This window comes from Falco punctatus, assembly GCF_963210335.1.
Source record: "Falco punctatus genome assembly, chromosome: 4".
Lineage (NCBI taxonomy): Eukaryota > Metazoa > Chordata > Aves > Falconiformes > Falconidae > Falco > Falco punctatus.
Genome location: NC_137583.1, coordinates 46041372 through 46294685, shown reverse-complemented (window position 1 = coordinate 46294685; position 253314 = coordinate 46041372). Strand labels below are relative to the sequence as shown.

At 59.7% G+C, this 253314-nt stretch overlaps 18 protein-coding genes across 34 annotated transcripts; 10 read left to right on the top strand and 8 right to left on the bottom strand.

The window, feature by feature from the left end:
• Nucleotides 1-6902: 6902 nt before the first annotated feature.
• On the bottom strand, nt 6903-11739 carry PLPP2 (phospholipid phosphatase 2). The gene is made up of 6 exons (XM_080383828.1): nt 11571-11739; nt 9295-9446; nt 8699-8976; nt 8460-8517; nt 8112-8288; nt 6903-8007 (listed from the first exon to the last, which is right to left on the bottom strand). The coding sequence occupies exons 1-6, from the start codon at nt 11620-11622 to the stop codon at nt 7870-7872; spliced, it is 855 nt and encodes a 284-aa protein (XP_080239954.1). The 5' UTR covers nt 11623-11739; the 3' UTR covers nt 6903-7869.
• Nucleotides 11740-15353: 3614 nt separating this feature from the next.
• Nucleotides 15354-27110, bottom strand: MIER2 (MIER family member 2). Its single transcript, XM_080383815.1, has 11 exons — nt 26974-27110; nt 26127-26247; nt 25325-25448; nt 24549-24658; nt 23800-23869; nt 22096-22262; nt 21448-21529; nt 21244-21338; nt 20315-20442; nt 19156-19292; nt 15354-18303 (listed from the first exon to the last, which is right to left on the bottom strand). The coding sequence occupies exons 2-11, from the start codon at nt 26241-26243 to the stop codon at nt 17828-17830; spliced, it is 1506 nt and encodes a 501-aa protein (XP_080239941.1). The 5' UTR covers nt 26244-26247; nt 26974-27110; the 3' UTR covers nt 15354-17827.
• Nucleotides 27111-27657: 547 nt separating this feature from the next.
• On the bottom strand, nt 27658-60203 carry C2CD4C (C2 calcium dependent domain containing 4C). Of its 2 annotated transcripts, XM_080383808.1 has the most exons (4): nt 56066-60203; nt 32142-55606; nt 28347-28475; nt 27658-27745 (listed from the first exon to the last, which is right to left on the bottom strand). In XM_080383808.1, exon 2 carries the CDS (start codon nt 55585-55587, stop codon nt 54334-54336), a length of 1254 nt encoding a protein of 417 aa, XP_080239934.1. In that variant the 5' UTR covers nt 55588-55606; nt 56066-60203; the 3' UTR covers nt 27658-27745; nt 28347-28475; nt 32142-54333. The 2 variants fall into 2 exon arrangements, with proteins under 2 accessions (XP_080239934.1, XP_080239933.1); XM_080383807.1 differs by having other exon boundaries at nt 32142-60203.
• SHC2 (SHC adaptor protein 2) lies at nt 60196-66258 on the bottom strand. Its single transcript, XM_080383801.1, is given in 13 exon segments — nt 60196-61874; nt 62036-62337; nt 62795-62959; nt 63055-63121; nt 63207-63387; nt 63543-63669; nt 63809-63860; nt 64079-64132; nt 64237-64356; nt 64552-64612; nt 65005-65075; nt 65657-66171; nt 66174-66258. Coding segments are annotated over 13 exon segments (1914 nt in total). The 5' UTR covers nt 66244-66258; the 3' UTR covers nt 60196-61745.
• A 5637-nt stretch (nt 66259-71895) lies between these two features.
• LOC308062518 (hippocampus abundant transcript 1 protein-like) lies at nt 71896-82969 on the top strand. Of its 2 annotated transcripts, none has more exons than XM_080384157.1 (12): nt 71896-72155; nt 74615-74710; nt 75960-76022; nt 77112-77239; nt 77693-77807; nt 78476-78694; nt 79415-79528; nt 80007-80078; nt 80487-80599; nt 80752-80849; nt 81401-81567; nt 81656-82969. In XM_080384157.1, exons 1-12 carry the CDS (start codon nt 72072-72074, stop codon nt 81863-81865), a joined length of 1479 nt encoding a protein of 492 aa, XP_080240283.1. In that variant the 5' UTR covers nt 71896-72071; the 3' UTR covers nt 81866-82969. The 2 variants fall into 2 exon arrangements, with proteins under 2 accessions (XP_080240283.1, XP_080240284.1); XM_080384158.1 differs by lacking the exon at nt 71896-72155 and adding an exon at nt 72263-74161.
• Nucleotides 82970-83111: 142 nt separating this feature from the next.
• Nucleotides 83112-93541, top strand: MADCAM1 (mucosal vascular addressin cell adhesion molecule 1). 2 transcript variants are annotated; one of them, XM_080384150.1, is made up of 5 exons: nt 83112-90317; nt 90991-91257; nt 91370-91684; nt 91848-92525; nt 92699-93541. In XM_080384150.1, exons 1-5 carry the CDS (start codon nt 90149-90151, stop codon nt 92821-92823), a joined length of 1554 nt encoding a protein of 517 aa, XP_080240276.1. In that variant the 5' UTR covers nt 83112-90148; the 3' UTR covers nt 92824-93541. The 2 variants fall into 2 exon arrangements, with proteins under 2 accessions (XP_080240276.1, XP_080240277.1); XM_080384151.1 differs by having other exon boundaries at nt 83112-90680.
• Nucleotides 93542-93673: 132 nt separating this feature from the next.
• Nucleotides 93674-96158, top strand: TPGS1 (tubulin polyglutamylase complex subunit 1). Its single transcript, XM_080384171.1, has 2 exons — nt 93674-94499; nt 94590-96158. Exons 1-2 carry the CDS (start codon nt 94150-94152, stop codon nt 95119-95121), a joined length of 882 nt encoding a protein of 293 aa, XP_080240297.1. The 5' UTR covers nt 93674-94149; the 3' UTR covers nt 95122-96158.
• Nucleotides 96159-97181: 1023 nt separating this feature from the next.
• Nucleotides 97182-104203, top strand: CDC34 (cell division cycle 34, ubiquitin conjugating enzyme). Its single transcript, XM_080384168.1, has 5 exons — nt 97182-97536; nt 100661-100747; nt 101403-101500; nt 101894-102028; nt 103257-104203. Exons 1-5 carry the CDS (start codon nt 97186-97188, stop codon nt 103465-103467), a joined length of 882 nt encoding a protein of 293 aa, XP_080240294.1. The 5' UTR covers nt 97182-97185; the 3' UTR covers nt 103468-104203.
• Nucleotides 104204-107307: 3104 nt separating this feature from the next.
• Nucleotides 107308-121968, top strand: BSG (basigin (Ok blood group)). The gene is made up of 9 exons (XM_080384165.1): nt 107308-107445; nt 112274-112621; nt 114207-114363; nt 116173-116261; nt 116776-116903; nt 117126-117399; nt 119774-119798; nt 120160-120229; nt 120857-121968. The coding sequence occupies exons 1-8, from the start codon at nt 107364-107366 to the stop codon at nt 120215-120217; spliced, it is 1161 nt and encodes a 386-aa protein (XP_080240291.1). The 5' UTR covers nt 107308-107363; the 3' UTR covers nt 120218-120229; nt 120857-121968.
• A 2098-nt stretch (nt 121969-124066) lies between these two features.
• Nucleotides 124067-139375, top strand: HCN2 (hyperpolarization activated cyclic nucleotide gated potassium and sodium channel 2). The gene is made up of 8 exons (XM_080384098.1): nt 124067-124942; nt 131225-131648; nt 134399-134560; nt 135523-135741; nt 136367-136513; nt 136800-137040; nt 137191-137355; nt 137460-139375. Exons 1-8 carry the CDS (start codon nt 124107-124109, stop codon nt 138404-138406), a joined length of 3141 nt encoding a protein of 1046 aa, XP_080240224.1. The 5' UTR covers nt 124067-124106; the 3' UTR covers nt 138407-139375.
• Nucleotides 139376-140051: 676 nt separating this feature from the next.
• On the bottom strand, nt 140052-159862 carry POLRMT (RNA polymerase mitochondrial). Of its 4 annotated transcripts, XM_080384096.1 has the most exons (21): nt 159740-159862; nt 157971-158066; nt 156557-157311; nt 156072-156202; nt 153005-153191; nt 152372-152521; nt 152038-152205; nt 151554-151724; nt 150599-150838; nt 149570-150349; nt 148920-149042; nt 146779-146901; nt 145641-145820; nt 144790-144876; nt 144382-144495; nt 143667-143716; nt 143285-143383; nt 142884-142956; nt 142278-142360; nt 141618-141688; nt 140052-140775 (listed from the first exon to the last, which is right to left on the bottom strand). In XM_080384096.1, the coding sequence occupies exons 1-21, from the start codon at nt 159795-159797 to the stop codon at nt 140726-140728; spliced, it is 3789 nt and encodes a 1262-aa protein (XP_080240222.1). In that variant the 5' UTR covers nt 159798-159862; the 3' UTR covers nt 140052-140725. The 4 variants fall into 4 exon arrangements, with proteins under 4 accessions (XP_080240222.1, XP_080240221.1, XP_080240220.1 ...); XM_080384095.1 differs by lacking the exons at nt 140052-140775; nt 141618-141688 and having other exon boundaries at nt 141695-142360; nt 156557-156907; nt 156956-157311; XM_080384094.1 differs by lacking the exons at nt 140052-140775; nt 141618-141688 and having other exon boundaries at nt 141695-142360.
• FGF22 (fibroblast growth factor 22) lies at nt 159796-167297 on the top strand (the record flags this gene model as incomplete). 5 transcript variants are annotated; one of them, XM_080384153.1, is made up of 3 exons in its annotated part: nt 159796-160642; nt 163932-164031; nt 164331-167297. In XM_080384153.1, 3 exons carry the CDS (start codon nt 159796-159798, stop codon nt 164914-164916), a joined length of 1533 nt encoding a protein of 510 aa, XP_080240279.1. In that variant the 3' UTR covers nt 164917-167297. The 5 variants fall into 5 exon arrangements, with proteins under 5 accessions (XP_080240279.1, XP_080240278.1, XP_080240280.1 ...); XM_080384152.1 differs by having other exon boundaries at nt 164328-167297; XM_080384154.1 differs by having other exon boundaries at nt 163932-164035; nt 164653-167297.
• A 153-nt stretch (nt 167298-167450) lies between these two features.
• On the bottom strand, nt 167451-177465 carry RNF126 (ring finger protein 126). Its single transcript, XM_080384167.1, has 9 exons — nt 177343-177465; nt 173690-173748; nt 172109-172172; nt 171324-171565; nt 170026-170094; nt 169871-169940; nt 169547-169640; nt 168974-169089; nt 167451-168740 (listed from the first exon to the last, which is right to left on the bottom strand). The coding sequence occupies exons 1-9, from the start codon at nt 177415-177417 to the stop codon at nt 168591-168593; spliced, it is 939 nt and encodes a 312-aa protein (XP_080240293.1). The 5' UTR covers nt 177418-177465; the 3' UTR covers nt 167451-168590.
• A 12004-nt stretch (nt 177466-189469) lies between these two features.
• FSTL3 (follistatin like 3) lies at nt 189470-199100 on the top strand. The gene is made up of 5 exons (XM_080384177.1): nt 189470-189658; nt 192341-192526; nt 195491-195706; nt 197305-197532; nt 197657-199100. The coding sequence occupies exons 1-5, from the start codon at nt 189601-189603 to the stop codon at nt 197707-197709; spliced, it is 741 nt and encodes a 246-aa protein (XP_080240303.1). The 5' UTR covers nt 189470-189600; the 3' UTR covers nt 197710-199100.
• Nucleotides 199101-201859: 2759 nt separating this feature from the next.
• PRSS57 (serine protease 57) lies at nt 201860-204973 on the bottom strand. Its single transcript, XM_080384166.1, has 5 exons — nt 204296-204973; nt 203866-204019; nt 203513-203657; nt 202398-202658; nt 201860-202307 (listed from the first exon to the last, which is right to left on the bottom strand). Exons 1-5 carry the CDS (start codon nt 204543-204545, stop codon nt 202128-202130), a joined length of 990 nt encoding a protein of 329 aa, XP_080240292.1. The 5' UTR covers nt 204546-204973; the 3' UTR covers nt 201860-202127.
• A 114-nt stretch (nt 204974-205087) lies between these two features.
• PALM (paralemmin) lies at nt 205088-225371 on the top strand. Of its 4 annotated transcripts, none has more exons than XM_080384163.1 (9): nt 205088-206075; nt 215478-215526; nt 216649-216729; nt 216822-216952; nt 218445-218568; nt 218961-218982; nt 219265-219324; nt 220387-220518; nt 222070-225371. In XM_080384163.1, exons 1-9 carry the CDS (start codon nt 206071-206073, stop codon nt 222654-222656), a joined length of 1191 nt encoding a protein of 396 aa, XP_080240289.1. In that variant the 5' UTR covers nt 205088-206070; the 3' UTR covers nt 222657-225371. The 4 variants fall into 4 exon arrangements, with proteins under 4 accessions (XP_080240289.1, XP_080240288.1, XP_080240287.1 ...); XM_080384162.1 differs by lacking the exon at nt 205088-206075 and adding an exon at nt 206128-211050; XM_080384161.1 differs by lacking the exon at nt 205088-206075 and adding an exon at nt 211069-211340.
• Nucleotides 225372-228154: 2783 nt separating this feature from the next.
• On the top strand, nt 228155-235390 carry MISP (mitotic spindle positioning). Of its 2 annotated transcripts, XM_080384105.1 has the most exons (5): nt 228259-228463; nt 230706-232850; nt 233712-233812; nt 234221-234259; nt 234702-235390. In XM_080384105.1, exons 2-5 carry the CDS (start codon nt 230831-230833, stop codon nt 234786-234788), a joined length of 2247 nt encoding a protein of 748 aa, XP_080240231.1. In that variant the 5' UTR covers nt 228259-228463; nt 230706-230830; the 3' UTR covers nt 234789-235390. The 2 variants fall into 2 exon arrangements, with proteins under 2 accessions (XP_080240232.1, XP_080240231.1); XM_080384106.1 differs by lacking the exon at nt 234221-234259 and having other exon boundaries at nt 228155-228463.
• A 2543-nt stretch (nt 235391-237933) lies between these two features.
• Nucleotides 237934-252456, bottom strand: LOC308062509 (uncharacterized protein KIAA1958 homolog). 3 transcript variants are annotated; one of them, XM_080384116.1, is made up of 4 exons: nt 252357-252409; nt 244734-244818; nt 242742-243933; nt 237934-239584 (listed from the first exon to the last, which is right to left on the bottom strand). In XM_080384116.1, the coding sequence occupies exons 2-4, from the start codon at nt 244734-244736 to the stop codon at nt 238740-238742; spliced, it is 2040 nt and encodes a 679-aa protein (XP_080240242.1). In that variant the 5' UTR covers nt 244737-244818; nt 252357-252409; the 3' UTR covers nt 237934-238739. The 3 variants fall into 3 exon arrangements, with proteins under 3 accessions (XP_080240242.1, XP_080240243.1, XP_080240244.1); XM_080384117.1 differs by lacking the exon at nt 252357-252409 and adding an exon at nt 245408-246336; XM_080384118.1 differs by lacking the exon at nt 244734-244818 and having other exon boundaries at nt 252357-252456.
• Between the last annotated feature and the right edge of the window lie 858 nt (nt 252457-253314).

Below are 253314 nucleotides of genomic sequence, written 5' to 3'. Positions count from 1 at the left end.
ATAACCCGAGCGTGGCACCTGCGCAGCCTCCCTGCACCCAAGGGTGCCCGCGGAGGGGCTGACACCGGCACATCCACAGCCTCCCTGAACCCAAGGGTGCCCCACAGAGGGGCTGACACTGGCACATCGCCCACAGTGGGAACAGTGGGAAGTTCTTTGTTTGCAACAGGAGGGGGAAAACTGGACAAAAAGCAAATTAGCCCAAGATATCTATGCAGAGAGAGCCACACGCATGCCAGGGAACAAGTAGGACAGTGGGGAGGAAAAGCAACCAGAGAGATTTCCGAGTTTGGGCTAATTTTCAGGTTTGGCTTTATTTTGCAGCTATTTTGCATCCCCAGGACACCCCCATGACCCCAGACTCCCACCAACTGAGACGGGACTGGGGAGGTGGGTTTGTACCAGCCTCTGCCCCTATTGCCATCGCAGCAGAGCATGGCCGGTGATGCACGGGGGGAGTGGGGGGGCATGCTGGTGGGGTATGCAATGGGCGAGCAAGGGCCCGTCCTCAGGAGCCCAACTTGCCTCCAGGCCCTGGTGAAAAGGAACAATAATAATAATAACCTCAATAAAACCACTGAAATAGAGCATGACTGCACAAAGGCCACCCTGCATGTGCCTGGAGGGCTCAGGGCTCCTGGGAGCGATGGGCTACAGTGTCCCCGTGGGCTGTGAGCCAGGTTTGCCAGCCCTGAGCCAGGTTTGCCAGCCCTGAGCCAGGTCCTGCTGGCTTTACGGAGCCAGGGACCACCGCCCGCCCCACCATGCGAGGACCAGCCTGCTTCACCCTGGCAGTCCCAGCCTTTCCTGAGAGCAACTGGGACATCTCCTGTTACCCCAGTTCTGCTGAGGGTTGCCAGGGAGGGAGACCCCTCCTCTCTGGACCTGGAAAGGGCTGGGGATGATGAACCCCCCCCTCTCTGGACCTGGAAGGCGCTGGGGATGACGACACCCCCCCCCCCCTCTGAACTTGGAAAGGCCTGGGGATGATGAACCCCTCTCCTCTGGACCTGGAAAGGGCTGGGGATGATGAACCCTCCCTCTCTGGACCTGGAAGGCGCTGGGGATGATGACACCCCCCTCTCTGGACCTGGAAGGCGCTGGGGATGATGACACCCCCCTCTCTGGACCTGGAAAGGGCTGGGGATGTTGAACCCCCCCTTCTCTGGACCTGGAAGGCACTGGGAATGATAACACCCCCCTCTCTGGACCTGGAAAGGGCTGGGGATGATGAACCCTCCCTCTCTGGACCTGGAAAGGGCTGGGGGTGATGACCCCCTGCCCTGCACCCACTCTTGGCTCTGCACCAGCAGCTTGTGGGGTTTATGCTCTGTGGAGGGCGGGGGGGGCTGGGGCTGGGGAGGGAGAGCAGCAGAAAAGCGGTCTCCCAGCCCTTATTATATTTTAAAATGTAATAACAGCACGATGTCTATTTTCGTAGACAGAACAGATCATTTCTGGAAGAGGGCCATAAATCTCAAAGGGAGGGGAAATAATTTGGCCAAGGTCATGTTAAGGCAGCAAGAGTGTAAAAGGGAAAAATATTAAAATAACAAAAAAAAAAAGGCAGTTGAGAGCTGAACTGACGTGCCACCTTTGCCCTTAAGCCCCCTCCCCAGCCTGGGAAGCTCATCCCCTCTGCCCTGCCACTTCCCAGCATCACCCCACAGGGCAGAGGGGGCTGAGATGGGTGCGGGGGGCTGAGTGCGAGGGGCTGGCTGGGAGAGAGAGGCTGAAGAAGCAGAAGAAACCCCAACAAGGTGTCCTCACTCTCAGGGGCCCCCTTCTTGCAGCCCCCCTTGAGTCCCTCTCCCTGGCTGCAGCGGCCCCTGACGCTGTGCCGTGCCCAGGGAGCCCTTAGGTGCACTGAGGCATGGGACCAGGCACAGGCTCGTGTCCCTGTGTGCTGAGAGGATGATGTGTTCAAGGTGGTGCTGAGCTGTCACAGGGGGAGCTGGGCTCCCCCCTGGCTGCACCATTCCCCAACGCATGTGCACGAAGGCAGCCGGGCTGGGCAAATGCCGCTGCAGCACTATGTGCAAAGCAAAGAAGCCACTGGCAGATCCCCCTGCCCTGCTGCTGCGGTCCCTCTTCTCCAGCCCCTGTCCCATCCCATCTTGGGTGCCAGGGCTGTGCCAGCACCATCCGTCACCGCCATCCCAGGTGGAAGCAGAGCAGGCAGGGGAGAGGAGCGGGCTTGGCAGGGCCAGACGTGCTCATCCATGTGGGTCAGTTCTTGTCCAGCAGCCGGTTCTCACGCAGCAGCTCGGAGGGACAGGGGCTTGCTGGCAGCAGGGCAATCCCTGCAACACGGAGAGGCACCTGCAGCCCCCTGTCACCTCGCAGTGCAGCTCCAGTTTGGTGGGAATGTCATGGCAAGAGCCGGAAAAGGACCCCAGGAGGATCCATCTCATCTGCCATCACATGGGTTGGGCCTTCTGCTGAGCAAGAGCCAAGAGCGGTGGGAAGATGCTGGCCATCCCACAGCGGGGCCGGTGCTCAGCAGCCAAACGCTTCCCGAGAGCGTGTCCCTGGCAGCGCCGCATCTCCGTGCGGCTCCTGGCAAGCGTTGGAAAACAAACTGCTGCTCGTACCCTCTGGCTGCTTCTCCAGGCTTGGCTGCCAGCTCCTCCATGCCAGAGCTGCTCTAGGGGGGGCAGGGCTATGCGGGAGAGAGGGGGGCCTGCCACCCCAGCCACTTGCTCTGCAAGGGGTGTCCCCAGCCAGCCCCCAGCCCTGTGTTGGAGCCAGAAGCAGGATAGTCCAGCACGCTCCAGCGGGATGGGGCAGCAGCGTGGGACAGGTTTTTGCCCGGCTGCTCTAATGAGAAAGAGGCATCATTTTAACAACCTCCCATGGGAAGGCTTTCCCCCACTCAGTTCCTCCTTTTGCTATTTCATTTCTTCTTCAGCCCCCTCCTTCCCTTACTCTTTGAGTTCAAAGGAGTCTGTGGCAGCGGGCACATTTCACAGGAGTTGTTGGTTAAGGGGTTGGGGGGGGAGGTGGCACTGATGGGACCAGAGGAGAAGAAGAAGGGGGAGAGGGAGGATAAGGCAAAGGAGAAGGGGGGAAAGGAGGAAAGAGAGGGAGAGGGAGAAGGAGGAGGACAGGGAGGAGAGGGAGAAAGAGAATGAAGAGAGGGAGGAGAAGCCAAAGAGGGAGAAGAGAGAGAGGGAGAGGGAGGAAGAGGAGAAGGAGGAGGAGGGGAGGGAGACAGAGAAGGAAGAGAGGGGGAAGGAGAAGGAGGAGGCGAAGAGGGAGGAGAGAGAGGGAAAGGGAGAAGGAGGAGGAGAAGGAGGAGAGAGATATGGAAAAGGAAGAGAGGACAAGGCAGAAGGAGGAGAGGGAGAGTGAGGGGGAGAGGGAGGAAAAGGAGAGGGGGAGGGAGAGGGAGGAGGAAGAGGAGGAGAAGGAGGAGCAGAGGGAGATGCAGAAGGAGGAGAGGGAGGAGAAGTCAAAGGATAAGGAGAGGGAGAAGGGGGGGAATAAGGAGGCGGAGGAGAGGGAGGAGGAGAGGGAGACGGAGAAGGAGGAGAGGGAGGAGCTGGAGGGGGCACCCGGGCTGCGCGCAGGGTCCCGCCGGGCCGGGCCGGGCCGGGGGGCGGGCGGACTGGCCGGGCTGCCGGGGGCGGCGGCCGGGCCCCGCCGCTGCGCTGGGCTCTTGCTGCCCTCTGCCGCCGGGCCCCGCCGCTTCCCAGCCGCCGCCGGCCCGCAGGGCCCCGCCCGGCCCCCCCGGCAGCGCGGGGCGGGGGCGAGAGGCGGGGGGTGGTGCTCGGCGCCCGGCGGGGGGGGCCGGGAGCGCTCGGGGCCCCCCGGGCCGGGCACCAGCCCCGACCGCCCCGCGCAGCACGGCCGCCTCCCGGGGCCGCGGACTGGGGGCTCTGGCCCGGACACCCCCGCCGCGACCGGCACCGCCGCCATCGCCCCCTCCCCGCGGGGCCGCCGCGCCCCCCCGGCCGCTGGCTCTTCCGCGGGCGCCGGGGCCGGGGCCGTCCGGGGGATGTTTGCGGGATGAGTAACATCCGCCGGCGGGGCGCAGCCGGCGCTGGGAGCGGGCGGCGGGCACCGGGAGGCTCGGCCCCTGCGCCCGCCTCCCCCAGCGGGGGGGCGCCGGGAGGGGGGCGCGGCGGGGCCCGGGGCGCACCGGGGCAGGCGGGGCCCGGCGGGCGAGCGGGGTCCGCCGGTGCCAGGGCGAGGGGCGGCGGATGCTGCGTGGCAGGGCGGGAGCAGCCGGGAGGCACGGGGCGGGGGGGGGGCGGCCCGGGGCCCCCTCCGGAGCGGGGCTGGCAGCCAGCGCCGGGCCGAGCGGTGCCAGAAGCAGCTTGTTTTGGCCAGGAGGCGGCTTGGCTGAGCGCTGGGTGCGTGGGGCTGCTGAGGCCGGGGAACGGGACGGCTCTTGGAGAGCAGGTCCCAGCCCCACGGGCCAACGCTGCTTGGCTGCGGCTGAATCTCAGCACGGCCGGGAGCGGATCCCTAACCCCTGAGTCACCCACCGCGAAGGGGCTCGGGCACCGCCGGCACAAGCTGGCACAAAAAGGCCCAAGGGCACAACTCACCCCGAGCACCTGGGATCCACCGAGCGGGATGCACGTAGCTCGCCCCCTGAAATCCACCAAACAGGATGCACATGAGCACCTGGGATCCACCAAGCGGGATGCACGTAGCTCTCCCCCTGAGATCCACCAAGAGGGATGCACGTAGCTCTCCCCCTGGGATCCACCAAGCGGGATGCATGTGAGCACCTGGGATCCACCAAGCGGGATGCACGTAGCTCTCCCCAGCTCAGACTCGCAGGCTTGGTACAGCCTCAAGCCTCCAATGGGGAAAGCAAGGCACACAAGCTGTGGGGGGCACCTTACCCCCCACTAGACCCTGCCCCACCCCCCCCCCCCTCAGCTCCTGAGAGCAGCACCAGCCTGGCCCAGATCCTCCCAGTGCTCAGACCGGGGGACCTGAGGCAGCCCCTCGGAGGCAGCGGGGTCCGGCCTGGAGCTGGAGCAGCACTGGCAGCATGCCATGGTGTTCAGCCATGACTGAGGCTGGCGAAGGCAGGAGGGATTGCAGACATTGCAGCAGCAACTGGGCCTGCTTCTCCTTCCCTAGTGCCTTGCTGGTGGCCTCAGGGCCAGCATCCCCCATCCTTCCAGCGAGGGGCTGGGGCACAACACATGGGGCAGGGGCTGACAGCGGCTCGCAGCCCCTCGCTGCATCCAGGTTGCCCACAGCTTGGCATGTCAGGAGTTTGGTCAGGTCTCAGCCCCCGTTGGGCACAGGGACACAGCTGGGAAGAGGCAGGCAGCTCAGCCACCCGGGGAAGGAGCAGCCCAGCTCCCGTCGCAAGCCAGGCTGCCCTGCCCTTTGGAGCCGCACACTGCAGCATTGTCGCCCAGCTGGTTTTTCCAGAGATGCATCCAAGGGGTGAAATCAGATCTCAAGGGAAAGGAGCAGGCACGTTCCTGGCTGTACAGAGGAGCTGTCGAGGCAATGCCAGGAACTGGGGCAGCTGCTGGGCACCGCAGCCCAGCCGGAGGAAAACCAAGCAGATGAGCTCTGGAACCTGGGCTGTGCCTCGCTGCCCCCCACCCCAGGAGCTGCTGCTCCTTTACAGACCTTTGTTTGCAGACCCCGCGGCAGAGATGCCCTGGTGCTTCCCACCAGCTTTGGTTTACACTATCAACCCTCCCTGGAGGGCTGGGACTGGGGGAAGGACCCTGCTGGGGACCAGGGAAGGGCTTGAGGGAGGAAAACTCAAAGGAAAACAGAAAACCAGCGTGTGGCGAGGGAGTTCCCTCTGCATAGGGAAGGTATTTTTGCTCAGGGCTTGTCTAGACTGGAGTCAGCCACGCTGCATAAGCACATCGACACCACGCAGCAAGCCCAGGGCACGCAGGGTGCCTGCTGCTGCCAGCCCAGACAGACCAGGCTGCGCTGACCGAGGGCAGGCAGGGGGGTCTGGGGGCAGAGCCCACCCCAGGACTGGCCATCCCAGCCCCGAGGGACCAAGGTGACCATGGGAGCTCCTGTCCCCGAGAACCAGGACGTGCCCAGGTGGAGGGAGCTTACAAGCAGCCAAGACTCCAAGTGCAGCCAGCACTTTCGGTGCCACACTGGCAGCTCTGCCCACCCCAGCAAACTTAAGGCAGGAGCCAGTGGTGGTGGCCCTCAGCGCCACTGGCAGAACTGGGATGTCCCCATCTTGACCCAGACCCTAGAACCAGGCAGGGCTGTTGCTGACACCACAGGCAACACAGTGGAGCCAACTCAGCCCCAGCTGACCCTTGAGCCCGGCCCTTCCAGGGCACCCCCAGGGTGCCCCCCCCATGGCCACTGCCCCCCCGCCACCTGTCCCCACACAGCCCTGCCCGCAGCGGGAGGGATGCCGGGCAGCTGTGCCAAGGCACTCGCACTGCCCTGCCTTCCCTCGGCTCGGGCTGCCAGAGCAGCCAAGGGAGCTGCAGGCACAAAACGTCATTTTTTCCGAGAGCTTCTCTCCACCTTCCCTTCCCCCTCGCAGAGGCCAGCCACGGTGCTGGGGAACGCAAGAGGCTGCTGGGGTCAGGGCGAAGGCAGTGCCAGGATGGGACCCAGCTGGGAACGGGTCTGGGAGCCCTGCGCCAGTCACGGCTCTTCTCGCCTCTCACAGGGCTGGCCAGTCAAAGAATAACCCTCCCAAAGGTGGCTTCACAGGCAGTGGGAGCAGCCCTGGTCGAGCACAGCTTTCCCAGTGCAAACTGGAGAGGGGCTCGGCCGCCCTAACAGCTCCCCCACCCCCCCAGCAAACCTCCCAGCTAGCGAGGCACTTCAGACCCCTTTACTTGGAAAAGGAAACCCTAAACACTTAAGCCCATCCACTCTGAGGCCAGGAGCATCCACGGAGTAAGAGAACAGGCCTGACACAGACATTCTTTAAGGATGATCTAATTTAAAAAACACATTTTTATAAAAACACATCATAACGAAAATGCATGTAGTTTAAGAAGAGGCCCACAGTGCTCCAGCGCTGGAGTTAGCTGCGCGTCGGCAATGGGACTGCTCCGTGGCCCATTCCCTAGTTTCCCAGGGCATCTGGAGTCCCATGTCCAGCTCCACATCCCCATTTATTTTCCTTTACCACAGAAAGCTTCTCCCCTTCCCCCTACACCCCACACCCCCTTAAAGCATCAGCTGAAGCTGCAGGAGAGACAAAGGCATGAGCATCCCCCAAGCCGGGTGCAAAGCAGGCAGGGTGCAAGAAGCCCTTGCTTCCAGCACTGCGGCGTCGGGCACCACCAGAGCAAAGCCTGGCGGCCAGGATTGCTTTTAAAGGTAATCAGGGAACAGAGAAGAACTCTGGATCGTTTTAATCCTTTCCAGAAGAGTATTGCTAGCCCAGCAGCTGTCCTCCTCCCCCTGTGCTAGTGAGGATTTGTATTCATAAGGCTGGATAATTTGACAGGGATAACACACACCCAGCACAGGCAACCTCAGGCTTCCCAACGAGTTTACTCTTCGCTCGACACAGTTTGCCAGCCTGATAAATCCACCCCCACGTGCCACCCTCCCTTCACGCAGAGGGCTGGGACAGCAGCCTTGGAGCATGACTCAGACCCACAGGGGACCAAGAACCTCCCCTTCCCACAGGCAGGGTGCTGGGATTGCTGGGTACCAGCAAGCACAGAGGTACTGCAGGCACAGGGAGCCAGGAGCTGCGGTGCTGAGGGAGCAGAGATGGGCAGGATCATCCCGCAGGTACCTGCGGCAGCGAGAGGCACCGGAGCCACGGAGCCAACGGTTAATACAGAGCCAGGGTCCTTGTCCCCTGCGCCAGGAGCAGTGCGGAGCGCAGCAAGGGGCAGGTCTGCAGTCCGGTATGCATGGCCCACGTGTGGCTCACGGGGCACCCCGGTAGCTGTAGTGATTGCGGTCAGGGTCGCTCATGGTGAGCGGCAGGCTGGGCTTGCGCTCTGGGTCCTTTTCATCGCACTGCCGTGGGGGACGGTGCTTGAAGAAGTCAGAGACGTAGCGGACCTGGAAAAGACCGACAGGAAAGACAGTTTGGGGACCCCTGTGGCAGGCTGAGCTGCTGCCAGCAGCGACCTGGCAGAGCATCAGGTCACGCATGGGGCACTCACGATGAGGACGGCAATGAGAGCCCCTTGGAGCAGCCCCGCCAGCACATCGCTCCAGTGGTGCTTGTAGTCGGACACCCTGGTGTAGCCCACGTAGATGGCAAAGGCAATGAGGAAGAACTGGATGGTGGGGCGCAGCAGCCGGGCCCACTTCCCCACCAGCCGGGCTTGCACATAGAGCTGGGCAAGGAAGGGGGGAGCAATCACCCAGTGCAGGGGGCACCAACCAGTCTGAAGACAAGGGTGCTCGGAGCACTGGTCCACCTGAGGGGACGGGACCTGGGGGGGGGGGGGGGGGGGGGGGGCTCGCTGCCTTCCCGCAGCATGGTGTGCCCATCGCATGGCACTTACCGCCAGGAACATCATGCAGTACATCCCAAAGGAGGAGTGCCCAGAATAGAAGGACAGTCTGCAGGGCAAAAGGGAAAGTCAGGCCATGACAGCGAGCCCCCAGTGCCCAGCTGCCCCCCCCCAAGCCCCCCCGCACCCGGTGGGCTCTACCCTGCAGCAGGAGAGCATCAATATCCCTCTGGGGCTGCCACAGACCGTAGGAGCCCAGAAGGGATGTGTCCTGGGGCCCCACGGCTCACCTGGACTCGGTGACGTTCCTGCTCTCCCCCTGGCAAACGTTCTCCAGCTGCACGTAGATGGAGCAGTTCACCTTGGACCAGTCAGGATTGCAGACGGCCAGGAAGTTTGGCCTGAGACGGCCGATCATGTACTTGGCCAGGTCAGTCAGGGACTGGCTGATGGCCCCCCCAAAGAGGAAGGTCCCCACCACCTTGTAGAGGGCAGCCAGGTAGTTGTTGAACTCTGACTTGGAGTAGAGGCGCTCTGTGTAGACCAGGTACGCCTCCCCCGATGAGATCTGCAAACACCAAAGGGTGAGGGGCTACTGAGCAGCTCCCCAGCACCGGGATGCTCGGGGGTCTGTGGCACAGGAGACCCCGGCACCTGCCAGCCACAGGAGCTCATAGGGCTTCTCTCAACCCCCCTGCAAGGAACCAGCCCCATAGGATGTGGGTCTCACCACCCCAGAGGGAGCTCCTGACTCCCAGCAGAGCAGGGTTCGACCCCAGGGTCCTGTTGCCCTGCCAGCACCCTGGGGGTGGGCTGTGGCAGGACCCCTGCGTACAACGTGCCAGGATGTCCCTGCCCCGGAGGGAAGGGGATGGTGCTTCCTTACAATGACAACAGTGCAGGTGATGGTGACACCAGCCATGAGGCCATGGGTGATGGTGTCTGCCTTGTAGGGGTAGCGGATGGAATCATCGTTGCAGTAGAAGCCGCGCTTGTACGGGGAGTTCACCAGCGTCAGGATGACGAAGGGCAGAGACGCTGCAAGGCAGAGAGAAGGTGAGGACTGGGGACACCCACCCGCAGGCTCCACACAGGCACCCAGCACCGCGCAGTCTCCCCATCCCTCCTCCTTGGGTCTCTGCTTCCCGATGCTGGGGAGGGACCCCCTCCGGGGACGCAGCCCCGAGCCACCTGCACCCCCAGGGCAGGAGGACTTGCACCCGCCAGCGCACTGGCCCCACCGCTGATAGGGCCCTATCGGGGCTCACAGCTGCCTGCGGCGCCCCGATACCACACGAGAGGGCTGCGACCGACCGGGCACCCGCCGAGCCCCCACGGCTGCCCCACTCCTCCCCAGGCACAGCAGCCCTGGGGCCTGATCTTGCACCCTCTCCTCACACTCCCCAGGGTCTTTCGGGCTAGAAGGATGGAGCTCATTAAAATTAACGAGCACGGGCATCTCGCAAACCTGTTTTACAGCAGGGAAGGGCCCTAAGTCCCAGCAGGACCCTCACATTGGCTCCAGGAGAGGCAGTGCCTGGTGATGCTGGTGGGCGATCCAGCCCAGGTGGACCCCAGCCTCACCCTCCAGCAGCCGGTGCCCCTGCCAGCCCCTCGTCCCCCCTGCCTCCTGGCCAGGGCTCTGGAGAGATGCTGCAGCTGCCTGGTCCAGGCCAGCCCCGGAGGCTTTTCCACCCCAGCTCTGGCCACAAGCATCTCGGAGCTCACCCCTGGATGGGATCACCCCCAAGACCAAAAGGGCTTTTTGGTGGGGGGTCTCTGCCCCGTGCAGCAGCCATGGAGCCCCCCTGCTGAAAGAGGACCCCCAGCCCCTGCAGCCGCCCAGCCCCTGCCCAAGGAAGAAGCCAGGGCAGGGTCTGGTCCGAAGGACGGGGGGCACCGGCCCCGGGGTGCTCCCCGCGGGGCGGGAGGGGGAGTCCGAAAGCGCGGTGCTCCCAAGGCCCACGGTCCACCTTAAGCCCGGGCTCCTCTCCCGGTTCCGCCTTTCCCGACGGTTTCCGCCCCCCCCCCCCCTTCCCAGTTCCACCGTCTCCCGGGAACACGCACCTTTGTCCCCGCCCGCCCCCTCCCCGGGCCGCAGCCGGGGGTCCCGCCGCTCCTGCGCCCACCGAGCGAGCGGGGAAGACGATAATAAAACGGGGGGGTGCTGCCCCCCTGCCCCCCCTCCCCCCCGGGCGGAGGCAGCAGCAGCCAGAAGCGCTGCCGGGGGGCTGGGAACAAGCCCCCCGCCCTTCCCCAGCCGCCCCCCCCCCGGTCGCCCGGCGCAGGGCGTCTGCAGCCGCCTCCCTGTGCGCCTCAAACGTTAATTTGCAGCTCAAATTAGACACCCTTTTTTTTTTTTTCCGGGATAATTTCATCTTTCAAAAAAGCTCCCCCTAAAAATAAAAGGCACCGGACCACGAGGGACCCAAACCTACCGGGAGCCCGCCCCGGCCCACCGGTGCCCGGAGCCCATGCCAGCAGCTCCCGGCCGGGAGGTGCAGCCCCAAATTACGACCTAGGCCTTTATTTTTAGTCCGTCTTAATTAGGTGCTTGTCCGCGTCAGTTTTGGAAACTGGCGTCTCCCTGCCCCGGGGGCGGGGGGGGGCACGGGAAGGGCCCCCCCCCCGCCCGAGGCCGCGCAGCCCCCCCCGGACCCGCTCGGGCGGGCGGGGGGGCAGCCAGGGCGGCGGCAGAAGGAAAGTCCCGACCGGCGGGGGGGGCCCGGCCCGGGACCGACGGCACCCCCCGCCCCCCCCCCCCGGGGAGGCCAACGCACCCGCCCCGAGGCCCCCCGGCTCCCGCTCGGCAACGCGCCGGGCGCGACCCCAGCGCAGCCCCCCCCTCGCCCGCACGTCCCCACGCCTCCCATCCCCCCTCCGGGGGAACCGGGACCCCCGACAGGACCTGGTAGCTCCGGAGCGGGAGCCCGGCCCCGAGGGCGAAGCAGCCCCGGTGGGGTCCCCGCGGGGGCCCGGGGCAGGGGCGGGCAGGTGTCTCTCGGGCCGGCCCCGCAGCACCGGCAACGGGCGGACCCCGGAGCCCCGGTACCTGCCGCGGAGCCGGCCCCGGCACACGGCACAGCCCCACCGGGGGTCGGGGGCCGCTCCGGAGCCGCCCGGGCCGGAGGCTCCGCGGGCGCGTCGGTACCGAGCCCTCACCGACCGCCAAGCAGAGCACGTCGAGCACCACGAAGACCTTCCTGCGCTCCATCCCGCTGCCGGTGGCGGCCCCGCGGCCCGGCCCCGCGGCTCACATGGCCCGGAACGGCGCGGGCCCGGCCGGGAGGTAAAGTCCGGGCGGACGGGACGGGGCGGGGCGGGACGGGGCGGCTCCGGCAGCCGGTGCCCCCGCCCGCGGGCGGGGCGGGAGCGGGCCGGGGGCGGGCCGGGGGCCGGGGCAGGTGTGGGGCGCGGCGGGGGGCAGCGGGTCCCCGGAGCCCCCCGGCCCCGGCCGTTGCCCTGGGCCCTGCTCCAGATCCCCGCTCCGCCTGGCCGGGCTCCCCGCGCCGGCTCGGGCCCCCCCGTCGATGCCGCAAGGGGGAGAGGGAGAGAGGAGCATGGCTGCTGTGCCCTGCCACCGGGGGCTGCTTCCCCCCCAAAAAAAGGGCAAAAAGCAGAACCCCAGAGTGGGAGAGTACGGCCACAGCCGTGCACTGGCTGCAGCGGCTGCTCGGTGCTGCGCAGATACGGGGCTGACTCGGTGCCGGTGCCCGGTGTTGGGGTCACTGGGGGTTCCCCGGGAGCCCTGACACACGGCGGGGAGCAGCGGTGTGTTCCCTGGTCTCAGGCGCTGCCGGAGGAGGACAGGCCCCGGTGGTGCCCGCTGAGGCTGAGGACCTGCTGAGCCGGTGGACGGGAGCAGGGACGGGAGCGAAGGGTCGAGCACGGGGCCCTGCAGCGGGTCGGTGGGAACGGGGCCGACCGCAGCCCGGCTCCTCGCTACAGGCCCGACTCTTGGTCAGGAGCGGAAGGAAATAAATATAAATAATACAGAAACCACCCAAATGATGGTTACTGGGCTGGTTTATTGAAGTGCAGCATGAGCGGCTGGTGGAAAACGTCAAGGCTGTTGTGGGAAGCCAGTGGAGCTGGAATCACTCTCAGGATGCCCTGGGATTTAAGGAGAGGGACAGAGCCACATGCCGGCTTTCCTCTGCTCCGATCTGCCCCAATCTGCCCTGGTGCCTCCTGCCCTCGCTGCCACAGGGCCTGGGCACGGCTGCTGGGGCAGGATTTGCCCCCACGTGCTGCCTGCAGGCCCCGAATCTTGGTGGTGGGTGGGTGAAAGCCCCCCTGAGGGCTGGGGTGCTGGGGGGATGCTGGAGGTTGGCCAGCACCTGCAGGATGCCCAGACCAGCACTCATGGGATGCCCAAACTGGTACCTGTGGTATGCCCAGACCGTCGAGGATGGGATGCAGGGTTTACCACCATCTCTCCCACCGCTGATCAATCTCCCCTTCCCATCACTGCAGCCCTTGGCTGTGCTGAGCCACCCTCGCAGCTGGCACAGAAGCACTCCAGGCTGGGCCATCGTGGGGGCACAGATGTGGCATGTGGGGCTCAGCAGGGACAGGATAGAGCCCGGTGGGGACACACTGACCCACGCTGCGGGTATGCGGCTCTGTGCTGGAGCAGGGCAGAGGGGTGTGAGCTGAGGCAGTGCCACCTCGCAGAGCAGGTGCCAGGCAGGACTTTGCCCCACATGGTGCTGGGGCTGTCTGACGGTGCCAGGAAGGGCCCAGCCCAGGCGGACCCTCAGGCTGGTGCTCGGGGGTGTCGTGGGGATGGGGAAGCTGCCCCTGCGCTCGGCTCAGCCCACGGTTCACCCAGCCTGCACGGTGCTGGGCAGGGGGCTCAGCCTGCACGGTGCTGGGTGGGGGGCTTGGCCCATGGTTCGTCCAGCCTGCGTGGTGCTGGGGGGGGGGCTTAGCCTGTGTGGTGCTGGGAGGGGGGCTCAGCCTCCCTGGCTCGATGTAAGGCCCCGGGTGACAAAGGGCCTTGCAGGGCTGTGTGGGGCCAGGGATGGGGGGTCATGGGGGGTCCTGGGCGCATTCGGGCCCTGTTAGGTTTCCTCTCTTCACTTGGGCTTTCCGTGGAGTCCTGCGGGACGCTGGTCCCGGCCCCTCCCAGCCCCAGGGTGAGCGCTGGGCCCCCCCCCGGGGCTCTGCTGATGCTCCACTCCCCGGGGGGGGGACAACGGGACCCCCTCCCCGCGGCCGCTGTTCTGGCCCGTCTCTGCTGCACTAAGGCTCGGGGGAGGGAGGCAGCGGGGGGGGGGGGGGGGGGGGCGATCCCCCTCCCCGGGTGGCCGCAGCTGCAGGGGGCTGAGATCCGGCACCCCCGAGCGCTGGGATCCCGTGGCGGGGGGGTGGGGGGGTGGGGGTGGGGAGCGGGTCCCTGGCGCGGGGCTGCGGCCCCCTCTGCCGTCGATGCGCCGCGGCTGCAGCGGCCCCGGGGCCGGGGGGGGGGGGGCGGGGGGCGAGCCGGAGGGCCGTCGGCGGGGCGAGGGGTTGGCCTTGCTGATCTTACACCCCTCGACGGCAGCCCCACGGGCGGCCAAGCCACAGGGCCAGCGGGCAGGGAGCATCGCGCTGGGCGAAGAGCCCCGTTGTGGGGACAGCGCGGTCACACGGGGCCCAAAATGGCATTTTAAAGGATGCGAAGAGCCGAGGGACAGCGATCCCACCCGGGGGCTTCGAGTGCACCCACCCTTCCCTCACTCCTCAGGGCCTCGCAGGACGCAGGAATCCGCTGCCGTCCCTTGTCCCTCGCCCGCTGTCGGACCTGGCTGCCACATGGCTGGAGCCCCACGTGGCGGCAGCTGATGGCCACCCTCTCCTGAGGACGCCGGAGCCAAGCCCGGCCCCGCTCCAGGCCCAGCAGCTGGAGGACTCATCCTGCTCCCACCCGCACCACAGCACCGCAGCCGGACCCTCTGCCCGCTCCCGGCTGAGCGGGGCCTCCGCAGTGCGGCCAAGCTGCTAGGAGAAGCGCGGAGCTCCCGGAGGGGTGGGTTGTCCCTTCCCTGCTGCTTTTCCTGGTGGCGTTTTCCAGCTGGGAGCAAGGGAGATGGGAGCCCCCGTCGTCCCCCCCAAGGCCGTGGGACAGAAGGCAAGAGCCGGAGAACAGAATTTACGGAGCATCTGACAAAACAGAGGGGCTTTGTGGTGAGGAACGAGCCTTCTCATGGAAACACGCAGCGCAGTTGCAGCAGGAACCTTGCTCTCGCCTCCAGGATGTTATTTCTGGCTGCAGCCAGTGAGACATGGAGTGCCCCCCCCCCCCCAGTCACCACCGGCTCTCTGGAGGCTGCCAGGGTTTCGGAGGACTCGGGGCACCTGTGGGAGCGATGAAGGTGGTGTGGGAGGGAAAATGCAGCCAAAGAAGCTGGGCCTCCTCCCAGGTGGTGATGGCAGCCCCGGTGCAGGGCACGGGAAGGTGGGCAGGGGCCAGGAACAGGGACAGGAGGGACCAAACCGGCCCCAGACCCCCGGGTCAGGAGGTGCAGCCCCAGGCACGGCTCACGCAGTTTCGGGCCATGGGGAACACCAGCACGGCTCTGGCTGGAGGCAGGAGCTTGTCGTGATCCCGGGATGAAGCTCCTCATCGAGCAGAAGCAGCAGCAGGTCAGGTTCAGCTCCTGCACCAGGCTCTCAGCACCATTCCGACAGGCACGCGTAGCACCTGAGGTGGGAGGACACAATCCTGCAGGGGTGCAGGGTCAGCATCCGGCTCAGCACCTCCTTAAGGATGAACCCCAGGCTGGCGTCAGCCACACACCCTGCCCTGGACATCCTCCCTCTCGGGACCACGAACGCTCCTGGGCATCGCGCCCCTGCCCCCCCCCAGTGATGCAGAACGCTCACTGGGGGTGACAGAGTCAGACAGGAGGGGTGAGGACCCCTTTCCTTGCTTCTCCAAAACCAAGACAGGCTTCTGGCTCACTTTCAAATCAGGTTTTTAATTAAATAAATAACGGTGAGGGGTCTTCAAGGCAGTATCACTTCACAGTGTAGGGCTTGGGGGAGGGGAAGGGGGAGGGGGGAAAAAAAAAATAAAAAAAATCCAGCATTGGGAGCGGCTCAAAGTGAATGTGCTTTGTAAGAAGGAAAAAGAAAACCCCAGCAAAAAACCAAAACCAAGCCTCCTCCCCAAGTGACTCCCCCTCCCTGTCCCAGCCCTTTCCATCCCTCTCCCGTAAAGTTACATGGAAAAAGCGCCGCGCTCATGTTGAAAGACCCCATGCAAATCTGTAAACAACACTGAAGAACATAAATAAGAAGAGATTTCTGCCTCCCCCGGCCTCCCCTCTCCTTTCATTAGGGCTTGAAACAAACCAAAGGGGGGGGGAAAAAAAAAAAAAAAAAAAAAAAAAGATGGTTTCAGGAAAACTAAGAACGTTCTTGGCTGATGGAAAGGAGATGCCAAGGCCTGGCCCTCCCTGGGAGGGCTGCCTGTGCTCTCACCCTGCCTCCTCTTCCCCTTTCAGCCAAGGAGCTTCCTCTCCCCCAGAAAAGGGGAATCACAGCCTGGGCAGTTCCACTATGGACCGGGCACTCGTATTTGCTTTCCGTTTCCAGCACCTGGGAGCAACTGGAGGGGAGATCTCCGGCTACCGCGCCTGGATGCCAAAACAATGCCTGGTCAAGGCAGCCGCGCGTGGCTGGAGCTCAGCACCTCTCAGCAGAGCTGGCCAGGGACCGAAACAACCCCCTGCTAATGCATGCAAAAGCCAGGTCTGGGGCTTTGAAGATGAGAGACAAGGTCTGATCCTGTCATCCCGTGAAGCTGCCCGACGCTGTCTCCGTGCTCCTGCTGCAGGGCTGAGCACAACTTCATAGGGCTGGGGAAAGAGGAGGACGCGGGCTAATGGTTTTATAGTCATCTTCCAAATCCACTGGCAGCAGAACCAACTGCAGGATCACAGCCCGGAGGCCTCTACCAAAACAAGCAAAATACCTCAACCCAAACCCCTTCCCAAATGCAGAAAATGGCTGGAGGAAGGGAACATCTGCATCAGAGCCTTGCCCAGCAAGTCAGCAGACAGCATGCCCTGCACGGAAAAAAGGGGAATGAGAACATGCGGATTTAAGCCAGTGGCAAACCCCAGACCTGGAACACACCCGGGAAGCGAAGCAGCTCCGGACTCCAGCACACCCACACACATGCCACTGTGGCGCTCTGCAGAGCAGCTGGCCACCTCGCTGCCATGGAAGCCACCCTTGTCACCTCCTTGAACGTTGCTAATGGCAGTAAAGACACATTTTCCTCTCAGAAAACAGAGAGCTTTTTCTGTGATGCAGAAAGGGGCAGGGATGCCCAGGGACTGGCGTGCTCCCCTGCCTGGGGCTCCATGCTAGCCCTGGTGTCCTGGCCTTGGTGCCCTGGCAGCCGAGCAACCTCCTCCCACAGCTGACAAATTGTCTGAACAAGCTGTGGAGCTGCAGACATTTTCATCTGCATTTTACCCTCCTGTACTGCTGCAGTCAGCAAGGCTCAAGTCGTTCACTGCCAGCAACGGAAGCGGCAGCACTGCACCACTGGGGCCAACATCACCATGGGTCTAGAAACTCCCTTTCCTCCCCATGCTCCACAGCCCAGCACTACAAGGGACGGCGAGAAGGACCTGAGTGCACCCAGTGCCGCTGTACCACGCAGAATCCCTTCCCCAAGACCTGCCTCTTCTGCCAAAGGGCTGGACCAGGCCACATCCCACCTGCAGCTGGTGGGAGAGCAGGCAGGAAGACATGTAGAGCAGCAAGAGGTTTGAAAACCGCAGTGTGCGTGCCTGTCACGGCCCACACCTCAGGAGTGCCCGGTAGCTGTTGGGAGGGGAACGGGGAGAACCACCTCTGTTGCAACACACTATCTGTGGGTGAAGTGCCAAGACTCCTCATCTTCCTTTGGCATCACCATGCCCATCTCTGCAGTTCAACTGCCCCACAGCCTCCGTGGACGGTGCTCCCTGTGGGTTTCCTAAGCTCTCGGACCTCCAGACTGCATCCTCAGTTCCAGCCCCCAAAGCACCAGTGATACATCCCTGTTGTTCTCCAAGCATCTCTGCACTCAGACTGTCCCACTGGGGCCAAGGGATGTCTCTCCCGTCCTGAGGCAGGGACTATTTGAACAGCCTGGCATTACCTGGGGTGACATGTGGTCAACAAAACAGGGGGTGATGAACCGCTCCCCCCCCCCCCCCCACTAAAGCCAGCCACCAGCTTTGCGTGATTGTGTCAGAACACACTGGAGCAGAAAGGTGTTTGGTTTCACTGTAGCCTTGGATCAAGGAGGATGGAAAGACAGATTCTGACCAACAGCTCCAAACTGTCCCTACGAAACAGCGGAAGTTCCAGGATTTGACTCAGTCAGGTCAAAGTCCTTGCTGGGTCTGTGACAAGTTTGTGACTGGAAATTCTCACTGTGACAAAGGCTCTGACCGAGCCACAGGTGCTGGGCAAGCCTGATGAGCAGTCAGAAAACTATTTACATCTCCGATGCCAATGAGGCCAAAATCTGTGACCGATAAGGACACTTGCGCAGGGGCCACCACTGCCTCTGGGTCTCTGTCCAAATCCACGGGGCCAGCAATTAAAGGCAAACCCTCATTAATGTCTGCAGGGAGAGTGAAGTCCATGGTTATCGTCTCACCAGAGCTCTGCAACGTCTCCTGCTTCTCTGCTAGTGCTGGTCCTGCCAGCGGCAAAGCGTAGAGCCCCGACTCCGAGGGGTTGACAGCATGTCGCGTGCAGGAAGCCGAGATGGCGCCTGAGGACGTCTCCTCCGTGGGGTCGAAGGAGCAATTTGTCTCGGAAGGAGTACTGCACTCATAGCCCTGCCCCGATTCACTCATGCTGCCCAGGCTGCAGACTGTGCTCTCCACGCTCAGGGGCTCTGCACACCGCGAAGGAGGGAAAGGTGGGAGATGGACAGACAGGGAAGAAGAAAGGGTAGAGGACAGCAAAGGAAAGAAAGCTCGAGTGAGTCCGTTGTGTATAAAACCAACCCAGCAGCCAGTTCAGTCTCACCCGATTACAACAGCATTTGTTTGACGGCACAAATGTTTCTTTATTATAGCAACCAAGATCCCTGCCAGCATGTACCAAAGAAAGGCAAGATGCAGACAGCAGATGGAAGGCCATCAGTGTTTCTATGGAAATCCAAGGAAATCTCACAGAGACACTCCAGGATAAGCCAAATCCCAAGTCCTACCCCCTCATGCCAACAGCCCCTGGGAGATGCCTACACAAAGCCCTCATCTGCCGTAGGATGGTGAGGGAATGGAACCATTTCAGGCTCCCTGGGAGCCTTCTCACAGCCAGCTCTCTGCAGGCAGTTGGCAGGTACGGCCTGACTTCTGGTGCCTTAAACCAGCCTCCAGAGGAGCTGCCTGTGTCTGCTGTGTCTGTGTGCGTTAGCGCATCGGAAGCACCTAACTCAGGTGCCCGAAGTTAGCGCAAATCCTTTTGCTTTGGGAATGACTTAGGCCACCCCTCCAAACCCGAAGCAGGAACAACTGGTTTTAAGTCACTACTGGTCAATGTAAAGACAGACAAATCTCCTTTACTCACACCAAAATCTGCCCAGGGCTGGTTATTTGTCACAAGGCAGAGTGAGCACACTGGCAAGGTGCGGGGAGAAGAGCAACAGCAGGATAATGCCAACAGGAGAGAGGCAAAGGAGGGTCTGTGCCGCTGAGTAAGGGAGACCAGTTACCCCTGGGGCAAACAGAAGAAAGGCAGTTACCTGTGCTCTCTATTGCTATCTGATCTTGACCAAAGTGAGGATCCAGGCAGCCAGTTGCCGAGGGAATTGGCGGGGAGCTCCGAGAACGACTGGTGTTTTCTACTTCACCCCCATCCAAGTCATTGTCGGTGTAATCCCTGTGGGAAAAGACAGATAACACTGCCACCACCTGTTAAGCAGAGAGATGCAGGCAGAGAAAACTGGGATTAAAACCCAGCAACAAATAAAGCAACAGGACTGTAGAGACCTCACTAGCGCGAGCATCCATCCCTTCTCGCTCTGCAGAGCGCAATCTGGAGTCTGCTTGGAGGCGATCGCGGTTAACTCAGCGTGGCTAAAACCAGCCCATGATAAACCAGAATGGGCTCTGCAGCTTTCCAAAACAAAGAGCTCTAGCCCCCAGCTCTCGATGAGCCTCAGCCCCTTCCAAAGTGAAATAAATGGTCAAATGTTCTCCCCAGGGAACAGCCAGCTTCACAGAACGACTGCAGTGGGCTGTGGCAATGGTAGTATGCCAGCACAGAGCAAGCGATGAGAAAAATATCTTCCTGCCCTGGGGGGATTGGAGATTTCAGGTATTTCCCTGTCTTGCAACAGAATAATAATAATAAAAAAAACCTAAAAAAAAAATATCTAAGATTCCATCTAATGTTTTTAATTGATTCAACTTAAATAATTCATTTTGACCTTTTAAAACATTCCAGTTTCAGCCTTTTCGAAAAGTATTTTCTGTAATTAGCACACATTTTAAGATGAAGAATTTGCCTCAAAGGGTGGCAGCAGGGCAATCAATTAATTCAGGTTCCAAACCCCCAGAAATAAGTGTATTTTTGAACTTAAAAAAGCTCCCTTCCCAAAACCTCCTTGAACTGAGTTACTTCCCAAGGTCAGCCCCGAATCCCTGAGAATACATTTGTCTGAAACAAAACAGTATTTTCTGACACAAGGTAGTCCACATACGAGCAAATAATTGCTTTATCTTCCCTCCCCACACCGACAGCGTTTATGTTCTCAGAATATCCAGTGCACCCCTCCACGCTCCCACCCAAGAAACCTTCTAGAGCAGCAAGTGCAGTCTTTTAAGCGGAGGTGCTTTGCAGCAGGAATCTTCACTGGGAGGTTAATATTACTAATTTTAGTGTGAGAATATTCCACGCACGTGGCTCCAGGGTGGAGGACGTACTTCTTCCTTCCTAAACGAGTCTGCTGAGTGAAGTAGTCATAGCGCTCTGATTTTTTCCACATGTAGTAATACTCCACACACTCGCCCACTGACCGGGTGCGGACCTGAGGAGAAACATCAGTCAGAATGCCACGCGCCCAGGATGGAGCTCACGGAGCAAGGACTATTCTCCCATTTAATCAGCACAGAAAATTAAGTGCATTACAGAAATTTACATTGCTATGGACACATCTACACTGCGGAACAGAAGCACATACTGAGATTTCCAAGGTGGTAATCGGCCAGAGAAAGAACTCCCCACAGTGCACAGCTGTTCTTGCAGACCCCAGTGCAGGTTCACACACGGTGCGTTCGTGCAGGACCTTCCTGCGCTTCCAGTAGCACACTTAACATCAAGAGAGCAAACCTGCATCGGTTTTCACTGGCCAGCGTCAACATGCCCACAATTAATCAGCGGTAGAACTGGACTCTCTGGTTCGGACAACTCCCAGCACAGCAGCATATGTCCTGGGGCTCAGCTCTCCCTACAACAGCACCTTTCACTCTAGAGGACCCCAGGGGACTTTACAAAACATCCACATGCTCAACTCACTCATTCACAGAAGTACTGCAAGGGCTGAGAGTTTGGAAAGAACTTTTGAGACTCCAGAAAGGGCTAATCAGTAATTAACTGACATCACTCATGCAGGTCAGTGTTGTTTGTGACTTCTCTCACCTGGAAAATAAGGCAGAGCAGGGCAGTGAACAGCCCATCACCTGCGAGCATGAGTCAACACAAAGCCTGGGATTGGAACTCAACAGTCCTGAACTTCCTGCGTTAGCCGAGGCTCAAAACATACCTCCAGTGCAAATGCACGTGCCTCCTTCCCCTTCTCTTAGTGGGATGCAGGGGTGAGCGTTCTTACCTTGTTTGCTTGGATAAGATGAAAGTTTTTCCCATGGACCCTGAAGCCATGTTCAAAATTTCTACATTCTTCCTCACTCCAGGCACAAAGCTCATCTATAGCAGAAAGAAACAAGAGTTGTAGGAGACGTACAGCATTGAAAAAGAGTTATGTGTGCCTTAACGTTTGGGGGAGAACCCAAATAAGGGGGGAGGGGTGTCTCACCTCTGATGACCTTCACATTGAACCGTAACCTCCGCAGTGCCTCTTCTGCATTGAAGTTGCATTTAACCAGTTCATACAAAGCCTAGGAAGCAGAAGAAAATTACTCACAGCATGTATCTGAGCGACACACCGCCAACCAACCCGCTCGTGACTCATGTTTGTCTCTTAAAACTTATTTTTCCCAGGAGCCACTCCGCCACTAACCCCAGCTTGACTATGGGCATAGATTATTCCACTTTTCAAGGCACTGAGGATTACAAACCCTGGCCGTGAGAAGACGCAGCTCTACCAGCAGCTCTGCAGATTACAGGTGCGCCTCTGCGTTCCTGCAGATTTACTGCGAGAATCTCGCCTGGCTAGCTCAAAGGAAACACGACTGCTCTGAAGTTTCTTAGCCAAATGTCTGATCTCTGCTGGCTTCGGAGAGGAATTAAGACAACGTTACAGAGGACAGATCCAAAAGGATGGTCCTACTGCAAGCTCTGGCTCAGAGTCTGGGATATAGTACCTGTCCTCCACTTGCCCACTCTGTTACACGCTTTCTGCAAACATCTGTTACTGTGTTGGAAGAAGCTAGACAGGCCTACGGTCCGATCCACCACAGCCTTTCCCAGTCTTCCCAACAGGAAAGAAGCCTCCCCTGCCTACCTGCTCGTTGTCCTTCACCACCTCGCCTTCTGGCAGGCTGCTGCTAGACAGCTCATCCCATCGCCGCTTCACTGCGCGGTAGAGGAACTCTTCAACCTCTCTTTCGGGGAGTATGTTTGGGTCCCAAAGCAGCTGATCTTCATTCTCATAGGCTAACAGAAAAAGCACTGAAATAAGATAATCAAACAGAGAATTCTGCTGCTTTTGAGAAATGGTCTGCGTATACGGTGCATGGGAGAGACAGGAGGAGGGAGGGAATCTTTGCTTGGTACTCCAGCCTGGCACTAGAGATGACGCTGTGAAGGTACTGCGTTTTCCCTCTTCGTTTTGCAAGCAGATAAGCTTAATACTCTTTATATCTCTTAGAGCCCTAAGCACAGGCTCAGCTTGCTTCCACTTCTTCAGAAGGGTTGGTTGACAACGTTTTTGTTACCACGTTCTCTAAGATTGTTGCTTCGATTCATTAATCCTGGCAACTAAAAAGCCCTTGGTTCTGCGGTGTCTTTTCTAGCACACAGTAAACAAAAAGAAGGGGGAGGCAAAGACAGCTTTGAGCTACAACCCCCACCGAGGCTCAAGACCCTCTCCTCCCTATTCTAGACACAAAAATAAGCAGCAGCAAGGCTGTCCCTCCCCTGTAATGCTCCTCCACGAGCTGCTCCACCCACCAGAATAGTAGGAGCACACTACATCACTAAGTGATTTTTGTCCCTTTCAGCTTTCAGGGCTCTTACTCCGGCACACAACAATGCGGGGAGATGTTTAATAACAACACAGAAGAAAGCAAGACGACTCCACAGTAAAGAATAATCAGAAACGTTGATATGTCTCTATTTGGATAAAAATGTTGGCACCCTCTGTAGTTAACTTGTTTCTACAGGCAAGGGAACCAACTCTTCTGCCCTGTAGAATCACTAAAATCAGGTCAGAGGCACTACAGACATGGCATGAAAGACCCCCACCGGGATCTGCTGTCACTTTCCTCTCATTTCACATTGATGCAAACATAAAGGTTATCGAAATCGTGCGCTAAATCTGTGGCCTTCAGTACAGAAAGCTGACAGCACTGACGAAAGGTTGACAGTGAAAAGTTCTGAGAACTATATTGGGTAAACCTGAAACAGCACCTGCAAAACTAGTCACTTTTATCTCCTTTAACTAATTTGTTCAGTCTGTTAGGATAGAAGAACTAGGGAGGAAGCAAGTAATTTCTAAAGAAGGGGCTTTCTGTTAGCCACCTTCTTCAGAAACTCAACAAGCCGGTGTAGTCTTGCACTAGTTATTAGATGCAATCTGCAATCTCCATCTACTCTGCAGACATCCCATCAAATTGGAAACTGATCCGCTCCAGGGAGTACCGAATGAAAATAACTCCGGCTACTTCAGGGAGATGTCAGAGAAAAATAAATCAGAGTATCTCCAGAAGGTTATTCCTTCTCTCTGGCTCCAGTTGAGACCCTCTCCTCCAAACCTGTCACGCCAACCCAGTTTCCACGAAGTTTCTTAGCTTCGGTGGCTGCATTACTAGCCCTTTTCAAACAGGCTACTTTAAAGCTAGCTCAGGTGTAGCGGTAAATCTTGGTGTCGGCACTGAGAGGTGCCGATCCTTAAGATACAGAGCAGAACTGATGAACCAGGGCTCCATCAAATGCCCAGGCTAGCAGCCTTACATCCAAACAAGATGGGTAAACCAGGTTGCCTTACCTTTTTCACCGTGCCTGTTTAAGTGGAGGATGGGAACAGTGGCTTGGTACTGAGGTCCAACCATGATCTCCTGAAATATCACCACAGAGAAGTAGGTAAATTGAAATGGAAAATGCTCCACGCAGGCACTGCGGTGTACTTCGTGATTTACTGACTACAACACCACGAGGCTGATTTATGTAGCGATAGTCCCCACCGTCACTATTGCTTCTAGGGAGCCCTGACTATTTTATAGGGTAACTAAGAAGATTTACTACCAACCAGATGATACTTCGGGGACCTTAGGCATTTACATAGTTTTAATGTTAAAGATATACGGCAAGCAGCTAAGGCTGGAGATAAAGAAATGCAGAAGCTCTCCAGCAACCTTCACAACCAGGATGAATTCGGAAGTCTGCTCCTCTCTTTTCTAAGATGGTTCTCCCTCAGTAAATCCTGCTGGGAATATTGCACAGCATTTCACCTTTACAGGGCTACAGGCTGCAGTTTTAATTTACCAAGGTACAACAGCATTTTCCATATCTGAAGCAGAAAATAGTTTCAGACACGGATTTCAAGATCGTATTAAAAAAAACCCCTTTTTTAACCCACATCTGCCACCACCTTCCACAAAACACAAGGCGCTGAGCAAAAGAAAAGAAAATAAAGAAAATTTCTTAGGGAAATATCACAGTGCTTTGGTGTTATGCTTTCCTCAGACTCGGGCGCATTGCATTAGCTGCCCTTCCCAACACACTCAGATCATTTACCTTCTTACACTCGTTAGATGGGATGGAATCCTCCTCTGAATCCTCAGCCATGGAGGAAGCACATGGAGATGAACAGGGCTCTTTGTCTTCATCAGCGAGGAAGTTGTTTGCTTTGTGGGAAAGGAAGAGATATGGAGTTATGATATGGGGTTTTTTCTATTGCTCCATGTTCCCTCTCCTTCCCTTCGTTTTCTCTCCTAAAGTTACTTTCAGCATGGTCCGTAGTGACAACTTACCCACATTTTAATTCTCTCCTTTTGCACAAAAGGATTTGCACACTTGCCACACAGGTGGTGTGGTCCAGCCCGGGGAGCTCAGGCTCCTTCATTTTGCAGGACAACAGAAGGAATAAGATCACTTCGTGCTGAGTCTCCCTCACGCACTTTGGCTTCCCGCGTACCCCAGTATTTAGAAACTGCCACAATATTTCACACCACTAGTACTACTCAATTTATTCACTTCTAGAGATATCAGATCAGGTACTGATCTTTCTGGCTGCAATTATAGCAGGTAACAAAACAATTCTTGGTTTCTCAACGTTACGAGTTACAGCTACAGACAACTCTCCCCCCATCCCACTGCTCATCTATGCTCTATCATGTCCAACCAACGCTTGTTAACACCACTGGTACCCAGGCTTCTTTGCAGCCCCCAGAAGGAAAGTGGCAAACCTGATGTCAGGAAACTAAGTGACAAAATGAAGAAAAACAATCTTGCCCTATCCTGCACACCACATCTAAGTAAAAAACAGTTACTTAGAAATTAGTGACACATACAGCCAGGCTGGTTTGCGAAGAGGTCCGATGCATCGTGGGATGTGACGGATGGAGTCAGATCATCAGCTGAGGACTGTGTCTCCTCCTCTTCTTCCCCTGAAAGCAAATCCTTCGCTATTTGTTCCTTTTAACAACAACAAGAAAGTGAAAAATATTTTTAAATAAAAAAAAAAAATATGAGGGGGGTGAGGCCTAGAGTAAAACATTTCTGGCCAAGGATGGTCACATCCACAGATCTCCTCACCCTCCCATAGTTTGTCCAAAGACAGATTCTCTCTTACATTCCCCACCACCCCTACATTATTTTCCCTAGAAGCCCTTCTACAAGTGTCAAAAGCAGCTTCTTATGGAAGCCAGAGAGAGGACAGGCAAGTGGCTGTTTCTGCAAAGCTCCACTTACAGCAAGTATCTCAGAGATCCTGGAAGAAAAAAAAAAAAGCTTTCTAGACTTCAGCTAGAACAGGAGGAGCCATAGCTTCACCTGGGAAGATACAAACCTTCCCTGACTCTCCAAAGATCCACACCTACGTGCAAAGACTTGTAACCCAAGTTCCAGAAAGAGTTTTTACAGTGCTCTTTTTAAAGCAGTTACCCTTTCTCCAGTCTCCTCTAAACTCTTTCCATTCACATTTCTGCACCTGGTGTTCCTCCCCTGGACACCAGAACTAGGCAAGCCCCTTCCCTAGTCAGAACTAGTCAAACCCCACCTGAAAAGAGCTACTAGATGCCTTGAGCTCTAAGACAGCACAGTAACCTACAGCGCAGGCTAAGAGCGTACACCCAAGCAGACAGCTGCTCTTACCTTGTCCAGAGTCATATCTGGGAGATTTGGAGCAATATCATTGCTCTCGCTGTCCTGTTCCGAGATGGGATCAGATGCCTCATAGCCATAAAGTGCAAGCAGCTCCTCAAATGGCATTTCACTGCTCTGAGCAAGAGGAGGACAAAGCTTCATCAGGAACAGAACAGTCACCAAGTACAGCGAACACAGAGGTATGCAGGGGCAGTCAAGGCATCTCTGCTCTTCTGGGGGCTCTGAACTGCCTCGGGTAATGCTGCATCATGAAGGAGGCATGGTCTGTCAGGACCTACCATAACCTGTTCTTCTCAAAGGTATGGAGAAGCCAGGAACTTTCACTCCAAAGCAATACAGTCAAGGGAATTTAAAAAATACATTTATTTTTTTACACTAGATTTCATGCTGGTGAAGAGACGTCAGACACAGACAAAGAAGCAAATCCCTACATTAGTCTTGTGCCTGACCTGAAGAGACAGTCTCTGTCACCAAGAACACGCTTTGTGTTCCACCAAGGTCTCCATGGGACCACGCATGAGAGGACCCATCACCTCATCTTTGCGGTTCCTCCAACTGTGAAACAGAGGCTGAACACACACCCAACAGCTGCTGGCTCTGCAGCAAGGTGAGTGAAGACCACCTCGTTAGAGTGGCTACTTGGCAGAGGAAGACTCCAAAATCTACTGCTGTCACCTGCTGTCAAAACCATTCCTTCCTACCCAAATGCAAACCTAAGGCTCGTCGCCAGCTCAGCAAGTCGGAGCTGCTCACAAAGATCTTTGGTACCAGTACTGTAAAAGCAAACAAGAAAATCCAGCAGGTCATTTCCCTTCCCCTCCCTCGCTGCCTTTACCTGAGAGGCACTGAGACTCTTCTCCAGCTCTTCTAAAGACTTCTGCTTCTCCTGAGTATCATCATCTTCTTCCCTTTCTTCCCGCACACCATAGTTCTGTGAAAGGATCTCTGCTAGGTTCAGTCGGTGATCAGCTGAGCCCATTGACACAACTGCAGGGATTAGAAGAAGTTGCATACTAGCACCACGCCAGACCAAATCTTCAGCTGCAACAAAGCTTGGGACGATCCCTTCTTGTGTGTGTGCAGTCACGATAAGCCAGAGGAAGAGATTAGGTGGGAAAGGAGTGAGAGGGGCTGGGGAACACAACTGAAAGAAGTCACTCCGTGAGCGCTAAATTGCAAAGCCTGGTTCTCTGCACATTCGAGTCCCACAGCTGACTGAAAGCTGAATCTGGAGGTTTTCTGAGCATTTGTGTGTCATAACACGTGAATGCACACTGCAGCCTTTCCTTCACCCGAGGCGTTTTTAGGATAATTACCCCTTGGTCCAAGAATGGGCAAACGGACACTTGTAGGAGCTTTGGCATCCTTAAGACTTTCCTCCTCTATCAAATGGCATGGGAATCCACCAACAGGTTTGGCAGATGTCGGAAGGAGAAGGGAACAGACAGGCTGATCCCAGGAGCCTTGTTTCCTCTGGAAACCAGACCAAGAAACGGAGGCATACTTAAACTGTGGCTACCTGCTGCACTCTGAAGGCCAGGCTCTCCGGGACATAGACTGCGGGCTGGGTATGGCACCACCCTCGGACTCTGCCTGCCAACCGAGGCCTTCAAGAAAAGAGAAAAATATGGCTGAGACAACTCTTCTTAAAAATGTAACATGCCTCCAGCCGCTTAACCCCACCAGCAAATGCAGTTAACTTCATTTCAAAGCAAAAGTTAACAAAAACCACAGAAGGCAGCATGAGAAAGTGTGCTGTGCAAAACCAGCTCTAGTCAAGTGTCTTTAACAACTCCTTCCTCCGGATTCATCGCCTTCCTCTCAGTCTCTAACTGCACACGGCGGCGTGTCCATTGTATCTATTTTATCTTCAAACACTCCACTAATTATTTATCCTCTCACCAGTTTAAGACCTCAGATTTTTACAGCCTACATCTTCACTTAAAAGAAGGACCTTGACCCTAAGCCATTACTCTAAATACACACATCACGCTCGCTGGAGGACAGCATTTTTATGAACTGACCCACCCTCTGGAGAGGCAATCAGAAGAAGCTGGCTTCTCCCTAACCCCTCACCGCATCCAGAAGGCTCAGAGGGTGAAGCAAAGAAATTCAGAGCCGAGCAGGCAGTGAAGGAGGCTGGTAGGACTGCGAGCGGCACAGGCGAGGAGGGGAAGGGTGAGACAGGTAGACACTGAGAACAGGCACCTGCTTTCTGGCATTCAGTGCTTGGTCAGAAGTTCAGGCAGCAGTATGGGCTGAGGCTTGGAAAATAACCCAGAACATCTGCTGCTCCTTGGGCTGCTGTACATGGAAATGCTGTTCATCAAGTTCAGTCTAGGTAGGGAGCAAGCAGGTAATTAATGATTGCCTTTGGGTGACTGAAAGCATCCAACTGCAGAAGAAAATCATACTGTCAGTCCCCCTGTCACCAACAACGTCTTTTTACGATCCTCAGCCATGCACCATCACTCCTCACCCGCTCAGCGGGAGCCAGGACATCTACAGTGCCTCAGTATGAGGCTCTTACAACTTCTTTAAGAAAACAGCTTCACATCACGATTTATCCTCTTAACAATAAAGCCAGCCCAGATTTTGGGTTCTAAGTTAGCACCTTCAGGTATTAACACATATATTGCAAAATCTGTAACGACTAGGGAGGCGGCTATTTTCTAGGTATAATTACCACAAAGATAATGGCTGGCCTGGAAGGCAGCAGAAGGTATTGCCATACAACAGAAGGACTGACAGGGAAGAAGGGGAAGGATCTGTGAAACAGCTGTGGAATTCTTGCTGCTTCCTCTACCAGGACCAGTGAAAAGAGGATGCCTCTAGTCCAACCAGCACACACGCTGCAATTCACCATCCCCGAGCATCTGTTTATTAGCAGCAAGATAACCCCACTAGAGACCACTTTGTCTGGCTGCAGACAGAGCCCAGTGACCATGCACATTAAAAGAAAAGGGAAGAGTTTACGGGACAACAAAAGAAGGGGACGAAAAGGATTTGGACAGCCTCCATTTTGAGGATGGTCATACTGGGAAACGGCTTCACAGCCTGGGGAAGTGTCAGTGCCCTTTTGCTGGGCTTTGCTGGAATGTGACCAAGTATAAAACTCTCTTGGGTAAATCCTTCCAAGCAAACAATCCCGGTTTTGTGAAAAAAATACAGGTGTGGTCTACACTCACTCCCTCCAGTCTTGAGTGACCTGCAGAACTCTCTTTCCCAAGACAATGATCTATAAACTGATTGTGCCTCCTTCACACAGGGATCAATAAGGAGCTGCACGTAAAAGATTTTGAAAACGAAGACTGAAACTGTTAGCAGTGGATGGGCTGGCTTGAAAAGATGTCAAGAATACTTCAGGAATGATGAGATCTTATATTAATGACCAGGTGCTAAAATGAAGAGTAATAGTCAGCACAACAGGGTGACAATTCAGTAACTAAAGCACGAGTTTTATCTCCCTGAAGCAGTAACATAGCACTAGAGCAAGTGGGAACTGTTGTGAGCTGGAGTCACCACAAAACAACTAGCGCCCAGAAAGTTGGGCTGAGAAAAGAAGAAACAAGTGACTGACAAAGCAAATGGCTCATTTCACACCCAGATTTAAACATGTGTGAAACTAAACAATCCATCAAATTATTTACAAAGCCAGACAACCACAGGAACAAGAGTCAAAGTCAAAGGAGCAGGGGAGTAAGGCAGGTCTAGCTTAAAAATGTAAATGATGACAGAGAGAATATTCCTGATTACACTGCCTGCTGATGCCACATGATGTGGAGTTATTTGTTTGAAGGTGAGGTAGCTGCGGTCTGCCACTTCAAATCCAAATATCACACAGGACGCGGAAAATGCAACAGCATCACATGCCTCAAGACGCTTAAGGCACTACCAGACACCTCCAGATCAAGAATGGTTCCTGGCCAAGGTGTAGATGCTCTTATTGCTGGTGACAGTTTTGATCACCATGAAAGGTCACAGTGGTGAACTCCATTTATTTTGACAGTGCATCACAATGCTGGAAAATGGCTCCTATATCCATGGGCCATCTGAGCTTAATCTTGGGGTGCTGGGCATGGGGAAGAGATTAAATTCCCAACAGTTTCCCAACAGCTGCTTTCCTTCCATTAGTCTCTGCTTCTCAGAGAAATGAGAATGAGCTATCTCTGAAAGATGAGAACAACCTTCCTCTCAAAAGTCACACAGAGGTTGACCAATTACTTTCACATTTGGATTTCTGGATGACTCCAGCGCTCCCTCAAGTCTGAACTCAAGTTTTTGAGCACGTGGAACAAAGCAACGGCCACGTTTTAGAAAACACAGGCAGAGGAGGAGCCTGAGCCTTCTGTACCGACAAAGCTGTTTGCCAGCGCAAGGCAGACTGTGCTTGTCCAGAGAAAACCCTGCAGGCTGAAACCACTCTGGCAAGAAAGCAAGGAAAAAGAGAGGTTTCCCTTTCCACTGTTACTGCTTTGATAACTAACGTGGTTTCCTGAGCTAGTTTAACATGTATTTCAGACTCGGCAAGAGAAGCACTCCTTTGCCTTGTCCATATTACTTGACCTGGGTCTGTTTTCTACGAACTCCAGCTGTAGCCAGAGGGAAGTGGTATGGGTGGGAGCAGGATGACAAGACACACAGGTCATCTCCCGCACTGCTCAGGAAAATCAGGGCCCTAATCACACGCTGTTGCAATGTCACAGCGGAGATACTCCCCATCTGCAAGGCAGTGACGGCTCCCAGATCCCCCCAGGATGAAGAGACCTGTGTAAGCAATGGCAACATGGTGCAGCGTGCCACGGCAGCACCTCAGCACCTCACGTCAACCCAACAACGTGCTGAGATAACGCTTCTTTACCGCGGCACAGACAAATGCAGCATCCTCAGTGCTCCAGCAAAGGTAGAAGCAAAGACCAAAGCTTTCTGCATGGGAGGACAGGCAGCTGGATGGCATTCTTCTCATGTAAAATGCTTAAGTACCCGGTGAAATACCCTGAAAACAAAGCTGTGACCTCAAACAAGTTGTCTCAGCTAGCAGCATTCCAAGGTCCTGCCTCTGTCAATGTCTTCCCAGTGTCCTTTTTCCACATCGTGGTCATCACAAGGATATCGTGATGGAAACAAACCTCCGATGTGCCACAACAACCATTATGGCAGGACGGGGATATTTTGAGGATGCGGCAAGACATGCTAGGGAATGGCATCACCAACCGTAAGTGTGGTGGAGCAACGGCAGCAACATTTGGGCACAATACGCCACGACAAACACAGCGTTGCAATGGGAGAGGCGGCACCAGAGCGCGACCCCCCCTTGCCCGCCTTCCCCCTCAGCGAGGGGGTTCTCCCCATCCCAGCCATCCAGATAAACTGTTCCCGCTCCCTTCCCAGCCTGCTGCCATTCCCATGTTCCCAGTTTCTGTGCTCCCCGGCTGCCCAGGCCCTGTCACTTACCTCCAGCGCTCGCGGGCCCCTCTCCAGAGGCCCCTCTCCCCTCCGACCCCGGCCCCAGCGACTCCTCCGGAGTCTGTCGGACTCTGCTGTGCTGCAGCCTCAGGGGGTCCCGCTTGGCCCCCGGCTGCCGGCAGCCCCCCCAGTCCCGCTGTGCCCCCCGCCCAGCCCCCTGCCCAAAGCCCCTTCAAGAGCTTCCCCCGGCCGCGGCCCCTCCGCTGCCTGCTCCGGCGCCGGCGGGAGGGCAGAGCCGGTGCCGCTCCCCGGGCTCGGCCGCTGCCCCGCCAGCCCGCTCCAGCTCTCCCGTCGGGTCCCGCCCAGGCTCCCCTTCCCCGGGCCGCCCGGCGCCCCTCGGCCCAAGCGCCCCCGCCCCGGTGGGCCCCGCTCAGGCGGCCCGCGCCGCCCCATTCACCCCGCGGCCGTAGGACCCCGGCCTTGGGCGGCCCCGGGCTGCCGGAGCCCGGCGGGCCCCCGGTGCGCCCGCCCGGCCGGGGGAAGGCGGAAGGGGAGGCCCGGCCCGGCCCGGCGCGACCCCGGCGGCGGCTCACTCACCTCCGCCATGGCCGAGCGCGAGCGGCCGGGGGGAGGGGGCGCGGGCCCCGGATGTGGCGGCGGCCCCTCATTGGCTGCGGCGCCGCGGGGGCGGGGCAGCGCTGGGGCGGGGCCGGGTCAGGGGGCGGGGGGCGGGGGTCAGGGGGCGCCGGCGGGGCCCGGGGCGGGGGCCGGAGGCCGGGCCGGGGCTCTTCCACCCCCCTGCCGGAGCCGCCGCCAAGGGCCGCTCCCGGGAGCCCGGGCGTAGCTGCCGTCGCCTCCCGGAGCCGCCCCGTGGAGCAGCGTGGAGGCGGAGGGGAGGCCGCCGCCGGCTCGCTCGGGCCCGGCGTGGCTGCGAAGGGCCGCAGAGCCCGAGCAAGTCAATACCCGGGCCCCGGGCCCGCCTTGCTGCGGAAAGGCTGTCACGGCTGAGATGGTGGGTGCCAGGCACCGGTGCCCTGGGAGCCCCCGGGGGGGACCCCTGTCCCCAGCCGCGGCACAGCCTACAGGAAAGCTGCCGTGCCAGGTCACGCCACAGAAACACGGCCACATGTGTCAGAGGCCAAAATAACGCTCACGACCACAACCGGCACTTTCTTAACGCCCAAAGTTAATTGATCACAAAGCAAGAAACAAACCTCCATCGGCCCTTGGTGAGCAACTTGTTGATAAGTCACCACATCTCACTTAGTGGTCACAGATGAGGGAGCCTGGAGGTGGTCCCTGCCTTGCAAGAACCACAATGTAAACGCTCTCTCATGGTTCCTTGCTGTGGCTGCGCTTGGCGAACACCAGAGATGCACTCCTGGAAAGTTGCTTGATGTGTCTTTTCAGCCCCATTGAAATGATGACAAGCCACATGCTTCCAGCCCGTGGTTCTCCAGCACGCTTCGTGCTTTGATGCCGCACATCTCCAGGGACTCCTGTCCCTCAGGCACCTGCAGCCAGCGGGCCAGCGCTTTCTTCAAGGTGTGTGTTCCTCAAGGTGTCCATTAACGAGCTGCCCATGTGAGAGCAGCAGGACATTTGCCACCAAATCTCACCATTTGATCAAATCCGATAGATCATCGTTTAGCTCAAGCTGTTGCCTCTCTGGTGGCAACCAGATCTGCCTCTTGACAGCAGCGATCCGGCTGTGGAGCTGTGCCTGTGGAGGTTTTCTGAGTGCTCAGTTGCTGGGAGCAGCCTCCGCACCCCATGCCCTGGCAATTTGCTCTGTGTTGGGTTTCGCTCGCGCTTTTGAGCTCAGGAAGCAAAGTGTTATCAAGTGCTTCTGAAGTGGTGGTGGCCCTTGAGCTGAGAATCATAGCACTTCAACAGGCCTTTATTCCCTTGCACAGATCTGCCTCGTGCTTCTCAAAGGACTAACAAATTGCCCATGCTGTTTATTCAATTTAAAAAGTAACCTTGTCTCCAGCTTTCAGAGAAAGTTCGGCAAAACCTGCTACTTTCTGCCTTGCTCCCAACAGTGCATCCAGGTGTTTTGTCACCACAGAAAGCAGAAAGGCCTGGATTTGGGGTCAAGACCTGCAGGGAGTGAACCACTCCGTGGCATGAATTTTCGGGCCCTCTGCCTGTTTGCAGTTTGCTCCAGGAGCCGTCTTGCTGGTCTGCTGCATACCCAGCGTGATCGGGGAAGTGGTTCAGGTATAACTAGGGGGCTGGTTATCCACGGATCGCTGTGCCCGTCCCACGCACGCTCGGTACCCGAACCTGCGGGGACCACAGGCTGGCTGCGCAGGGTGGGCTCTTGCATGAATTCACGTTCCCACTTTGGTATTAGCTTTCCCTTGGTCTTGCAAAGCGAGCTTTGCTCTCCCCAACACTTGGAGGGAAGGATTCATTGCAGCAAATTTAATTCTTCATGACAATTGCCCGGCTCTACTCATTATGTGAGTGCTGTGCCAGGAGCTCGGCTCTACTGACCCGGAGCAGTGTCCATGCCAAGTTCTGCTACTCTGTTTAGTGATTGCAGTGACAACTGCCAGGCTGAGTCTCTTCAAGCGGCTGTGCTTCCCTAAAAGAGTGGTGAAATGCTTTTCAGTCAACACTTCCATTGCCCGGTATGTTAATTTCTGTCCTCGGAGTTATCAGGCGCAGTGATTCTCCATCCTGCAGCCACCACCAGACTCTGAAGACAGCACACAGCTTGTTCCTGGTGCCGGGCTGCAGAGCAGCTGGTGTGTAAGCAAAGGCAGCGCCACATCAGCACAGTAAATCAGACTTCTAACACCTGACATTCAGTATTTTGAAATTTTTGAAGCCCTTAAAAGGCCTGAAGGGCATTGGAATACAGGGTAGCTTACACTCTCCGGATTTGCAAGTGATTAGTCATGATGCTCCCACAGCATGACAAAACGTAGAAGGGTGGAGTGGCTTTGGCTGAATCCAGGGTCGATTTGCCTGCAAAATGAGGTGGACCTAGGTCTTGCCCTCCTTTCTCTCCTCCACCAGTGCTCTACCTGGTAAGCAATGCTGCTTCTAGGCAAAGCTTTACAGCCCTGAGACAAACAGCAAATACTTTTTCACCTGATATAGTTCAGCAAGGGGGTGTTTAGCCACAGGGGGTTGTAGATATAAAAAACTTTTACCTGGGTTCGAAAAGAAGTTTTGATAGGAAAAAAAAAAAGTTTATCAGTATTGGGGGGAAAGAACTGACCCTTGCCTAGTTTATGTCTGAATGTGTCCTGCCACAAGGCAGGCATCTGCAGAGTGAAGGGTGGTCTAAATGCAGAGGAGGTGACAGAGGTACGTATGAGCTTTGGCTCTGAAGAAATACTTGGTTTCCCGTTGGCTGTGGCTGTTAACAAACAGAAGAGCAGCCTTTAACACTTAACAAAATACTTATGAATTAAGCTTCAGAGAAGCATCAGTTTTCATGAATGCTAGATGGAGCTGTGCTACTCGCAAATAACATACTAGTTTACGTTTTCAGACAAGTGTTTATACTTGTAAACCGTGCTAGCTCCTCAGGATCCACCAGTGAACTATTTATTGCACACATACACTTTACATGGTCCTTTTCCCAGTTAGTTAAGGCAGCCCATCCACCTGAGTAAAGCCAGTTGATAGGATGGGTGGGTTAGGGTGCCACGGCACGACTACAGAGTTCCCTTCTTGTACCTATTAGCCTTCCTCCCTCCCTTCCACTTCCAGTCACCACAACCCACAAATACAATTTATTTACAGTCAAAATACTTGTTATATAATAACCTCTGCGGCGCTCACACAAATACATGCAATAGCTACAGACCTAGGCAGGTACTTTTGTGCCTGATGGTTCTATTGACAACCAGTGCCTGAGAACCCTTTACAGACGTTAGGCTGGGCTCACGGACCCCATCTCGGTGGTCCCACCGGAGCAGCTCAGGAAGCACAGACCATTTCCCTTGCGAGCTTTCTCGGCCCGTGGATTGCACAGTTGATATCTTTTGATCCTGGCATCCTGCACGTCAGGGCAGTACCCAGTAACAAGCGAGCAAGTCTCACTCTCGGCTTAACACCGACAGGTCTTAACTTGGGATTCCTGCTGACCCTGCGCTAACGATTCTCCTGCGGGGTAGGCATTTGCTCTTAATTGCAATGCAGTGATGAGCTTCCTGTGGGGAATGCCCCTGTGATGTTCAATACAATTATTACTGATCTTATCCCTCTCAGGGTTGACGATACCAGAGCCCAGATACAGCAACCTGGTCCAGTTCAAAAATTCATCTTTCTGACAGTGACAAGGTCTTGGAAAGACCTTGGAGCTGAGACCTCCTGTGTGAGGCTGAGGCCTCACTGTCCACAGCATCCAGAATTACCTGCATTTACATCCCAAATGGATCGTATTTTCTCTTCCCTCCTTCTTGCATCTATAACTTTCTAAATTCACCTTCAATACCCTCTTGACCAAGTATTGATTCTGTGACGTTGCCGTGGGAGCGGGAAATTTGGTGCAGCTGCCAGGCTTGCACACTAGGGATTAGTCCTGCAAGTCAGATAACACCCAGGCTCCCATCCCATGTGCTGGAACGTAGGATGGCATCACAGGTACAGGCGGGAAGATGTAACCTGACAGCAGTTCCAATAGCCAAGTCAAGGGTTTGCAGTTACGCAGTCTTCCCGTCAGCACGGTATGCCAAATAAACCGCCGGGGGATGGTAACTCCTTTAGACGTGTCAACTTTCTGAAAAGGCCAGCGACAGGAGAACAGACAAGACATGTTTTCTTTTTCCTAGCACACTCTGCTGGTGCGATAACGGCCAGAGCTAGAGCCAAGGGGAACGGCAGAGCCATACAAAGCACCAGAGGGACCCACAGTCAGCTCGCCAGCATGTCATGCAATGTCCTCTTGCCCTTCCCAGACCACAACCTCCCTGACAGACCCTTTGCTTTGGTGATGGTGGGACCGATCCTGCACCCACTGAAGTTCCTGTAATTGAAATATATGTTGAGGGCAAGTTCCTGTCCCATGATTTCCCTACCTGACTGCTTGCATCGAAATGCTGCGTAAGTAACTATAACCGCTGATGGCAAAGAAATACAGAGGAGAAACATGCTAGTGCATACACAGATGGATGCAGAGGCATCCAGAGCTGTCTAAATCCCTGCTCTGATTTCACTCGTACCAGCATCACTTCCCTACAGCCCAAGGCATGGCCCTGGGTGGGCTCTGGTGAGCAGAATCTGACCCCAAACTTTTCCGAGGAATGGAAATATGGGACAAGCCGGGTAAGAAATGCAAGCCATGTCAACAAGGGCAAGACAGTACAAAACCCTCCAGGTTTACCCCTCCTGCCTTGCAGCGTTTCATCCTACCTTTGCACAGTTGCGCAGATGAAGCCACAGGGACAGGGTTGCCTGTGCCCCTCTGATCCCATCGCCCAGCTCCAGCCAGTACGTGGCCACGGCAGAGAGGTCAGACCCTTGTGTAAAACAGCTCTGCAGGTGCCCCCGTCCTGGACTGCCCAACCCCAAGCGCTCTCTGGAGCAGCCCCTTGGCGCTGGGGGCTAATCAAGGAATTAAAAAGCTGGAATCAGCAGAGGATGCTCTCCCTTCCCTGTTCCCTCGTTAGCACTGCCCACAAATGTTTCTTTCTGGTGGCGAGTAATTAAAAGCAGGTGCTTGACGAGTGTTGTGTGGAGGCCTGTCTTGCCTGGGCTTGGGTCCCTGTGCCCCCTGTGCCCCCTGTGCCATGGGGCAGTGTGTCCCCAGGAACCTCCTGCCCACCCCACTGCGGGGCTCAACCCCTGCCAAGCCTTGGGCCCATCTCTGTCAGCGCTTGGCCCACGCACACACGTGTATACCTGTGCGTGCACATGCACGTGTTCTCAGGTACCCCCCTGCACGCTCACCCCTGCGAGCACCCCCCCTTGCCCCACTGCCAAGGGCGCAGCCTCAGATGCTGCTGGGGGGACTGTGCCTGCCACCCCAAGCTGGCGACTCCAGGAGGGAGCTAAATGAAGCAGCACTGATGAGGAGCTCATTAATTCTGGTGCCTGTCAGCCACACAGGATGATAAATGCTGCATCCTTCTGGAGCAGCGGGATGCAGCCGCAGGGTTGGAAGGGAGCAGTCTGGCTGTCCTGCACCTCCACCCCTGACCATACACCTTGCATCCAGCCCCCATCTGCCCCTGGCACATCAGGGGAGCATGAGGGCCCCGGGGATGTGTGTGGGTGGGGGCTGTGGGGTGGACGAGGGCCCCTGCACGTGTTGGGTATCTGCTGGTTTTTTGCAGGTGCTGCATTCACGGTGGCTGCGTTGCCCATAAGGGCTCTGCTGCGGTTTGGTGGGGCCAGCTGGCGTGTGACTGCCCACCTCTCAGGCCCCGTGTGCCCACCTGTGCCTTGGTGTGACCGCCATGCCTACGGGTGCCCCCAGCACACGGGGTGCCATGCCTGGGGGGTGCCAGCATTGTGTTGCTCCAACCACCCGGGCACCAGCTGAGGCGCCGATGGCAGAGCGCGCCTGGCAGCACTCCTAATGAATTCAGCGCTGCCCTTCACATCAAACAGCCACATGAGAAGGTGTTTTTCAGCCCCATCTTTATTCAACGTGCCAAACACTCCGCTCCTGCACCTCACCCTTGCAAACATCTTGTTCACAGCTGCAGCTTCAAAAGGACCAAGGGAGAAGGAGAGGGAGGGGGGGCTGCGAGGTGCAGCACAAAGCCAGGGAGTGCGCTGGGGCTGCCTGACATCATGACGGAGGAGCTGAGACCCCCCTGGACACAAGCCCAGCTCTGCTCCCCTGGGATGCCCACGGCTCACTGTGCTGCTGGGACCCACCTCTCCCAACTGCCTGGCCAGGCGATGTGAAATGCTTCTGACAAGGTCTGGGGTTGGTGGCATCCCACAGCTGAGCAGAGGGGTGGGAGGTAGATGGAAGACAAGGGGGATCTGTCCTACTCAGAGCTGCCTATGCTCCCTCCTCTTCCTCCCTGCTCTGCTCTCAGCCCAGCCCCATCCGTCTTGCAGGGCTGAAACCCAATTACCCTCCGAGGGGGGATGGTGCAGCCGGCAGAGATGCCCATTAGCTCCAGGGAATGGAGATGAAGCGACAGCAACTCTAATGGCTTCTCCACGGAGCCCTGATATCAGGCTGGCCACCCCGGCTGCACGGTGGCTGCAGGCCTGGCAGGCTGCTACGAGCATGGGGGGGCACATCCAGCCCCCCAGCTGCTCCCAGCCCCCTGCCCTGCTCAGCGGCAGCTCTCCACCGCGCTGCCATCTGCCTGCCTTGGTGTGCTGGGTGATGGACGGGCAGCACGCTGCGTGGTGGAGAGCCCCACAGGACGAGCTAGAAAAGGGTCCTGTGGAGGGTGGGATGGGGAGTGGGACCCTCCTGCACTGGGGTGACACCTGTAGCAGTTAAGCTCTGGCTTGCACCCCTCCTCGGCAGGGATCTTGATGCAGATTTTGAGCCATGCATGTGCAAATATGTGCATGCGTGCTTGTGTGTGCTTGCACGACTTAAAGCCACTCCAGCACACGGGAGGCTCAGCCACCCCGACTGTAAAGCAGCCCAGAGCTGTTCCCTCCCACCCTCCGCTGGTCCCACTGGCAAGAAGGACATTTGGCAGTGGAGCCTGCTGATCTCTGAAGTTTAATTAACCTCCTCTCCCTCCTGCACAGCCTTCCCTTTCTCTGCTCAAATGCCACAAATGATCCTATGCAGATGCTAATCTGCAGAAGGAAAAAAAAAAAAAAAAAGATTCCACATTTAATTGCAGAACATAAAGATATTACAGGGTCATTAAAACACCATGAATATGGAAATGAAATCCACAGGCATCCATGCAGATAATGGCAGGGAAAAGGGAGCCCCAGGTGAAGCTGAAAGGTGGAAAGGTGGAAAGGTTGGCTCTGTCTGGATGCATCATTAAGCCCCTGCTCCAGGCAATCTCCAAGGGCTGGGGAGGGGGGATTTTGGGGGTCTCAGGTGTCCTGGCCTCATCCTGTGGGGCCTGCAGCAGGTGGAGGACGGTGCTGCCCAGGCAGGAGCAAGAGGCAAGGGCTGGTCCTTGCTGCAGGTCTGGGGTCCCGACTGCCTGCAGCTGCCGGAGTCCCCAAGGGCAGCTTGAGCCCCCACCGAGCCCAGCCTGTGGCTGGGCACCCTGTCCCCAGGGCTGTGCTGGTGGCACTGGCAGCTCCCCGGGCTCGGTCGTGCCCACTCTGCCCGTGCCCTCGCCCCACGGTGCACACCAGGACCCAGCCCAGGTGTGGGGCTGAGACAGGCTCCCCAGTCCGCCCCAAATGCCCAGGGACGAATGCTGCCGGAGGGGAGAGAACTGGGGAGCTGGGACCCACCTGTGACGTGGAGGGACCCGCTGGCCAAGGTCGAGATGGCAGGGTGGTGGAGCCAGATGGGAGCTTTCGCCCTCCAGGGGCTCGTTCCCAGCCTGGGGGGCTGTGGGGCCAGGGCTTGGCCCCCTGTGCACCGGGGGGGCTCATTAGCAGGGGGCTCATTAGCAAGCTGATCCCAGCACCTCCCCTCCACCACTCCTGGCAGCTCGGGCTCCCTCCTGCACCACACGCTGCCGGTTTGACACTGATGGGAGCTGCTGAGCGGAAAAAATTAATAGGGGCCTCGCTAATTGGAGCTGAGCCACCAGGAAAGGCAGATGGGGCTGGATGAAGCCCCCCCATCCGGAGGGCAGGGTGACTCCGACACCCCGTGGCTGCAGCCAGGAAAGGGGCTGCGGTGCCGTGGGGCTAGTGGGCAGGGTGGCAGGTAGCCATGGCTATCTGGACTCGGGCACTATGGGCTGTACCTGCTGTGCCTCTGTCCTCGCAGCCTTCCGGACATCCCTGAGGAGCTGCAGCCCCCCAGGGAAGGACAGGGCACCAGGGCTTGGCTGCCCCCGTGGTGCCCATGCTGTTGGTGGCACAGCTCGGAGGTGTCCTCGTGCCAGCAGAAGTCCCTTTGCTGGTGCCTTCACTGCCACCAGCCTGCACATCCTGGGCGCAGCCAGAGCTGGGAAAGCAGAGGGAGGAGGAGGAAGGAGAGCTCTGGACATGCTGAAACCACTCTGAATTTCTGCCGCTGCTGGCATCCAGACCCTGCCAGCCAGCTGATGCTTGATGGGAGGGCACGGTATGGAGGGCACAGTGCTGCCCAAACACTCTGGACCCTGTGGACCCCCAGCACGGTGCTGCTAGTGCTCTCCTTGCCGGGCTGCTGGAGCCCCCCTGCTCGCCCAGCAGCAGCCTTCGCCTCTGGGGAGAGCACGAGGAGGAGAAAAGCAGATTAGAGCTATCACTGCATCTCCATGAGCCGAGCTGCAGAGCTAAATGTCAGATGGCATCTGACACAGCACCGGCAAGGAAGACGAGGAGCCCTGGCGCACCCCTCGCCGGGGTGGGCACCTCTCGGGCTGCAGGTGGTGGGGCTGGTGGCCGGGCACCAGCCTCCCCCCAGGAGCAGAGAGGGGGGGACGGCTGGCTCCGGGGTCCCGCTGCCTCATCCAGCTGGCACAATCCCAGCCGCAGCCCCAGAAACTTTCCTCCTCCGGTTCCCATGGAAACGAGGAATTTTCTTCTCCCCAAAGTTGAGCCGGTTGCGGGGTAGCAGTGGGCAGGGACAGGCAGGGACAGGCAGCAGGTGATGCCTGCGCTCGCCAGCCCAAGTCGAGCCCCTGATGCCGGAGCCCCATGGGACGACGACCTGTTTGGTGGGAGTTGCTGGTTGGACTGGCACCGGTACGTTTGTGCCACTGGTGCTGCCAGTGCCAGGGATCTGCGAACGAGAGCCCAGCTGCAGAGCTGGGAGCGTGGCACATTGCAGTGGCTCTCTCCCCTTGGCAAACTGGGATGGCCTGATGGGTGGAGAGGGGCCGAAGAGGAGAAACATCTGCTGAGCGTGCCCTGCCACCCTCCACAGCTCGGCTGGAGCAATCAAGCAGCCTACTGGGAAAATTACCTGGCAGAGGGACCAGAGAGCCCTCACTCCTGCCCCAGTCATCGCTGTTGTGTGACCCTCTGTGGGAGGCAGCCGCGCAGGGGGAGCCAGCTCTGTTTCTGACTCAGGCTGGGAAGGATGCTCAGGGAACGATGTGAGACCCATCCATCAGCAGTCGGCGGGTTTCAGCGCTCTGCTCATCTCCCGCAGGAAGATGACAGCCCGATGCCTGAGCTTTCACCATCCACCAGCCCAAGGAAGCGCCACAGCAGTGGCCGTGGGGGCTGTGTCCCCCGTGCAGGTGTGGGGCCACTCTCCCTACAGCTGGGGGTCTCTGCCACCAACAGCCCCCACCTTCCTGCAGGCTGGCAGGAGCGGGCACAGGGCACCAGGTACCAGTTATCAGCCCTGGGGCCACTGAAATCCTGGGGGCTGAGCTCCAGGAGCTTTTCCATGGAATAAACGCGGAGGAGACAGGTTTAGACAACAATGACTAAAACCAAGCTTTAGCAAAAATTAACTCCAAGCAGGGGAATGTTCCAGGCGCTGCTGTTCACAGTCAGTAAAAATAAACCTGCAGGTTAAACACAGCCTTTTTCTCCTGGGTGCTCACGTGCCAGATCAGAGAGCTTCCTTATGGTAAAATTGTTAAAAATCAAAAATCAAGCACAAACCCCGAGGTGTGTGGCACAGGGCAGAGAGCAGCCCCGCTCTTGGGCATCCCGCACGGCCCAGGAGCACCATCCCCGTGGCCCCAGCCCAGGAGCTGTGTGTGGGGATGCCTGTGCTGCCCCCGCCACGCTCCAGCCACGCTTGGGGTGGAGGAGTGGGGATGCAGGAGCTGCCTGGCCGGTGCCAGGGTCGGCAGAGACCAGGCAGCTGCCAGGGCCATGCAGGCAGTGCTGCTGGTGGCGCTGGCACCGGTGCTGGTGAAGGGAGGCAGCTGGTGGCACAGGCTGGCAGCCTCCCTGCAGCCTTCGTCCTCCCCGTGGGAGGTGCGAGATCTCACACTTCGCTTCGCCCCCACGCTGCCACCCGCTGCTCTCCCACCCCCGGCCATGGCGGGACCGGGCACGAAACAGCCTGCCACTGCTGCTGGGAGGGGTGTGACAGGGCTCCTGGTGCCTGCCCAGGGTTGTCCCATGGGATGGGGACGGGAGCAGGTGCCACTGAAGATGCTCCCGCTCTGCCAGTCCTGTGCCCCAGCAGGACGCAGCATCGCGGTGCAGGAGTGTGATGCCTCCTGGCACAGGGCAAAGATCCCGACCCACCAGCTCCATGACCTGGCTCTTCCCTGCCCTGTTGAGAACGTCCCCAGGGCTGGGCTGGGGTCCCCAGGGTCCCTTGGCACCAAGGGCTGCAGCGGGGCTGGGGCCACCTTGTTGGTGCTGCAACGGGCAGCCGGTGAGCACCCACTCCTCACCCAGGAGCTGGATCCTCACCCAGGAGCTGGAGGTGGCGTTTGGGGCTCGCTGGAGACCTGGTGGGGCCTGTCCCGGCACCCCCCGGCGCTGATGTGCCCCCAAACCACACACCCCTTCTCCTGGGGCCAGCTCCTTCCCCCTGCCTGCTGCTTGCGCTGGGTTTTTAATTAGCGCTCCTCTGTATATTCAGATAGCGGGAGCCCAGAATGGAAATGTACAGGTGTCCCCTTGATCCAGTTTCCATGGTTGCCGCATCGAGGTGGGGGCTACAGCTTTTTTTATTTATTTATTTAATAATTTTATTATAGTGGCTTCAATCCATTGGCAAAGGAGGGAAGGGGGAGAACGTGGGGGAATAAAAAATGCTGGATGAGAAGGCCACGTTCCTACGGCTGGGCTTATTTGCTGTCATTCTTTTTGTTTTATTAGCCAGCGCTGGTTTCCAAGATGCTCAAAGTCAAAGAGCTCGGTAATGAGATCCCAGCCCTCGCCGGTGTGGGGAGAACAGCCTGGGCAGCTGCGCCGGAGCCGCACAAATGCCCATGGGACCACTTTGATGGCCCCTGCAACAGAGGGAGAGGAGCAGGATGGTGCTGAGCAGGACGGGGGACAGAGATGGTGCTGAGCTGGGTGGCACTTCCCCATCCCTGTCCCCATCCTCACTCCCCTGCCCCCGGACTTGTCCCCAGCATCCCTTGTTGGGACAGCCAAGCTTCCCCAGCCCACACAGGGACCCCTGAGCGGTGGCTGCTGGGGACACTGGACCCCCCACCGCCAGGCCCTGTGGCACAGGTGAGGACCGGAGAGCCGAGGACGTCCGGAGGAGAGGTCCCGCAGCTTCTCCAGGGGATCCAGCTCATGTTCGGGGATCCCCAGCACCATGCTGGCTCCGACCTGCCCCATCCCTACCCAGCATGTCGCACTGGCTCAGGGCTGCCCCAAGGCTCTGGGTACCAGTGCCAGAAACTCTCCTCCTTTCCCCTGCACTGAATTAGTCTCAATTTCCTCTGGTGACACCAGCGCGGTGTGTAGATGGGCCCATCTGTTACCATTAGCTGATTTCGCCCCGACCTTGCCTGTGCAAGACGACAAAATCCATTCTGTTTACTGGGAGGCGGGGGGTGGGGGGGAGCTTTTGTGCAACAGGGGTTAAAAATAACGTGGAAACAGCATGGGCCCAGGAAAAATCTGCTCTCCTCACTCCGTACCGCGCAGTTTGGCTTGCCAAGTGCGTGGAAGAAATCCCCTCTCCTCCTTGCGCTGGCAACGTCCCGCGCCGTGGCAGGCAAACACACACGCACCGAGCCACGGACCTATTAGTCACCCGTAAATGTTCTTTTCTCTCCTGGTTTGTTTCCCTTAAGCTTGATGTTTTCCTCTCCTGCTGCCCCAGCCTCGTTAGGCTGCAATTAAACCCAGGAATCAAAGCTACACAGTGCAATGAAAACTACGTGCAGGATGTGGGATGCCACCGGGAGGCAGGTGGCCACCACCAGGCTCTGCTCTGCACCCAGGTGTCCCCGTCCCTGGTGCACGGGGTGCGACGAGGGTGCGAGGCAGCAGGATGGGTGCGCGCTGAGCCCAGCTGAGCTCTACCATAAAGGTCTTTCTGTCGCTCGTGGCGTCACCAGAGCCGGCGCCTGGAGGATGCGCTGAGACACATCCATTCCTGAAGCAAGATGAATTTTCCCCGCTGAGAGGATCATTAAACATACAGAGCAGCTCCACAGGGAGGGAAGAGACCGGCTTTGCTCAGCACCTTTACACTGAGATTCAATCTCCCTCCTCTGGGGCAGGGCAGTGACTATCCCTGCACGGGACCCTCCAGCCCCCACGGCCAGGGGGACATGCTGACAGCCACTCACTGTACCCTGACCCATGGTTTTCCTTTGGGACAGTCCTGGGGACGTGGCTCCCACCAGCAGAGCCTGCAGCAGTCATGCTGGCTCACGTCCCCATCCCAGCGAAGGACTTGGGGGACAGCCCTACTCCCAGCCACTCCAGGTGCCGCATCCTGCTCTGGCGCAGGATGACGCTGGCCAGGGCCACGGGACAACAGCTCAGTGGCACTTCCCCAGGCAGGCACATTGTTGGTGCCCCACGAGGCACAACGGCAGGCGCTGAGCCAGCCACGCAGCGCCTGGGGCAGAGCACGAAGGGGCCGCATCCTGCTGTCAGGGAGGGGCGGCATCACCAGTGTGCTGAGCTCCTTTGCAGGGCAGGACCAGCTGGGCCCACCAGCACCCAAACCACCGGCACGGCAGCTGAGCCAGCTGCGCCCCGGACAAGCACCGGTGCCATGTGGGAAGCACTGGGGAGTGGGGGTTCCCCATGGGGCAGGGCCGACCCTGTCGAGGGGCAGAGACCCACTGTGCTCATCTGCCCCAGGGATGCCAAAAATTCTGGTGTCCCCGCGATGCCACCCTGCAGCCCACCTCCCAGGCACGGCCCGCCAGCCGCCCCGCGTGGAGACTTTGGAAATATATAGTAACAAGTGAGCGCAGGCAGCAGAAGTAGCAAAGCATATGGTAGGTGTTGGAGTTTATTCCTGTCGGTGAGTGTCAGCAGCGACAGACGGCTGGGGGTGGCGAAGCGAGAGATTTTGGTAGGTGCCCGTGCAACACCACCCTACGGACGCTACAGCTGTGGCGAGGGTGGGGACCCCGATGCCCCCCCGCTGCGTGCCATCGGGGGGGCACTCGCATGCGCAGGGCAATGCTCTCCTGGCACCAGTAAGGCACAGCTGGGGGCTGCACCCCAGGGACATTTGGCATCAGCGGCACCCCCAGCCTCGCTACGCTGGGCAAAAGCCGCAAACAATTTGGCCGTTCCCAAAAGAGCAGAGCCCTGTGAGCCCCATCCATCCCAGCTGAGGATCACCCACCGGATCCGGAGGAGGATCCAAGGTGGGCTGGGGGCTGCTCCCTGGGTCTGCCAGCACAGCCAGTGACCCCGCTGCCACCGGGGGCTGGCAGGGAGCTGCCTGCTCAGCCCTGCCTGGCTCCTGGACCTTTTGGCAAACTGGCCCAGTAGCCAGACCCGCTCCCACCACCTCTGCCAGGAGCTGCGGCGGGCAGGCGGCCAGCACCAGTGGGAGGGGAACAGATTGTCCGCAAAAAAGCGCGTCAGTCCCCGAGCAGCAGCTCGGAGCAGGATCTCCTGTGGGTTTATACCCCAGTTTGCTTCAGCCCGTTGGGAGGGCTTGGGGGACATGGTGTCCCCTGCACAGGTCCCCTGGGGTCTGGTAACGCGGGTGCTCACATGGGGTGGGATGCATGGCTGGCATCGCACCAGCGGGTCCCTCCTCCGCTGCCCATCCCAGGGCAGGGAGCAGGACCTGCCTCCCCTATGACCATGTGGAGCAAGAGCTGCCAAGAGGAGGGTGATGCTTTACTGGTGGTCGGGCTACCGGTGGCTTCCCCCAGCGCCTCCGTCTCAAGTCCCCACTGCTCAAGTGAGGGACACCCAAGCGGGGCTGGGATGGAGCCGGGCTGCGGCATCGGGAGCGATGGCAAGATGAGCCAGGAAACCCAGAATTAAGCTGATGCTTCACCTCCAGCTCCTGCTGCCGTGACAAGCGGAGGTGCCAGCAGCGCTGTTTAAGGACCCTTCACCAACACCCTCTCCAGGTTTCTCAGCTCCCCTGGCCCCACCCTGGGGATGAGGGGGGCAGAAGAGGTGAGCCCCCACCCCAGCAGAAGAAGCTGGTGGGCTGCCAGAGCAACCATGCTGCCTTTGGAGCTTCCAACAGCTGCCGGTGCTTGGCAGCTCTGGCATCGCTCCAGCATCGCGATGGTCTCACCTGGCCCCCTCCCCAAGCATCCCACCCTGCCAAGGGACAGCCCCGAGAAGCACTCAACTGAGCACACATCCTCCCCCTGGCACATGTGAAATGAATACTCGGCGAGCAGCAGCTCACCTGCTGCTCCTGTTCCTGCTAATTGCAGTGTTCTCACTTCACACTGATGTGCTTGATAAGATTAGTGATTACGGAAATCTCATATGGCAATTGGATCGAATCGGGAGCTGTGTGAGGGAAATTGGACTGAGCTGCAAATAGGGATTAATTATAACCTGGCAGCGCTGTGGTCTGACGGTTTGGATATGTATTTTTATGTATTGCCCAGTGTGACCTCTGGCTTCGTCACAGGTGTGAGGGCTGCTGAGGGCTTCACCTGCAGCAAGGCTGCGCTTGCTGCCCGCCGGGCTGTCGCAGGCTCGGGCAGGGGATATGGGCATGACAGACCCCAGGCTGGCACTCCTGGTGCTGTGCCGGCACAGATGAGCACGGCCAGCGGCATCTCCCCAGCAAGCTCAGCCTGTCGGAGCTCCCTGCCCTCCCTGCTCTCTGCCGTTATCTCCATTACCATGGCAATGCCAGCCGAGCTCCCTGCAGCATGTCCAGCCGATCTCTGGGCACTGCCTCTGCCATGCAGGCTGAGTGGTGATGGCAGACACGGTCCCACGCCTGGCGTGCACCCCGCTCCCATTGTGCCCCGCCAAGCCCAATGGCTCCGGAGCAGGCAGGGGCATCAGCACAGCCTGGACAGGCCATGGAGCTGCCACTGCCCTGGGAGAGCGGAGGGAGGGAGGTGGAGATGTGTCCCTTTGCCAGCACCCAGAGCATCTCCCAGCCCTCCCCCACCCCGGCACTCCAGGTTGGGCCGGGTGCCCCTGGCCGCAGGGGGACCCCTGGGCTCAGCCAGAGCCCCCTGCGTGGGAGCCAGCGTGTGGGTGCAGAGCACAGACCAGCCCGTGGCCCTAAATGCTGTATCGATTGGCGCCCGTCTGCACTGATATTAAAGGGTTTGCCAGCAGCTGCTGGCGTTTAACAAATCCTCCTGTCTGCTTTGTTTATGCCGGTTTTTTCCTTCCCACCTGGGCCTGTTTGATGCTTTGGGCATTTTGCAAACATTGTGAAGGCAGCATTTAAAACTCCAGCAGGCAGCTAACAAACAGCAGGTCACTGGAGACAGAGCAAAGAGGCAGGGAGAGATCCCTCACCCTGCAAAGCAGCATCTGCCCTCGTCCTCATCCATCCTCACAGCCATGCGCTCCCCCGATGTGGTCCTGCGTGCTCCGTACACCCACCCTGGTCCCAAGCCTGTGCTGGCTCCAGGGACTTGCATTAATTTCTCCTCTGCCAGAGGAGATGTGGAGGGAGAGTCCGAGGTGATGTTTCCCATCTGCTCGCTGCCTTTCCCTGGCTGGGGAGGCAGGATCTGCCCCCAGGTCCTTGTTGGATTGCCAGCCTCAAAGTAGCAGAGCAAAGCTCAAATGAAACAGCAAAATACACAGGGAGCGTGCACCCTGGGGCTGGCAGTGACAGCAGCACTACCTGCCCTGGGGACACCCCGGCGGCTGCTGCCACTGCCCTGCCGCCTTATAGCGAGCTGCCAAGCGCCACAGGGCTGAAAAGGAGCTGCAGGTCATCCCTGCTTGCAGCGGACCCCTGGGTCTCCCAGCCCGGGGGTCTTGCGTGCCCTGGAGGAGCAGGGACCGCTGGCTGGCAGGATGCAGCCCGTGCCTGGCCCACGATGCTGGGGTGCAGGAGCCCGGGAGGACTGCAAGGGGGGATGGCTCTGCTCTGGCTTTCTCTCTCACCCGATGTGACTAGAAGGGATTGTGGGATTCAGTTCAGTTCTGTTTTCCTCGCAGTAACAGTGGGAGTCTCTTCTCTTTGCTTTAAACCAGACACGCTGCCATGGAAGACAAATGCTTGCAATAAAGCAAAAGAGCGTGCACGCCGGGGAGGCCGATGCTCGCGTGCAGCCGGCACTGCCTGGGGCACGCTCGCCGCTTCCCTGCCGCACACTCATGCCCACCCCACGCCCCTGCACACCCGGTCCCACACCCGGCACATCCCGCTGGCCAGTCCCAAGTGCCCAGAGCCCCACGGCCCAGTCGCTGTGGGCACCTGGCTGGCCCCAGAGCAGGACCCTGGTGCAGGACCCCCTGTGCAGCCCCCACCCCCTCCCACAGCTGACAGTCGGCGGTGGGCACAGGGCTGTTTCACTGCTCCCACAGCTGCAGCCTCCACGTCTGCCCCAGGAGGTGGGGGGCTCGTAGGGGCGGCTGCCACCAAGGTGGGGGGCACACGGGCGCTTGGCAGAGCCGTGGCCCCGCTGCAGGGCACTGATGGGCGGGGGGGTTTCACCCTGGGTGGGAGCTGGGTCGTAGTGGCCCCAGAGGTTTTTCTCACCCTGGATGGTTTTCTGTGCTGTCTGATGGCCAGATGCAGTTGCCTGTTTGCCGGCCTGGTGAGTCACGTCCTGGGGGAACTGTCGCACTCGAAGGTGGACGGTCGCGCTCGCCGGTAGCCAGCCCATGGCGTGCAGCCAGCCCATGGCACGCAGCGGTTTGACACCTTGGCCACAGCAGGCATCACGCCCCACTGCAGCCCCCCAGCACAGCAGGTGCTGCGGTGGCTTCGATGTCACCTCCAGCACTGAGCAACCCCCCAGCCTCTTGCCCCTGGCCCCAGCACGGAGGGAGAGAGACACACCCCCCCCCTCGGCGCTGGACCGGGCAGCCAAGGGTTGCCAGGCAACGGGAAGATGCTTTTTCTGACCAAACCGGTAAATCGGCAGCTGAGTCGGAGCAGAGCGGGATAGGGGAGTGACATGGCCGGGCTGTGGCTGCACGGGGGGCACTCGGGGCTCCCCCAGCCCAAAGAGCATGCAAAAATCTGGGGAGGAGAAGCAGCCATTGCAGCCCCACTCAGCCAAAAGCTGCTCCGGCCCCAGCCACTGCTGAGGACCCCTGAGCATCAGCTGAGGACAACACTCAGACCCAGGACCCCCTGCTGGGTTGGGGGACAGGGCAGGGACAGGGTGTCCTCCTGCGGGGACACCCTTGCTGGCCTCCTCCCTGTGGAGCCCTGGCCCTGCCACATGGCCCGTATGAGACTGAACCCCTAATATGCCCTCTCCCTCCCTCGCCAGCCATCACTTACGCAGCTAAATGAGCTCCAGGCAATTTTCTCAGAAGTTGAGCCCTTGCATCGTGGGAACACAGGACTAAAAATAGCCGAGGTCTGTGTGCGTGTCTCACCCAGGTGATTCTTGCTCAGGAGATAAGGGTAAAGGAGGCAGCAGCTGCCACTGGCTCCTCCACATCCAGCCATCTCCCTGCCTCTGCCTCAGCTTCCAGCATGGATCATGCTGCCCAAATGTGTGCTGTGCCACCCCCGGCACAACCCACGGATGGCTGCAGCCTGGGGACCCCCGGCCAGAGAACCCCCCGGGCAGGGGAGAGCTCCCAGGGCTCGAGCATCCCTCGGTGTGGGCAATGCCGGCGCTGGGCAGAGCCACACTCGCTCTCTCGCCTTCAGCCTCCAAGGGCTGTGCTTCACTTGGGCATCCTCTGTCCTGAGGGGCTGTGTTGTGCAGGGGGGTTGTCTCCCCCTGCTCCCCACCCCCAGCCACCATCAGCATCTTCCAGTTCAGAGGCTCATCTCCGCCCGACCCCAGCCCTCCCAGGTCCAGCCCAGGCTGCAGAGAAGAAGCCGCATTTCCTTCCCACAATGAGTTGATTACAAATTCAGAGTTAAATCTTCCCCCACAAGATGCCCCTCTCCACCCCAGTGCTTTGAATGTTGAACACTTTCCAGGGATTTTTCGTGTGTTCAGGCTGACCCCATCCACTCTAGCTCAGACTAACTTAATCAGCCTCATTTTATTACTAACTGCTGTAGCTTTACACCTCTAGAAAAAGCACTACTTAAATTATTGGCACCTGCCAAGCTCTCGCCACGCTGCTTTCTCTGCCCCTGTGGGGGCAGGAGGAGAGAGGGCGGATCTGTTTAGTGCTCCCAGCCTTTATTTCTACCAAAAATGACAAATTATTAGAACAGTGGAAATTAGAAAAATGGCATTTGGGTAACAGACAAACCTCCCTCTCTTTTTTTTCCAGCAGCGTCTGGTTAAAAGCAGATCTGGAAATGGAAGGAGGGGGGGAAACCAGGGTAATCATCTGCTGAATGCCAACAGCCAGGCAGGGGGTGTCCCTGGAGGGGCAGGGGAGGGAAATGGTCCAGGGGATGCCCCGAGAGCAGCTCATCCAACACCCACATCACCCATGCTGTGGAACACTTGGGAGACACGTCCTGGCAGAAACCATGGGGTTTATTTTCACACCAAAACACTGCTGCAGCAGATCGCCGCCACCACACAGGAGCTGGCCAGAGGTGCCGGGGTTCTGAGGGGAAAAGGGCTGTGAAGCTCAGAGAGCAGCAGGGAGGGCTTCCACCCCGCACTGCCAGGGGGTCAGAGCTCAGCTGTGCCCCAAATAGCCACCCAAGGGCAGCCCTGGGGCTGGGGGGTGTTGGGTGCCCAGGGAGTGCAGAAACATCCCCGCATCCTTGACCACCAGCATGGCCAAGGAGGAGCGCTGGGGCCAGGCAAGGAGGAGGAAGGTCTCCTGTGGGGTGTGGGAAGGGGCTCTCCCTCACTGCAGCCCCAGCCCCACACAGGAGATGCTCTGGCTCAGCTCTGCCCCAGCCACCACAACCCTGGGTACCCCCCAAGCAGGAACAGACCTTTCCCCAAATCCCCACCTCTCCCCAGGAGATTTGCTCCCACCTCACCCTACAGCTGGTCGGCAGCACCAGGAAAGAGCTGCTGAAGCACTCTGAGCCCCTGCAATGCTGTTGGAAAAGGGCAGCACCCTCAGGAGAGCAGCTGCTGCCCTGTGGTTGGGCAGTCGGGGGGGGGGGGGGGGGGGGTCCCACCTCTGCTCCCCCACCCCTCTACTGCACAGGGAGCCAGCAGGGAAGGTAACAGGGCTCGGGGATGCCACAGCCACGGCAGTGAAAAACAAAGGGAACACCTCAGGGGAAACCAGGAGCCAGGGCACCACTTGCATCTGTTTTAGAAATTACTTTATTGCACTAAAAAGGGGAAGTAATCTGTAAATAAACATTCCATTCATGTATTAATATATTATTTTTTTTCCACTCCAAAAATGCATCATTAAATCCAGCCACAGAAATATCAAAGCAGGAACAGTAGAAAAGAGCTACAGGGGAGGAAAGACGCAGCCAGGCCACAGTCCTGGCTCCCACATCACCCACCCACTCAGCACAGGAGCAGGGCTCACAGCAGCATGTCCCAGGGCTCAGCAGGTGGCCACATGCCACTTGGCTCCAGCAAGGCAGCCCTAGGACAGGCCAGGGTGGGGAGGACAGACAGCACAAGCCCCCAGGCCCTTGGGTCTCCCCCCACCCACCCACCCACCCCCCGGGGCCAGCCCCAAGCCAAGGAGCAGCCTGGGACCCTGCTCTCAGTATCCCCCTTCCCCAAAGGCACACAGCTTTGCCATGGGGGATGTGTCACCCCCCAACCCTCTCACAGAGCACCAAAATCTTTGCCCAGCTCCTGTTCCCCCTCTCCTTACAGCCTGCTGGGTCCCCCTCACCCCAGCAGTGCTGGGGTCCCAGTGGTCCCTTGCAGGCGGAGCACCCCGGCGAGCAGGGGGGGCTGGCAAGGGGCACACCGGGCTGTGGGGCAGCAGCCAGCTGTGTAGTGTCCCCTTCCTGCCCCAGGTCTGCTCAGGGGCAGGATGTTTGCCCCCAGCCCAGGGATGTGACCCATCTCCCCCTCTGCAGCGCCCACATCTGCCCCCCCACCCCCACCCCAAGCAAGCCTGGGCACTCGGGGGCTGGGGAGCGCCCCTCATGTTGGCTCCTGGGGGAGCGGTGGGAAGCCTCAGGTGGGACACCCCCCCACTCCACCCCCCAAAGGAGGGACGTGTCTGCTCCTTTACATCCTGCACGGTTTGATTTCAGCCACAAGCTCAACAAACAGCCACGATCACCCCAAATCCCCCCGACATGCAAACACCACACTATCAGAACCATGCCTCGCGTACCTGAAACATATTTACAGACAGAAGTAAAACACGCTGGGAAAGATCAGCCTCAGATATAAATAGCCAACACCGAAATGTGCCATCTGTTGCAAAGGACAAGGAAGGAACATCAACTGCCACCGACAGAGGTTAACACAGAGGGACACGTGTGTGCGTGTGTGTCCACGCGTGCTGCAACAGGCAGGGACAGGAGCGCTGCGAATTCTGCTCCCTTCCATGGAAACATGCAGAGCCCGATGCAATGGGTAACACCACACCGAACAACAACAAGGTTTATCCACCCGCAGAAGTGCCCTGGCCGGCATCTCTCCCCCGCTCCCAGTGCCTCCGGCCGGTCAACCAGGATGGCAGGGAGGGATGGGAAGGGGTAAGAGTATCTCGCTCCCTGGCAAAGGGAAACTGCTGAGCCAGGGACTGGGGGAGCTGGGTCTCGCTGGGCACAGGGGCTTCGTAGCCCCACAGGAGATGTCCCTCCTGCCTGGTGGGAGCAGCTGCTCACAATCCCCCGAGGCCCCACAGGTGAGGGAGGGCAGAGGGTAGGGGAGCCTCAGGCTTCCCCCCTGCCCAGGGACACCCGGGGATGTCCCCAGTACCAGCCAGACTGCCAGCACTCAGGGAGAGCTACCCCTGCCACCTTGGCTTTTGTCAGCAAGCACGGCTGCTGGGACACTGCCCAGGGCCACCTATGTGCCCAGGGCGAGGGGTGCCAGGCCCCGCTCCCCCCCCCCCCATGGCAGTGCCAGCCCCCAGCATCTCTGTCCTGCAGGCAGGGGACAGGCAGTCTCCTGGATTTGGTCAAACCCAAAGCCCCTGAAGCTCCACAAGCTGTTTCCCTCTGGGGATCAGCAACAGGGGACACTGCTGGTGGGAGCAGCAAGGGTGCCCTGGGAGGCTGTGGGTGTCAGACCAAGCATCTGTGCACATCTGCACAGTTCCACAGAGCTAGGAAGAGTCCAGGAAAGGTTCAAAACCCACAAACCTGACTCATCCCTGACGGTGACCTCCCTTGGCCCCCTCTTGGGTCACCTCTGCAGTATTTTCGCAGTATTTTCTCTGCAGTTTCGAAAACTAGAAACTTGTCTTTTAAGTTAAAGCTCAAATAGATGCTATCACCTGACTCCAGGAGCTGGGGCTTTGAGAGAGGTGGCAGTAAGTATGCTACAGAGATCTACCCACCTCCAACCTTCATGCTGGCCAGCTGGAGACCGTGGGCACCCGGGAGGGAAGAGCCCAGCAGGTGACACACATCCTTCCCAGCAGAGATGGGGCTGGTGGCTCCCTGCTTCCTGATGGGCTCCAGGAGACACAGCCCCAGGAGGAAGCAGAGGGGAAAGGCTGTGGCTGCCGACCCTGCTGTGGGAGGGCTGCAGGCAGCACCGCTCCTGGGGACCCCCACACTGCGCCACAGCCCCATCCCTCCTCCAAGGGGCCCTTCCAAACCCTCCTCCAGTGGGGCTGGGGGACAGGGCCAGCCTCCCTGCCTCGCCCCAGCCCCACAGGCAGGCAGGCTCCCTCGGGGGCTGGCAGCAAGCACCTACAGGCAGGACAGGAGGGTGGTGAGTGGCAGCTCCTTCTCCCCCAGAAGCACATCCCGCTTAAGGCTGCTGCCCTTGTTGACCACCTTGAGCTTCAGGGACATCTTCCTGGCATGGCCGGGGCCCAGCCCGTCAAAGAAGAAGTCCTCATTGAAGATGGGGTTGCGGCTGTTCTTGACGATGGTGCTGCGCTGCTTCTGCAGCTTCCCGGGGTTGAGGCACAGCGAGACACAGCAGTTGATGCTGCGCACGTCGAAGAGGGCATCGTAGAGGTCCTCAGCAGAGACAAGCCGCACACGCAGCCGGGCGTTGGAGGGGTCGTACTCAGCAGCCAGGCGCAGGCTCCCACCCCGGCTGAGCCGCAGGCTGTGCTCCCGGTCACGGCCGGGCGGCAGGTCCAGGGGCAGCAGGGCAGTGGGCGGCTGCCCCCCAGCCGGGGCACTCCTGGCGCGGCGCTGGGCGCTGGGGCTGGTGTCAGCTGAGCTGTCATCGGTGGACAGGGAGCTGTTACGGGCCACCGAGTGCTTCAGCTTGATGACCTTGGACTGGCTCTCCTGGCTGAAGATCTTCAGCAGGGAGACCGAGCGGGAGAGCAGCGGGGAGCCGAAGGGCGAGGACTCGGCCGAGGAGCACGTGTCGCTCTCGCCACCACTGAAGTAGCGGCTGGGGTGCATGAGGGCTGCGCCCAGGTCGGTGGGTGCCCGGGGGCTGCTCTCGCCGTTGAGCTTGGCTCTACGCTGGGTGCTGGGCGAGGTGGCCGGCGAGGGGCAGAGGCTGCTGTGCTCACTGTGGAAGAGCGACTCTTTGCGCCGCGTGTGGGGGCTCTCCACCAGCGTGGCGAAGCCGTAGGAGGTCTGTGCCTTGGGCACGTAGGGCAGTGACATGGCCGTCTGCGCCTGCGGGTCCACGTTGGTGCCAAAGGCCCCCTCGGCCGTCCAGTCCTCGGCACTCTCGATCTGGATGATGTGCCGGCCGGCGGCCCGGGACCGTGACCGGCTGGATGGCCGGGGGCTGCGCGGGGACTTGCGCCTGGCCAGGTCCTGCTCCGAGGCAGAGGGGCCCAGGGTGGGCGCTGGGGGGGTCTCAGAGCCCTCGGCCTCAGCAGGTGCCGCGCTCAGCTTGGGCGGGATGAAGAAGTCGGGGATCTTGTCGGGGGTGAGGACGTTACTGTAGCGGGACCCCCGCGGGGAGTCCTCCGAGCCCCGGGACCCGCCGTTCTCCGCCACGCCGCGCAGCCGCTCCAGGAGCCACATCTTGCCGCCGGGTGCGGGGCTGGAAAAGACCCGAGGGGCAACGCTGTCACCGGGGCCGGGTACCGGCAGCCCGGAGCCGTTAGCCTGGGGGGTGACCGGCAGCACCGAGAGACCGGGACCCGCCAGCCCAGGGGGAACGTGGACAAGGATGGGAGGGACCCGGCCGCGCCGAGGGGCACCGGGACCCGCCAGACCGGGGGAGCAGAGGGAGGGGGGGGACCGGCCGCGCCGAAGGGCACCGGGACCCGCCAGCCCGGGGGAGCAGAGGGAGGGGGGGGGAACCGGCCGCGCCGAAGGGCACCGGGACCCGCCAGCCCGGGGGACGGTGGACATGGCGGGGACCGGCCGCGCCGAGTGGCACCGGGACGCGAGGGACACGGCACCGCCGGCCCCAGCGATGGGACGGGGCGGCCGCGGCTCACGGGGAGCCGCTGCCAGACGCGACGCGACGCCCGAACCGACCGAGGGAGGGACCGACCGGCGCCGCCGCGAGCGGGAAGTTGCCGAGAGCCGCCGCACCTGAAGCGGAGCCGCCGCCGCCGCCGCAGCCCGGGCGGGGCGGGCGCGGACGCGCTTTTATACGGCGGCGGCGGCGGCGGCGGCGGCGGCCCCGCTCCTTCCCCGCGCCGCCGCCGTAATCCTCCGAGCGCGGCGCCCCCGCATTTCCCCGCGCCGCGCCCACCGGGATCGGGACCGGGATCGGGACCGGGACCGGGACGCTGATGCTCGGGGGGTGCGGAGCCGCGGGACGCCCGGCCGCTTACCCACGGGAGCGCCGGGGCTGGGCTGGGACTGGGGACAGGGGGCCGGGGGCTGGGGTGCAGCAGCCCCATGTCCCCCCCTCCGGAGTCCTCCCGCCCTAAGCGCGACCGGGGGTCGATGCCGGCGGGGCCGAGCCGCCCCCCCCGCCCCGGCGGGGCTCATCGAAGCGCTGGACAAAGCCAGCAGCTCTCAGGGCGGCTCGGGGCTCAAGGGCTCGCTGAGTGCCTGAAGTGGTTTAACACCGAGCCTGGAGGAGTCGGGGGAGGCAGTGCCACATGGCATGCATCTTGCCAGCACCCACCGGGGACAGCGCTGGGGCAGGATACGGCCCGGGTGGTGCTGGGGACACCGGTGGAAAACCATCAGGAACATCCATGGGGCATCACTGCGGGCCCCCAGTGTGGCAGGGGAGGGACAGGAGGCTCAAATCCAGGTGATCGACCTCAGCCCAGGTACCGGGTGGGTTTATAGCCTCGGGGACAGGGATGCACCGTGGCACGGACCGGGGCCTGGCTGCTGCCCTGTGGCTGCAGGGATGGCATCGTCATCCCACAGCGGTGCACGGCTGTGAAGAATGGCTGGGAAGGAGAGCCTGGCGTGGTGGGCTCCTGCTGCGGGGGCTGCTGCAGCCAGGCAGCGACTGCCAGAGGTGGGAGGTCTCGGCTCCCTCCGCATACTGACTCCGAGCTGATAAAAAAAGAGATAGCCAGCCCTGCCGAGCCCGAGCGAGGGCCAGCAGCCAGCTCTGCCTGCACCTGGGAAAGCTGGCAGGGGCGAAGGTCCCCAGGGCCTGGGGGAACAACCATCCTCCCTCTCTGGAAGTGAATTGCCCTCCCCTCTCCCTGCACCCGCTGGTTTTGCCACATGCCCTCCACCTCCCGTGCCCAGGCCTCCCCCAGCAGCGAGTGGGTGGCCCTGGCAGGGTGAGCGCTCTGGGTTATGGACTTGCTTGGGATGTTGCTCTGCCTGGGAGCAGTGGCTCAGCCCAACTGCAGACCCTCAGCAAGAGTGAGCCCCTTGCACAGTTGCCCCTCACTGGCACGGGACCAGACCTGGGGGAAGGTGCTGGGACCCTCTGAATGGGGCATGTGGGGAGCAGGAACCAGCCAGGACCTGGAGGGGTCTGGGCAGGAACATGTCTGGGGCTGTGGCGGGGAATGGGGATGGTGGTGGCCCGGCTGGACCCTGGGCTCGACACTGCAGTCCTCAGTCCCACCAGGAAGAAGAGGGCAGATGGAGCCCAGGAGAGGAGGATGAGGCTGACAGGAAGGGGAGGCTGGTGAACAAAAGCTTGGTGTTTGCTTTTCCTCCACCCTGCACAACGGTGAGTAAACAAGGTGCAGCAATGGTTGCCGTTCTCTCGAGATAACAAAGGGAGCTGGAGCTGGGCCAGCCCTGCCTGCTCAGCTCGGGGCCAGGTCTCGGGGCACAGAGGGAGCAGGGTGCTCGGAGCTGGCAGCTGCCTGCATCGAGCTTCTCTGGGTTCAGCTTGGGGCAGGACGTCCAGGTTTGAGGCAGGAGAGGAGCTACAGCGGTTGGGCGGAGAGACGGAGATCCTGGATGCCCCATTTCCCAGTGAAGGGATGGGATGGCAGGGGAAGACCCCGTGCTCATGGCCGGCGCTGGCACAGGTGCTCACATCTCAGGCACCTTGGGGACATGGGCTGTGCCGGGAGCATCCCTTCCCGGCCGTGCAGGCAGGGCCTGGCTCCAGCCCCACTGCTGGCACTGCGCTGCCACAGCCACGGTGTGCGGTGGGAGCTGCCAGGCCCCAAGCAGAAATGGGCAGGGCCAGCAGAAAACCAGGTTTCCAGGGCCTCCAAAATGGGCTGTGGACCCTCGCTCAGTGCCCAGCAGTGTGGAGCCAGGAGGGGTGTCTTTGCTGGCCTCCCCCTTGTCCAGGACTCTCTGTGGATCTGGGCAGCGTGCAATGCCGGGAGGGGACAGCTCTCAGGGCTCCAGGCAGAGTGACAGGGAGTGGGACAAGGGGTAGGCAAGATGGAGAGGGGTCCTTTGTGCTGGGCTGGAGGCTGCTGGAGGCTGCCGGAGGCGTGTGGTGCCTGGCATGGCCTGGGCATGGCACCGTGGGTGAGTGATGCCTGGCTGGGAATGCTGGCAGGGCTGGGGACACTTGGTAAGGCTGGGGATGCTGGCAGGGCTGGGGACACTTGGTAGGGCTGGGGATGGTGGCAGGGCTGGGGACGCTGGCAGGGCTGGGGACACTGGCAGGGCTGGGGATGCTGGCAGGCCTGGGGATGCTGGCAGGGCCGGGGACATCGGCAGGGCTGGGGATGCTGGCAGGGCTGGGGACAGTGGCAGGGCTGGGGATGGTGGCAGGGTTGGGGATGGTGGCAGGGCTGGGGATGCTGGCAGGGTTGGGGACGTGGCTGGTGGAGCTGGCAGCGTGCTACCACCTGCTGGAAGCTGAGAAGGAGAGAACCCTGCGAGGGGAAGGGGCTGGTGCCAGGACTCCCGGGCTGGAACGGCCACCAGCAACACACGTGTCACTGCCCAGGTCACTCCACCATCGCCCAGCCTCGGGTGGCACCCTCCTCCCTGCCCCCGCCCAGCAAGGACCAGTCCAGAGTCGAGTCGTGCTGGGGTGCAGAGCGTATGGAAAGAAATCCAATTTCAGACAGGAGCACTCCCTGGTGCTCTGACTGCATTATTCATGTCCATGCTTAACTCAATCAAGGCCTCATATTTGTTTGAATTTTATTTTTTTTTCAAGAACACTGCTGTGCTGCTCCCAGCCCACCTCCCCCTGCAGGGTCCTGCCCTCATGCCAGGCGGCCATGGGGTGCTGCCCCACAGCGGGACCTTGTCAAGAGGGGTCACCAAGCCCCTGCAACACAACCCTACGACCTGGGGCTGGGGGCCAGAGCCCCCAGCACCCCATGGCCATTGGCACCGCACACCAGCCTCAACCAAAGTGGTTAAAGCCCTAAAATAAACACCCCGCCAGCCCTTCAGGCACCTCCTGGCAGAATCCCCGGGGCCGAGGGGCCACGCAGAGCCAGCAGCAGCCGGTGGAAGGCGTGGGTGTCGAAAGTCTGGGCTCTCACTGCCTTTTACTGCCTCTGCCATTGAGGGAACGGCGCAATTATCTTTGCAGATGCGTTACTATATGACAAAAAATAGCAGCTGAGATGGAAGCGCCACGTCCCTGTAGGCATTCAACTATCAATGGAAAATTACACATTCATTACCGGGCTTTATTTAGGGGCTTATTTTATTCATTGACTCAGCCAGCACCCAGCCATCCCAGCAGCTCTGTCCCAGGAGGGGCCATCCCCAGTGAGGGCTGAGGGTGTCAGGGTGGTCCTGCTCTCCGAGGTGGGCGCTGGCGACAGCATCGGGACAGGCTGCCAGCACCCAGCTGGGGCAGGACCCCGGAGCCGGCTGCTGCCAGGGTCGGTGCTGGACCCGCAGGGGGGCTGCTGCCCACCCAGTGCATGTGCCCGGCACTCGCAGCCCAGCCATGCTGCTGGGTTGGAAAGCCTCCCACCGCCGGGTGCCAGCAGCACCGGGCAGCCTTCTCCCACCTCTGCCAACTCCAGCCAAGCGCCTTTTCTACCTGCTGGCAGTGCAGCGGGGAGCCGTGCCCAGGTCCACCGTGGGGGTCTCACTCCACTGGCTCTGGGCTGCTCAGTGCCCACCTGGCTGTGGCAGCAGCTGGCTCAGAGGTGGGTGGCTACATCCCACCCTGGGCAGCAGTGGGAGGTGAGCCTGCAGGCAGCTGGAGCAGGCAGGGCAGGGAGATACTGGGTGTGAGGAGGGGATGCCGTGCAGGACCAGTGCTCTGGGGCCAAGCCCTGGGTGCTGCAGCCCCTCTGGAATGGGGCGGGGGGGGGGGGGGGAGATCCACGTGCAGAAGGGGGACAGGGTGACACAGTGGAGCAGAGACAAGCGTGACCATCCAGGACAGGGCATGCTGCCACCACTAACATGAGACCAGCCAAGAACTGGTGGTGATGGAGATGCTGTCCCAGTCCCCCCTGCATCCCTGGCCCCCTTGAGCCCCTGGGCACAGGAGGCGGCAGCAGCCATGTCCCAGCACCGTGCTCAGGGGCAGCATGAACAACCCGGGCACCTTGTTCATTTCCAGGTTTAATTAGAAATGTATTCCAAACCACAAACCCACGCTGAGCGCTGGACACACTGGAGATGGGGCCGTGTATGCCATAAAAACCTGGCAAAGCCCCGAGCCAGCCAAGGGGGTCACCAGGGACCGTGGGATGCCTCTCCTCCTGCATCCCCAGCCTTGAAAGCCAGTGCCGGTAGCTCGCCCCTGCCCTGCGCCTTCCCTGCAGCAGCTTCGTCATAGCCCCAGCCTGGGGAGGGCTGTGGGGGCTCGGGGCCGCCGGGAGCCTCAAGTGGCAGCCGCTCCTGGGGAGAATCCAGCTGGAAGTGCGGAATCAACAGGGACATCCAGCAGCACTGGCCTCCAGGAGCCATTTGTGCCCAGCCCCATTGGCAGAACCAAGCCACCACTGACGGGGCGCCCCCATGGACAGGGGCACCCCCCAAACGTAGACAGGAGAGAGTGAGGCAGGGAGTTGGGTCCTGAGTAGCAGCTCTGGGCAAGAGGCACAGCTCTGTGGGCAAGGGGCTGGTCCCCTCACTGCCCCTCATATACCTGTGCACGCACGCAGACATGCACACACACACACACACGCACATGGATACACACATATGCACACGGATACACACACACGCCAAGCCTGCTTGCCCCATCTCACTCTGAGCGCCCTGGGACAAGGCTCCTGGCACTGGTCCCAACCCCCTTTGCTCCACCATCATCCAGAGACCAATTCCTGGCATCAGGATGGAGCCGGAACCAGCACCGGGGGCAGCAGCACCGGGTGGACAGTGCTGGCAGGGGGGCTGGCAGTACCAGTGGCTGGGTGCACACAGCCCCATGCAGGCAGGGCCCCCAGGCAGGAGGGGGACAGTGCAGCCCCACAGGGATGCCCACCGAGGCCCCCTCCATCACTGGGGTGAGCTGGGGGCAGCCCCGGGCAGGAGCAGGCACTGCTGCCCGAGCTGGGTTTGGGCTCCATCCCTCTTGGCGAGGCTGCCCACCAGCTCCCACCCTGGCAGCATTTCACCTGCACGCGTGGAATAAACGTCTGTGTCCAGCTGGGCAAGGGGCCCCACGTGGACGATGGAGGGGAGGCAGCGGTGGAGAGGGGGGGCCTTCGGGGCCAGGGACCTGACACCCTGTTGGGGAGGGGGACAGGGAGCCTGACCCTGGGGTGTGTGGGGGGCTTTGCCTCCCCCAGAGGCCAGGCACAACTGCAAGAGGGGAGTGCAGATGGGCCCCAGCTTTGCCCCAGGGCTGGGGTGAGTCCGGTGCCAGGGGAGTGGGTTGGGGGCTCACGTACCCCCAGGCATCACTGCTTCCTCCGGACAACCTGGCGGAGGTGCAGCTCGCTCTCCGCGGCCACGATCGGCTGCTCATTCTGCCGGTGGTGGCTGATGAGGTGGCTGATGCTCTCAAACAGCACATCCTTGGTCCTCACCTGGGGGCCAGGGGGCACAGCGGTCCTGAGCCCAGGAGAGCTGCCTCCCGCACAGGATCCCCAGGCAGCCCCTGGCGCCTGCCCAGCCCGTCTCCTCCAGCAACCCTCTCCGCCTTGCCTTACCCCCGTCCCCCATCACTCACCCTGTGCCCTGCCCTTACCACTCCCTCGGGATCCACCAGCAGCAGGTGCTTGGGCTGCCCGCTGTGCATGCCGGTCAGCACGTACTGCCCCGGGTTGGTGAGGCTGTCCCGCACCAGGAAGTCTCCATCCATCTGCAGGAGCCTCTCGGCATCCCGCCGGCTCATCTTCCCGTGGTACCATGGCTCCCGCCTGAGCTGCTCCTCCGTGGGGGCGATGGGGGCCTTCCGCGTGGGGGGGCTCGGCCACTGGTCCTCGATGGGGGGGCTGCTGCCGCCCCCTGCAATGCACTCGTGGAGCCTCAGGGCATCCTCGAAGGGCCCTGCGGGAGCCAGGGAATGCAGAGCATCACCCCCCCGAGGCATGAAGCAGGGCTGGGGGGCAGCAGAGATGGGGCCCGGCCAAGCAGCGGCAGCAGGGCCCAGGGTTACAGCCAGACCCAGCTCTGGGCTGGATCCCGCTGTGCCACAGCTGCCCTGGGCACCACGCTGCCCCTGCGCCCAGGCATGGAGGGGACGGCGACCCCCTGTCTGGCACAGCTGCCCCCTCCACAGGGCCAGGCAGACGGGATGTCCACCTGCAGCCCTGCCCTGAGCAAAGCCCCGCTGTCCCAGGAAGGTCCTGGCTCACAGCCCCCAGCGCTGGGGGCACGGCTCTGGGCTCAGCCAGCACAGGCACTGCCGGGGCTGCGGCACGCAGCTGGGCAGCCCACTGGAACAGCTTGGCCCCTCTGCAGCAGGCAGGTTCTGTGACAGACACACCCCAGCACGGTGGCTTACTCATATCAAAGAGGTCCTTTTTGGGGCTCTCCTCCGGCACCCCGCGAGCTGCCGCCTCCGGCTCCCAGGCATCTAGGCTCTGCGTGTTCACGTACATGTGCTCCTCGTAGTCCCGCGGCCCCAGGGGGTGGCCGTCCGCCTGCAGGTACCCGTCGCAGGGCTGGCCTGCGAGGACTGGGCATCACTGCCGGCCCGGGCAGGGTAAAGCCACAGAGACCCCTGCTCACGGGTCCCGGGGTCCCCCCGACAGCAGTACCCACCCTGGCTCTCCAGCTCCCAGGGTGGCCCCGGCTGGCTGCTCTGGTCCCGCCTGGCTGCAAACCCACCCTGGGGAGATGAGACAGCGGAGGATGTCAGGGGGGACCTGCCTGAGACCCCCAGAGCAGGGCCGGCAGCAGCCCCAGGGGCTCACCTGGCTGGGGGGGATGGAGCCAGATGGCTGAGTGCGGATGTGGCCCAGGACTGCGCCGTGCCGGAGCCGGGAATCGATCAGTCCCCCTGGGGGTGGCTCCTTCCCCGGGATGCTGTTGTAGTAATCGTGCTCAGATGCTTCTTCATCCTCCCCCCAGGCTGACTCCTCCGCACCCAGCGCCCTGCAGCAGGGACGGACGAGCTGGGGACACCCTGCCCAGCTCAGACCCCTCCCCATACCCGGCGGGGACGGGGGCTGCCAGACCTACCCCCAGCCAAGGGAGGTGCCCAGGACAGGGGGTGCAGGGCTACCATGGGAGCCCCCCCGCTCCCCTACCTGTCTGGGGGTACCACCACTTTGGGGGGGCTGTGCAGGTACTGCTTGAAGCGCAGCTCGAAGGCCTGTCCCACCGTGCTGATGACGCTCTGCGCCAGCCCCTCGCAGCACTCCAGGATGTGGCAGGCTGCAGACAGACGGCTCGAGCGTTTCCCCACAGCCACCACCCTGCCAGGACCACCCCGAGCCGCCCCTTGTGCCCCCCACGAGGGACCCCTCCTCCAGCCCATCCCTCCTCTGCCACAGAGCTCCAAGGGCTAGATCACCTCTCTGGTTGATGGGGTCCTTGGCGACGTAGGCGACGTAGTCCGTGGTGTCCTGGGGGCACAGGGGGAGCTCAGGACCCGTATCCCACTGCTGTGCGGGGGGCAGGGCTGGGAGCACGAGGGCGAGGGGACGGACTCGACCCCAGACCCCCGTCCTGCCCCGGGACCAGGCTGCCCCACAGTTTGGCTCGGCCGTAGGATGGGCAGCCCCCGTCCCCCCATCCCCTGAGGGACCACAGCCAGGGGAGGGCCAAGGTGCGCGTGCCTCACCGTGTCCCCACCAGAGGCAAAGGAGATGGATTGCATGTGGTGGTTGGCGATGATCTGTGGAGGGGACACAGCCCGTGGCAGGGGTTAGCGTGGGGGCCGACAGACCCCCTGTTCGCAGCGGGAGGTGGCAGGGCCACGTCCCTGGGGACAGCTCTCACCTGGCGTGTGGTGGGGATCATGAGGTTCAGCCCATCAACGGAGATGTTGACAGCGATGCTCATGCCAGCGAAGCGGAGGTTGCTCTTGCCCAGGATGGAGAAGAGGGCTTTGTTGGGAGCCTGACAGGGGGAGAGGACTGTGGGGCGATGCAACCCACCAGGACCAGGCTTCCTGGGGTGAAGGAGGGAAAGAGGGGTGCCCGAGACCCCAGGCTCTGCCCCATGAACCAGGCAGGGACCCCCAGCACCCTGTCCCATGGCCCCAGCTCACCCCAGGAAGGAGACCTGGGAGGGCTGGGCTGGGTGGAAACTCACCTTCTTCTTCCAGATGCCCTTCACGCCCGGCACCGCCTCGTACAGTCTGTTGATGGCTTCCCTGCAAGCCACAGCCCCCAGCTGGGTTACCGCTGCAGATCCCCAGCCCCTTCCCAGCTGCTTTCCCCACCCGTGGCTCTGCAGGGTCTGGGGGCATCAGCCCCCGCAGCCCAGGGTGCCGCAGCCTCCCCGCAGCGCTGCCCCACATCATGGCCCGTGGTACGTAATCCTGGCCGGGGCCACCTCCCTTCTCCTCTTTCCACCCATCGATCCGCAGCAGTGCCCTTCGTCCGCGTCCCTGCGTGCAGGCTGGCTCCCGTGGGGCAGGGACCCCCAGAGCTTGGCACCTTGCCCCCCCCCCTCTCACAGGGACCCAGGGAGGGGGAGCACCCAGGGCCACTGGGAACTCTGGGTGGCATTGGGGTGCGGGAGAGCAGGACCACAGGGCTGTACCTGGTGACCTGTGTCCGCGTGTTGAAGTCGAGGGACCTCATGGAGCGCAGCACCTCGATGCATCCCATGTACTGCGGGGGGGGGGGGGGGGGGGGTAGGGGGGACACACACGGTCAGAGCAGCCTCCCCCAGCCGCTGCTACCAGCGATGGAGAGGGGCCGGGGGGAGCCGGGTGTCAGGGTGAAGGGCCCCTTTCACGTCAGCTCCAGGGGTCACACAGCACCCTTTCGCCCCGCACCCCGAAATGCCCCATCGCACGCCCAGACCCCAGGCTGAGACCTGACAAACTCATCAGTGCACTGTGGGGGATGCCCCGGTCGCTGCTGGCTCCCGGGGCCAGACACCCCCCCCCCCCCCCAACCCTGCCCCATCCCGCTTCGGGGGGCCGGGCCGACCCCCCAGGACGTGCCGGGTCCGGACCCCCGCACCGGGGCGAAGGGGCCACGGGTGCACCGGCCACCCCGGACCCCCCGCCCGGTTCCTCCGCCCGCCCCGCGGCAGAGCCTGCCCCGTGGGGGGGGACGGGACGCACACGCCACCCGCGGCGGGGGGCTCTGCCCGCGGCCCCCGGCAGGAGCGGCCGGTCCCGCCGCGCCCCGGCCACGCGTGGGGCCGTGGGCTCCGCGCCCCCCGCGCCGGGCTCGGGACTTACCCGGACGATGTAGGAGACGCCGGGCCCCAGCACCCGCTCGTCGGGGTGCAGCCAGCCCTGCGCCGGTTTGCGGATGAAGCTGCCCTTGCGGCTCCACTCCTCCGCGCCGGGCCGCGCCGCCCCCCCCCGCGCCGCGCGCCCCGCCGCCCCCCGCGCGCGCCCGCCCGCCGGCCCCGAGCAGGGCGCGGCGCAGAGCGGCTCGCAGGCTCCCAGCACGGCGGCCAGCGCCGAGGGGGCCCCCGCACCCCCCCCTCCCCCCCCCGCCCCCCGGGCCCCCGCCAGCTCCCGGCCGGGGCCGCGGCCGAGGAAGCCGCCGGGCCCGGGGAACTTCCACTGCGGCATCCGCGGCAGCAGCGCGCAGAAGGTGGTCCCGGGCTCCGGCTCCTCGCCCGCCGCGGGGCACGGCCCGGGGGCTCCGCCGGTGGGCGCGGGGGCCGGCGACGGCATGGGGGCGGTCAGCGGCTCGTCGCGGAAGCGGTCATACTTGGGCTCCGGGAGCATGCCCGGGGCCGCTCCGCTCCGCTCCGCCGCTCCGCCGGCTCCCGCCCCCCGCCCGCTCCCCCGGGGCCGCGCCGCGCTGATGTCATGGTGCGAGCGCTCCGCCGCCCGCCCCGGCCCCCCTCCCGCGGCCGCCAGCGCGTCTCCCGCCCCCCTCGGCCACCCCCCCGCCGTTCTGGACCCGAGGCCGCCCCAGCATCCCCCGGCCGTCAGCACATCCCCCGGCTGCCCGGAACCCCCCGGCCGCTCCAGCGTCGCCCCAGCATCCCCCGGCTGCTCCAGCGTCCCCTCAGCATCCCCCCACTGCCCCAGCATCCCCCAGCCACCCCAGCATCCCCCACCTGCTGGACCCCCCTAGCTGCTCCAGCATCCCCCCAGCATCCCCCGGCCGCTCCAGCATCCCCTGGCTGCCCCAGTATCACCCCAGCATCCCCGGCTGCCCCAGCGCCCCCTCAGCATCCCCCCGGCTGCCCCAGCATCCCCCAGCCACCCAGCATCCTCCACCTGCTGGAGTGCCCCTGGCTGCTCCAGCGTCCCCCCAGCACCCCCTGGCTGCTCCAGCATCTCCCCAGCATCCCCCAGCTGCTCCAGCGTCCCCCCAGCACCCCCTGGCTGCTCCAGCATCTCCCCAGCATCCCCCAGCTGCTCCAGCATCCCCCCAGCATCCTCCAGCTGCCAGCACATCCCCCAGCTCCCCAGGCTCCCCCTGCCACCCCAGCATCCCCCAGCTGCCCCAGCATCCCCCCCAGCATTCCCCAGCCACCTCAGTATCCCCTTGCTGCCTGAGCCCCCCGGCTGCCTCAGCATCACTCCAGCATCCCCCCAGCATCTCCTGGATGGCAGCACATCCCCTCAGCATCCCCCAACCGCCCCAGCATCCCCCAGCTGCCCAGCCCCCCCCCGGCCATCCCAGCATCCCCTCTCACCACAGCATCCCCCCAGCATCCCTCAGCTGCCTCAGCATCCCCCGGCTGCTCTGGCCCCTTAGCATCCCCTGGCTGCCTGGGCCCCTCCAGCTGCCCCAGCATCTCCCCAGCACCCACCAGCTACCTGGCCCCCCCTGGCTGCCCCAGCATCCTCAGACCATCCGACACACACCCAGCAACCCCCAGCCACCCTGTGTGCCCCCCCAGGCTGTGCTGCTCCCCCCAAGTCACCAATAGGAGCTGCAGGGAGGTGGCAGTGGAAGCCCCAAAAAGGATTTGGGGACAGCAGGGGACGAGGCTGGTTGGACCCTCCCTTGCACAGCCCAGGGTGCCTGTGCTGGCCAACAGCCCCCTGGGCACGGCCCTGCGGGCCCCCCCCGCCATCCACGTGCCCCCACAAACACGGCCCGTGGGGATGGAGCCACTTGCGCCTGCCCTGCGCCCTGACCCAAAGCCACTCGCTGTGGCCCCCAGCTGAGCCAGAGCCCCCCAGGATTGCACCCACCCTGTGGGCTCCCTCCTTCACCACAGGTGTTGCAGGGTTCAGGGGCTTGGGGGGGGCAGCAGAGCAGGGGAGGGCGACGGCCTTCCCCCGGGAGCCATGCGGCTCATGCACAGGCTGCTCCCCGCTCATGCTTTGCAATTAGCTGGAGTGGCTTCTGGAAAGGGCCAGCAGCCCCTGGCTGCTGCCCTCGCCCACAGCGGGGACATTTTCTGCTCTTCCCACGTCTTCGTCACTGGGAAGCGCTTGCAGAGAGCAGGGGACTGGCAAGGAGGTGGGGGTGTGGGAGGCTCTGCCAGGCTTCGCTGCGCAACAGGGCTGCCCTGGTCCTGTGCCTCCCTGCCCAGCGGTCTCGTTTGCTCTGATTTCATCTGCCTCCAAAGCCAGGGCTGGCTCCTGGTTGTTTATATCTGTCTGGAGAGCTCAGGCAGTAAAAAGCACAATCATTTTCTTGCTTCTCTGCCAGTATCTGCAGCAAGCAGGGGGGAAAAAAAAAACAACCTTAAAGGGACTTTCTGACCTCAATCAAGCAACTCACCCTTCCTCCAGCCCTGGGGCTGCTGCTTTTTTTCCAGCAGCTCAAAGGAATCAGAGCTCCTGGTGAGCCTGGCACTGACCCACAGCATCCTGCTCACACCAGGGCTCAGCAGGGCTGGGCTGTCACATCCCCCCGGTGCCAGGTGGGCACTGGGCTGACGTGGGCAGAGCTGGGGACTGCCACCGGGGTTTCCTGCTGGTGTGCCCGGATCGAGCGCAGGCGGAGGGTACAAGCCCCATCCTGGCGAGGTGGTAGGGCGATGCTCCAGCATGGCTTACACCAGCTGCCCTGCATGGCCCTGGCACACCTGAGGAACAAGCCTGGAGCTGCCTCTGCCTTTCAAGCTCACTCTCTGCTCTGGCATTTCCAGGGCTTTCCGCAGATGCTGATCCCCAACCCCCCCTCCCCCCCCAACCCTGCAGCCTGGCTTGGCGCAGAGGGGTGAGGGGGCCCACCACCAAAACCCACCCCTGCCCCATGGTGGGCCCTACATGGTGGGCCTCTACCGTGCCGGTACCCTGGGGACCCTCGCCTTTCCCCAGCCCACCCCAGCCCTGCACCCCTCCAGCGCCAAAGTGGCCGTAATGCCGGGGCTCCGTCCCTGCGGTGCCGGCATCACGGGCTCCATGCAGAGCAAACGCGCTTGGCTCCAGCTCCCCGAGGAGCCTCCTTGACCGGGTGGAAACGGCCCCGTGCTCCGTGCTCCTGCCTGTGGAGGCCATGCTGCCAGCCAGGAGCTCTCCCCCCACGCCAATCGGCACAAACAAAACCGGAGCCTCCCCAGAGGTCAGCCGTGCCCTGGGCAACGTGTGGCCGCCTTTGTCTTGCCTTCTCCTCGCTGTCTCCTGATCCCTGGCAGGTGATGGGGTGAAAGCCAGTAATTGCTCTAAGTGCAATCAATAAATCAAGGTAATAGAATTACATTTGCTGTTGCCATATTGGGAACCACTTCTCTGCTCTCTCCTCTCTCCACCCTCTTTGCTTTTGTTTTTACACTGCTGCAGAGCACTGGAACGAACCAGGCTCCTCTCCATGCTCTCAAGGCGGCTCCAGCAAGTCCCTGCTTGGCATGGGCAGCTCTGGGTGCACATTCCCGGGGTCTGGGGGTCTGGGCACCGGATCCCCATGGAGGTCATGGGCATTTTACCCAGTGCCATGGGCAGAGGGCTCCAGGGACCATGGGCATCCTGCCGCATGGGAACAGGACTGGGCACCCCATGGCATGGGGATGGGACCTGGCCCTCTATGGCGTGGGGATGGGACCGGGCACCCCGCAGCATATGGATGAGACCCAGCACCCTGCAGCATCAGGATGGGACCTGGCACCTCGCAGCACGGGGACGGGAGGGAAGCCAGGCACAGAGCAGCAGCCCCCACCGGCACTACACCCACCGCAGCAGCGTGTTTGCCAGCAGCCCTGGGGAGATGGAGCCACTTTCCTCTCCTGCACAAGTCCCTGGTGGCTGGGGGATTATTTTCATCTCATTTGCAGCCTGTCTCAGGCTCTGGAGAGTTAGCTTCATGTCAAGGGCTTTCCCCCGGCTGCTTTTAATCATTACTTAAAGGAAAGCCTCCATGAACAAAGGCTGGATTGCAGCCTCGGGCGTTCCACGGGCAGGGGGGACCCCCACAGCATCTCGTTGCCACACTGCTCTGCAGGGCAGCATCCTGCCCCACTGTGAGATCCCTCCAGGACCTCCTGGTCACCCCGCCAGTCACCGTGGGCTGTGCACACTGCTTGGTGCCCCCACAAACCCATAGACTGAGCGATGCTGCTGGTGATGGCCAACTTGAGCGGGACAGGGCATGCATGAGCAGGGCTGGCCCCTGCCCTGCCACTCCCCAGCAGCACCCGATTTACATAACTTTTCTAAACTGTGCCTAATTAATCACCTTACACCTCTGGCACTGCACTAGGGGAATCAAGTGCTCTCCAATCCGTGAAGGATTAATTAGGAGAGGAGAACACGTGCACACACAACCAAGCACAGGAGTGACTTGCCGGCAGCGCCGAGGCAGCTGCTGCTCTCCCACTGCAGCACCAGCAGCTGCACCGCAGTGCTGAGCCCCTCCAGACCCAGGCCCAGCTGCCCCCTCCCCATCTCCCATTGGCATCAGGGCTGGGGAAAGGGCTGGGATCATCCCAGGAAGGTGCTTGTCTGCAGCTCCCCTGCCTGAAGCCGGCCGAGACGCCAGCCCAGAGAGGGCAGAGCCACTGGCCCAGCACTGAGCAGGATTGCAGCAGTGCGGGGACAGCCCTGCAGCAGCCTCCCGTGCCAAGAGCCTGGGATGGCCGCTGGTCCCTGTCCAACCTTCTTGCCCCCAGCCCAGCTCCTCTCCAGGCTGGAGGTGCCTCTGGCATGCCAGTGCTGTGGCTGGGAGAGCCAGCGGCACAGCAGACCTGACCTTCGCCATCCATCTGCCGGAGCGTCTGCGGCCATCACCAGCCTGGCAAAAACAAGGGTCACGGGAAGGGGGGAGACGGCAGCTCTGGCATGAGACACAGACAGTTGGGTGGGAGAGCATGGGGGGAGCAGGGGCTTGACGCACACTGGGTTTGGTTTCAGATTAATTATGGAAACCAAATGAAATGTTAAGCTGTTGAAAGCCAAACAGGAGGGCTCAGTCAGGTTGTAGCAAGAGGCAAACTTCGGGCAGGAAGGTGGGGGCGGGTGGTGGTGACATGTCTTAGCCAGGCCCCGGCAGCTGTGATTCATCGCAGGCCGCAGAGGCCAGGCAGGAAAAACCTGGACCTTGTTAGTGCCGATTTAGTTGTAACCGGCAGGGAGCAGGACCCTGGCGCGGGCACCGAACAACCCCCGCGCCACGATGGGCCGGAGCTCCGGGGCAGTGATGAGGAGGCCCTCTGGTGCGTGGCCTCCCTCATCCCGGGGAGACCGAAGCAGGGGTGCTTTGGTGGAGCGGGCTGCTGCCGCAGTCCCTCCGGCTCGCCCTCCACTGCCATTGCCGAGCGGCCGAGGCGGGGGCTCCGCGGGATGGCAAAGCTGCCGCGGGGGTGCCCGGCCGAGTGCAGCCCTCAGCAAAAGCTCGGTCCCCAGGGCTGACTGCTCCGTGATGGCGGCGCTGAAACCGGAGGGGCATGGGGTGGCCGGTGGCTTGGAGGGCTGCGGACCCGCGCCCCGGGACCCCGCCAGCTCTGCCGGCCCACAGCCAGCCCGGTGCGGGGCCGGGGGCCAAAGCCAGACACCCTCCTAGGCCGCGCCCTATGTACCCCCGATGGGGCAGCGCCGCGCCGCTTCCCCCGGTGCCAGCCCTCGGCCGGCGCTGCCCCGGGCCGGTCAGGTGTCGGCAACGCGGGGATGGGACAGCCCCCACTCCCCGCCATGTCCCCCCAACGACCGGGCCGCTGCCGGAGCCGGTGCCAGTGCCGCTGCCACGGCCACGGGGTAGGACCATGGCATCCCGGCATGCCCCGCGCCGCGGCGGCCCTGACGGCGAGCTGCCCCGCCTGCCACGTCCCATCGTGCCTTGCGCCGCGCCCGGCAGCGGCCGTGACGTTAGCGACACGGCGCGGCCTCTTCCGCCCCGCCTCTCTTAGCCAATAGACGGCCGGCTCGGCCCACGGGGAAGAGGAGGAGCAGCCAATGGGGCGCGAGGGGGCGAGGCGAGGCGGCGAGGAGCCGGAAGTGCCCGTCAGCGCCCTCGTCGGGGCGCCGGGGGCGGAGCGGGTCGCGGGGCGGGGCTCGGGGCGGGACCTGGGGGCGGGGCCTGGGGCGGGCCTCCCTCCGCCGCCGCCAGCCGGGCCGCCGCCCTCGCCCCGCGGCGCCGCCCCCGCGGCCGGCAGCCCCGGGCCCGGCGCTCCCCCGCCCGGTGCGGGTCTGGGTCCGGGCCCGGGCTCGGGCTCGGGCTCGGGCTCGGCGCGGCGCGGCCCGCCGCAGGGAGGATGGGGCAGCCGTGGAGGCCGGCGAACGGCAGCGGCCCGGCGGCGCCATGACCGGCGAGAAGAAGAAGAAGAAGCGGCTCAACCGCAGCGTCCTGCTGGCCAAGAAGATCGTCATCCGGGACGGGGCCGGCGTGAGCGCGGGGGACCGGGGGGGCCCGCGGGGCCTGGGGGGGCCGGGGAGGCCTGGGGGGGCGCCGGGCCCACCGGAGTGAGGCGCGGTGTGAGGGCCCGGCGGCGGGGTGCGGGCGGGGGCTCCGGGCCGAGGCCCCCCGGGGGCAGGAGCCGGGGCCGGGCCTGGGCGGCAGCGTGCGGGGCAGCCTGCGGCTGCCGGGAGCGGGGGCGCGGCCGGGCGAGGCCTGGTGCCGGCCTGGCGGCTGCCACCCCCCCGTCCCCCCGCCGGGGGCGCCACGCCGCGGGCAGGGGCCCGGCCACCGGGGCAGCCCCGGGTGTGCCGGCAGCTCGGGTGCCCGCCGCGGGGCTGGCCGGCTCTGGGGCCGCAGTCCTTCGTCGGGATCGCTCTCCGCTTACCCGGGCGCAGGGGCCGTGAGGCGCCGGTAGAGGCACACGGTGGCCGTGGGGAGGCAGACGGTGGCCGTGCAGATGGCCACTTGCCTTCGGGCCTGCGGGCAGCCCGGTGCTGGGGGAGGCCCCGCACAGCACCGGCCCCGCATGGGCAGCTTTGGAGCGGGCGCCTGAGCTCAAGATGGTCACAAGCCCTTTCCCTCTGGCCTTGCTCCCTGGGGAGCGGGTAGCTCTGGTCCCGAGGCCCTGGCCTGTCCGCCAGCCCTTAACATCTTTTTACATCTTTTTCCCTTTTTTTTTTTTCCTGTTGCATCTTTGTATTTTCCAGCAGCAGCCGTGCATCCTCTAGAGCGGTGGTTCGGTGGGGTGGCCGCTCGCTCCGGAGGAGATAACTATCCTAAATTGTTTAAGGACCCTCACGCCATAAGATGGTTGATAAGTGGAAGGAGTGAAGGGGTTAGATCTGGAGCCGATCGGTAAAGGGGAATCTGTTAATTTTGTTGCAGTCTTGTGGTAGAAATGTTTAACTGCTTGAGAGGGTAAGGAGGGATGATGGAAGAGGAGGGGGCTGCTCTGTGGAGCAAGGTGGGTCATGATACCAATACTCTTACATTACTGGCTTCGTGCCACCTTGCGGCTTCTCCCTCTGATGCAAAATGTTCTCTCATTTGTGTGCAATAAAACTGATTTCTTATAATGGCCGTGTCCCCCTCAGGTAGGGTACCTCTTGCGTGGATGCTGTCGATTTTATTGTGAAGCAGGCTTAGCCTGTCGGCGGGAGACAGTTTTTAATAGAATCTGTGAACATAAACGAGGTTTCAGCAGAGTAATGTCTCTTGCTGCCTTCTCTTGTGTCTCAAATAGCTGCTGTGTTATCTGAAATGCAGTATTACTTTGTCAAAACCTGGCAGGGTGTGACTGGGGAGAAGATTGCTCTTCATGTGCCAGCTTTCTTGGAATTCCTGTCCCTGAGAATCTGTTGGGAGGGAATGCTGGAGGCAGGATACTGGTACAGATACGTCTTTGGTCTAGTCCATTAAATAATTTGTATCTCAGGCACAGAGTTGAAATGTTAGTCAGCTGGGAGGAAATTAATGCAAAAGTCCATTCCCTTAGCCTAGAAGAAATGCCTGTGATTTTGAGGTTTCCCATACCAAATCCAATATCCCTTTGGATGTGAGATTTGTGCAGCTGATGGAAGTTTTTTTAACTTCTGAATACTCTTCAAGCGGCTGGGAGCTCGCAGGGATTGCAGACATTCCAGGTGGTTTTATTAATAATGTATCAGGGTTGGACTACGCTTCTTGGTGAGTTCAGATCATGTGGTTTGCTAATATAAGAAATGGGTTCCTGTGGAACAGCGCAGTGTGCTATGAAATGTTTGGCCTGTGCGGTTCCCTGATGAAATTCAGCTGAAACCTGTGTGCTTTCCTCCCGTCCCTTGCAATTTGTTTTCCTTGTCAGCTCGTGACTTTGCAGGTGTGTCCTGCGTGGCAGGAGAAAACCTCCTGGACTAGCCACTGAGATTTGGCACTTGGAAAAGTGACAGAACAAACGCTGCCCTGAAAGCGCCACGAGAAATGTTTATGGAAAGAAAGATAAGCAAGGCCTCGAGGTGTGGGTTGTTTTTTAACTGTGCCTTTCCTCCCATGCTGGGTGGATGGAGTTGGTGCTGAGGAGTAAAATTGCCTTCCCAAACTCCCAGCAGTTGCACATACTGCTGTCAAAATACGTAGAGAATTTAGGTGTTTCATTTCCAAGTCCTTATGGCGAAGATTGAAAGGATGATAAATTTGGTCATGTTTAGAGAAAGAATAATGGTGTCAAAGATACTAGTTCGTGGATAAAAAATTTGAAAACAATCAGCTTTGTAGGAGAGGCGTGTGTTGGTAGACCCCGGATGGAGAGATGCTGCAGCATGAGCTCACCTGTGCTAGACAGCGTGGAATCACCTTGGGAATGGCTTAGGTCAGAGTTGACATTTCAGCCTCCAACCACGTCTCGGATCTCTCACAGATCAGGATCCTGTGGTTTGTTTTTTTTTTACTTACGGAGCTCTGTTTTGCAGCGACAGGGGATTGGAGAGCCCAGCGTGTACCACGCCGTGGTGGTTATTTTCCTGGAATTCTTTGCCTGGGGGCTGCTGACCACACCGATGCTGACGGTGAGTAGGTGTCCCTGGGAATAACGCTGGCTCTGGCAGACTGGAATTCACCTGGGGTTGGCGAGCGTAAAGATCTTAACAGAGGCCTTGGGAGCAGAAGTAGTAGAAACCAAGATGCAGTGGTTTGTACCTGCAGAACCTGGAGCTATAGTAATTTTTTATGGAGTTGGGCAGTTATTTTCTTAATTATTGTAGCTTAACTTGGAGAAAACATGATTTAGATTTTTGAAAGCTTTTGGAGAATTTCAAGGGAGAAGTGAAAGACCTGACCTGAATTTACTAGAATTTACTTGTAGTTTGCTGTCATTTATTGTTGGCTTTTTTCTACATATTTATAAAAGAAGTGCACTTGGGAGCTCGATGAAAGCAAGTTAAGCAAAGCTTTGACTTTTTATCTGAAGACTGCACCTTTTACCTTACGCTGACTTATTTAGGGATAAAAGAGGGTTTTGTTGAACTGCTACCATTGTTGTCTGGTGTGTCAAAGCACAGAGACAATTTTCCTGGCAACTACTTGTTCTAGGCTTGTTCTAGGAGAGCCCACCGGTAACTCGTTCAGCACTTGGCTGAGTTAGATGTAATGTAGTTACATGGGCAGCAGAGACAACTTCACAGTAAAGCTGGGTACAGAGGGATAGCTTTATTAAAGAAACTTAAAATCTCATCTTGGGTATTTGCCTTTAATTAAGGAGCCGTAAGCTTCTGATTTGGCAACTTCAGGGAGAGTTCTCAGCTTTTGAAATTCATTTTCTGGTGGTGGTATGCCAGCTCACATTGGTGTCTAAAGTGCCATGCATATTTTTGACCTGATCTCTAGGTAACTATGCAGGAGTCTTTGTTTGTGCAAAGGCATTTAGAAATAGTATTAGCGTAGCAGTATAAAATGCAAATCCAATGTGTAGACAGTACAAAAGGGGGGAGAGAGCAACAGAAAAGTTATGTGGTTGCATGAAGTAAAACCAGAGGGAAATCAGATGGTGCAGGAGTGGAGGAAGGCATGTTTCAGATGATCTTAGCCTTGCCCAAGCATGCTGGAATAATTTGTAGACCTGGGAAGCATTAAAGAAAGTGGCTGCCTGTGTTGGAGAGGGGAGGTAGAGCTCCTCACGTAGGTACGAGGTGGCGTTGGTAGTGTATTTCCCATTTTCCCTGTTTTCTGCTCTTCCAGGCATCGAGCTGGCAGGTGCTTATGGAAGTTCTGCAGGAGCTGCTAGCTCTGGGGTTTTGTTCTGTTTCTTTTTTTCCACAGGTGTTACACCAGACTTTTCCTCAGCATACATTTCTGATGAACGGCCTGATTCATGGAGTCAAGGTAAGGAATACTTCCAGGCTTTCATTTGAACCTGCAATCAGTGCAAAAAGTGTTAAGCCATTATAGTCTGTGACATTTGTTGAGGTTAACCAGTATTTCATAGATAAATGTTTTTATTTCAATTTGGGGTGCTACTGGCAAACCTGACGCAAAATGAAGAATTGACAGAGCACAGACATTGGGTGGCGTGTGTTGATTTTACTGAGCAGTGTTAACAACATGCTGCTTGTTGTCGTGAGTTTGGGGTTGTAACAGCTGTGTGTTTCAGCTGAAAATATTCTAATCAGCACGAGATCAGCCCTGTATCCATATTCAGGAACATAACAAAACGAAAAATCAATGACATCTGAACTTGTCAGTAATAGAAGTTGAAATGAAGCAGACAGAAGGTGAGGAGTACACCGTGGTGCAGTGAATTTGGACTAGACCAGCGTTCCCAGAGCAGAATTGGAGGCGACTGTAGCAAACAAGCCGTGTGTTCTGACTGGGGAGTGTGGCAAAAGGGATCATTAGGCCCTGGCTCTGGCAAGAGGGTCTCAAAAGGGGTCCCAGAGAGGTTTGCTTCAACGTGAGCTGGGCACTCCTGTACACACTGAAGGGCTTTTCCCTGCCTGTCTCAGGTTCGAAAGACATTGAAAGGCATTGAGCAAGGTTTGTGCTTAATGGTATTTCGTCGTGTCTGTTTTGCCTCCATCTAAAAGAGAAAGCTTTCCCTAGAACTGCAGCAGATGTTAATGTGATGGAGCTGTGCCAACATCTTTTTAGGCACTGGCAGGGCAGCTCCCTGCTGCACAGGGTCTGGGGAGACCACAGCTGCAGGCTGAGCAGTTGCAGAGAATGGCGAGTAATTGGAGCATTTAGCAGCACCTAGCTGGTGGAGGGTTTTTTCTTTTTTTCCTTCTCCCTGTCCCTAAAAGGATGTGAGCAGTTTAACAAACTGTTCTGTTCTGGTAACATTGCCTGCTTGTAGAAAACAGGAATGGATTGTCTCCTCACATTTTTATCTTGTGATGATGTTGTCAAAAGTTCTTGCTGTCGACAATTGGCATTTGACTGAGGGATCTCTCTCTGCCACCCTGTCTTTTGTAGGGTCTGCTTTCTTTTCTAAGTGCCCCGCTGATTGGTGCTCTCTCTGATGTCTGGGGCAGGAAATCCTTCCTCCTCCTCACTGTCTTCTTCACCTGTGCGCCAATTCCCCTTATGAAGATCAGTCCGTGGTGAGTTTATCCTTGTGATAACCAAGGGGTTCTGAGGAGAGGAACGAGTGCAGGGCTGAGCGATGGGGGGATTTGCAGGTGTTGCCTTTGAGGATGAGGTGGAAGAACCCGTCTGGTGGAGAAGGATGCTCAGCCTAGAGACTGATTTACCTACCTGGTTCTACCAGAGCGTCAGTGTCAGGAAGAAAGAGCCTGTCTTTCCTCTCCGAGTGCCTGTTCTCCTGATGGGTGTGTTACCACTACTAGGGGCACATTGGTGTTTCTTTCCTGTGCGGGGAAAATGAGTGATAAAACTGTGTGAGCCACCAGAGTGAAGCTTGGTGTTCCTGAGCACTTTCTGGTGCAATGAAGTAGGGTGGACTGAAGGAAGAATAAGGGAGAGGTTCTAATCCAGGAGCTGTGGACTATCGTGTGGTTGCCCTCTGACTCTGCCTTTGGCAATGCCTGTTTCAGGTGGTATTTTGCTGTCATTTCCATGTCTGGAGTCTTTGCTGTCACCTTTTCTGTGATTTTTGCCTACGTTGCCGATATCACACAGGAGCATGAACGCAGCACGGCATATGGCTTGGTAAGGAGCTGAATGTCTGTCTTGTCTCTTGAAAGAAATACTTGGGGCTTTGCAGGTAGGAGAGGTATGAAATTAGGATGAAAATTTATTGAACAGTCTGGGGACAGTATCAGTGAAAAGATGATATGTGTTTCACCAATAATACAGCCTCCCTTTTTTCTTTTTTTCTTCTCCTTTTGTTCTTCTGTTTGTGGTTTAGGAAAAGATGTGGTTTAGTGAAAAGATGATATGTGTTTCCCCAATAATACAGTCTCCCTTTTTTCTTTTTTTCTTCTCCCTTTGTTCTTCTGTTCGTGGTTTAGCACAGAGGGAGAGGGCTAATTTCTATCTGAATACCGGCTGTATTGTTGCTTAGTCTTTAAACCGGCCTAGTCTGTGAGCTTCTTTGCGCTGGGAAAGGGGCCAGGCTGTGATGCTGGCATGTACACGAGTAGCCTGTGAACGTGCCCTTTCTGCAGGGCTACTGACAGTATCGCGTGTGAATTGCTCGGATAGCTTTAATTTCCCTTTGCTAGAACTTAGCCTAGATCGCACCAAGAGAACATGTCATCTTTCTGGCTGAAGAAGTCCCTGTTCACCTGGATTATCTCCATCAAAAGTGGCAAAACTAGTACCCTTGGGTTACTCTGGAGGAGAAGACAGGCTGTATTCATGTTTTATGCTTTCAGGTGTCAGCCACGTTTGCTGCTAGTCTGGTCACAAGCCCAGCAATTGGGGCGTACCTTTCCCAAGCCTATGGCGATACGCTGGTGGTTGTGCTAGCTTCAGGTGTTGCTTTGCTGGATATTGGTTTCATCCTGCTGGCTGTGCCGGAGTCTCTGCCAGAAGAGATGCGCCCGGTCTCTTGGGGAGCTCCAATCTCTTGGGAACAAGCAGACCCGTTTGCTGTAAGTAATCTTGCTGTTCTTCTGCGTGCTGGGAAGCGCTTGTATTTGCTTGAGTTCTGCTAATTTCTCTCAAAAGGCAGATGCATTCCACAAAAGGTGAAGGAGGCAAGGCTTAGATTAACCCCATAGAAGGTACAGCATTCAGCTGATGGTGGACTGCACGTACCTAAAGCTGTCTAGAAGCTTCTAACCACTATCATGTAGCTGCAAACCATCTAAAAGCAGTTCAAGATGTCCTGAAGCAAGAGCATCTCTCAGTGGAAATGTGCCAGTTGTTTGAATATAATTTCCATTACTTGGCAATAAGACTGTGTCAGGAGAAGTCTCTTGTGTTCCTGGCTTCCCAGGACCTTTGCTAATGATTATGAGCTTTGCAAAGTTTTGCCTCTTTTTTTTTTTTTTTTACCTTTGCTTGCTAGGAAGATTATTTTGGCCGTCTGAGGAAAAAACAGTTCTTGACTATAAACCTGAGAAACTGAAAGGTAAAAATTCCTCATTCTAGGGTGTAAGTTGGTGCGTCTGTACCCTGGTCTGGTGTCTTGTGGCAGCGTTTGCATCTTCCTCTGAAAATGCTGGTCTGGTTTCATTCAAGCATTTACTTCTTAGATATAAGATGGTGACTTAAGCACTTGGGTTTGCTGTCTCTGTACCTGGAGAATATTTACTGTTAACTCCTTTCCCCCCGCCCCTACATTCTCCTCCCTCTTCCTCTTTCCACAGTCCTTGCGGAAGGTGGGTCAGGATTCTACAGTGCTGCTCATCTGTATCACAGTCTTTCTCTCCTACCTTCCTGAAGCCGGACAGTACTCCAGCTTTTTCCTGTACCTGCGACAGGTCAGTCTCTTGCGATGAGGTAAGGCTCTGAACGCAGGAAATTCCAGCCTACACCTACAAATACCATCTTAGCCGCATGTCCTGAGGAAGCTACTCTTGGCCAATAGCTTAGTACAGTGAAGCTGTAAGAAACAGTGACTTGTTCGAGCTTTCCTAAAAAACGTGGGAGCCTGGTGACCACTCTGTAGGCATTGCCAGGACCCTTGCTTGGCTTCTTGCTTGTGGTCTGCCTGTCTATCCCACCCCTGCCACCTTCAGGTGGTTAAGTTGAGCCCAGTCATTTAAAGCTGTTTTGCCAGCCAGAGGAAAATCTTCCGTTTTATTCCTGTGGCAGCAGGGAGGTTGTGGAAGGTACGGTTGATTAAAGTTTAAATACCTGATAAGCAATGTCGGTAACAGTCAGTGACACTGATGGAGTGGCTTTTCTCCTACGGTAGAAAGCTCTTGCCTGAACAGTCCCTCCGTGGTGTTTTCACAGGTCATTGGTTTTTCCTCGGAGACTGTGGCAGCCTTTATTGGTGTAGTTGGAATTCTCTCTATACTGGCTCAGGTGAGAAGCAATTTCTGCCTTGGCTCTAGCAGTCTGGTTATAAGAACGTCCAAAATTTCTGAGAACTGGGGCTGGTGAGTTGTCAGAGTCGCTGTGGCCACACAGATGCCATCGGACCCATGCACGGCTACCTGCGGTCCCTCGCTCTTGTTCTTTGAATGTAGCTGTTTGTGGAACAACAACAAACTGTGGTAAACTGCGGGGTGGCCCTATGTTACTCTGTAAAAGTCCATGGGTTGTGCCCTGCTGTGAACAGGGGTGGGCTGGTCTCTAACACGAACGTTACAAGAGCGGAAGAGTGCGTGTGCATGACAGCCGCTCTCACGGCAGCATGAGTTCTCTCATCCTCTTGTCTTCCAGTGTTGTCATGTTTCTTTGCACTTTGAAAGCACCTATTTTTCATTCCAGACAGTAGTGTTGGGAATTCTCATGCGTTCGATAGGAAATAAAAACACCATCCTGTTGGGACTAGGCTTCCAGATCCTGCAGCTTGCCTGGTACGGGTTTGGATCGCAGCCTTGGTAAGAGTTTGCCCATGTTTGTCTCGTGGCATTGGCAGGCTTCTCTCTCCGTGGCAGCTCTGCCTGGCTGAGATAGATGCTGCCATGCTGCGATGCTTGTCTGTGGCTAGCCCTCCGCAGCCTGCCTCCTAACTGCTGCCTTGTTCCCCAAGGATGATGTGGGCAGCAGGAGCTGTGGCTGCAATGTCTAGCATCACCTTCCCAGCCATCAGTGCCATGGTGTCTAGGAACGCGGACCCCGACCAACAGGGTGAGTCGCTCAGGGATCTGTCTGACGAGTGAGTTTGTCCCAGCAGGCGCTTGAGCCAACGCACGTTTGAATTCTGAGCATTGGTGGGACCAGCAGGAACATCTTGTGCCACCTGTGGAGTGTCGCTTTCTTCTTAGCAGTATTTGACCACAGCTGATGCTTTGGGAGGGAATTCTTAAAATTATGCACGTAGGTGTTTAGTGTTGCCTGCCTGAGGTGGAGAGGAGACTGATGCTTCATCGTTTGCCAGCTTCATGGTTTGTCCCCGAGTCCTCAGACTTGGCTGCCTTAAATTCCAGTTCCGCTGGAAGTTGTTGCTTGATGTGCCCGTGCTCATTTTGTTCCCCAACGCAGCAAGCCCAGCATTACTGATTTTTGTAAAACCTGATACTGAGTGAAGCTAGTCACCAGCTAACCATTTCGTCTGCAGGGTGTGTGTCAACCCAGACCTGAATGTTTCATCCTGTCTTGAAATACGTAAGCGTCCTTGAATAAAACCGCTTTCTTCAGAAAGCTGGAGGCATACCTGCCTTTCCTTGCTCTGTCCCCAGGTGTGGTGCAGGGGATGATCACTGGAATTCGGGGTCTGTGTAACGGCCTGGGGCCGGCGCTCTATGGCTTTGTCTTCTATCTTTTCCACGTGGAGCTGAATGAAATGGCTGAGGTGGAGACTTTGGGTAAGGCCTCCAGACCCAACATGGCCAACCCTACCGATGAGGTAACCTCTTCAGCTTTCTTGTTCCCTTTGCTGGGCTGCTTCTGTCCTTGCACTCGAGCGTTAAGCGTTCCTCTGTTTCTCCTTACAGAGCAGCATTATCCCGGGGCCTCCGTTCCTGTTTGGGGCTTGTTCTGTCCTGCTGTCGCTCCTGGTCGCCTTGTTCATTCCAGAACACAATCTTGCACTGAGATCAGGCAGCCACAAGAAGCACAGTAACGGAGCCCAGACCCACCCCCACAGCCCGCAGGCCGGCGGATCAGACGGCAAGGAGCCCCTGCTTGAGGACAGCAGCGTATGAGGTTGGGAGAGAAGGAACGTGGCTTGCGTCTCAGCTCCAGATCAAGGATGGACTTAGCCAGTGGGAGTTTGGGGAGAGAGGGTGGGGGGAGAGAAGAAATGAGGTAACAGACTATGCCGCTAAGCTAATGAGGAGGAACAGGGTTTCCCTTCAAGACAAATATACCCAGCTGGTACAAAAGTGGAATTGTATCGTCTGGTGCTGATGGAAAGGGGAGAGACGGAGCTGCTCCACAGGAAGGGAGAGTTCCTCAAAGCAAACCCGCCCTTGTACGTGAATACTGAACTTCACGGTGTGACCTGCCAAATCCTCACCTCGCCAGCGAAAAATCAAGGAGCTAGCGTTGTCTTTGTTCTAACATGAGCTAACTGGCTTGCCAGCCAGAATAAAACCAGGCATCTGTTACCTGCCCCATCCCCTTACGTAGCTGGTAGTCGCTGCCGATCCCGTCACAGCTCGGTTGACCAACCTGGGCCTGGGGAGAGGCTTTGACAGCCGTCCCACGCGCCTGTGCTGTGGTCACGCACAGTGGGTTTCCTTTTCCAAAAGACACCCAGTGCCGGCGCGTGTGGAGGGTGGGCAGTGCAGTCGGCTGTGAGCAGGTCCTCGCTGCCTGAGGATCTGATGAATTTGCCTATTCTGGCCCAACTGAAAGAAACAAAAAAACATTCTGCTGACTTAACGTTCTGATGAAGCCAAGAAAAATTTAGAAGTGAAGTTGCAGCTGATACGGGGGAGAATGGGCAGATGAGAGCAGGGCAACCACATGAATCCCAAATGCTTAGATGGTCAACAACGTTTGTATTTCTGTTTGGCTTTTCTTTTTTTGTTACACTGATGTAACATTTGTCTGTTGCTACCTCCACAGGTAGTAGGTAGAAGGATTTTTCAGAAATCTTTTTCTGGAACTGTAAGGGTTGTTGAGAAAATACAGTTCTCTGAGAGGTTGGAGAAACAACTAAACTCTGTGAAGCACTTTGATAAAGCATGGTTTCCTGAGAGAAAGGTCAAAGAAATAGCTGTTTATCTTGAGCACTTTTATGAAGCATGTTGATTTTTCCCCAGGCTCTTGCCATCTGATATTAAAACCAGATAATGACTGTAGCTTGGTTTTTCTCAGTGCGAAAGATGCTGATGGTGATGATTGCAATTGATTCGAACGTCCAGGTTTGGATTCCACGTAGCGTTTCTGAGCCCATTGTGAAGGTTTTCCTGTTGTTGGAAAATGGTATCGCAGCCCCTGCCGCAGCGTTCAGCTCTGTTTAGAGAGAGCAGCAGATACTTGAACTTGAGTGTTGTGGAAGAAGCCGAGGCAAACGTATAGGGAACACTTGGTCGTTCATAGGTACATGGAGATCTGGCAGAGGGCAGGGAACAATTGTTCTCAGTTGAGTAAGACCAAAAGTAACGGCACTGAGGAGTCACTAGGGAAGTAAAGACCAAACTGGGAAAACTTAAGAAATCAGTTATTAAGGAAATTGAGGATACAGTGGTCAAAAATAGTCCTGTCTCGGAGCAGGGTATGTGCAACAGCCATCATTCTCTGGCTGGGATCCCTTCTCTGCATGTTTGGGAGAGGGGGAGAAGGGCCCCAAGGGAGGGAGCGCTCTCCCTTTGTCTCGGGTCTTTGCAGGCGGGTAATCGTGGTTGATGCGCTGCCTGTGCAGCAGTGACCGCAGATGCCGTTTGCTTCTGGGTTTATTGGAAAACACCCAACTGGACAACCCTGGAGAGCTCAGTCCCTGACCCACGAGCAGGGGAGAGCCCTGTTCGTCCCCTGCTCTGCCCTGGCAGTACAACTCACCCTGCTCTGGCGGCGTGAGGGGAGGTGAGCTCCCGGCGTATTCAGCATCCGACCTCTTCTGTGCGCTTGTCAGCATGAGGGCTGGTTAACGTTGGCTTTGGACACATTGAGAGTTGCAATTTCATGTAGGTCTCTTAAAACGCCTGGCAGATATTCACAGCTTGGAACCATTGCCTGCCTAGACTGGGCTGAACTAATAATATGTCTGCTTACCAATTTTCTGGACCAGTTAGTTACTGGAGGTGGATGTTTAAGTGAAATAATTCAGTTTCTTTGGCATTAATCTAGCCTGCTACCCCGAGCCTGTAATCAGAACCGTAAGAGCAGCTTGTTGTCTGTGCAGAGGGCAGCCACCCCGGCTACTGAGAGTTTGCTGATGCGGATCTGATCGCAGGACTGGAGAAGAGAGATAGCGGAGAGTCTGGGTGACCTGCGGCGACTCCAGTTTTCCCAAGCTCGTTGTGGTGATGCTCCGAATTTCCAAACGTTATCGGGATGCTGTGTACTGTGTGTGCACAGCAAGCTTCTTCCCTGAAGGAAATCAGTTGCTTAAATTTCCAGGCAGCAATCCCGACTCTGTATTGCTCACAAAAATGCCTTTTTTTAGACTGGAGCTTTACGGAGTACACCTGGTGATTCGTTTATTTACACTGTATTAAAATGATCGGAAATAGGTTTTTCCCTCACACACAAATGAAGTGAAACGGAACACCGAATCGTTACCTCATTCATGCTGGGGCGCTCGGAGCTTCACAGGTAGAATATAGCAGAACGTTACAAAAAGATGAGCATAATTTATATGATATAAAGTATATAGAGATATATTTTTTAAAGTCCTTTCCTTTATTGAATAGTTTATCGAAACCAATGTGTTTCTAGTCCTGTTCCCTCCCACCACCGCTGCTGCCTGCAGCATCTCAGCCTTTCCTTCCCTTCAGACAGAACTATCCAGGCGAGCTTCCCTCCTTGGTCCCTGTCCATCGTGATGCGATACCCGAGTTTCCAGCAATGCCAACGTCCCCTGGCTCGTGAGTCGTGGACCTGGAGCATTTTGGTCACTCTGTCAGCCCCTGAGCTCGGGGCCAGGTGATGCCGCGGGTTCCTGCCGCACCGGTGGGCTGCAGCGGGGGTTTCTCCGGCTGCCCATGGGGTGGGTACAGCATCAGGCAGCTGCAGCCGTAGCAGATCCACTGTGGGCACTGTTCCCACCGTACAGGTGGCTTCTACATCACTCCCTGACTCTGCTGGGCACCTGTGGTGTGTGGACCCCGTGGGAAAGGGGGGCTCTCTGTGGCACAGGGCTGCTCGCCCTCCCCAGAGGTGTTGCTTGTGTCTGGTGCTGGGAGCAGGCAGGGATTGCTTTCCACGGTTTTGAAGCTCCTCTCACCTGGTTCGGTGGGGGCTCAGCCCCTCGTAACTCCCCTCCCCATCAGCGTAGGGATGTGACCCACCCACCATTCTGCCTTTAAGTGACAGAGGAGGACTTGAGCCAAGCGGTGACAGAGCTGAAATTACCAGACCTGCATGAAGAATGTCTCATTCTGAAGGGCTGGTAATTCTGCAGCATCCCACGTGGAGACTGGAAAATCTGTATAGAGCATTCAGCTAGTTTTGCCAATTTTTGTTACTTTCAATGAAAACGCAACTTTTTTAAAAAGAGCCTTTTCTTAAAATCCCCTTGATCTGCTGCGTAGTGCCTGAGCCTGGCTGTTTAATATCAGTATGCCCAGGACTGGTCTGCAGTGACTTACAATTCAGGTTGGTAACAGCAATGTCACAAACAGAAGGCAAAAATTGGCTTAATTGCCAATTCTTCTGCAGTTTCAGTACTAACAGCCGCAGTTCAAGTGAGTATAAACTGATCGCGTCACGTTAAACCCCCTGTGTTAAACCATTGCTTTCTCTTTTGCCGTTAACTTTGCAAAATAGTAACTTTTTACTTCACTGGGTTTTATTTTCTCTGCATTTGAATGGCTGCTAACATCTTCGATTATCTCTAAAAAGCATTCACTGAAGAACAGCAGTACCTCTGCGCTCTCAGAGTTCACTGTTGCGTGCGTTTCTGTATATCTTTTGGGGTTTTTTAAGCTAACGGTGCAATGTATTTATTTCAGTTCAGGTTGTGTTTAGAACTGGCTAATCTCTCCCTCTGATGGATTATTAAACTGCTGCTTTCCTGTTGTGTTGAAGTTCTCTGTCCTCGTCCTTTTCCCTTGCCTGGGTAACAAGGCAGCTTTCTGTCGAGGAATTGTAGGGGAATGAAGGCGGGTTAATTAACGTTGATAATATACAGCGGTGGGCTGGCTGGCGGGGATAATGTGCAGCTGTGGCTGGTTCCTGCTGAGTAGTTAAATAGCTCTGAGGGAGATGGAAGAGGAGCTCTGGATGGAGAGGAGTGCTGGATGAAGAGAGACCTAGAGGGAGCAGAGAGAGCACCCTGGATGTAGGAGAGACAAGGAGAGGCCCCAGGAGAAGCTGGGAGAAGAAGGGGGCTGGGATGAGGAGGGGCTGGCTGGAAGAGGAGCCCGAAGGAAGAATCCGGACAGTAGATGAACTTTTGAAACCTTGTGAGGGTAAAAGCCTTGTTGCAGCTGGCTGGTTTTGATAGTGCAGCGACAGCATTCCAGCCTGCCCTGTGCTTGCCTCGACCCTTGTAAATTGTGCCAAAGAGGTTGTTCCAGGGTACTGCACATCAGGCCTTGTATATCGACCTTCTGTCTCGAACGGGCATGAGTTGCTGAGTTATTTCTATTGATGCCTTAAAACTGAAGTATTCTCAAGTAAGAAGTACTTGGAACTAATTCGTGTTCACCGTTGATCCTGAAATAGCTCTCCAGGTTCCCACCTGAGTGGGAGAATAGCGGTACCGTAGCAGCTCTAGCTTTGGTGCTTGAGCATAAAACATCCTGAGCCCTGACCCCGCTGCTCATCATGCTGGAAGGGGCCACGTGCTGGTGCAAGAGGCAGCTGTTTTGGGGCGGTTCGTGCAGGGGCAGCGTTGATGCTGTCGGGCCAGGTAGGGAGCCAGTGGTCTGCCCTGCACAGGCCCCCCCACCATGGGCGAGCAGGTCTCTGGGCCAGTCCCCCAGCTCCCAGCGCCCCACACCAGCCCCTGCCCTGCTGGAGCCTCTCGAGCTTCTTCCCAGTGCTGGTTTTGAGCAGCCCAGGCTTTATTGTCTTCATTTCCAGCCAGGCTTAATTTAGATCTTATCTTACTCATTTAAACGCTACTATGGGTGTTTGAGGATGGTACTAAGTGAACAATATAATCACAAGTAGTATAAACAAATCGGCTCTTGGATGGGATCTGGTGTTTGATGGACGGTATCCTGTAATGAGCTGGAGACATAAGCCACCTATTGCACAATATGTTGCCTTTTGTATTTATTTCCTCTGTACTCGGGCTTCTTTTTTTTTTTTTTTTTTTCCATTTTCATTTGGGAAAGAGTCCTCAGCTTGTCTCACTTTGCATCACTGGAGGACAAAGGGAAGGTATTTTGTTGTTGGCCATCCTCTCCTTGGCACCGTGGGCAGCTGCAGGGGGGCTGCTGCTGGGCGAGGGCAGAGGTGGGACCTTCCCCGGGGTGAGATTCCCATGTTTTGCACCAGGCAGAAAACCTTAATGTTGTTCCAGTCATCCTCATCACCTCCTCCAGCCCTGTCACATCAGATGTCAGGCGTTGGCCAGTGCAGGTGATGACAGCCCGGGGTTACACCCCAGCCCGAGGGGCTCCGGCGGCGGCGCGGGCAGCATCCTGTGCGGGGGGCCAGGGCTCGTCTCTCTGTGCTTTGTCTCTGTTTTGCTTCCTGAGAGACGCCTCTGGACTGAGCATTACCCGGCAAGAGCCCCCTACTCCTGCCCCTCAGGAGGAAGCATGATCAGCTTCCAGGAAAAAACGTTCAAGCTTCTGATTCTTGAAAGCCATCATTCCCTTTGCTCTGACCCAAAAGGTTTCCTGTTGGGTGGAAAACTGTACCGGTGCCTGAGCTGGCTCTTTCCACTCTGTGTCTGCAAACTGTTGGTCTCTCTTTGCCATGTTCGGGGCAGGGGGAGCTGCCTGTGCGTGTCTCCAGGATGGAGGGGGGGGTCCCCCAAGTCTGTTAAAGGAGAGACCCCAAGCAGGTGGTGGAGGGGGAGCTGGGGGCCAAACATGTGAGAGCCGCCTTGGGGACCCACCATCACAGTGCTCTGAGCTTGGATGAGTTCCCTGACCTCTCCCTGGCTTGATAACGGTGTCGGTAGAGCTGGTCCTCGTGGAGTTGGGGGTTTATCAGGTTCCCAGAGCTCTGATTTCCTCTGCGATCCGTGATGCCCATCCGATGGCACGGCAGGGGCCAGGGCAGCCGCCAGGTGCTCACGGCATCAAGTGCTCTGCAAGCCCTAAACCGGAGGAAGTGCATCACAAGGTGCTGGACCTCCTGGTAGTTATTCATCTCCTGATGTCAGGTCCGGGAAAGCTGCTTTGAAAAAGGTCTGCTCCGTAAGTGCTCAGCTCTGGTTCAGATGCTGATTTATGGGTGGATTTTTTTTCTTTTCTCACCTGAAGTGTAATATTGAGTGGCACCTGGGGGCTTGGGGCGTGATGCTGAGGGCTCACAGAGAGCTGCCTCTCGTGGGAACATTGGAGTCGGTTCCCAATGGTCGCAGCCGCTCTGCCCCCGGCTCAAAGGGGGAGGCTGCCGCAGCTCCGCAGCCCCCAGCGCTAGGAGATGTGGTGGCTGGTGTGGCTGGCAGACCCCCAAAGCCAGGATCGATCCTCCCAGGACCTGTCAGCATTGATCCATCATTGCAGGAGCCCCCCCATGGAAAGCTGCACCAGATCCTGGCAAAGGGTGGCTTCCAGGGCTTGGATAATTCATCTTTTTTAACTGTGTTTTGCCCCTCCTGCCCCAAAGTCCTGCAGCAGTGAGCCTGGATGGTATTTCCCTACTTTAACCCCTTGGTGCCATTACACAGCACTCCTTCCCCTAATGAGGTAACTCATTGCTTGGTGCTTAGCAATCTGCAAACTGCCATGGGCGTGCAGCCTGTGCAGCCCCCGGGGGCCTTCGCTTGCCCATCGCCCACCGAGGGACCAGGGACTGGCAAGGTGGCGGTGAGCATCAAGCAGGTGCCGTGGATCTGGGCTGCGGGAGCGGAAGGTGAAATCCTGGCACTGTGTCCATGTCCTCAGGCATCTTGAGTTCGCTGCTGGGAAGAGCTCGGCCGATGCAACTCATCCCTGGGCCAGGGGCTCCAGCAGCTGCTGGGAACTCCGGGAAGCAGCTCTGTTAACACAGGATGGAAGGAACAAAAACCCCAGAACCATTAATCACCTGCCTTCAGCTGAATGTGCATATTTGATGGTGGCTGTTTACAGAGCACTTCCCCTGCCTGGAGGCCCCCCAGACTGTCAGAGGATTAATTATTTTGCCTCCTGAAAGGATGCTTAACACGCCAAGTGCCTGGAGATGCCTCTCTGGAGAGTTCCTGGATGGGAAATGGCCTGGTCCAGCACTGACTTCCCACCTTCTGTGACAGGAGGGGCAGGACCCCTCCTTGGTCGCTCAGCACCTTCCCTGGCCTTGGCCGCAGCCCGGCAGCTGGGATGGGGCAGAACCGGGCCCGTCTCTTCTGGGTAGGAGCAAGGAAGTGATGCCAGACCTGCTGTAAAGCAGAGGACAGGCGCTGAGGCTGTGCCAGGGCCTTGGGGCTAGATAACGTGGGGTAATCAACATCCTCCGCATGGTAACTTTCTCCATCTGCACCATAAAACCAACCCTCCCAGGAACACTTACTTTCATCCTTGAAAACGCCCTGTCCTGGGAATAAATAATGCTTGCAGCACGGGAGCCTGGGCTGGATGCCTCTTCCCTCTGCCCTGGGATGTGCCTCTCCAAAGCCCATGTCCTGGGGCAGGCTGCGATGGGGGCTGCCAGCTCCTGAGGCCACGTCCCCACAGGGATCCCGGTGGGATGTACCCTGGGCAGCTGCTGCAGCCGTGGGCTCCCCTCCCTCTGCCCCACGTGCCAGCCACAGCTGGCCATGCTCACTGGTGGTGCCAAACACTTTTGGGACAGGCGGTCTGAGAAAAATGTCCCCAGCCAGCCCCATGATGGGTCCCATCAGCTGTTGGTGCTGGGGGCGTGAAAAGGGCTGGTTTGCCAGGGGCTCGGTGAGGGAACGGTGGAGCCCAGTGAGACCCCGGGAAGGAACTGGATCTTGGCTGCATCTTGGGGTGCAGGTGCCTGTGCAGGGCTGCCCGGCGGGGGTGATGGGGGTCCCCGCAGCCCCACAGGGACCCTTCGGGCCAAGGGCTCTCCTGGGTTTGGGGCTGCTGGCACAGCCCTTGGCTGCAGAGCTGGGTGTTGTGCAAGAGCCGACCTTGGAAGAAAACTGGAAACCTCCCTCTGGAAATACCCCTCGGGCTGGAAAGTTGTGAAGGCCCCAGGGCTGGTGCTGTGGGGGCGGTTCCTACAGAGCTTAAGAAGGGCTGAGGATGAGGCGGGCGGCCAGAAGGAGACAGCCCTGGACAGCGGCGTTTGCTCCCTGGAGGAGGGAAGGAAGGAAAACCAGCCCTTGCTGCCTCCCTGCCCCGCCACCGCCTCTGCGGGTGATGGAGCCGGCTCCGCTCCTCCTCATCCTCGGCTTGCTGCGGGGCTGCAGCGGTGAGTGCCATGGGGGCTGAGGGCTGTCCTGATCCCTTGATCCACCGCGCTGCCCGGCCTTGCCTGCTGCTCTCTTTGCTTTGCTACGTGGCATAACAGGCCAACACGACCCCAGTGTCTCCCATTGCCAAGCCCCGACAGCCGCTGCGCCCCACGCGTGTCATTGCTACAGCGCTCCTCATCCCGGCACTGCAGCTCGGCACTCAGCGCCGTGAAGCGTGCCGCCGTGTGAGCAGCACCATGCACCTGGCCTGGGTCCGCGGTGCCGCTGCCAAAGCAGCTGTGATGCTGGTGAAGGATGAGAACTGGGGGGAGGAGGCGTTTGGGCTCGTTTTCCCAAGAAATGGCTGGAAAATCCGAGTGGTAAGCTAGGATGGATCAAGCGGCCATGCCTGCAACGGGGCTGACCTGGGCTGGCAATTGCCACCGGCACGTGGGTTCTGGGGCACTCCTGGTGTCTGGTGGCAGTGAGCGGCTGCAGGGGAAAGTTCGGCCACCCCTAACGAGCCATTGCTAATGAGCAGCGCTGCCCCTGTGGTGATGGGAGTGGAGCTTTCACCTGAGCCTGACTGTCCACAATGGGGAACCAGCACCCCATTTGCTTGGTAAATAACTGGGCTCTGGTGATTGTCCCTTTCCCTAACCGCCACGGTTTCCTCTGTCCTCTACCCAGGGCGACCTGCTGACAAGCTGGTGGTGATGCCGCGGGAGCCGGTGGTGCAGTACGGGGGCTCGGCACAGCTGAACTGCTCCCTGGCCTGCGCGGGGGGCACGGTGCAGTGGAAGGGGCTGGACACCAACCTGGGGAGCATCACATCCTTCCCCAGCCACAGCATCCTCCACATCGACAGCGCCGAGGTTGCCGTGGAGGGCACCAAGATCTGCCAGGGGACCTGCCACGGGCAGTACTACCAGCACACTGTCAACCTGAAGGTCTACGGTAAGCATTCCCCACCACCTCCCCGGCAAAGCCCCGGATCCCAGAGGCAGCCTGCTCCCTCCTGGGCTGCAGTGCCAAAAGTCACTGCCTGACTCTACAACTCCTCTCTCAGCCCTGCCAGACTCGCTGCAGCTGGAGGCAGACCCCTGTGCCCTGGAGCCGGGGCAGCCAGCCAGCCTGCGCTGCTCGGCCCGGCAGGTGTACCCGTTCCAGGGGCTGGTCCTCACCTGGTACCGGGGGGACCAGGCACTGGGGGAGGCAAATCTGGATGTTACGGAGACTGACGAGGGGCTGTTTGACATCGTGTCCACGCTGCCAGTGGCTGGGAAGGACGTGGGAGAAGGGGTGGAGTTCAGGTGCGAGGTGACGCTCAGCATCCAGCAGGAGACCTTCACCCGGGCGGCATCCCTGGTGGCAAGTGCTGGGGGTGAGTGCTGGGGTGGGAGCTGGGGCCCCGGCCTCGCGTGCTGCCCCGTCTGCTGGAGCCGACCCCCGCTGCCCTGCGCTGCTTGAAACAGTTTTGCTGGAACGGGAGCAGCCTCCGTTTCTGCACCGCTCTGCAAATCTCCTGTGCCCTGCTGTGTTCACAGCTGTGACGGAGCAGCCAGTGGCCGTGGCCACCTCCACAGGGAGCCCCCAGAGAATGACAGCTATGACGGGGACCCCCAGCGCAGCCGGGCCCATGACCACCGCAGCGCTGCCCCTAGGGCCGAGTGTCCCCACACACGATCCCCCCGCAGCCCTGACCAGCACACCGCGGGAGCCTGACACTGAGACCATTCTAGAGCCGACTGCTGCCGCCGACCCCCCCTCCGCAGAGGACCCTGCTCCCCAGGACCTCATCACAGGCAGTCCCACCGCATGTCCGGCCACCACCACCCCCCCTGGCTCCGTCACCGTGAGCCCCCCGGCTGAGGCACAGGGGACAGCTGCGGACAGTGTTGGCCAGGGCTCCCCCCTGGCAGAGAAGGGGACAGGGCCATCCATGGGGACAGCGCCCACCTGCAGCCTGCGGATCTGGTCACTGCCACCCAACGGGACACGGGGCAAGGCCCTGCGCATCGAGTGCTGCGCCCAGTGCGCTGAGAATGCCACTGTCCGCTGGCTGCAGACCCCCGTGGCCCTCTCCCAGTACCGGGAGGAGGCGGCGGGCAGCAGCTCCACGCTGCGGCTGGACCACGCTGAGCTCCAGCACCAGGGCCACTATCAGTGCATCCTGCTTGGCCGCCCCTCCCAGGTGGTCAGTCTGCAGGTGATGGTCTTGGACGGTGAGTGGTGGTCTGCAGCCCCCTCTCCTGTGCCCCCCGTTGCTTGGGCCGGGGTTGCAGTGAGTTGTGTTAGTGCCACATTTGGTGCTGGGGGGTGTTATATTCGCCCCTCGGTATTTGCTGGCGTGGGCAGAGTCTGCCTGCAATTACAGCTCCTTCTCGTGTCTTTGCAGATGTGTTCAGTGTGGGCCCTGCCGCTGCCATGGGGACAACAGTCTCACTGTTAGGACTGATTGTGACCGGCATCGTGTCTCATCGCCTGTGGAAGCACTTCAGGTCTCAGTACGAGCTGCCCTAGGAGCACGAGCTGCCTACAGATGTCCACAGCCCTCCAGACCTGTCCCTGCTGTCACCCTTCCTGCTGCTGGCCTCACCCAGCCTCCAGGATGACAAGGAACTGGTGGGACCCAGTTGTCCCCCTCACAGCAAGAACCAGCAGAACTGGTGCAGTGCGGGTGCTGCTGTGAGACCCTAGAGAACAGCCCTCGCTCCAGGACAGGCACTCTGGGACTCGGAGACCTCTGAGCTGCTGCTGCTTTTGAAAGTTTGAAAGTTTCATCTGTGCCTGAGGCTGCTGCTGCCCCGGACACCGAGGGGCTTGTGAAGGGGAAGGCTGCGCTGCCCTGGGGGCCTCGGGCAAACTGTTTGGCTCTTGGGTGCGTAGCCTGCTGCTCAGAGGAGCTCCTGCGTATGTCCTGCCAATGAGGAGAGCCTTGGGGCTGCCTGCAGGACACCACAAGAAGAGGAGAAGGATGGAAGGGAGATCAGCAGAGATGTCTGGAATGATGGGGAGGACGGGGTTGCTCCCGGGGCTGGATCATGTTGGGCCGGTGCTGAGCACTGGGGAGGCTCCTGGCACCCACACAGATGGGTGGGAGAATGACAACTGATCGTGCCATGGCAGAGGGGTCAGACACAGCCCTGGGGGGGTGTACATCCCCCAGGTTGTGGGCGAAGGAGGGTGTGCTTTGGCAGATGCGATGGGGTACTCCAATAAGGCATCATTTCTCTCTTAACCCTGAGCAAGTGTCCTTTTGGCTGGGGCTGGGGTGGCCCAGCAGCCCTTCACTGGTCCCAGGCCTGGTGGCTCATGACCAGCACCGGACTCTGCAGCCCCCCTGACTAGCACTGGCCCCGCAGCCCCTCTCCAGCCCCAGGGCTGGCGGCCACTCACCAGGCCCAGCGGCCTGTCACTGACCCCGGGTCCTGCAGCCCCTCACCAGGCCCAGCGGCCTGTCACTGGCCCCGGGCCTTGCAGCCCCCCGAGCAGCACTGGGCCCTGTGGCCTTCCACCAGCACCAGGCCTGTGCCCCCTCACCGACCCCTGACGAGCACCGAGCCCTATCGCTCCCCACCGGCACCGGCAGCGTCCGCAGCGATCGACGCGCGCCCGGTTGCTAAGGGCGGGGCACCTGCCCGGAGTTGCCATGGCGGCCGGGGCGCCCCGCCGCGTTACGGCTGCCGGGGCGGCTCCTTTGCCCACACTCAAGATGGCGGCGCGCCCGCGCGCCCTCCCGCCCAGCCGTCCGCTGCCAGTGTGCAAGATGGCGGCGCGCGAACTTCCCGCCTCGGCGGAACGGCGGTGCAAGATGGCCGGAACCCGCCTTCGCCGCCCGCAGCCAAGATGGCGGCGTACGAGAAGCGGCGGGCGGCCGCCGGCCCGGCCCCGGCCCCCGCCCCGGCGGCGGGCAGCGGGCCGGCGGAGCCGGCTGGGGCGGCGGTGGCGGCCGGCGGGCTGGGGAGCGAGGCGGAGTTCCTGCTGCGGGCCGGCGTCAGCGCCATGGTGCGGGAGGCGCTGCTGAAGGTGCTGGAGGCGCGGCCCGAGGAGCCCGTCGCCTTCCTGGCCGACTACTTCGAGCGGCTGGTGCTGGGCAGCCCCGGCGCGGCGGGAGAGGCCGCCGCGGAGCAGCCGGGGCCGCCGCAGCGCCTGGCCCGGGCGCTGTGGTACGTGCGCCTGGCCCACCACTCCCACAGGTGCGGGCGGCGGCGGGAGGCGCTGGGAGCCGCGGCCGGGGGCGGGCGGGGGTGAGGCTGCCTCTCTGTGTCTGTGCCGTGTCGCGACAGGACGGCCTTCGACAGCAACGCCGGCGCGGCCTACGAGGTGCTGGGGGCTGGCGGGCGACGGCACAAGGCGGGCGTGGACGGGCGGCTGTACAGCGAGCTGCTGCGGCGCATCTGCCAGCACGGGGGAGCGCCGGCGGAGGCGGCGGCGGCGCTGCTGGGGCGGGTCCGCTGCCGCGACCACGAGGCCGTGCCTTTCGACGTCTTCCGCTACGGCGTCCTCACCTGCTTCGTGCTGCTGGAGTTCGCGGCCAAGGCGGATGCGCTCTTCGGTGTCCTAGACGGCGGCTCCGGTGCTGCCGACGGGAGGGTCTGCCAGGCCGTGCTGCGGGCGCTGGAGGATGCGCTGGGTGCCGGCCACTTCTCGCTGCCCGGGCGGTACCTGGAGGCGGGCTCCAAGCTGGGGCCGGATGGCCTGGCCCTGGCCATGGACCGGGCGCTGCAGGAGAGGAAGCTCAGCACCTCCATGAGCAGGGAGGAGTTCCTGAAGAAAGCCACTGCCTTGTTTGTTGCAAAAGTGAAGCCTGTTGAGTAACACCTGGGTGGGTGCGGCGCCAGGTGTGTCCGCTTTGAACCCCTCCAGTGCTCCATGCAGAGCCGTTTGTGCAAAGGAGGCTCCGGACCCTGGTGTGAAGCTGGATGGCGAGCACGGGGCACTGCCCAGGCGCTGCCTGGAGAGCCTGGGTCTGCCTGACGGGAGATTCCCAATTTCTGTACTCCCATCCCTGTTCTGAGCATGACAGGTGCCTGGCCTCCTCCAGCACTGGATGTGTCCCTACCTGCTGTGCCTCTCCCAGCCGTGGCTCCTTCAATCCAGCTGGCATTAGTACATCTTTTCTAGGTGTTAAGTGGGGACTTGCAAGAAGGCCTGTAAGCTGTGGGGCAGCGTTAGTCATTAACAATGAGCCAGAATGAAGTAAACGTGGGGCTGGACTTTCAAGTATCCTGCAGTTTCGTCCTAGCCTCGGCAATGTCATGTTTAGCAGCTTCAGTGGGGAACTTTGTTTCTGCTTTTGGGTTTGTTTCACACCTGCCTGTGAAGTGGGGATGACGCTTATCTACCTCACAAACTACTGTGAGGATTTGCAGGTAAATATGGGGCTAATCCAGAGCGTGAGATAAAACATTATTTTATTAAGCAAAATATTTTCAGCGCCTAGCAAATGAGAAATGGCTGGCTGGGAAGCAAACCTCACCAGGAAGGGCTGCGAGCCAGAAAGGTTCTGCCTCTGCCGGCAGCCAGACTGTGAGGCGATGAGGTGTCCTTGCTGTCTGCGCACTCAGTGTTTACCCAGCCGCCTCTGGCCACTGTGGTCCAGACTCTGAAGATCAAAGCTCATACCCGAGCAATGACTTCTCACGCAAAGCTGCAGAGTGCTCCAGGTTCAATAATGACTGGGGATGTGGAGCACTGGCTCAAGACAAGACAAACCCCCTTCCCTGAGGTTGTAGTTTGCTTTTGAACAGAGATGCGTGTTGAGCCATGTGTTATTTATTTGAACTTGTCTGTTAATTATTTATACTGTGCAAGTATTGGTTTACTGTAAGACATTTAAAGCTTTTTATTATTTTTCTAGTGGCCAATTTCTTTACTGCCTGGCGGCACGTAGTGCCAGGACGAATCTGAGCAGCACTCAGATTCTTGAGGCAGTTTCTGTCTTTAGTGGTTGATGTCGGCAGCCTGTAGCAGCCCGCCCGGCTGACAGTACAGGAGTGCAAAGCACTTGTAGTCACTATTAAAAAAAAAAAAAACACAAACCCAAAAACCCTGGGAGGATGCCCTTCATGCTTAGGGGTGTTTGTTTTGTTTTGCTGAGCGGATGTTTTGATCCCCGCAGGCAGCAGCAGGGGCACTACCTGGAGCTGGTCTGGGTGACTCCTGCACTGCAGGTGACAGGATGTGACACAAGGGGATGTGGGAGCCAAAGATGCCGGAGAGATCTCTGCTGGGGCCATGCCAAGAGCAGCCTCTGCTTGAATTCCAGATGCTGCCTTGTGAGATGCTGTAAAGAATTACGTAGGTGTAGTAATTGTGCTAAGTGCTTCCTCCTGGCTGATGGATGTAACCATCTGGTGAAGTGTAATCCACTTTACTCATGCTAAATGCTGACCTGAAGCAGCAGGGCCGTCATCCAGGGTGGGTTTTAGTGTTGGTCGGCGTGCTGAGGGTGCCCTGGTGCCCACGGGTGGGGGGGATCGGGGAACCCGCGGCGCTGAGGCCCGCAGGGCAGTGAGGCCTGCGCGGCTGCTCAGGCCCAGAGGGGAAGTGGCCGCTCTCTGAGGTGACCCTCGCTTAGGCGATGGGTTTGCTTGGCCGGGAAGCTGGCTACGATACTCGGGGAGGCCAGAAGCACCGACGCTCGCTGTTACAAGCGGGTTGGGCCGGCACTGCCGCCTACACCGGCCCTCCGAACACAGCACAAGCGCGGCCGCAGGTACCGAGCACCCGCCACCCCGCAAAGGCTGCCGGGAAGGAGCCCCGCCCCCGCCGGCAGTGCGCTGTGATACGCGGGTATGGCCCGGGGGGAGGGGCCGCCACGTCCCCGCCCCGCAGCCGACGGCACGCTCTGATAGGCCAGCCGCACTCTACGGGCGGGGCATGATCCGGCCCCGCCCTGCACGGGCGGACTACAGCTCCCGTCGTGCCCCGCGCGGCTGCGCTCGCCGCGGCCGCGGAGCAGCAGGAGCTCTTGCCGCCGCCCCCCTCCCCGCAGCGGCAGTTGCGCCTACGCTAGTCCCCGGCTTTGATCGCGGCCTACCCCAGCTCCTCGGTATGGCGCGGCCCCTCGTGCCCAGCTCACAGAAAGCGCTGCTTCTTGAGCTCAAAGGGCTGCAGGAGGAGCCCGTGGAAGGGTTCCGGGTCAACTTGGTGGACGAGGGGGACCTCTACAACTGGGAGGTGGCCATCTTCGGCCCTCCGAACACGTACTACGAAGGCGGGTACTTTAAGGTGAGGGGCTGGGGGCAGCAGGAGGGCATGCGGTGTCAGGAGGACCGGTGTCTCGAGGAGGTGAAGCTCTGGTGGAAGGGGGAGCTTGGTGTGTGGGTAGCAGGACGTGGCGGGCAGAGGTGTGTGGTGGGAGATGGGGCTGAGGAGGGGTGAGGGCAGGGTGGGTGGCGTTGAGGAATACACTGGATGCCTTGGGAGGGGATTTAGAAAGGGGGAGAGACCGCAGGAGAGTGGGGAGACCCTGGGAGGGGGCTGTGGGGCAAGAGGGAGGGGGTCTTCGGGGTTGGGTTGAGGTGGGTACAGGGGGAGCTGACAGGGGTGATCCTGAGCTTAAGAGGGTGGTGAGGGCCAGGGAGACCTGGGTCTATAGCGGGACACCTTGGGGTCGCTGGGGCTTTGGGAGCTGGGGTGTTCCTGGGGTGTTTGCACAGAAGAGGAGCCAGTGTGCCGGTGGCTGCTGCCAAACTAGGCATCTTCTTTGTAAGGTGGATTTGCCCCTCCTGAGGTTCTATCTCTGAGGACTTTTCCACCTTCCTGCCCCTCCATCCCCTCATCTGTGGGTGCAGGAGCGCGATCTCTGGGTCACTTATGATCCTTCTTCTGGAGGGGGGACCTGAGGCATCGCTGTGGAGCCAGAGGGAAGGGACAAAGGGCTTTCCTGTGCAGGCACAAGTGGCCCAGCCCAAGCGAGCAGAAGCTCAAGCTGCGTGGGGAGCGGGTGTTGTGGTTTTGTTTGGGGTTTGAGAGCTGGGGAAGAAAGTGTGCATGGCCTGACTGCGCAGTCCCTATCCGGAGGATGTGTATGTGCTCTTCCCAGGTGTTGTGCAACCTGTGTAGCTGTTTTCTTCCTCTTTCTCATCCTCCCTCCTCCACTATGAGCTCTTCTGTCTTCATCTTGTTGCTGGCAGGGTGGGGATGCACCCGGGGTGAGTCAGCCCGAGGGTCAGCTGTGCCCAAGAAGCTGGGTGGTTTGTTTTTCCTGTGGAGCAGTGGCAGGCAAGTCTGATGCTTCACAGTCAGGTTTTATTTCTTCACTGAAATGGAGTCTTTTTCCACAGCCTCTTTTGGCACTAGGCCCTTTGAACTCTTACCCTTTCAGCAGCTCATGCTCCTGTTTTGTGCCTGAGAGCTTCCAGGCTGCTGTAGCAGCAGATGAAACTTTCTGCGTAAGAGGAGAATGAAGGGGACAAGTCCTTTTCCAGCTTGTGGTAACATCAGCCTGTTTGTGTACGGCAAAGTGGAGTTGCTTTCCGAGCCCCCTTTCGGATCGCTTTGCCTCTGGCTGGTTTTGTTCTGATCCCCTGTGACACAACAAAGGGGATTATTCTGCAAAGTTCAGCTGTTTGGCCAGAGCCCAGCGCTGGGCTGCGTGTTGCTGTGTGCGTGCTGCCCTGGCCTGCCTGAAGCTCCACGCACACACAAAACACATCCAGCCCCAGCTGCCACTTCACTTTTCCTTCTTTCCACCCCTTGTCCTGTGCCACAGAGCACAGGGTGCTCGGGCAAAGGGCCAGTCTGGAAGGCAAGGCAGTAACGTGTGTAGGGATGGGCCCATTGTGGTCGGGGGCTCCTCGGACTTGCAATAAGATCAACTTGTGCTGGGGCCAGATCCTGGCAGGGCAGGAGGTGAGCAGAGGGGTTGGAACTCAGGATGTAGTTGGGGTTGGTCAGGGCAGCAGGGAGCAGGAAAGATGCCTCTCTGCCTTCTACACTAAGCCTTTAACGGCTGTTAGCTGACGACTGGGTTTGGCAGCATCGCCTATTGTTGAGGCTGTAATTCCAGAAACATCCAAAGCCTCATTTGCAGTTATCCTCCTGAATGGGGACTGCACCGGGCTTGTTCTGTGGGTCAAGAGCGATCCTGGGTGACTGTCCCCTACTGCTGGGCAGAGCCGGGTGGTTTGCACTGTTGTTTCACAGATGTGATGTCTAAATTCTTGTGTACGTGAACTGAGAGAGCAAGAAATGTTCAGCAACTTGTTGGTTGTTTTAAATCTTCACCATTTTTTTTTGTTTGTTTCTGGCTGTTGGCTTTTTTGGGAGCAGTGACTGAATCTTGATCTGGATGTTTGCTTCCAGAGCCTGGAAACACCCAAAAGCTGGAACAGTCACCGCAGGTTGTGCAGTGATGTGGGCGAAGCAGCCCCCATTCCCTTGGGATGCCTGGTGCTGGTGGGCTGGGACAGCGGCTCTCTGGGATGGATGGGGGGGGATGTTGCTGTACATCTCTGCGCCGCCTCTTTGTGGCTTTGCCCACTCACTTGGAGGCTGAAAGTGAGCCTGTCTGTTTGTCCTGCCTTAATACCTCATTTTTGTGGCCGTCACCAGTAGGAGAAGCCAGTGGTGGGCTGGTCGCCTCTGCTGGCGCTGGAGTCATGGACTACAGCATGATCTTCATGTGCTTTTATTTTTAGCACCTAAGCTACGCACTGCGGCCAGTTTTGACTTGGTCTCTTTTTTTTCAGTGGTGACGGGCTATTTTTAGAGATTCGATGTGTTAATTGGAGCACTGAGCACCTGATGCTTCCTCCCCTGTGAGCTCTGAAGGATAAACAGCCTTTTCTCTGGTGGCATGGCCATGGTGTCCCTGAAAGCAGGACCAGGGACAACCCCAGACTGGCAATCTGACTCAGTGCTGCTCAATTTGTTCAGACACACGGCTTGAGCCCTGTCTGCTGCCTTACAGCCACGAGGCCCTTGCCCTGCTGCCCTTTGCCATTCAGAAGCAGCCTGCCTGCCCTCGGTGTCGTCGCCCTGTGCCGTGGGAGCGGGCTGCGAGCATGCAAGGTGTGTGCCAGACCAGCACCGTCAGCTCCTGCTGCGCTCTGCCTGGGGCCTGCTGCCTCCCTCTGTGTTGGAGAGCACCGGGTGGGCTCGAGGTTACAGGGCAGGGTGGTGATGAAGGAGCTGCTGCAGCTTGCAGACCCATCTGCTCGCCTTCCTCTGCACAGCTGTGCTGCCGGTGTCCTGCCTGCAGAGCCGGCAGGCGTGGAGGCTCCGTCTCTGCAGGAGCACGGCTGGACTTGGCAGAGGCTCCTTTTTCCTGATGGTGTTGGAGATCTGTGGTTTCCTTCCCTTCCTTCTCACAAGCTGATGCTTGCTTCTCCTGATTGTTTACTTGCAGGCTCGTCTCCGGTTTCCCATCGACTACCCTTATTCCCCTCCTGCCTTTAGGTTCTTAACCAAAATGTGGCACCCCAATATTTATGAGGTAGGTTGACTGTGACAGCATTGGGGTGTCTTGGACGGGCAGGGGGGGCACGTGTCCATCTGTTGTGACGGCATTGGATGAAAATGCCAGACACTGGAGCATGACATTGGAAACTCAGTGCCTTTGGCATTTAGTGCCTGGCACTGGAAATGCAGCTAACGAGCTTATGACAGCCGGTCTCCTGTCCTGGAGCTGTTTCCAGGTCAGCCAGGCTTTCCAGGTTTGAGGGCTCCCACGCTTGGCTAGCAGGGACATTGTGCTTAATTGCAAGATTGGACACCAAGCGATTTGCGCGGCACCGGGGCTGTGTGCTTGCGGAGGATTGCTGCCTGGGGGTGAGGGGGTGGGCTGTGTCGGGTGGGCACTGGGAGGGCTCTGCTGGAGGTGTGATGTGTTGGGGCATCAGGCAGCTGTGTCTGTACTGCACTGACAGTCACGGGGTGCTTGCTCAGGGTGCGAGGCTACAGGCAGCAGAGCAGGGACCACCACTTCTGCTGTCCCTTCCTAGGGATGAAAGGACAGGCTGGGATTGCCTCACCTGGGTTAAGCCAAAGTGCAGAGCGAGCAGGCTGCTGGAACAGAGCACCGAGCTGCTGCTGGAGGGTGCTTGGGACAGCAGCAACTCCTAAGGATCCTGTTTCGCTTGTGCTTTCAGACCGGTGATGTCTGCATCTCCATCCTCCACCCGCCGGTGGACGACCCGCAGAGCGGGGAGCTGCCATCTGAGCGGTGGAACCCCACTCAGAACGTGCGGTAAGGGCTGCGTGGGGAGCGAGCTGCGGGCAGGAGGCCTGTCTGAGGGCAGGGCTGGGGAAGTGGGGAGATGGGGGGGACTGCCTTCCGCTCCCAAAGCCTGCAGGGGATGCCTAGAGGTTGTTGAAAAGTGCTTGGGCTGTGTGCTTTGGTGAAGAACAGTTAGAGCTTGCGTGGGAGCGTGCGTGAACCCAACAGCCCATGCGGTGCTGTCTCCTGCCTGGCCTGCTTCACTTTGCTGAGATGTCCCCTTGCTGGTGGGCCATCACCAGGGTCTCCTCCCGAGCCACAGGACGCAGCAGTGCCATGACACTGAGGCTGCTGGCACTGCTGGGACACGGGCAGTGGCTGACCTGCCTCGGCTCTTACCTGCTCGTGTTTATTGATTGCCAGGACCATTCTCCTAAGTGTGATCTCGCTGCTGAATGAACCCAACACATTTTCTCCAGCCAATGTGGATGCCTCTGTGATGTACCGCAAGTGGAAGGAGAGCAAAGGGAAGGACCGAGAGTACACAGACATCATCAGGTGCGTGCTGAGCTGAGCCCAGGCCCAGCAGTACTGTTGAGTACTTGCTAAGCTGCAGTCTTGTAGGACATGGAGGATCTTGGAGGCATATCCCTCCCTGCTGAGTCCTGTCTGGGGACTCAAGGCCACGTTGAACGAGGCTTTGAGCATCCTGGTCTAGAGGAAGGTGTCCTTGCCCATGGCAGAGGGGTTGGAACAAGGTGATCTTTAAGGTCCCTTTCCAACCCAAACCATTCTACGATTCTACAGTTTGCAGGCTGGTAGGAGGAAAGGATTCTAGATATCAGAGTATGGCTTTTGGGAAAAGCTTGGCTGGAGGGCCGTGCTAGGCTTGCTCTGGTACTCCAAACGGTTTTCTTCCTGCCACCTGTATGTGGGAGCTTCAGAGGACTTGGGTGGAAGCAGCAGAAGCGTCCAAGCAATGAAGCTGGTGAAGGATATGGAGCACAAGTCCTGTGAAGAGCAGCTGAGGGCACTGGGGGTGTTTATCCTGGAGAAAGGAGGCTGAGGGGAGACCTTATCGCTCTCTACAACTTCCTGAAAGGAGGTTGTAGTAAGGTGGAAGTTGGTCGCTTCTCCCCAGTAACAAGCGATAGGATGAGAGTAAACAGTCTCAGGTTGTGCAGGGGAGGTCTGGACTGGATATTAGGAAAACTTTCTTCACTAAAAGGATTGTCAAGCATTGGAACCGGCTTCCCAGGGAAGGGGGTTGAGTCACCATACCTGGGGGCATTTAAAAGATGTAGACAAGGTGTTTAGGGAACGTGGCTTAATGGTGGGCTTGGCAGTGCTGGGTTAACAGTTGGATTCAATGATCTTAAAGGTCTTTTCCAACCTAAACAACTCCATGATTCTGTGTGCCCAGCTTTTCACTCAGCCTAAGCCCTTTTTGGCTTCAGAGCTGAGGATCTGGGTTCGTAGCAGATGTGGTTCCAGCATGGCCGTGCTGTCAGGGCTGTCTCATGGGACCAGCACATGAAGCTCCTGAGCTGCAGACTGGCCAGCCCTGGTGTGGCAAAGGTGGCCCGCAGAGCAGGGGCAACATTACAGCGTGGCCATGTTTGTTCGTGGGGCTCTCTCCCCTGTCCTCTCACTGGTCTGGTGTGAGTGAGTGACCCACAAGTGGGGAAGGGCTCTGTCGCTGGGCATCCCTGTGGGGTGAGCCACACACGGTGACATGGGTGTGCTGTGCAAAGCCCTGTTCCCAGCCCTGCCACTTGCCCTCCAGGAAGCAAGTCTTGGGCACAAAGGTGGATGCTGAGCGGGATGGCGTGAAGGTTCCCACCACGCTGGCGGAGTACTGTGTGAAGACCAAGACTCCAGCCCCAGATGAGGGCTCAGATCTCTTCTATGATGACTATTACGAGGATGATGAGATGGAGGAAGAAGCAGACAGCTGTTACGCTGATGAAGACGACTCTGGCAATGAAGAATCTTGATGTCCTTCTGGCACTGCAAAACTTACTATAAACTACTGAATTTTACCTCAACTAGGACAAACTGGTTTGAATTTAGGATCTGTCAGCCCTGAAATTAACTCTCTACCTCGCAGGGAGACTGTTCTGCTGTTGCAAAAGAAATCCCACCACTGTCTTTGTAGAAAAAGCAAAAAACCAAAACGAAACCCTATTTTATAAACTTCCTGGGTGGGAGGTGGGTGGGGAGGGGGAAGTTGCTTTGGGGCATTCATGAATCCACAGAAACTGGGGAACTGGCAGCTCTGGCTGGTTGAAGAGTGACAGCAGAACCTGGTGCTGGTTGCCCATCGTTTGGGCATGTTCAATGGGCAGCCCCGTGTGGGAGGAACAGCTTGGGGAGGCTGTGGAGCTGGTGAGTGGTTGCTTTGGGTGGGAAGTGTGTGAGCGTTGTGTAGCTTTCTGCAGCCTCTGAGGTGCCCCAGCAGGAAGGGCTGCAGGCTGAGCGCTGCTGCCCTCTGCCCCTGGCACGGCTGTCCCTGGTGCAACCCTCCTGCTGCCCCTTTCCACGATGCTGGAGCGCAGGGAGCAGGGTGGGAAGGGCCAGGATATCGGGCAGGACATGCCTGGCAGCCGCTTGACACCGCAGGGTGTGGGGATGCACTGTTTGTAGTTCTTAACTAGCTAGGAGGGATGGGCTAGTTCTGAGTCTTTCTGCTTCTGTTTTTTTGGAAACTATTTAATAAAGTACTTCAAGGGAGTGGTGTGTGGTGCGTGGGTGAGGCTCTGCCTCTGTCTGTGCGCAGGCTGCGGGGGTTTCCATGTCAGCCGTGGACCAGCTCCTGCCCTGCAGCCCTGGCAGGGAAGGGTGGGTGGGCTGGCTGCTCTCCCAGGGCTGTGGCTGGGGGTTGCGGGGTACCCTTGGGTCTCGCAGCACCCCTCTGCCCTCCCTCCTCAAACCTGCAGAGCGGCCAGGAGCGTCTGGGCAAGGTTGCCTTTGGCGTGGAGAGCATCTCTGCCCTTCCCGGGGCGGGGAGGCTGCTGCTTTTACTGCCTCGGCCCCAACGCTGTGGCTGACGCTCGGTCTCTGCCTGGGCAGAAGGGTGGGCTCCACCGAACCCCCCAAACCCTCCAGCTCTGTACTGGGAAGGTCTCTCCCTCTTGCTCCTCCCAAGGTGCTGAGCTCCTCGGAGAGCAGCTGTGCGGCACAGGCAGCAGACCTGCCCAGGCAGCACCCAGCGGTGCCCAACGGGTGCCCGGGGCTCTGATCCGGGTGCAGCTGGGTGGACCTGAGCCCACGGGCTGGGACTGGCTGGGACGTGCAAGCTCCCGAGGCTGCGGCGAGCTGCCAGCCAGGCAGCCAAGGGGCATCGCCGGTGCCGTGTCCAGCTGGGCTGGGGAGCTCAGCTCTGCTGCCACCTCCTCGGGGCCATAGCAGGGATGAGGTCGTGGCAAACTGCCTGCCCAGGGGTCTCTGTGACAACATCAGGGCTCCTGCCCCTGCTGAAAGCTTGGCAGAGGGGTAATGAACAAAACTTCCTCCTGCCTGGAGTTGTGCCAACGGGATCAGGGTCTGAGCGACACCCGCGCCTGCACGCGGTGAAGGCATGTGCTTTGTTGCCTTAAGAAATGAGGCTAAAAGGTGAATAGGATTATTGTCACTTTATTCAGGCCTGGCAAATGGCTTCCAAGGTCACCAGGCTGGCACGGAGCAGCCCTGGCTGCTGGTTCAAAGCCAGCCCCCACCTCCCTTTTCCCAAGGAGCTGCTCTGTGCACCCCCAGCAGCTCCCCCCACCCAGGGGAGCATGAGGGGCCGTGCCCATGCACCTTCGCTCCTCTTGCAGCCGGTTACCCACCCCGCTGTGCTCGGGATGCTGCTGCAGGTGATGGGGTAGTACTGTGAGATGCCCCCTGGTCTGGGGGTGTCCAGGAGCACCCCAGCCTTGGCTCTGCAAGCTGGGCAGCTTCCCTGCTGCTCCCTGTCCAAAGAGCAGGGAGGTGCTGGGCCCCTCTCCCCAGCCTGGGGGGCTGAGGGCTCCCAGCAGTGCCAGCCACAAGATGCAACATGCTGGAGGCTGCCCGGAGCAGGATGGTCTCCTGGGGCCAGGGATGCTGTGGGCTGCCACGCTCTGCCCGATGCCGAATCCCTCCGGCACACGAGGGAGTGTGGCGGCTGTGAGGGGGTGACCAGGTGCTTGGGGGAAGAAATGTTTTGGGAGGACTCAGGAATTTTCAGGAGCCAGCAGATCCCTGTGGAGAGTGCGGCGGGACTGGCGCTGCCGGCTCCATTGTTTCAGCTCTTCCTGCCGGCACACACCCCCCCCCCCGGCTGTGAGCGTTCCACCTTGCTCCCAGGGCTGGGCTGGCTGAGAGCTGGCTCTCAGGACTGGGAAGAGCTGGGGACCGAGTGGCTGCCCCACAGAGGCCCCTCTGCCCTGGCTGCTGCAGCGCCAAAGCACCGGCTGTGCTTGGTTATCGCCCGCCCCAGCCCCTCGGCATTATCAGGCAGCTGCAGCTGGGCTGGTGCTGGGGACACAAGGGCCACCATCCCCATCCATGGGCTGGTGCTGGGGACACGAGGGCCACCATCCCCATCCATGGGCTGGTGCTGGGGACGTGAGGGCCAGCATCCTCGTCCACAAGCTGGTGCTGGGGACATGAGGACCAGCATTCTCGTCCACAGGCTGGTGCTGGGGACGTGAGGACCAGCATCCTCGTCCACAGGCTGGTGCTGGGGACGTGAGGACCAGCATCCTCGTCCACAGGCTGGTGCTGGGGACATGAGGACCAGCATTCCTGGCCACAGGCTGGTGCTCAAGACATGAAGGCCGGCATCTGCAGCCTCGTGGAAAGTAATGCCTGGGCTGCGGCCCTGGGACAGGCACCTTCCCTGTGCCTCGGGGTGCCCTGGCTGGGGGCTCTGGCTGAGGGCCGGAGCGGGCTGTGGGCCAGGGCCCTGGCGTGCTGGGCTGCCGGTTTGCCTTGGCACAGGCCCCACTGTTGTTGGCGGGAGCAATTGTCTCTGCCTCGCTCCCTGTGCTGGGGAAGCATCACCCGGTTCCCTTCCCATGTGCCCCACTGTGGGGATGTGGCCCCGGCTCACCCCGAGCACTGGCGGCTCTGGCACAGCCATGGCAGTGATGAGGCAGCTCCTGGCTCTTTCTGGGGACACCCGGGAGTGGCCATCCCGCACCCCTGCCGTGCTTGGGGACACCCCAGGGTGGCTGCTTCACGATGTGCCCCGAAGGGACAGCCAGGGAAGGTGTGTGGGTCCCCACCGGTGCTCCCTATGACACACGGTGCTCCCCGGCTTACCGCCCCCCCCTCCCCCCCGCACAGCCGCCTTCCCCCGGGGCTACGCCCCCCCTCCCGTTGCCGCTAGGACGCCAGGGACCCCCGGTTCCACCCAGTGCTGCTCGCCCACCCCTTCCCGCTGCTGCTGTGGTCCCAGGGACCCTCGGGGCCGCCGCTCCCCCAACCGCTCCCGCTGCCGCTGTGGTACCAGGGTCCCCCGGTGCTGCCGCCACTCCGTCCGTCCGCCCCGCTCCCTCCTCCCCCCCCCCCGCCCCGAGACCGGGACCGGCCCCACGCGCTCACGCGGGCGCTGCAGCCGCGTGGCCCCCGCTGCGCCTCCCCATTGGCTGCGCGCCTGGCTGGTGGGCGTGGCCGCGGCGGGACCGGCCCGAACCGGCTCTCCCCGCAGGGGAGCGGAGGGAGGAGAGATGCACTACGCCAGCGCTCCTTTTGATTGGCCGCGCCGGGCTGGATGGGCGGGACAGCGCGCCGGAGCGCCGCGCGATTGGCCCCTGGGAGGGCCGAGGGGTCGTGCCTCGCCCCGGGCCCGCCCCCGCCTCCGTGACACGGCGCGGCGCTTATATCGGGGCGGGGCGGCGCGGCGCGGCGCGGCGCGCGGGTAGAGATGGCGGCGGGAGCGGCTGGGCCGTGCAGCCTCCTGGCGCTGCTCCTCCTCGGCGGGCTGGCCGTCGGCGTCGCGGGGACAAGTACGGGACGGCGGGGGCTCGGGCTGGGCTGGGGCGGCTTTAGCCGGGGGGGACGGGGGGTGTCTCTGCGGGGCGGCCCGTGCCGGGGGTCCCGGCTCCGCGGAGCGGCTCTCGGGCCGTGGCGGGGAGCCGGGCTCCGCGGCGGGCTTGAACAGGGGAGGCGGAGCGGCGCTGGAGCCGGCCGGGACCCAGCGGGCGCCCTGCGGCGAGGCACGTCGCACGGCGGGCGGGGCCCGGCCTGGGCCCGGCGTTCGGGGGCGGGGAGGGGGGTGACCCTGTGCTGAGGGGGCGGGGGGGCCTGGGAGAGCGGCGGGGCAGGGTGGAGGGTCCCGGGGGCTGGGGTGTCCTGGGGTCTGTGGCTGGGCCGGGGGCTGTGAGGAGGGAGCGGGGGGGCCTGGGGACGTCCCACAGCCTGTGACGGGGCTGGGGGCTGTGAGGAGGGAGCAGGGGGGGCCTGGGGGAGCCTGGGACGCTATGAGGAGGGAGCGGGAGGGGGCTGGGGGGTCCCGCAGCCTGTGGCGGGGCTGGGGGCTGTGAGGGGGGGGCCTGGGGGGGGTCCCGCGGGCTGTGGCTGCCCCTGGGCCGCGGGCCATGCGAGCTGGCCCTGAGGGGGAAAGGCCCTGCGGGGGGTGCCCAGCTGCTTTCCCTGTGGGGAAACCAAGGAAATTTATTCCTCGCAGCCATTTCTCGGGTTTCCAGGGCTTATCCAGGAGCAGCAGGGTGCTCGCTTTAAATCCCTAAAGATGCTCACGTGGTGCTTAAGTTGATAATCCCCTAATGAGGGAACAACACCTCGGCCCCCCACCCCCTGCTCTGCAGCTGGGGGCTTGCAGCGGCCTGTTGGGTGCCTAGGGGCAGGATCCCAGAGGGGCTGGGACCTGCTGGGTGCTGCTGATGTTCCATTCCATTCCCTCGCTCATTGAGCCAGATCCTGGCCCGTCGGCCTGTTCAGGGCTGCCTTGGCAAAGACAATGGGTTTTTTGCCTGGAGGACTCCGCAGTCTCTGATTCATACCTGGTGCAGGAGGTGCTGATGGTGAAGGCTTTGTTTTGCTGTGAGCACTAGCCTGTTCTTCCTGGCTGTTCTGCGGGTACTAAAAAAGTCGCCACCTGTTTGTGTTATCAGACTTAGTGCAGTGCGGTTGAGCCAAACCCAACAATTGAAGGCGAAAGAGTGGGAGGCTTCTGAAAAATCCAGGGGTAGTGATGGAATGGTCTGCTCCATTGTGGCAGAGTTGCATTTTAATACTGGAGAGCAGGGGAGAGCCTTCTGAACTTCACGCTTAGGGGGTAGAACAAGGAGTTTCATGAACTAACCTGAAATGGCCCGTGTTGGCTGCTTCCTGCTCCCTCTGCCATGCTGAGCGCTGGTGGGGACCTGCCACAAGCTGTCCCCTGTCTAAGGGATCAACACAAATGCCATGTGGAGGAGGCTGTTTCTATTCCTTGGTCTGAAAAGCCTCAGAAGGAAAAGCTGCTACACAGGCCCATCAGTTCTGCAGCGTGTGTGTCCTGCCCTGGCTGCGGGGCTCTTGGGCTCGGTGCATTGCACTGCCGATTCTCCACATAAGCAGGGTGGGGAGGCTGGGAAGTGAGGGAGTTTGCCTCTCAAGGGTATTTAGATTTGGCTGTATAGAGCAGACTGAGAGATAGATATTTTAAACTGCAATATCCCAGCTTTTGGTAGCTCACCACGCAGAACAACTGGCTGAAGCGTAGGTAGGTGTGTGCTTGTACCCTGTGCCCTCAGGAGGAGGTATCCTGACGGAAAGCACTGGTCTTTGACTTGGCTGTGTTGGGACTGCCTGGTTATGCGAAGCCCAAGGAGGCGGTACATTCTATAGTTGTTAATGGAAATGACAAATAGTGTCAGAGGCTCAAACATCCCCTCCCGAGGCCAGGAAACAAAGGTCATGCTGGAGAGGAGAGCATACTCTGCGGGACAGGGCAGGCTCCTGCCAGGCTCGGCTGCCCAAGCATGGTCCCTGACACTGTTTACACCCCATGAACTCCTCCCTCTGCCCCCGGGCGAGAGGTTGTTTTTAGTTTGAAGGTGGCTGGAGAGAACGTTATCTGGTCGTGTCTGCCTTCACCCTGCTGGCCCAGCTTGGTCAGATACCGCACTGCGCCCAAGGGGAGTGTCCATCTCAGTTCTGAGAAGAATCTCTTGTTTTTGTGAGCTGATTTCAGTGTGCAGCCCGTCACCATTTGGGAAATGTTTTGAGTAGCTCTGATCGATTCCACTGGATTGATGCCAGCTGTGCTTGTGTGTCCCTGCACTCAGCAGGCGTGTTCCCCAGCCTTGAGTGCCCGGGATTTTTGATTGCCTGGCTTGCTTTGTGTTGGGAGCAGAGGGGGTTATTAATCCCATGTGAATGCAAATGGTACTTGCTGTTGTTACGGCTTGCTGAAGCTTTTTAGCCTGTCTGAACTGCATGAAGTGCCCTCTAACTCAAAGCAAATAACCTTGCAACAGCTTATTTTGTCGGTATACAATAATCACCTTGTATCTGTAAAAAAAAACCAACAACAAAACCCAAAAAAAACCCCTCGATGTTTACTAGCTCCCATTTAAAATCAGGCTGTAGTTAAAGTGGGACAGGCTTTTACAAGTGCTGCAGACAGTTCTGTAACTTGTCAGAATTAGGTGGTTGGGAGTGTTTAATCACAGGCTTGTGGTGTAAAAAAAAAAAAGCCCCATCAGGCATACAGGTCACTTCTAGAAGTGAAACTTGGTGTCTGGGGAAGTTGCTTACAGCTGATACCCTCCTATGGTTTTTTGGATCCCTGTCACCTCCTGCTTCTTTGTAATAATAGTCTGCCTTCTAAAAGTGTCTTGGTCTCAGATCAGGGTCAGATCTCTTTTCTTGTCCAGATCCAGGCATGTCTGTTCTTCCAGCCTTTCAAAGCTTTAGTATGTAAAGCTAATTTTTCCTTTGGGAAATGCATTATTTGGGACACTGAAACTTAGCTTGCAGACTTGCTTGTATTTTTCTGGAAGTTTGAGCAGACTTGGGTTTTGTAATACTGATTTGTTTCTGTGGACACAAAAAATGGGCATAGGATTTCTTGCCAAAACATCTTCAGGTACATATTAAAAAAAAAAAAAATTAGCTCCCAAACTCACCTCCTATGTGTCTGTACATCACAGTGTATATAGGGAGGATTTTGTATAATGACGAACCTTTAAGTGCTTAATAACAGAGTGAATTAATTTCCTGGAAGCTGTCCCTGCGTGCGGGGTGCCCCGTAAGCCTGCCCTTGGCACGTCTGAAGTGTAGTCAGCATGCGGGAAGGATGTGTTGCAAGCTCCACTAGTTCTTCTTAACTCTGAGTCGATTCACGTAAGTGATTTTGTTGATGCCTTTTCCAGAAGCGGTGTTGCTGCTAGAGCCTCCCTTCCTGCCCCTCCAGAACAGCTCCCCCAGGGCCTGCCCTTCTGGCTGCCTGGTGATGGTTTGCACCCTGGGGTGGCTGGTCACAGTGCCTGTTGCTGCACCTAAAGGTGTTTAGCAGCTCAGCTTTCCAGTCTGGTGACTCACAGACCTACCTTTGGACTGTGTTTTCAAAAGCTGAGCCCCCCGGCTTCTCGCCGCAAGAGCAGTTTGAAAAATACCGTAGTTGTAGCCTGCAGCTGCTTCTTGCTCTTTTAATCCGTTTATTTCTAATTTAGCCTGGCAAAGTTATCTTGCCTGAGAAAAAGTCTGATTTCAGTGTTTGTGTGAAAACAAAAGTTACATGTTTCCTCACCTGGTTTGCGACATCTTGCAGGCTGCAAGGCATTCCTCCCCCTAAAAAAAACTTGTTGTCTTAATAAATTGTTTTTAAAGTATCTGCCATGTATCTTAGTGAGCAGAGGTGTGGAACAAGCGTGTGAGAGCGAGGCAGAGAGCAGCCCTTGCAGCGCAGTGAGGGCTGGCAGATGAGAGGCCAGCGAAGGGAACGGTATGTGTGGCAGTGCACAGTGTCCCCTGGTCACCATGCAGGGTATGTGTGGCAGTGCACAGTGTCCTCTAGTCACCACGCAGGGTATGTGTGGCAGTGCACAGTGTCCCCTAGTCACTGTGCAGCGATGGGGGGTGCCTGGGACCCGGCCTGCTCCCAGCTGACCTCAGGCAAGGCAGCGAGGGGGAATGGGCACGTTCCTCTCCAGGGTGAGAGGCGAGTAATGAAGCACTTTTCCCGTGGCAGTTGCCTTAAAACTGACTCAGCAGGGCTTGGTCTGCTCTGGGTGCTGCCCTCCCCGTGGTGGGACGCGTGTCTGGGGCTGTGCTGCCTTGCTGTGCTGCCAGCCTTCCATCGCGACCTGCGGCGGGTGCTTTGGCAGACCCATGCCAGAGTGCAGGGGATGCTTAATTTGTCTGGGGACCATGGAGGCTGGGTAAGCCCTTGCAACAAAACCCTGTTGTTGTCTTCATCCAGAACTGAAATTGCCTGGGGACCGAGTGAGTGTTGGGGAAGCGTTGCAGGCACTTGGTCTGCCCCAGCGAGTGTCGTGTTGCAACTCTGTCCCTCGTGGAAGATGGGCAGTGCCATGACTGCTGTGGGTTTCTTGTTTTTATAGTGGCAAATGCTATATGCTGGTTTGTGTATTCTGGTTTTGCAGCTGAGTTGCAGGAAGTGTTGACTGGAGGAGCAACAATTAAAAATAACAGCCCTGTCTGAGCTGGGCAGAGTTCAGAGAGCGTGGAGGGGAGGGAGGGAAGAGTATGCTGATCTGAACGTCGTGTGTGTCCTCTTCTCAATGGCTGACTTCTTGTTTTTTTGCTGTAGAGGGTGATTTCTTGCTTTGCACTAACACTTTGCACTAATACCTCTTCAACTCATAGCTGGTTTTATAAAGTCACCGCTGTCTCAAAAGAGACTGACTCAGGACAGCGTCGAGTTGTACTGCGAGGCGATTGGCAATCCCATCCCTGAGATCCAGTGGTGGTTTGAGGGAAACGAGCCAAATGAGACCTATGCTCAGCTCTGGGATGGTGCACGGCAGGACCGTGTCAAAATCAACGCCACCTACAACCTGCACTCTACCAGTACCATCTACATCGCAAACCTCACAAGCGACGACTCGGGCATGTATGAGTGCCGGGCTAGCAACGACCCTGACCGCAACCACTTGTCGAAGAGCCCCAAAGTCAAGTGGATCCGTTCCCAGGCGAACGTTTTTGTCATCGAACGTGAGTGGCCACACAGGCCTTGGCACTTGCTCGGACACCAGTGTCTTGAGTCTCCTGCCATGCTCACCCCTGCACCCGTGTCCTGTGGCTCCCGAAAGCTCCCCTCACCCTCCCATCCCAGCTGTAGAACTGAGAGACTCCCACCCTCTGTCATCTCCCTCACCACTTGTGACTTGACCCAAAATGGTCCTGCTCAAAAAGGGTTGTGGCTTCCCAACCAAAACGCCCTTCGGCAATCCTGTGCCTTTTCCGGAGCCAAAGACCTGGAACCTGCCGCTTATTTCCCCGAGTGCCTCCGAGTCCCGGTGCTGGCTTGCAGAATTGAGTCTTGATTCTGTGGTAGACTCTGCCCTAACCACCACTGACAAACTGGCCCTTCCCTACAGCTCGTACAGCTTCTGCTCCTCTCAACAGTCCGGCTTTAAGCTCGCTTTCTTGCTAGTGATACAAGCTGTGGGGAACAAAACTTGCTTTGAGCTTCTTGAGATGCAACCGTTTTTGAAATGGCCGTGTCTGTGTGCGACACTGAATGTGTTGTAGTTGCTTGTCCTGTGGAAGTGACCGGGTTCCCTCTAGTTACAGAGCTGGCAGTCGAGCTCTGGAGCTCACAGGCAGCTGCTTTGAGTAACAGAAACCTGGGCCAGTGTCAGGGATTTAAAAAATCCTGCTAAGGTCTTACCATGAATCCTGAAGTTAGCAGAGCAGCACAGCAGTCTTCTCAGCATAAATGTGCTAGGGAATACAGAACTCCAGCAGAACCTTCTTCCAGTGGGATTTGGGTAGGAGGAATAGCAAAATGTCTGTCAGCCCTGTGCAAAAATTGTTCCTTCCAAGAGATTGAAAGGAAGGGTAAGGAACCGTAGTGCTACCAGGGCTGTGCAGCGGTGCTGCTAATGGCAGCAGTTTCCTTGAATTGCCTCCTACAAGTAGAAATGCCTGAGTCATGTTGCATAATTTACTGCTGCTTGGCTCATGGAGGCCCCAAGACCTTTCGGAGTCGTGGTTCTGTGTGTTCTCCCTGGAGTAGATCTAACTCTTAATCTGGGCTGCATCAGGTGATGCTCATACTGCTCACCTATGGTCTTGTTTGCTACCCCTCACAAGAGAGGATCTTGAACTGCCATCCATTTCCTTACCTGAAGGTATCTAAAGCTGCCTAGATTCTGGAAGGTGTTGACACAGAGTGCTATAGTGGCTCATAAAAGCAGAGCGCCATGCTCTGCCCTTCACAGTATGACCTTTCCTATTGCTTATCGAGCACTTAGCTCTGCTGGAGCTGCACCCATTGTAGGGACAGCAGGAGGCTCGGTGATCCAGCACACATGGCAGCGGTCCTGCTCGTGGTGGGAGCAGCTGCAAGGCCAGCGCTGGTTATCGCTAGGTGCAGTCAGGCCCTCGCTGCCTGGCATTCGAGTCTCTCCTATGCTGGTGTCACCAGTTCTGGTAGGAAACTGTTTGCAGAGGTAAGTGAAAGCTATGATAGAGACCAGAAGGAGCTGTGGGTTTTGCAGTAGAGGTTCTTGGGCAGGCACATGACCTCTGGGATACCGGTTGTTAACTTCCATTGAATTGTTTACAAATGCAGGTCCAGAAATCAAAGCTCATGTAACTGGTGTCTCTGGCAAGCTGATCCTCAGCTGTAACATCACTGCGCCTTACCCTGCCATCAAGGGGCACGAATGGATGCACGGGGACAAGATACTTCAGACGGACACAGAGTCAAGTGCTTTCACCAGTTACACGTGAGTGTCAGGGGCAAGGTCAGATAAGAATCTGAACACAGGCCTCAGGTTTTTTACCGGAGGCAGTTAATGTTTCCTATCGGCTGAACCCGAAGCGAAATGCTTTCAGTCTTGCTGAAAATGTATGCTTTTAAACTTTAGAACATAAGATGAGCTAAGCAACATTTTGGTAAGGCCCAACATTTCCTCCTTTATGAGGAGGACAGGGCAAAAAGGAGGAGGAAGGGAAAGTTATATGCCACAAATACCCTCTTAGTAAGAGAAGTTCTGCTGCTTTTTACGCAGGTGTTCAGCTGGGCTCTGGTTTGTCAGGTGCAGCATGGCTGGGGCTGTCGTCTGACCTGAGTCCACACTGTCTGTCTGTGCTGGAGCTGTTTTCCCAGGGTTTTGAGGGACCCCTGCTCTGAGCAGGATGTCAGCTCCTTGCTCCCGGAGGTCACGTGTGGAACGAGAGACTCCCGTGTATGCTGTCTGCGCCTCTGGGTTTTATGTACCTTTCCAAAGTCCAACCGTTCTTACAGAACAAGCTGGGAAGCTGCCCCTGAGTTCTGGTCAGTGCTCAGAAACTGTTCGCAGGATGTAGCGGAGCAGAAACGGGAATACCAGCCTTATTGTAACAGTGCAGTGAGCTTTCCTTTTTGATTACAGTCAGGCCTGGCTGGCAGTGACCCAGCAGCTGTAGAGGCATCATGTCCTTTTGTATGGCAGTGCCGACGTGCCTGTCTCCCCATAGCAACAGGGAGCTGAACAAGGATTAAAGTATTTATAACCCAGCCTCCCTCGCGTGACCTCAATTCCTCAGCTGAGTGGTTTTTGGAAGTGGGAAGCACCATGCACAGTAGAACTAACAAAACAGCCTGTTGTCCCAGTGCAGCCACAGGACTGAAACTTTGCCTGCCCCTTCCCTTGAGTGGGCATTACTAAGCTGCAGAATGAGGTGTTTGTTGCAGTGCAGTGTAATCCACTAAATCTCATTGCAGCAGCTTTACAAAAAGGAAAATGGGAGAGTTCTCCCTACGCTTGGGTCAATCCAGAGTAATCCAGCCTGGGTGTTTCTTTGCCACTGCTTTGCCATGTGTTTCAGTTGGCTTTTCTGCAGGGGAGGAACAGCCTTCCTCTGAACCTGTTGTCCTAAACTCCTTGCTGGCCTCCTTTAGAGGTGAACCGCAGGGCTGATGTCTTAACCTGGGGTGTGTGGCTGTGTCCTGGGTTGTGCTGGCTAGAGGACTCCCTTGCTGCACCTCAGATTCTGTTGGCTTTGCACAGTAGGGTATGGTTGTGGTTTTTTTTTTTACATGAGTCTGGAGTCTGTATGGAAGAGGGAAGAGCATGGAGTTGGCCGCTTCTGAACGGTACATACGGCACTGCACCTGGGGATGGTGTAGTGTTGTCCTGGTGCTCCTGGTTTTCTTCATCTGTACTAGCTAACAGTTTTGGTCTTCAATTTTTTTGCCCTTTGTAGAGTCCCTGATAGCAAGAGTGCTTTGGGTTAGGGAGTGAATGCTGCTGGTTTTCAGGATTCAGGACACAGGGTCAGGAAGCCTCAGTGATGACTGACTTGACGGACCTGTGTTAGACTTGGTGTATGTGAAACCCTCTTCTGCCATCCTCACTCTTTGAGGGGAGAAGGGTGGAGAGTTGGGTTGCTGTAGATACGTGGTGCAGCACAAGTACTGGTGCTGGAATGGGAGAAATTGCCTGTGGAGGAGATTGATGCTTAGCGGTGTCTCTTTCCATGGGTCTGGAGTTTGGTGTCTGTGGATGAGTCAGTTGTGCTGAATGCTTATCTGACATCCTGTTCTCTGGCAGAATCGAGGGGAAGATGGAAGAGCACTCTGGTGTCTATGATTGTGTCTACAAAACAAACCCAGTGATAAAAGCACAAGTGAATATTTCAGGTAACTTCATATGTTTGCTTCTGGGTCCGAGGAGGGGAGTGGAGAAGCTGCGTTCTCCTGAAGGCTTTGCTTTGGTATCTTTTCAGCTGCTTAAAGCTGCTTCTAGTCCTTACTGATAAGGCTGCAAGACTCTACACGTGTACTACTGGGCTTGCTCTGTGAGGCAGCTCCATTTTATCAGGCAGCTAAAGCATCTGTAGGGTCAGCTCTTAGACCTTGCATTAAAGCAGCCTTCTGCTGTGGGCATGCTCCCACAAGAATAACGGGAGAGGGATGATACCTGGTGGGCGAATGTGTCTGAGCCTTTCTCGAAGCAGCTTGATGTGCTTTCCTTTCTGAAAATGCTGGACAACGGGCAAGCGAGGAGAACAGACCCGCTAAGGCATTTCGGAAACTGAAGTCAGGCTGTATGGGTAACGGTGTCTGATGCTGGCTGGGGGCGGGGCTGCAGGGGGCACGAATCTACGTGCTTTCTACGGTGAGGTGCCTGAATTTCTTTTTCTCTTGGTTATAGTTCCACCCCAAGTGATGGCATACAAGAAGTCTGAGCATGGGAATGAAGGGGACACTGGTGTGCTGACCTGCAAGAATCCCTCTTTCCCCCCTGTTTTCTCTTGGTTCTGGTACAAAAGTGGTCAAGAGGTAAGTGCTGTGGTTTGATGCTCTTTCTCCTCTTCTGCCTACCCTGTTTCCCAGCAAAGAGGTGGAGGACCTTGCCCCATCAGAATTAGCTGTTTCAAAGTAGCCTGCTCGGTGCTGTGGCAAGGAGGATTCCTGTAGTAGTAGAACCATGCGTAGTAAGTGAGCAGCTCCCCTCATCTCAGCACTGCCCTGAGAGCTGTCTCCCTTTCTCCCTCCCTCCAGCCCATCATCAATGGTTCTGGTCGATACATTATCAAGTCCAGTGGCAACAAGACAGAGTTACGCATTCTTAAACTGAATATTGAGGAGGATACGGGTGACTACCACTGCAATGCCACCAACTCTTACGGCTCTGGTGGTGCTACAGTGAACCTGCGTGTACGCAGCCGTCTAGCAGCACTCTGGCCCTTCCTGGGTATTGTGGCAGAAGTCCTCGTTCTTGTCACCATCATCTTCATCTATGAGAAGAGGAGGAAGCCAGATGAAGTTCTTGATGGTAAGAGGTGCCTGGGGTTAAATCTTTCTGGGCAAACCAAGTGACTTGTAGGGTGCAAGCAAAATGTTCTTTTGGAGTTCCCTTTATCAGATGGGCATTAATTTGAGGGCTGCTTCTCAGGGCACTCCTTGTAAAACGATGGTAGTCTTTGCCAGGCTGCTTTAGGGTGAAGTTGCAAGTACTTGTGCTTTTCGGACAGTCCTTCAGCAAGCTGTGCTTTGGATCTGGAGCGAGATAAGATTCAGTGCTGGTCAGCCTGACCTTTTGTCTCACCAGTTCCTCTGCACTTTGCTCAAGTGCTTCATGTGAGTGTCTGCAGGACGGGGCTGGCTTTGGCAGCTAATGTTCTGGAGAAGCTGATTTCAGAACAAGTAGTAGAGCTTTTTTGGTGCTGCAGAATCGAGGGACTGCGTTAGTGGCTCTGTAAGACTAGGGTTAGCTTAATTCACGTTCAGTTCATGGATCTGTTTTGGGTCCTCTGATCCACGCATCCTGACTCCAGGAGACTTCCTCAAGGCCTGGTGCTCTCTTTATTCTGTTCTGGGAATATCAGCTCCTCCCTTTCCTTATCAGTAAGGATCTGCATTGTGTTAGCCCAGCCACCCCTCCCTTATCTGATCCAGTTAACAATGAAGTGTAAATGCTTGGTATCCTTCCTGCTTGCTGGGTCAGGCCCCTTAGCCCTGAAACAGCACATCAGGCAGGCTGAGTGGAGTGAGGGTTCAGCAGAGGGACTGAAACTAAATATCCCTCCCCTTGGGGAACTTTACTCGAGGCAGTTTTACAGGCGGAGGCTTTGTCCTCTTGACACTCTTGGCTGGAAGGCAGATGTCTTTCTAAGGCTGTTGTAGCCGCATCTTCCAGCAAAAAAACTATAGCCTGTGAGTGTAGAGAGTGATCTGGCTTCTGATGGCATCAGCCTGGGCCAGATCATGTCGAGTGCTGACCTGTCAGAGCTGTAGCAGATGCTTTGACAGATGAAGACTGGGCATGTGTCCTGATGCTCCTTGGCCAGAGCTCTTAAGCTCAGGTTCCCAAGTGCTTGCGGATGAGGGTACAGCACCATATAAAGCTTTAGACTTCCCTAGCGTAAGGTGGTTACCTCTCCCCAAAAGTCTTTGTAGCTTTGCCCCTCTTGAGAGGAGGCAGCAGTAAGGCATGGCTGAGCCAGCTCGGACAAATGCTGCTCCTCACGGTACGTGGTTGTGAGGATGATCCATTACCTGGGATGGGAAGAGTTTGGCTTGTGTACGGTGTGATATCCTTGCTGGTGTTATCTTTCCACTCTTCCCTTCTCTGCTGCTGGGTGCCACCTCAAATGGTAAGTAGAAGATTTTGTGCCATGTTCCTGCAGCCGTCCTCTCACCAGCTGTATGCACGCACATCTTGGTGCCTGAGGCAGCCCCAATCCTTAGAGCGTGGGCCTCACCGCTCGGTGCTGTTTGAGGGAAGCTGGGACTCTGGAAGAGATGATGGGGAACCTTCCTGCTGGAAGGTGGCAGGCTGCAGGGAGCTGGTGAAAGGCCCCAGGGCTTGGCACGTGTCAGCAGCAATGTTTTCTTAGCCGTGCTTCTCAGCGTAGCAAGAATGTGGTGTGCAGGGCGATTATTGATTTCACAAAATGCGTGGGGAAGAAGAGCATACTGCTGCTGATGCTTAAAGCTTCATTCCCGAAACATCTTGTTTGGATTCCCCTTTACTTGCCGTTGAATTCTGCTCAGATCTGGGAGCCATCTGAGTTAGCGGTGCCGCAGGGGTGAGAGCAGCAGTGAGATCTGTGGCAGCTGGGCTGTTTTGCTGGACGGATCTGTGGCGCTCTTTTTTTCCAGTTCTGACTGCTGGTGGTGGGAAGACTGGCTGGTCTGCTGAGGGTACACAGGGCGCAAGTGTTAAACAGATGTTCCCAGTCAGCAGTGCTGCTTTAGAGACTGGGATGCTTCCCTGTGTGACTGACTCGGTGGTCTCCTGGGGTGGTTAGTCCCAGGTGTGCCTCAGTGAGGTGCCAGACCTGACAGCTGCTGGCTGCCAGGGCGATGGTGACTTATCCTGTGAGCCAAGCCTACCCTGTGCCAACAGGAGCTTACGTCTAAGTTTGTGCCTTGTCTAAGCCTAGACAAGAAGCAGCTTAACTCATGCTGGGAGTGGTAGTCTTCCAGTAAGAAGTAGCCCCCTGCTCTGCCAGGTCCTGGCAAAACGAGCCCTGTGGGGGAGATGACCTTTTGTGTTCAGTGCTGTGCAGGCAGTAGTATCCAGTGTATCCAGTAACCGGTCTGAAATGCAGTGCCCAGAGTTTTAAGAGGTGACAGGGATTACTTCTTACATGCTGTTCCTGACACTACTCATTCTTTCTTTCTATGCTGTTCTGAATGTGAAGATGATGATGGAGGTTCTGCACCGCTGTAAGTACCTTGCTTTTTCCTGGTTAGCCAGACTTGTACTGGCAGATCACATCCATCCAGGGAATCTGCTCTGAATATAAAAGCTAGCTGGTGTGGGGATAGCACACAAGCTTGCTGGGCAGGAGACTCCCCCCACCCCACCCCACCCCACCCCCTCCCGGAATCATTTAATGTGACCTGGGTATGAGCCACATAAAATGGGGGATGGCACCAGTGTCTCAAACTGATGCTGTTCTCGTGACTAATGTCATTTTGCTTTACCTTGACCATCTATTTGGACCTGAATTACATTGGGGGGGGGGGGGGGGGGGGGCGCTTTGTGCTTTTTTTTGTTTCCTCACTGCCCCTTCTCTCTTTCCAGGAAAAGCAACGCCACAAACCACAAGGACAAGAACGTCCGCCAGAGAAATGCTAACTAAGAGAGGGGCCAGGTGAGTGCAACTCCCCAGGGTAGAGCCGCTGCCAAGAACAGTGGCTGTGCCAGGCTCTTTGCCCCCTCGCAGCGAGGGGCTCCTACAGCAGCCTGGGTGCCTGTCTCTGGCTGTAACCCAGCTGGAGCTCTATCAGCTGCTCAGAGGTCTGTCCTGGCTGCACTGTCTGCATCTGCAAAGGGTCTCTGGGAGAAGCAGGAGCATCCATGCTGACAGAGGCTCTTCTGGCCCAGCACCATACTGCAGAATCTGGGAAGGTTGTGGGGGGACACGTGTTGCTGTGAAGCTCAGGCACAGGCCTGGTAGAAACCTTCCAGAGCTGCTGGGACTGTGTGTGGGATAAGGCAGGGTGTCTGACCTCTGCCCAGGCAGGCGAGGGGAGAGGGAGAAGAATGTGTGGGACTACAATGGTGCTCTAAAGCATGGGAGAGTTAGGTTATGACCTAATATGACTGCCTGGTAACTCCTGCCCTGGACTTGAGCAGGAGGTAAGTCCTAGCCCACAGCTTTACTGACGGGCTGCCTTTGTCCTGTACTGCTCCATCAGCCCCCTCTAGCACAGTGCAGCCTTACTGGTACAGCTGGGTTATCTAAGTGGCTTTTCTCTCTCTCTCTCTCCCCTGCCAGGTGACATGTAGATGAACAACTCATCTGGACAATTTTGTTTTCTTCTAATGTTTTGGTAAAATAGCACCATGAAATATTCTAGTGCGTCCTTGCGATTCAGTTACTTCACTTTCTAAAGAAACTTAAGTTGTAGAATCTAAAATACACTTTTTTTTTTATTAAAAAGAGTTGTGGGAGGGTTTTTCTACCTGTAAATGTAAATTCCTTGTTTCTGGTAGTCTAGGTCACTGGCTGTCTCTGTCCTAGGTTTGTTTGTGTTGGTACAGAGGGGGTGGGTGGGAGTACAGCTTGCTTCTTCCTCACCTCTGGGAAGAACAGGGTGTGTTGGACTGGGCCATTCTGAAATGCCCTCCTGCCCCACCTCAGTGTTTGAAGCCACTCAAAGAGCTGTAGAGAAGACCTGAACGTGCAGCGAGATGTGCGCAGTTCCTCGTGTGCTGCTCCACAGACGCAGGTGGCACAGCCTGGGTTCCCAGTTCTGTTGTCCTGCCCTGTTTGCGTGGGTCAGGAAGAAGCAGCTTTGGTGACAGTGGGAGATGACCCAGCCTGACCCGAGAGTTCCCAGGAAAGTAGTTCTGTGTCTCCCAGCGCATCACCTGGAGCAAGGCCATACCTTTCCCTAGTGTGGAAGCAGCACATGTCCCGTATGCCACTTGGGCAGGGGCACCAGGCACGGCTGCTGTTGCCACTCCTGGGGAGCAGCGGGCAAAGGGCTCATTCCTCGGCACGTCCTGTCAGCCATCGGCTCCTCCAGAGCTGTTCTTAGTTACCCTAAAAATAAACAGACAACCAGGAGGCAGTGTGCTAGAGCTGGACACGGGATAAATGCGATTGCTGTTAACTTATTTCGTGGGTGGTTATATCTCTTCTCAGGTTGCTGCAGTGGGGGATCGGGGCAGAGTGAGCAGGGGCTGCGGTCAGTGCCGGGGGCAGTTTAACAGCGTGTGTTCTTGTGCTTGAGCCATTGTGATGTTTGCATGACGTGGGAGCCTGAGAGCAGACAAGTGCTCAGTGGAGTCTAATACCTTTATTGCTGGGTAGCATTGAACTGTTCCATCTGTTAACACACTTCACAAATAAAGATGATTCCTTTTTTTTTTTTCTTTTCCCCATCTTTGTTTGGACTCTAGTCTCTTCCCTATGGGCTGGACCCCTGGGTTGCCTGACCTGCTGACTCATTTCTGGCTGTAGAACGCAATGCCGTCTCGCAGCTCGGTGCCAGCTCTGACTGTACTCTGATCACCAAGTATTTGCAGCTCGAGAGGTGTTCAAGCCTTTGTGGAGGGAGATGAGTGGTGCTCCCTGCTCTGCAGAGCCTGGAGCACGCTTGCTTGTCTGGGGACAGGCATCACCTCTCCCTGCTGCATGGTTTCTTGTGGCTGTGGGGTCAAGGATCAGCCCTGTCCTACACGAGCCTTTGCAGGATGTGCTGCTTGTGTGTCCTGTGCTTCTCTTAAGCAGTTATTTTTCTTTCGCCCTGCACTTTCCTGTGGTGGGACAGCAGAGGTGCAATGCCTTCGCTGCCTTTGCGTGCAACCTTGTGCCTGGGGAGAGGATGGATGATAATGGTGGGGGGTCCTTTTCCTGCTGCCAGCTCTGCGCTCTGTCCCTTGCAAGCGAGGCGGTGCTGGAGAGGAGCCACCGTGTGCTTCCAGCTGGTCCCAGTGCGTGACTGAGCCATGGCCTTGCAGCCTCAAGCTGTACCCAACTCTTTCCCTGTCCAGGAAGGGGTAACGGGAGCACGGCTGCGACTGCAGCGCTGTGCCTAGAGAGCTGCTGCCTGCAGGAAGGTCTGGCAGCAGCGCTGGCAGCCCAGAGCTGCGGTGGCCGGGTCCCTCCTGATAGTTTCTGCTGCCTCAGTGTGTCATCAGCGGGGCTGACCGGGCAGCGTGGCTCTGCGGCATGGAAGTGGGTTATGCAAGCCTTCACAGCCAGCCTTGTGCTTGCGGGTGCTGTCTGGGTGAAAAAATCAATGCATGGCTTAATTTGCTTGATGAGGATTATGGGTCCTGCCTGACCCAGCTCTGGGCTGCTGCACAAAGCATCGCTTGTGCCTTTTGTTAGGCTGGGCAGGCCCAGAGGAGAAAAACAGCCTGGGGAGCTGGGATGGGGATGGAGCAGCATCGTGCTGCTCTCTGCCGAGCCTGCTCTCCCACAGCAGCTGCCATGGTGAGCCAAGGCGAAGCGCTGCCGCACTGAGCTCTGTGCATGGCTGGTGCTCAGAGCTCTGCTCCGTCCCGGGGAGCGCAGGTGCTCCAGGCACTGCTGCCTGCGGGCATCCTGCTCAGCCTGTGGGCATCCTGCTCAGCCTCCGTGTCTTGACGCCTTGGGGCGAGCCTGGCTGGGACCCCTGTGTTTGCTCCAGCCCCCTGTGCAGGTGGGCTCACTGGGGGCTACGCTGGGCTCAGGGCTGGTGGCCAGCACTGTGCTCGGGGGCGGTTTGGAGAAACAGGCTATTGCTTGGGGGCAGCTCTGCGATGCCAAGAGGGCGACTTGGTGCCGTGGCCTGGAGCGTAGGTTTTGGGGTCTCTTCCGTGGGGCTGAGAGCATGGGCATGGGGCAGGGCTGGCGGCTGTGGGCGGCGCGGTTGCCGGACGCGGGGATGTCCGGCTGCGTTTCTGTACCGCGGGCAGCAGATGGTGCCACCCGCCGCGGCCACGTTGTCCGTGTGGCACCGTGACCCCGAGTGGGTCTTGCCTGACCCCGGGCCTGTGGCAACCAGGGCGGCAAGAACCGTGGCCCCTGCAGCGGTGGTGGCTCTGCTTCTGCATCCAGCCCTCGCTGGGGGCTTGGCCGGTGTCCCCATCCCGGTGCACCCCGACACCTCGCAGCCCGGGAAGCTGCGTGCTGCTGGGGCGGGGGGCAGGAGGTGCTGTCCCACCGACCCGATCCCGGCACCCGGAGCAGCACACCCGGGTGTGGCGTGGCTGCAGGTGTCAGCCTCGGTGGCGTCCAGCAGCAGTTGCTGCCCCGGGTTGTTTCTGGGACATGCAGAAGCTGCCCTGGCCCCCCCAGGTCTCCATCCCTGCGACCACCCTGGGGCAGCTCCTCCAGCCCCCGGCTCGGGGCTGGGAGCCCAGGGCTGGGGGCTGGCTGGGGGCTGGGGGCCCGGGGCTGGGGGCTGGCTGGGGGCTGGGGGCCCGGGGCTGGGGGCTGGCTGGGGGCTCGGTGCTCAGGGCTAAGGGGCTTGGAGCTTGTCTGGGGGCTTGGGGCTCGGGCAGTGGGTCACTGGGGCTGGGGGGGCAAAGCAATGTCACCCCCGTCTGGACAAAGCCCCCGTGCCCGGTGGGGCCCGTCCCCGGCCCGGAGGTGGGTCCGGGCCGCCCCGGCGGGGCCCGCGCTCCTTCCCCGGCGGGGCGGACGGGCCGGCGGAACCCCGCGGCCGAGGGGCGGGGGGAGCGCCCGGCCCCGCACCGGGCACCGCAGCCGTCGAGCGGAGCGGGGCGGCCCCGGTGCCCGGTCCCGCCGGCGAGGGACGTACCGGCGGGGGGAGCTGCGGAGCCGCCCGGTGCCCGGGCCCGGCCCCCCGCCCGGCCCCGCCGCCCGCCCCCGGCCCGCCCCGGCCCGCCCCCGCCCCCGCCGCGGCGGCGGGCGCCACTCGGCCGCCGGTGGCCTCGGCGGCGGCAGCGGCAGGATGCGGGCGGGCCGCGGCGCGGCGGGCGGGGAGGCGGCGGCCGAGGAGGAGGCGGCCGAGGCGGCCAAGCGCGGCGGGGCGGCGGCGGCGGCGGGGCGAGCGCGGGGCCGCGGCGGGAAGGGGTCCCCGAACGGCGAGTGCCGGCGCGGGGAGCCGCCGCGGAGCCCCGGCCCGGAGCCGCCCCGGGAGCCCAAGGTCTCCTTCTCCTGCGGCGGCGGCGGCGCGTCCCCCGGCGGGGCCAAGGCGGCCGAGGAGGGCGCGGGCGAGGATGCGGGCGAGGAGGCCCGCGGGAGCCAGGCCAGCTTCATGCAGCGGCAGTTCGGGGCGATGCTCCAGCCCGGCGTCAACAAGTTCTCGCTGCGGATGTTCGGCTCGCAGAAGGCGGTGGAGCGGGAGCAGGAGCGCGTCAAGTCGGCGGGGGCCTGGATCATCCATCCCTACAGCGACTTCAGGTGCGCCCGGCGGGCGGGGGGCGAGCGGCAGCCCCGGGACCCCGCTCCCGGTGTCACCCGCGGGGACGGTGCGGCGGGGGGAGGCCGGGGGGGAGCGTGGAGCCCAAAGCCGGTCGCGCCGTCGGGGGAAGGGGAGGCCGGGCCCGGCCCCGGGAGAGGGCACCTTGAGCCGTGCCCGAGGCGGCGGTGCAGCTGCTGCTGTGCGCGGGGGGGGGGTTGGGGGTGGCTGGGCATCCCCCTCCCCAGCGGGCACCGCCGTGCAGGGCTGCCCGGAGCCCTGAGACCCCGCCAAGGGCACCCCCTCGTCCTTCCCGGGGCCTCGCACCGCCCGGCCCCTCTGGAGCCCCCCCCCCGGGCTCTGCCCCCAAAGCATCTCAGGGAAGGTGTCCCCCTCCCCTGGCAGGACCGGGGGCTGTCTCTGCGGCCAAGCGGAGGCTCCCCCTCCCCCAAGGAGGCCTGATCATCCTGGCCCTGAGATTCAGGGAGGGATCCATCTCGCTCCCGAGGGGACCAGAGCCTCCTGATCCAGCCTGTGCAGCTTCCAGCCGAGGAATGGCAAAGCCGGGGGGGGGGGGCGGGAAGAACGCGCTGCAGCTCCCGCTCCCGTCCCCCCACCCTGGGCCCTGGGGGAGCTCCAGTGTGGGAAACGCTTCCCAGGTAGCGTGAGAGCTGCTGGGAAGGATGCATGGCTCAGGCTGGTGGCATGGCACCTGGTGGGGGTGGGTGGCTAAGACACCCCCATTGGCATCGCTGGTGAGCCAGCCATTGGGGGCCCCCAGCCCAGCAACCTCAAAGGGGCTGGGGGAACCTTCGCCCAGAGGCTGGGGGGGACGAGGGGCTCGGCTCCGACTCGTTCTGGTGCGCAGGTTGGGGAGGCTCGAGGGAGCGTTCGCTGGTGCTGGCATGGGGGATGCCGCTGAGCCAGGCCTCAGGGTCGCTTCGCTGCTGGTGCTGACTGGCCCCCACTGGTGTGGGGGTCCCTGGGGCAGGTGGGGTGGCTGTGGGCGGTGAGGTCTGCCCTGGGCGGGTGGGCTCGGGGCAGGGACCAGCACCTGCAGTGCCTGCTCTTGCCCTCATGCGCTGCTCCTGGGCTGATCTGGCATCTTCCAGAGCAGCAGCTGGAGGCCCTCAGCATCCTCTCAGGGCTCTCCCCTTGCACAGGGGCCCTGTGCCCTTGTGGCAGACATTCCCATTGGGAACCCTCCGTGGGTATCCATCGGAGCCCCTTCCTTGGCTTGTCGGCTGGGCAGCAGGTTTTGCTGCAGAGCCAAGATGAGGAGCAGCTGCACCGCGCGGCCATGGCTGGTCCCGTGGTGGAGCCAGCTCTGCCATCCCTGCCGTGACTGAGCAGTGCGGTGGTGCCAGGCGGATCCCTGGCACCTGGGGGCTGCCGAGCCAGCGGACCCTGCCCTCTGCGCCGCCCCTGCTCCTCAGCAGCTGCGGGCTGTTGGGGGAGGTTGTGCCCCACTGTCCCCACCACAGCTGCGTCGGGGCCAGCGCCTGCCCCACTTCTCCGAGCTGGCAGAGCCATAGTGCTGCTGAGAGCGGGGTCTCCCTGCGGTGAGCCCGCGGTGGGAGCAAGGCCTTGGAGGCTTCTGTGGGGCGCAGCAGCATCGCTCCCAGGGCTGGCGCTCGCAGTGGGCGGGTGGGCACTGGTCCACGCCGGGGTGACCTTGGGGAGTCACCCTGGCCAGCCTGCCCCGCGCTGGCTCCATCCCTCCTGGAGTCGCTATCAAGAGTTGATACCCATTGGGGAAGAGCCGCTGCCTGTGTTTGGATGCTGCAAGTGGCGTAGGAGAGTTCCCTGCCCAGCGGGGAGGAGCGGCAGGCAGAGCCACGGCATCGTCTGGGTCTACAAACGTGCACATAAACAGGATCGGCTCAACGCAGGGCTGACAGCCTGGCTGCGAGGAACCCGCGCCGCTTGTGCGTGTTGAGGACGTGTGTCCATTCCACGTCGCCCTGCCCTAAAAAAAATATGTTGTGTTTATCTAGCAATAATAATGGAGGATGAACCCAGTCATGTTTGCCCTGCAAAACCCATTTTCCCATCTTAAGATAAAATCATTACACATCTGCTTATGTGACATCATTTCATAATCGGAGTCCTTTAGCGATCCTGTCTCCTCATGGGCACCGCGCTGCCGTTATTCATGCAAAATTCAGGGGTGGACTTGCTCCAGGAATGAAAGTTGCTATTTACATGAATATTGAATTATCAGGAAGCAGCCTGGGTGGCTGGTTGAGATCCTGAGCTGCAAATCTGATAAAAGAGACATAAATGGTGTGCTGAAGTAGGCTGTGTCGAGCAGAGCCGTGTCCTTTAGGGTGCTGTGCACAGATGTCCCTGTCTTTACCGCTTCTGGTCCTTATCAGTGGCAGGATAAAACCCAGCTAGCGCTGACTTTTTCATTGTGGCTGCTGGTGTTTCTGCAACTGGGGTGTTGCCCTTGGGGCGGGATTGGGAGCCTGGGGGGGCTGCATCCAGCCCTCGTTTCACAGTGACCTGGGGCACGTTGCTGGTCTGGCCCCAATCCTTATAGCCTGTACACAGCCGAGAGCCAGGCATGTGCAGGGCTGGGGGTGCATCAGCCAGGGCCAAGCAGGGGGTGGCCAGTCACGTTCCCAGGGGGGCCAGGTGCTCCCCCGGGGCACAGGAGCCCGGGCAGCTGGTGCTCCAGCCTGGTGGTCGATGCCTTCCCCCTGCTTGGTGGCGAGTGACTTGCATAAGCCCGGGAGGAGGGCTGAGCCCAGCGCCTCGCTGGATGCATCAGTAATGCGGAGAGCTGCGCGCAGCCGGTGATTCAGTGGTGCTGGTGGTGCCCGGCTCCCGGTGACCACCGCGGGGCTGCCCGGTACGGCCATGCCGGCATCCCCTCCTGCCAGCCTGGCACTCACAGCCTTCCACCAGGCGCGGGGCAGGGGCCCAGCTGTGGGGTTTTGCTGCTGGCGAATTTCTGTTGCAAGAGCTGGTCCCACACCTGAGCTAGAGGCATCCAGAGCACGCGGCCCCAGTGCTGCTTGGCTGGAGCCTTCCTCATCTGGAGTTAAAATGTTTTTGGGGGCTTTGCTGCTGCCTGGATGGTGCCACCAAACAGCTGGTGTCACGTCGGGGCTTCTGATCAGAGGGACTCTGCTGTTGCTCCCGACGTGTGTGCCAGCGCTGTGCTGGTCCCCGTGTTACCGTTCCCCCTGCTGAGGGTGTTGGGGAGCTCTTGACCCCTCTGCAGCGTCAGCGTGGGGTGCTCGGACCTGGGGGCTCCTCGGGGAAGAAAGGCTGCAACTGACTGGGGCGAGTGTCGAGGTTTGGGTCTTCGAAAAGTTTGCAAAGCCTTTATCCCCCTGCTTCCCTCCCCAAGGACCCCCCCCAGGTAAAAGGCTTTTCCAGGGGAGAGCAGCAACCAGTCATGCATCGCAACTGGCTGTACTGGGATGCAGGGATGCGGACGGCATGTTGGGCACTGCACCGTGCTGCTTGCTTGGCTCGGGCAAACTTCTGCCGTTGGCTTCTTAACCCACTTCTAAGAGCGACCTCATTTTTAAAATACAAGTTTTTAGTGCAAGTTTGCAAAGTGTCAATCCCGCACCAATCCTGCACTGATCCTGCGCTGCTCCCACCTGCTGGGAAGCCTGGCTGTTTGCTGCCAGGGCCCTGGTCTGGGCCAAGGGGCTCAGCCCTCGGGGGCACCTCCTGCAGAGCGGCCCGTGGGGGGGCTTCGTCCACCTGGGCAGGCTGGCCAGTGGGCGGCTCGGTGCCCAGGCAATGGGGTTGCTGTAGAGAGGAGCGATGCGTGGCACCGAGCGTGCGGAGGTGGCTGGATCATCCCCCGCATCCCACCGGAGCTCTGTGTGGAGCTGAGCCGGGATGGCCCCGGTGTCCTGTGGCTGTGCCCCCCTGGACGGCTCAGGGGGGTTCTCCTGGTCCCCTCCCAGGAGGTAACAGCAGGCACGCAGGGGGGCTTTGCTGGTGCGGCCGTTGGGATTGCCCCGTGCCTCTCTGGCCTCAGGGTCTCCGTCAGGCTTTTAGAGGTGCTGAGGAGATGGGAGCTCTGTGGGGGGACGTGCCCTGGGGTCTCGGCGGGCAGGAGTGTGGTGAAGCCCCTGGGAGCTTGGATGGAGTCGGGGGGCTTCATCCCAACTCGCCTCCTGCCCAGGACCTGTGGGGCAGCACCGCTGTGCCAGGCTTCGGGTGGGCGATGGAGCAGGAGCACAGCAGCCCCTGCTCACAGGGGCTTTGGGCATCTTCTGTCATCATCGCTGCCATTCAATTGGGTCAGAATCAAGGGAGGAGGGTGCTGAGGATCCTAATTAATTTGTTTTCAGATATTTTTAGTAGCCTGGATTGGATCTTTTTCTCTGTGCCCACACTGCCCTCCAAGGAAGAAAGCGTTGGCATCGCACCCAGGTCCCCGAAGAGACCTCGCAGTCAGTTGCGTGTGCTGGGGGGGGACCAGGAGCAGTTTATCTTTCTCAGCAGGCCAAATTCTGCCCTGGCTTAGCCAGATTGCAAAGGGATTTGAGCCAGTGGAGAGTTTTGCCCATCTGGCACGGTTATTTAATCTTTGTTCTTCACAGCTTTGCATGGCTAATGCCCCTGTGGGACTTGCTTTGTGCAGCAGGGTCAGTTTGCAGCGAGAGCTGCCGGGGGCTTTGCGGGACAGATCCAGCCCGGTGCTGCTGCCCCAGCCTCAGCGGTGGCTCTGCTGACGCTGGCATCTCTGGGGGGCTGTGCCATGTGGCAGGAGCCCAGGGGTCCGGCAGGGTCCCCCATGGCTGTGGCCTCACTGCCCACGGGGATCACGGGGCGCTGGAGCCGGTCATGCTGGCAGCCGGAGCTCGCCTGTGGGGGTGCGGGGGGAGCACAGCCTGCTCCTCCCAGCTGGCGAGGGTACCCTGGAGACAGCCCTGGGTGTGAAGTCATCCTTGTGCAGCAGTGACATCACTCACGGTTGCCACGGCAACGTCTCACATGGAGAAGGTGTCATTGGAGAAAGGTCAGGAGCTGGGATGCTCAGCTCCTTCTGGTCCTGCGCTAATCTGCACGGGCGGGGGGAGGATGGATCCAGCCCATCTCCCATTCCTGTGTGTGGGAGGTCTCCCCCTCATCCCCCCATCCCTGGCAGCGTGGCCGGGGCACCCCCTGCCCGTCAGCCCACAGCTCCCGGGAGCTCCTGCCTGGGGCGGGCAGCGTGGCAGGGTGGGCTGAGCGGAGATGTGTGGGTGAGGGTCCTGTGTGTCTGTGTGTGACTTGAGGAGCATCCCCCCCTCCTGCCCCCCCATGCCAGTGCTGGGGTGCAGGGCAGGGGGGTAGCAAGGGGCTGGGGTATCCCCTCAGGGACAGGGCTGCTGTGACCTTGCAGATGCTCGGAAAGGTCATCAGTGGCCCGGAAGGTGGGGATGAGGAGAAAGGAGAGAAGGAGGCGGTGAGGCAGGAGGGGGTGGGGGCGGCAGAGCCGTGCAGCCCAGGCAGAGGTAAAGGCGGCCGCCTGCTCCTGCTCCTCCGCTGCCTGCCCAGGGCTGCAGGCGATGCCGGCTCCAGCTGCAGACCTACGTGATCTGCTGCTCCGGGAGCCACCGCGGCTCCTTCCATCGCTGTGGCTCCTTCCACCGTGGCCGCACGGCCGGGGTCCACCATGGAGCCCCCACCCTGCGCATCCCCAAATCCAGGACCACAGCCCGGTGCAGTGAGGTGCTGGGGTGGGGTGGCCCTGGGGACTCTGTCCCCCATCCTCGGGTCCCCGCTGTGAGAGCAGGGAGGGGTGGGGGCTCTCCCGTCCTACCCTCCCCCCACAACCTTGAGCGCTGCCTGCGGGGAGTGCGGTGGCCTCGCCGTGGTGGGCGGTGTGGGGATGAGGGTGGTCCCCAGCCCGTGGGCTGCCCCAGGGCAGCTCAGCGCGAGGGTCTCCCCCACCGGTGCTTGGCAGCATCGTTCTCCCCGTGCCTTGGGGTTGGGTGCTCAGGACGCACCTGAGGCCAAACCAGCCCAGCAGGAAGAGCCCCCAGCAGCAGCCAGCCTCCGGCCTCATCCTGCACCCCCTCTGCACTTGCGCAGCCCTACCTCAACCAGGGGCTGTGCTAGCCTGCGGGATCGGGCCCGGGGCAGCTGGGAGAGCAGGGAGCACCCCCTGGGGAATGGAGGGGGTGCCTGTGGCTGAGGTAGCATCAGTGACAGCACCCTGGTAGCGCAGGTCCCTCAGGGCAGGCGCGGTGGCCGGGTCCCCTCCATGTGGGGGGCAGCTGCAGGGCGCTGGTGACACCCTCCTCCATCTGGTTGCTCCCCAGGTTTTACTGGGACTTCACGATGCTGCTCTTCATGGTGGGCAACCTGATCATCATTCCCGTGGGCATCACCTTCTTCAAGGAGGAGACCACAGCACCCTGGATCGTGTTCAACGTGGTCTCCGACACCTTCTTCCTGATGGACCTAGTGCTGAACTTCCGGACGGGGATTGTCATTGAGGACAACACAGAAATCATCCTGGACCCTGAGAGAATCAAGAAAAAGTACCTCAAGACCTGGTTTGTGGTGGACTTTGTCTCCTCCATCCCCGTGGACTACGTCTTCCTCATTGTGGAGAAGGGCATAGACTCGGAGGTGTACAAGACGGCCCGCGCCCTCCGCATCGTCCGCTTCACCAAGATCCTCAGCCTCCTGCGGCTCCTCCGCCTCTCCCGGCTCATCCGCTACATCCACCAGTGGGAGGAGGTAGGGGTCCCGTGGGATGCAGCCCCCGGTGGGTCCCTCCTCCAGCAATGGTGGGACCGGCTGGGAGAGAGCGGGAGCGGGGAGGGGTCCCTGTGAGGGCGGTGGGGCTTGGGGCTGCCTGAGGTGCTGGTGGGTTGGATGGGGCCTGGGGGGCTGTGCGTGGAGCTATGACCCACCCTGGAGGGGGAGAGGTTCTGGTGTCCCCCACCCTCCCGTGGCTCTGTCCCCAGTGGGACAGCTGTGACATGAGAGTGCTCCCGCTCCGCTTCAGCGTGAAGGCAGCCCCCCCCCCCCAGCTCCTCAGGGGCTGCTGAGCTCAGCTGAGCCGTGCCCTGTCTGTGCACGTGTGTGTGTGTGCACGTGTGTGCCTGGGTGCTGGGGTTTGCACAGCTGGTCCCGGTGCCGTGGTACCGCACCACCCATGGGTGACAGCCTGCTCTGCCAGCAGCTTGACCGCGTCCCCCTGCTCAGCTCGATGCTGCTCGCCTCGGGGGCGCTGGGACCCCTGGGTCCCCAGGGCAGGGGGCAGGGTGCTGCCTGGGCTTGGCGCACCCAGGGTGGCGTGGGGTGCGAGGGGACGTGGTGCTGGGCTGGGGAGCGGGGTGCTGGGGTGCAGGGTGCAGCCAGCTGTGCCGCGTGGCTCTGGCACGTGGGCTGGTGCCTCCCGGCAGCTCCGCTGGCTGGGGCTGTGCAGGTGCTTGCTGCAGCGTGCAGCCAGCTGTGCACCCGCAGGCTGGAGGGGCTGCAAGGAGCTCCCCTCCTCTTCCTCCTGTTCCTTGCCACTGTGTGTCCCCAGGCCTGGCAAGGGCATGTGCCGGCTCGTGGCCAGGCATCCCTCGTGCAGGCTGCGGCGGGCGAGAGCCACCCGGTAGCACGGCAGGGCCTTGCGGTGCAGCCTGGGCACGGTGACGTTGGCTCCGGTGGTTGCAGGGTGGGCACCGGTCCCTCCTGCACCTGCAGCCTGCAGAGACATGGAGCCACTCTGCGAGTTGGTGTGGGCACCGGGGGCTTGTGTCTGGCAGCGCCTGGCCGTAGGGAGCAGCCCCCCCATATCCCGGCCCAACGGCGTCAGGGGGTCTGGCTCTGTCCTGGCCTGACCCTGTGATGGGGAACCCCCCCAGCCCTGGCACATGGCTCTTCCCACCCGGCTGAGCTCGGCTCCCCCAGCCTGGCAGAGCCCCAAGCCTTGCAGCGCCGCTGGGGGCTGCCCCCTCTTCCTCGGGCGGAGGAGTTGGGGGACACAGTCCAGTCTCCATCCCCGCATCCCCCTGCCCGCATCCCACCCTGCCCTGTGCCCTTCTCCCACAGCTGGCGCTGGGTTCTGCTGCAGGAGCATCCCACGTCTCCTGCAAATCCCCCATCCCAAAGTGTGTCTGTCCCCCCCCGGTCCCTCCCCTGCCAGGGCTCCAGCTCTGCGCCCTTTTCCCCGTCTGACTTGGTTGGGGGGGTGGGTTATACCCGTGCATGGCTGCGTGGTGTCCTGGTAATCACGTCCACTTCTGGGGGACAGGAGGGGAGCACAGCCCCCGTCCCCACCGGGACCTCACTGCCTGCTCTCAGAGGTGGCGCGGTCGGGGCTGGCGGATGGCGTGGAACCACCTCTGGTGGGGCTGGGGGTGCCCGGTTCTGCCCCCAGCAGCAGACATCACGCCGGCTCTGCCTCGTCCTGCCCACGCCGTGTGCCCTGCCTGGGCAGGCAGGCTCCGAGCCCGGGGCTGGGCGCAGGGGAAGGGGACCCCGTGCCCTTGCCCATGCCCATGCCCTTGCTGTGCGGCTGCTCCATGTGATGCTGTAGGACTCCAGCCTTGAATCTACAGCGGGGAAGGGGAGAGAGACTGGGGATTTCACTGCCAGGAGTTAATTTCTTATTTTCTTTCTTTTTTCCTCCCCTTTGAACTCACCTTTTCTGAACCCTAAAAATACTAAAGGAAAAGGAACAAGTCCTCAGCCCATTTGTACACGTCTCTAACCCCTGGGTTTGCCTGTGCAGGGCTCTGGGGCGAGAGGTGCTGAGGGGGGGCTGGGGGCTGGGATGTGGCCGGAGGGGGAGCCCTGCTCTCACCGAAGCTGCAGGCTGGTGCTGGGAGTGACGAGGGTCCTCAGAGCACCCAGTGTCCTCCCTTCGCCCACCCCTCCACAACCAGGGCTCTGGTCCTGGGAGCGCCGTGGTGGGTCCCGGTGATCACGGCTCCTTCCCGGGCTGGAGGCTGTCCCGGGGGGCTCTCCCAGGGTGTCACTGGTGGGTCTCAGATGTTGATGCTCTTGTAGCCCCCAGCCCTGGGGGGATGCAACACTGTCCCTGGGGGGATGCAGCCCTGTCCCCCCATCAGGGTGGGTTCTCCGCAGCCACCCTGGCCATGCTCCCCAGATCGGGTCTACCTTCAGCCCTACCCTGAGGTGGGCACCTCAGGACCTTCTTTTCCAAAAGCCAGCCAGGGGCTGAGCCCTGCACCCGCTGCCCCGGGGTCTGCCCCCTCCCTCCTCAGTGCCCAGTGTATCTGGCTCTCCCTGAGCATCCACCAGCGCTGGCTTATCCTCAGCAAAACTCGCAGCCATTAGCGCTCTCTGGGGCAGCAGCGTGGCGGCATCCCTCTGGCTATAAATAGGCAGGTGGAGGGCAGCCACCCCGGGCTGGGACAGCCTATTTCGGCTGAGGTCATGTGGGTTGGTGCCCCGAGCGGGGCTGGGCAGTGGGAGGACAGTCCCTGCGCTCACCCTCTGCCATCCCACCCCGGCCCCTCCACCCGTAGATCTTCCACATGACCTACGACCTGGCCAGCGCAGTGATGAGGATCATCAACCTCATCGGCATGATGCTGCTGCTCTGCCATTGGGATGGCTGCCTCCAGTTCCTCGTGCCCATGCTGCAGGATTTCCCCCAGAACTGCTGGGTCTCCATCAACGGGATGGTGGTGAGTGCCAGCCCTCACCCCGCCGTGCTCCCCCCCTGCCTCCCCCTGGGTCCCCGTCCATCCCCGTGTCCTCGGGCCTCTCTCCAGTGACCCCAGGGGATGCCATCCCTGTGCCGGCTGGTGATGCTGTCCCGGTGGTGCCAGTGTGGAGGGTGCAGGGCACCCTGTGCTTGCTGCGGACCATCTCCCTGGCGAGGCAGCGGATCGATCTGGGCGGGCGGACGATGCTGACACTGCTCTCTGCCCCATCCCCTGCCGCCTTCTGCTCATTAGCAGCAAAGCTGCTATTAATAAATAATGGGCCACGTTTCTAATTGCTCCCTCTCAGCCTTGCAGCCTGCTGCAAATGGCTCTTCTCCCTCCGTCTGTCTCGTCCCGTTCTGCCGGTGTTTCCATTTCTGCTCTGGTCCCCCCCTCGCCCCGCCTGGCTTCCTCCCCTTCCTCTTCTCCCTGTCTCATGCATCTCCTGCCCTGGCTGCTTTGCTCCTGGGGGAGACCTGGGGCTTCATGTGGGGCTGGGCCAGGGGATTTCTGCCCCAGGTGCCACCAGCCTGTCCCATCTGCGGTTGCCTGCTGTGCCAGCCACGTCCGCAGGCTCCCGTGCATGAGTGCTGCAAGTGGAGTCCACAAACTCAGAGCTTGTTCCCATCACAGCAATTCACAGGGGCTTGCTGCGCTTCTGCGTATCAGCTTAAAAAAAAAAGTAAAATGACTGACTACCTAAAAGGAAGCCAGGTGGGCGGTGAGGTGCGGAAACGCGCTGGGAGTGGGAAGGAGCAGAGGTGAGACACAAACCCAGCCATACCTGCCTAAAAATCCTGTTGCTGAGCGCTGTTGGGAGATGCAGGAGGAGAACCTGGATTGCCTGGGTCAGGGTGTCGTGCCTACGCACGCACACGCGCGTGTGCAAGCAGCTGTGCCCCAGCCATCGCTGAGCACCGCCACCATCCCTATCGCTGCAGAACGACTCCTGGAGCGAGCTGTACTCCTTTGCCCTCTTCAAGTCCATGAGCCACATGCTTTGCATCGGCTATGGGAAGCAGGCACCCGAGAGCATGACGGACATCTGGCTGACGATGCTGAGCATGATCGTGGGGGCCACCTGCTACGCCATGTTCATCGGCCACGCCACTGCCCTCATCCAGTCGCTGGACTCCTCCCGGCGCCAGTACCAGGAGAAGGTAGGATGGGGCTTCATGGGATCACAGCTCCTGTCGTGTGGAGGAAGGTCCAGGGACACCTCAGAGCAGCCTTCCAGCACCTCAAGGGGCCAACAAGAAAGCTGGAGAGGGGCTTTTTGCAAGGGCATGAAATGGTAGGACAAGGGAGGATGGCTTTAAACTGAAAGAGTGTAGATTTAGGTGAAATGTTAGGAAGAAATTGTTCACTGAGAGGGTCACGATGCGCTGGCAGAGGCTGCCCAGAGCAGCTGTGGGTGCCCCATCCCTGGCAGTGCTCAAGGCCAGGTGTGAACGGGGCTTGGAGCAACCTGGCATGCTGGAAGGTGTCCCTGCCTCTGGCGGGGGGGTTGGAACTGGGTGATCTTTAAAGTCCCATCCAACCCAAACATCCAACCCAAACCATTGTGATTCTGTGATACAACCCCCTCCTGGAGCCGCAGCGGTGCAGCCGGGCAGGGTGGGGGCTCCCTGTTGACACCGTCTGCAGGGCAGGGACGGGCGATGGAGCGGGACCTGACAGCAGGGAGGGGACCGAGATCAGCCCCATGGAGCGGGGACCTGGCTGGGGGGTCCCCGGCCCCCCGGCCCCAGCCCAGCTGGCCGCTGACACTGCCTCCCCCCACAGTACAAGCAGGTGGAGCAGTACATGTCCTTCCACAAGCTGCCCGCCGACTTCCGACAGAAGATCCATGACTACTACGAGCATCGCTACCAGGGCAAGATGTTCGACGAGGACAGCATCCTGGGGGAGCTCAATGAGCCCTTGCGTGAGGTAAGGGCCCCAAGGCTGGAGAGCTGGGCGTGGGATGCCACAGTGAGGATGGGGACTGTCGTCGTCCCCCCCCCAGTTAGGGACCCCCTGCTCCCTGCCATGGAGGGGCTGTGGGACTCACCAGCTCCTGCAGTGTGTGCGCTGGCTTTGCAGCTCTGAGTGTGAGTGTGTCCACGCGCAATCTGTGTGCTGGGGTGTCTGTGTGTGCTGACACCGCTGTGCTCACGTGCCTGCTCTGGGGAAGCCCTGTCCCTGCCTCCTGGTCCCTCACCTCCTTCCCCTGCAGGAAATCGTGAACTTCAACTGCCGCAAACTGGTGGCCTCGATGCCACTGTTTGCCAACGCGGACCCCAACTTTGTCACGGCGATGCTCACCAAGCTGAAGTTCGAGGTGTTCCAGCCAGGTGACTACATCATCCGTGAGGGCACTATCGGCAAGAAGATGTACTTCATCCAGCATGGGGTGGTCAGCATCCTCACCAAGGGCAACAAGGAGATGAAACTCTCCGACGGCTCCTACTTCGGAGGTGAGCGCTGGCAGGGCTGAGGCACTGGGATGCCCGCGCTGCCCTGGGGCAGCCACCGCCGTGTGGTTCTCACCCTTTGCTCCTGGCCCACCCCCATTTCCAGTCCTCGCTGGTGGAGTGTTGACCTTGGCACCGTTGTCTTCCCCCCAGAAATCTGCCTGCTGACCCGCGGCCGGCGCACGGCCAGCGTCCGGGCAGACACTTACTGCCGCCTCTACTCGCTGTCGGTGGACAACTTCAACGAGGTGCTGGAGGAGTACCCCATGATGAGACGGGCCTTTGAGACCGTGGCCATCGACCGCCTTGACCGCATCGGTAAGGCACAGAGGGCTCTGGAGGGGGGACAGCTGTGGCTGGGCTGGGGGGAGCCCTGTGTAGCCCCGGCGCGGGGTCTCACACGGTGCTCCCCGTCTCTGCAGGGAAGAAGAACTCAATCCTGCTCCACAAAGTGCAGCACGACCTAAACTCGGGGGTCTTCAACAACCAGGAGAACGAGATCATCCAGGAGATTGTCAAGTACGACCGGGAGATGGTGCAGCAGGCGGAGCTGCAGCAGCACACGGCCATGTACAGCCCCGTCCAGCCCCAGGTCACCTCTGCCATCGCCACCCTCCAGCAAGCCGTCGCCATGAGCTTCTGCCCACAGATGGCCAGCCCGCTGGTGGGCTCCATGGCCCTGGGCTCGCCCCGCATGATGCGCCGCTTGCAGTACGCCCAGGCCGTGCCCAGCCCCTTCGCCGTCTCCCCCGTCCTGCTGCAGCAGAGCCCCCCGCCGCAGCCGCAGCCTCCCCTGCCCCACGCCAACCCCTCGCCCTCGCAGGACCAGGCGCAGCCCGCGGCCCTGCCCGCCTCCACCAGCGCCTTCGCCGCCGCCGCGGCCAGCCCGCCGTCCCAAAGCCCCCTGGCCAGCCGGACGTTCGCCTACGGGGGGGCGCCGGGGCAGCTGGGCTCCCAGCTCTCCCTCAGCCAGCAGCAAGCCCCCGGCTCGCCCCAGCGCCTGGCCGCCCACAAAAGCACGCAGGCGCTGCACACCAGCAGCCTCAGCCAGGATTCGCGGCCCCTGTCGGCCTCGCAGCCCTCCCTGCCCCACGGGCTGGCGGCCGGCAGCACCCAGAGCCCCCCAGCCTCGGCCCGCGAGTCCTGCGCCTCCATCGGCGGGGGCCCGGCCGCCGCCTCGCTGGGCCCCCCGGCCGGGCTGCGGGGCCAGGCGGCCTCGCGGGGGGCTCTGGCCCACCCGGTGTCGACGGGCTCGGTGCACGTGGGACCACCCGCCCTGCCGCAGGACTCGGCGGCGGCCCGCAAGGATTCGGCGGCCAGCACGCCCGACACGGACCCAGCCAAGTCCCGGCTGTCTTCCAACTTGTGACCTCCGCGCCACGCCAGCCCCGGGGACAAACGCGCCGGAGGGGCCGCGGCAGTGAGTCCCAGCTGGCCCCGTGCCCGTCCCGTGCCGCCCCGACGCGGAGCCCCGGGTGAGGGCCACGGCCGCCCCACCGGCGCCAGCCCCGCTCCTGGCTTCCCTCCTGCCACGCGCTGCAGAGCGGGGCAGCTGCCGGGGGGTGGGCACGGGGCCTCTGTGCCCCCACCACCACCACCACGGCGGGGGTCGGGCTGAGCCCCCCGCCCGCATCACCTCCGACCAAAGTCTGGCCCCATCTCCCACTCCCTACGGCGAAGCCCCGCTGCCCCCCGGCTGCCCCATAGAAGCCACCGCTGCATCATCCCCTGTGATCAACTCTGTATATGATAGATATGACCTGAATCCGTACCTGTGTGTGTGCATCCGCAGGACACCTCCCCGGGGCTTTAGGCGCGCTGGCCGCCCCCGGCGCGAGTCCCTGCCTCCCCTCCCACAGCCCCAAGGCGAGGGGTGATGGTCCAGGACTGGAGGTAAGTTGGTGGGGGGTGGGGAGGGGGGTTGTGTGTCTGAGGGATGGTCGCCCTGAGGCTTGAGAGCACCCCACGCCCACGCTGTCCCCCAGCCCCACAGCCAGCGCTAGGATGGAGGCAGATGCTGGAGCCTGGGGCCCCGAGCCCTGGGGCTGCCCCACCGGCAGTCCCCGCTTTAAGGCTGGGGAAGGCATACGCTGCGTGTACCGGCGTGCCTGCGGGTGTGTGTGTGCGCCTACAGATGCGTGTGCGGGTGTGTGTGCACGTATGCCTCTCGGCCGAGCACTCTGGAACCTTCCACGCTGAATGTACGCAGCGAGCGAGGGGCTGCGTGCCAGCCCGGCACCCTGAAGCTGCGCAGCCGGTGGGACAGGGCCCCGCTCCAAGCGTCCCCCTTCCCATCCAGCCCATCCTGTGCAATAAACGTCAGCAGCTGACAGAGCTACGCACGACTCCGTCTCTGCTTCTTCACCACTGTCCCTCCCTGCCGTGGCTCCGGCTGCTCCCGCTCCCCTTGCCCAGGCCTGGGAGCCCTGCCACCGGGCACAGCCCCAGGCTGCAGGAGGCAGCTTTGTCCTTTGAAGAGCTGCTTCCCTGCCAGAAAAAAGGAAAGGTGAAAAGCCTCCTCCCAGAACGTTTCGCCCTCGCGAAATGCCATGTCCCTGCTCCAGCATCAGCAAGGAAGGAGCTGGGAGCGGGCTGCGAGCTGGAGCCTGTGGGGGTACAGGGCTCGGCCAAGAGCTGTACACACTGCTCCAGCTGCAAAATCTTAAAAACATCAGTTTTACACGCAGCCCCAGGGTGAGGAGGCTGGAAGGCCAGAGTCTCAGCAAGACAGGAGGCTTCTGGCTAAAGCTGCAAGGGGCAGGCAGCTGCAGCCAGCCCCTGCAAGAGCCCAGCTACCACTGCAGCTCTGGGCTGCAGGAAAGTTTTGCCTATTTCTGCTACAAAAGCATTTTCAAAATGTGACACCTCTGTGAGTAACTAAAGCCCAACCAGTCAGCAAAACAGCAGCAGTCTGGGGAGACATCAGTCCCACCTCCCCAGGAAGACAAGGCAAGAACACAGGCACCCTGCAGACTTCAGGCAAAGATGCCTAGAAGGACACAGTTGCCACCTAGTATTTCAAAAAATGTTTTATTTACAGTATCGTACACCTCCACTCCTGTGTTAGTGGTTTTCCCTGCCTGAGAGCCAGTGAGCAAAGTTAAACCGATCCCTGGAAATGAGAGTGAGGAGCTGCAGAGGCTGCACTACAGTAGAGCGGTGATAGTGCCCAGCAGCGGGAGCAGGGCATGGAGAGCAGCATGTGCCCTGTGGCCAAGAACAGGGCTGGAGGCTCACGCTGCAGCCACAGCCAGCTGCCTGCCCCTCGAGGCAGGGGCCAAACGCCCCACGAGGTCTGAGCCCTGCTGGCGGAGAGGGATGGCACCCAGGCCAAACTGGAGCTCCCAGCAGCAGCAGGTGCATCGTGCCAGGGTGAGGACTGAGGGGAGCCAGCCCTGTCTACCCCCACCCCTTTGACCCCGCAGCAGAGAGGCGCAGCCCTCCCCAGGGCTTGATGCCCTCTCCCCTTGCCTGGGACACAGGCAGTGACAGCAAACAGTGCAGACACCCTGGCCCCCACCGGCACCTCGTGGCTGCTCCCGCGCTCCTCGCAGAGTCCCAGTTTGCCTCGGCATCTGTGTCAGGCAGGGATCTCTTACTGGACCGGCAGCTGCACCTGCTTTCCCGATGAGACGCAGGACAGAGCCTTGGGGCCAGCGCCTACTGCAGCCTCTGAGGCTGCCAGGGCTCAGCTGAAGAAATAGGTGGAATCCATCACCTTCTCCAGGTTGAACTGGCCTGGGGGAAGCAAGGGAGAGGAGAGGTCAGAGGAGAGCCAGGTGGAGATGGGGCAACTGGGAGAGAAGCTGCCGCGAGCCCTGCTTCAGCTTCCTGCAGAAAAACTAGTTCAGCTCAGCCCCTGATGCAGGGAGGGGGTGAAGACAGCAGGGACCTTAGAGGTCTTCCAGGAACTGCCGTCCCTCCAATTTTATCCAGGACTGGTCAGCAGAGCAAGACAGAAGCGTGTAACAGCAGCAAGGCAGGGAAGGAAGAGGAGCGCACGGCCTGAGGGTACAAACCATCCCTGCCATTGGATCATGCTGCTTCTGGGGCTGACCACGGCGGCTGCTCAACAGCGGAGCGCTGGCCTGTTCCATTTTGCAATGGCAGAGCAGAGGTTAGCCAGATGGTCTGGCAGAGGCAGGGCCGAGAGATTAGAAGGAGTTAAACTAATTGCCTTAATCCCATTGCATGTATAACATCTAGATCCTGGCAATTACCAAGCTGAGTGCCTCACTCCCATCTCCAGGCAAATGCCTCATGGTTGGAAACAGATGGGAGAGGAACAAGACGGGGGACGGGACAAGCTGGGTCAACTCAGGGAAAACGCCAGGAGCTCAGCTCCGGGGAGGGCAGGGACTGCCCACAGGGATGCTACAGGGAAACGTCTTAAGGCCCTGCCCCAGAGCCCAGCACAGGCAGGACAACCTGGTCCGAGGGAACAGCTTTATGGCCAGACCCACGCTATGGCCGGATTCAGACACCACATGAGGTCAGCGGGTTTGGGGGCCGCTGCCCATCGCACTCCCCTCATCTCCAAACTGCTCCTCAGCTTTGGAGTTCCTGTCCTGTGCTCCTACCTGTCCTGGGGACATTTGACAGCTGCTCCATCAGTTTCTTCTGCCAGAGGGCTCTAGTCTCTCTGCCGGGACTGGATGAACCAGAAAGAAAGAAAATCAACAGGGGAGCTCTAGGAGAAGGTGCACCCTCCTCTGCTCCCCAGCGCCAGCCCCTAACAATGAATCCTGTTCCAAATTCCTCTTCCAAAACACATCACGCACCTCACAGGGGGAGCCCAGCCCCTGCCACAACATCCCTGGGCAGGTGCTGAAGCTACAGACCCTGCCCAGGACTGGGTCTGCACTGTCTGGCTCTGCGGTGGCAACTGGGGGCCACACGCTGGCCTGACCCTACGTGTGGCTTCACTGCTCCTTCCCACCTCGTTCACCATGGAGAACCCAAGGCACAGACATCACCGCCCGCCCCAGGCCCACCGAGGGATTCAGGCACCAAACCCTCCTTCAGCTCTGTAGGCAAAGGATGCAGACACCTTGTTTTTCACACCGAGGTCTAAGGCAATTTGGGTGTCAGTCAAGAAGGAAGCACAGCATCCCTCCAGAGCAGCCCCCCCAGCAGAACGTGAGACACAACCTGTGAGCATCTGGGCACAATCTCCAGGACGGGGAATCGGTGTGGGTAGGAAAAAGCGTGGTGGGAGTTCACCACCAGGCAAGGAATACCTGCAGTACTTCTCCAGCATGAACTCGGACAGATCCTGCAGGATCTTCTCGCTGTGCAGAGCCACAAACTGCTGCCGACAGATCTGATCCAGGGAGACACGGTGAGTCGCATGTTAACAGGCGTTTTCCCCTCCTTCCCCTCAGAGCTTCTCAGCCAAGGCAGGTGAGAAACGAGGGGCAGGGAAAGCAGCGGGCAAGAGGGGGAAAGGGGCGCTGCCGGACAAGGGGGGAAGGGAATCAGCCTAGGGGGTAGGAAGCAGAAGCTGACCCCCATTTTTCAGTCTACTATAGAGCAGCCCTCGCAGCACTCCAGGGGAAAGAGCCCAGGGCAGGACAGAGGCACGGACTCTGCCAAGCGCCGTGTGTAGCACTGATCCGTGCACGCAGGCTCTCCCCTACATGCTCCCTCAATCAAGGGCGGGGAGGAGATGGGGCTCTGGCACCAGGAAATCAGCTGCAACCACCAGCAAGCACCCCAGGTTCACCTCGCCTGGGTAAATAAGTCGGCCTATGGAGCAAAGCCCAAGGGAGGCAAGGGCTGGCAGGTGCCCAGAGGACAGATCAGCAACATCCCTGCTCACAAGGGACCCGGGAGCACACTTTTACCTGGTTCATGATGTCCACAGTGAGCGCGTGAGTCCAGTAGCAATCGTGGACTGAGACGAAGGTCAGACCCTGCCTGGGAGGCAGCAGAAGGTGCCATGAAGTAGCGCTGAGAGCCCCCATCTCTGCAGTGTCCCCTAACCCATGCAGACCTTCTTGCTGGGACACGAGCAGGGACCACATGAGGAGGGGCGCTCCCTGCACAGTGCCTGCCGACCTTCAGAGACCACTAACCCCACAATCTCCCTGCTCCTGCCCTGCTGCCTCCTCTCACCTCTTCTCTGCCAGAAGGCCCACCCACCCAGGAAACCCCTTTCCCACATCACATGCCTTGCCCTGGCGATGCTCTCCCAGCAGGGAGCGAGTCCCGGAGCCAGGGAAGAGCCCTGATGCCCACTCCCTACCTGAAGCAGTGCAGAGCCGTGAGCATCATGTGCGTGGAGTCCAGGGAGTGGATGAAGTTGGGTGGGAAGGCGTTCTTCTGCTTCATTGTATCGGGCTTCCTGCAGCACAGAGTGGGAGATGGGAGGAGCTGAGGCAAATCCAAACATGAGAGTGCCAGCACAGAGCCAGTGCCAGGTGAGAGCTGGAGTTGATGGGGGCAGCCCTGGAGGGCCTCAAGGCCCTGCTGAAGCACCGGGCCCTGCTCCTCTGGCTGGCTTTCTGCAGCTTATAGGGTAGCAGGAGCTCTGGCACTTGCTGGCAGGTTCCACTGAGGTGGCTTTGTCCCCAGGGCACAGGCTGGGGACAGCAAGGGCTCAGTGAAGACCATGGTTTCATACTTACTGGTTGCTGTTGACGCTTTTCACACTCAAGTTCTGCATGCTGCAGTTCAGCTGCAGGGAGAGAGAAAAGGGAGCAGCTGTCACCCTGCGCTGCCCCTACTTCTGGAGAGGGGCCTGCACCGACCACGAGCTACTTGCTCCGCAGGCAACATCCCTGGCTGCAACAAGGGGCCTGGGCAGGGACCTTTCCAGGGCATCCCAGCCTCCACGGCAGCTGTCACTCCTCAGTGCCACCTTGCCTGCCTCCCCTCCTGAGGATGCTGGCAGGCATCCTTCACCCCTTCCCAGCAACACGCTGATTCACCCCTGTGAGGGTTAAGAGAATGGCTCCTGAAGGTGAGCGGCTGTGAAGACGAGACTGGGGAGATGTGAGTCAGTGCAGCAGCGTGTGGGAGGCAAGAGCAGCGAGACTGACTCACGCGAGCCCCGAGGAAGGCTCCTCAGTGCGGGGAACAGGCCCGTGCCCCAGCTGCTTGAGTGGGATGGGAGCAGCAGAGCTCCCTCACCAGCCCACCCACACACTCCTGCCTCTGCAGGAAGCGACGAGGCCGGAGGATATGCCTGCACACACAAATCCTACCTGCTCTGCAGGCTCACCTGCAAGCGATGCCAGCCTGCTGGGCTTTAGCTTGCTGCCTGAAAGCCTGGTTGTCCTTTCCCTGCTCCCCACCATGGCAGAGGGAGGGGTAGATGGGTCCTGCAGACCAGATACTTACCACGGTGGATCTGGACCGATAGTAGGGCTGCACGATGGGGAGACCCAGCGGCGTGACCCACTCCACTGTCCGTCCCGACTGGGCAATGAGCTTGGCGCTGTCTGTCAGCCAGTTCTTTAGCAGAGGGAAGCAGGGAAGAAAGCGGCTGGAGTTAGTATGGGCAGCTGGGAGACCCCATCCCCTCCCAGCACAGGCCACCCTGACTCCTGCCTCTGACTGTGACAGTCCAGCGCTTACAGGGGAGTTTAGCCCTGTGCCAGGCACAATCCCACACCTCTGGGCTGGGACAGGAGGATCCTCTCTGGGCCAGGACCCAGAAGAACCACCTCTCCCTCCCCATGGAGCATCTCCTGGTCTATGTATGGGTGGGCCAGGGAAGAAAAGGCAGAGAGCCAACAGGCACCTTACCTGGATGTCTCGAGTTGCTGAGAACATCTCCTTGATGCCATTGAAAACCTGCTTTACAAGGTAGTGAGATGCTTCCCACAAATATTCCTGCACAGACCAGAGGCAGAGCAAGGGGTCAGGCAAAGGGGAGCAAAGTGATGGAACCTAAGGTAAGCTAAAAGAGCATCTCCCTGCTCCCTGGCGCCTCAAAATTGCCTCCACCACAGACAGTGTTAAGTCTCGAGCTGTTGCAGACAGCTGGCTGTGGGTTGTGATGGAGGGAGGCTGAGATCAGCATTTCAGATGGCTCCTTGTCCGAGGACAGGCTGATCTCTGCGTAACGTCCCTGGATGAACAGGAGCGCTCTCGCTGCCTCATCTGCCCCAGGAATGTAACACACAGCAGAAACGCTCCCAGCACCAACCTGCTACCGCAAATCACCCACTCAGCAAGGACACTCTCACGGTGGGGTCACAGAACAAGAAACAGGTGTCACGAGAAACAAGCCTCCAAGAGCTCTGCTAAGACACGAGCCACTACCAGAGGGAAGAGCACAGCCACAAACCTTGTTTTGCATCTGAACCAGCAGCTGAGGCCGTTATGCCACCAAGCTGGGCCCAGGAGGGGTGAGGAGCAGCCCCAGCTGAGGGCTCCCTCCCCACCCACACGTGCTGGCAGACAGCTCGCCTGCAGGCTGGACAAGCCACAGGGGGGTCAATCCTGCATGTCCCTCTGTTAGCTGAGATTTGGGGGGATAAGGAGAGAGCAAGGCAGGAAGGAAACCCACAGGAAGGGCAGTGCAGGCATCTCTCCCAGCAAGGACCAAGAGCTGAGCAAAATGCTACTGGGGGAGGCCAGGGCAGGCACACTACCTCAGGGAACTCGTCAATCTCCTTGAGACGCTTCTCCATCTGCAGCCGCCCACCATAGCGTGTGACACCGTACACCACTGTCATCACCGTCTGCTTCACCACTTTACGGGTGATGAAGCCTTGCAGTACCTGGGCAATCTTCACCCCGTGTTCAGCATCCTTCTTCCGAAGCTCCTCCACCTGAGGAGGAGAGAGCCCTGGGATGTCAGCCCTACAGCAAGCCATGCTGGCCCAAGCCCCCTCCACGGCTGGGGGAGACACAGGGGGGCCACATGAGACTGTGCACTGCCTGGCCCGAACTCCCATCAGAAACCCTGCAGCCCATTTGCACCAGCCCTGGCTAACAGAGATCATCTGCCGAAGGAATCAAGAGGCATCTGCATCTCACAGATAACCGTGCCCACAGAGCCTTCCACCGCTGCCTCAGCAGAGTGGTGTCTATTTAAATGGCAGCTGGCTGGTGCCAGACATCATGAGGACCGCGGCTCAGGACTCAGGTTCTCCCCCCTCTGCCACCCCTGATGATAACTCTGAGCAAACCACACTCCCTCTGTGCTCCTCCTGCCCCCTGGTGCAGTGCTGCCTGGGCAAAACATGCCAAGAGCTGGAAGGGAGAGCCAGGGTTTCAACGCCAGTTGAGGGAGTCTGGTAGATCTCAGCACACCTCCCAGCAGGCTCATTTCACATCATGTCTTGCCAGGAAAACTGAATACGTAGCAGCAGCACCACCAAGGGCTGAATCTCTCCATGCTCCCTCCTACCCGGGTCAAACAAAGAAACTCCCATAACCTGTGGGCCAGTTGTGATCAAAAGATGAGGAACATTCTCTGCTCTCTTCCTCCTCTCTACCCTACTTCTCCCAGACTTCATTCAGAAGTGAGGACAGCAGAAATCCCAGTGGATTTCTCACAGCTACCTCTGTGAGGACAGATCTCCAACCAGATCCCCCACTGCAGCTGCTGCAGTGGTTCCCCTCTGGGGAGAGACTCTGCCTCTGACCAGCTCACACTTTCCCAGTCCTCTGCATGCTGGTCTCATCTCGACCTTTCTCTTGGGAGCTGGAGTGACCCCGTGCAACACGGTGGCAAGGGGCAGCAGCACCGAGAGGACACCTCCCCATGTCCCCACTGTGCCTCACCTGCTGGGCCACCGCGCTGTAGACATCCTGGGGGACACTGCAGGGCATCAGATTGACAGAGATGGCACCAATAAGGTCCCGGCCGAGAGCTGCGTAGTGCTGCAGACCATTGCAAGAGCCGTCCTGTGCGCAGGAAGGGAGCAGGGTGGAAACAAGGTGTTAGCGTGTGGATGGAGCCCCGCTCAACAGCACAGATCCACTGGGCTCAGCAGGTTACTGCCATTCCCCCCCTCTCTCTTCAGAGTGGGAGATCAGCTGCAAACCTGACGTGGCCACACCAGTTTCCACTTTCCTTCTGGGCACTTTTCCTGTCTGGGTCTGATCACAAACTACTGCTGCCTATGAGGTTTAAAAAAAGAAAACCTCACACCACACTGCCCCCTCCATGAATTTTCAAAGACACCCGAGCTCTATGGAAACACTGAAAAACCGAACATTTCCTGGAAAACAGTAAATCTGTCTGCAATGTTAAAAAGAAGCCCAAGAGCCAGCAGTGAAAACAAGCTCAGAAAACCCAGGAGCAGGCTCAGAGGCAGGTCAAGCCGAAGCTCAGCCAGCCACAGCGGACTGGGAGGCTACAGCTAGCCGTGCTGCCGCTGCTCTGTGGCTGATGGAAAGAAACATCCTTCTGACAGAAGCCAGCCCCGACCCAGCCTTTCCCAAAGCTGCAGTCAGAGAGGCACGCCGACCGATCTGTCACAGCAGCTGCCCTGACAGCCCTCCCGGGACCAAGATCAGCTTGGATGAGCTGGGCAGGACCTGCACGACAGCGTGGGAAGGTCCTGCTGCTCCCCAAACAGCACCAGCAGAAACGCTTCTCACAGAAGGTGTGCTGCTGCCGTTTGGGGCCATCCCCACTCCTCCTGTGCTTGGGCTCTGGTCAAAGGGAGCCTGCAAATGCCAGCAGGAGCAACTCTCCTCTCCTCTCCCCCTCCTCCTCCTGCAGTGCAGCAAGTTGCAGAGCTGCGAACTGACAGGGCTCTGGCAGCCCCGCCGTGGCAGAAGAGCCGCCTCTATTAACCAAGCGCTGATGACTCAGGTGGAAAGAGACACCGGTGCCCTCCAGAAGAAGTCCTTGCTTCAATTTCATTAATGGCACCCTCCACACCCCCTCAACTGCTCTCTTGATCTTTTGTTGTCATAACAGTATCAGTTTAGACTGTCTCATACATATTCCAGACCATCACTACTGGCAGAATACACCCCCATTCTCCCACACACTCACTTCATTATGGCCATCCGATCTTCTAATGAGATAAATGAGCAAACCCCTCTCACCAGGAAAACAATTAATCATTGTCTCCCATGCAGTAAGGGGTTTATCAGCAGACAGATAGCTAGCTGGGCAGCAGCTGTGGGGAGAGCTGCAGATCTGCTGGGACGTGGCAGGGAGAAAGGGCTGAGCGCTGGGTAACGGAGCGGCTGCCTGGCTCCTCTTTCTGGCTGGCAAGGACAGACGCCTTCGGAGAGCTGAGCACCAAGCACCTGCCCCACTCGAGTGTGGGCACATCTGGGACCAAGTCAGGACAGGGCACAGGGTGACAGCCACATCCCTGAACGCAGGGGACAGATCAGCTCTGTCTCTCTGCCCTTCTTTAGAGGTCCTGACTTCTCCTTGGCTCCTGCAGAGTTGCTTGGCTCCAGCCCCAGAACAGGAGCGGAGCAGAGACACCCAGAGCCTCGGCACGGCCCCAGAACGGAGTGGAGCAGAAGCATCCAGAGCCTCGGCACGGCCCTGAGCACTTCAGATGGGCAGGTGCTGCCATGCACCATGCCATGTCCCACCCAGCCGGGGCTGGGCTGACTTTCAGTCCCGATCCTGCAGCTGGAGAAGGTAAGACTTGCCCGGCTCTCACCCTGCAGGCAGCTGACAGCGATCTCCCAGACAGGCTCTGCTCCAGCCAAAGGAAGCAAAGCTTCCTTGACTGTACTGGCTCATTAGTGACCGCACGCAGCAGCAAATTACTCAAGTTCTCAAGCCAAGATGCCTGCAGACTGCACTCCCAGTCCTAAGAAAGCCTGGCCACATGGCGTAGTAAATGCAGCGCTGGAGACCTGGATGCTTCTGCCCTGCCTGTTCTCCTCCCACCCTGCTCAGCCACAGAGATCTGCTCAGCCATGCAGATCTGCTGGGCTCCTACCTGGTGAACAGGGAAGTGAGAGACGTAGACTGCTGGATCTGGCGACCTCGAGGCTTTGGCGATTTCCATACAGCATGCCAAAGCTTGCCAGGGCTCATCGGCGTTCATCCACCACTTCCTGCCCTGAGAACAAGAAACCACAGGCTGGTAGGAGCAGGCAGTGCTCCTGCGGCACCCCAGGCAAAGCCCGGAGCCTCCACGCTCCCGGGATATACCGGGCAAGGCACCTCTTCCCACCATGCCTCCGCTTCCCTAAAAATTCATTGTGTTTTCAGTTATTAGTGTGTTATTTAGGAAACTCTGCAACGCTTTGTTTCCCTTTTTCCTCTCAAAATGTTACCTTTCAAAACATTTCTGCTTCAAAATCGACCTGATTTCCATTTTATTTTATACAAGCTACACTAAATCAGAGGAACGGTTAAGTGTCGTCTGAAATTAAAGATGTCACTGATCCCTTTTTTCCTTAGCATATTTGGACAATTCCCATTTGGGCTCCAACGCAGATGAACTTCTCTGCTTTTCAGTTTGGTCACTGGAGGGGAATCTCCCAACCCACCCCGGGGGTTGCTGCGGGCTCTAGGAGCTTTTTTCAGGGTCCCCCCACTCCACCCCAAGAGTGAGCAGAGCCCTGCCAGCTGTTCCCCACATACCGTGAGCGGGTGATCGGCCGAGTCCAGGATCTCCTCCATGATTTCATTGGCGTACTCCAGCCGCTCGTGCAAGGAGTTCTTCTTCTTCAGCCCAGTGAGGTTAATGAGGTGGATCTTTAACCAGTCAAGGCCCTTGGGCCCCAGTGGCCTTCCCTCTGCGAAAAGCAGGATGGCCCGTGTGACATCATTACCAAGGTGGTTGAAATAAGGTGGGCAAGGGTAAGTCCTGCCTCGGAAATCCATGTTGTGAGGAAACCAGAACACCTTGTCCCTGACGTAGTTGGCAATGGAAAGCTTATAGAGCGCATCCATGCGCAAGCTGTGCATTTCAGCCATCTTCTTCTTGCACAGCAACATCTCGTGCTTCTGGGTCTTGTTCCAGGTAGAGGAATTGCTGGGAACAGCAGGAGGCTTGGGGGCCTCAGAGAGGGGCGGTGGAATGTCCAGCTTCTCATTACCCTTGTCATTGAAGATAGAGATGATGATGTCCAGCACTGGCTGGTTAATTTTCCAGGCACAGTTTCCCAGCTGGTTCAGGGCATCCAGCACGGGGTGGAGGTTCACCAGAGGACACTGCTCCAGGAGCAGCTGGTGCTGGACGGCCCCATCCACAAAGCGCATCAACTTGGTGTCGTTCAGGACAAAGGCACCAAAATGGGGGGAGGTCCAGGGCAGCGGGGGACACAGCATAGGTATGGCAGAGGAGTTAAAGGTCAGCATGGTCTCTGCAGCGTCTGACACTATCTGGGAGAAGATGGGATGGGGCCTTATCAGCCCAACCTGGAGAGGAGAATCAGAGAAGTGAAGGTCAGCAGCAGAGGATTAAGGATGGAGTCTGGAGAGCATGTGGTCAGTCACCCACTACAGAACGGTCATGCTAAGTAAGGTCACTGTCTGCACAGAACCAGAGGCTCCTCAAAGTGATCCCGAGCAGGAAAGGCAGCAGGGAAGGAAACGGGCCTTGCAAAGGCCAGGTTCCGATGAAGAGGTGACCTGCACAGACCCCAGAGCCCCCAGGACAAGGCTCACCTGCCAGCTGCTGCGGAAGGAGTAGACGTGGTAGAGAACGGGGATAAGCTTGGGCTCCAGGTGAGGACTGAGGATGTTCCTGGGTACCTTGACAGACTGCACCAGGAGTTCCAGCATGTACATGCCCAGGCGCACGAGGAGCACGTACGGCCAGCTGCAGCCCTTCAAGTTCAGAGAAGGCCCAAAGCCTGCTTCCGCCACCAGCTTCTCCCAATATTCCCGAGGCAAATAGTTGTCAGGCTGGGAGGGAGGTGGAAGGAGAAAATCGGATCAGCTGGATGGGCCAACCACGCTGCTCCCAGGGGGTTTGCTGGATGCGATCTATGTACCTGGAATTTGGCTCTGAGAAGGACCCTCCCTGACAGGGGTATTTGAGGAAGGACAGTTGACACCGCTGGGGCAAGAACCTGCTTCTGCTGCAGGCCAGGACAGTGGCGCTGCAAAGCCCATCCTCTCGCCACCTCCCTGTGCTGACACCCTGTCCCCACACCACCCTGACCCTCCCTCCCAGACTGCAGATCCACCCTCCCCTGCCATGCCATGTGCACTCAGCTCCGGGAACTCATCCAGCCCTTGAGCTGCCCAGATCAGTGGTCGTGGCCCCTTTCTCCCCTCCTGTCCTGTCCTGCCCTGCAAAGCGCACCCCCCTCAAGCCCCAGCGCTCTCCTGCACGGCACGCCTGCCTCCAAGGGGTCGACTCTGCCGGTTTAAAACCCTCCAGCTCAGAAATACCACTGCTCTGCCAAAACCAACCTGCCAGTTGCCATGGGGCAGGGGTCCTGCCGAGTGCGAGATGGGGCCTTACTGGTTCTGCTGGCCCCTGCAGCAGCGGGTTCCCAGAACCCAGATCTTGTGCTTGTGAGGAGGTGGACAGACAAACTGCCTCTCCCCATCTCCGCTCTGCTGCTCTGTAACCCACAGAACCCAGGACCACTCCTCTCCCCAGTGCACCCACCTGGCCGTCCTTTGCCAGGAGGTGGATGTACTCCTCATAGACCTCCTGCACCTTCTCCAGCTGGCAGCTGTGCAGCTTCCTCTGGGTGACATATCTGTTGTAGACTTTGGAGCCCAGGTCCCTGGCCAAGACAGTGAGGGATTCTCCTTGTGGAGAGAGGCTGTTGAGGATCTGAGAAAGGGGAAGGCAAAGAGGGTCTTAAGGAGGGCGGAACAGAAAGATGGAGCAGAGAGACAAAGCGTGAGTAAAAGTCCCTGTGCAGGGAGCATAGAAAGATGCTGATTCCCACTGCGCTGAGCAGATGAGGAGGAAGGAAACATGGCCAGGATAGAGAAGGGGCTTCTCTGGCTGCTTGGCACAGGACACAGACAGAGCCTGAACCTAAAAACCTGGGCAAACTTTGAGGCTCATGTTCCAATTCTGCCGGCCCAAGCGGGACATCAGTGCTTTGTGGCAGCCCCATGACACCAGGGCAGGGTCCTACCTGCAGCATGATGCCCACGTACTCCTCATCTGGCAACAGGCACAGGTAGGGGTAGAGAATGTTGTACCCTGACACCGACTTGAGGTTAGACATGCTGTGCTTCGACTTCTGCAGGGCCTGGAGGATGGAGTCATGCCACTGGGAACGAAGGGTGGCCAACACTTCACGCTACACAGAAACAGAAGCAAGGCAGTAATGCTGTGGTGAGAGTGTGTCACCAGGGAGCTGCCCTCCTCTTTGGCCACTGACCCCTGCACCTCTCCCACAAGGTCCTGAGCACTGAACTGACCCCCTTCCCTCCAGACCTGTAGCCCCCAGACTCCCTGAGCTTTACCGCTTTAATGGCTTTCGGGGTCAGAGGTTTCGTTGACTCCACTGACTCAATGGTTATGGTGCTGTCCAGCTCCATCTCCAGCTGCTGCTGAAAGCGCTCCTGCAACTCCTGCACCGAGAAGTCCAGCTTGGGGTATGACACCATATTCTTCTGCAATAAGAGTGAGACAATAAAGTGAGACAAAAAAAAAGCCAGAGGACGAGAAGACATGTTCATTCTCCCAGCTTCCCTCCAAGAGGCATGTGGTTTGAGTCCCTGCTGAAGGCATCTTTCTGGGTCCTCTGGGTCCAGAGATCTGAGGTCTCTGGCTGGCAAACCCCAGGAGTAACAGGCCTCTCCAGAGGCTGCTCTGTTCCTGTGTCATGGTCAAGCATCCCCCAAACACCCTCTCCAGTGCACCGAGGGTCATCTCCAGCCCCCCGCATCAGCCCTCTGCCCTTCTCTGTTCCCCTGTAAGGCTGTTGGCAAGGCTACTCATTGGATGATTTGTGTGGGCTATTGAACAGGCATCAGGCTAAAAAGTTCTTCCTGTGTTACAGTCCTGGGCTGGATCTGAGGACACCTGTGAACACCATTTGCCCAGCTCCCACACCTCCCCAGGCTGCAGAGACACCCCTGAGCTCTGTGACTTACTTTGGAGTAGAAGTCCTGGAGCAGAGAAGACTTGCAGGTCTGGGGCTGGGGTGGAGGGGGCACCTGGTAGTCGGGCTGGACAACCCTGATGGCATTCAGCACCTTCTCCTTCTCATCTTCCTCAAACAGGCACTTTTGGAAGAGCTGATCCACACAGAAGCCATCCTCCTTCAGCTGCTGCACACATCTGAAGAGAGGCAGGTAAGGCAGGCTTTATCTTTCACGGGGGAGTGCGCATGTTGTACAGAAATCAGCACATAATGAAGCAAAGAACAAAGTTTTTAAACAGAAGACTAAGCATGGTGGACCCAGATGGGGGTGCTCCCTTTTGAGGATCCAAGGGCCTTGACCGTATCAGGTTTTTCCTTCCCCACTTCTGCACTCAAACAGCATCACCCAGGCCCGTGTGAGACACGCCACAGGACAAAGAGCCACCTCTCCCAAATCCCTGGCAGCCACACAACCGAAACTCTCTTCCAAAGCAGGGCTTGGGGGCTGGCACCCACCAAGAATTAGCTCTGAGCACAGGGCAGGAGACTGATACACTGCTCCAGGCTGTCCCAAGAGAGCTGGTGGGGCCTTTCCACACCGGGTGGTTCCCAGCAGCTTTCCTTGTGTCACCCTTGACACCAGTGTCGCTGCAGGAAGATGCAAAACTCTCACACTCCCTGGAAAGGCTCTGACAGACCCAGGAAGCAGGATGTGTCCCATGCACTTGCCCTGGGATGCCCCTGCCCTTCTCCTGCTCCTCACAGCACGCTCCATGCAGCAACTGCTGAAAAGTTTGCAGCAACTTGTGCCTGACCGAGCCTACGTCTGCCCAGCCCCAGACCGGGGAAGAACAGTGCAGAAATGGGCGTAACTGGGAAACCTGCAGCAGGCAGATAGATGCCCCAGTCCTCCAAAAGCATGACCGTCAGGCAGCCTGGCAGCAGGGCGCTGTCCTGCAGGAACACGGGACTTCTCCCTGCCCTCCGCACACAGCCAGGAGCCAGCTCTAGGGGCCGCAGGAGCTGCTGGGGTGGGAGCTGCCTCCAGAGCACAGCTCGTCCTTACAAGGTCACCCGCCTCGTGTTACAGCGATCAATTATCCACCCCTCCGCCCTGCACCTCTGCTGAGCAGGCAGCTTTCACCTTCATGCTTGGACGGGAGGCTAAGCTCCACTGCCACTGTGAGACGGAGCAAAAAGATGCAGGTTCCTTCACCCTCAAATAACCCTGCTCTCCCCTCCAGCAGAAAGGAACCCACAGGGCTGGTCACAGCGTGGGCAAAGGGGCAGGGGACTGCGATTCACGCCCCGAGGCTGGGGGCCAGCAATAGGAGCACAGCTCACCCGGCTGCAGGAGGAACAGCTTAAGCATCAGGAGTGGCTGCAGCACCTGTGAGGAAGTTCTCTTCCCTGGAGCCCCCATCACTGCCAGAGACCAGAATCCCCTGCCCACACCAACATCTCCCACTCCCCAGCCCCTCAAGAGCATGCTGCAGGACCATGTCCTGGTTCTGCCGGGCTGGAACTGGCGTCCAGGGCACAGCAGAGCCCAGAGCCCCACCTGCCGACTGGCCCAGCCTGTGCCGGCTGACACTGGAGGGAGGACAGGCAGACCCGAGTGACAGTGACACCAGCCAGGCCCCCAACACCCACAGAAAGCTAAACGGGCAAGAGGGAGCCCCTGGCAGCTTTGGGAAAGCATTAAGAGCCCAAAAAACGACAAAGAGCACCCTGAGCCAGAACCGCAACACATTGAGTCCTGCTGCTGCGTACGCCCCAGCTGCATTTCGGCACGTCTGGGAGCACGCAGGAGCTTCGGTGATGAACAGCTCTCCATCTCTGCAGAGCCCCTCTCCCCGATAACTACCCCACAGCAGCTGAGCTAAAACAAGCAACTCCCACCTTACACCCTCGGAGGGACCCCACAAGTCCAAGAGCAGAGCGAGAAACCCTCATCTCGCATGCTCCTGCCACAGGCTCAGCGCTCCAGGCCACACCACTGCCATGTCCAACTGGGAGAGCACGTTCAGGAGGAGGAGAGAAACGAGGGCTCGCACCCACACAGTGCCAGCAAGCAGGAACAGCTGTGGGGAAACACACACACACCCTAGCGAGGCTTGGGGTTGACAAATCCGTGCAGGTGTGCTATAAACATCTGCCTGTAGACAGCCCTACAGGTGTACTGCCATATTGACGCAACAACCACACACCCAGGCCGGAAAGTCAATGCCAGTCACTTCTAAATCAGCTGACTGGAAGACATTCTCTCAGAGGCATCTAGAACTTGTTAGCCAGCCAAGGGACACACAGGCCAGTGATAAATCCCTGAACCACCCAAGGGTGTTTGTGCAGCATTAGCAGATCACGAGAAAGCCTTCTCCATCCTCTGGCAAGGCAGCTGGCTGGGCTACAGATTCAGGTGCTGCCCCCAGACCCAGCCTGCCTGGATCTCACAGGGCTTCTTCAGCTCCTCACTTTGGGTCTGACGCTTACTCTGCCCATTATGCTCCATGAAATCCATCTGAATTTCCTGATCACACTCCTCCAGAAAGCTGGCACCCTGCAAGAGCTGGCTGTTCAGCTGAGCCTACCAGAAAGGGCAAACTCCACAGAGGGGGTACAGAAATGAATGGAGAAGCCATTCCTGCTGGGCAGCAATGCAGGGGCCACCAGGAAAGAGGTGCCCAGGATGGGTGCAGAACCGAGCAGTACTGGACCAAAGACAGACTGCTGCCAGCCCAGCTCTGACAGCTGAGGCGGGGACAGACAACTCTGGCCAGAAGCAAGGTTGTTCTCACCTCCTGTATCTCCTTTCCCCGCAAAATCTCAGAAAAACTCCCTGGCAGCTGGGGGTGGCAAGGAGGACCCACTGCGGGAGCTCTGCTCACCCCTAAATCTGGCCACAAGAAGTGGCTCAGAGCATCTAAACGTGCACACAGCAGGGACAGGTCTTCCCGACCCTGGGCCAGCGCATCTCCTCCCCAGAGCGAGCTCCCAGTTCTCCCAGTGAAGCAGCAGGCTGCGGAGATGCTGCCCCCAGGCCTCGGCGGCCCTTGACAGCAGGTGAAGGGCATTACCTCTGGATGGCTTTGTCAGACAACTCATTCCGGCCCATGCACTCCAGCGCTGCTGCGTAGGAGTCCAGGCTGGGCCGGAGGCCGACAGACTCCAGCATGGAAAACAGCTGGTTGATGCGCTGCAACTGGCCCTGTGGGTGAGAAGGGAAGGGGGCTGTGGGCATAGACACCAGCAGCCCCCAGTCACAGCTTCACACCCCTCCGCTCCTGTTCAAATACAGCCCTGTCTGTCCTGCCCCATCCCATCCTTCCCCTCACTGCCACCTCACAGGGGTCTGTGGCTTCATGCCAGCTCCATCCCTCCCAGCAGAAGCCAAGCCTTCCTTGAACATTTGCTGAAGACAGATGTGACAGACACAGATAAAACCACGAGCGTTGCTCCCACAAGCATGAGGCTCTTCCTCCTGAGCCAGCCCCTCCTTCTCCCCCTCGGCCACCCAGAAAAACTGGCAACCAGGGCAGGGCAGCAGCTCACAGCTCAGTACCTTTCTTGCCCAGCTACGCATCACGATGTTGTACGCATTGACATTCAAAAGCTTTCTCTTCACAGGGGATCTGTGGTACGAGAAAAGGAACCTCTCGGCCACCTCTGGCTGCTGCAGGTACAGGAAGCATTCGAGGTTGGACTGGATGGTCTGCTGCAGGACCCTGTACTGGCTGCTGTCACTGTCCTCCAGCACCTTCCGAGGCCTCTTCGCCTTCGCACCCTCCTTCACTGCTGCCACCCTGGGCTTGCTGTGGGCATAGACGCTGCAGGAGCCAGCGTGGCTCTGGTGCTGGGCAGCAGCCATTTTTGCCTTTGGGTTATTCAGGCTCACCTGGGCCTCAGATTTGGCCTTGGCCTTCACCTTGACTTTGGCCTTTGCCTGGGCTTTGGCCTTCACCTTGGCCTTTGTCTGGGCTTTGGCGTTCGCCTTGGCTTCGGCCTTGGCTTTGGCCTTCGCCTTGGCCTTCGCCTGGCTCTCCAGACCCAACTGGGAGGCAGCAATGGATAATTTCCTCTCCACCTTCAGCTGTCGGATGTACATCTCCTTCTTTGACTTCTCGACCCAGCTTCTGGGCTGGCCCAGGCTCTCACCCATTCCCCTGGGAGCGGGCTGCTCCTTCGCAGGGCTGGGAGCCACCACTTTCTGCAGCGGGTCCTGGTACCTGCCATGCCGCAGCGGGGCCAGCTCCACTTTGTTGACCATCACCTCCGGGACGTTACTGGCTTGGAGCTGCTTCACTCGAGCTTTCAGCACTGCCAGGGAACACAGAGCCAAGGAGAGGTGAAGGGATGCAAGGCACGACAGAAGGTTGTGTCCTACCCCAGGGCCTCGCCTCCAGAAGCGCCCAGGACAAGAGGGTCTGCAAAAGGACTTCTGCCCTCCTTGGCCAGCTCTCCTCCCAGCAATCAAGTGCTTTGACCACTGTATTTCTGGGATCTACCTGTACACTGTGGCCCATCCCAGCATCCCGGGGAACCCAATAATGACACTGCAAGGGAAAAAGCACCAGCTCACACCTGTCTAACCTGCTGCTTGGTCACTTCACTGGGCTTCTCCAAGGACCTCATGGCCTCAGCTCACTCAGGCAGAGAGCCCAAAGCCAGAGCACATTCCAAGTCAGTCCGCAGGGCCCTCACATGCCCTGGAGGGACTCTTCTACCATCCCTTAGGACCACTCTGTGTCTTACAGCAACTCAACGCTCCCAGTGGGTAGGGTGAGCCTCCAGGTCCTTAAAACAGGACAGAACTTGCTCAAGGAGGCCAGCAAATCCATGGGAAGCCCCACATTCTTGCCCAGACTACAAGTATTTCCAGTCCCAAATATCTTTATGACTACAGAGAATGGGAAAACTCCCAGAAAACCTCTCAGAACACCAAACAAGGGAAACACCTGCAACTCTCCCCACCTCACCTTCCAGCAGCTCTGTCCTCTCGCAGATGGCATTTCTCCTCGCTTTCTCCTTGGCACTAGCGGAGGAGTAGATCCTGAGAACACTCCATGGGATCCCTGCAGTGGAAAAACACGAAGACCAGGAGATCAGAGGCGGCTTCACCCCTTACACTGCTCACTGCCTCACAGTCCTGCCCCACACCCCAGCTGGGTAGCAGGGAGTGCACAGAGGGAAGAGAGCAAGCAGCATTTCTCAGCTCAGCTTGCAGGCCCCAGCAACCTCAGCAGCAGTGCCACAGAAGGGCGGGGGCAGCTCTGTGCCAGCAAGCAACAGGGACCCCTCCCTCACCCCTGCCTCTAATCCCCTGAAGGAAAAGGACCCCAAGGATGCCACAAACCCCAGCGCTGCTGCAGTGACAGGACCCCAGCAACAACCAGAGCAGGCAGGCTCTATCCCACAGCTGGGACAGGACCCCAGAGACCCCCATTTCTACCCTTAAAGAAAATGACAGCACCCCCAGACACCCATAGCCCCCATCTCTAGCCCGGGGGGGGGGGGGAAGGTCATGACACAGAAAGATCCTCATAGCCCCCAGCTCTGTCCCAGTGGAGGGTTCACAATGCCAGTGAGCCCACAGCCCCAGATGCATGGTCAGGGTCAGGCTCCTGGGACTCCACAGCCCCAGCTCTGTCCCCATGGTTGGGGTCAGGCCCCTGGGACCCCACAGCCCCATCCCCATAGTCGGGGTCAGGCCTCAAGGACCCCTCAAGTGAGCTCTATTCTCACAGTCAGGTTCAGGCCCCTGGGACCCCACAGTCACAGCTCCATCCCCATGCTCAGGGTCAGGTCTTGGGGATGCCACAGCTCCATCCCCACGCTCAGGGTCAGGCCCCTGGCACCCCACAGCCCCAGTTCCATGGTCAGGGTCAGGCCCCTGGGACCCTACAGCTCCATTCCAACAGTCAGGGTGAGACCCCCAGGACCCCACAGCTCTGTCTTCACAGTCATGGTCTGGCCAACAGAGACCCCACAGCCCCAGCCCCACAGTCAGGGTCAGGCCTCAGGGACCCCACAGCTCTGTCTTCACAGTCATGGTCTGGCCAACAGAGACCCCACAGCCCCAGCCCCACAGTCAGGGTCAGGCCTCAGGGACCCCACAGCTCTGTCCAGAATGGCTGGGGTCAGGCCTTGGGGACCCCACAGCCCCAGGGTCATGGTCAGGTCCCCACAGCCCCAGCTCCATCCCCATGGTCAGGGCCACAGGGACCCCACAGCCCCAGCTCTGTCCCCACGGTCGGGGTCAGGCCCCAAGGGACCCACAGCTCTGTCCCCACGGCCGGGGTCAGGCCTTGGGGACCCCACAGCTCTGTCCCCACGGCCGGGGTCAGGCCTTGGGGACCCCACAGCCCCAGGGTCGTGGTCAGGTCCCAGGGATCCCACAGCCCCAGCTCCATCCCCATGGTCGGGGTCAGGCCCACAGGGACCCACAGCCCCAGCTCCATCCCCATGGCTGGGGTCAGGCCTACAGGGACCCACAGCCCCAGCTCCATCCCCAGCCCCACAGCCAGGGTCAGGCGCACAGGAACCCACAGCCCCCCACCCCCAGTCCGGACCAGGCCTCGGGGCCCCGTACAGCCCCAGGGTCAGACCGCCGGCACCCCGCAAATGGGGTCAGGCCCACAGGGATCCCCCAGCCCATGGTCAGGGTGACGCCCCCGGGACCTCCCAGCCCCAGCCCCGTCCCGGGGGGGGGAGGGGCAGGCCCCCAACCCCCTCCACGCCCGCTCACCGGCGCCCCACAGACGGGCCGGGCCCAGCAGCGCCTCCCGCAGCCGCAGCAGCGCCATGCCCCGCGCTACGCCGCCATGCCGCCTCCTCCGCGCGGTGCACGCCGGGAGCGCGAGTCCCGCCGCGCCGGACCACAGCTCCCATGGTGCAGCGCGGCCGCGCCCTGCGCCCCCTGGCGGCCGCGGCGGCCCCGACGGGGCGGGACGGGGCGGGGCGGCAGCGGAGCCCCGCGGGTCGTGGAGCCCCGGGGTCGCGGCGCTGGGATGCGGCCCTCCCGCCTCGCGGGGACACCGCCCCCGGGGCCACGGCAGCCCCGAGCCCCGCCACGCTGCCGGAAGAGCCCGCCCGCCCGCCGAGAGAGCGGGTGGGGACACCGGGAAGTGCCGTTCCCCCAGCCGGGCGCCCCGCGAGCGGCGGCGAACGAATCTGGACGGGGACCTGGGGAAGCCGTCGGGGCGCCGATTTATGAATGGGAGGCCCCGCCCCTCGCTCCTGCCCCTCCCATTGGCCACCGCTGCCCCCGCCCCGCCCCGCCCGCCGGCTCGGGCAGCCCGCGCCGTCGGGGCCGGTCGCCGCCGCCGCGGCCATGGCCCGTCGCCCGCCGCCCCGCCGCGCCCCGCCGCCCGCCCGCCGCCCGCCGCCATGAGGCGCGGGGGCCCCGCCGCCCTCGCCGCCTGCCTCGCCGGGGCGCTCGCCGTGCTGGCGGGGCCGGGGCCGGGGCCGGGGCCGGGGGCGGGGGCGGGGGCGGGCAGTGCCGCCTGGGGCGGCCGGCGGCCCCCCCGTAGCTACGGCCACCTGGAGGGCGACGTGCGCTGGCGGCGGCTCTTCTCCGCCACCCGCTTCTTCCTCCGCATCGACGGCGGCGGCGGCGTGGAGGGGACGCGCTGGAGGGAGCGGCCGGGCAGTGAGTGGGAGCGAGACTGGGACCGGGACCGGGACCGGGGACAGCCGGGGCCGCCGCCCTCCCACCTACGGCGGGCAAGAACCCGATCCCGCCGAGGCCGGGCAGGGGGCAAAGGGGACGGGGCGGGGGCGAGGGCTGGACGGAGACACCCGGGGTGGCGACGGGACCCCGCCGTGCCCGGCCCCGGGGACCCAGCGAACGCCTGTGCCGTGCCGGAGCTGCAGGTGCCCACTGTCCCCGCTGTCCTCGCTCCCGTCCGACCGGCTCCTGCTGCCCTCACCCCCGGGACCTCCATTCCCGGGGCTCGGCTGCCCACCGCGCCGGGGGAGCGAGGAGAGGCACAAAGCCACCGGCGTGCAGCGACCGGGGACCCGGCAGGGTGCTGGCAGCTCTGCCCAGCGCCTGGGTGACCGGGGGGTCCCTGGTGCCAGCGCAGCCGGGGGGCTGCCCGCCCTGCCCTGCCGCTCGGGTGGGCTCCATCCGGCACATGTGGGGGGAGCTGGTCGTTCCCCGTAAACACGCTGTGGAGGATAAAGGCTGAGGAGGAGGAGGGACGGGAAAAGCTTGGGGGCGATGCGGGTCTCCCAACCCGGCATCTGTGAGGCTGGGTGGGGGTGCGGGGCCGCCCTGTCAGAGTGGACCGCGGAGCACCCGCTGCCTGGGGCCCGGCACAGTGCGGGGACACGCGTGGCCACAGGGACACCCGCCACGCAGGGACCCGGGTGGGCAGAGCCGGCCGCCCCGAGGGGCACAGTGCCCAGCTGTGCCATGGGGTCACTTGCTGCAGCCTCCCCACGGGCTGGTCCTGGGGGGGCTCCCGGGCATCCCGGGGGGGACAGAGGGGGCGAACGCTGCAGGATGTCGGTGCTGCCTGGGCCGTGCTGTGATCTGGAGCTTGGGAACAAGCAGGCAGGATTAGGCCTTTCCCTGGGGCTGGGGCTGCTCCACCCCACAGCCCGCGGCGGTGGGAAGAGGCGGCCGCGGGGGCCGGCACTGGGGTCCCCGTGCTGGCCTAGGGGCAGCTCCGAGCACCGGGATCCTGCCTTGACCCCGCAGCCACCTGCTCCTAGCTGGGACACCTCCAGGTGACAGCACCGTGGGTCCCGAGGGGACGTGGCACCCACCGTACAAGGGCCAGGGCTGCAAGTCCAGCTTTAGCACCGCGGTATCAGCCCCTTTTGGGTGCTGGGTCCCAGCCCCTTGCGACAGGGAGGGGGGGCACCAGGCTGGCAGGGCAGTGGCAGGGCAGGGGGGGGGATGTCAGGTGCCTGGGGAGGGGAGGATGCCTGAGCGGCCCCAGGGGACTCTGGTGGGGCATCGGGGCTTGGGGCAGGAAGGATGCTGTGGATGGGAGCAGCATCCCCCAGCCCGTGTCCCGGTGGCAGTGGGGGGTGCCCTGTGTCCTGGCCAGTCTGGCCACAGGACGAGGGAGCCCAGCCCAGCCCAGGGAACCCTCCGGCGGTGCCAGAGGCTGCGGGGAGTCCGACCGGGCGCACTGCCAGCACAAAGCACCCCGACACGTTCTCTGGGCCGTGTGGCAATTGGGCCTGGCAGGTGGTGACAGATAACCGGGGCTTGGGCTGGGCTTGGGCTCTGCTCCCCAGCCCTCACGGCAGCTGCCCGACCAGCCCTGCCAGCGGCTGCAGGGGGGCAGGGGCTCTCCCAGCGCTCCCCCCACCTGAAACCCTGCATCTGCCCCAGCCTCCCTGCTGGGGCTGAGGGTGTGAGACTGGGAGCACTGGGAGCTGCCCCCAGTGCTGCCCCGCGTCCACAGGGACCCATCGCCACCGCAAAGAGCCAGGCACTGCCCCGGCACTTGACAGCAAAGTGTGGCAGACCAGCCGGGGCACTGGGAACGGCAACGCAGGGCGGGGTTATTTTTAGAAAAGCTGAAGTTCTTTGTTATAAATAGCAGCAGCTCCAGACAGTGATCAAGTGGGATGGATTCGCAGGCATTCGCTCAGCCCTTCCCCGCGGCTGGCTGCTCGTTAACAGCTTCGCTGGGCCAGGCCCTGCGGGTCCTGGGGGGTGCCAGGGCTGGGTGCTGGCGGCAGCACGGATGCAGCTGGGCTGAAAATCCCCTTACACATCACCCCCATGGAGCTGAGCTCAGGAGCTGTCGTGCTGCCCCGGTGCCACATCCACCCCGTCTGCTCCTGGCAAGGGCATGAGTGCCCCCAGGCTGGCAATGCCAGCTCAGCTGGGGTGTCGGTGGCTGGTAAACCCCCCCCGCCCTGGGGCTGCAGCCCCCTGCACTGTGCGTGCCGCCACCAGCCAAAGCCTCCCGCCCCATCCAGCCGGAGCAGCCGTGGGCAGCGGTGCCCATGGGCAGCTCCTGCTGTGGCTCACACCCTGCCCGTGCCTTTGCCCACTGGAGATTCCTTCCTCACTCCACAGCACCGTGGTGGGCAGCAGGGCTGGCAGCAGTGCTGGGGGCTGGCCCACACGAGGCGGTGCAGGAATCCAAAGGCCCTGATGATGCTCTGGGTGTTTCCCCTGTCAGAGCTGCTGGTCCGACCGCATGCCTTTCCCATTAGCGGCTGCGCCCCAAACTCAGTGGCTGGGCACACGCACACCAGTCCAGCTGTGGCCGTGCCCCGCTGTGGCTTCACAGCCTGGCTGCAGCCACCTCCCGGGCTCATCCCCACATACTGCAGCGCTGCCACGTCCCTCCTGCCTGCCACAGGGTCGCACGTCTGTGCTCGTGCCAGCTGGGCGACCAGCACTGGCATCCGTAGCAGCGCCATCCCCGCAGCCATCTGCCCAGGTGCCTCCATCCACCGCAACATGGCTGGGCGCCGGCACTGCCACCCCTGCGCACACTTTGTCCCTCCAAGGGCCACACCGGCCTCGGTGCCCTGACGGTGCCAGGGGCCGGGCACTGGGAGAGGCGGCTCAGGTCCCCAGGGCACCACAGGCGCATTCAGGACAGATGCACGGGCAGAGCTGCCAACGAGGGGAGGGTAAACGCGAGGTTGGCACTGGGCAGGGATTTGTTCCAGGCACATGGAGGTTGTGCTTGGCATCGCTCCCATGCAGCTCGGCTCCTGGGGAGGAGAGGAGTAAAGATCAAATCCTCCCCGGATCAGAGGTTCCCTTGCCCGCTGCCGGCTCGGGCTGCAGCCCTCCTTCCCACCGTGCCCCTGGCTGCTCCAGTGCCAGGCGAGGGTCAGCGGCCCCATCCCTCCGTGGAGACACTTCGCAGCCACAGAGCCAAGCATTGGGGCAGGGTCCCTTGGGGAGGCTGCCGGTCCCTCCCGGCTCACCGCCACGCTTCCCTGTCCCGCAGGCATCCTCGAGATCCGGTCGGTGCGTGTGGGCGTCGTGGCCATCCGGGCGGTGCACACCGGCTTCTACCTGGCCATGAACAAGCAGGGGAGGCTCTACGGGTCGGTAGGTCGGACGCTGCCTCCAGGGAGGGACTGCAGCGGGGTCAGAGGCGCAGGGCAGAGCTGGAACAGGGGTCCCAAACCCACTGGGACTGGTGCCCAGGAGCAGGCTCCTGGTTTCCCATGCCCTGACCTACTCCCAGCGGGGGACTGCACCCACAGAGCCCCTCTGCCCTCCGGGGAGCCGGGAGGAGCTGGGGTCCTGCCCTGCCCCGCTCCTGGGCTCCGACCCCACCAAAGCAGGGTGATGACGGGCTGAGTGCGGCTGCCCCTCACCCCCTTCCCTCTCCTGCCAGAAGGAGTTCAACCCCAACTGCAAGTTCACGGAGCGCATCGAGGAGAACGGCTACAACACCTACGCGTCGCTGCGCTGGCGGCACCGCGGCCGCCCCATGTTCCTCTCACTCAGTAGCAAGGGCAGGCCGCGGCGAGGGGGCAAGACGCGCCGGCAGCACCTCTCCACACACTTCCTCCCCATGCTCATCAGCTGAGCCCCACAGGCGGCTCTGGACCATCCTGCAGGGAAAAAAAAAAAGGAAAAAAGGGTTATTTTATTTATGTACATATCTTTTTTTTTTTTTTTTTGCTATTTATTGTTTTAATTTTAAACGCATGGCGGAGATGGATGCGGAAGGCAGATGCTCCGGATGCAGCCCCCGCAGCCGTGCAGGGATGCGGGTCTCCCCACCGTCCCGCCGAGCGGAGCTGGCATGGCACAGCCCGGGGAGCGCGGCCACCACGTGCCGGGGCTGCCTGTGTTGCACCCCCCCAGTGCAGCCCGGACCAGGCGGCCAGAGCTCTGCTAGCCGTGTCTCTGCAGGGGCAGGGGCCGGGATGTACCGGCGGGTTGTATTTGTGTTGTGTCCAAGCACCCGTGGCAATTAAAGCTGTGTTCATGGTGCAGAAGGGGAAGCAAGTTCTGGAGCTTCGGTGATGGGCTCAGCTTGGGCTGGGTGGGGTTGGCTTCCCGGGGCTCACGGCTGCAGCCACCAGCGTTGACCCTCCCCTGCCATGTCCAGCTCCTCATGGACCCACATCCCCACCTGAGTGCGCAGGCGGAGATGCCCCCAGCCCAAAATCTGACCCACAGGAAAACACAGCGACGGTTGTCCAGCGGCACAAAGGAGGGAGCAGGAAAAAAGCAGCTGCCTGTTGGGGGAGAGCCGGGACCCTGTGCTATTACCGCAGGAAAGCGCTCCCACGCGTGACCCGCAGCCAGCACGGTGCAGCCGCTCCGAGGGGGAGCATCGCCCAGGAGGTGCCAGGCTCTGCGCAAGGGGATGCAGCCCCAGAGACCCCAAGGGACAAGGCAGAGGAGGATGAGGGGTCGAGAGACTCCCTGGAGCTGGAGGAAGAGCTGGGTGGCAGCCAAGTGTCCCACTGTGGTGCTGCAGTGGGGCCTGCGGGGCCAGGTGCCAACCTGGACCCTTGGGCAGACAGCCCTGGGGCTGCCCCTGTCTGGGGGGGACTGGGACGCTGCTTCCCACCCACGTGCAGACCCTGAGCCAGGACACCATGAGCAGAAGGGACCAGACCTGCTCTGGGCACATGTCCCCAGTGGGAGCACTTGGGTCACAGACTCCCACTTGTGCGGACGGTGCCCGATCCACTGGTGCAAGCACTGAGGTGCAGCGGGGCACTGGTCCCCAGCCCCCCAGCCACAGCCAGCGCCTCCAGGCTGGTCCTGGGCCCCCAGCAGAGATGGAGCTGGGAAGGTGGGTGGTGGCAAGGACCAGTCCCTCGCCTGGAGAGGAGCATGGTCAGGAAAATAGCACCTGCGCTTCGGCCTCCCGGCCAGGGCACGTTCCTGCACCACCCTGCACACCCGCCGTGGCCAGGCATCGAAGCCTGGTCACTTTGTCCTGTCAGAGGTGAGTGATGGCCCCAGCAAAAACCACCAAACTCGTTCCATTTCTTACCCAACCAGCTCCAAACCAGCCTCTGAGAGGGAACAGCCACCGCGTTAACCATGTGGTGACCACGGCGGGCACCGGCCCCAGCTGGAGCCCCTGCCAGGCGGGTGGCAGCAGCCATACACCCACCACGGACCCCGCTATACCCACTTGAAACCCACCCCAAGCACTGCTCACGTGAGAAATCACTCCCTGAGCTCCAGGGGGGCTGGGAACCCTGCACCGCAGCCAGCAGCTGAAACGCAGCAGGAGAAGGAAGGTTTTTCCAGGTCTCCCAGGCTGCGTTTCAGTGACTAAACAGCAAAGGCTTCCCTCCATGCAGGGCCAGCCGATGGGCACACGCAGGCTCAGCCACGGACCTTCCTGCTGCCACCTGCCTCCCAAGCCCAGGATCCCAGTGGCAGAAGCTTCTGGCTCAACCTCTGGCGGAAGACAAGCTATTAACCCTGATATACCAGTCCTGAGATAAACCCTCGTCCCGCAGGCATCTGCCTGCCGAGATGAAAGGTGCCGCTGGGCTGCCCCGGCTGTGCTGGGAAAGCCAAGGAGGAAAAACATTCCAGGAAAGTTGCTCAGCACCAGCCATGTGGCCCCGGCAGGCTTGGCAAAGGCTGCCGCCATCCATGCTGGGGATGTTTTCTCCACCAAACCTTCTCTTGTACTCTGAAAATGGCTCAAGAAACGCCAAACAAGCTGCCTGCCTTCCCCCTCCAATGGGCTGCCTGTCCCTTCCCAGAAAGCTCTCGGGAAGAAGGGCCAGGTCCTCAGGTAAGGCTGCTTTGAGAGAGACGCCAAAGCTCTGCCAGTGCCAGGACCTTGAGTGTCCAGGGTGGGAGGTCAGCACCTTCCCCAGCCACCCCCAGCCTGCTCACAGGCCCCAGAAACTGGAGAAGACACAGGGAGCCTCCGAGCCCTTGAACCCTCCATCCATCCCACCCAGCAGCCCCCATGGGGGCAGGTTCCTCCTCCCCCACTCTGGTGTCTGCCACAGCGTGGTCCCAACACGCACCCCGGAGCGCCCAGCACCATCACAAACACCCGGGCAGCAGCTCAGCAAGACCCCACCGCCTACCCGAAGCCCCCGTGACAGCAGCATCAGTTGACATCTGTCCCACACCACCCAGGTCAGCGCTTCAGAGCCACACGCCACTTGCCCCTCCTGCCAGCTCTGCCCCGGGCCTGTGCCGCAGAAGCCTCACCCACCACCCCCAAGGCACGGTCCCCCCAGGCCATCTCCCACCCTGGCACCCAGCCCTGTGCCAGGTTTCTCTTGGAGCTGCCGAGGCTGCGCTTGAGATTCAGCTTGAGGTTCAGCGTGCCCAGACCAAAGCTGGAGGCCCATGGTGAGGTGGCCAAGGGAACCCCGCTTTTTGCTCCTCTTGTGCCTCCAGGCTCAGGCGAGCACGGACCCAGGCAGCAGGTAGGTCACTGCCCGCTCTGGTCACATTCTTTTCATTCTCCAAGCTCCAGCTCTGTCACAGAAACCGAGTCACAAACACACCTGGATATTTGTCTCTCTCCTTTTTTAATCAGCTGTATTTTAAGTAGCTTTGAAATACATTTTTCTCCAAACTGTTGTTTTTCTCATATATTATTCGGTCACAATGATGTTTGGCTGGTCCTTGCTCTGATGCACGCCCAGTCCTGATGTCGACACAGTGGAAAAGTCTGCTCAGGCTGAGAGAAGGGCAGGACTGCAACGGGGAGAAGGTGTAAAAAATACAAAAGACCAGGCAAGGATGCTTTCAGTTGCAATCCTGCAGCCAACCGCTCAACGATTTGCAGGCTGGCAATGCACGTACGGGTGCTGGTCACGTCGGAGTCTGGTGCTCAGAGCTCACAGCATGCCTGCCTTGGGCACGCAGGAGGGCTTGGACAAGCCCAGCCTGGCCAGGGGTGACATGGGACGGCTCAGCACAGCAGTCTCCGGAGAGCTTACCCTGTAGTTTTCTTCAAATCATGCATAATGTCTCATTGAGCTGAAACGTCCGTTTATTTAACAGCAGTAATAATTTAAAATTATAAAAACCCTTTCAGTGTTGGGTATCAGAAGGGCAAGGTTATAACGAAAAATAAATGGGACTTGAGATGGGGATGGGAAGGATAACGGGGTCTATTTCAAGAGTTCATTTTTTCAGTGACAGCTATTGGCCCTCCCCAGCTGGAGATCCCGGGAGGGAGGCAGTATTATTACGCTTTCATTTTAAAGAATTCAATCTCCAAAGCAGAAGAGATAGCATCCAAGGGGAGGAGGAGCAAAAGAAATAAAGAAAGGAATCTTAAATTCAAAACCATACAAACAACCTTTCCATTCAGAATTGCAACCGCTAGCTCAGCACCTCGGGTTTCCCGTCTGTGGGGCGCAGCAGCCTTTCACTGCAATGGTTAAAAGTCCACGCGGCAAATGGATGTTTTTATTAATAGACAGAGCTCTTTCCCCCCCATCCCAGAACTTGAGGCTTCTCATCTCTGAAGGACCCAGAGTCTCCGTGTCGTCGGAACTCAAAATGGAATTCTGGGGGTGCTGCTTCCCCCTTGCTACCCTCCCCTCGCTCTGCTCTGGAAGCCCCTTTCGTTGCTTACGTTGGCTGGGGAGGGAGGAAGGACAAGGGACAGGGCCCCAGGGACAGAGGGTTGGATTAAGATTCATGAGTTGTTCGATGAGTTTTCATTACTTGGTGAGCTGGAGGAAGATGAGGAGGAGGAGGATGAGAAGTTCATCCCTGTGAGTCCTGGGGGGTTTGTGGCAGTGTTTTGTCCACTTAAGCTTTTCCGGCACACAGGACACGTGTCATGCTTTGGAGAGCAGACAAAAACAAAACAAGAAATATGGGAAATGGGATTAGAAACACGATACAGGAGCAGCACTCAAGGAAAAGGCTAGGATGACAATCCTTCCTCTGATCAAAGGCTGCTCACACTCAGGTCTTACCACAGAGGTATGAAAATATTTACAGAGGAGAACCGTACCACCAGAAAAAACACCCAAGTGCTACAAAACCCCAGCCACCCACTCGGGCGGCACTAACCTGTTCCAGCCAAGGGACTATACAGCTGTTGTGGAAAAGGTGATTGCAAGGTAACTGCCGGACGTTTTCACCGACTGTATAGTCTTCTTTACACACAGGACACTCTAACCCAGAATCTGTATCATAAAGAGAAACCAAGACACAGCTAAGCAATAAAGGAGCAAATGACACTCAAAACACCCAACTCTGTGTCCCATCACCTCTTCCCCTTCCCCCCATTGCTGCTTCACCCCTGCAGAGAGGAAAGCCTGTTGCTCTGCAGTCCCTGCTGCCATCACTCCACTTCTCGCTGCCCTGTGTTCGCTTCCTTGTTCCCTTCCCTTCTGCTTTTTCCATCTCTATCCACGCTGAACCTTCCAGAACTGTTTGCTTCCCCGGGGCAAATCCATCCAGTCTACACTATTTTTTGTGTGTGTGCGTGAGTATAACAGAGCAATAGTTCAGCTTTCTCCCCTCTCTGAAATGTTTTAGGCCTTGAAGGTATTAACAGACAAAATTAAAACCCCAAGAAAACGTTAAACAGAACTTCCACAGAGCTCTTTGTGAGCGATTCCCTGGAGGAGATATACATACCTACGTGTTCCTGTGCAATCTGTATGGTGGGGAGGGCCTGGATCTTTTCTTTGTCCGCTGGCGGCGGTCCAGTGTTTTCAAACTGATTTAGTAACTGAAAAAACAATGAGCCACAGAAGGCAGAAGGAAGACGTGAGCTCAGCAGCACACAGAATCTGTTCATTTATTGAACCAGGGCACCTGAACCCTGCACTGCCAGCACCACAGACCTTGTCTCCCACTCCTGCACCCTCAGTGTTTCACCCCCCTGCATCACAACGGGTGCAGACAATTGTGCAGCACTGCACAGGAGGATGGGAGACTCCATTATAACGCCAGTTTTACCTGTGTAATAATTGCATCCAAGCCGTTGGCACCCCATGCGTAGTCCATTGGATTTGAATGCAAGACTCCCCTTTAAGAATAAGAACAACGATTAAATTGGGCTGGGAGTATGAACAAGGACTCTGGGAGAAAAAGCAGTACATCTTCCAACTCACCAAGGACCTAGTCCTAGGTTTGGTATAGTTGTAGGCGCAATAATTCCATTAACCAGCTGCTGGATAATTCTGAAAGACAAGAAAACCAGGTTTATGTAAGAATTAGTGCCTGCTAGCTCCCAGCCCAGAAACCTGCCATGGAAGCAGTGGTTAAATAGGCTAAACACTGTCGCAGCATTGGGGAAAAGGAAAAATACCCTCTAGCAATTGCATCTTATGAACTGATTATTCATTGACAAAGGGAAGTTTCAATATTCTATTCGTACAGGGATAATTTCTGACGTGATGGCAAGCGGCTCTCCAGGATGCAGTTAAAGAAACATTAGTCTTGTTGTCCAGCGTTTGGTTTCCCCTCACACTGAGCACAACATTTTGGTAATACCTGGTAACAATGTCCTGGTTTCAGCTGAGATGGAGTTATTTTTCTTCTTAGTGGCTGGTGCAGTGCTATGTTTTGGACCTGGTGTGAGAACATGTCGGTAACACACTGGTGGGTTTAGCTGTTGCCAACTAATGTTTATACTAAGTCAAGGATTGTTCAGTTTCTCAGGCCCTGTCAGCAAGAAGGCTGGAGTGGCACAAGAAACTGGGAGGGGACACAGCTGGATCAGCAGACCCCAACCAGCCAAAGGGATATTCTGTACCACAGGATGACAAACGGAGTACACAAAGCTGGGGGAAGAAGGAACGGGGAGATGTTTGGAGTTACAGCGTTTGTCTTCCCAAGTAACGGTTACACATGACGGAGCCCTGTTTTCCTGGAGATGGCCGCACACCTGCCCACCCATGGTGAATGAATTCCTCTGTTTGCTTTGCTGGCATGCACGGCTTTTGCTTTACTTATTAAACCACTTTTATCTCAACCCATGTGTTTTCTCACTTTTACTCTTCCAACTCTCTCCCCTATCCCAGCACAGGGGAGCGAGCGAGCGGCTGCGCAGGGCTTAGTTGCTGGCCAGGTTAAACCACACCAACCAGCCAGAGAACACTTTCTCACTGCAGGTTTAACAGTTAAAACAGCCGCACTGTAGCCTGCACCACCGTGCTCAGGTGAAATGGCCCCTATAAACTCAAGGCAAGAGCGTGCCAACGGCTGCAGGCCCAGCTGAAGGCTGAGCGTCCAGCAGCGCGAGTTCACAGGGGCGAAGCTGGGCACCTACGGAAGAGTCACACCGGGCACCTCTGCTCAGGAGCAGTCTTTAAGGATCTGCTCCTGAAACTGACGAGAAAAAGGTAGAGGCTGATTTTTAGCTGACTCTCATCAGTGAAAAATAACGGGGCTTCGCCATTGCTCTCACCCTTCCAGCGTGGGAACTCCCTCGTGCCTGCCAGCGGCACGGCGGGTGGCGAGACGGGCTCGGGGCTGCCTTGCGCCGTATCGATGCCGAGACTGGTGCTCTCGCTCCCTCCGGTTCTCAGAGTCCCTGTTGTCCTCTGACTGCACATTGGACCCGAACGGAAACTCAAAGCTGTCATCAAAGATCCCGAAAGCAAACTGGCCATAGCCCTGCGGCAAGGTGAATAAGTGCTGATCCACATTCTGGGAGGGAGAGAGTTCAGAGAACGGATTGTAACAAAGAGAAATAGCTCTTAGCTTTCACGCCTGGTACTTCACCAGCCCTCCAACCAAGACTAGTCTCGTCAGATCCCCAGCAGCTCTCAAGCCTTGGCTGACATGGGTGGATCAGTGCACTCTCAGAAGCAGCTTAGTGAGGAACAGACACAGACTGAGACTACATATGAAGGTAAGAAATAACTACAGCTTCCCTGCTTTCTCTTTAGCTGCTGCATGTAACTGCTGCCTTTTAAGCTGAGGCTACTGCATAGCAACACACCCAGACAGCTCACTAAGTCCCAGCTTAGCCCCCTCACAACAAGAATAAGCTACAAGTCATGGTCCTATTAAAAACACACAGTAAAAATACGACACGTCGAGATTTCAGGAGCAGCACATGGATGATATTGATATCTCCTTTCCCAGACTTTGTTTAAATGTTTCCCAGATTATGACAATGTACAAGCAGAAAAATACTTCAACTCAATGGTAAAGCAGTAAGTGCTGGAAGAAATAGAGAGGACTTACCTCAAAAGGATGCCTGCTCTGATCACTGGCTGATGTAGAAGAGCTGGTTTCATTGTCAGCGTTCCTGTAAAGAATGAAGAGCATTGGGAAGCCTCGAAAGGGTGCTACAAAAAGATTTTCCCAGCAGAGGGGAGTGAGGGACACACCACAGGAAAACCTGACACCACAGCTGCTCAGTAATGGCACACAGAAAGCAACAGGTTCATTTCTCTGCGGAGCTGGAGTTCGAAGGGATCTCAGAGGTCTGGTCACCTTCCCCTCCACCCCGGGGCAGGGTCAGCTCCGCACTGAAACCAGGCTGCCTTCAGCTGCTGATTTTCTAATTGTTCACATCAGGTTTTGCTCTTCCCCCGGCTGCAACCTTCATTTCCCCACATCTTCACCCATGTCCCCCGACCCTTTTAGATTCTGATTTCACGAAGCTACAGAGAAGTGACTGAACCATGACATCAAGCAAGGATTCCCTGCACAATCCACCTCAAACAAATCAGCTAATCCTCGGGAGCACCAGGAAGGAAGACTTAAGGTCCGAACCCTGATCACTATGACCCAAACATGCTTAAGTCTAATCTTGAATCAAAGGAACTTCTCTATTGCAGCGGCACGTGACTCAATGGGACTGATTATTAGGAAAATTCTTCATGCTGTTCAGTTTCTGCTTTTGGAGAGTTGCAGGAACATTTACTGCTCAGCATCCAGGTCTACGCTTTGATGTTCATGGTACCAAAGAGCTAAGACTCAGCGATTACGCGACTCGCCCACGGTCACAGCATATCACCAAAGTTAGGATTAGCCAAGATTGATTTTCAGCCTCTAAGGCTGGTGTCGTCAGACCAAGTATTTCTTTGTCGGTACAGAAACCTCAGTCTGCAAAGATCAGCTCTCTCAGCGGGCAGCAACATGTGGCTGGCACACTCCCTGTGCAGCCCAGTGTGCCCTCACACGAACGCCCACCAACATGCTGCCTGACCCAAAGCCACTCACAACCAAGGTCCGGCAAATGTGCCTGGAACATTTCAAGACATTTCTTCTACTCTTGCCTGTTCTGACACTGCCAGAGAGCAGTCCCACTACTGAGTCAGCAGTAAAGCACGTGAATGCAGATCTCAGCTGCTCCAGTGCAGAGTCCAAAGTCTCAGTCAAAATGTTTCACCGTTCACACTCTAAACTAAGTTATTAAATTATATACTGAAGCATATGTACACTCTCCATTCCACAGACTCCTCTCTCAGGTTATCTCTGCCCTGATGATTCAAACCAGGTCAGAGCTGCCACACACCATGGGGAAAGCCTCTCTATTTCAATCTTTTTTTTGCTTGTTTGTTTTAAATCAACCCATTCCTCCCCACCCCTTACCAGCAACATGACACCCACCATTCCCATGGCTGATTTACCTGTAGATGCAAACTATGCAAATTAAGCACTATATACCCACAGTGATGAAAGACGAGCCAAGTATCAGGCAGAAGTAATAAAAATGGTGTATTTAGTATCCAACGTTGCCTTTTAACTAGAGGAAAAGGAAAAAAAGCAAAGCAGACTAAGTTCACGCTAGCAATAGCCTTTGGGGCAGCACATTACCTTGGCTCTTCAGGAAGTTCTTCAATAAAACCAGATTCACACCGTGGGCAAATATAGTCCTACAGGAGAAGAAATACTGAATGAGAAAAGAAAGTGTGATAGGGTGGAAGAGTCCTGCAGCTCCTCGTTCCAAGTGCATGCCACAATCACAGAGCCAAAAAGACCCCAAATCACTGATATTTGCCTTCACCAGACTAACGAGGCAAATTGTTAAGCCTGAGCCTGTTTGGAACTTGGCTTTAGAAAAGATTTGGATAACGCTAATTAATCCCCAGTATAGACAAAGCATTAGATAACATCTGATGTAGTTCTGGGTGAAGTGAAAGCAAAATCACCGGCCTTCCCAAAAGACCAGCAATCAAACATTAGATTTTAAATCGCTGCGTGTTTTGGGGGCCCATCCCCACCCCCTCAAAGGGCCAAATGAAAGAAACTAGAAGGGGATTGCAGCACAGGCTAATCAGGGTGTCACTGTCGCTTAGAAAGGGCTGAATGGAAAGCTGTTACTAGTGTCATCCGGGGTTCACACCACACAGAGGTCAAGGAGACACAAGAGGGTCATTCTGCAACACACAATACCAGAATTTTACACTCCCACGCTCAATGCTCATTACAGAAAGCTACTGCCACCCTTGTAGCCTTTAACACCGAGTATGTTGGAAGAAACAGCCTGTGTGTGCAGAAACACATGGGATTCCTCAGGAGCACGCACAGTTGCTTTTCCTCACAATTCCTGGCATTAGCGAAGAATTTATACTCCACAGTTTTCTAGCTTTGGGGTTTACTGCGAGCAGCAGCCCAGAACGCTCGAGATCCTGAAAGGAAATTACTTCACTTTTCAGTGCTCGAGAACAAGTAGCACCACACAGCACCGCTGAGTCAGAAGAGGAAGCAACAGACCCCATACCTAACTCCAACCACGGCCGAGGCGGAACAACCACCGCAGGGAAACACAACCACTCCAAACCCCGCACTGGCAAAGCCAGGCTCAGCGTGGAAGAAATTTAAGATCTAAAAATAACGTTCCTTCCCTTTACTACTGCTACGTTCGAACGGGCACAGGCCCTTAAAGTCAACAGATTCACCAACAGAGGAGAGGATGCCAGTCACGTGCATTCGCTCTGATAAGACATCTGGCATCGCTCCTCCAGCCACCCCAAAAAAACCCCGATAAGGTCCCAGCTCAAGGCAGCAACGCCAGCAATCCAGTCCACGCTGCCCCTGCCTGCCCAGCAAGATAAGGAAGCAGCAAGCACCAAGACCTAGAAACAGACTCAGAGAAGTTGCTGCTCCCTCTTCTGCACGGGACTTGTTAGATGTGTGATTGTGAAACAACTAAGTCTAATTTACACAACGTTTATGTTTTCTAGAAGATTTCTACACCACGCAAGTTCTTCTCAAAGTTGGTTACCAGCACACAGGAACTCCTGTGATGAGCATAGAAAATTAGATCCACTGCTCTGCCTCTGAAATACCCCCTTACTGGTTTACCTCCCACCAGTACGCCACGGGGTAGATTATATTAAGGCAGCCACAGTCGAGCAGTGAGCAACTTACTTCTCTCAACTCTCCTGTTTAAGGGAGGCTTTTGTGTGTGTGTGCTTACAGACAACTCTGAACAGAGGGATCAGCAAATTCCTCTGCAGCTGGAACAGCACAAATGTCAACGTTTGTTGTTTCTCAGGCTGTTTGAATCACTCCTTTTGCAGCACACGCTACGGTACCTCCTGTAGCTTGCTCTGCAAACAGCAAGTGAAACTGAGGGAACTTGGACCCTCAAAATAAGTTCATTAATGAGCAATTAACTTGACCTGAATCAACAAAAGCAGTCGTCCTCTCCCCACTACAGTTCAGCGTGTTCACTACCAGATGTGCTCTTCTGGCACAAGCCCAACACGGGGCATTTAAACAAAAAATAAACGACCGATATTTCTAGGTTACAACCTTCAGCTCCTGCGCCACTTTCTCCAGCCTGTCTGTGTATTTAGCAGGAGCATTATCAAGAGTTTTGTCCTCAGGCTTACACACAAGCTGTGAGATTTACCAGCAAGGCCTAACCTCCCCTAACCAGTAAGACCCAACGGAGAGGGCGAAAGGACAAACAGCACAGTCACAAAACCAAACTGACTGCAAAGTCTGACCGACCACGGCAGAGACACCTGTGCTCACAATCAGGTGACTTTTAAAATTCAATAAACGTTAACAAAAAGCGATGCCTTATTCTGACAGACGCTGCAAAAAGTTTCAGAACAAATAGAGAGACTGTCAGGATCCTCCAAATCGAATTTAACATCTCGCAACGTTTGGCAGGCGAGCAACAGAAAATCCAGCCGTGACCTACCACTATGTTTTAGCCAGTTCCTTTCCAACAACCGGTACTCCTTTTCTACCCACGTCAGGAAAACGTGACTCCTTACAGGCCAGGGTTTTACTCAGCAGTTAAAGCACACCTGCTCATGCACTGCACCTAGCCTACAAAGCCCTTCTGCATTAGCGAGTGGAAACGGTGTACGTATCATTTGTACACTCGTCTACGCCTTAGATATTATCACCTCTGAAGCTCTTCTCATGCTCATTTAAATCCTACTGAAAAGAAACAAAAAAGAAACCCCTTCGTTATCCCACGGAGCTTCAGTTCGCTCCAGACAAAGACGTGGGGTCATGGTGCCCGAGCCAGGGGGTGTTGGAGCCCTCAGCCGGCTGGAGGTGGGGGGGGCGAGGGAAGCATGGGGCTGAGGAGGGGCTGCTGCAGGCTGGGACCCCCATCCTCCCACCCTCCAAGGCACGGCTGCCCAGCAGGCTGGTGCACACACACACCCACAACCCAGCAGACCCCCCACAACAGGCCCAGGCAGGGCAGCGAGCCCCCTCCCACCCCCCCAGCCCCAGCTCCTTCCCTCAGCCACAGTGCGCCCCCCTCCTGCGGAGCCCCCCCAGCCCCTCCTAACACCCCCCCTCGAATCCCAACTACCACACACACAACCGCCCACCCCCAGGGCCCTCACCCCTCCTGATGCCCCCCCCCCCGAACCCCAACTTACCACCCCCAGGGCCCTCACCCCTCCTGACTTCCCCCCCCCCGAACCCCAACTTACCACCCCAGAACCTCCCACCCCCAGGGCCCTCACCCCTCCTGACTGCCCCCCCCCCACCCCAACTTACCACCCCCAGAGCCCTCACCTCTCCTAAACGCCCCCCCAACCCCAACTACCACACACAGAACTGCCCCCCACCCAGGGCCCGAACCCTCCCCCGAACCCCAACTACCACACACGCAACCGCCCACCCCCAGGGCCCACCCCGAACCCTTCCTAACGCCCCCCCCGAACCGCAACGACCACACACTCAACCGCTTCCCCCCCCCCCCCCCAGTGACCCTCATCCCCCTCCCTCCTAACGGCCCCCCCCGAACCCCAACGACCACGCACACAACCGCCCACCCCCAGGGCCCTCACCCCCACCCCCCACATCGCCCCCGAGCTCCCCCGGTCCTGCCCGCCCTGAGGGCCCGCTCCCCCTCAGGCCCCCCCGCTCCCCCTCAGGCCCCACCCCCACGTGCCCAGCCCCCCCGGGCCCTCACCCCCACCCCGTCCCGCGCCCCCGGCCCCCCCTACCCCGCCCCATCCCACGGCCGGGACCCCAGCCCCGCTCACAGGCAGGCGCGGGGCGATCTCGGCCGAACAGCAGTGGCAGAAGAACCGTCCCGGCTGCGCTGAAGCCTCCGCCATCTTCCCACCCCCCCCCCGCCGCCTCACCCCGCCCCGCCCAGCGACGCGCGGCGCAGGCGACGGCGGCCGAGCACGGACAAGCGCGGGCGCGGCGGCCGAAACGCGGAGTGGCGGAGGCGGGCGCTCCGGGGCGGGGCTTGCGGAGGGGGCGGGGCTTGCGGAGGAGGGGGCGGTGGCCCGTTAGCCCGAGGCGCCGCGGCTGGGGGCCCGATCCTGGGGTCCCGGGGTGCCGGCCCCCGCCCCCCTTCCGATCCCCCGGGGCTGGAGCCTGGCAGCTGCCTGAGCCTTCCCGGCGCCCCACGGCCTGGCCGGGGCGGGGGGGCTGGGGGGGGAGCAGGCCTGAGAGGGAGGGGGGGGTCCTGGTGAGGAAGAGCGGGAGGGGGCTGCAGCTGACACCTGCCCAGTGCGTCCGTGTCCCTGCGTTTGTTCCCATTCCTGGGGGTTTTTTTCCCCTTATTTTTCAATAAAACTGTGGGAAGGGGGCTTTACAATGTCAGCTCAAAAGCGGAATTGTTTCTTTTTTTTTTTTTTATAAGAGGGGGAAAAAGATGGGGAGAGCTTGAGCCCCCCCCCCTAAAAAAAAAAAAAAAGTTTTTTTCCAGTGAAAATCCCCAGATTTGCTTAAAGTTTCAGCAGCCCCAAAGGGAGGTGAATTCCCTGTCAGCAGAAGCCTCACAGGTTTCCCAACCCCCCCGCCACTGGCGGGTGCTGGGGGGGCTTTGGGGGTGACAGCGCTGTCCCCCCACCGGCTGAGCCCCCCGCAGCACCTGGGGCACGGGCACGGCCCCGTCACCCTGGGCTGAGAGCTCTGGGGGGCTTGTGGGGAGCACAGGGTCCTATGGGGGTCCCTGGCCCCAGGGCAGCAGGTTAGGGGGGTTCTGCACGGTGGGGCTATGAGGTTTGGGGGTGGCGGGGCTGCGGGGTGCCCACCACCCGTGGCACCAGACCCGCTTCCAGCAGGTGGCATCTTCAGCCCAGGTTTTGCTGCTCCGGCTCTTTCGGGTGCTGGAGCCGATGGGTGTGTGTATGTGGATTTGTGAAGCAGCTCAGGAATTCTGCTGGAGAGCAAAGCTCAGGGATGCTCCCTCCAAAGGTCTCCTCTCCCTGGGCGTGCCAGCGGCCGGGGCACTGGGGACAGGGACAGGGCACAGGGGACAGGGCACGGGGCACTGGGGACAGGGGACAGGGCACTGGGGACAAGGCACGGGGGGTGGGGGACAGGGCACAGAGGATGGGGGACAGGGCACAGGGGACAAGGCACTGGGGACAGGGCACAGGGCACAGGGGACAGGGGATGAGGGACAGGGGACAGGGGATGGGTGAGATGCTGTAAACGGGGCACTGGTGGGAAACGGCAGTGTAACGGCTCTGCTTGGTAAGCGGTCTGTGACTTCTGGAAGGGTTTGGTCATTGTGTGGAAATTGCAACTGTGGGACAACTCTGCAGTTGTTTATTTGCTGATTGATGATCCCAGCTGTTGATAAGATGCGTTAGCAATGATTTACAGCCCATGAGGAAACTGCTTCCCAGTCTTGTAACTCCTTGATTCGGGAGGTGGGTCTAGACAGCCTGGCGTGGGCCAGCGCCAGAGCCAGACAGAGCCCGGGCACCCGCAGAGCAGCGCCCGTGGTCCTGGATGGGGCATCTCCCACCCCACAGTGCTGTTCCCGTTCCCTTCCCTGCTGAGGACGTGGCCGCGGACGCGTTCCTCCTTGCCCCGTTTGACGGTCGGAGAACAAGTTGCCACTTGATCAAATGGGTGCCGGGTGCCTGTGGGATGGGGAGGGAAGGATCCGGCTCCACTGACTTTGGCCCTCTGGAATTCCCTGACGCAGGAGCTGTGGAAGCTGAACGTGGCAACACTCGTCAGGATGCAAATGGCAACGGATATTCATGCACGTGGAGATAAAGGCGGGCAGAGCGGCCTGCTGCTCCAACACCTCCAGCACGAAGCAGTCGAGAAGACCCCCCACCACGAGCCCCTCGGCTCATTGGGATGCGCTTGTGCAGGGAGGGGCGGCTCAGGATGGGGAGCCTCCGTTGTGGGGCCGCCTCGGGACTTGGGGAGCCCCTGGTCGGGCAGAAAGCTCCTTGTTAGGACTGCAGCTCCTCCGTGCCTCACAGCCTGCAGCCCCCAGGCTCACACAGAGCCCCCTGCCCAGCCCTCAGCCCTCCGCATCCCTGATGCTGAGCATGGAGAGGGCATCCCACCCAAGAGCCCTTCTCCAGAGCGTGATGTTCCCGCTGCCCCTGAGCAGCCCCGTGCCCTGCCTTCAGCCCTGTGGGGCACACGAGGGTTCCTGGGCAGGCGCACCCCATCTCTGCCGTCACTCAGGCAGGGGCTGCGCAACGCAGGAATTGGGTTTCTGGACTTGGGTGTCCCCTGTCTGCCTGCTGCCTGCACCGGGTCTGGTCAGGAGTAAATTTGAGTCACCCCGGGAAGCCAGTAGCCAGGGAGGGTTTTCCCACGGTGCTGCAGAAAGAAGGGAACTGCACCCTCTTCCCAGAGCACTGACGAAGAGGTGACACCTCCCGAATTGGTATCGATTCATCGTTAGACAGCGCCTGCTCCCTGAGCAGCCGGGCGGGCAAAGTGGCCATCCCCGCTCCGGGAGAGCAGGCGGGAAAGAGGGAAGGTTTTGGCCAAGGGCAGCGGAAAATGTCCTGGGCTTGTTGTTATCCAAGGGGATGGGATGGGGTGGGAGGCTCCTCCGGCAGCTGAGTCACAATCCCACCTGGGCTACGCCATGGAGGGGGACAGTTGCCTCTCTGCGATCCCTGATGGAGCTCGCAGGGACCTGTGGGTGCGCTGGCCTCTGCCACAAACCCTGCGGGTGCCCGGCAGCAGAGGGGGCAGGGGGCAGGGGGTCCCCCTTGCCAGCCGCGGGCTGGGGTGGCAGCTGGGGCTTTGTAAGAAAGGTGAAAAAAAAACCCCAGTACTACTCTGGACTGTGCTGGTGTCAGGAGGAGGGAGCGGTGGGTGCCCCGTGGGGCTGTCCGCGGTGCCCCCGGTACCCACCATCCCCAGGGCAGGGAGAGACCCCGGCAGCCCGAGTGGATGCAATGGAGGTTTGTCGAGCCCCACTCCCGCGGCACCCGCTGCTGCCACTGGCATTGCCCGGGCCGTGGGTGTAGGCGATGAGCTCACGTCCTGAGACGTGACTTAATTCAGACAGTGCCACCGTGCCAGCTGCTGGCGAGGGGCAGCCGCGGGCTGCGGCTCTGGCACCAGCACGTGTGTGTGTGAGTGTGTGTGCACGTGTGTGTGTGTGAGAGAGAGTGTGCGTGCATGCGTGTGTGTGTCTGTGTGTGTGCATGTGTGTGTGCATGCGTGTGTGTCTGTGTCTGTGTGTGTCTGTCTGTGTGTGCATCTGTGTGTCTGTGTGTGCGTGCATGTGTCTGTCTCTTGTCTGTGTGTCTGTGTGTCTGTGTGTCTGTGTGTCTGTGTGTGTGTGTCTGTGCGCATGTGTCTGTGTGTGTGTGTGCGTATATGTGTGTGCATGTGTGTGTCTGTGTGTCTGTGTCCGTGTGTACGCGTTCATGTGTGTGTCTGTGTGTGTGCGCGCATGCATGCACGTGCACGTGCCCCGAGCGCCCCGTCCCAGTGGGAGCCAAAGCACCGTCTGGCCAAGACTCATCCCGTGGCACCAGCTCGGTGTGCGCCGGCTGCGCAGTGTCCAGTTCCCGTGGTCAGCACCAGGCAGAGCCCATCGCTGGGTTGGCCCCACACCAGTGTGTCCCACCGGGAGCACCATGGGCTCGGGGTAAATCCTGCTGGTTTGCTGATCTGCAGCTTTCAGATAAACCCAGACACACGGGTGTTGCTGCCGGCAGCCGTGGCATTGCACGGCGTGATGCCGATGGTGCTCCTCCTGTGCGGGCACTGCGCTCCTGGGGGTCTGCTGAAGCCCTGGAGTCTCTGGCTCGTCGTGTTTCCTATGGGGGGGCACAGAGGCGCGGGTGGCAATGCTTAAACCCAGACCTGGCTGCACTCTGCAGCCCTGCAGGCTCCTGCCTCGCAGGGCCGGGGGCAGGCAGCGCTTTTGGCAGATCCTGGCCACTTTGGGTGCAGCCTCCATCTTTGCTGCCAGCTCCCCAGTGACTCGGACCAGTCATTTTCTAAAAGGTCTTGGCCTCTGGGTCTTGTGCTCTTCAATAAAGCGGTCACTGTAGCTCAAGCCCACTCACTGCCTGGCTGGGGGGGTCTGGGGACAGCTCTGAGCACGGGCTCCGTCCCAGGCTCTGCCTTCAGCCCTTGAAAGCACAAGCACCTCCTGGAGCCGGAGCAGCTTTCCAGCACGGTTCCTGCCAAGTGAGAATAACTGGTGCAGCTGGTCTCCCCGCTCCCCTCCACCCCACATTATATATAATTGCCTATTTTAATTAATAAATTGGAGGCCACTCAAAGGAAAGCGGCAAGATTTGTTACAAACACTGCAGGGATTGTCTGCCAGCCCCGAGCCAGTCATGTCACGGCGGATTTGAATCGGTCTCCCTTTGAATTCACTCACAGACAGATCAGGAGATTTACATCCCCCACCTCGTCTCCCGGAGCCTTGCACCTCCAGGCTGCAGGTCCGGATCCCGCCCTGGCAGTTATCCCGCAGCTCCTGATAACCTGCGAGCAGCGGGCGCGGGCTGAGCCCTGTCCTTGCCACCGCGGGGCTGTGAGGTCCAAGGGATGCTGGCGGTGTGTGGTCCCCAGCTGGCTCCCGGCGTGGCTCCGATCCCCTGGCTCCAGGATTTCACCAGCAGGCAGGGGCTGGCAGCACTGGCAGGGCAGTGGTGTGGCAGCATGGTGCCCGTGTCTCGTAGCATGGAGCCATCCCGGCTCTGCCATCCCCGCTGTGCCATGCCGGCAGGGAGCCCACCTGCCTCCGGAGCAGCGATGACACAGAGGCTCGAGGGAGGCTCAGGATCTCAGGGGACTGCTTTTGGGCCCCACTGAAATTTTCCCTTTTTCTTTTTTCTTTTTGGATTCTTTGCTTTTCTTACGCTTGGTTTAAACCATTGTTTTTCAAGGGAAATTTTAATGTGAAAAACATGTTTTGTTTTTCTACTAACTGCAAGCCTGGGCTATGCAAGCAAGCAAGCTCCTCGCCTGACAAGGGCTATGGGGCAGGGGGGGGCTCCACAGAGGGATGTGCCCTGTGATGGTTCTGCCCTCCTTGGGCTGCCGAGGGCTGAGGACTGAGGTCCTGTGGCGCTGGGATGCCCCAGGCTGGGGGGGGCAGGATGGCCCAGGCTGGGGGGGCTGGGATGCCCCAGGCTGGGGGGACTGGGATGCCCCAGCCCAGCTCGGCTTGGCCTCAGCCACAGTGGCTGTCACCATCACAGCTCGTCATGAAAACCTCCTTCTCCTGGTGAGGGCTGGTGCTGTGAGGTCAGACTGCAGGAACAGCATCAGCCCACCAGCATCCACAGGACCCATGCAGGATCAGCACCTCCAGTGGCTCCATTGGCTTCCGCCCCAGCTCAGAGGGGCCATGCTGGGTTCTCAGTGGGGGAGTTGCCATCAGCCCTGGCTTACCGCGCAGCCTGTGCCACGCCGTGCCGGACAGCCATGTGCCTTTGCTTTCCCAAACACGCAGCACTCATCCTGGGCCCTGACCTCCCGTGGGAGCCCTGTGCCCTGGAGCCCACCAGCCCCCCTGCCCTCATCTGTCAGACTGGCAGCGGGACGTGGCTGCAGGGGCTGCGTCCAGTGATGGGGTCGATGGGCAGAACGATGCCGGTGTCTCCCATCCCTTCCCGAGCCAAGCTCTGCCCATGATGGGTGTGGGGTTATGGTGGCATGCTGCTCCAGGAGTGCTCTGAAGAAGATACCTTCCCAGGCAGGAAGGTGGAAGAAATGTGCTTAGGTGCCGGTGGAGTCTGCATCTCTCCATCTGGCCAGGATCAGAGGAGGGCAGCCAGCAGCTTGGCTGTCCCGTCTGGATAACCAGCACATTGCTCCTAGACCAAAGATCAGCGAAGCAGACGCTGTCCTTTCTGGTGCTGCTCTGCCTCCTCCAGCAGCACCTCCCCACAGCCTCTCCGAGGAGCCAGAGAGGTTTTCATGACCCAGGAGGTTTTACCAACTCTCAGCTCCTCTGGACCCAGTTCAGCCCCACACGATTTCATTACATTTTATGGCGCTGCCAGCCCTTCCCTCCAGGCTCGGTTTGGTCCTTCCTTCCACCACGGCGGAGGAAGCATTTACACTGAGGAAAACGCACGGCCGGCCCTGCTGCTGACTCACAGCTTGTTTACACGGCGTGCCCGTGAAAGTTACTCAGAAAAGTGTGTCACGCATGGCGGAGCCCAGCCACGCGAGCCCCGAGCCCCGGCAGCCACCGCAGCTCCTGCGGGGACAGTTCCAGAAAGCACGGCTGAGCAGGGCGGTGGCCAGGTCCTTCCACCGCAGCTTTCCCATGGATGCTTGGAGCATCCTCCTCCTCTGCCCCGTGGGATTAAGGATCCGATTTGCCCATGGCATGGTCCTTGCGCCTGCCCCGGCACCTTCCTGGAGGATGGAGGTGGCACCACCACTGTTCCCTCTGCGTGTGCCTACATGGGTGGTTTTCCTGCATCATCTTCCTCGTGAAGGTGCTCCCTGCTTGGAGCTGGAGGTAGAAGCACTCAGTGCTGGGGGGAGCGACCCTGGCAGCCATGCAGGGCTGTGCAGGGCTGGGTGGCAGTGGGAGTCCCGCTCTCCTTCTTCCCCATCCAGCGCTGTGCTGGGGCACAGCTGGTGCCTTCCCGCTGCGCTCATGGTGCGCCCGGCTCGGGCTGGACACTGGCAGGTGGCCCATGGTTTGTGCAAGCTTTCAGGGCTTGCACGAGCCTAGCCAGCCACAGTGGAGCCCTGCCGACTCCTCGCCCCAGCTCCCCCTGTGCCCACCCCGTGCGAGACTCAGCCAGCCATGTGGGCAAGAAGATCATTTTGTAAGGAACTCATTAAGGCAGCTATAAATCTGCGTGCGCACAGCCAGGAGAGATGGAAAGCAGAGCCAACTGCAGGCCATGGACAAGAGACATCTGGTCTGTCACGGAGAGGGGAAACGCGCCTCGACAGACCCAGCTCCTCTCCTGGGCTGGGCAGCAGGGTCCTGTGGGATGGGATGGGATGGGATGGGATGGGATGGGATGGGATGGGATGGGATGGGATGGGATGGGATGGGATGTCCCTGCTGCTTCCTGGATTTGGCTTTCCTGCATCCCAGCTTTCCTGGTCTCCGCTCCACGCTGCTTGCACCTCCTGGCTCCATGCACCGGCACTTCCCCAGCAAGGACAGAACATCTCCCATCCAAGATGGGGCACAGCTGGGGACACCGGAACCAAAGATGCTTGGAAGAGGCACTGGGCAAGCATGGCCCTTGCTGGGAGCAGGCAAAGCCCTGGAGAGAAGAAGGACGGTTCTGAGGAGGGGAGAGGGAGCACACCCACCCTGGGATGATGCTGCCTGCAGATCTGGGACCTGCAGTGTGTGGGGCGATGCTGGGTGCCAGCAGCAGGAAGGGGGTCTGGGTCTCCCCAGGCACCCCCGAGGCCCAGCCAGCACCCACCACCCCAAGGGAGAGGCATGGAGGGGGAGAGGAACCTGGGCAGCAGCAGCGGCAAGGCTGGGGAGCAGCTCCCACCCAGCCAAACCCAGTGAGCTGAGAGCTGTCCTGATGGACTCACTGGTTGGGTGTGCAAGGGGGGGGAGCACGGGCAGCAGAACAGACCTGGGACTTTAATTATGCCTTTGACACAGTGCCTCATGAAATCTTACCCAAATAATTAAATCCAATTGCCTGAGATAGGAGCATTTTTACAATGCACTGAGAACTGGCATGGAGATCATCAGCAAACAGCAGGGAGTCATGCTGGGGGGCTGCAGGGGGCGGGCGGTGGGTGCCGTGTTTAACCTCTTTCCTGCCAGCAGCCTGGAAGCCGAGGTAGAGGGTGCGTTAATTAGCTGCCTGCTCCATTCTGCATTAGGGGCCAGAGCCAGGAGCCTGCCGGGAGGGGAAGCCACCTCGCTGGTCCTGCAGCCCGCTCCTCGCCCAGGCGCTGGCAGGGCGCAGCTGGGGTGGTAGAAAGGCATTAGGGGGAGGGATCTGAGTTTGATCAAGGGTAAAACAGGCCAGGTGATCAGATTTGGAGGGGCAGGTCTTGGGAAGATATGTAAGCCTCCCACCGCCTGCCCTCCCCACACGCAAGCTCTCCCGCCCTACCCTCCTTCATCTGCAGAAGTGGAAGTGTCCCAGGAACATGAAACGATTACTCGGCGAGGAGAATCCAGCTCAGCACTTCTTGGCATTTGTTCACGGCTTTTCATCTTCAAAGCTCCTTGCAAACATTAGCTAACTAATCCCTGCAACCTTCCTGTGAGATAGTGCAGGATCAAGCAGAGGAGTATTATCTCGCCGCAGCAGATGGGGAAACTGAGGCACGGAGCGGTGACGCTGCTGCCCCGGGGCACGGGGCGAAGCTACGTGTCAGCGCTGGGGGTGGAGTGTGGCCAGCTGGGCCATCGAGGTGCAGATCACACTGCTCCACCACTCTCTCCCCAACGCCAGTGATGCAGTTGTGAGCCATAAGCATCTCCCTGATTTACACGGCTGGAGCCGAGCGGACACGGCATGGAAAATCCAGCCCCAGGGTCAGAGCTGCCAGCAGCAGCCCCACGCCTCGAGGGGCAGCTCCCCACCAGGGCAGAGGGACCGGTGTCGCCCGCAGAACCTGGGCCATGCCCCCAGCCACGTGCTGAGGGATGTTCGTGGGGGGGCAGGCAGACTGAGGCTGGGGTCAATCTTTGCCCGCTTCCCACTTCCTTGGTTCACACTTCTAGGGCTGAGCCTCGGTGGACCTCGAGCTGCCCCTGCTGCACCGAGCATGGGTCCCATCCTGGCAGGTTTCTGGGGTCCTGTGGCCCCACGGGAACACGTGAGTTCGGGCAGTGCTTCAGGCTGCAGAGCCCCTGGCCAGCAGCCCCCCTCCCGGCAGGTGCTGCTGGGGCATTTGGAGCATCTCCGCTTGCATGGCAGAAACTTGGGCATCCTGCTGCCATGGGGAGCGTGAGGGGGTCAGGATTGCTTCGCTCCAAGGGGGAAATGGTGACCAAAAGACATCCAGGGACCTGCCCAATGCCTGCCAGCAGATCCACGCCATCAATATGAAACCTCTGCTCTTTTGTCTCTGCCCTGACCCTGGGCTCTATGAGAAACGCTTCTCAATTGAATGTCTTGTTGCAAATTGCAGCTCTAATTGGTTTAGCAGAGTTTAATTAGCCTGAACTGATGAGAGAGGCGAGATTCCCTTGTTAAAGGAGCCCAGCAGCTCAGGAGGAGAACGAAGCAGCCAGGGGGCTGGGGGGGAGGATGGCTGGCTCTTGAACCTCCGCCTGCCATCGTGCCGCAGCCCGAGCGGCCCGGGACGCCGCCTGACCCAGCACAATGCCAGCACCCAGACGGAAAGGTCAGATGTGAGGCTGCCATTCACTGCGGCTGCAAAGAGCTCCTTTGTCCCCGCTCCCACTCCTCCTGCCGCCCCCAGCCCCCTGCCTGGCCCATGGGCTCCTTTGATTCCCCTCGGGAGCCGCTGCCATGGCAGGGCTGGTTTCTCCGCGGTTCCCAGCCTGGCTCCACTCCTGGGGGGCTGTTACCGGCGGGTCTGGCGGTGGGAGCGGAGGGGAGTGGGGTGGCAGCGTCGCCCCGTGTGTGGTGGACTGGTTGGTGGAGTTTTGCTCCCAGCTTTGCTTGAGAACCAGACTTGGCCCCTGCCTCCAGCGTAACCGCGGGCGAGTCGCTTCCCTGCCCCACGGCGCTTCCCAGGGCTGCGGGGGCCAGAGCCAGGGCAGGGGGTGAGCGGAGCCCCCGGCGGGGTTTTGCTGGGAGCAGGGCTCCAAGCCCCCAGGCACTGGCAGGCCTTTGCGAGGCAGTGCCGAGTTATGCTGGCTCGGGGAAGGAGCTTGAGCCTTCCCTCCCGGCCTCCAGGCTCCTCCTGCCCCACGTCAGGCGGAGCGGGAGCCCAGCTGCTCCCTTTCCAGATGCTCCGGAGCGAGGTCGGACCCCTTCCCTGCCAGAGCCAGCCGGTTGTGCAACCCTGCTCGAAGCCAGGGAAAATCCCTTCCTGGCCTCCGCAAGCTCCTCTTGCATCCCGGAGCATGTGAGCGAGTGCATCACCATGCTCCTCATTGAAATCCAGCTCCAGCTCCGAGATTTGGCTCCCCAGCCCTCTGCCCTTACATGGGCAAGTGCTCCGAGGGGTCACACTGGTCGGGACCAGGGACCGGGATGGGGAAGAAGCAGCGTTGCCCACCCAGGGCCAGCAGCTCGCCAGGAGCCTGCACAGCCGGGGGGCTGCTGGCTCTGTCCTTCCCCTCCCCTGGACAGCAGCAGACCCTTCTCTGGGGGTCCCTGCCCCACACACACGCTGCCCAGGGGTACCACGGCACTGCGGGGGCCAAGGGCTCCTCCAGCCAAGCTCTGTGCTTTACACCACCACCTGGGGTAAACCCAGCCCTCCCCAATCCTGCCCCCTCCCTGGGGGTGCAAGGGGCTGAAGGGGGGTAAGATCCACCTTGGTGGAAGGCCAGCCCGCTGCCCTTCCCTGGGACTCATCCATAGGATGGAGGGAGGGATGGGGATGCGGTGGTGCCAGTGGCCACCACTGCTCTGCCTGCGCTGGCTGCTGGCATCGCACCCTGGTCTCTCCCCCCAGCTGCTCCGTGTCTCACCGGACCAAAGCTGCATCCAGCCCCATCCTGCGCCAAAGCGAGCTGCTCATGCTGTGCTGGCACCGGCTCGGAGCGAGGAGGTTGCTGCCGGGCCGAAGGGGTGGTGCAAGGTCCCCAGGGCCCTGCGGCCGGGGCCCCTCTCCTGAAAGAGCCCGGCAGTTCTGCAGAAAACATGACCTCAGCTGAGGCCAGTGCAAAGGGTAAAACGTTCCTCAGCTGCACGGCCCGGAGACCGACAGAGTTCACGGGGCTGGAGAAGGCCCCGGGGCTGCAGCGGGAGGAGTGGGGACAGGCAGAGCGCCCCGTGTCCCCAGTGCTCTGCCCGGGGAGCAGGCTGGTGGGTGGGGGGTCCTGAATGCACCCCGACCCCCTTGCAGGTGCGTGGGCAGTGTCACTGAGCGGGGAGCAAGGCCAGGTGATGTTGGGGAGCCCTGACCTGCCTTGCCCTGGGCTCCTTGCAGCCCCACTGTCCGTGCCAGGACCCCCCACGCCTGGCAGCGTGGGCACAGCCGCGGTTCCCCAGCTCAAGCCGGGCTGGGCAGGGTCCAGCGCACTTTCGGGAGCCAGGATGGAGCAGCCCTAGCGGCAATGGGGATGGGGGGACGACGACGACACTGACAGAGTGTGCCGTGTCCCCCACCCCAGCTCTTCCCCTCCTTGCCTTGCACGGCTTGCCCAGACAAGGGGTTGAGGCAGCAGGAGCCAGGGGTGCCTCAGTTTCCCTGCTGGCACAGGGTGGGTGATGCCGGGTGCCGGTGTTCGGGGAGCAAAGATGAAAGGAGCCACATGACACAGCCCTTACGGTAACTCTGATGCCAGACGGGGCTGCTGCGGGGAGGAGGAGGAGGAGGAGGGTGAGAGGAGGCAGACAGAGGGTTCATGCGAGGCTGGCTGGGTGGGGAAGGAGCAGCCGTGCGGGTGGGACAGGGTCGGGCAGGGGGGCAGCACCCAGGCCACAGCAGTCCCCCCCCACCCCGGGGTCTGCCAGGACAGAGCTCTCCTCTCCCTGCCCCAGCCCCTCCTCCGCTGCCGGGCTCTGCCGCCCCCCCCACGCCCCCCCCCCCCCTCCACCCGAGCAGGGGGGGCGCTCCCGCACCGCCCCATCTCCATCCCGGCGCGGTCCAGCTGGGGGTGCCCGGCCCGCGGGACCCCCGCCACATCCCCACTGACACCCACACCCACCGGACACCCTCCGGCGGGGACGTGCAGACCCCCGCTGGCACACACCCCTCGCCCCCCACCCTACCCCGCCGCTCCGCACCCCCTCACGCCCCTCACGCCCCCCACTCCCCAAGCCCCCCCTCCCGCTGCCCCCGCCCCCGGCCGCGGCCCCCCCCGCCGCCGCCGCCGCCCCGCCCGGTGATTCACGCCGCCCCGCCGCTTTATAACGCCGCCGGCCCCGCCGCCGCCTCACAGGCAACAGGTCGCCGGAGCGTCCCGGCCCCGTCCCGGCCCGTCCCGCCGCCCCGGCCCGGCCATGCCGCTGCGGCTGGCGCTCTGCCTGCTCGCCCTCTGCAGCCCCGCCGCCGCGCACGGTGAGTGCCGCCCGGGGGGGATCCCGGGGGGGGGGGGGGGGGGGGGCACCGGGGCCGCCTGCCCGCCGCCCGCCGACAGGTGCGTGGGGCAGGGGCTGCCCGTGGTCCCGGGGCCGTTACCGGGCTGTGCCCCCCCCGCCCTTCCCCGCACACCGCGGGCGCTGCCGGCAGCCGCCGCCCCGGGTGGGTGCTGGCCGCGGGGCTGGCAGCCCGTTTTACCGGGAGGTGCGTGGGTGCCTGCCAGCGGGGGGTGCCCGGGGGTGCCGCTCGGGTGGCCCCCGGCCCGCAGCTGCCCCTCCATCAGGCCCCCAGCGCTGCCACAGCAGGAGTGAGTTCCCCGGGGGTCCTGCGTGGCCCTGCTGCCAGGTCCCGTGCTGTGGCACTGCTGGTGCCTGACCCTGGCCCCCTGACCCCCGCCGTGCCCTGGCACGGGGGTGACGGGCACAGCAGCCTGGCCGGCCCCCCACGGGGCTGCGGGGCCCGGGTCCCCACGGGGCTGGGGTCACCCCCATGCTGGGGTCAGGGGAGCCGTGCCACGGGGCTGGGGGAGCTGGGATCGGTGGCCAGTTCACGTGCTGGGTGTGGAGTTTGCAGCTCGAACCCCTCCCGGTTCAGCTGACGGTGCTGGCAGCGCTCACGGGCACTGGGGAGGTGGCCGGGCTCTGTGGTGGCCCTTCCTTCCCTCGTAGGGGAGCTGTCCCGACACCCAGGCCACCCGTGACCCTGGGCTGGGGCTCCAGGAGCCCTTCCCAGTACGGCGGAGCCGTGGCTGCTGCTGCTGCCAGTGTCAGCACTCCCGCAGCAGTGCTGGAGTTTCCATCTGCCCCCTCGCACGATGCCGTGCGCCTCCATTGCTCCCTGCTCGCGCGGGCAGGAGCCACGCTCCGTGGGGAGCGGCGGGTCAGGATGCCCCGAAGGATGGGGCAGGTTGCCACGAGGCCACTGGTGCCGCCATAGCCCCTGTGATCGTGTTTGGCAGCACCCCAGCCCGCAGGATTGCTGCTGGCTGCTCCACAGGGTCAAGTACAACCGCTGGAAGGCCCCAGGCAGGGACACACTGTGTCCCTTTGGCCAGAGCCCAGGTCCTCCAGCCACGCTGCGTGCTGGAGCGCTGCGCCCTCGTGGCTGGAGTGCTGGGGAAACACCGAGGATGGGGTGCCCCATGAGCCCCATGCTGGCTCCTCCATCCCACAGATGCCTTGATCCAGCCACAGGGGGGGTGGGCTCCATCGCCCTGCCTGGGACATGTCCCTTGTTGGCGTCCCAGCACGGCACGGGAGGCAGTGGGTGCCCTGTTGCTGCTGACCCAGGGTGTGCCCGAGACCGGTCTCGTGGGCAGAGGGTGTGTGGATCTGTCCCATTGCAGTTGGGATCACTTTCTGCATGGCTGTGCCCGCTGGCAGCAGTTGTGGGGCAAGCATGGTCCCAAGGCAGGATATGGCTCCCAGGGTGTTGTAAAGGACAAATGGGCTGGAAAGAGCCGTTAGACAAATCCATGGAGGACAAACCCACCGATGGCAGAGGCATGTTGGCCTGGCTGATGCTTCCAGAGGTGTCCAGGCCGCTGGTTCCTGAGGGTTTGCTCCATCCGTGGCTGCCCTGCGGAGCTGTCACAGGCTGCAGCCAGGCTGGGAGCCCCACGTGCTTTTGGCCAAACCAAAATAGAGTGCATGGGAGGGAGCAGGGGGCACACCTGGGGTCGGAGGTGGGTGCGGACTCTGCTTTGGGGCAGGGTGAATCCCTGCTTTGGAGGGGAGCAACTCCAGCCTGGCACCAGCAGGATCCGTCCCTTCCCCCATCCCTCCCTCACATCTTTAGCTGTTTAACAAACCTCAAACGCAGCTAATGAGAGCATAAACCCAAATAAGCGTCAGAAGAGGCTGGTTTGCAGAGGCGGAAATTGCAAAGGAATCACTCACAAAAAAAAAAAAAAGATTCGCTCGTGGGGTTAAGGAACAAACAGCCTTTTGACTCAGAGGGATCCGATGCCGCTGGGCTGGCCCCATCCCAAGGGCCATGTCAAGTGCCCTGTTCTCCAGCCCATGGCTCAAATGCTCCTTGCAGAGGCTGTGGGCGTCTGGTCTCTGTGCTGTGGGGACAGTCCTTGTCCCTCTGTGGGGCTGCTGGTGCATGTCAGGGGATCCAGCCCTTGCAGCATGGGCGCCTGCCGGCCCCGCTCTGCTCATCCTCCCTGGGCTGGAGCCCCCTCTGTTTGGGGCCAGGCAGGAGTTAGGCAGCGATGCAGGCGGGGGGGGGGGCAGAGCAAGGGGGTAAGCTGCAAGCCCAGATCCTGGCCAGCTGGCTGGGCATCTCCTGGAGCGTTGCTTGTGAGTGCTGAGCTAACTGGTGCATCCCTGCAGTCCCAGTGCTGGCTTTGGCCAGAGGAGCCGGGCTGCCCGCAGCCCAGGGCATGGGGTGGCAGCACGGGCACGGAGCTGCCCCACTGTGCTGGGGACCCACAGGGACGCCGGCTCTGGGACTGCCCTTGTGTCACAGGAGAGATGGGAGCCAGCACAGAGCGTCTTTACCTTCCCCAACCCATCTTGTGCCAGCCTTTCCCAGGCACTGGTGCGGTCCCCGTGCCTCTGCCCCATGGGCGGCCTGGCTGTGGCGGGGGTCTCACTGCCCTTTGCGCGGTGGCCTGGCACAGCAGGGACGCCTCACCCTCTGCCCTCTCTGCAGGTGGGATCTGCTGGCTGCAGCAGGGGAAGGAGGCCAAGTGCACCATGATCCTGAAGACAGGCGTGACATGGGAGGAATGCTGTGCCAACGGCAATGTGGACGTGGCCTGGTCTAATTACACCTACCCAGGCAACAAGATCAGCCTACTGGGCTTCCTGGGGCTGGTGACCTGCCACCCCTGCAAAGGTGAGCGTGGCTGTGGGGTGAGTGGGCTGCTGCAGGGCTCAGCTCTGCCTGGGAGGGATGCTCAGATCCCTGGGGAGGATGCTCGGTGCCCGCAGCTCTGGGTGAAGCAGCAGCGACGGGGCTGGGTTGCCCCTCACCAGGCAGGACTCTTGGGTGCCTTCCTGGGCTGTCTGGGACAGCACAGAGACCCCAGGGACCACTGACCCCATGTTCCTGCTGCTGCAGCTCTGGGAGGGATGCTGCCACGGGGCCAGGGCTTGTGGGACAGCCTCCATCCCTGGCAGCTCATTTTGTGTGTATTTTTGTTTCCCCTGTGGAGTGGGATGCCTGACCTGGGCCTTGGCTGGGCAGCCCGAGTGCAAGAAGCTGAGCTGGGGCTCCCTGTTCCCAGGTTAACTCTGCTGTGGCTGGAGCCTCCCAGCCTGGCCCTTGCCAGGTCTGCTCAGAGGGAAACTTCTGAAGGTTTTTGGTTGTGTTTTTTTATGGAAAAAAGATCTATTTCTTCCCCTCAGCTCCCCCTTCCTCCTCCCAGTGTGTGTGTGAAATGGCTTTATGTAATGGGCAGTTCCAGAAGTGGAAACTCTCCAGCTGTGAGTTCCAGCCCCGCCAGATGTTTTGGCGTGCGCCGGAGGCGCGGATCCCCCAGTCGCACTTGCGTGGCTGTGTGAGAACATGCTCAAGGACCTGCTGACCGCAGGAGGCAGGAGCAGGTCTTTGGAAGGTCATGTCGTTATTTGCTTACAGGGGGGGAAAAAAGGTTTTTAACAAAACCACTTCCAGCCCCTCCGTGCTCTCCAGTGCTGCCACCCCGGCTGCCCCTCGGCCCCGTCCTGGCACAGGTCACGGCTGCACCCTGTGCTGGCTGAAGGCTGGATGAGATCCTGGCCCTGGCTCTCTGCCCCATCTCCCACTGTGGGCTTGGCCCCGTAGTGGCTGAGCAGGCTGGCCCCGCTCGGTGGGTGCCAGGAGCATGGGGACCCTCTCTGGGGACTGGTCAGGGAGCATGGCTCCCCAGTGCCCAGGGCAGAGCGCAGTGGGGATGGGCAGCCCTCATCCTGGGGGTCTGCCCTTACCTCTGTGGTGATGCTGGGGAACGTGGGGGGCTGCCAGCAGCCACAGCCCGCAGCGGGGGCTGTGACTCCTGGGGATCATCGGGGTCTGGGAGCAGGACCTTTGGAACCACCGGAGAGCCTGGCCAGCACGTACACCGCAACTCCCCACCCTTCAGAAAGCCCCTGCCTGTCCCATCCAGATGGAGCTGGTGCTGCTCCCCACCGGGCTCCAGCAAGCTGGAGGCCTTGGAAAAGGGCGGATGAGACTGAGACGAGCTGTGCTCCGGCTCCCTGGGCTCCAGGGCCGGGAGAGGTTACTCCAGGATAAAGTGGGCTGCAGCCACCAGCCCCGCGCCAGCAGCCGGGGCGGCTGAGCCCCGCGGGAAGGTGCTGGCCAGGCCCTGGGGGCTCCGCGATGGGTCTCTGGTGGCGATGTGAAATTCCTGGCTCCAGCTGCTGGGGACATGGTGTCCCCCCCAGGGACCCGGCGCAGGGGCGAGAGCCGGGCTGCGGGGTCAGGGTCACGGGCGGGGGGTCCAGCTGCCTCCCTGCCTTGCTCAGACGGTTTGGACAGATGGACCCTGCTGTGCCAGTGACCGTGACACTGAGCAGAGGGTGACGGGGGTCCCACTCGCTCTGGCAGCCCTGGGGCCATGCTCCTCTGTCCTGGGGTCTCATCCCTGCGGCTTTGCGCATAGATGCTGCTGGGGCTCAGCCTGCTGCTCTCCCCTTCCCTTGGGCAGGCCCCAGCTTTGGAAACCAGGGAGCAAACTGGGAGACTGTCTCCCACCAGGGAATTTCCCCTGGGGAGAGCCGGGCCAAGCAGACGGGGAATTTCCCCTTCCTCCTCCTCCCCCTTGCCGTCTCCCAAAGTGACCCCTCTCCGGTAGGGAAATCCCCCTCGGTAGCTCCCAACAGCTCCCAGCACACACCCTGTCTGCGGGAATCCTTCCTGCTGGGGGGAGAATCCCTCTCTTGGGAAGTTTCTCGGCCCTGCCAGGCCCTCCCGTGGGTGCTGATGGCTCCCTGTACCCGGAGGCAGCCCCTCGGCTCCCAGCATCGCCCGTATCCCACGATCAGGGCGAAGGGTTCCTCTGGGGTGAGGGCTTTGTGTGTGCTCCTGGGGGCCAAGGGGCTTCCAGCCAGATCCCCCATCCCCGCTTGGTCTGGGCGCTGACCCCTTCCCCTCTCCCCGCAGAGGCACCCCTGTATGGGATGGGTCCCTGCTCAGGGTCGGTGGCCCCTCTCTGTCCCCGCCAGCGTGGGCACGGCCCCGGGGCAGCACCGGGTGCTTGGCGGGACCCTCTGAACCCAGCCCCCGTGCTGGCTGGGAGGTGACCCAGGGGACAAAGCTGCTGCCTGTCTGGGGAGCTGCGCTCGCTGCTGTGTCCCGCTCTTGTGTTCAAGTCACGGAGGCCCGGAGCGAAACAGGGCTGGGTATTGTCTGGTGGAAGCGGCGTTCTTGATTGCCCAGACAACTTGCGAAGCCCAGCTCCTTCTGGAGGAGCTGGGGCCTTGCAGAGATAGATTTTTTTCCATTGCACAAGAAAAAGAAATGTCTCCTTCCAAAAAATAAATACATAGAAATGAGTTAGCTGGTGCTGAGTGGACGGCCGGGGCTCTGGCTGGGGCGAGTGCTGGATGATTGCGTGGAGCACCAGCCAACGACCTGCTCCTTGGCGGAGCTGAGCAGATCCAGATGCTGCTCAGGGCAGCTCGGCGTCAGCGTGCATGTTGTGACCCCGAGAAGGATTGGGGACCCTGGGGGCTGATGCTGGCGCTGCCCCAGTTGGTGTCACCGTGCGTGGCTGGGGTGCCAGCCAGGCTGTGCAGGACAGATCCTGCCCTCGGTGAGGGGCGGGGGGGGGCAGCTGGTGTCACATCCTCACGTGCTGCTCCCCTCTGTCCCCAGAGAGCTGCGAGGGGGTGGTGTGCGGCCCCGACAAGGTCTGCAAGATGAAGCACGGGCGTCCGCAGTGCGCCTGTGCCCCGGACTGCTCCAGCCTGCCCCGCAAGCTGCAGGTCTGCGGCTCCGACGGCTACACCTACCGAGACGAGTGCGACCTGCTGACAGCCAAGTGCAGAGACCACCCCGACCTCGAAGTGATGTACCAGGGCAAATGCAAAAGTAGGTCTGGTCATTCCCCCCCCCCGTTTCATCTTGTCTCCATCCTGTCCCGTCCCCTGTGGCTCTCCTGCTCCCAGCTCTGTGTGGGACTGCTCTGAGCTGCACCCGCATGGAAAGGGATGAATGGCAGCGTGGGTCTGCTCTGCCAGCACACCGTGAGCTGCTCTGCTGCAGCAAGGAAGGGTCGTTCCGCTGCGTCAGGCGAGCGTGCATGGGTGCAGCATCCCTTCTCCCACCTGGGAAGCTGGGTCTCCCCTGTTCTCCCCACTATGGGCAGTGTGTTCCGGGGAGGAGCTGTCCTGCCCCGAGCACGGAGCACCGGCTGCGCCAGTTGTCCCCGAGGCTGGCAGCAGCACCGGCATGGCATGGAGGGTTTGTAGTCAGTGCCCCTGCTGTGCCTGGGGAGGGAAGGTCTGTCCCAGTGCAGGGCTCCGCAGCCAGCCCAGTGCGATGGGTACCAGTGGACCCTGGCCCACAGGGGAGTCACATCCCTCAGCACCGACCTCGCTGTGCTCAGAGCTGGCAACTGGCCGGCTGGCAGCCACTGGCCACCCCAGGACACGGCCCAGCCACCCCGGTGGGGACGGCAATGATGCCTGTCAGTGCAACGAGGGTTTAGCCTTGCCGCAGGCTGAGGAATAACAGTCCGTAAAATGTCACTTACAAACATCAAGCCCCTTTTTCTGTTCTTTTGTTAAAGAGAGCAGCAATGCTCCTTGCCCTGCCAAGAACTGTCAGGATTATTATGATTATTTTTGCCAGCCCTCCTCTCTGAAATACTTTGCCTGTCAAGCTCTGGACTGCACAGGGAAATGTGGGGCGAGAAATGTGAGTTGCGAGCTGGGAGTTGCAGATGCCAAATCTCCTTCCAATCCGGCATGGAAAGAGAGGAAGGCGGAGGGACGGCGTTGCAAAGTGTTTATGGTGTCCGGGGAGCGCTGTGGGTCCCACCGTGCTCCCACCACCGCCGTGGGGTTGTGCCAGGATGGGAGGTGCCGCACAGACCCCAGAGTTTTGTTGCGGGGGGTGGGGGGGTGGGGGTGCACAAGCCCCCCCACACTGCATCAGCTCGGCAGAGCACTGTGCAGGGCCTGATCCTGTCCGCGCAGGCTCCCTCCACCCTCGCTCATGGGTTGGGTCCAGGGTGACCCTGCCCTTCCCCTCTCGCCGGTGGCTGCCAGCCTGGCCCAGGCGGCTGCTGCTCTCCCTGCCAAGGCACCTGCGTGGGGCCACGTGCCCCAGCTGGATCCCACTGCGCCGGGCTCAGCCCCACGTGCTCAGGCTCTGCAGCCGGACATCAGCTCCCCCCGCACAGCAAGGCTCCGGGCAGGACCATGCCCAGGGTCTGCAGGGCCACACGGTCCCTCACAGCCACGACGTCGGCCCCTGCCAGCTCCTGTTCCTGCAAGCAGTGGTGATGGGGGGGCTCAGGACCCTCCAGCCTGAGGGTCTACCGTCCCCTGGTAGCTCAAGGCAGCTGAACCCTGACCTGCTGGGCTTTCCCTGGGGCGATGCCTGCTGCCCGCCTGGGGCAGAGGAGCCGTGGGAGGAGGATGGCCGTCCCTGGCTCAGCCGTGGCTGCCTGTGCTTTCCCACAGAGTCCTGCTCCAGCGTGGTGTGCCCCGGCACCCACACCTGCGTGGTGGACCAGACCGGCAGCGCCCACTGCGTGATGTGCCGGACGGCTCCCTGCCCTGAGCCCACCAGCCTGGACCGTGCCCTCTGCGGCAACAACAACATCACCTACCCCTCGGCGTGCCACCTCCGGCGGGCCACCTGCCACCGCGGCCGCTCCATCGGTGTGCGCCACTACGGGAGCTGCTCAGGTGAGTGGGGTGGTTCGGGGGGGGGGGGGGGGGGAGGGGGCGGGGAGCGGGCTCAGACCCCCAGTGCCTGGCCACCCCTCGCATCCCCCTCACCGCTTCTCCTCCTCTCCTGCTCCGTTTCCAGCTGCGGCCAGATTTTCCCCGGAGATGGACAACGTGGAAGAGAACTATGTGTGAATCCTCCCTCGCCACGAGGCCGGACCCAGGAGACAGGGGCATTATGTGTATATTGTACAAACCATATACCCGATATTTATTAAGATAAAAAGATCCTTATTTATACCTGTGTATGTTATGCAGTCGCAGGGGGCCGGATTTTTGGTCCCGATGGCCGGCGAGCAGGGCAGGGGGCTCCCAGCCTGCGCGGCCGGAGCAATGCCGAGCCCCCCGGGGATGCTCCAGTGCCTGGCAGAGTGGCCGGTGCCCTCTCCGGTGCCCGTACTGCCCTTCTGGGTGGCTGAGGAGGTGCTGAGGGGTGTCCATGCTGCCGTGCCTTGCGCCCCCCCCGTGTCCTTGGCTGGCAGCCCTGGGCCTATTTATTTTTGGATTGAATTCTCGGTACTCTGCTGACGTTTCTGGCCGGGACCTTGAGGTCTAGAGGGAATCTGCGCTTTCGCCTTCCCCGGATTTCGCCTTCCCCGGAGGGGCTCAGCCCTGGCTGCCAGCAGCAGGGAAGGCAGCACGGCGCTGCAGCAGATTGGAGAGAGAGAGATATATTTATATATATATATATATTAAAAAATATATATATGTATGTTATTTTCTCCTAAAGTTTTAACATGTGTATGTTAAAACGGATTTTAGTTTAGGTTTTCCCGGGCCCATATGGACCAGGCTCCCACCCATCTCAGAGGCGACGGCGGTGCCCGGGGGGCTGGGGCGATGGCCGGTGGGCAGCGCTGCCCACCGTGGGCCACAGCAGCCCTGACTGGGGAGCACCACTGTCCCCCCAGGCCCGCTGAGCCCTCTGCTGCTGAGAGCGCCCCTGCCCAGACCCCCCTTCGTCCCTCCCTGGCCAAACTGCTTTGAAAGCAGCCCAGGCAGAGGGGGGGTCCGCAGCCCCCAGCAGCATTTCCAGGGCTGGCGCTGGGCGAAGCAGCCGTGTGGTGCCCCAGGACAGCGCTCTGCTCCCGACCCCACCGCAGAGTTGCTGGGGGTGCTGTGGGGGCATGGGTCGGTGGAAGGGGACAGGAGAGCGGCGATGGCCCTGCCTGCCCCCCCGGGGGCTCCCAGCCCAGCTCCCCCTTGGCTGCGCAGCCCCCTGCCTCCTGCCCCCGCTGCTCTGTGACACCATCTGTATTTATTTTTATTTTTCTCATTTTGTGTGTTGTCACCTGTGTAAATACCATCTCACCTCTGACACCGAAAAGCTATTGCCTTTATATAAATGTCATATATATATTATATATATATATATAAAAATACCCGATTTTCTATTTTTGTATGATTGCGTTCTGATCCCTGAGGCAGACGCTAGGGGAACATATACATTTCCTATTCGGTATCGTTAGGGGCATTTTACAGCTGTGTTACAATTTGGATTATAATTAAAAAAAAGAATAAACGGTGCTGCGGGTCCAGTTTTGTTCAGCAGGTTCTGGGGCCGCAGGAGGCGGCTGCATTCCCCTGGGGCTGACCCCCGCAGGGCTGTGCTACCCGCAGCATCCCTGCTTGCCCCTCACCGGGGGTCCAGGTGGGATGTGGGGGTGGGAGAGCCCCCAGCAGCAGGTGAGGGGCTTGGCCCCGCTCTCTGGTTTGCATCTGCTTCAGCTTGGCACTGGGATTTTTTTCCAGCCCAGCCTCTCTGCAGTGGGAGGAAAGGGGAGAGCAGGGAAGAGCAAACAGCAACGCAGATAAATCTGTTCCCAATATCAGGCCGTGCCGTGAGGGTTTGGTATTTCACAAAACAATTCCTGCCATTAATTGGGTCCTGATGTGCGATGCTTCCCCAGCGGCGGGAGCCCGGGTGGCAGCCTGCGGCTTGGCACTCGGAGCTCAACAGGAGCCACCGTCGTTTCCCCCTCGGCTGTGTCCCCTGCATGGGGGGCTGGCACAGCGCAGCCCCCAGACCCCTGGCTCAGGACCTGCCACGTGGACGGGCTCCGGCATGGCCCCAACAGCTGCAGGGGGCTCCTGGGGCCAGGTTGGCTCTGACTGAGACTCCCCAGCACCCCCGGTCCTGGGGAGGGGGTTACATGGGGGAAACCGAGGCACCGTGAAGTGGTGAGGGGGAATGAAACCTTTGCTCCTGGTTGGTGCCGAGCACCCTCAGCCTCAGCTGAGCGTCGGGCAGGATCCAGCCCAGGCTGCAGCCTGGTTTGAACCCAGGTGGCTCCCGCGCCCCAGCGCTGTGCTGAGCCCGGCCGGGCACCGCTGCCAGTCAGTGGCATCTCCACCTGGGGTGGGCACAGCGGGGGGCTCTCCTGCAGCCCCCTCTCTACCTGCCCTCCCCACTTTTGGGCAGGGGTGTAAAGGAGATGCCATAAAGCAGCCCAGGATTTTCCCTGGCGCCAGCTTTTGCTGCATGTGGTGGTGTGTGGCCCGGGTTTCTCCACAGCTCGCCTGCAGCACCTTCCTCCCCGAGGCACCTCGCCACCCTCCGCCTGCCCCAGCCCCAGGGTTTGGCCCCCGAAGCACCTGGCGTGCTGCCCCGCGCCAAGCCCCTGGGCACGGGCTGCGGTGGCGACGTCAGCTCCTGCCGATGAGCGGGAGATTTTGGTTTCCACAACATGGCCGTGAGTCAGGCGCCTCCTTCCCGCCGGTTTTTGGGTGGTCTGGGACAAGCTGGGACAGGCGCCGGCTCTCCAGGCTTCCCGGCAGCACGCAGAAGCCCCGGGGCTGGCAGCCCTGCCCTGGCATCCTGGAGGAGTCTGCCCCACGCTGCCGCTGCCAGGAGCCCACGGGGATTTGGGGCTTCCTTGGAGGTTGGCAGCTTGGCAGGGGTCTGTCCTCTGCTGGGTGTCCCCCAGTGTCCCCAACGCCACCAATACCAGCGGTTGCATCTCCCTGACCCCATGCAAAGCCCTGCAGTGGGGATCTGGGGTTGCACCAGGAAAGAACGGGGCAGCCAAAGCCTTTGGACTCCCCAGTGTGGGGACCACGGTGACCACAGAGCTGAGGATGCTTTCTGGGGACCTCGGCATGCTGGCCTTGCCCTGGCCCTTGTCCTTCCCAGCGGAGCCCCCCAGGGCCGCGGGATGGCCTGTGCCAGATGCTGTGGTCGGCTGCAGCCTCCTGTGGGACCCCTCGAGCGGGGAGGGTGGCTGCACCCCGCAGCTGCAGCGTGCCAGCAATTTGCAGATAAAACAAACAACCGGGAGCAGGGAATGTCTGGGTCTGTCCCTGGAGACAGCGGCAACGCCGGGCAAAGCCGCACGCCATGAGCATGTCCCAGCTGAGACCCGGCAGCTGCTTGGCTCACATCCCCCCGGCCGGCGTGGGCAGCTGCCGGCCCCTGTGCCCACAGCCCCCCAACTCCCTCCAGGGGCGAGCACCCGCCTGCGCGCCCGAGCGTGCCGGGGCGGCGGGTGAGGCTCCCGGTGGGATCCCCGTGGGCTCTGCCAGCGCAGCCGGGCGGCTGGGAGCCCATCAGCCCCCAGGAGGTGTCTGTGGTTCCCCTGTTTGGGGGGTCCCATAGCGCGGTGGGGAGGGTGCGGTGTGGGATGGGATGGGACAAGATGAGACGAGATGGGATGAGACGGGGTGGGACGGGATGGGACGGGACGGTGAGCCCCACCCTGGCGGGAAGGCAGCTCCAGCGCTGCTGGGGATGCTCTGTCGGGTGGCAGTGCCTGGATGCGGAGCCTGGCTCCCCTGGGGCATGGCCTGGTCCTGAGTGGGGGCTGGCTCTACCCTCCTTCCCCTGCACCCCCTGCTCCAGCCAGCCAGCCCAGGACAAGCCAGGACAAGGATCGGAGCATGAAGGGGAGCAGTGGGGCAGCCAGAGCGTGGGTTGTGGTGGGGCAGGGAAAGGAAAGGAGAGAGGAAAGCTGGGGAAAACCAGCCCTCATGGAGAAGGGCAGCAGTCGCCTGGGCAGTGTGGGGTTAAGGACCGGCCCAAATTAGCCCTCCCAGGTTCAGCTGCCCATCAGGAGACTAAAGGGGGCTAAAGCCCCAGCCCCACTTCTGCTGGCTCCCCGGGCAGGTGGGTCTTGGTCTTGGCTTCAGTTTTGGTCTCCCCATCATGTCCCTGGAGCAGGATCAGGGTGGGCAGGGGCTGGTGTGGGGGCAGGGGTCCCCGGAGCTCCTGGCTGCCCCAGAGCTGGGGGCTGTGGCCCCCCTGTAAGGGAGGAGCAGGGTAGGTAGAGGGAAGGTGAATGGACAGAGGTCTGGGACCGAGGTTCTATTGAGGAAGGAAAATATTGCTGCTGCAAGAGGCCAAGTGAGGTGCTGGAGCTTCTCGTACAGCCTGGGGGCACATGCCTCCCCTCACCCATAAGCAGAGGTGGTCTCCTGCCCTGGCCTGGGTCCCCCGAGCATCAGCTCCCAAAGCCCCTGGAGCTGAGAGGACCTGGGACTCTTGGCCCTGAGGGCCAAGACACCTCGGGCCCTCTCCCCACAGCCCATCTCCCCCCAGGACCCCTCCTCAACCCTGGCTATGGCTTCAGCTGCCCCTTCCGATGGCGGTGCCCTTGGACAATGTCATGCACCCAGTCGATGTAGTTGGAGATCTTGGTGTAGATGTCAGGGTACCGGCGGTCCCCACATCTGTTCCCAGAGAATGAGACGATGCCGTAAACCTTCTTCCTGAAGATCAGGGGTCCCCCAGAGTCACCCTGCAAAGCAAGAGGGTGAGAGGGACACTAGTGGGTCTCCGGGGGTGGGTGGGGGTGGCTGGGGGGGCAGGGGCCCAGGAGTGCACTCACCGTGCAGACGCCCTGCAGCGTGGCGTTGCGGCTGGCCCCGCACAGCATGTTCTGTGAGACCTTGCCGTGCCACAGCGTTCGGCAGAGGCTCCACTTGACGATGGTGGTGCCGGTCTCCATCAGCTCGGTGGGCTGGTCGCCGTAGTTGGAGATGTCCCCCCAGCCCATCACGTAGCAGACGGTACCGGGCTTCAGGTCAACGTGTGGCGAGGGCAGGCGGATCCGCTTCACATACTTGTTCAGCGTGGCCGACCTGTTCAGCTGGGCAGGGAGCCGGGGGCACGGGTGGCTTTGCTGCCCTGCCGAGGCAGAGCCCCCCAGCTGCTCCTGCCTGGGACCCCCCAGCCCCTTGCACCCCGTTGCACACCCGCCCCAGCTCCCTGCTCACGCTGACCCCCACAGCTCTGCCCTTTCCTCTTTAGAAGCACCCACCAGAGCCTCTGCGCTGGTCCCATTCTGCTCTGGAGACTGGCTGCCCCAGGGGTGCGGGGAGCTGCCCACCCGGCCGGGGTCCGCGGGTCCTGGGCCGCCTCCATCGCACCCCGGGGTGCGGTGCCGCTTCTCCGGAGAAGCACTGACACCTAGTGTCGGCCGGCCACGGGGACAGCTCCCCGCCGTGCCCCGTGGGGCACCCCGGGTCCCTCCTGCACCCCACGGGGCACGGGGCACCCCAGTTCCCTCCTGCATCCCACGGGGCATGAGGCACCCCAGCTCCCTCTCGGTGTCCTGCTGGTGTGGGGCACCCCGGTTCCCCCCTGCACCCCACGGGACCGGGGGCACCCTGGCTTCCTCCCCATGTCCCACAGGGCATGGGGCACCCCAGTTCCCTCCTGCATCCTACGGGGCATGGGGCACCCCAGCTCCCTCCCCGTGTCCTGCAGGCATGGGGCACCCCAGTTCCCTCCTGCACCCCACGGGGCACAGGGAACCCTGGCTCCCTCCCTGTGTCCTGCAGGCATGGGGCACCCCTGCTCCCTCCTGCACCCCACGGGGCGTGGGGCACCCCAGCTCCCTCCCATGTCCCACAGAGTGTGGGGTGCCCCAGCTCCAGCCGGTGGGTGCCCACGACCTCCCAGCAGGCAAGTCTGCTGTGGGCGGTGATGTGCCGGACTCACCAGCAGCAGGCGGATATCATTGTCCACCGAGCTGGGGTTGTAGTATGGGTGGGCGATGGAGTCCACGATGCTGAAGACCTGCTGGGATTTCTCGGGCTCCTGCAGCCGGTGGGCGCCCAGCACCACGCGCACAGAGGGGTCGCGCCTGTGGCAGAGGGGCCCTGAGTGGGTGCTGCTGCAGCAGGGGGGGGCTTTTGGGGAGGGGGAGAAGGTGGCTGGCAAGGTGGGCTTGAGGGGAGCACGGGTGGGCTCCAGGACTGCATAACCCACTGGGACAGGGGTATCTGTCTGAGGGGGCTGCGCTGTGTCGGGGGGGGGACACGGGAGGTGCCCCACGCGGGAGCACGGCTCACCTGGGAACCAGGCAGTGGGCTGCTGTCATCACCCACTTGGGCCACACCAGGAAGCCCCCACAGGCGTGCTGCCTGTCCACCTGGATGGAGGCGATGAAGGGCCGGGAGTGAGGTGCCACCACCCTTCCTCCGATGATCCGGCTCCCCTGGGTGCCTGGTGGGTGGGTGGGTGCAGGTGGTCACCAGCTGCTGGGGAGTCTGGGCATCACTCTCACCTATGTCTGTCCTGCTCTTGGCTGTGTGTCCTGAGCACCCCAGCACTACCCGTGGGTGCTGGGGAGCCACCCATCAGTGGCTCTGGCCCAGGACCACCGAGCGTGGCAGTGCAAAGCCTCCCCTGCACCGCAGTGTTCCAGCCCAGGGTCTCCACCTCCCACCCCAGCCGTGGGGACCAGCCCTGCAGCCCGCTCAGCCCCAGCTCTCCCGTTACCTGCTGGGGCCAATGCTGGGAGCAGGATGGAGCCTCCCAGGCTGAGGATGAACAGCCCGACCATGACCATGCTGGTGCAGCGTGGGCCACTGCCACCGCCTCTGGGGCCAGTTGGGGTGGGGGTGCTGAAATCACCCTGCCTGGGTGCCGATGGGTATCTCCCTCCTGCTTCCTCCTCTCCGGGTGTTGCTGCCTTGTGCAATTGCTGCGGGGTGGGGGGCACTGGCAGGGTTGGGGGTAGGTGCAGCATGGCAGCTTCCCCCGGAGCGGCGCTTGCTGGCAGGAGAGTGGCTTGGGGAAGGAAGAGGGAAAGCAGAGCAGGTCCCCAACCCAGTCCTGGCCCTTGCACCTTGCACTAATCAGGATGAAACCTCTCTCCTCTTGGTGGGGCAGGGGGGAGCAGCAGGGCCCCACCCCATCCTCAGACCCCTCCGCTGTGGGTCATGCAGGGGCTGGGCTGGGCTCAGACCCACCGTGTCTATGGGCCCCTCCAGAGCCCACCCAGCTCTGCGGCGGTGCTGTGGGTGGTGGGGCTGCCTGCTCCTACTCCATCTTGGTGTAGATGTCAGGGTACTGGTGGTCCCCACATCTGTTCCCAGAGAACGAGACAATACTGTAAACCTTCTTCCTGAAGATCAGGGGTCCCCCAGAGTCACCCTGCAAAGCAAGAGGGTGGGAGGGACGCTAGTGGGTCTCGGGGAGGGGGGGGGGGATGGCTGGGGGGCAGGGGCCCAGGAGCGCACTCACCGGGGTCACTCCCACTGGGGTGCAAGGAGGGCGATAGGCTGTACCGGGGTGGGGGTGCCAGGGTGGGGGGATGGAGGCCCCGCTGCTGGGGTGCCCCTTACTGCAGAGCTGGGCTTGCTCCCGGGCCAAGCAGGGAGCTCTCCCCCCGGCAGCGGGCACGTTTCCCAACGCGGCCGTGGCTGGGGGGTGGCTGGGGGCTTCCTGTGTCAGTTTGCCCAACGCGACCGCTGCGTTGGGAAACGGCGGAGTAGCCGGGGGGCGGGGGGTGCACATCCCAGGCTCCCCCCTTCTCCATCCCCTCCCCGGTCGCCCTCCACTGGCAGGACTGCATGCGGGGGCGCGCGGAGGCCGTGGCACGGGGCGAGCCATGGCCTTTGGCCGGAGCAGTACCGGGGGGGCACCCTCCCGGGAGGGGGGGACACACATCCTCCCCGTGCTGCCCTGGACAGGGCGCCGGCAGCGCCCGCAGCCCCCCGCCCCGCGCCCCAGGCCCCCCCCGCGCCCCAGCAGCAGCCGCAGCCCCGGGGGCGCCCTCCCGGGGTGGGGAAGGGGCATCCTGCCCGTGCTGCTCTGGACACGGGGCCGGCAGCCCCCCGCCCCGCGCTCCCGGCACACCCCGGCCCCGGGGGCACTCTCCCGGGGGGGGTGCATCCTGCCCGTGCTGCCCTGGACACGGGGCCAGCAGCGCCCGCAGCCCCCCGCCCCGCGCCCCCGGTCCCCCCCCCGCGCCCCAGCAGCAGCCGCAGCCCCCGGGGCGCCGGTAGCGGCGGGCGGGGAGCGCCGCGCCCCGAGGCCGGGTGAGGGGCGGCGGCAGTGGCGGGCCGCGCCCGGCAGACGGAGCTGTGCGGGAGGCGGGAGCACCGGCGCGGCCCCGACATCCCTGCGCATCCCGCAGCCCCGCCGGGGATGCCGCCGCCCGCCGGGCCCTGAGCGCCGGGACGCCGGCGGCCGCCGGCCCCGCTCCGCCGCCCCTCGCCCGGCCCGACCCCGCCGGAGCCGCCGCCGCCGCCCCCCAGCCCGCCTGGAAAATGGAGTGAGTACCGGAGCCGGCCGGGCCGCCGCCGCGGGACGCGGGACCCCGGCACCGGGCCGCGCCCCCCCCCCCCGCCGCTGGCTGAGCACCGCAGTACCGGGAGTGCCCCCCCCGCCGGGTGCCAGGGCTCGGGACCCCCCCCACCGGGGCTGTGGGAACCCCACACCGCGGGCTCATGGAGCCCACGCCGGGGCTCATATCCCACCCTGATGCCGGGGTTCGGGACCCCAAACCCGGGGGCTCGCATCCCCCTGCTCCTGGAGACTCAGAACCCCAATACCAGGGTCTTGCATCCCCCCGATACTGAGGCTTGGGACCCCAAAACCGGGGGCTCGCATCCCCCCCTGCACCAGGGTTAGTGATCACAAAATGGGGGGCTCACCCCCCCCCCGATGCTGGGGCTTGGGACCCCAATACTGGGGGCTCGCATCCCCTCAGTGCCGGGGCTCGGGACCCCAATACCGGGCCCTCACATCCTCCCGAGGGTGCTCAGCAGGTGCTGCCCCTCCCCGGGTCCCTGCCCTGCTGTGGGGTGCTGAGGATCTGGCTTGGGGTACAGCGGTGGAGGCACGGGGGCTGCCGGGGGGGTGAGGATCCGCTGGCAGCGGTGCGGGAAGCGAAGGGGTGGGAAGGGCGTTTATTTTTGTGTTTTGAACCTGTTGTTGCCGCTGCGTGTGGCTGGGGTGAGTGGGTGGCTGCGAGCCACGGACCCCTCCCTGCACACGCACCCCCAGCCCTCTGCTGAGAGACCCGGCTGCAACGGGGGGGGGGGGTGTCCTCACACGCCGGGTCCCCCCTGGAGAGACGCTCTCCGGCCCTGGCCTTATCCTTTGTGTGCTGTGCTGGGGCCCTGCCCGGTCAGTCGGTGCCTGCAGACGGGCTCGGAGCCGGCCACGGGGCTTGGCGGGCAGCTGGGGGATGGAGAGAGCAGGTGGAGGCCGGTGGCTGGGGACCATCCTGCCCACGCGCTGGTTGTGCCCCTCAGGGATCCCGGCAGCTCCCGGCCGCAGCGTGCTGGTGCCAGGATGGCACGGGGCTGGTTGGCTGCTCAACGCGCCGGGCACCAGCCACAGCAGCCGGCTGGGCTGGCCCTGGCTCACCCAGGCCTTCCCTTCCCTCCCGTGGCTCTGCTCCCCACCATGGCAAACAAGGGGACCCCCAGCATCCCCTGGGTTTGGCACTGGGGGCTTCCCAGGGGCAGCCAGGCCGGGGGCAGCTCCTCAGGGTCACCTCGTCTTGCACCCATGACCTGGCCACCTGCTAGCGAGGTGCTGGGCACTCAACAGGTCCTGCTCCCCATGCTCCCGTGCTCCCCATGCTCCCATGCTCAACACCCTCTGCCTCCCACCTGGGGAGCCCTGTGGAGCTGGGGGGGCTGGCGAGGGACGGGATGGTGGTCTCCTGGGGTCGGGGTGGGCTCTGGCTGGCTGAGGGCTGAGCACCGGCGGGGGCCTGGGGGCATCTTGGAGGCCGGGGCGCAGCGTCTGCGGGGCTGGGGGAGCAGAGCAGTTCCCCTTGCTGCTGGAGGGGCCGGAGGCTTTGCGGTGCGAGAGCTTGCCAAGGCAGGTCCATGGCTTTTGGCAGCGCCTTGTGCATCGGTCCCTTCAGAAAAGGGCCTCTGTGGGGAGGAAAATGTGCCCGTGACTTGCCAAAAGGCAGCGAGGGGAAGGGCAGAGCCGAGGGGGGCGATGCGCCCTGGGGAGTGGGATGAGGAGCCGCAGGGACTGGGCGCGGCGTTTCCTGGGGTGAAGGCGTCGAGGGCTGGGGTTGAAGGCGACGGCACCAGGCAGGGTGGTGGCTCCTGCCCCCAGGCTCCGCACGCTGCCTTTCACCCCACTCCGCTCTCCCCTGGCAGTGGGGGCTCCGGACAGACCCTCCCAGCGAGGGCCAAGGGGCACGGGGGCTTCTCTCCCACCAGCACCATGCGCTGGACCTGCCGATGGCTCTTCCCTTTGAGTGAAAGCCCGGGGGGACCCAGGGGGGCTCGCCCCACCGAGCTGTGGGAGCAGCATCTTCCCTGCGGTCCTGTCCGTGGGCGCAGGGTGCAGCCGCAAAGCGAAACAGGGCGCACGTGGCTCCCACCTGGGCAGCGCCGGTGCGGCCCCTCCAGCTGCTCGGGGGCTGCGGCTCTTCAGGAGGAGGCTCCTGAGCTTTTGGGCTGGGATAAACGTGCAAAAGTCAGTGGTTAAAATGCCCAGATGTGCTCCCCTGGGGGGGTCTGGGTTTACCGGCAGGGGACCTGCAGCTCCGGCACCTCTGCACTGGGTCTCACCAGGTCAATCCTGCTCCCTCAGATCCAGAGCCTGGTCATGGAGCTGGGGGTGTAGGAGGGTCTCAGGGCGGGTGGGCACACAGCGAGGTGCTCTTCTGGTGTCGGCCTGGCTCTGCGGCAGATAACGGGTGCTGGGGAGCATGCTGCTGGCCTTGCTTTGGCTCCTGCTTTGCCTTGGCACTGGCAGTGGCTGGAGGAGGGTCCTGGCTGCCGGGAGCCACTGGTGCCTGGGGAGGTTTGGCTGAAAGCTTCCAGCTCTTGTGAAAGCTGTGCTGGTCCTGTCAGGGCTGCTGGTCTGTCCCTGCTCCCGCTGCCACGGATGCTCTTGAGCAGCTGGAGATTTTGCATCTCCACGTCTGGCTGCTCCGGTAGTTTGTCTCTGCTCTCCTCTCTGGGTCTGGGGTCTCCTCGGAGTGGGAACTCTCCCAACCCTGTCCAGCCCTGATCCAAAGCTGACAGTCGTGCCCGAGGGAAGGAGGGAGATTTCTGCCTGGGGAATAAGCTGGCAGCCCTTTGGGAAGGGACTGGAGATCCTGCTCTCCGCCGGCCTCCGGGGAGAAGCGGAACCCATCTGATACTCCCCAGGCTGGACCATCGCTGCCTCCCAGCTGGCCGCAGGCAGCTGGAGGGGGCCAGGTCTGGCCCTGTGTGCAGCCGAGGGGACAGCACCATCACCCTGCCCAGTGCTTCCCGAGGAAGCCGCAGATGGTCACACAACAGCACCCCAGGCCTGCCCGGGGCTGGTGGATCTCAGGGTGCAGAGTTTGGCCATGGGATGGGGCCTCTTGCCCAGACCTGTGCAACTGGGCAGGAACTGGACCAGTTTCCCGGGAAGCTGCCGGTGCTGACACTCCTGCTTCTTGCCCAGAAGCAGCTCCTTTCCCCACGCAGGGTCGGTGGCTCACGCCGTGGGGTCTGTGCCGGGCTGGGGCTCAGCCGGGCTGTGGCATGGGCTCGTCTCCAGCAGCGAGGAAGGGCCGGGAGGAAGGCTGGGGAGGTGACGTGCGCTGGGGCAGGGCTGGTGGAGGCGCAGAGCTCTGGGCTGGAGGCAGAGGCGTGCACAGGAGCCCGGTTTCCCGAGTTTGTCTTTATTCCATCCGGAAGCGAGCGAGCCCCCGGGCCCCAGACAGAAGCCGTTCTCAGGGGCGAGGATGAGCCCTGCAGCAGCCTGGGAGGAGGGAGAGGAGCCGGGGCAGATCCTGTCCCAGACAGGTGTTTCCTGGTGGAGCATGGCTGGATGTGGGCTGAGCCCAGCCCCTTGGCTTGGCGCCGAGGACCGGGCTCCCCGCGGGTGCCTGGGGCTCCCTGGGGTGCCTCTGCCAGGAGCCCGGGCAGGAGCCACATTCCTGCCGGCACCTTGGAGCCTTGTACGTGCCTGTGTTCATGGCGTCGGGCTGGGCCAGCCACGCTGCCTTGTGAACAGCAACCCAAGGACCAAGTGATGTGACCGAGGCCACCAGTGGTGGGGAGCCGGGTGCCATGTCCCAGGCCAGCTTGTCCCAGCTGGTCAGCGCTCCCAGTCATGGGGAGAGGCCGGCTCTGCTCTCATTCATAAATTGTGGGGGAGTTTCCTGGTGGAGCCTTGCTCCTCTAACTGGAAGGGAGCTGGAAACCCAAGTGTTTGGAGGGCACTTGAACCATTGTTTGAAAGATCTGTAATTTTCCAATCAAACTCCCTCCCCAAGCCTCTGTTCATCAAATATTCATGGGATCCATTTTCTCCTGGCACTCCCAGCCCACGTCTCAGCCCGGAGAATCAATCAGGCAGCTCTGCTTGCTCTAATGCATCCTGCGTTTTCGGGAGCCTGGGGCTGCCATCTCCTCCTCCCGCCTCCCCCTTCTCCCCCCTGTCCCCATCTTCTCCCAGGGCAGCAGCGTTGCGGGGCTGTGCAGGCAGCAGGAGCATGGGGAAGGCATGGCTCACCGGGAGGGAAGGAGTGGGACTGAGCACCATGGCCGTGTAGCCAGCTGCGGGGTGCAGCCAGCCAGCACCATGGGGCTGTGTCACCCAGACCTCAGCAGGGGGGCCGGACCTGACATGTGGCTCCTCGGCAGCGCAGCTTCCTGGCCATCCTTGCCCGAGTCGCTGCCTGTGGATTTATCTGCCTTTGAGGTCGATAAGTGCCAGCCCCCAGGCTGCTATGGCCCCCTCCCCTCTGTGCCTGCTGCCAACAAGGGCATTCGATAGCAGCCCCACTGCTAATGGCTTTGTGACCGAGGCTTCGCAGCCTCCCCGCAGGCACGCTCCCCACGGTAGCATCACGCTGGGCCTGGCCAAGGGACCCAGCTTTGGCACAGGGACGGTGATACAAATCAGTGCTGGGCTCTCAGCTGCCACCAGTGCTGCCATTTATGCAGCCTCTGGGCCCTGCACCCCCTCATCTCCCCAGAGTCGTGGCACGCTGGTGTCGATCCGGGGGTCTGGGTGGCAGTGCCCCTGTGCAGGGCTCTCTCCCTGCCTTCCCCCGGCTCAGAGCTGAGCGGGTGGAAAGGGAACAGAGGTCAGGGGAGCGAAGGAGCGGCTTGAAATGGCTCTTCGCACATTTGGATGAGCTAATGGGAAAAAACAGTGGAAGGCAAATAAACATTATTGTTTCATGTCAGGCGGGGAGGAGACAAAAGGTCACGGGCTTCCCTTGTGATGGTAGGAAACGGCAGCATCAGCAGGGCTGGAAAGAGCTGGAGAGCCAAGGCAGAGCGCGGGTATGTGCACGGGGCGCGTGCGTGCTCACACGTGTGTGTGGGTCTGTCTGCGGGTCCAGGGGCTGCTGCTTCTGCGGGTGGGAGTTCCCGGGGCATCATCCACCGGTGCCACCCGCGTCCCTGGTCCTTTCGACCTCATCTCCTGTGCCACGGCCCCTGGCCTTCCCTGCCATGCGGTGCATCCGGAATCGGCTCGAGGAGCTGCCCTGGGACCGGCAGGGCTGGGACTCGCACACGGCAGACACCGGGTGGAAAAGCCTGAGCCTGTTGACCGGAGCTCATGAGACCCGGTGAAATGAGGGGGGAGGGAGGGCTCGCTCTGGGCTTCTTTTCTGGGCTCGTGGTTCCTGAGGGGCTCGGTGGCCCTGGGCTCGCCTTGCGGCCCTGGCACCCAGGATGGATCCGGAGCTCGTGTTGGCGTAGCCGAGGCCTCCAGGGATGCTCTGGAGATGCTGTGGCTTTGGCTTGCCACTGGTGCGGCGTGCAGGACGTTGGGGAGCTGCTGCAGGGCGGCCCCGGGGGCTCCCGGGCCGGGGGGGGTGGGGGGTGGGGGGGTGGTCCCTCCGCCCGCGCTGCGCATCCCCCAACCCGGCGGCTCGCCCGTTGCCATGGCGCCGTTGCCATGGCGCCGTTGCCAGGGAACCGCCTCCCGGCTCGCCGGAGCCATCAGTCACAGGAGGCTGCGGGGCCCCACCGGCACCGGCCTGGGGCTGCCCGCCCGCCGCGGCCCCGGGGGGGGGGCTGCTCCGCTTTGTGCCGCGGCCTGGGGAGGGGCTGCCCCCCCATCCTGTCCCCAGCAGCGGGGTCCCTGTCGGCGCCTCCAGGGACAGGGGCCGGTGGGAGCCGGGGGCTGGCGGGGGGTGGGGGGTGGGGCAGGGGACCCCTCCACCCATCCTGCCCCCTCATCACTCGGTGGGCAGGGGTCTGGGGGCAGCAGGGTGATCCCCCCGCTGCCCACCGTTTGCTGGGGTCTGGGAGTGATAGAGCCCGCAGCAGGGCTGGGGTGCACAGGCTGCTGGGGCTGCGGGGGGGGGAGGGGGCGGCAAGGGGCATCCAGCCTGATTTGCGTCTCTCCCTGGGCCAGGAAGATTCCTGGCGTTCGACCCGGGAATGCGGAGACTGTAGCAAATAATGGAAAATAAAGAGGATGGAGGAGGGAGGAAAAGCAGAACAGAACGTTTCAGGAATGCTGCAAAAGTTTGGATCCATGGAATGGGGCAAGATCCAGGAGAAACACGGGGCCAGGGCCCCCTGATTGCGGGGGGCCAAGAGCTGGCTGGGGGGGGGTGTCCAGCAGCCTCCAGCGGGGAGGGGGCCATGGCAAAGGGTGGCCCTGGCTCGGGGCAGGGTGCAGGGGCAGCGGGGGGCTGGTCCCTCCCGTCACCTTTTGCACATAATCTGTCTCCACAGAGAGCCGCCCCAGCTGCCCTGAATCCCGAGGGGTTCCTCGCTGGTTTGGGGGGGAAAGGGGAGGTCTCACCCCTCGGGCTGGAGCTGGGGGCAGGGTGTAGGGCGGTGATGTGGGTGCTGCTGCCAGCGCCCGCTGCATGCTCCCCCCGTCAGGGCCCTGTGTCCCCCTGGTCCCCACTCCCGCGTGCTGGGAGTGTCCCATGAGAGACCACCGGGTCCATCGCTGTCCTTGTCACAGCTCCGAGTCATGCAGCTGCTTTTGATCCCTCTTTCCTGAGAAAGTTCCCCTGTGTCCGGAGGGAAACCTGCTGTCCCCAGCCCCTCTCCCCACAAGGGAGCGGTTCCTGCTGGGAGGGGGGTTTCAGGGGGCAGCTGGTGATGGGGACAGTCAGGGAGGGAGCAGGGTCAGCCCCTTGCCCCCCCATTGTCCCTGTACCAGGGACCCTCAGCCCCCACGCAGCCAGGCAGGGAACAGGGACAGCAAAGGGACTTGCAGACACCCCAACTCCCTTTGGGTTTATAATTATTTAATTCGTGTCCAGGGTGCAGTGTGGGGCCGCGGGCTGCCAGGCGTGACACATGGGAGGCGGCGGGTGTGCGCCTGCGTGTGCACAACAGTCACCGCGTTGCCGCGAACGGCACAAAAATAACTGCTACAAAAGCGACGCCTTCCCTGGTTTGTTTTTCTGGCCTGGATTTCACGCGCCGCCAGGATGGCAGGGTGCGGGGTGAGGGGAGGACGGGGCGGCTCTGAACAGCTTTTCGTTAATTGTTGGCTTGGAGGAAGAGGCAGGGGGAGGCAGGGGGTCCTTTTGCCCCAGCAGAGCCTCTTGGATCTGTTGCAAAGCTCAGCTCTTGCACAGGTGTGTGCTGTCCGCTCCGGTGGAGGACTCATGCGAGGGCACACATGTGTGCGAGGACACGTGTGGCCCAGGGAGGTACTGTGTGGGGGGTGCAGCAGCCCATGCCCGCCCCATGTGTAAAACCATCACTGGAAAAAGCCGGTAGTGGGAGCGCGGAGGAGCTCTCCTGCCCACGCCACCCCCGGCCCTGGGCCATCTGCAGAGCCCAGCCTGCATCCCCAGGGAGCAGACGGTTCAGCAGTGGGGGGAGAGGAAGGATGAGGAGGAAGCCGGGGAGCAGGGCCAGTGCCCCCCGCCACGGTGCCCGCAGCCTGTGGGTGTTGGGCATCACCTCGGAGTCCGTGTTGTCTTCCAAAACAGGCACCCCGAGCCGGGCTGGGGCTGCCCCCCTGGGCCTCGGCTCAGCTCCTGCTGTGGTTGGTGCCATACGTAGCCGGGGTTGGCTTCAGCCTGTGCCGGCGGGTCTGTGGCCCCCGAGCTGCTGGGTGCCCCCGAGCGCACAGCCGTGCTGAGGCTGGGGTGGGACCGGGCTTCTGACACTCGCTCCTTGCTAAAGGCTTTTCCCGCTGTGCTGGGGACACGGCGCTGCCCGCCCTTCCCTGTCCCCCCCTCTCCCCTTGCTGCTCCGCATGGGCTGGGACTGCTGGTGGTCCTGTGACTGCTCCTCTTCCTCCCTCCTGCCTGCTGGGAAGGGACTGTCTGTCTGGTTTTAATTGCTTTCAGAGCCCTGGGGCCCGACGGGGCATGCGGGATGGAGCTGGGTGCAGGGGTGTCCTGCCGCTCCCCGCACATCCACCCTCCCGGCCTCGCACACTCGGCCAGGGCAGGAGCCCCTGGGAGCTGCAACGATGGATGTGCACCGAACTGCCGGCACAAATGATGTCCAAGAGCTCTCCCCTCCACTGCCTCTGCAGGAACAGCCACGGGCAGGGCCCAGAGCCGGACCCCGCTCTGGATTGGGGGGTGCAGACCCCCCACCAGGGTCTCGTCAACTCCTGCTCGCCCAGGGCAGCAGCGCAGGCGGCCCCAGGTGTGAGGGAGCAGCCGAAAGGAGGCTCAGCCGCAGGCGCTGGAGTCCGGACCAGTGCCTCCATGCCGGTGTCTCCTCCAGAGCAGCTGCCTGTGCAGCTGCCCCCTCGCAGGCTCTGCTGTTCCTTGCTCTGGGAAGCAAGTGGCAATGATCCATCGTCTAACGATACCTCCGTGCCTCCCACCCTAATTACTGTCACAGCGAAGCACTTCGTTAGCATCACCTGGCAAGCAGCCAGCCGGCTCCCTGTGGCGCCTGAGCATCCCCAGTCACAGCCGGCCCCGGGCAGGCATCCTCAGCCCTGCTCTGTGGCTCTCTCGGCTGCCCAGCCTGCACCTGATGCTCTGTGCCGTGGGGGCTCTCGCCGGCCCCGTGTGGCTGCGCTGCCGGTCAGGCTGGTCTGGGGCACTGGCACCGCTGGGACACGGGAAGGCGGGTGCGTGGACACCTGGCTGTGGGGTGTTGGGGTACCCCCTCCTCGTGGCACCCTGGGGCCTGGCTGCACCCGGGAGAGCTGTGTCGGGGTGAGCGGCTGCGGCTGGCAGCATCCCCGGGCACAGCCATGGTCCTTCACGTTGTGGAGGTGGGTGAACCCCAGCTGGAGCAGAGCCTGTTGCAGTGTGTGTGTCTGTGCGTGTCCGTGTGTCTGTGCACGTGGGCGTGCGTGTGCCTGTGCACGCAGCCTGGAAAGGTCACTGTCCGGGAAGGGTGTCAGCAGCCAGGGAACGGGCTTGGAATGGAAAGTCTGAGCCAGGTTGAAGCGCAGGGGTGGCCAGCACCATCCTGCTCCAGCCCCTCCATGGTCACCGTTTCCATCTGTGCCACGGCTGCAGGAGGAGCGGGTCCAGCTGCACCGTGTCACCCTCATGTGCTGGGCAAGGTGCCTGGCCCAGGGCATTGGGGCAGGGCAGGGGTCCAAGGCAGGCCTGGAGGAGCTGTGCAGGCGAGGGGTACTCAGCTCTGCGATGCCGAGGGGAAGGGGAGGCAGCAGCCAGTGGAAGAGCCTTTGTCCGTGTGCTGTGTCCTGTGCGCTGGTGGCACGGTGTCCCCGTTCCCTTGCTGCCCACACCTCCCCTCTGCCGGGGTGGCCGCGCTCTTCACTGCTTCTTTCTGCTCCCTTGCAGGGTTGTGGAGGCCAGCACCCTTCAACAGGAGAGGCTGCAGGCCATCGCGGTGAGTCCCCCCCACGCCGCAAGCACGCCGGACCCTGAGCTGGCATCCCGACATCCCTGTGCCATCGCCTGTGGCACATGGGGCAGACACCAGCGGGGAGGAGGGGGTCGGTGCAGGGGCTTCGGCCCAGAAAGCTGCTCCCGGGGCTGCAGGCAGGGGCAGGAGCTGCAGGGGGTTCCAGGACCCCCAGGAGCCCATGCCAGAGAATCCTGCCCTGCGTCGGCTCTGCCCGGGGATGTGCCACGGCTGGGGTGCAGGGTCGGCAGGGCTTGGCTGCGTTGCTGAAATGGGGACAGAGCAAGCAGTGGGTAGCTGGAAGGTTTAATTAATGAAGCAGCGTCTTGATGAGCCCCGAGTGAGAGGGAAATGAGTGATGATTCCCCCCTCACCCTTTCCCAGGGAAGGGCTGAGGATGGCACATGATCCAGCCATGCCCGCTATGGGCACTAGTAATTATATTAATTAGCAAGCAGATGGGGGCCGTGCTGGGCAGCCACGTCCCGGCACAGAGCAGGGCACTGGGCTGGTTTTAAACCCCGTCGCTGCCCCGCAGCAGCTTCCCTGCCCGCCGCGGGCTGCCAGCTTCCCTGTCCCATCCCGCTACCAGCCGATCTCTGCTGCACAAAGGGCAAATTGTTCTGGGCCAGAGGAGAAAGAAAGCGGGTGGCGCTTCCCAGGCTGGGACTGACTCTGCTGAAATGCTCTGGGCCAGCCCCAGGACGTGCAGGGGGGTGGGAGAGGTGGTGGGGGCTGGCTCCCCCCGGCACTGGCAGCTCGCTCGGAGCCGGCGAGGGGAAGGCAACGTTTTGAGGTGGTGAACAGAGCCCAGGTTCTGCCCTAATTTCTCTGCACTTTCCGTGCCTCAGTTTCCCCCATGAGGGCAGGGGCGTGATGCGGGGGTGGGGAGCTCCCGGTGGGCTACCCCCAGGGCCAGTCTCACAGCCCGGGCATGGCTTGGGTCCCCATGTCAGACCCCACGGGAGCCCCTCGCCCCCCACTCCTCGCTCCTCCTCACTGTGGGGATGCTGCCCCGGCTGGGACAGAGGTGCCCCCACCCCAGTGATGCCTGGCATCGCCCCCCCCCCCACGCCGCCCCCAGCTCTGCCGCTCTCGTCCCTCCAGGAGAAGCGGAAACGTCAGACAGAGATCGAGAACAAAAGGCGGCAGCTCGAGGATGACAGGCGGCAGCTGCAGCACCTCAAGGTGAGGTTCCCCCGGGACCCCTGGGCTGCCTCTGGGGGGGGGGGGGGGCGGCTATGGGGGTGGCAGGACCGTGACCCCCTTCTGCTCCCCAGTCCAAGGCTCTGCGGGAGAGATGGCTGCTGGAGGGGGCCCCAGCCTCAGCCTCCGAGGAGGACGAGGCCATGAAGAAGCAGATGCAGGAGGACGAGGTGAAGACCAAGGAGCTGGAGGAAACCATCCAGAGGTAATGGGATGGGGTGGGGGTGGGGTGCACTTGGAGGGCACCCAAGTCGTGGGCAGCCGGGACACTGGGATGCAGCTTGGTCCCACGTGCTGGGCATGAGGCACAGGGCGTGCTGCCATGCTTGCTCCGTTTGGCCACGGCCCCCTCGGAGAAGAGCATCCACCCTGGAGGAGAGCATCCATCCTGGAGCTCGGAGCTGCCGGGAGAGGAGGTGCCTCTGCGGTGCTGCCGGGGCTCAGCCACTCTGGCTGGAGACCCCCGGCTGGGCTCTGTCCGGCATCTGCTGGGGGGCTGCAGCTGGTCCTGGAGCACATCCAGCCCCGCAGCCCCTCCAAGCATGGACACCCCCAGCCACGCTGGGGCTGTGTCAGCTACACGCCGTGTAGGATGGCAGTGGGAGCTGTGGGGATGGGGTCCCCTGGGGGTCTGCTGGGTGCCCAGCACCCATGATTTCAGGGCAGGGAAACAGGGGGCTGGTTCCCCACGGATGTCCATCCCTGCTGCGGTGGCTCAGCGCCTGGGGAAGGGGCAGGGTGGGAGGCTGGAGGGGGAGAAGCCTCAGCCCCTGCCCAGCCCCCTCATGCCTGGGCTGGGACCCCTGCCACCGAGGTGTCCCGGCAGCCCAGCTGGCCTGCAAGAATGCAATCAGTCACGGCTGTGCGTTAATTACCGAGCATCAGTGCAGAGAGGGGTCAGGCACGAAGGGGCCTTTGTGTCAGTCTAATGGTGCGGTGCATTCCTCTGCCAGCGCCTTGCGGGGAGACGGGAGTTAAGGGGGGGCTCTGCCGGGGGGGTGCTGCCACCACGATGACAGAGGGGCCCTAATTTACAGGGACATGAATCCACGGGGACTCCCCTGACCTCTGCCGCGTCCCGATGGGGCCCTGCTGCCAGCACAGCTCTTGGCCAGGCTTGGTGGCCGGGAACGGGCAATCGCCCTCGTGCAAGGCTCAAACAGGCTTTGAGCGATGCATGTGGGAGCTGAACGTGATGGAGCGGTGCTGCTCTGTGCCACCCAGCGAGGGCACTGGCAAGAGCGTGGCGGGCTCAGTTGTCACTGCATGGTGGCAGCGGAAGACCCTGGTGGGTCAGTCCCCCTGCCTGGTGCCTGTGGGGGAGTTTCTGCCACCCACTGGGGCGACCGTCCCAGTTGCGCAACGGCTGCGGAGCTGCCACCGTTGTCCTAAGCATCGCTCGCCCCGCGGAGATGGGTGAAGGCGTGCAGCCCACGGGCGCCTGGGTTAAGGACGGGGGCAGCACCCACCGGTGGAGCCCCTGGGTTTGTTCCAACAAACACACACTTTTCCCCCGCGAAGAGATGGCGACGGCCGTGACACAGGTCGGTCTGCCTGTCCCTGTGCCTTGTGAGCCCAGGGGCTGATTTGCGCCTCCTCTCTCCCCTGCACCATGTTGCTGGCCCCTGTTCGCAGGTCTGTGGGGGCTGCCTGCGCCATGGCTCGCCGTGGCCTCTCAGCCCCGACTCTGCCCACAGGCTGGAGAAGGAGCTGGAGACGCTGGAGAACGGCAGCTCGGCAGCTTCCACCAGGGAGAACCTGGCAGAGGTGGCAGCGCCGGCCAAGGAGGAGAAGGCAGAGCCCATCCCCAACACACAGAAGGTGGGCATGGACGCTCTCTGCGGGCAGAGCTGCCTGCTGGGGGGGGGGGAAGGGGGAGAAGGGGTGCGTGGCGCATCGGTGCTTGCTCACCCCCCGCCAGACCAGAGCTGGTTCTGCTGGGGTGACGGCACGGCAGCAGGGAGGTTGCACTGACAGAGGGGTCGGGCACAGGGAGCCGCTGCAGGGCTGCACCAGGGACTGACGTGGCTGCGGTGGGACCTGGTCCCAGCCGAGCTGGGTGGATTGGCCACCCCGTGTGTCCCTGTCACCCTCGGAGCTCCTGTGCCAGCAGGGCTGGGCCAAGGGTTCCTTGCCCTGGTGGGGATGGGTGTGTGGGCGGTGGGTGTGTGGCACCTCCCAGCAGCCCCTAACTTCTCCCTTCTGTTTTGCAGAGTCCCCTGGGCACGGTCAAGGGTAGGTGATCCCGCCTCGGCCGCGGTTCCTGCTCTCGGGAGGCAGTGCCTGCCGCCCCTCATGCTGCCCCGGTGCTGGGGCTGGATGGGTGGGGGGAGCTGGGAGAGCCCCATCCCCATATCCCCAGTCCCCTCTTGGGCAGGGTGCCCTGCGGTGGGGGAGCCCACCCCAGGTGGCAGCCATGGGGGGACACGCCACCCTCCCTGGGGCCCGTCTCATGGGCGCATGGATGACCAGGCGATCGTTTTGGCTCAGGCCATCATCTCTCCTCTCCATCTCCAGCCGAGAAGGTCTCCAGCAGCCCCATGAAGGCGGTGGAAGGCACTGACATGATGAAGGCAGGTAGGTGCCCACTTCCCCAGAGGAGCGCTCCTTCCTGGTGGCTTCCCCCCTCTCCCGCGCTGCCCCTCGGCTTGCTGCCCACCCCGCAGCCCTGCCACTGCCGCTCCCCACTGCTCGATGACTTTCCGAGCCCAAGGCAGAGAACATCAGTTATTTGCAATCAGAGGGTTTGTTTCCGCTTCCACTCCGTGGCCGGTTTGGGGTTCAGGGCTCCCCCTCACCCCTGTTCCATGTCTCTGCTCCGGTTTCATCCTTTGCCTCCCACTCTCTTTGCGGCTTCTCGGCGCAGGGGCGAGGGAGCGGAGCGTTGGCTGCCGGCATGGCTGACCCTGCGCCGGCGTTCGTGGCCCCGTGGCTGGCTGCCAGCGGGGAGCTTGCAGGGGCGCGGGGCTGAGCTGCCCACGCTGGGGGGGCTGCGGCCGGCTCTGGTGCTGGAGGGGTTTGCTCTGGCTCAGACCAGGCTGTGGCACCAGCACAGGGCACAGCTCATCTTAGGGTCCTTGGAGCAAAGTGCCACCAGGCTGAGGTGACCCCAGTGCTGGCAAGGACTGGCCAGGAGCCGAAGGAGAGATGCTGAGGATCACCCGTCCCACGGGGGTGGAGGGGCTGCCCAGCACCAGCACCCTCAGCAGGGATGCCCAGCACCAGCACCCTCAGCAGGAGATGATACCTCCCGCAAGCATGAGCCTGGCTCCCAGCCCAGGCACCCGCAGCTGGCACCACTCACCGGCCAGACAAACGGACACGGCACTGCCTGGTGCCTCCAGGGCCTGGCTGAGCTCCAGCCCAGGGGACGCAGAAGAGGCGGAGGTAAGGTGATGCCGGCAGTGCCAGAACGGCCATGGCCCCGTGGGTCCCCGTAGGAGGGCTGTGCCTGGGATGTCACACCTGCCTCTGCCATTCACCACTCCGCTGCTGCCTGCTGTCTCGCTAACTCTGCTGAGCACCGCACCGCACCGCACCGCTCCGCTGCCGCCACACGCCTGCCCGCTGCCGGCCGCTGAGCTGGGGCTGGGGGGGGCCAGGGCCACCGTAACGCGTGCTGTCCTCTTTGTGTCCCAGCCATGTACTCGGTGGAGATCACGGTGGAGAAGGACAGAGTGACTGGGGAGACCAAGGTCCTGTCCAGCACCACCCTGCTCCCCCAGAACCACTGTCTGCAGGGGGTCAAAGTGTACGAGGATGAGCTGAAAGGTACGGCCTGTCCTGCATCGCTTGCAGGCGTCAGGAGCAAAGGGAAGGGGATGAGGAACAGGCCACCCAAGCATCCCAGCAGGTGCCAGGGCTGGGATGAGCTGGGGCTGCTCCCGGCCAGCCTCGCCAGTGCTGTCGGGGAGACCAGTGAGGGCAACCCCCCAGTGGCCCCAGTCCTGCACCCCAGCCAGTGTGGGATCTGTCCTGGCAGCATGGCACAGATGGTCCTGACAGACCAGCCCTGGTTTGCACATCGTGACCCTGCGCCACTGGAGAGCAGAGAAGAGGATCGGCTGTGTCCAAGGCTCAGGAGCCCGTCCCACAAGTGGGGAACGTGGCAGTGGCACCACATCGGCCTGGTGCGCCCAGGCTGGCAGCGGGGAGCATGGCTGCCAGGCACGGAGGAGGCACGGCAATAGGGACCGGTCCCTGCCTGTGGCCCCTGCTTTTGGGAACCTCTGGGAACCTGCTTCGAAGGGCCTGGTGACACCCAAGGGATGGCTGTGTCGGTGGCAAGGACCTGCCACGGAGCTGGGGTGTGTTACTGGGGACCATGGTGGCCAAGTGGACCAACAGCTTCTTCTGAGGAAACTGCGCTGCACCGGTGGCCAGTCCTGTTCGACACCCTCCCTGTGGCTGTGGCCGTGCTGGGCCATGCTGGCCTTCACCTCCACCAGCTGCCTGGCTCAGCCCCCCAGGCTGCTGCGGGACCCCCAGCTCCAAGGACAGGCTGAGGAGCCGCCTCGGCAGCGATGGGTGCGGGGCAGCCGTGCATTGGTGCCGGCTGAGCTGGCCCTGCTGGGGCTGGTCATCGTCCATCACTCCATCAACTGGCTGTTGAGGCTGTTGCACTGATCATCGCATGATGCCCCAGGTCAAGTGGAAAATGCGATGAGCCGGAGGCCGCTCTCACTGTGACGCACGTCTGCTGCCTCCAGCGCTGCAAGCAGCCGTGCAAAGCGCCTTGGTGGCAGAAGAGCCCCGTCCCCTCCTGGGCACAGTGCCACCGGGTGCCACAGGTGGTGGGACGCGGTGGGGCAGCACCTGCCGGGCGCTCGCTGGGGTCTTACTGGTGGCAGCGGTGATCTGCCGCAGAGCATTGTGTCGACCCTGGAGGAGCCGGGCACCAGCCAGACTCGGTCCTGCCGTGGCCAGCGTGGCCAGCGTGGCCGGCTGTCGGTGACCTGGCAGACAGCCACGGCTCCCGCAGGGCTCACCGGGTCTGAGGCTGCTTCGGAGGTGCCAAAGGCCAGGAATGGCTCCTTGCATAGTGGTTTTTGTTTTCGGCCTCCCCGTCTGCTGTGGGGCAGGGGCCAGGCAATGCGGGGGGGTCCGGCAGCAGCTCTGGCCTAGGTGGGGGTGGGGTGCCGCCGGGGGGTCCCAGCCTCGGTGCTGGGGCCTTTGGCGAGGGGAAGGTGCCGCTCCCCAGCTGCACGGGAGCCAGCTCTGAGCGGGTCAGTGCCAGCAGGAGCTTTTCCAGGTCAAGTTGTGCCCCCAGCCCGAGCCCCCCAGGCTGAGCCCCCCTCACCCTCCCTTCTCTTGTCCCCGCAGTGGTGCACGCGGTGAGCGCCGAGGATGGGGCCCTGCAGAACGGGGTGCACCCCCTCAGCTCCTCCGAGGTCGACGAGCTCCTGCACAAGGCAGATGAGGCCACCCTGAGCGAAGCCACTGGGCGCGAAGCCCCAGCCAAGGGGGGCGAGGGGGCCGGCAGCAGCCCCGGCAGCCAGAAGCCAACGCCGCGGCGGGAGATCACGGGGCTGCAAGCCAAACCACGGGAGAGCACGGTGGTACTGCCACCGGGAGAGGGGACGGAGCCCAGCCGCGAGCAGCCCGTCACCATGATCTTCATGGGCTACCAGAATGTGGAGGATGAGGACGAGACCAAGAAGGTGCTGGGGCTGGAGGGCACCATCAAGGCCGAGCTGGTGGTGATCGAGGACGCCGAGAGCAAGCCGGAGCCGGTGCACAAGGACCACGCGCCGCCCAATGGCACCGCGCTGGAGCCCGCGGCCGCCCAGCCGCCCGGTGAGGAGAGCCCGGCTGGGCAGAAGCCGGGTACCAACGCCACAGACGCCAAGGAGGCCGAGCAGGAGACGGACGTGAAGAAGCAGCGCTGCAAGTGCTGCACGGTGATGTGAGCCCCGCCGGCCCCACGCCACCACCACAGCAGGCTGCCCCCGCCGAGCCCCCTCCGCCCCGGCCCCCGCTAGCCAGGTCCACCGCCCCGGCACGCCGGGCTCCCTCCCCCACCGGACACGGACCCTCTTTCTGCAGAACCGGGGAGACCCAACACGGCGCCTGCGAAGCCGCAGCGGGCAGCAGCGAACCGCGGCCGTGGCATTGCTCACCCCACCTGCCCAACGCCCGCCCCGCGCCGCACCCCACCAGCGCTGCCTGTGATATTTATTAGAGACCCCCCCTCGCCCCACGGCACGCACGCCCCCCACCTCACCCTGTGCTGGAGCCCTCCTGCTGCCAACACCGGAGCCTTTCCCTCCTCTCACCGGCAGCTGCCCACCCGCCACCGGGCCAGGCTGGGGGATCGGAGGACGCCGCTACGTCCGTAGATGACTCCCGGTGGCCAGCGGGACCCGCACTTGGCCCAGCCCGCAGCAGGCACGGAGCCAGCCCCATGCCAGCCCCTCTATCTGCATCTCCATCATCCGCTTCTCCTGCAGGGAAAGGCCCTGGGCTGTCCCCCCTCCGGCTGCCCACGGATGTCCCCACACCATCCCATGTCCTTGTCCCCACGCCCTCGGGCTCCCCAAGCCGTGAGCCCCTCCAGGATGGAGCGTGTTCAGGCAAGAGAAGGGTGTTGAGGGCAGCATCCCCTCCGTGATGCTCGGCCGCAATGGGAGCTCACAGGGGGCCGTGGGCCACACGCAGCTGCCATGGGGTCAGCCCCAGCCTGTCCCCAGGGCTGCGGGCAGAGGACCCTGCTCTGCTCACTGGGGCTCAGCCCCCCACGCAGGAGCATCTCGCCCTGGTGCTCGAGGTGACGGCTGCCACCGTCCAGGTACCAATGCCGCGGGCTGCCGCACCGGTGTCACTGGGCTCTGCCAGCCGAGGGTGCTGAGCGGTGCTGTGGCCAGGCACCCGTGTCCTCCTGGGGCAACGTGGATGGCGATGGCAGCGAGGGAAGGGGAGCTGGGGGGGCCCAGCCCCATGGGGAAGGGGATGGGGTGGGAGCTCCCGTGCCTCCTCGCAGCAGCGGGAGGGGGTCCAGCACCGCATCCCCCTCCTGCCTCTGCTGCTTGGCGGCAGCAGCTTTGCAGAGCCGCTTTCCGGGGCCCCGGGCTGCAGTTGTCAGGTCCCCCAGGCCAGCGAGTCAGCCCAGTTCACCCCAGGCGCTGGGACTAGGAGCTGCTGGGGGTCCGGTGTCCCACAGAGGGTGTCCCCAAGATGCTGTGCCCATGTTGGGACTGTGAGTAGCCTCCCCCACTCCCCCCACCCCATGCCCCAGCCCTTCAGCGGGGATTTCACCACCAGCACCAGCGTTTTCTCCCCACTGAGACCCGCTGGGGCAGGCGGGGAGGGCGGGGGGCCCCACGGCAGCACCCATGGGTGCTGAGCGCTGCCCAAACCCTGAGCACTTCTGCCACAGCAGCTGACACATCTCACGGGCATCGGGCACGTGGCTCCGGCTGAGCCCACCTCAGCGCCTGGCGGGGCTGGGGGACACAGTCCGGCCCTGCCCCAGCACCAGGCTGCCCCGGGGGCGTCCCATCTCCTGCCAGCCCTGTCCCAGACATGCCGGGACTCGGAGCCCCATGTGCAGCCCCAGGACGGGGTTGTTTTGGCACCTGGTGCCCCACGGCCGCTGCCCCGAGCCAGCTGTGGCCGTGCTGGTGGCGCCCAGTCCCCGTGCACGGGGGGCACAGCGGCTTTGGGCAGGGTGCAGCCAGCTGGGAACGCGGTCCCAGCCAGCCAGTGTGGGGGTCCTTGTCTGAGTGCCAGCGGGTCACCGCTGCTGTCCCCAGGGACCCACCAAGCCCCCCGCGACGAGTGTGCGGAGCAGCCCTGGCTTTGCCCAGCCCACCACGACCTGTGTGGTAGAGCAACCAGGGATGGGGCTCAGCCCCCCAAGGCCTTCCCTCCCTCCCCTCCCCCTTGTGTGAGCAGTGACACCCCCTCCATGACATCCTAGTCGCCCCCCAGTTACCACCTGGGCTGCGGTTTTCCCCCCAGTGGGGTCACTGTAGGGGGAGGGGAGAGGTTGGGGGCTGCGGGGGGCTTGTGGTGCTGCCGTGGCAGTCCTCTTCCTCCCGTGGGGACCCCAGCCCCCAGAGCCTCTGCGAGAGGCAGAGCTGGGGAAGGGAGGGCAGGGGGCCGGGGTCAGCCACTCCGGGGGCAAGGGGAGGCAATGCCGCAGAGCGGGGGGCTGGATGCCGTGGGGCCTCTGCCCCATCAATCCCGGGGGGGCTGCATTAGGGCCAGGTCCCCAGTGGGGCTGCATGTCACCTCCTGCCACCCCCTCACTGGGGGCCAGAACCACTCTCCCCATCCCACCCTGGGTCTGCAATCCCCCACCAACCCCCAGCTGGGGCCCACTCCCACCCTTAGCACCCACTGCCCCTCGGTTGACTTTGGCCCCAGCCCCCGGCCCCCAGCAGTGGGCAGCGGGGTCAGGCCCCCCGGGCTGGCCGGGGCCGAGCAGAAGCGGGGAGCCCGGCCGTGCCCCCCAGCCCTGTCCCAGCCAGCCCCCGCCATCCCGCCTGGCTCCGCTGAAGTGCACTTCCCGCGCTCCCATGCTTTTCACTTGTGCCGAAGCCGTTTGAAGTTCTCCCCTTCCCCGTCCCTCCCGTTGTTTGTAAGACACCCAAACCGAGCAAATAAACTGTGTGAACAACCAGCCTGGCACCTCCACCCTCCGCACGGGAGGCCCCGGTGCTGGGCACCCCCGCTCAGCACCCCAGTGGGTGGGAAGGGGCCAGGAGGGGACCCTGGGGATCCTGGGAATGGGGATGGGGTGATGGAGATGATGGGGATGAGGATGATGGGGATGGGAACAATGGGGATGAAGATGATGGGGATGATGGAGATGATGGGGATGAGCATGATAGGGACAGGGATGCTGGGGATAAGGATGATGGAGATGGGGACAATGGGGATGAAGATGATGGGGATGATGGGGATGAGGATGATAGGGATGGGAAAGCTTGGGATGAGGATGATGGGAATGGGGATAAGGACAATGGGGATGATGGAGATGAGGATGATGAGAATAAGAATGATGGAGATGGGGGTGCTGGGGATGAGGATGATGGGGGTGGAGATGATGGGGTTGGGCCCGCTGCCCCTTCACTGCCTGGGCTGTGGGTGCTCTCCTCCCTGCCCAGAAGCTTCCAACAGCCTCTCCCTCTGGCTGCTTCGCAGGTGCAAGAGCCACATGTGGGGGCACTGGGCTGTCACTGGGGGTGACAGAGCCCTTCCTCTGCTCAGCAGCTTTCTGGTGCTGCCCTGGCTGCCTGGTGTTCCAGCCTCAGCTCCATCACCCACCATCACCTGTGAGCCCTGGCAAAGCTGATGCCAGCCCAGCAGCATGGAAGGCAGCACGTGGGGGATCCCCCTGCCCCCCAGCACTGCCCACACTTGCCTGCTGCTGCCAGCATGGAGCACCCCACTCCCCCTGGCAGCACCGGAGCCAGCTGGTGGGGGCAGAGGCAGGAGCTGCCTGGGATCCAGCCTGGAGAGGTCTCTCCCAGCAGAATAAATCCCCTCGGTTCCTCCATCCTGCAGCTAGCAGCGCCTGGCTGTGGTGATGGCCAGCTGGGCAGGGTCACCGTGCTTTCACACCCCTGCATGTCTCCAGCCCCAGATGTGTCTGTCCCCAGACTGACGGTGACACCAGACAAAGGAGATTTTCAGGTACATCCAACCGCGGCAGGGCCTCTGTGCCACCCTGGAGCCTAGGGCACAGGTAAGGGCAGCGCAACTGGGATGCCATCCTGGCACTGCCACGTTACCAGCCCTGGTACTGGGGTGATGGACACGTGGTCACGCCAAATGAGTGGGGAGGAAGAGGCGGGTGGGAACTGGGATGCTGGGAGGAACGGGATGCAGGCGTGATGCTGGCAGGAATGCCCAGGTGACAGGGACATGGCAGCCCGGTTTCCCGCTTGTCCCAAGGGGCAGCGCTGGGGTCAGGGCCCCCCAGGTCCTGTCACCATGTGGCCGTGGGTCTCTGCCCACCCCTGGGCTGCTGTGGGTCCTGCTGCTGCCAGGGGCCAGGATGCCAGGGTTCATTCCTGGGGTGGTTGGGCCCCAGGTCCTCCCGGTGCCAGCCCAGGGAGCCGAGCACACACCCTGCCGCGCCCCGGCTCCCCAGCCATCACCCGTGGACTTTGTCTCAACCCTGTAGTAGAACAGGCTCCCCTCTCCCGCTTGGAAACACAGAGCCGCCTGGCAGCTGCTCCAAAGCCGCTGTCCCTGGGCCAGGCAGAGCCAGAGCTGGCATCCCAGAGAGCGGGGCCAGGGGCACCAAGGGGCACCAAGGGGCACCAAGGGGGTAAGTGGGACCCCCCGGGCACCCCGCAGCCAGGGTGAGCCGGGGTCTGACACCATCACTGTGCTCGGGCCATCGTGGGCAGTGGTGGGGCCGGGAGGGGCTTCCCAGCAGGAGTGGGCTCCGGTGGGGAGCAGAGCGGCGAGGACAGGGATCCCCTGCCTCAGATACAGGCGCAGCGAGGGGCTGAGCATCCTCAGGCTGCATCGCCTGCTCAGCTGCGACACCTCGGTGCCAGGAGGGAGGGGGGCTCTGGGGGCTGGGTGCCAGTGATGCCACTCACTCTGCCAGGGGTCAGCAGCCACAGCCACCGGTGCTGAGGGCATCACAGCCGCCGTGCCACGGTCCTGCCCTTGGCCTGGCAGGGACGGTGTGCCAGGGGGGTCTGGATCAGGTGCAGGGGTTCGTCCCTGCTGGGAGGGGGCTGCATTTGTCGCCAGGGAAGGGGGCAGCCGCCGAGCTGCGAGGGGCTGGCGGGGAGCAGGGGGCCAGGGAGGGCAGTGCCGGGTGGGTGCCCACAGCCAGCGGGGTGGCGGTGCTGGCAGAGCCAGGGCTGCCACAGCACCAAGGGCACCGGCCCAGCCCTGCCTGTGCAAACATGGGGTGACGGGGCAGCGGTGCTGGGAGGGGCCCTGCGGTGTGAACAGGAGGGTGCTGGCTCCTGCCATGGTCACTCAGACCCAGGGGCTCCCCTGCACGCTCCCCAGCAGGCACCACTGCATCCCCCCACCCTGGGCTGCCCAGCGCGGACTTGGGGGGCTGCAAGGACACGGGTGGCGGTTGGCTGTGCACCCCCAGACTGCCTCCCTGCCCCGGTGCTGCCTGTCCCCAAGGAGCAGCTCAGGCTTTTCCCACGTTCACGCTCCTCCGTGGGCAGAACTGAGTGGGGCAAAGGCTGCCGTGGGGTGCAGGCTCAGGGCAGAGCCAGGCACCCCGGCTCTCTCCAGAGTTTCAGGCCCCCCCAGTGCTGTGGTTGTGCCTGTGAGGGGGCAGAGCGTGCCTGCAGGGGGGTGGGCTGCTGCACCACTGCATCTGGTGTACCATTGCACCGGCACGTCGGTGTCGCGGTGCATCAGCACGTTGGTGCATCAGCACGTTGGCCCATTGGTCGGTGGCACCAGCACAGTAGTGGGTGCTGCAGGCAGGGGGGCAAGGGTGGCCCTCCAGGCGTGGGAGTCAGCTGCGGCAGGGGTGACGGTGGCGCGAGGGGGGGGTCAGGAATGGGTCATTGAACCGCAGCCAGCACTGGGCCCAGCACGGTTCTTGGAATTCCCCACAGGCTCAGGCTGAGCTTATCAGGGCCCTGCAGCCCCACCAGCCCCACGGCCCCCACGCCCCACTGCCATCCCCCAGCCACTCCCTGGAAAACACGTCTCAGCTGGGTGTCCCTCACGGCATCGCAGGGGTGTGGGGACTCCCACCCCGACAGCTCCCTGGACAGTAAGTGCAGTGCACTTGGGGTGGGGGCAAGGGCGGCGCTGGGGCACTTGGGGCAACCGCTGCCCCCCAGCCCTGAGGGGACCAGTCCCCACGCAGGGTCCGGTGGCAGCGAGGGCGTGCATGCGCATGCTGGCTCTATCTGCGGCGGGCAGGCGGGGGGGGGCACTGGCAGCGTGCTGGCATGCCGGCACACTTGTGCACACCTTGCACGTTGGCCAGTCTGGGTGCACATGCAGCTGTTTGCTTGGGGGGAGGGTGCACTGCAGGTCTGCAGCCCATTGCAGGACCCCCAGGGAGGAGGGACCCTGGAAAACTTCCTAGCTGTCTCTTGGGGGGGAGGGGCAGGCCAGGCTGGTGGGTGCTGCAATGCTGCCTGCTCTGCCCTGCACCTCCCCGTGGTGCTGGGCTGGGCTGGGGCAGCCTGGCACAGAGGGGTGAGCCTGGGACCCCCTGGGACCCCCACATACCCACGCTCCTGCAGCACCAGGCAGCTGGGGCTGAGCCGAGGCGGTTGGATGGGTTTGGGTGCTGCTTTGGGAGGGGCTTTGCTGCTCGGTGTGGTGCCAGGTGGGGACCCCAATAACAGCCCTGCTGGTGTCCCCCTCCCCGCTCCCCTCCTGCGCTATCTGCCGGCGCTCCCCAGCGAGGAGTCCCCTCCCAGCAGGGACTTCTGCCCCCTCCAAGCATGATAAGAGGTGTGGGCAGATAGTTTTCACTGTCATCAGGGGCTATAAAAGAGCAATAGTGAATTACAGGTAGGAACTCGGCGAGGTTACAGAAATTCCACTGGGCGCCATGCACCGGGAATGGCAGCTCCAGCCATGCCCAGTCAATGCTGCAGCAGCGAGGTGGCAGGCACAGCAGCGCCGTGGTGGCAAAGCATCACCCTGGGGCTGAGCCTGGATGCCTCAGCTGCCCCTGACGAGTGCCAGGTGCTCCCACCCCAGCCAAGACTTAAAAGGCTCCTCAGCTGCATCTCCCTGTGGGATGGGGGCACAGCCAGGCTGGGGGTGAGTGGAGGGACTGTGGCCACAGGGAAAGTGGCACATCCAGGGTACAGCACGCCCACCCTGGGGATGAGCCAGGCTGCTTTGGGTGCAGGGACCCGCACCCACCTGCCTCCGTCTAGGGGAGCCTCACCGTGTGCTGTGCCGGCTGGTACCGCAGCACCCAGCTCTGGGCTGCTCCGGCACCACCGTAGCCTTTGCTCCCGGCACTGTTGGGTGCTCCTGGGAGGCTGCGAACACCTGGGGAGCGGTGCCTGGTGTTGACACAGCCCTGACCTGCTCGGGCTGGTGTGAGCCCAGCTGGGCGCAGTGACAGCAGGGACGCAGCTACACCTCGGCAAACAGAGGGAGAGGATGTGCTGCTTGTGCACGCCCGGCTCAGCCCGGGGTGACATGGGCATGGGGGCCAGGCCAGGGATGGTGCTTCCAACGCGGTGAGAGCTGCTGTCTTGTAGGGACCCACCTGTGGCACCCCTCCCTCCCCCAGCACACCCTGTCCCATCCAGCTCAGCGCAGGAGGATCAATGCCAAGGTCAGGGCTGTTTGCTCTCGCTTTGCGTGATGTGGGGGGGTTAAAGTCCCCTCCTTTTTATGATCCATGAAACCATTTTTATGATCCTTGCTGTTTCAATAGCTCCACTATTTGGGGCCTCCTTCCCGTAAACGCGCAAGGAGCAGGTCCAGGCGGAGGCAGACAGCCCTGACACCTCTCCTTGCCGTGCACTGATGCCCCCGGTGCCACCCGCGGCTGGTGGTCCATCCCTGCCCGGTGTGTGCGGTAAGGCTGGAGCAAGAGCTGCCCGGAGCGGTGGCAGAGGCTGGCACAGCCGAGCTGGCCCTGGCATCACCCAGAGCCCCGTGGCCGTGTTCCCGCTGCCCTCTTGGTGGCACGGGCGATGCTGGCTGCCCACGGCAGGTTTGGCTTTGCTGGAGACACAGCCAGGCTGGGGGACAGAGGTGGGAGAGGGACGCTGGCTTCAGGGCAGCTCCCGCTGGGAATGGTGCTTCATGCTCTGGCTGCTTCTGCCCAAAATTTGGCATTTCTGTGTAAATGAAGCAAATGATTGCTGGGACGTGGCTGGGTTTTGTTGGCAGTGTCTGTCCCCTGGGCACGGGTACCTCTCGGTCAGCGCCCGGGTGAGGACAGCAGTACCAGGCTGGGAGGGGGAGCTGCACACCCCCAACCTCTGCTGCTGCTGCTGCTCTTAACAGCCACTCTCCCCTCCTGCTCCCAGGGCCAGCCGGGTCCTGCCCCTCGTCCTCAGGTGAGCCAGCAGCCGGAGGGTGACCTCGAAGCTGAGCAGCATCTCCAGTACAAGGCGAGGTTGGCTGAGGGTTGGATGCTGATTCCTCCCAGGAGATGGACAGAGTCACCAGGCACCTGGTCTTCCAGTTCCCCCAGACCTCGCACAAGCACAACTACAACGATGCTCACCAAGCCGGCTCGGGCGGGGGAGCCGACAGTGACGATGACATATTTGGCCCCGCTCAACACAGCAGCCAGAGGGTGGAAAATGGCTACAGCTGGAAAACGAAGTCCAAGTCACCTTCCTGTTTCCTGGATGGTGGAAAAGATGTTTGGACCCCGTCCCCGGACAGGGAGTCCAAGCTGGAGGTGGTGAGGTCAGGAAGCCTGTACGACCTCAGGGCTTACAAAGGCGAGAGGAAACCTTCGAAGCTTTATGATGAGGATGAGGAGGAACAGTACAGGGTTCCTCCACCAAACATCTCACCCGAGAAAGCCAGGGAGCTTGAGCATGAGAGGAGGGAGATCATCCGGGACCAGGTGGTGAGGAAGAGCTCCACCATCGCTGAGAGGTGGAGCTCCATGGATGAGCTGAGCTCCATAAGTGCCGGCATGGGCAGCCGGGGTGAAGGCAGGCGCACAGGCAGCTTCACCACCAGCTTTGCCCTTTGCTTTGACAAACCTTCCTCGGGCAGGGCAGTGACACCTGTCAATGCTGAAAATATTGACACGGAGCAGATCAACTTCTCCACTGCTCGGCAGCAGTTCCTGATGCTCGAAAAGACCAGCCCAGGCTCCTTCCTCAGTCCAGGGCAACAGGCCATGTCTCCAAAGCCAGACTTGATGACAAAAATCTCTAGGCGAGAGTCACCCAGTCCCGAGGTGGCCACAAAGGCTGCAAGAGGTTACAGTAATGCTGGCGCTTCCAGCCAGAGCAAGATGGACAAGACCGTTTATCAGGTTTATAACGTGTCCTACAAGACCCCTGTGAAGAAGGAGGTTTATGCTCCCAGAAGTGCTGATAATGAAAGGTCATATCCCATTGGGAAAACGTGCAGTTTGACTAAAGCATCTTCCAGAGAGGACCTGGACTCCGGCTTGGGTGAGATGCATAATGAAGCCAATGCCGACTATGCCAGCGACGGAAGCACTTCCAACGAGGTCTGCAATGGCCTTGCGGATCTGAAGGCCAGCAGCAATGGCCTGGACAAGGAGACGAAGCTCAGCAACGAGACGCCCATCGAGCGGGAGATCCGCATGGCAATGGAGAGGGAGGAGAACCTCTGGAAGGAGAGGGGGATCCAGCGGCTGACCTCCAGCAGCGAGCTGGTGGAGATCCAGGCCAAGCCCCTGCTCTCCATACACACCTCTCCCGGCCCCGGCAGGAAAGGGAAGGACAAAGGCCGCGCTTCCCTTTATGTCCAGAGGGAAATTGAGCAGGAAACAAAGCGCGAGGAAGATCTGAAGAAGCAAGGGAGGCTGCTGGGGACCTATGACAGGGGGACACAGCAGGAGCTGGATGAGCGCAGGCGGGTGTTTGAGCAGGAGGAAGCCCCCCACCAGAAGCACCCCCCCCTGAGGAAGGTGGACGAGCGGAGGAGCTGGGTTAATGAGTTTGCGGTGGAGCAGCCCATGAGCCACGGCCCCTGCCCTGCAGAAGACACCAGGGGTGGGAGAAGCCTTCCTGGCTACGCAACGAGCATCACGCACTTCGTCACCAGCGAGAAGAGCTGGGAGCAGCCCCTGGTGTCCCAGCATGTTTCCGCCAACGCCAGCAAATGGGGGAGCGAGGATTCCCAGGGAGGAAGGCTTCCCGGCTCCACCCTGAGCGCCGGCACAGCTGTCCTGCCCAGGGAGAACTTCTTCTTCTCCTTCTGGAAGCCCAAGGTCTCCTTCATGGACAACATGGGGACGCAGAACCCACTGCAGAGGGACGATGGCCGGGAGGAGCAGTACAAGCTGAGGACCTGGAAGCCCCGGACATCAGCGCTGATCGATGAGGAGATCTGGAGCGACTTGCAGAGGGAAGAGGAGCTGCAGGAGCAGCGGCGACGGCGGCAGCTGATAGACGGCTACTCCCCGGTTGGCAGCGACGGTGTTCCCCGGGAGGGCTCCCGCTCACGGCACAGCTCTGGTAAGGGCAGGAGAGGGACGGTGGGGTGGGACAGGGCAGGGGTCAGTCCCGGGGGCAGAGCTACCGTGGGCATCGCTCCTGCCCTCCTGTTCCTTGTGGCTCTGAGGCTTGGTGGGGCAGGAGCAGCACCATGGAGTGCCTGTCCCCAGGGACCTTCCGTGCAGGCAGGGGTCTCTCCCCGGCATGGAACACCCTTATGGCTGGTGCCCACAGGCTGCATGAGGTGCCTTTCGTGGCCGGCAGCCAGAGCTGACCTGGGGTCTCCGTAAGGACAAGGGCGGCCACAACAGGGACAGAGGGGGACAGGCATGGGTGGAAACCATCAGGTCCCAGCCTGGGAGAGTCTGGCTGTGGGTGAGGACCACGTTCCTCCCTGCAATGATTTGCTGAGATGCCCGTAAGGACTCCTGCGCGTTGGCAGCAAGTTGTCCTGGGAGAAATAACTCTCCTTGGATGGGGGTTCTGTGGGGGGCAGGTGGGAGCGCTTGGTGTGAAGTCCCCGGAGCGAGCAGGACCGATGTGGGGGAGCCACCAATCCCTGTGAGGGACAAGCTCCATGAGAGCGGCACGGCTTTTGATTCCAGAGCTGCTCAGGCTTTGATGACTTTGTGTCATGTCACAGCAGACAGCAGCGCTGGAAGGGCCCAGGAGTGCCCAGCTCGTGCGTTTCCCCTCCCCCGCTCCTGACAACCCCTGGCTGGCACCCAGACGTGGTGCCCTGGCTGTGACCAAACCTGCTGGACCTGCCAGGGAGGCCGGTCAGAGGCAGGAGCTTTGCTGTCCTGTGGGTCCCCCAGCCCCCCCGAGCGGTCTTGGTGTCCCTCACACCACACACCCCCCCGATGGCTCTTTCTCTTGCAGCCGCCTCAGGTGTCAGCGGCAGCACGGAGACCCTCGCCCCCAACTCGGCCCATTCCAGCCCCTTCGAGGAGCGGAGGAGGAGGATGAAGGAGGATGGGAAGGTGAATGTGCCCCCCCTACCTGGGGGGGCTGGATGGGGCCAGGGGTGGCTGTGCCTGGCTCCCACCTGGAGCTGGAGGTCCAGCTGCTTGGCTGGGTGGGAGACCCAACGGGGGAGGGGGGTGGGCACTGGCGAGGGGCTGTGCCAAGCCCCCCTGGGCAGTGCCCGGCTGCTCAGGGGTGCCAGGTGGGGCTGGAGAGGAGCAGCAGCATCCTCCTGGGGGGATCCTGGCCTGAGCTGTCCCCCACTCCGGGGAGGGCATGACTGCACGTGCTGTCCTCAGGTGGCCTCTCCCGTGCCGGGCAGCCTGACCCCCACCCCACCACCACCCCCATGGGCCGTATCCAGCTGCCGCTGGGTACCTCCCTGCGAGGTTGCTGTTAGCTGACCATGTTCCCCCTTTTCCCAGTACGCGGGCATTGAACCTGTTGACAAGATCAACACAGAGGTAACGTCCTTTACGTCCTTTATGTACTCGAGGGCTCTGCTTGTGCTGCCCCAACTTCGCTCCCCGCATCCCCTCGGGGTTCCCCTGGCTTCCAGGTCCTGGAGACCGACGGGATGGACGGGGGGGTCTCTGCGCTGCTCGGGTGGGCATCGTGTCGGGCAGGACGTGCCACGGGCACTGCCAGGGGTATTTAACCCAAAGAGGGGGGCTTCTGGCTGCTGTGCAGAAAAGACTGATTATAAAATAAACTATATATATATTTAATATATTTATTTATATATTTAATATATATATGTAGATACATATATATTTATAAATATAAAAAATAATATATTAGAGGATGATATTTTTATATATTTTATATATTTTTTATTTTTATAATTTATAATTTTATATTTTCTTTATATATCTTATATCTTTACATATCTTCTGGTTTCTTTAGGTTGTGGAAAGCACCAGAGTGATCCGTCACAAGAGCGCCATGGCCCAGCGCTGGGAGGCCGGGCAGTACGTCAGGGACGATGACTGAGAGAGACCCCAGGACTGTGTGGGGCCCGGGACCACCGGACTTCACCATGAACTGACCCCCTCTTAGGGATCCGCTGGCACCAGATCCAAATACCTGATCACTTTAGCTCCTGGTTATCCCGAGAATCGGAGGCTTGTACACTGCAAATCGCATCTATTTTTCATATAACTGATGATCCGCTAGATCTGCTCATTTGTTCCCCCTTCCTTTGGAGGTGAGGTAACATTTTATTTTATTTTTTCCAAAGAGGGGAAAAATCGGATCACTGGCTTTTTAATCACTTCTGCAAGGAGACAGCCAGATGAAATCATACGGTAATTTAACGTCTTTCTCATGGAAGCTGTGTGTCTGGCTTACAAAAAAGCTCTTTCATTTTTAAGTGGGTTTAGGATTTTAGGTACCACATCGGGCATCTCCCGGGAGGGTCCCGAGGCTGATGGGGACCCTGGGCTCAACGTCAGCATCAACCCGGGGGCATCGACGTTTCTGCTTAACTCATGTGATCTGCTGAGATGCAGCAACAGAATATACATACATAGATATATATATATATATAAATGCTGTTTATTTTGCTAATTTATTAAAGTCATCGCTCTCCTTCATTTTTCTTTTGTCTGCCCGCTGCCTGGGTTTTGCAGCAGGAGTGTCAATGGATTCCCCGCGCTTGGGGAGACGGGACCGGCACTGCCACCCCCACCCCACCCCCCGTTGTCGCTAGGTGGCTGCCCTCCCCCACTGCCCCCCCCCCCCCCGTCGCTAGGTGGCTGACACCGCCCCCCGCTGCCCCCCACCCACCCCCCTGCTGTCGCTAGGAGGCCGACCCCCCCCGGCTGCCCCCTCGCCCCCGCTGCCCCCCCCCGCTGCCCGCCCCCCCGCTGTCGCTAGGTGGCTCCCGGCGAGCGCGCAGGCGGCGCTGGCCCCGAGCAGCCACGGGCGGCCGTGGGGCAGGGGGTCCCGGGGCAGGGGGTCCCGGGGCAGGGGCGCCGCAGCCCGTGGGGCTTAGCTGGGCTCGGGGCCGGGGGCTGGCGGTGACTGCGCGGCGAGTGGGTGCCCTGCGGCTGCTGGCCCGCTGGTCTGCGGAGGGGGGGTCGCAGGCCTCCGTGAAAAAAAGGAAAAAAAAAAAGAAAATAAAGAAAATAAATGGGTTGTGGAGAAACCTCGGGTTGGGGTGTCTTCCCTTGCTGGCCCCGCTGTGTTCGCGGGGACCTGGGGGGCTCCTGGGGGCGCCCCGTCCCCCCAAGGAGCAGCAGTTGCCCAGTGGCCGGTTCCCCGGCCCCGCGCCCCCCAGCTGGGCTGGTGCTGCCCCACGGCCATGGCCAGGGAGCTGGTTGGGCAGGAGCCGGACCCGGAGCCTCCGCTTTGCCTCCGGTCCAGGGCCTCGATGGAATTACTTTGCGTTGTGTATCTTGGTCTCCACCCCAATTAATCATCTCTTCTCGTGACGAGAAGCGCGTGCGTAACCCTCGGATGATCCCAGCGTTTCTCCCATCCCCTGGAGCCCTGCGGTGGGACACAGGGACAGGTGAGAAGGAAGGAGCAGGAACACGAAATCCTGGAAATCCTTTGCCACGAAGTATATACACAAATGCATTTAATGATGAACTTTTAGAAGTGTTTTCATCCTGACTTCAGTCATAAACATTCCATTCTTAGGTCACTCATGGAATAGTTTTTGTAGGAGGTTAACGAGGCATCTTCTAGCTGATAAACCAAGTCGGTTTTAATTGGATGTTGTTAACACAGAATAGAAATGGAGACCTGGAGACTATTTTTCTCTTGTCCTTTTTTTCAAAGTAAAAGTGTGCTCAAAGTCCTCAAACTCCCGTCTTTGAAAAGCCGCCTTTGCCGCAGACGCTGGTCCTAGCAACAGCCTGCTACGGGTAATTTCCTAATTATTGGGATGAGGTTTACAGTTGGAGCTGCTAAGACATGCCCTGGGACAGTCACCCGGCGTTTCTGACACCACCGCGTCCTTGCACGAAACGCGACAGTGCCCTGCCTGGTTTTCTCTCCCGTGAGCAGCAGATAAACCCTTGGTGAAGTCCAACCTACATCACCCAGGATGCCGCTCATCTGAACCAAGCGCAATTAACTAGAAATTGAGCTTAGAACCAGGGTGAGACGCAGATGAAGGGGACCCACGGGTGCCCTGTGTGTGACGAGGCGAGGGTCTGCCACCGGCTGAGTGCTGCTCCCCCTCCTTGGGCTCCCTCCAGGGACCACCGTGCCCAGCCTGCTGGCACACACCGCACTCCCCACTCCTGTCCCTTCGCCTCCTGCTCTCGAAGCCCCCGAGCCCGGCGCGGGTGGCTCAGCCCGGCAATGGCAGCCGGTGGGCCGGGGCCGGCAGGGTGGGCAGGCGGTGGGCTAGGCAGTGAGCCCGGTTTCGGGGGATGATCTGTTATTTCTGGGTGGGTTTGCTCCCGAGGCCTGTCCGGGGCAGTCCTGTGCCTGTCCTTCCGCTCCCTTCTGGAACCTCCCAGAGACCCCATAGGGGCCCACGCGCTTGTGACAGGATTAAGTGAATGCTGCTGGCTAATTGTGCCACCTGATTTCCAAGGCAGCAGCCTTTCCTTAACGAGCTTTGGGATGTGGGCTAAGGAGATCAGCGCAGAGGAAAGAAAAACCTGGTCTGGTCGTTCCCTTTGGGCAGGGTGAGTGAAGCCTAGCCCTGTAGGAAGGGTGTCGCTGGCTCCCAGCTGTGGGGCGCGGAGCTGCACATCTGGCTGGGCTTGACCAGGGCACTGCCAGCCTGGCGTAATGCCGTCTGTGCTCAACAGCAGGAGGAAAGCTGGAAGACGCCCTCCGAGCATTTGATTAAGTGAGTTTGTCTTTTTTATGGCTCTTTAACCACCTCTAAGTTACTTGGTGATATTAACTGTTGCTTGAACGGGACCAATACTGGCAAAGGGTCTGGCCACAGAGGCCTCGTTAACAAGGCACGAGCGTGGGCTCCGTGGGATTTCAAACAGCCCGGCTCCTCCGCAGGGTCAGCTCCGTAACGCCGCCTAACAGCGGGCTTGGAGCAGGAGAAACCTGAGCGGGAGACGTGAATGCGCTGGCGTGCCAGGAAACTGTTACCTGCTCGTTTGGTGTTCCTGGCTTCGTCTTTGGAGAACAGGCAAACAGGCCGGACAAACAGGAGAGAGTAAAATGTTTTTTTAATTCGGTTATGTCAACAGCGCAACCCAACAGCTTGACTAGACTGTCAGACAACAATATTGACTGAATGGTGCTTGAACAGCCAAAAAAAAAGTGAACTGCACCTACCAACGTGTATTCACGTAACTCTATTTAGCACTCTGGGGAAAAACACCATAAAATTTTTCAATGCTGTCAGCCATTTTAAGTAACTTTTTAAACCACAGTCTCAACTTCTTCAATCTACAAATCTTTCACTAAGAAAAAAAAACGCAACAAGAACCTCACTGAAAGCGTTCCTGTGCAACACAGATTAGCAACTGGCAAATGTGGTGTTTCAGCGTTCTCCTTCCACCCCAGAACTAACTCGTGTTACTTATCCCCTTACCATAGGCTTATCGTATAGACTCAGCGCTGTGTACGTGCCAGCTCCCCTAAATACGAGCGCAGCTCAAACTCCTAGCCAAGCTGTTCAGCTGCTGAGCCCTCCCCACGTTAACATTAGCTATTTTCTCATGTCATTAATAAATCAGTAGGATATGAACTCGTTTTGCAAATGTGAAACCTAAGAGGAGTCTCTTAACTTACTGAATTATCAATTTCATTAATAGAAAGAACAATAGAAGTTTTTCAATTAACCTGAAAGCTAAGGCAATGCAAATATGTAGATGACTTATGTTCTGAGGTGAAACTGAAAGAGAAGGATGTTCTCCTCAACCTATACTAACTATTGCCACTTAAACCCTTCAAAGACGACTTTGAAATATGCACGTATCAACAAGTGACACAGCAGAACCTAAATGGGCACCATTATTTGTTGGACGTCTTTACAGGTCCCCTGACCTCATGGATAATAACTTTCAAGATCTTTTCCAATTTGCTTTTTGTCAGTGACTTTCTGCAATACCATATCTGGTCCCATATGGAGCACAGAGGTTTGGGAGCCAGGTAAAGCGGATTGTAGTAATGAAGCATATCCTGCGGCCTCCTCTTGGCATACTCCTTATAATCTGTGACCGGACAGTTATCTGGATCCTCAGGCTTGGCAAAGAGACGTGGACCTGACTCCCCTGCACTTACCTCTGCACTCAGGTCATCCAGCCACTCCAAGTATTCCAGCTCTTGCTCATTCTTTTTTAGCACAAGCTGTCCCCAGTACAGACTGTGGCTCTGACTGTGTGTACTGGCCCCAAACGCCCTAATGAGATTTGTGAATATGAGGTGCAAAAAGCCCTGAGGGTGCATCTTACTTAAAAGTCCCTTCCTACGAAGATTTTGCACATCTTCATCTGTCAGGTTCTCCAAAAGACTCCACTCCTCCTCTCTCTCTTTCTGACATAGGTGCTGAAGTTTCAGTTTCAAGGCTTCCTGAGATGCTCTGAATTCCAACCCGTTAGCCAGGCTATACTTGTAGTTGTGATCCTTGAGGTATCTCTTGATGTTACTTTGAAAGGAGTGCAAAGAACGGGCGGAAAAATCTCCACCGTTCTGTCTCTTTGCAGAACTGTAGAACAAGGCCAGGTAATTATCGAGGTCTTCAGGTGGCAGCTTATGGATCTCGCGCATTTCAGAAGGGCAATGTAAAACCAGCCAGTCTCTGAAAGTTTTTATATCGCCAGTGTTACGGTTTCTCTTTACATCCCACTTCAATACATCTAAAAGGCAAGACACAGCTATGTGGACAGCAAGAACTTACAAGGAGATCAGTGAAATATATAAGAAGACGCAGAATAATGCTCACCTTCCCTCTAAAATTCAGAGATTACAGGCCTTTCACAAACCCCTTCCTTTAGAGCTTTGGTTTAGATCTCTGTTTCCGACAAGCCAGCCAGTGCCACCTGACAGCACCAGCCTTGACATGGAAACGACTGTCTCCTTTCTTGCTCCTTCTCACTTGGCCACTGAAGCGGCATACTACCATAGAGGTAAATTTAAAATACTTTCTGTTTTGAATTATGTTTAAATGGGAGAGAATGAGTTCCTCCTCATGAGATTTAATCACTGCATGTCATTTTGGAAGGCCCACGTGGCAAGCATTGGTGCAAGTTCTACAGGCCTTCTCAGACAGCAATACAGGACTGGAGGCTGGACCTGTCACTGGTGGCTTGGTGACACTGAGCTTCCCCCTGGCAGATTCCAGAGGTGACACTGAGTGTGCCCGTGGGACCACACTTGTGGGACCAGCCGTGTAACCAGTGGCTGCAGCCCTGAGCCTGCAGTGCTGGCTGTGAAGCTCAAGCAACCCCAAATGGATTTGATATCCTTCCATCAATTTGCAGCTGCTCTGGTGTGTATTTTATGGTGACTGCAGGGGCCAAACTCTGCTCTGTTAACTTAGGGGAGAGTGAGCCTGTACACGGATCTTGTGAGCTGGCTCAGGACTAAGTAGCATCCATTTCATATGTTCAAAGTGTTGTACAATATAGTTTGCATTCTGCAAAATAAACTCCAAAGCATTCTTCTTGACAAAAATCTCTTCAGGCAGGAGAACTCTCATTGTGAAATAAAAACAGGAACCAAAAGTTAGGAGTAGATAGTGAGGGAAAATGAAAAGATGAGTAAATTATTTTTTTTTACAAGATTGCCAGGATTCCAGTTGAGTTCTCTCTCAAGTTGCTATGGCAATACCACATCTACCTAGTTTGATGTAGCATGAGAAATTAATTCTTTGGATTGCTGAAAAGCTCCATCTGCTCGCCTGTGACTCTTCCAGGGCTGAAGAGGGGTAGATTGAAAAGGGTTCTAGAGCTAACACCTAGAGATATCCCTTCTTGCACCAAGTTATTTTGTACATGCTTAGTTGTTATCTTAAAATGCTGTGGCTGGACTGAGGTGGGTTCTGCTGATCCCTGCGTTGCTGTTTTGGGATTTTTTGCTTGTTTTGTTACTGACTGCTCTATGTGAAGAGATGAATGGCTTGTAAATCAATACATGCAGAGGCCTCATTTGAACCATAAGCCATTTATCTTGGCAGAAACGGCCACTACACACACATTCCCAGATGAATTCCCTGTCCCTTCTGATGATACATGTTGTCGAGTACAAAAATAGTCAAACACTGTTCACAAAAACCAACTGTGCCAGTTTGTATGGTTGTGGCTCTGTAAGGAATACGAATGCCTGTTACCCTGAGTCTATTCAGGACTACTAATGGTGCTTTAAGCATGCACCCATTGTGTCCCAGGCAATCCCCAAAACACTATTTCAGTAATCTCTTTTATCTTGATGGACACTGTCCAGTCTCCTGCACTGTAGGAACCTGCAGCAGGCTGCTGCTCTTTGACGTGATGCTCATTATTTCAGCAGATCACTAGGTATAAATGTCTGGTGCAGTGGGACAGGGGGCTAGCGTACCTAGGGAGGAGTTCTGAAGATGCAGCCAGTTGGGATGCATCCTGCATGGCCATAGCGCAGTGCTGCAGCACCTCAGCCAGGCTGGGTGCCCAGCATGCCACGGACAAGGCCATGGGGCTGGACTGTGACCGTGGGAAATAGGACGGGTTTTGGGAAATACGAAATGGGATCCTCATCGTGAGTGGGTGGAAGTGAGATGTGTGCTGTTGGGGGCTGACTCTGTTAGGTGGAGCCAAGGCATTAAGCCGCTGGATGGAAAAGAGATACTTTACTCTTTGAAATGAAATTTTAAAAATTTGCCTCGATGTTTACACCTAGATACTAGCAGACAAAACCATAAAACTGACTAGACAACACTTTGCTTGGAATTAATACGAAAAAGCGCCTGCAGGCATTCAAATCATTATAGATGAAAATTTTGTGGCTTTACTAGAACTTCTTTAAAACCCTGGACATTTGCATTTTATTTGAGGTGTTTAATCATTAGATTAACTAATATATATTTACCTGGCATTAAGGCTCCAGTATATTATACACATCCTAAAATATGGTCATTTATTAAATTAATTACATCTATTTCATAGATGGCTTCCCTATTACTTGCAAAAGACTAGTGTAATTTTGATACTGTCTGCACACTGTGTCAGCTGTTCCTTCTTGTGTGGATAGTGCCTGTTTTACAGCAGGATTAAAACAGCTGCAAGCTAGGCTTCTAAATCTTCATCAAACAGCATATTCTTCTGATATGGAATAATTTTAAATATGCTTTGTGTGTGGCTTAACCTTGGCATTGAAAGTTCCCTTGTAAGCATTGTACCTTGTGAGTTAACGTTTGAGCAGTTACAACTCTCCCCACTCCAGTAGGATTCCAAGGATAGTGTGTATGAAAATTTTATAATTCTTAAAAGCTTTAGCAATTTGTTTAGATCACATAATTTAATATGCAGAATTGAAACTTTGCTCCCATTGCAGTGTCTGGGATTTTTGCCATTGATTTCAGTGCAGCCAGAGTTTCAGCCGCAGTTTCTCTGTTTTAAAAGTTACTTCCTCTTATTTTCTTCTCTTGAGACCTGAGTTCCCATCTCTGGCTCCAGTTTCTCACAGGGACTCTCTCTTAAGTACAGCCAACGTGCTATGTGGTGATACCAAGTAAAATGAGAGACCAAACTATTGAAACTGTAGAGTTAAGGCTGGGCCACTGCCAAGTACACATTTGGGTGCCTCAGGGAAGGGCATTATCTATTGAAGTGCTGATTGCTTAAGGTACGAACTTTTTTAGTCCCTTTCAGTAGAAACAAGAGTGCCCCAAATCAGAGGCATTTACTTAGGTGCTACAGTAGAGATTTTGGCAGCTATGTGACCTCACCCTCCTTTAAAATTTTGGGAAAGTGATTAATAGACCGCCCCTGCCCCCACACACCCACAAACCCCTCCAGGAATAAAACTCCAGACTCTTACTTTTGTTTAGAAAGGCAGGTGGGTGGTCGGTGTTCTTGCTCTCTGAACTCAGTGAGGCTGAAAGATGAGGAGCATGCCCAGATTGTGACGGCTCACTTTCCTTGGCAGGGTTTTCAGTAACGTTCCCGCTTAAGCCTATTCCTGGTGTGCCAGGCTCAGAAGGGCTCAGCTCGAGTTCCTGCTGGACATCTACAGTGGCTTCAAACTCAAAGAAAGACACAGAAGTGGGTGACTCAAGTTGGGCCTTTTCTTCAATGTTGGAGACAGGAACAGATTTTAAATGTTCTTGTGGTATTGTTGACTCAAAGGAATTTCTTGCTCTTGAAGTTTCAGTTATGGACCCTGCAGGATTAAGAGGACCTAACATCAAGAAGCTGCTGTCCAGGCTCTCCTGATCGCTGCCAGGGGATTTTAGAATGCAGGCAAGAGTTTGGGGTGGCTTTCCTGTAGCATCAAAACCAGACATCTGGGTGGCTGTCAACTTGTCAAATGCCTTCTTCTGACTCTGATGCATTTGCAAATTTACCTCAGCAGTTCCACTTTTCACTGGTGATTCTGCCAGATTATACTCATTGAACTGGTCTTGTTGGTCGTCATCATCTGATTTGCACTGTTCATCATCAGAGATGATTTGTAGCTCTTCGTTGCTTTCTGGCTTCACCTTATATCTGTCAGTTTTGACTTCACTATCAGATACCGACAAATGCTGCGCTGCTGTAAAGCATGATTTCACGGATTTACTGGGGTTCTTATTTTCTCTGGGTGATAGTTCATTATATAGTAGGTAGCATGTATCTTGCTGCTGCATGACCTCTGGTGATCTGCTACATGACCCTGTGTCAACAGCATCTGCTTTAGCCCTCTCAAAAGACGGAGTCATCCTGAACCTCTTTTCATCTAAGTTAGCTTCCAGCGGTGAAACCTCAGATGATACTAACCTCTTTCTGCTTTCTACAGCTTCATTCTCTTCTCTGATTCTGACATATAAATGTCCACACTGCCAGTGATATGCATGTCCAACTCCACACATCCACAGAATAGAATTGTCCTTGCTAGGAAAGTTCTGCGCAGTTTTCAAGACCGGGATTTGATTGCATATGGTCCCATGGGTGTGTGCCCAGGTCACAAGCTTGGAGAGATCCATGTGAAGTGAACTGGCATCATTGCACCTTCCATTGCCAACACTCTTGCTCTGTGAAAACGTGTTGGAGATAACTTAGGTGAAAGAGGATGTGCATAAAATAGCAGTCCTGGGGACTGTTTCTAGCCCCATCTCAATAGAGCAGTAATCGTTTTTTAAAGATAATCATTAGAGGAATCACTGATCTACAATTGGTTCATTCATTAAAATAAATAAATAAATGTGTCCACTTTGAAAACCTGGAGGGTAGTTTGTGGGCATGGTCCTGGAATAATGAATTTATTACAGACACAATTTATGCGTGCCTATAGGCTGTGAGTCTTGATCAACTAGCTCACCTTAAGAATTTATCACACCTCAGCTGAGCCACAGCAGCTGTTCACGTGCACGTTCTAAATCCACAGCAAAACAGCGATTAACCCTCTTACTGAACCACCAAGCAGCGACCGTAGCTCAGCTAATGGAAAGGTAACTGGCTGAAGTGTAGTGCTCTGTTTGCAAATCTGAGTCCTGTGATCCAAGCAAGCTCGTACCCATCGACAATTCTGTCCTCACTTACAGAAAGTAACAAGGGAAAGTGTCAGGAATTGGCTTTTCGGCCTCCCACCTCCCCATGGCCAGCAGGGCTCATACATCTTTCATCTGTCAAAATGGCAGCACTACTTGCATCAAAGGGGAATTGAATATATGAAGTCACTTGTGGCATACTTTTCAGAAACTAGAAAACGGGCCTTGCATCCACGTATCTAAAACCTGTTTTTTAAAAAAAAATCTACAATTTTTAATGATATAATTGATTCTGTTAGAAACAACTGTCTATGGTACCATTTACGCTATAAATGAGTACCCACCATGCTGCTGTTTTCTATCTCACTGAGCTTTCTCTTGAGTGGAGATCAGTGACTGTTTGAATATTCTTTCCCTCTCTCTCAGAACCTAAAATAATAATCATACATATGTGTGTGTGGATATAGAGTAAAAAAAAAAAAAATCTGGCTAGCAGATACAACTAAATTTTTCAATGCTCAGTCCAAAATAAATGCTACTGCAGAACACGTGCCCTCATTAAGGTAAGCTCCCATTGAGCTCAAATGAACTATATATAGAAATCTTGACTTGTGTAAATATTTGCAGGATTAGCCTCTACAGCATACCAATCAAAGTTGAAACAAAATATAAATACTGAAAACAGAGTTTTAAAAACCAGCCTCTGCAAGATGTTCCTTTCAGCACTGGCACTCTGAACGCAGGCTGTGGTTAGCAATCCTTACTTCTCCAAACAGTGAACTGCAGAAACAGAAGTACCAGAAATGGTGAAGCTGGTTCAGATTCTGACACTGTTTGACTCTTCAGATAGTAAAAAGAAGAGGAAGTTTCCTAACAAAAGAATTCTTTGCATATGTAACTCGTATTTACTAGAGACTAAATCTGAAATTCTTCCATCTGTTTTGAAAAGTTCTACTAGTAGCCTAGAAAATCATCATCATTTCTGTATAATTAGAGAACAATTGGTCACGTAACTTACCATCAACATACATCTTGCAAGAGAGCCAAGAAGCCTTATGATGCTATGTGACTGATACCGCATGCATTTACAGTTCATAATGGCAGTCTTTGCTCTAGGCATCTTAGTCTATTATTAATTAAAAGCTTTGCATTTAGTGGTGGTAAAAGATGCCAGACTGAAAACACTGGACACAGGAATCTTGTCTAAACTGGTTCTTTGAGCAGCTCTGGCCTAAAGGTGATGCAGCTTCCCAGTGAGAACAGGCCCCTGTTGGCTTTGAAGGAGAGCAAGGCACGTGCAGACAGCCCAGCACGCCGTGAGCACACATCCTTGCCAGGTACATGAGCTCAAGCCTCTGGGTCTTCTGCTCCACATGATCCTATTCTCCAAGCAAACTGCAGAAGATGGGAGAAGCCCATCCCGGCTGACAGATGTAGGGCTGCTCTGTAATCCGTGAACGTGGTGTTTGTCTGCAGGGATTTATTTCACGAGTATGCTAGTTAAACTCAGGGAAAGCCTGTCAGCACACAGGGAGGAAACTGCCGCACTGCAGAAGCCCTGTCATGCACCAGCACCCGAGGCAGAGGCTATGCCCGCTGCCTTTGTGCCCTGCCTCCACCCGCTGCGCTTACCAGCTTGGTGCGAGGCGGCAGGATGAGGAGGCACCGGGGTGAGGCTGAAGAGCCCTGCCTGGAGGAAGGGAAGTGAAAGTGTGACTGGCCAGGCTGCCCAGGGCAGCGCTGTGTCTAGATGTATGCAGGGATGTGTGTAGACATATATATATTTAAAAAAAAAAATATCTGGCTAGAAGATGCAACTAAATTTTTCCATGCTCAGTCCAAAGTAGATGGACTTCACCATGTGCAGGTTGAAGTGCGGTGGCTGCTGCAGGGCTTGGCCAGCATCTGTGACAGGAGGTGGGGATGTGGAAACCATGCAGTGGCAGGCCCTTACCCTCCCCCTCCGCTGCCTGGCACCAGCCCTGGGGTTCCCCAAGGCCACCTGCCCGAACCCAAACCTCCCCCTGCCAGCAGGGCTGCCCTCAGATCTAGGGGCACCCAGAGGAGCCTGGCTGGCTGTGGGTGGGGGCAGCTGCCTTCTCCCTTCCTGTGCCCTCATCCTCATCACCCAGCAGCCCAGGCCTCGAGAGTGAGGTTGAGAGCCACCAAAATCCATCCAGTGATTATGAAACCGCCCCTTGACCAAGCTCCTGTGCTGAGGGGGAGCCCTCTGGAAGTGTGTTTATGTGTGCCCTGCTCTGTCAGTTCCAAACCTGCAGAAACTGAGGGGTGGCAGAATCCCGGGCTGCTGAGCCCCATGGCTGCAGCTGACCAGGCACTTACTCACGTGCTTAATTTTTTAGTGAATGCTTCAATCTGCTGATGCCAGAGCTAAATGTACTTTGCTGGATGCGAAGGCTAAGCAGCCAGAATCTTCGGGCAAAAGTTTAACTGTTCCAAGAAGGAAGAGGGGAAAACACCAAAAAAAAAGCCATGGAAGTGGTGTGGGCTTCCACGCTGGCCACCACAAGGGAGTGTCTGCTGCCTGAGCGAGGCAGAGGTAATGACTACAATGACAAGCACAAAAAATTACAGTGATGAGTGTTTGGTAGTTAGGCAAAGCACAACCCAAAGAGGAAAGGAAACAAACAGAAGCAAAGCATACAAGAGCCCCCTCTAACCTCAGCAGGCAGGTGAGGGGACTAAATGCTCCTTTCAAAGGGAAAACCACAGGTCAGATCTCTTGTGGTGTGTCAGCTGTACTTCCTGGTGGGGAATGAACAGTAGGTACTGAAACTGCTCCCCTTTGGGGTGAAGCTGCTGCACGGCAGCACAGCTCTGGAAAGCCCTTCTGCACTCAGGCTAGTATCAATCCATGTGTTCCTTCTTCTGGCTTTCTAATGATAGTATGGATAATTTTAGCCTAGAATGCTTTGCTGTTTGTATATGCTAGCTTGTGAAACATGCAAAGCTAAGATTTTCAAAGAATTTGTTACTGAAATCTGCTGCTTGCTTTAAACAAAAATCAGACTTTTAGTCTGTTTAAAGCAGCAAATGCACTTTGAACTCTTTATGGCATGGTATAGGATCTACTGTCATTGAGATCTCACTCCTAATAAATCACAGAAAACAGGGTTGGAAGTCACCTCAGCAGCCATTTCAGCTGTCCTCGTTCCTCACAGAACAAGGAGCTCTGCCCAAACTTCTCCTGAGAGGTGTTTGTCTAACCTCTGTCTTCAGACCTCCCAAGGACAGGGAACTCGCAGCCTATTCCTGGGCCTCACTGGGCCTCAGAAAGCTGAACATAAACTCATGGGAGAACCATTTTTCCCTTCTGAAGTCAAGAGAGAGTTTTATCTTCAAGTTTGACCTGTGTAATTCCTCCCTAAAGGGCTGAGCTGCTTGGACAAACTAAAAGGAACATGCCAATAATCTGGTGCTTACAGTTAGTGTGGGAAAAGGTAACAGGAACGGAAGCTCTGCATGGTCATAAGGCCATGAAATTACTAAGTTGGCAGATGAACATCTTGATTTCTATCACAGGCATCTTTAAATGGCATGCTTTTATCTTTCCTTATCTCCAAGCACATGTCTTCCTTTTCCTGATCTCTTTGGAAAAAAAATCCTTTTTTCTCTAGATACTTAGTTCCAAATAAAGGCTGTGGTAATCAACTAAGGATACTTTTTCAGCCCACTCCTGCTCTCATATTTACATCAGTTGAAAGTACCTCCAGAGAAACTGTCAAGTGGAATGAGTCTGAATTTACAGTTACAACTGAGTGGGGAAAAAATGAAGTATGTATTTACCCACAAAGGCTGAACTGACGTACTTCTTATCTCTTCAATTAATAAAAATCCCTCTTGATCATTGCCACAATTTTTTACCTGCTTCCAACAAAACCAGGATTCCTGTGGGGGAGGGTTGTGGGGCTAGAGTTTGGGGGTTAAGTTTTGTTTGGAAACCTTGTGTCTGGTTCAGTATCTGCATGGCTGTGAGTGATGCAGTGTTTTAATTATCTTTCCAGGAGAGGCTCCCATCTGATAATGGACACTGTGTATGCAGGACCCACACCTTTGTGCAGAAAAACAGGACATTCCAAAGCTGTACGGTAAATGTTATCTTTTAAGTGTTTTTTTTAACCCACAGGGAATTTAGTGCACTAATATAACCTATAGTTAAGTGAATTCATGCTCACTGGAGGAAAAAAAACAGTTAAAAAAAATCTACAAGATTTTGCTTTCTCATGCATCTGGTCCATATAGTAAGCTTTCAAGATGTCAGAACTGTATATGCCTGTATTACCTCTGTATTTGAGCAAATGCGGCCAAGTAATTTCAAAGAAGTCTACAGCATTTCAGTGGAGCTCTTAAAACTCAAGGCTGACTAAAAGCACTGAAATGAGTATTCTGTTTTAAGACTTTCCTGTGTCTAGTTTGAGCCCTTGCAGGGCAGGGGGGTAACATACTCGGCATTTTCTGAAAATAATTCACTTGTAAGGTCTGTGAGGCACAGGTACCTGGAATCACATGAGAACATCAACATCGGAATTGTACTCTCTTTACATTTCAGTGGGCTCTGTGCAGCATTATGGTATGCTGAAGGTTCTCTGAAACCCTCTGACATACACAGGCTTATGCAAGCAGAGCAACTAAACAAAGAAACTAATTGTATAGGCACTGGAAGCCCTTTAACCACTTTGTTCCCATCCCTCCACCCTGCAATAGTCCTAGCTATGTTTCTCTTAAGTCTTGTAATGTCTATTTCAAAGATTAGAAACCCAAAGCACACAAATATGAGAGCTTTGGCTTTTCAGCTCCAGATAAGACAGTGCAGGAAACTGGAACAATCCCGGCAGGAAAACAACAGGATACAGAACAGCAGTTCTAAAACTTGACACCCGCCCCCTTCCCCAGCGGACTGTGTGCTCTCACTCACTTGAGAAACACTCACTGGAGGTGGAAGGGCACGGGGCAGCCGTAAAATGCATGGAAAGGAGGGGACATATTGCCAGAGAGCTGCCAGGAGTGAAGGCCACTGACAGGGGGATGTGGTGTCTGGGGCAGGAACGGGATGAAGCTGTGCTTAAACACATCTGGTTGCAAGACGAGAGTTGAGAGCGGAGCAGAAGTAGCTCACAGCTGCCAAAAATCATTAAGCTTGTCCCACCACTTCTTAGCAAGGGCCTTTGGGGTGGATTAATCATTTCCCAGCACATCGTTTTTCCTGTTCTCTGCAATGTTTGTTTCTCTCCTCCCCCTCCCCTGTACAAGAGCCTTCTCAGCACCTCTTCAGCTCTTTTCCTGCTTCACCATGTCCTTCCACCAGTACCTCCTGCCCTACTTGCAGAAATACAATTCCCAAGATACATTCTGTACTTGCTACAGGGCGGCATTCCTCCATTTTGAGAGATGCTCGCAGAAAATAATATCCAGTATATCTGATGGAGGGCAGGGTCTAATTGCATGCACCAGCTCTGAAGGAGAGAAGACAGACTGCTGTTAAATGTTAGCCTACAGCACCACATTCCTTAAACAAGAGCTTTTTTGTTCAAAGAATCGTACACAATTTTTTTCGTGAGTCCTAATAATCTCTTCTCTTGAGGGTCTGCATTACAGAGCTCCTGTCCTTGTAACTTAACTGTGAGCTCTAAATCGAGTCTTCTTAAAAGAGCTAATAAAAGCCACAGCCAGCTGGCAAAGGATTGCCTGGTCCAACAAACAGTAATCAACCACTAAAACCAGCTGTAGTAAAGGAAAAAATTAATTTAAAACCATGAACTTCTATAAATAGGACCTAACATTTTATTTCCCCGGGAAGAAGTGGGAAGGCTGAAATTAGTGAAGGGCAAATCGGTTACTTGGGCAGAAAATGCTACAACAGGGATAATAGCTGTTTGAGTTACCCTGTTAACACTGCCATTTGCAAGCAGCTTTGCACTTATAGTTAGTGCCGCCAGGGGAGAGCAGGCCATTATTTTCCATAACAATTCTATATGCAGGCTGGTTTACTCTTCCTGGGATTTTTTTTATTTTCAGTCCTGCACTGTGGTTGCGAATATAATTGTATCGGCACAGAACTGACTGTGGGAACTTACTTTGTTCCCCAGCAGTCATTTGTATTAAAATGATCTTTCACTTAATTAATGGAAGAAGATGTCTGTTGGCAAGAAGGCACTTGCAGGAGTGTTTGCTACTCTTTTAACTGCTTCTCTTGCTACTTGTGGTATTTCTCATAAAGCACGAGCTTTGCCGGTCATGGGATAACATCATCACCCCCTACTATAAAAATCACTGTAAATCCTCACAGTTTCGTGGAGTTTGACGGCAACAGGCTCAAAAATCAGATGGAACTGATGTAAAACTTGGAACCTTTTGTTTGTTTTCCTTGGCCCCGGCCGCCGGAGCTGGCCGCCCCCGGCAGTCGCTGCCCGGTCCCCGGCAGAGGGTGCTCGGCCGCCGACCACGCGCGGCCGCTCCGCAGCCGTTGCGGTGGCCCGGGGGGGACGAAGCGAGCCCACCCCGGAGCCCTGCCCGGCCCCCGCGCTGAACGGGTATTACTGTTAATGCGGGGGGTCAGGGTCCTTTGCCATCCGTACTTGGGGCGAAGGCACCACCCCCAACGCACTTCCTTACTCCTGCCAAAGCACCTTTGCACCTGGGGCTCCAGAGAAAAAGAAAACAGCCCAAATTTAGTGCGAAGCTCTCAATACAATTTACTGACCTCTCGACGTGCCAGCTTTATAGGAAACTTGCTATCTTCCTGCTAAAAATACAGCATAAAAATGCTGACCGACAACATTGCCTTAGCCAAGTACAGAAACTTCTCCATTCCCAGCCCTTGGAGCAGGGATAAGGGTGTTACTCTAGCTTTGGTTCTTTTGATTTCTGTTGATGGAAATGATTTTTTTTTTATCAAACAGCAAAAATTAACATCCCGTTTGGGATCCCCGTAAGGGGAAGTTGCATATCTCACTTGTTTAATTTTATTGTCAAAGTGTTTATTGCAGTTTTATGTATTTCTGGGCAGCCTTTTAAAGTTTAACTAAAACCATAACATGGCAGAAGCCATTTTTTCTCCCATCTGCTAAACTAAACTAAACTATGCAGTGCTGTAAGCTGGAGGACACATCATCCAAAGCTTCAACCACTGAACTGTGAGTTGGGGCCTAGCATCCATTCCCCTTTCTTTGATCTGAGCCAAAACACTCTTTCCTTCTGTCCTGCATCACACGTTACCAATCCGCAAACAAGAGGTAATGTGTTACTTCATGACATGCTCTGGATGAAGCATGGTAGAAATTTGCTACTAAATAGTATTAGTGGTGAATTTGTGACTTGTAATTAGACATAATTGTTCACAATGAGATGTAGTAACCTACTTTTTTTACAATACAGAACAATTTTAACAACTGACGACACAACTCATTCCCAGGCTTGAGAATTTCACCTTTTTAGAAGCACTTTAAATCTGTGGTGACTCAGTCTGGGGGTGTATGTTGAAGTCAATCTCACTAGCAACTGGCAAAAAGCTAGCTCTCATTTTTACATCTTAAGCATTTATGAAGGTTTGCTGAGGATGTGCTGGTAAATGGCTCCTGGAGGTAGAAGAAATAACTTTGTTGGTAAACAAGGAACTTTCAGAGGAAGGGAAATTCCCTGTCTGTGAGATTACTTTTTCCAGTCTCTGCTGGGGTCTCTCAGGCAGATGCAGATGCCCACAGCTGGCACAGGGAGAACACATGGAAACCCTGGGGGTGATGCCCATGTAAAGGAAAGGTGCTTGTCCCTCACAAAACACATTTTAACAAGCAGCATCCAAGGTATTTGGCCACAGGGAAATTCATTAGTTCGTGACACCTGGTGGTGCTACTAGGACATTTGGGAGCCTTGTAGGCTTCCAACCTTTGGAACCTTTGCTCCTATTTAATTTTCTACTATTGTCCTTGAAGTGCCACTCTCTGCCTTACCTCCTTCAAGGTCACTCAAGATGCTTTGGGAAGCCTCCAGTGGAGCACAGAAGCCTGCAGAAGGACAAGAATCTCGCTAGCACCCGGAGAACAGGGGAGCCTAGGAAAGAAGGGGAGAGAAGGTATTAATTATTTAGAAAAGTGATCTTAAAGCAACCTGAAGATCCCTTGCGTGGGATGGAAGCAATAAGCATAAAGTTCTCTGCCCTGACAGCTGGGTCTGCACTCAGTTTTTATAGGTTCTGAATGGCATGCTCAAGGCTGTATCTGGGATTGGCAGTATCTGGAGAGGCACCAGTATGAGGCCAGTGGCTCCCAGTTTCTGTCACCCACTCCTTGAGCGCTGTATTCAGCAGGAGCTGAGAGCCTCGCAGATGAAAAATACCACAGATGGATGGCATCTTGCCTCTTGGAGAGGCAGCAAAACCCAGCATTGGCACACCTAGCTGCTAATTTGGAAAAGAAAAATACACTCTGGCATAGCATTCGTAAGAGGTTGCCAACCCTTGTCCTACAGCAGAGATAACACACTTTCCAAAGTGTGAGCAAGAGCAAACAACTAAGCCCACTCTACAGATTCAAGCAAAACTTGAGCCAGTGGGTGGGTTTGGATCTGGAGTTCTCGGCTGAAATTGCCCTGAGTGCACAAAAGGCACTTCTGAAAATACACTTTGGAAACTTTCTCCAAGGCTGCACCACAAATCCAGCTGTCTCTTGCTGGATCCTCCAGCAGAAGGTCTCAGATCACTGAGGCATCAGTGAACGCTGCTTAGAAAATCACCTAGGCTGCTGGCTCTCCAAAGCTGAAATGGGTACCTCAAAATAGCTGCCTGTGCACAGCCAAGCTGTCTGGAACGCAGAACAGTTCTGGCTGTTAGACGACTGGGTCACAGCCATAGCCCTGCTGCCCTGTTTACATAAAATCCTTTTTGTTCCTTTGGTGACCGCATGTGTACTT

Excerpts from the sequence above, each read along its gene's own strand:
- PLPP2 (XM_080383828.1), bottom strand. The coding sequence starts at position 11,622 with ATGGAGCGCAGGAAGGTCTTCGTGGTGCTCGACGTGCTCTGCTTGGCG. Across the intron at positions 8,977-9,294 it reads TCACCTGCACTGTTGTCATT|ATCTCATCGGGGGAGGCGTA; the intron begins GTAAGGAAGCAC and ends TGGTGTTTGCAG. Across the intron at positions 8,289-8,459 it reads ACTGCATGATGTTCCTGGCG|CTCTATGTGCAAGCCCGGCT; the intron begins GTAAGTGCCATG and ends TTCCTTGCCCAG.
- MIER2 (XM_080383815.1), bottom strand. The coding sequence starts at position 26,243 with ATGCCATTTGAGGAGCTGCTTGCACTTTATGGCTATGAGGCATCTGAT. Across the intron at positions 21,530-22,095 it reads TGGTGAAGGACAACGAGCAG|GCTTTGTATGAACTGGTTAA; the intron begins GTAGGCAGGGGA and ends TCTGCTTCCTAG. Across the intron at positions 21,339-21,447 it reads CAATGTGAAGGTCATCAGAG|ATGAGCTTTGTGCCTGGAGT; the intron begins GTGAGACACCCC and ends TTTCTGCTATAG.
- C2CD4C (XM_080383807.1), bottom strand. The coding sequence starts at position 55,920 with ATGTCCACCGTCCCCCGGGCTGGCGGGTCCCGGTGCCCTTCGGCGCGG.
- LOC308062518 (XM_080384157.1), top strand. The coding sequence starts at position 72,072 with ATGACCGGCGAGAAGAAGAAGAAGAAGCGGCTCAACCGCAGCGTCCTG. Across the intron at positions 79,529-80,006 it reads TTTTCCTGTACCTGCGACAG|GTCATTGGTTTTTCCTCGGA; the intron begins GTCAGTCTCTTG and ends GTGTTTTCACAG. Across the intron at positions 80,079-80,486 it reads TTCTCTCTATACTGGCTCAG|ACAGTAGTGTTGGGAATTCT; the intron begins GTGAGAAGCAAT and ends TTTTCATTCCAG.
- MADCAM1 (XM_080384150.1), top strand. The coding sequence starts at position 90,149 with ATGAGGCGGGCGGCCAGAAGGAGACAGCCCTGGACAGCGGCGTTTGCT. Across the intron at positions 91,258-91,369 it reads TGTCAACCTGAAGGTCTACG|CCCTGCCAGACTCGCTGCAG; the intron begins GTAAGCATTCCC and ends CTCCTCTCTCAG. Across the intron at positions 91,685-91,847 it reads CCTGGTGGCAAGTGCTGGGG|CTGTGACGGAGCAGCCAGTG; the intron begins GTGAGTGCTGGG and ends CTGTGTTCACAG.
- TPGS1 (XM_080384171.1), top strand. The coding sequence starts at position 94,150 with ATGGCGGCGTACGAGAAGCGGCGGGCGGCCGCCGGCCCGGCCCCGGCC. Across the intron at positions 94,500-94,589 it reads CTGGCCCACCACTCCCACAG|GACGGCCTTCGACAGCAACG; the intron begins GTGCGGGCGGCG and ends GTGTCGCGACAG.
- CDC34 (XM_080384168.1), top strand. The coding sequence starts at position 97,186 with ATGATCCGGCCCCGCCCTGCACGGGCGGACTACAGCTCCCGTCGTGCC. Across the intron at positions 101,501-101,893 it reads AACCCCACTCAGAACGTGCG|GACCATTCTCCTAAGTGTGA; the intron begins GTAAGGGCTGCG and ends ATTGATTGCCAG. Across the intron at positions 102,029-103,256 it reads GAGTACACAGACATCATCAG|GAAGCAAGTCTTGGGCACAA; the intron begins GTGCGTGCTGAG and ends CTTGCCCTCCAG.
- BSG (XM_080384165.1), top strand. The coding sequence starts at position 107,364 with ATGGCGGCGGGAGCGGCTGGGCCGTGCAGCCTCCTGGCGCTGCTCCTC. Across the intron at positions 107,446-112,273 it reads CGTCGGCGTCGCGGGGACAA|CTGGTTTTATAAAGTCACCG; the intron begins GTACGGGACGGC and ends TTCAACTCATAG. Across the intron at positions 119,799-120,159 it reads GATGGAGGTTCTGCACCGCT|GAAAAGCAACGCCACAAACC; the intron begins GTAAGTACCTTG and ends CTCTCTTTCCAG.
- HCN2 (XM_080384098.1), top strand. The coding sequence starts at position 124,107 with ATGTCACCCCCGTCTGGACAAAGCCCCCGTGCCCGGTGGGGCCCGTCC. Across the intron at positions 124,943-131,224 it reads CATCCCTACAGCGACTTCAG|GTTTTACTGGGACTTCACGA; the intron begins GTGCGCCCGGCG and ends GTTGCTCCCCAG. Across the intron at positions 131,649-134,398 it reads ACATCCACCAGTGGGAGGAG|ATCTTCCACATGACCTACGA; the intron begins GTAGGGGTCCCG and ends CTCCACCCGTAG.
- POLRMT (XM_080384094.1), bottom strand. The coding sequence starts at position 159,797 with ATGGCGCTGCTGCGGCTGCGGGAGGCGCTGCTGGGCCCGGCCCGTCTG. Across the intron at positions 153,192-156,071 it reads TCTGACAAAGCCATCCAGAG|ATGTGTGCAGCAGCTGAAGG; the intron begins GTAATGCCCTTC and ends GCCTCTCTTCAG. Across the intron at positions 150,350-150,598 it reads CCTTCCGCAGCAGCTGGCAG|GTTGGGCTGATAAGGCCCCA; the intron begins GTGAGCCTTGTC and ends TCTCCTCTCCAG.
- RNF126 (XM_080384167.1), bottom strand. The coding sequence starts at position 177,417 with ATGGCGGAGGCTTCAGCGCAGCCGGGACGGTTCTTCTGCCACTGCTGT. Across the intron at positions 173,749-177,342 it reads AGATCGCCCCGCGCCTGCCT|GACTATATTTGCCCACGGTG; the intron begins GTGAGCGGGGCT and ends CTTCTCCTGTAG. Across the intron at positions 168,741-168,973 it reads TAGTCCCTTGGCTGGAACAG|CATGACACGTGTCCTGTGTG; the intron begins GTTAGTGCCGCC and ends TGCTCTCCAAAG.
- FSTL3 (XM_080384177.1), top strand. The coding sequence starts at position 189,601 with ATGCCGCTGCGGCTGGCGCTCTGCCTGCTCGCCCTCTGCAGCCCCGCC. Across the intron at positions 192,527-195,490 it reads GACCTGCCACCCCTGCAAAG|AGAGCTGCGAGGGGGTGGTG; the intron begins GTGAGCGTGGCT and ends CTCTGTCCCCAG. Across the intron at positions 195,707-197,304 it reads GTACCAGGGCAAATGCAAAA|AGTCCTGCTCCAGCGTGGTG; the intron begins GTAGGTCTGGTC and ends GCTTTCCCACAG.
- PRSS57 (XM_080384166.1), bottom strand. The coding sequence starts at position 204,545 with ATGCTGCACCTACCCCCAACCCTGCCAGTGCCCCCCACCCCGCAGCAA. Across the intron at positions 203,658-203,865 it reads GCCCACTGCCTGGTTCCCAG|GCGCGACCCCTCTGTGCGCG; the intron begins GTGAGCCGTGCT and ends CCTCTGCCACAG. Across the intron at positions 202,659-203,512 it reads ATGATATCCGCCTGCTGCTG|CTGAACAGGTCGGCCACGCT; the intron begins GTGAGTCCGGCA and ends CTCCCTGCCCAG.
- PALM (XM_080384161.1), top strand. The coding sequence starts at position 211,222 with ATGCGGTGCATCCGGAATCGGCTCGAGGAGCTGCCCTGGGACCGGCAG. Across the intron at positions 216,953-218,444 it reads CTGGAGGAAACCATCCAGAG|GCTGGAGAAGGAGCTGGAGA; the intron begins GTAATGGGATGG and ends CTCTGCCCACAG. Across the intron at positions 219,325-220,386 it reads CACTGACATGATGAAGGCAG|CCATGTACTCGGTGGAGATC; the intron begins GTAGGTGCCCAC and ends TTTGTGTCCCAG.
- MISP (XM_080384105.1), top strand. The coding sequence starts at position 230,831 with ATGGACAGAGTCACCAGGCACCTGGTCTTCCAGTTCCCCCAGACCTCG. Across the intron at positions 232,851-233,711 it reads CCGCTCACGGCACAGCTCTG|CCGCCTCAGGTGTCAGCGGC; the intron begins GTAAGGGCAGGA and ends TTTCTCTTGCAG. Across the intron at positions 233,813-234,220 it reads GGATGAAGGAGGATGGGAAG|TACGCGGGCATTGAACCTGT; the intron begins GTGAATGTGCCC and ends CCCTTTTCCCAG.
- LOC308062509 (XM_080384116.1), bottom strand. Across the intron at positions 239,585-242,741 it reads ACCTGCCTTTCTAAACAAAA|ATGTATTGAAGTGGGATGTA; the intron begins GTAAGAGTCTGG and ends CTTGCCTTTTAG.